The following is a 272,629-nucleotide window of genomic DNA, read 5'->3' on the forward strand; positions in this document are numbered from 1 at the left end:
TTAAAATAGTTTTGTACTTTTTGGCATTTCCGTTTTCAGAAAAGATTTGATAGAGGTGAATACGTCAGAAAAAATCAGTAACAGAAAAATGAAAGTGATGTCGATAAATTTTTGTCAAAACAATTTCATAGCAAGTACACATTACTTCACCCTCAAGTTCAATCATGTACACGAAAACCCTTTTAAAATAAAATCGCGAATCGGTATTACGATCAAAATATTGCATTGCTATGAGAACTTAGACGGAGAATTTTTTGTTTTTTTTTGAAAAAATGAGGGAGAATTTTTAACAGAAAATCAGCTCAATGAATTCACTTGCTCAATAGAATATGTGTCAAATCACATTTACTTAATGTTGACAGACGTTAAGGCTAAATCAATTTTGATTGATACAGAATAAACTTAAAAATAATGATTAATAGCAACTGATAAACATCAATTTTCATTGAGAAAAGTTAATCTAATGGCTTTCAACTGCTTTAGACACAGCAAAAGACCCAGACGGAAAATAGCAAACAAGAATAAACTGAAAACATGTAAACTTGATCTGAAAACATGAAAAAATTAGATATCATTAATAGATTTTTTGTTTCAAAAGGAAACAGTTTCTGGGAAGTTAGCTTCGTGTGCCTTACAATTAGTCTGTGTGGCCACATATTATTTCAAAATTTTTTATACTGATCGACTAAAATCGAGTTTTTTGGCAAGATATGACAACAGGTAAAATTTTTTGCTAGAAAACAATTTTGTTTTTACAAAACCGTGAGCTGGTTTGGTGATAAAATCGAACTTGTTTTTCAAACAGAGAAGATTTTCTACTTTCGTACCAAATAAATTAGCTAAATAGTTAGAAGTTGAAATAGATATACAATATTTGAAAAAAAATGGATGCCTTATAGAACAGTGAAGACCGCAATATTTTAATAATCTAGTTTTGTAATTTGACCTTTTATTCAGTGATAACTTTAAAAATTACTTCGGCCATTTTTGTATGTCGCAGCCTATACATCGGTAGCTATTGAAAAAAACTAAATTTGAGAAAATGACGCCAAAACAAAGCAATCAAATGGAATTCAGATGTTGGGCATCATCAAAAACAAAAATTCCTATGAAAAAATTCTAGAATGATGAATTGAAAGGAATTAGAGTTTAAAGTTTATCCCACTCCTCATATGCAAACAAAATTCGCTAGCTTCTGCTAGAGGAGTTATTTAAGTAATTTTTAACTAGTATCGTCTATTTTCATTGGTTAAATGATTTCCTGAAGAACAATATACAAAAATTGACGGAAATGAGTTAGCATCATAAACTCTGGTGTTTGAATGCATACTTTAAGTTAATACTGTAAAACTTTCCGTGATCGTTTTTCAACGCGTGGAATGTCGTAGACTCGACACGAGTAACAAGAATTTTAGTATTTGAAAAATTTACTTGAAAATGGCCTAAATGTACAAACTTTCACAGGTACTCATAGTCCGTCTGAGTAAGAAAACTTACAGATCCTTCAGGATATCGATTGGCTGATATGGGTTGTTTTACACATTAGGTTTGAGCGAATTGTTTCCTTTGCGGTATACGGCAAAAACTAGTGCAAATTTCTGTACTTAACATTGTCTTCCTTATTTGAAAATTTGTCTTTGATATCTATAGGGATGATTGTCAAGTTGCTTTATGGAAATCATTAATAGCCGCACTTGTCGTTAGCCGAAATAGCCGAAATCATTAAGGCCGAACTTGTCGTCTGAATTTATGTCTTGTGTAAAATGATAATAAGTTCGTGGTATGAGCAACATTGCAGCAACCATTGGGTTCAAATTGGAGGCTTTTATTAAATAATATCACTTCACCAACATCAAGTAAAAGGTTATTTTAAATTTTGAAGTTCAACTTTAACTCCTATGTTCTCAACTTCGCAATATATTACAGCATTTATCTAGCATCACCTATTTTCTTACCAAAATGATTATATGAAAAGCAATATACAAAGTGACGGCAATCAGTTAGCATCACTAACTTTGTTGTGTGAGAGCTAGGTTCACAAATAAATAAACAATTTGGCCTTTAGGTAGTTAAACGGTTATTGCTTTAAAATTGATAGCGTTCCTGTTATCATTTGCTCGATTGTTTTTCATTGCGTTGAAATTATTGAATGAAGGTATTGATTGAATTAGTCGCAGTGATTTCTTTCTTCTTATGATAAGTGCTGAATCGTTTCTACACTAATACTTCAACTAATTGAGATGGAATTGCATTTGATAAGGATGATTTATACGTATTTCATAAAATGTAAAACAAAATATGGAAAACAGTAAAAATTGTCTTAAGTTGAGTTCGCGCATTAGGTACATCTTACAAAATGAAAAGCAAAAAATTTGAAGTTTTTGCATTTTAATTTTTAATACCTTTTTTTCAAATCTGTTTCAAGTCACGAATTTCATTACAATCCTCTTAAAATTGACGAGCAAGTCGTTCTGGTTTTTTAAAGCCACAATTTTAACAGGTTCTTTTTGAGAACAGACGAACCCTTAGAACTTATTAAGGCTATCAATTAATTCAGTAAGTGATTTGAGGGAAAAAATTCTCACATTTCAACTTTGCTTCAATTTTTTTAAAAGGAGTTTTTTAGACAACTAGAATAATTTCTCGGCCATCCTTTCAGTTTGAAGATTAACGGTAAGTGTTAAAAGTATTAAGCTTCAATTAAAAGCTACTTGTTTTATATTGTTCCCAAGAAACTCTAATCCATATCTTATATTCGACATTGAAAACAGCTTTGCTGTCTTGCTCTCTGAAATTTTATCACAAATAAATTACGTTTGTTATTGACACGACATTAACTGTTGAAATATTGAATCCAGCTCGTCTTAAATACTCCAGTTAGAATTTTAATATTGAAAAAAATCTTTGAATGAAACATCGAGCAGAGTTAATTACCATTTTTACACTATTCGAAATTCAGGCTTTTACATTGATGATTTGAGGGATGAATTATTTCACATTTATTAATTAAGCTAACAAAAATATTAAAATTTTAAATACTCTGTACATATAATCAAATAGATCAATTTTTTTATTTTATTTAAACTGCTGATATTTCTGAAAGCCGACCATTCGAATTGTTTCTGTTCATATGAGCACCCCTATTATTTTCACTTGACCTTGACTGGTTGTGATAACATGAGCCGTTGACCTCGTTTGACCTCGAATAGTGACCGCTGTGACTTCTGTTACTAGCGCCGTTTGCACTGTGTTGACCTCTATGACCTGCAGAGGGCGCTTGGGGTGGTGATCGATGGCTTGGAGGGGGCGGCTGGGTTTGAGGGGGAGCAGAATAGGTTAAAGGCGGAGCGCTGGGCTCTGCTGAATAGGGTGGGGGTAGTGGAGTTGAGGCTGGCTCTGAAAAAAAATCAAAGATTAATATTATTAGCGTATTCTTTGAAAATTGGAAAAATTTTGCTTAACCATTTTTTGGTGTCATTTTTTCGTTTCATTGGCGATATTATGTGAACGGACAACGTAAAAGGAAAATTTACTGAGAATAGCGGGTTTTTCGCTTGGTCAATATTTTGGGTGAATTTTGGGCTTAAGCAATTAAACCTACTTTTGATAAACACACTGTTCATTTAAACTTTTTTTTTGTTTCACAAACAAAATTGTATTTCCCTTTAAGAAAATCTTTAAGAAAACTATTTGTTCTTTTCGACAAAATAATTGAACTTTTCTCTGTTTTTAAGCACAAGTATTCAGTTTTTATAATCATATCGTTGCCAAGAACTATTGTGATTATATCGTCGAAAAAAAAACAAAATACTTTTTGAAGATTCGAATAAAAGGAACGACTTAAGCTTTCTATGACAAATTTATCCAATTAATGAACGTGAAAATGGATTAGTTTTTGTTATTTGTCATAAACTGTAGTTCATTAACTAACCATATGGTGGCAAGGGTGGTTGAAATGGGTGGTCGGGGTGGGTTGCTGATGAGTCATAGTGGGTTGAGACTCTGATTGTGGGTTGCTGATTGGAGAGATTAGAGGGAAGATTAGTAGTTGAGGAAGAGGAATTGACCAGGTGTGACTGCTGTTGCAGGTACATGTCTCGACCAGCATTTCCTTGATGAGGAGCTGAGGAAGTACCTTAACAAAATTTGCAACCTTGTGTAAAAATTGTAAATATATCTATTGACTTTTTCCATGAAATTGAACTTGATACAGAGACCTTTCTAAAACATTCTAGATATTGAAAATCTTGAAAAAGATCGAAACTTTCTGTCAAGTTCTTGAAACAGCATAAATTCCCATAACGTAATTTATAGAGATCAATTACGACTTTTCAAATACCACTTGGAAATATCTTGATAATAGTCGAACTAACATGTTGTGAGTACAAAATTATTTAATGGCTGTAATTTGAAGATGATCATTGTATAAGGAGGGTGGTTACCTTGAAAGAAGTCGTGGTCATTGAAAGTCATGCTTGATTTCCGTCTGTGTCTCTTTCTGTATCGAATCACAACCAACACACAATACGCCTTAAAACACACAAACACTTTCACTATAGTTGACATATATTAAATCTAAAATTCTATCGTTGTTACCTTGTTTTTTAGTTAAGCTTCTATCAGTTTTTTTTTGTTCCCAGACTTCAGAAAATATTTAAAAAATATGCGGAAAAAGTACACTGTAATTTTGGAGAATAATTCAAATATTTATAGAGGAGGTTAATTAGGTTAAAAGCAGAATTTAAGAATGAGGCAATCGAGCTACCAATCATGATCGTATATTTATCTGACATTAAAAGTAGGTTATCCTTTTTTTTTAGCTTATTGGTAATTTTGAAACTCGTTTTTGGCGTCCTGAAAGACCCAAAGTAATGGTACAAAGAAACACGGGTGACAAGACTTCGAATAATCAAGTTTTAATAAAAAAAAGTTTACAAAAATAAAAGTTAAAAAAAGGTTAAAATTTGATTAAAAAAATATAACTGAAATTTTTTGAAAAAAATTATCAATTCATCTTTTAGTGCGGTGGTTAATTTTAAACTTGGTTTAGAGTCTTTGTTAAACTCTGTACACAAAATGCCTTTCATGATGAACTTAGGCAACCTCTCTTTCCATCTTTTTATAATTTAATCACAGATATTGATTGGGCAAACCGAAATTTATAAAATTGGTTGAAATTGGTTAAATAAATTCACATTTAATAACAATCTTTTATGTTCTAATGTTATTATTTTTAAAATTTATAATTTATTCTTAAAACAGGTTTGAGATTTGTTTACCCATAGAAAGTAGAATCCGAACACGAGCACCAGAATGATGACACAGGCCGCCTTGCTCGTCACCTAAACAAACAAACAAACAAACAAACAAACAAACAAACAACATCTCAACTCAGAATGAATAAAAATAATTCCATGATCAGAATTCTCTTATGATGTCTATCTCAATCAACTACTGTTAGCTATCATTTCACAAGGAGCAGAGTATCAGTTGGAACAAAATGCACCTTTTGAGCCTAAAACTCAAAAAAAAACTGAGAGCCATTCAAAGCTTGTTGGGAGCTAATCTAGTAATCCGATCATCTTGCCGTTTGATCATGCTCACTCGATTTTAGGAAAAACCTAAAAATTTGGAGTTAACCAGTTTTTGAATGGTGAAAACCCAGGCCTAGACCTCGAAAAGACTTTAAAAGTCTAGTAGGGGGGCCAATATTGACTATAATAACGCGGTCGAGCTTCCTAGTTAAAGTCGAGCTGATTTCTTTTCATGGGTCGAGCTTAAGTCTTTTCATAACAAAGAAACATTAGTCTTTCCTTAAGTCTATTTTTTTCAAAATACGATATTTTTCATTTTCTTGCTTTTGTAGACACAGAAGCAGAACCGGAGCAAGATTAAATAGTTTTGCACGAGAGCAGTCCAACTTAAGAAACAGTTGGAAAACTGCCATAAGATAAAGAGATATGGCAGCTCGAGAATATTACCACATTACTTGATTCAATGAAACCAGCTAGCTTAAATGTATTGATCCTAGTCCCATTAGCCATGAAAAAATTTCGGCGTTATTTAGTTTGTTTTCCCTTCCAAATTTATGAACTATCTTTTTTTAAAAATAATGCAGGTTTTTGAGGGATTTGTGGTTCTTCTGAATCGCAAAAAACGAAGGAGTATACACGCTGACTACGTTATACGCACTATTGCACGCAAAATTTCAATGGCAAAAAAGCAGACTTATGAAAAGACCAATGATGGACCCATGAAAAGACTTTAACTCGACCTTGTTTGAAAACATTGGGTCGAGCTTAAGTCCAGCCCAAATTTTTGGTCAACCCAAGGCTTTTTGTAAACATTTGGGTCTAGCTAAAGTCTTTTGCAAAAAATTTTAGTCGAGCTAAAGTCCAGAATGTCTTTAAGTCCAGCTATAATCTTTTCATAGCTCAAATTAGTCGAGTATGTTCTTTTCATAGTGCATTTTGGCCGAGCATTGTTTTTTCATAAGTCTTATTAGATAAAAACTTAAAGACTTCTTTAAAAAATAGCTACTGATGCTACTAGCATCGAAATTATTCAAATACACCGAATCGAATAAGAGTTTTAAATTCAAATAAAAAATTGGTAGTGACTTAAAAATAAAGAAGCGGATAATTTTCAATTAAGAACCACCATTACACATACCTCAAAAAAGTATGACAAATAGACAGTGCTTCTTTTTAATTGCAAATAAAGTAAAGACTAGCAAAATATAAATTGTTCGTTATTCAATACAAAAAACAGCCTTCAATAGGGAGAAAAGTCATAGCAGTCACGGAATATAAAAACTAAGGCAGATAATTAGGGATTGTTTTCCAAACTAGTGTCAAGTTGAACTCAATGAATTCAATAGCAGATAAGATAAGCTAAAATTTTTCCATAGGCATGTTTCTTTCTTTACAATACAACCAGTAATATTTGTTTTAAAATTGAGTCAATGAACAACAGTGAAGAGATGAGTATAGTTTCTTGAAGAGACACGATAATTACTCGAAGAGAGCATCAGCTTTTAGCAAAATGATAATTTCAAACAAAACTTTTTTTCTCTCAAATGAATTTCCATTGCGCTTCAATTATAAACTGTTACTTTGAGAAATTAAAAGTTCTTTAAATTTGCGAGTGCCAACAATAAACTAAACAAATGTTTTTTGCATAGTTTTCTCCTAAAGGTGAGTTGGAAAAAACTTGCGTTAATTTTTGTTCAAAGATACTTTAAAAGTGAGTTTTTTGTGCAGCTATCAGGTCTCAAAGACAAAATTTTTTGACTTCATATTGGAAAAAATTCTCACGTTTACATTATGTCAAGTTATTCGTTAAAAACTAGAAAATTAATTTTTTTTTTGCTTTTTAAAGTTTTGGTATCCTTCAATTTACCTTGTAAATGACTGCTGGTAGAAATTTTTAATAAGGAAAACTGTTTAATTTATGCATGGTGCGGTAATAAAACATTAGTAAGGAGCCCATTTACCGTATTAAAAGAAAATTGGTGAAAACTCAAATTTTTCCTATCCCCTATACTTTACAAAAATAAACTCTGGTTCAAATAGAAGTTAACAGATACTAACTTTCTGAAAAGAAAATTAGCACGAGTAATTAACAGTTTCGCATAACAAGATTGTCATAGACCTGTACGGCTTCAAAATTGCGTAAAATTTTTTCAAATCAAATGTGATGGACTTTTAAATTTTTCTTTAAAAAGTTGTCAGAACAAAATACCCGACGCCAAAACACCTAATGTGGCAAAAACCCAAAATAAACACAATATTTTATTCTAACGTTGAAATTAACATAATGATTATGCAGCGTAAAATTTATTTAATGTATTAGGCCACACCTCGCGGGCCGTGGCCACGCCTCAGCGGCCCGAGGGACTTGATATAGAACTATCACAACCGAATATTGGATTGGACTATCAGTTTAATTGTGAGAAAACATGCTTGTAATACCAAGTGCTAATTTGTAATCGGATTATTGAACAAAAAAGATCAAATAAATTAAATTGGGTATAATGACGTTGGGTATTTTGGCACATTGGGTATATTGGCATTGGGTATTTTGTCATGCAACCCTTTGAAAGTTAATGGTGAAGACATTTTTTGGGTATTTTCCGATTTCTGATCTAAATCTTGGCGCGTGCGTCTGGGAGATGCATATAATATGCCCCTATTAAGCAATCACAAACTCAAAAAATCCAATTTTCTAGCAACATCCTGTGAGTATATAAAATTTGTATCTTTCTCCCTTGTTGGACACAAATGGAAAAGATCCAAAAAATTTATCAGGCAGAAAACACTAAAAAGCTTGCAATCACTTAACTGCTAAAGGACTACTTTATGATTTTGGTTATGTGAAATACAGAGCAATTAATCATTTTCTAAGAAAAGCTGAGAATAAGAGAAAAGAAAAGAAAAGGAAAAAGATAAGACAAAATTGTGATAAAATGATATACAGTTAGCAGTTGGCGTGTCTGTGTGTGTCAATATAGTTGTGAGTGATGTTTATTTCAGATAATTCTACAATTCTTAATATATGAATTGCAGTAACTGCAAAAATTATAATAATACTCAAATTAACATCCCCCTTTCCCCATACCCAACCCACCCCTCCCCATCCAAACCCTACAACAAACCCCCACCCCTCTCGTCCTCCCTAGCTCTTTCTGATGATGTGATCTATGCCAAACTGATAGTTACCAGAGAAAAAATAGCTAAATTTGCACTAACTAAGACGACTATTTTGTTTGTTGGCAGCTAGGCTCAATTGGACTCAAATTCTGAACTTCATCATATTTTATTTAACTCCTGGTTAGAAATTAACTCTCGTAGTTGTGCGTGAGTGTTTATTTGAGACTTTCATCTCTTAACTCATTTCGGATCTAAGCCGCTGCATCTGTTATCATACCATTTTGAGAAAATTTTGCAGCAGAGAACTAACCCCCACCCCAGTGTTTCTTAAGTCCCCCCGTTACAAATTATAGGTTGTTATATAGCACGTTACTGTGTGAAAAATTAATACGTGCCTCTGGGGGGCGGGGGGCGTAAAAATATAAGCCCACTAAGCTGGGGGCCAAAACAGAATAGATCGAAATTAAATTATAACTCCTTATGAAAATTCGCTGAGAAGTACTGAACTAACGCTATTCAGAACTGAAATTGAATTTCATTTTGAATCAACGCCCCGGCTTGCGATGTTTATGGCCAGAATGAGTACTTTATCAGTGGGAAGGGTGGGGGAGGGGAAAGGGAGAGGGGGGGGGGGAGGTTGCAAGAAATCATATTCTGCTTACCATTGTGGCCTAATGAAAAGGAAGAAAAAGTGAAGTCTGTACTTTAACAGTTACTGAGCTATTCAGAAAGGAGGCTTAATTGTAGTTTTGGGCTGAACTAACTTTGGTTCTTATATAATACTCAACTTCAACAATTTTCAACCAAATTCGTCCTTAAACTGGGTTTAACTCCTATTGGATCTTTTCCGCTAGCGCCCCCCAGTAAATTAGGGACCCCCCATTTGTATATGTTTAAACATTATGAATGCATTTGAGTTATTACGTAGGCATACGTGTGAATAGGCATTTAGAAAAAAATATTAGAGCGGAGGTTTGAAAATAATATGTGTACAGTAATAAGTCACTGCATATAATGTTAACATCAACCAAAAAATTATTCTAATTGCATTTTCAGTAATTACGAGCTTTATTTTACTACTATTATTTTCTTATAAATTGTTACATGTATGATTGTTAATGTATTATACCAGGAACCATATTTTGAAAATAAATAACTTTTCAGAAGGAGGCAACATATTAATTTTTTTTGGGGGGGGGGGGGGGGGGGGGTGCCTAAATTTCGGTTATTTAGGACTGAGGGGGAGGGGGTTCGCTAGCGAAAAAGGTCCCTTGTATTGAGTGAAAGGTCTAGGAATACATATAATTGTCTTTTTTGAAACATAGTAGCTCATGCGTTGACCTTCTCACATTGATAATGGGTATATATACAGCTGATTTTTAAGCCTTTTTTAATCCCCAAAATCAAATCACCATCTTGATCTAATAATCAGATCTCTCCTGTAAATTTCTAAATTCTGCTGTAACATATCATTTTTCTCCTTCTCTCATTTTTGAGAAATTAATTTTTTTACTTAGCTAAAAACGCTTTTTATTCCGCTTGCGAAAATCCATAAGGTGCAGCAAAATTAGATGTTTTCCTGACTACATGATAATCCTAAAATACGAAATTTTAAGCAGTTGTAAGAATGCGATCAATTCTTTTTCCCGCAATAAATGTCTCATGATTTGATTCGAACATGGGTAAAAGGGTTAAAAACCTTAAGTATGATGCTCGGTTTTGAAAAGTGCGAATAATATAAGTGAGGGCAGGAAAGAGGAAAGAGGGGGACTGCTGTTGATGTATTAGTTGCAGTGTTAACTGGAAGACAGATTTTTTTATTGCTAAGCTTAACTCAAATTTCATGTTTATCTGGCTCATTTTCATCACAGAGTTCCAAGTGAGACGAAAAAATCTTGAAATTTAAAAAATCTTGATACAATCGTGATAAATAATCCCAAGTTTTTTAAGACATCCCCAAAACAGCAAAATATGAATAATCTTGAAAATGATCATGAAGCTAATCTTCAAGACGATCATAAAGATGATCTTGAAGATTATCTTGGGGATATTGAAAATATACATAAGGTTTTGTTGTTCTGAATTTATTGTGTCCTTTTTACTGTGTGTGTTGTGCTGTATTGTGGAATTGTGCGTTTGTTTGTTTGTTTACCTTCCAGACTTTAGTGATGAATAGAAGTGAGCTGATGAGGTTGAATATGATGCATGGGATGCTGACACAGATCCAGGGGACCAGATACTCCGGCCGTCTCTGAAACAACAACACCCTCACTCATCAAAACAAAATCCTCTAATACTCAATGTTATCAATCAATATCGATAACTCTTTTGGTGCTAATTTATTGCCCCTTAATCATGGAAAATCCGATCAATTGTACAAAATGGTTCAAAATTCACAACATTGTCTCATCAATAAGTATAAGTTACGTGACTCTGCTTGAAGTCACTGAAATCTTCTGGTCTGTCGTTTATCAAAACCGCGAAGCAGTTCGAAATATCAGAATTTCGAAATGACTTCTGCAGAGTCGCGCAATCTTTAATTATTGTATTTAATTATCTATCACGAAACGTGCACGAAAATTCATGGAAGTCAACTTCTGGCTAAGTATATAGGAAATTTTGGCATTTTAAATTCTGGCACTGACAATTTTTTGCATTTTAGAATGTGCACATGAGTGTTTGAATAAGCAAGATTTGGGATCTATTTTGTTTCGGGCCCCAGTGTTTTTATGACCCCCAGTTACAAATTTTATGTTGTTATATAGCACGTTACTTTGTAAGAAAATAGCACGTGCGCCTGGGGGTCACAAAAGATTTATTGTTCCGACCCCTCTTGAGGGGGGGGGGGGGGGGGGGAGGAACTATATACTCAAATGGTTTTTTTTGTTCAGTCAATTTTGGCCGATCGATATATTCATCGTAGAGAGTTGAGACTGGTATCATAAGAAAGCGTGTGCAGCGTAGAATATGGAATTAAAAAGATTTTTTTGATTTTCGTTTCTGACAGGGAGATACCGAGGTTTAAACTTTCGAGGAGAAAATAGAGGGGATATCGAGGGGGATATGACAGTGAGATATCGAGGTTTAAACTGAGATATCGAGGAGAAAATAGAGGGAATTCCGTTGATTTTATTCACCTTTTTCCGGAATTTTTGACTAAAATTTCGCCACTGTTGATAAAATTTAATAAAATTTTTCAGGAAAATGTTGTTGATTTTGCGTTTAAAGACAAAATATATTGTCGGCTATTTTCATTGATTTTTTTGTCACAAATTCCGGCTAAATATTTTACAAAATTCAGACTTTTTCATCAAAAACCGCACGAAATAGGTTTCTTTAGTCCACTCTGATTAACTAAGGAGGGAGTGCACACCCAAACACCACCAATACAATCTTTGTAGACTGAAAAAGGGGCTAATTCCACTTCACTCTTCGTTGAGAGTGCTCTGTAAAGAAAACTTTGCCGTTTATTGCTAACTTTATTCGTTGATTATCAAAATTGCAGCATTTAATTTTGACTTTAACTAACAAAATATCTATATCAATGACATTCCAAAAAATAAATATTACAAATGAACAATCAACATTAGCAGGACTAGTTCTGTACCAATCTTGAACCGTTACAATCCAAAAATAATTCGAATTGTCGTCAGTCGGTTTTTTATAAAAAAAAATTGATCTTTTTATATTAATTAAATAACAGAACATTTCAAATCAAAGCTCACTAGTGATAGGTTCTATTGGCTTCTTAATTAGCTCGCAATTACTTTATCTAGTTGATTGCTTGAAAGCTTGTGGTCGTTTTGACTTTTAAAATTTAATTTTTAAATAAAAAATGGCTTATTGAATTTTGCCTCCATTTTTCTCTTAATTTGGCCAACTTGTAGCTTAATGTCAGCAATCAAAGAGTGCTCCTTCTTTCTGTTGAGTTCATATCTGGTCTTTATTGCGGTTTTACGCCTTAAGTTATAGTGTTCTGGCTTTGATACTAATAGATTTCACAATTTTTTTTTAATTTTTAGGTATTTGACCATTTTTCATGCTTTCTAGTTTTGTCAAATAATCAAGTTACTGTCAGTTCATACATCACATTTTTTGCGTTCAAAATAACGCACAATTGATAATATTAAATTCCTTAAAGATACAGATTGTGGTTCTTTACCGCTTCGATAGTACATTCTCGAAGAATTCAATTGAATTTTTTAATTTTGTCTTTAACTGTCGTTTTCACTTTGTCTTTTAGTCGTATTTAATTTCCTGTACAATGACCCGGTTTGATTGGTTTTTCCTGGAAGAGCAGATGAGCCGATGATCTGATAGTAGAGGATAGATAATGGCTTTCATGACTTTGAAAACAATTGTTTTCCAAAATGAAAAAAAAAAACATTTCAACTTCTTAATTTTGTTCCTTTTATTGTCTGTTTGTTACCTGTCTCGTTAATTAAAGTTAAAGATGATATCAATTTTGTCAAGGGAAGGTGTCAAAAGGGATTGATGTCACAAAATCTAATGTTTTTAAAGAATTCGTTATGACTTTACTGGCTTCGACACGGGTTTTTCACAAAAAGAAAGTAAAGTTGTTTTTGATTTTTGTCATATTTGACGTTCTTTTTGTAGACGTAAGACTTGTTCCGGATAATTGCAATTTTAGAGGGCTTCCTTTGGAAGATTAAACGAACGTATTCAATTTTTTCATTTTGTAATTAATGGCTTTCATGTCTTTGGAGTTAAATTTTTTTCGATAAAAACAAGTATTACATAATCTTTTTCGTCTAACTGTTGCTTATTTTCAATAATGAGCGGCCACATAATACATTATCGGTGTCTAAGGAAGGTGCTTTACGGCCTCCAAAGTATAGCTTTACGGCTTCCAAAGCATTTTCTGGGAAGTTTTATTTGATTTTTAGTTTGTTGTCTATTTGTTGTTCTTTTTGTAACTGCATAAGAATCGAATTCCAAGAGTTCTTAATTCCCGTATATAAAATCATTGGTAATTGTAAACCTATTGGATATCTTAGTTGATTCCTAATGGTTTTCAATACTTTGAAATAAAGTGTTTTTTTAAAAAAAAATCAGCGAGTTTTCTAACTTTAAAGTTTCTGTTCTTTTTTGTCTAATTGTTACCAAGCTTTATTATGAACTGGTGAATAGCCATTTTTTTCTGGTGAACTGAAAGTTATTTTGTTTATTTTCAGTTTTATCTGACGCTATTTTGACTTTGTTATTAAGTTTTGTTTTTTAAAACGGACATAAATTTTTTGATGTAATTAATGTTTGTTGTTGTTGTTTGATTTTGCCATTCGTCTTCGCTCTCTTTTTTAATATCGGCATATCTCATCAATCCAATTAATCATTTTTTACTCCACTGAGTTATTTACTTCGGAGGCTATCTTTTCGTTCATACACCAGTTTTTTTGTATACTTGAGTTTTTTGTGTTTTTCCATCTGTTCCTCATTTGGTAGACAATTATGCCAAAATTGTGGATGAGCGGGGTCGGAACTTTATGTGCAGTCGCACATTACCGAGCCGGCTTGTTATTACTAAACTGGGGGAAGGACGAAACAGAATAGATCCAAGATTTGCTAACAATAACCGATTCAAGGTATTTAATGCTGTTAGAGAAACGCATTTTTTCTTGGAAATAGGTTCATTTAACATCAACTGATACGCTCGACAAACTGGAACAGTTTCAATTTCAATTGCTGAAGGACCACAGATAAGGCGTTTTAGATGGCGCCAAAATTTGCTAATCTAAGATGGAGTGGTTTTGGAAGTCAGAACAGTTAGATACGGCTTTTTAATTCTTGATGATGTAAAAGTTTCCCTGATATTAGCAAAAGGCACAAGATGTGCTCCAAATGTTGTCTGATTCCTCACCAAAAATTCAAGGACAACGAAATATTGTCTTTTAGAGGAAGAATTTAGTGCCTTTATTAAATTACCTTTATTGTTATTTGCTAGATGCCCTCCCACTCGTTGAGAAAATTTTCATAGACTCAATTAGAATTAGGGGCTCCAATAAATTTTTCAGTTAAAAAATTGTTTGTTTGCTTTTGTCCGAAATTTTGTTTTTCTATGAAGTTCTATGAATACAACTTTCCTTTAATACTGAGTTCTCAAAACACAATGTTTCAAACTTGTATAAATTAGTTCTTTGAACTATAATTTCCCCATCTTTTCATGGCTTTTTCAAAAAGTCCAAGAAAATTCAATTCAATAGAAAGTGCTATAACTACAACTTTTCTTAGACGCCATAAAATGAAGTTGTATTTTTATGAATAGCTTTTTGAACAATGGGGTCATCCCAGGAACTCATATTACGAATACAAAATACAAGACAGATTTGCCGCAAAGTTTCAGCGATTCCGATTTTCTGGCCGAAGTTGACTTTTCCCATTAACTCTAATTGTTTCCAAGATTCGACTATGATTCAAAAAAGACTATAGGGGCAGACTCTACGGGGCTGCTCGACCATGAATAATAAACGCACTTGACCCCCTGCCCTCTTGCGCATTTTTAATTTTCTGATCATCGACGCACACCTCAACCTTGGAACTGCTTTACGAATTGTTCTTCTTGCTGATGAAATGAACAAACAGCACAAAGAGCATTTGTTCTCACAGTCATGGAACTAAAATTTTTATCAAAATCTGAACAGCAGTCAGCTTAAAACGATTCGGTTTGAACAATATAATCAGAAATTAATTCTGTTTTGTTTTGTCTGATTTAAGAAGCACTAAAATAAAGGCTACTTTTCCAAATTTTTTTTTTAAATTGGAAAAATATGTTTCATATTTTAATAAAAAACTAAACGATAATTGGTTAAACACGTGCCTTCGTCTGACAATTTGCCTAAAATGTTCCCCACTGCACAACAAAGGTCATGATGGAAAGTGCGGTTTGCACAACTCAAATTATCATTAAGTGCTAATGCGATGAAAAGCAATACCGATTGCAACCCGAAGAAGAAAAGTTTTTCTCCCTGTAATATTGGATATTCGTTCATACAGCTTCACATAAGAAAAAAATTTGAATTACTGATCAACGATAAGTAGCATTACATTAAAACATAAGAAAAAATTGCTTTTCGAAAAAAAATTAGAAGAAGTCTTGACTTAAAATGAACAATACATTTCACAAATAGTCTTTATCGAATATTTTGAACAGACGAAAGAGTTAGACGGAAACTGCAGAATGAAGTTCTTTGATCAACTTCTTTTTTCGTTGCTATAAAATGTTTTAATAATAACACCATATGAATGAAAATTTTAAGTTCATATATTTGGTTAAAATTCGAATTATTGCATTGTCTTTAATCAATAAATTGATTGTCATTGGAAACATTGATGTGTTCACATTTACACGATTATTTGCGACTTCGACACTGGATTAAAAATGTTATCATCAACAAACAGTACAAAAAAATGTCTACTAGAATTTGAATGAACTCGCATCGAGTGAAAAAAAAATGAGAGAAACATTGAGTGACTTTGCCGAGAGAATGTGAATTTATTTTGAGGATAAGAACTACGAGTCTAATTGTGTGCAAAGGTTTATTTTATCTCAAGATACTTAATGAATATTATCATAATGGCCATGGGAATTGAAGTTAATGCACTTGGCTCCAAATAGACTGTATGGAAGAGAAAGGTAGCACATCAAACGAACAATCCAAATCTGTCTAGGAACGAAGAGATTAAAATGTCGCCAAAGCAAAGATGACCTTGCTAGAATGTTGTTAGTTAGTTGCCGTTGTCTTTTCAGGGAACCCCAACCCCCCAAACCCGCCACCACCCCCCAGCCGCCCGGTAGAATGTGAACAGGTGATACTGATATAGTTACAGCTTTACAACTGGATTTTCAACCTTACGGAATGTTACACCGTTCTGCATGTCAACTTCTTACAATACTATTTTTGAAAAAACAAACAATTATGTACAAAAACAAGCATCAAAATGAAACAAAAAACTGTTTTCTGGTGAACATTGTTCATTTTCACGAACAGTTCAGTAAGCAATGAGTGAAGAAGAGAAAAATGAATATTGAAAAATGTGAAAACTGAAATAAGTATAACAAACAAAAGCCAATTGGTCAATTTGACTTCAGGCAGAAAATGACAAGAGACGTTATTATTCTATTAAAATCATTATGTAGAATGTTTGTGATAAAGTATTGTGAGTAAGAATTTTTTATGAACAACAAGAGAAAGTGAAAACACAAAATTTTTGTTTGAGACAAGAACGGCCTGATACATAGGTGATAAGCCGCGACATAAAACAAAAACTGTCAAAATCTTGACAAACTTACCAAATAAATAAAAGTTTTCAAAAGGTTCTAGCTGTTGATGTTTTCAAAACCACACAAGCTACCATAAATCTACGAAACAATCTACTTTTAAAATCTAAAATATTTTTTTTCGGGTGTGGGCTGACAAAGTAAAGATACAAAACTAATCTTTGCACCATAATTTACAGTGGGGGTTGCAAGGGTTACCCAATGTGGTTTGCTTCTGCAAATGTCCTAGAAATCAGTCACAAGGGATACCATAAATAATATGCATTTACAATTTTCTAAGAATTTGTTCAAATTTCTGGTGTTATCATAATCATTCAATACGTGATGAGAAGGTTTTACATCAAATAATCTCACTCTAATAATAGTTATCTAGATTCACCAGTTTGAACCGAATACTGATTCTAGCTCCATTAATTGCGTATTCATTTAAATAAATTTTTTTGACTAGAATCAAATTTGCTCTTTTCATCGTGATCTGGTAAATTAAACCTATTTTCTAATAATTTTAACTAAGTTCAAAACTTTAGTTTGATCGATTTTCTAGCATCTAAGGAGCCTCTAAAATTTATTTTATGTTTGATTCCATGGACACCGTTTACAAAAAGCTCTGTTATGCTTTCTTTTAGACATCCACGGTAGCAATGGATAGATTCGCAAAAAATTTACTATTTTTATGAGCAATTTTATAAGATCAAATTGAAAACTTTCAATATTCAACAAAAAATCTTTGAAAATTCTTAACTGAATGCTATACTTGTAAGATCAAACAGCCGAGCAAAGGATTCTCTCGGCCTTCGAAAAAACTTTTTCCGGAAGTTCTTTGGTTTAAAAATGGCAGGTTATCTATTTTTTTCACAAATTTGTTTTGATATGATATTACCTTGCACGATGGTTTTACTCTCACTTCTATTAAGTGAAAGTCTTCCTTAAAAATATGGAAAGGAAATCTATACTGCTATCAAGGGTTGTTGTCCACTTCAATCTAATAAACTTCAATCTAATGATAAAAAACTGTTTTTTTTTCTGTTCCAAAGGAGAGAACTTTCAGGAACACTTTGATAGTATTAATGACTTATAGTGTGAAACTGTAGCTCTCGACGGAGCAAAAATAATTGAATAGAAATAATTGAAAAATAATACATCACATGTTTTTCGCTCCAATTTTTTTTGCCAATTTTTGTACATTCTCTTAAGGCAATAAGATGATCAACAACATCCCCTACGACCAGCATGACAAAACTAATTACAATTCTCTCTTAACGAATATAAAAGCTAAAAGAACACAAAATTACTTTCAGTGATGGTTTTTTTCAGAACCCCAAGCCATTTTCTGATAAATTATTTCCCACAACAAAAAAGCACAAATTTTGTTGTAAATTTTGTTGTTCTGCTTCTGATATTATTCACGCTCTGGGCCAAATTTTACCCCACTCGCATTATATTCTGTGGTACTTGGAAAATCATCAATCTTCTAATTTCCATTATCTTTTCTGTTCCCCAACCCCCCCCCCCCCCCCCACAACCCTCTCGAGTCGTTCCAGTTCCCAAATCACAATACTCTTTTCATCTCCTATCCGCCTCTCAACAATTTCAAGTGCATCAAAATTTAAGCCGTTACCCTCACAACTGATGAAGTAATTTCTTTCCATCAAAATAGGGAAAACTTGAGTGTGTAAAAACGGCTGAAAATTGCAAATGTGTGTGCGCGTGTGTATGTGTGTGTGTGTGTGTGAGAGAGAGAGAGAGTGTGTGAGAGAGTGTGTGTAAGCGTGTTTGTATACATGTGTTTGTGTGTGTGTGTGTGTGTGTGTGTGTGTGTGTGTGTGAGAGAGAGAGAGTGTGTGAGAGAGTGTGTGTAAGCGTGTTTGTATACATGTGTTTGTGTGTGTGTGTGTGTGTGTGTGTGTGTGTGTGTGTGTGTGTGTGTGTGTGTGTGTGTGTGTGTGTGGGTGTTAGGGGTGGGTTGGGGTGGGGTGAGGGGGGGGGGGGTCATGTTTATGTCAAGGGTGCCCCAAGCAGTGGATTGTGTAATTAGGTGTCTCTCAAGTTCTCTTTCCCTCTTTCTATTCTAATTTCTCCTCCATTCTTTTGTGTGTTTCTGGGAGAAAGGGAGGGAATAAGACTAATCTCGACCACTTTCAAAAGGCGCTTTTTCTTGCTTTGATAAGCAATTGAAATTGGGCAACAAAAGAATTGATCACCGCATTTTAAGATGGAATTTTGAAATTAGTTTTGATTGGATGGTTTATCGCTGATTAACCTATGATTGGTTCTCACTTTTTGATTAGATTGAAGTTGACGGTAACTCTTGATAGCTTTATAGATTTCTCGTTCACATTTTTAATGGAGATTTTCACAAGACACAATTGCGAGTGAAAACTTCGTGGAAGATTATTATGGAGCATTACGGACGAGACTCAAATTCTTTCCCGAAAGACGTTAAAAAATTCTCATTATTCTGTGCATTATGTCTTTAGTTGACAAAGTTTGCAAAATTTTTTTTTTCAGTTTGAAAGATGTGTCCATCAATGAGCGGTTTGACAACTCTTGAAGTTTCGTTCTTTCACGAATCACCCAATGAGTAGGAAGCTCAAAAATATTTTTAATATCTTCGAAGTCATAATTGGCTTTGAGGATGAAATAATAAAACCCGAGAAACGGATTTGTTTTTGGATTATTGCTTCTTGCCGCTGAAATATGACACTGTATTTGGATTAAACCAAAAAATTTTAGTTTTTTTTATATTAGAGTAACTTTTTCCTGGTTATGTTGATACTATGTCAACACCATTATAATGAAAGTAAAGATTGGGACCCTTGTGAGTTGCGACCCCAATCTCTTAATTGTCTGCAATCCTGTGCTCTCTTCTGAGCCAACTAGTCCACATTGCGGGAGTGTTACTATGCTCTCTTATAAGGAGGAACTTATTTACTAGAGTGTATATCCTAACAGTTTAACACCTAAAAGTTCTCGTAATTTAATATCTTTAATACAAAGATCTTTGAAAAATGAGCAAAATTTATCGGAAAGTATTTAAAATAATGTAACAGGAAATTTTTTTGCACAGACATGCAGCATTATCTAAGAAGAAGGGAAAAAATGCGGGATTTATTTTCCAATACCGAACACTTGATTATCCTATGCCACAGAATGAAACCTTAGAACGTCGCGGCATTTTGAACTTAAGTTGCTAAGCTATTAAGATGAAAAGCAAGTGTGTGAAAAACATTAAGAAAATGGTAATATCGATATAAAACTTCATTTTTTTAAATAACAGTTTTTATTCGATTTCTCTATTATGGGCGTGAGCGTAGTGTTGATGCCAATTTTCTAAAGGATGAAGTTTGCACTGATTATCAACTTTCTTTTCTGCAACGATGTTTTCTCATGGATTACTAAGCAACTGTTGATAACTTCTGTTATAAACTTATTATTGCTTTCTCATTGATTTATACCAAAAAATTACCTTTCTGTCAAATAAATAGATGAAGTCTGAAATTCCAAACCAAATTTTAGATAACTTAACAATGTTTTTTTCTCATTTTTTGCGTTAACTTTATTTTAACGTCTTTATCGCATTCTGACCCATTGTCTGCTTTACTATATGTCTAATTTTTTTTGTTTCTGGCTAACCAGGCGCCATAATTCATTGAAATCCCATTACTATAGAACTCGTATCATTTCAACATTCTCGGGGGAGATTAATGACAGTTTCCAAATCAACAAATGTAGGAAAAATCGATCACCCTGATAGCTCAGAAACAAAAAAGTGCAAAAGTTTAACAGTTTCATCCGATTGTTCATTTAGATTCTGTTTTTCTAGAACAAGAGACCGCTTGATCAACTTAATAGTTCTTCGTATTATGCTCGCAGCTTTAAAATATTTACTATAAACGAAATTACTTGTAAATCTAGCTTACATGGTTCTTTTCAATATTTAGTTCAGCAGTTGAAAATTCGATTAACTAACTGATTAAATGCTATGTTTTGATTATTATGTTCGCAATTAAATGCCAATCAATGGGCGAAATAATTTAAAATTTCAATCAAATCATAAATTATTCAAAACAAAACAGCAGTAAGAAAGCCCAATTATTTTAAATTTTACATTTTTTTCCAAAAAGCGTGATTTGATATATTTTCATATCAGTGATTCATTTATCTTATTTTGCATAACCTTGTTTCCAATTTTGTAACTTCGAAGTTCTCTAAATTTTCTGATTTTTGTTTAAGAAATGGTCGATAAAAGAGCAGCATAATTTCAAACAGTTGTTAGAGGACATAAAAGTCAATACACGAAGATATCGATATATTCCCTAAGATATCTCAAATTCACTATCCTTAGAACGAATGTTTAGCACGTTACCCCTTTAATAAAAGGTCCTAGTAAACTTTTACTGATGTTTGTCTGATGTTCTTGCTGCTTTTTATTTTTTAATGCTAAAATCGTATCCAGAGACCATAATTGGTCACAAATTCAGAATTGTTTAGCTTCCCGCTTCAAAAAAATATATGCTTTCTTTAAACGATAGCACGATTCTGTATCTTTTTGCGCTGATAACAGTTTTTATACCTACTAAGAGGTGAAACTAGCCGTTAAGTATATTTTTTTAATCAATATTAGTCACATTTCGACAACAGGTTAGTGATCTTTTTTGTAATGGTTCTTTCTTTTCCCCTCCAGTAGGAAATAACCGCTCATGATTTATATTTCGATACCTTTCGAATTGCTAGTCTCGCTTCTAACGAGACACTCAGAACAATCTGAACGCAAAGACAATCTTAAATTTGCTGTTTGTACCTTTAAACCATGATTATTGTTATGTACAAATCTTAGTCATAAAATGTTGGGTTGTTAATTATCATCAAGCGAACGAAATATAACAAAATATGCGGGAAAAAAGTTATTATGGATTTTGAAGTTTGTATCCGATGGAAACTAATTCCGAGCAACTTGGCATTTTTTCGACACCAATACCTCCAATGTCGATGAACAAGTAGGGTTGCTGTTAGACTCAATTTGCAACTATCATAACTTTTCACCTCCCGGGTCACCATCGTACAACTTAATTTGATTTCTTACTAGGTCAAATATGATTCTTAGTACTCATACTAAGTCATATGATTTTCATGATTTCTTAGTAGTCATACAAAGAAGATATATAATGTCTTTGGTTTCACACTAAGATCGTACTATGAAATCAATCATGGAAAACATGAAATCATGTATGATCCTTGTATCCAAACAAAGAAACCTCAGCCCGGGACATCTCAGTTACCCCACACCAAGCTTTTCTTCACCTCAAAATCCTTTTTCCCCCCAAACTTTTCGTATACCCTATTTGTTTGTCAATTGTACTTATTATGTAAAGAATTTAATTCGGGGTGATATTATAGAGGGGTGACCTGGAACGTCTGAATAAATTGGGGAAAATCTTTTAGGGTTTTAATAATAAATATAAAAGGTGAACAAACCTTCTTCATGCCCCACAGCATGGCGACAGAGGCGAAGGCTGTGGTCAGAGCGAAGAGGAGAGAGATTATGATCGCACACCTGGCGTACTCTAAACAAACACAAACATCACAAATAAACAAGTGTAAACAACAGTGACAAATACATTGTTCATTTCCTTCTCTCCGATCTGGTGAACATCTTTTTATCGATCTTTGGCTTTAAAAAATAGTAGAGACAATTATAGCCTGAACGAAAACTCGAGATTTTAACATAGAGATCTAAACTCAAAATATTGTTAAAGGTTCTTACTTGTTAGCAGATCTCTTTCCCGATGCTGGACTTTTTTTCAATTTTTGAACTAAGATCTTAGTTCAAAACTTGAAAAAAAGTCCAGCGTCGACGAACAAAATTATAGTTTAAGGGTATAGGCAAGGTATAAACAAGAAAGAAAACATCGTACAATTTGCGTCTCGAAAGTTAACAATAGGAAAAGGGGGAAGGAGGAGTCATTTCGAGCCAGCGCCTACAAAATAAAGTGAATCATTTGAACCATTTTACCTCTTTGATTGCACAAAACGGATCTTGTAAAAAGGCTCTTACAAGGTGCGATATGACGTCAAAGGAACCATTGTGCTAATTGGTTTATATTATTAAACGATAGATCAAAGTAGATTATACTATGATAAAACATTATACTTGGTATTATACTTTTACAATGCCTTTTTTCTAAAAATTCCGCAAATTAGCGTAGTACTAATAAATATTCTTTGGAACTGGCTCGTAACGGTTGCGGAAAACACCCCCCACTTCATTTTAGATAGGAAATAAACCACCACGGAAATAAACCCCCACTGAAATAAACCCCCTCTTTACTATTAAAGAGCTTTACTATTTACTAATATTACTCTGAAATTGACTTTTCCGTACTTTAACTCCAAAATAAGGTCAAGTTGAAGGTGAAGTCGTGCCACTCTAGTTTTTGGTTGTTTGAGAGCAGATAATAGAAGCAGCAATCAGATAAACATATTCTTAATCATATTATAACATCTCAGCATTCAATAAAAAAGAAGTTGACACTGCGGATCTGTTGCGGCTCGTAATGGTTAAGATGTGGTTCTACTCACTGATGATGCTCTGGATCTCTTCGTCGTCGTTTGTGTCCAGTCGGAAGCTCTCCAGCATCTCGTCCTCGTCCAGAGTCAGATTGTGGGATAGTGTCACGCAAGTGATCAGGGAAAAAATCTATTAACAAAAAGGAAAACCTTTAAAATGATGGAAAAATAAAGAAACTCTTTTGCAACACTGTTTATGTTACGAGTCGAGATGTCATATCTTGTCCAGGTATGAAATATTGACTTTTAGAAATTTGCAAAATTTCTGATTTTTTTTGGGAACCTTATTCTCTCCCTCCCAGCTTAGCGAGAATAGAGTTTGAAATGAGCGTAAATATACCATATTGATACGAGAGTAACTCAAAATCAACTATAGTTTGAAAAAATTGACAATAGCACCTAAAATTGGAAGAAAAACGATCAGAATTACTACTCAGAGGTAATAAATTTTCGTAATTCATATATAAGCTCTTTAAACAAGTTTTCAACAGCCTTTCAAAAAAAGTCGAGAGAAATTATGTACAATTCTGATGAGAAATAAGTGATTAGAAAATTCTAATTTTATATGGCAATAATTAATAAGAAAAAAATGTTTTCGTTTAAAACAATCCAGCAACCATTTAATTATTAAATTCGAGAAGAGAATCCCAAAAATACCCAAAAAAACAACAAACCTGAATTTTTAACTGCCAGAAGCTAAAAATAAAAAATGGTTGCTAAGGTGAAAATGATTTGGATCGCCCAGGTTTTCATTAAATGATCAGGTTTTAAATTTCGCCTATTCAAATTTAAATGTTCTTTGACGGCAAAAACTTAAAAGACAACTAAGATACACTTTTTAAATCAGGAAAAATGTAGTTGAAAAAAATGCATGTTGACTTTCGCGGGAAAATGTCAACAAATTTTCTGTATAGCTGTAAATCAGGAAAAAAATAAAATCGTAACAAAATTTTTATAGTTTTTTTAGATTGAAAATTTAGCCCAGATGGCAGTTTTCTTATATAAAATTAAGACGCAAAAATTTTCACAAAAAACGCAGAGTGTTGTCAACAATCCAGTCTAGCTAAAACAACAAATAACAATCTGATAGACCCACGGAATAAACAAAGAATAACAGATCACCAAAAATTGACACTCGTTTGACTATTACAGGTCCTTAAGGTATCATTCACATTGAAATGAACAGATTTTGAACCTTTTGTAAATAAAAATATCGTAACCATGTTAACCGATAGCTATCGTAATGATTTACGGGCCTAAAATGGATAAAATTTATGTGGAAGCGACATAAAATTGTAATGATTTTTTGTTGAAATTAGTAGAATTTGATTGCCTATTATGCAATGCAATGTGATATATGTCGAGGTAGCTGCAAGTAAAATACAATTACCGAGAAACCAGTACAGTGTATCAAAAGTCAGTACTTCACGTCAACCGTCTGTTTTAACATATTTTCAAAATTAATCCATTTGAGCAAAACCTATTCCACTTATTGAAAAAAATTTTTGAGCGGACATCAAAAAAAATGAGGTCAACGCACAAAAAAATTGAACCTAGCAAAATACTTGGCTCCTTTTTTTGATTTTTCGAAACAAATATCTTTGCTTCGAGTGATTATCAGTTTTGCTTGTAACAAATCAGATTAGAATTTAAGATAAACTATGGTATCAAAAAGCTACGTACAGCCGAATTTTTGCGCTTTAAGCATTAATTTTGATCAAAACGTTTGACTCTCGTTAAAGCATGAAAAAAGGCGTGAAACTTTTAAGTTTTAAGTGCGCTTTTAATGTCATTTTCTCCGCTTACACTGAAAAGAAGGTTAAACGTTTTGTTAATTTACTACTTGCCGCGTTGTTGCGACTGGAAATGTCCATTTTTGATACTCAGAAACAAGAGTAATTCACCTTAAAAATAAGATAGTAGTATCAAAAAAGTTCACAGCATGCTTAAAAACTACAGCAGAAATGTGAAGGCTCAGGACATCTCTAGCGAAGGAATTGTTCGAGTTGTTCGGAGAAATCAAATAAAATTTCTTGGCAACATTTTGAGTTTACACAAGTAATCACTTATCTCGTGGGGTACAAAAAATCAGAAGAGTGAACCCTGTTTGTTACATAGACGATCAAACAAGCTAAGGGGCCTAGTTTGCTTGGAATCCTTGAATAGCTTTTCCACAAACTTATTTTTCATCAAGATGATGCTTCTGTGCATCATAAAGCAAATATTGTCATGAAAATTTTCAAAAAAAGGAGCGGGAGGTACTGGAATGGTTGTCAAATGATCCCATCTTGAATCCAATTGAAAATTAATGGGCAATTGTCAAGCAGGAGTGACGCAAACTGAGAGTTCTTTATGAAAAATTGGAAAAAAGTTGTCAAAAACTTAACTCAGATGTCCTTAAAAATGTGTCTGAAAAGTTCATATAGTGTCTGCCATATAGTACGAAAACTAAAAGCGTTACTTCTTGTTACTAGAGAGAATTTATTTGAACTCAAAACGTTGTATCATTCGACATTTGCGCCGATTTTTTTAAAATTATCATGGTGTTGCGCCGCTTTTTGGTACTATGGTGTATCTGGGTCTCTCAATTTGTTCCTCGTTTAGCATGCTTTGATTCCTCGATTTATATGTCTATTCATTGTATAGCAGAGTTCTTGAGAATTTGGAAATAAATTGTATTTATATGTTCTGGGGACTGAGAAGAGCTGAGGATCTAATTAATAATTATCTAAAATCAAGAATTATTTGATGAATTATAATATAAATTGATCTGATTGCCAATTTTGACAAAAATTTGTTATGTTGAATCTGAAAACTTAAATTTCAATCATATTAATCCACAAATATCTGCTCTTTTTATTTTATGGAAAACTGCGATGAAGAAGTCTTCATTTTCTCAAGAAAAGCGGAGAAGGTCTGTTTTGCCTTATTTAATTAATAGCTTGTGTTGCTTGAGATAACGATCCGCTTTTCACGTGAAAAAAATTGCTCCATTTTTTTTGTTCTTTGCTTGAGAGCAATTATATTTCTTTTTATAGTATTCTAGTTCAACCACATTGAACATTGTTAAACTGTATTTTCTATAATTTTTTCGTTCGAAGACTAAAAAAAAGTGGCTTACGAGAATAGATATTCCGATGATGACAACTCCGTCTCTGGTTTTGCAGCAACAGCACTTGGAGGGTGGAGCAGCTGAAACCATCCGCCCACCTCCACCTCCACCTCCACTTATTCCACCACCTCCACTCGACATTTCACTCTTGTCCTCTCTTCGTCTCAAACTCCGATCTTAAAAAGTTGAACCAGTTTTTCAAATCGCTTCACTCTCTTTATCAAGATATGTTAATTTTGAGATAAACAAAATTGGTTAAATGTTTTTTTTAGGATATTTTTTAATGAGCGTTTGAAGTATCTGTTTCATGTATTAATAAAAATAACTTACATGTAAAGCGGGCAGCTTTAAATTTCAGCTCAAAATATTCTTTGACTAAAATGGCAAATTGCTTTGTTTTAACCAAATTGTCGAAACTAAACAATCGTTTGTTTTTTTTTAATATCAAAACGCTGTTTATTCAAATATGATATCTTTAATGTTAGCCGCATTTGTTGCTCATGAAAATCTAAGAATTTTGAAAGCTGTCAAAAAATGTGAAAATAGGTTAAATTATTTACAAAAAAGGGGTCACTGATCGCTACGCTTCAATTATTACGTTGTTTGTTTTGACCCAGCGGTTCAATTCGCCCAAATGACTCCAAAATTACCATAAAATCAGCAATAAATTTCAACTTCAGTCTCGAAGTCTAATTCCAATTAATACATTTCTTGCAAACTTACAAACAAGCCGTAAAGGGTATAGAGAAATAAAGCTGGGAATAGTTTCGAACAAAATCAATTTGGTGTCAATTTTGACAGGGATAATCAAAGAAACAAACAATATATGTCTGCCCGAATGCAATAAATTTGACGGGTTTATTTCTACAAAATTCCTCAAAATAAAATCAATTTTCTAAACCACATTTTAGCAAAAGTTTAAGCCAAAAACCAATGTAAATATTCCTCAAATCCTAAAATCTATACTCTCGTGAATATGAAATTGATTCGTAAAGTTTTAGTTAGTTTGATCAGTTTGAAATTGAAATATGTAATCTAAATTGTGTATTTGTGGTTTTGAACTTTAAACAAAAGGCAATAATCATAACTTTAAAAGCAATCTTAGCTCTATGAAGAGACAAAGAACATTTTCCGCTTGATAAGATCTTAGCTTTTAATACCGGGAAAATTTACCGTTACAGTTTTTAGGGGGAATAGAGGTCCCTAAAAATGAATGCTGAATGAAATTTGAAATGACTGGCTGTTAGTGAACAAATTTTCCATCTAATTTCCTTTCCTCAGAAAGTTAATGATGGTCACAAAACTGACAAGAACTTACCATAAAAGATGCTGCTTCAGTTTTATACACTTTAGCTTCTCTTCAAACGCAGTTTATACTGTTGCGTGTATGCAGAAAGCTATAAAATTAGGTTTCACGGAGGAATTTTAATGGAAAAGAGGAAAAAAATAGAGGAAAAATGGGAAAAATTGGGAACAAAATGAAGATTTTTGGGATCAGATGTACAAATAATGGAAAAGAAAGCAGGTCGTGTTATGTTAGTTATGGCCCCTGTGAAACCATAGCCCAAAAATATCCATTAAAAATTTTCTGGGTCCAAAAATTGAAGGAAAAGTTGGTGTGGTGCGAGGGTAGGGGGTGGGGGCGGCTGTATTTGATGAGCAAACAGACAAACACGAGGGTATTTAGTCACGCGGGGCGAGCACAGCGGTGGGTAAAATGGTTGCCCAAATATTTGCGAGGTATGGGTCGGGTATTGGTTGTGTGAGAAGTTAGGGAGGGGGGGGGGGTTGGAATTATAGAGGTAAGAGGGAAAGGAAACGGGGTGAATTTTTGAAGAGGAAAAGATTTGATGAAGGAAATAAGTTGTTCACTTTCAGTCCTTCGAGGGTAATATTGCTATGTATGTACCCATGTGTGTGGGTGGGTGTATGGGCTAATATGTAATGAGGGGTGCAGATGTGTAGGGAGCGGGGGGTTGTAAGTGGTCGGTTGGTTGGGTTAAAACGGGCTAACTAAGCAAAACTAGCCCGCCGCCCTGTTCAATAAAGGTGTATGAATATATATCTATCTATGTATGTATGTATATGTGTATGTATGTGTGTGTGGTGGTACGTGTATAGCATAAAAGATGACCACTAACTGATATTTCGATGGATGGGTAGATAGTCGGACAAGACACTAATAAAAAAACGGGGGAAAAGAAAGAAAATTAATGGAAAAATGTGGAAAAGAGTGAACAAATAAATCTGTTTTCCGCTGTTCTCTTTCTCTCTTTCGCTCTTATAGCCTCTTCTGCTCTTTTCAACTCAAAGACAAGAAAATATGAGTGCAATTTAAAACATCATACCCGCTTTTGTTTGTGGTATTTCCCGTGCTAAAATGTTTCTAATTAGCACCGAAAATTTGCTAAAATATGAAATATTATCCCTTATTATTTTGCAGTCTATAATCTTTGTACCTCGCGGGGGAAAACAGCTACTGCATTAGATTAAAGACGTGCTATTAATTGGAGTGCGTTTTTGTGGTGTATTGATGTTTATGTTTTCCCTCTTGTTTTTGTTTACTTTTTGAAGCTAATTTGGAGAGCTTTTAACTGACAATTTTCAAAGCAGACCGAAATGGATTGAAGTAGTGAACAATGTGTAAGATGTAAGAGCTCCTCAAATTTAAAAGGAAAAGTAAAAATTTCGTACAAATGAAACCAAATTTTTGTTCACAGTTCTGTTTGATTTTTGGTGCGTGCGATATAAAAGTAATTGAGAAGAAGACGTATTGAATACTTTATTGAAAACTGTTGTTTATTACTGTTAATTAATTTCCAAAAAATGTTTTTCTTCCAAAAGATAAAAATTTTGTAGAAAAATAACAGAGCAAGAAGACAACCGCCAGAAATGAAACGTTCAAAGTCATATGCATTTTAGTTTTTATTTTGAGCCAAACTAGCAGGCCAGCAAAAACATTGCAAAATCAATTAAAATAATAGATGGTTTAAAAAAACTATAGGCTTCTATTTCGCAAAAACTCGGTCTCGAACTCATGCCTTCGCTTTACAACCATAGGTATTACGGCTTACGCCACTGATGCTTTTTGCTTGCGTCCATTACCCTAGCAGCAATTTTTTGTCCCACTACGTTTTTGGCTCTGCTATGTTGCATGATCAAAGAACGTAAAGACTTTTTCAGATAACGCGCCTCTACATGAAGCCTAAGCGCGTCTCAAAACGCTTGCACTACGTTAGGTTGCGTGTTTAAGGAGAGCTAAAACGTAAGAAGATGAGGAGTTAAACATGGTGACATTGCATTTGAGATACAATTAATATATTGACTAGCAAGCCCGCAAAAGCATCACAAAATCATATCCGAGCAGGTTAAAAAAAATAAAGGATTTTTTCGTGGCAACTCGGGCTCGAACCCAAGCCCCTCGTTTAACAGCCACAGCTCTTGCTTCTTAGGCTACCGACGCGTATTTTTGGCGTCCATTACCTTATTTAACAGCAAAATTTTGTTAAGCGACAATTTTGGCTTTGCTGTAATTAAGGTGCGCTATGTTAAACGAGCGCAATGAATTAGCATAAATTGAGCTTCGACAACCAAAACTTCTACAACAAAAGACAACCAAATCCCAAAATTATTTCAGAGTACATTATAGATCCTTTTCCTCCCCTACTTAGGCTTGAACCCATGTCCGTCGCTTGACAGCTATAGCTCTATTCCATTGCTACATAAGCGAAATTTCTATCAATGTCTTTTTTGTTTCGCGTGTTTGTGCTAAGCCGTATGCTAATGCAGAGCAGGCTCCTAGGCATGATTGTGTGGGATGCATTCTTAAGGATCGCTAAAACATGTGAACATAGGAGCGCTGCTAAACATTTCGTTCAAGTGCGACTAAGACGAAAAATATTGGTCGATGGCTTTTTGTCTAACTTGTTTTTGCTGAGCCGTATGCTTAATGAGCAAAAAAAAAACATTTACCGATCAGGCACCTAAGCATGGTCGTGTAGGCGGCATGTTTAAGGATCGTTAAAACATGTGAAGATAGGAGCGTCGTTAACCACTGCGTTCAAGTGCGACTTACAATTAAGATATTAGATAAAGAAGAATCAATAAGAAGGGAATTAAAGAAGGTAGCAAGAAGGAAACACAGTAGTGGATGAAAAACAAGATTCACCATTTTTGAGACCAAAAACAGAGGCCATTTTTTACACCGGGTCGGTCTCGAACCCATGCCCCTCGCTTCACACACACAGGTGTAATCCCTTGCACTACCGACGCCTGTTACTGTTGTCTATCCGTAGTGGCTACATACGAATATTGGTCGATGGCTTTTTGTCTCAATTGTTTTTGCTCAGCCGTATGCTTGATGAGCAAAAAAAACCTTTACAGATCAGGCACTTAAGCATGGTCGTGTAGGCTGCATGTTTAAGGATCGCCAGAAACACGTGATTGTGTTGTGTGTGCATGTGTTTGGGTGTGTGTTTGTGTGTATGTGCGTGCGCGTGTGTGTGTCTTGACATATTTTGCCCGCAAAGCTAAGAGTGGTGGCTTTAGAAAGCTTGTCAAATGGACATTATTCTGATAGAATTTTTTTTGTTTTTCTTTAAACCAAAAATTCCGGTGTTCAGTTTTTCAAGGAATGAGAAAAGAAAATTTGTTCATTTTTAAATGTCTTCTTGATGAAAAAAAAACTAATTTAACTGATTTATGATGGAAAAGATATAATTCAAACTGTCAAAGTAACCACAATGACATAAAAATAACATAAAGATTATTAAATTATTCGGTACGAGTTTTCAGTAAATTTTGGGCTAACTCTGCACTGACATTGCAAAAATTACTTGAGAGTAAAAATTTGCTGCTTTTGGTGAAAGATTGAGTCTCTTTTGCAAATCTTCCAAAAACAAACAATTCTGAACAAAAAATATTTTCTGCTATTCTTCAGTTTGGTTATTTTCTGTGTCATAGATTAATTTTTTTAATATTACTGAAACTGAAAAATAGGGCTTGTACATTTGCAGGTTATCCGATGAAGCGGTTCCTTGGAAAAAACAAACTTGTGAAATTATTCTTTCAGTGGTTCAAAATTAATTAGACAATTATTTTCTCAACCATATCCTCTATTCCCGCCGAATGTTCCTAATGGCTAATTATTCTTTTTCATAGCTTCTCCAAAATATTGCGACAGCTTCTCAGAGTTCGTTTCAAAAATTTCTTGCCGCAATTTTTTCAGTGAGCAGTTGACTACTTCTCAATTTCATTTCACAAGAAAAAACCAAATATTTATCAGTAGTATTTATTCAACTCTGCGGTCTTTTGTGTTTCAAGAACTCACCGTGTGCTCAATTTTGTGAAGAAATGAGCTGATGTCTACAAGCAAGAGGAATCCAAACTTACTGTGTGAAACCTTGATTTTTTTAATCGAATGGATTAGCTTAGAATTTTTTTGATCTTGTTGAACACAAATTCAGAAGTGAAAAACTGTTGGGAACCTGTTGCATTAGGATTTGAAGTATGCTCAATTTCTTAATTTTAGCAAAAAATTTTGTAGCAAGTAAGTAGAGGCCGATTTTCACAGCATAAATCAACAAAACCTAATTAAACTTAAAAACGAGAATAAATATTACTCTTTTTCTATAGAAAAAAATGAAATTTTAGTCTACAGGCTCCACCAGGTAATAATTAACGCTTTGGGTTACCTATTTTTTCCTTTTCTTCATTACATTGCAAAAACCACATTTTCTCCAGTATATACTCTCGAATCGTCAATGTTTAATGCTTGTATTTTGAGCACATGCTTTGAGATAAGGACGTAAGTGAGGGCGAAAATGTCCGACAAATTCAAATTTTTGTATATAGGTTGCAAGTTTTCTCGTTTTACAGTGCAACAATACTAGCGAATAGCGTAATTGATTCTATTCTCTTGATCTCATCGCCGACTCTATTCTAGTTCTTGGATTTTGAGGGGAATAGGCTCAATTTTTCTCAGTGCTATTACCACTACCATTCACTGCCGAGATTAGTGACGAGGATTGGCAAGCTGGTCCATGACTTTCGCATTGTCGCTGATTTTGTGCAGAAAAAAGTAATTTTTTTTGAAAAATTTTAAACTGTGAACAAGAAGTCTTAGTTTGGTTTGCCTTTTCGGTTTATAAAATTTATCAGCAGTAGATAAAATAAAAATTGCAGCATTTTTTGTCTTTTTAGCCTAAAAATATTTTCAGCAGTGAAAAAAATTGTGATCTGTTAATTTTTTCAAAGATTGATGTGCCAGAGAAAGATGCGTTTTCCCGTCGTTTGAGGGATGCTCTCTTCAATTTGCTCATTTTCTGCATCATAGTCTATATTCCTTTTTCATTCGGGAAATTTCGGGCAGCAAATTTTTCAGTGAGTAGTTGACTACTTCTCTAAAACTTTTCAAAAGAGAAAACCAAGTTAAAAACTGAAGTTAAAAACTGTTGGGAATCTGTGCATTAAGATTTCAAGTGTGCTCAGTTTCAAAATTATAGCGGAAAATGTCAGTGCAAGTAATAAGAAGCCAATTTTTACAGCATCTTTGAATGTAATTAGAAACCGATCTTCACAGCATTAGGATTTTAAGCGTGCCCAACTTCTTAATTTTAGCAAAAATTTTTTGCAAGTAATTAGAAGCCAATTTTCACAGCATAAAACAACAAAACTTACTTATCTTTAAAACAAGGAGATGAAATTATTTTTTTTCCTACAAAAATTTGAAATTTTACTTTACAGACTCCACCAGTTATTAATTAGGGATTCACGTTACAAAAAATTTTTTTCTTTTAATCACTACATTGCAGATTGCAAATACCACAATAGCTCGTGCATTTATGCTCAGTTCGTCACTGTTTTACGCATGTTTTTTGGGCACATTTTTCAGGAAAAGGACGTATGTGAGCGCAAAAAGGTCCAGCAACTTCAAATTGTGGTATATAGGTCGCAAATTTTCTCACTTTACCGACCACGAAAACAAAAAACCAAGCGTAACTGATTCTACTTCTTTGATATCACCGCCCACTCTAATCTAGTTGTTTGATTTTGAGGGATTAGTCGCCAATTGTCGCAGTGCTGTTGTCACTAGAACTCATTGACGAGTTTAGTGACGAGGAATGGCAAATTGGTCTGTGATTTTCGCATTGTGGCCATTTTTATGTAAATTTGCTTAAGTACGGAAAACCAAAAAATTTATTATTGTCGAAAAATTTTAAACTGTGAGTAAGAATTCTGGTTTCGGTTTGTCTTATTAGCAAATGAAATTCTCCAGCAGTATCTGGAAAAAAAATTATGTTCTGTTATTTTTCTCAAAGAATGATGTACCAGAGAGGGATGCTTTCTCCCGTCCATTGAGTGATGCTCTCCTCAATTTGGTCATTTTCTGCATCATATTCTAAATTCTTTTAATAATACTAAATTTGAATGATAGGGCTTGTACATTTGCGCGTTATGTGATGAAATGGTTCCTTGAAAAAGAAAACCAGCTTGTGAAACTATTTTTTAGTGATTCAAAATTAACTGAACAATTTTTTCTCTAAGCCATATCCATTATTCACGCGGAAACTTCTTAATCGCTAAATATTCTTTTTCATAATTTCTCCCTGTTTTTGCGGCAAATTCTCAGAGTTCATTCGAAGAATTTCCGGTAGCAATTTTTTCAGTGAGTAGTTGACTAATTCTCAGTTTGTTTTTGCATAAGAAAAAAATAGTTTTCAGTACTTTTCATTCAAATCTTCGGATGTTTGCGTTTCATGAACTCACTGTGTGCTCATTTTGTGAAGGATTGGGCTGATGTATACAAACAAGAGCAACCAAAACTTTTTGTGAGAAAGCCTAAACCCCAATCCCGATTATTTAATCAACTGCATTAGTTTTGAAATTTGATGATCTTGCTGAAAACAAATTCAGAATTTAAGAACTGTTGCGAATCTGTGTATTAAGATTTCAAGTGTACTCAGTTTGATAGTTATATCGGAAAATTTCAGTGCAAGTAATAAGAAGCCGAATTTTACAGCATCTTTGAAAATAATTATCGATTTTTACAGCATTAGGATTTTAAATGTCCCCAGCTTCTTAATTTTAGCTTTCAAAATTTTTTTGAAAGTAATTGGAAGCCAATTTATACAGCATAAAACAACAAAACTTACTTATATTTAAAACTGTGAGATTTTTTTTCCTACAAAAATATGAAACTTTAGTCTACAGTCTCCACCAGGTGTTAATTAATTCTTTGGGTTACTAAATAATGTTTGTCCTTTTAATTCTTACCCTGCAAAAAACCACATTTGCTCGAAATTATATGCAAGGTTAGTCACTGTTTTACGCCATTAATTTGAGCACATGTTTCAAGATAAGGACGTAAGTGAGCGCCAAAAGCTCCGGCAGCCTCAAATTTCGGTAAAAAGGTAGCAAGTGTTCTCAATTTACAGTGCACAAATACTAGCGACAAGCGTAATTGATTCGAATCCTTTGATCTCACCGCCGACTCTTATCTATTCCTTCGATTTTGAGCGCCAATTATTGCAGTGCTATTGGCGCTAGAATTCACTGCCGAGTTTACTGATGAGGAATGTCAATTTGGTCCGCGACTTTCGCATTGTCGCCGATTTTGTGCAAATTTGCTTAAATACGGAAAACCAACGAAATGATTATTTTCGAAAAAAAGCCTAAACTGTGAACAAGAAGTCTTAGTTCGGTGTGTCTTTTTAGCGTTTAAAATTTCCCAGCATTAAAAGTTTAAAAAGAAATTGCGTTCTGTAAATTTTCTCAAATAATGATGTACCAGAAAGGGTTGCTTTTGCCCGTCTTCAAACTAATACTAAAAACTAATCTCTTAATGCGAGCTGAGAAGGCTCTAATAGAGTGAGTCAAAATGCTCAGTGAAAATTGATGTCAATACTAGCATAAAAAGTACAATCAAAATGCAGAAAATCAAAAAAATTCCTCATTTTTTAAATTTGAAAAACTTGATTGTCAATTTTTTTAAATGAGTACATTCTTATTCAAGAAAAAAAAATTATGGGAGACACAGGACCCAACTAACTGACTACATAAATATAATGAAAAGTTTTGAATTTCATTCGACAAACACGTGAATGCAATGCTCATGAATGCAAGTACCAATAAGATGCTAGAAATTTGAAGTGTTTCATCTGATTTCAAAGCAACCTTCAAAAAAAGGAAAAAGTAGCTCATTTTAGCTATTTAAAATACAATAAGTATGCTTCATAGTATTGCTAAGTGACTTTTTATTGCAAAATACGTTCATACTTTGAACAAAACTGGACCAATTTCAAAGTTAAGTCGAATACGGTTGCATTCTGTAATATCATATTTCAAACGAAATCAGTCAATCTCTTCGGTTTTTTGTTATATATGTATAGATATAAAGTTCCTAGTTAACAATTCAACATTATCAACCAAAAAAATTAATAAAACACGTTTCCAGAGAAATTTCTTTGGGTTCATTTTTTATTTCGATATTAATGATGCATCACCTTTATGTTTTAAGTAAACACTTTAGAATTTTGTTAACTTTGAAATTGAGATACTTTAAGATTTTGTTACACAGTGACCTTTTCTGTATTAAACCAGTTTTGATTTGTTTCCTCAACAGCACAGCCTCCCGGTTTTTTTCAACAAGCTGCAGCAGCAGTTAAATAAAACTGAACGAATTAAAAAAGTGGTCGTTGTTACTTTCTTCTTCTTTATGGGAATACCTGAAAATAGTTGACGTAGTGCTAAAAAATATAAAGCTTCAAACAATTAGCGTAAAATTGTGGAACCAGTTGATAATGTATTATGTAATTCAATTTAATCATGGCCTAAAAATTGAAGATTTTCATTTTCTCGCTTTGTAACAACTGTTTAAAGAACTCAAGCACATATTCACTCGAATCTGTTCATCTTCAAAAGGGGTCACGGAAATGATACTGATTGATAATGAAATGTAAGGAAACTGTACCCTCCCAGTTATGATGATATCATAGTTGAAAACTACTGCATCAGAAAAAACAGTTCAAAACTATTAGAACTCTCACCAACGATAGTAATTTATTGTAAAATATTATATAAAAAGAAAAGCTCGACATTCTTGTAATTATGGGACTTTGCAAATTATGGGTATTCAGAGACATTGAACAAACAAATAATACTTTTCCAATTGTGCGGTTGTGATTAAGAGATCTAATGGGATGATTTGTCGAGCGTTTAGCTAACTCGAGTGATTAGGAACAAGAAACAATTGTTTTTGGTCACTGTTGAAATGGCAGTTCTTGAGGTACAAAAATGGCATAAACTGCATTCATACAAAATATTGCAGACAAACAACTTTTTTTCAGGCCCGTGAAAAAGTACTGACCATTCTCTCCACTGAATTCAAGAATTGCATAAAATTTTGCAATGACTTAAAACAAGAATTCAAAAATTGCCTAAAATTATGCAATGACTTAAAACAAGAAATCAAGAATTGCCTAAAATTATGCAATGACTTAAAACAAGAATTCAAAAAATGCATAAAAATATGCAATGACTTAAAACAAGAATTCAAAAAATGCATAAAAATATGCAATGACTTAAAACAAGGAGGGGATGTATCATTAGTATCGAAACAAAACACAAAGCCACAGAAAGTTTTCTGGACACTTTTCATAACGATTTTTTGGTCGATAAAGGCGAATTATGAAATGGGAACTTTTAACCTCCCCTAAGTGCGGCAAAACCAAGATGGTGGAAACCATGTTTAGTTTTAATCCATTTACATATATATATATATATATATATATATATATATATATACATATATGTATATATATATATATATATATATATATATATATATATATATATATAATATATATATATATATATATATATATATATTATATATATATATATATATATATATAATATATATATATATATAACGTTCCTAGTTCACATTTCGCCATTATAAACCAAAAAATCGATAAAACACGTTTCCAGAAAACTTTTTTTGGGTTCATGTTTTGTTTCGATATTAATGATAAAACCCCTCCATGTTTTAAGTAAACAATCTAGAATTTTGTTAATTTGAATATTGGGAATTATTTTTTTTACACATTGACCTTTTCTGTTTTAAAACAATTTTGTTTTGTTTCCTCAACTGCACAGCCTCCCGGATTTTTTTCAACAAGCTGCAGTTAAATAAAACTGAACGAATTAAAAAAGTGGTCGTTGTAACTTTCTTCTGTTTTATGGGAATACCCGAAAACAGTTGATGTAGTAATGAAAAATATAAAGCGTCAAATAATTACCAATTGCAACTCAATACTTTTTTTCTGTTGAGGCAGTTCATATGAAAACTGTCCTTTGCACCAATATTTTAATATCGTTTAGAAAACTCGGTTGCAACATCAAAAAATTTCAAGCAGTTCATAAAAATACAAAAATCAAAACAAGTGTTTTAAGAGCTCTTTCCCAAGCTAGGCACAATTATTCCTGATTATCTTAGCCATACTACAATCAAATATCTAAGAACGGTTAAAAAAAACTTCATTACTTTTCTGAAGATAAAAACAGGTGAAATTTTTTTCAAGATTGTTATAAACTATCTTGGAAGCGATAAAGTAATCTAGATAAAACAAAAGTGAAGCTATTGAAACAATATTTACCATTCAACTACAGAAATATATTGAGAAGTTTTTGAAAGTGTACCACTGAGTACTTTCTGCTTCTATCGTTCCAAAATTGAAGGTGTGTGATGATATTTAAAAGTTTTAAAAAAAATACAATTATTTGTAAAAAAAACATTAGATGGATTTAAAAAGTCAGAGACAATTTATTTTATTTTGATACCGGCACTATAGAGAATTATTTTGTTAAGAATAAAATTTTACCTGAAAATTTTCCTAGAACGGGATCAGAAACTGAAAGGTAATCTGAAGCAATTTATCATTTGAGATTAGACATTTTTGAAGACATATGGCAACAATAAATAATATGGCAATAAAAGAGAATATATGAAAGAACTCAAAAGCTATTAACTTTTCGTAATTTGGTGATACTTTCGATTAACGTTCCTCAAATGTCGACAACTTTGGCTATAAATAAGTAAATGTGATACTGAATGAAAATTTGTATCGCTTCAAAGAGTTCTAGCAGTGTGTTTAGGTTAGATTTGAGACTTGAAACAAGATTTGATATTAAATATGATCACAAACTAAATTCCCGTTTGAATAATAGTTTTGGCTATCTTAAACTGCTCCCGGATTATATTTGCAAAACTATTTCGATAAGTAGAAAGTGCAGTTGGAGTTAATTTCTTATTTGTAAATTTGATATTTTACAATATTATTTGTAAATTTATATGATTCCAAATAACTAACAAAAAATATGATTGCAAGTTGGCAGCAGAATCAAATTAAATTGATGTCTATATGAATTATGAAAGATATTATATTTCGTTATGAGTATGTTTAACCTATTCGTTTATATATTGATTTATCTTGTTCAAGAAAAGTATTGTAGTTTTTTTTAAATTGATATTATACTTACCAAAATAACTTTTTGGAAGCAAATATGCGGTCTATTTTATGCAATTAATATTTGTAGCCGCAATTTCTATCCGTTATTATTGGACTTCTAAGATCAATTTATTAACTTTTTAGCTGTGCACTTTTTACGGGTTTTCCTTTTTAGCGGTAAATTTTATTCTCAATGGGTTGTCGTGTAATTGGGTAAAATTTGCCCTTTACCAAAATAGTATATCAGTATTTATTTGTCTGTCAAATGTGGAAGAAATTTAACATGAATTTTGGGAATACTTTGGAATTAAACAGAATTAGCAGGATAGATTCTTTACTATCTCATAACCTATAAGTTATAACCAATAAGTTATAAGTTAACCCTGTGGTTATGAGTGTGAAGCTGGTTTTGATAAAACTAACACACCAGGGCTGTTTATCTTTCGGGAGAACAATTGCAGCGCATGAGCGGATAAATTCTAAAACCCAAACTAATATTACCCGAGAATACAACCCACCCGCGTTTAATCAACGCTAAAAATGGAATTCATTATTCCATAAAATTGTTTCACTTTTTGGTGAAATTACAAACATATAACTCTAATTTAAGGGTAGTAATTTAGAAGAGGTTATTGAAAAATAGAACTTACATTTTCCATAGAAAACGCTCCTTGTGAAATGAATTATTCAAGTTTGAGTGAAAGAATTCGTAATTGGATAAACATTCAGCTATTTTATAACAAAATAAATAATTTAAACTTGGGAAACAAAGCTTGTTGGAAAAGCACAATTTTAACAAAAAGAAACCAATCGAATTATTTTTACAAGAATAAGTTTTTATATTTCGTATTAACAATAGTTTCAATTTTACAGGGAGGGAATTTTAAATTGAAACCGTCAAAAATGCATTAAGCATCAATTTATGCTAAATAGTGTAACATAAAAATAAGAACGCACAATTATTACGCTAGACAATTTGCGCTTAAAATTTGCAATTCCTTGTTTTTTATGGTAAAGTGGGAAAAAGGGAATAGAATAACGTCGTTAGTATGGTTGATTTAGCACCAGAAGGTTTTTTAAACACAATTGAGGGGCGGGAAAATTAGAATTACTCAACAATTAAACTAATTGACACTTTCGCTCCAATAAATTTGAAAAGAAAAGAATCCCAATTTGACGGAACGTTAAAAACTGCGGCGTTTTGTGGAAAAAAATCTACAATGCGTATAATAGATTGCGTTTTTTTTGTAAAATAAAAGGATAAATTCGCGACGTATCATTTTTACGTCGATTGACAAAATAAAAAAGGCGAGCACATATTTCACGCCGTAAATAAAATGCATCCGTTACAATCTAAACACGTGAAAACACTTCACAAAGTGGAAACAAATAAAGTAAGAAATGTTGAAAAAATTCAATTCAATTCCATTTAATTTATGTTTTCACACCTTTCTCAACTTGGGAAAAGCTGAACGCCTACCCCTTCTCCTAATGGCAATTAAAACTGTATGCTTAAGATAAGATATGCCCGTAAAAGCATTTATTTCTTCATCTGAGAGGAAAAAACGGTGGTGCACAGTTTAAAAATTCACTATTTCTTAAGTATGCACTTAAATATACGCGTTTTGCTCTTAATTTATACCATTTTATCTCATTTTTTTCCGGTTTTTAAACCGTTTTTGCTGCAGTTTTAAGCAGTGAAGGGAAATAATATAGTTATAAGGTTATATATACGTAATAACTAAACTGTAATGGTAACCGTGTCTATGCACGCTCTAGTGGAAAAAAGGGGAAAAGTTCTGAGGCGACAAGTTGACAAAAATGTGACATCAAAAGGAGAGATTTTTAACTACACCCAAAAGTATAATAAAGAAGAAAGCTTTTAAGGCGAAAAATTCCAAGCTGTCAAAAGTTAAGTCAATAAAAATGTTTTAGAAATGATGTCGGCAAAATCCCTTCAACGAATTCATTAAAAAATTGCGATTAGAAAATTTTTTAAAAATAGAAAATAGATTTTTTTCAATGTAATATTGGTATGATTGTTGAGTTTTATGGCTGAGTAGCTTGCGTGTTTTGAGTGTTTTGAAAAGCAATCGATCTAAGCTTTCAATTTTTAATGACACTTATAGAACAATAATTATCAGAGCGTAAGAAGGATGAGGAAAACAAGCCAGGATAGACGGCGGTAAAAAGAAAACACAGAAAAAAAAACAGGGAAAATGGTGGAAATGAAGATGAGTTAAAAAGTGTACGTAAGAGAGGGAGACCAACGCAGGTGCAAAAGAATGTCCAATCAACGCTAAGCAATCAATGATAAGTAATTCCCAAAGATCAACAACAAAACAACATCATCAACAGCCGCCCACTCAATGTCAAATTACTCTCTCTCCCTCTCCTGTACCCACAAACCATATCGAACACCCCCCCCCCACACACACACACACACACACACAAACACACACAAACACACATCCAAATTTACTACTTTTTTACTACAACATTAAACCTAGGTATTTTTTAAAAATCTAATATCACCCACCTTGTTGTGTTTCAATGCTCGTATCTTTCCATAATCCTCCCCCTACCCCCCCCCCCCCAAAAAAAAAGAGGAGAAAAGTACTAGTCCTAAATTTATTACTCCTAATTTTTTAAATTTTAACCCCTTTTTAGCGTTTTTCATCACCTCCGAGCTCCCTCCCCCTCTAAAAAATGAAGAGAAAATGGTTGAAAAATTAAGCATTTAATCTGTCAACATAAATCAAACCGATTTATGCATTTTTTTATGAACAAAATGAAAGTACGATGTAAAAATGTGTACCTTTCTGCAGGGGATCGATAGAATCCGTTTTGTTTTTAGGTTTAATAAAAATGTCACACATTTGTGTAATAAAGCAGATTGAACAATATTGCTTCCATTTAGTTTATTGCACTGCGACTAGAGTGGTTCGTTACTATACATTAGAAAAGGTGTGCCTACTAGAATGGGAGGGGGTAGCTTTCGGGCTTTTTAATTTGCTAAATTGAAGATTGTTCACACGCGTTTTTCAAGACAAATTTATACGTATATACGCACTTCATACGCGCATAACCACACTGGGCAATTTTAGACAATTACACGAAAGGTCAATTAGACAAACGAAAAAATACGGGCAAGAAAAAAATGAAATTATGTAAAATTTTATTTGAACTATAAAAGGAGAAAACATAAATCGGTACTCAAACAAATTAAGCAAAATTACAGTTGAACAGCAAAAAGTAAAAAAAACAATGAATTATACGGTTCTTATTTGAAATTATTTGTTTCATATTGAATATATGCCTAACATTTTACCATTTTTTGGTCAAATTTTGTAAAATTTTGACAATTTAGCCAATTCTTCTTATTGAATCGTCGCTAAAAACTTACAGTGTATTATTCAAAGCAGAACTGAAGGGAGGCGAAAAGATTAAAGAAGATTAAAATGGTGCGAAAAGGCCGTGAATAAAAAATGAACAAAAGATTGAATGGAAAGAAAAGAGGGAATACTAGAGTGATGGGAAAGGGTCTGGTTGTTTACCAGGAAATTAGAAAAGAAAACAACAAAACAAATCCAGCGCAAATTTTACAAAGTAGTAAAACAAAGATTTAAGTCCTGGAAATCCTGTAAGGAGAGATAGAGTCAGATTTTGGATAAATTAACATGTCAAATAAAATTTCATTTGATTGCAATATTGTTTGATTTTCGATCGATTAATCGTTGTTGATTAAAAATTGTTCGATAGGAATTCAGAAATAGAAAATAGAAATTTTGTAGTTTTTGCAACGGTGAATTATGTTTATGAGCAAATATTCATATCAATGGAAATTTGTAGATGGATCTTTGAAGTAATAATAAAAAGAATTTAAACTGTGTGCCATAAAAATGGAGAAATAAACGCATTAAGGATTTCCTCAACAGCAATCAATCAAAAGAGAGAATCTGGTTGTAAACAAACAAACAAACAAACAAACAAACAAATCTATCGCCAATTTGACTAGGAGGCCAAAGTCATCAATAACAATAAGCGAATAGATAATAAGTTTTTAGAGTTAAGTCAATATTATGCGTGTTCTAGTCAGGTCTAAAGCTGCAAGCTTTACATTTGCAGAACAATTTTCTGAAAGAAAAAAACAACAAAGCAACAAGTTTTTATTTCTGTTTGGCAATTTTCATGTAATTAGTTGAACATAATTAACTTGTAGCAATTTATTAATAAACCTAAACCAGATTGATCATTGCATGAAACTTAAGAACTCAACTATGATCGTCATTAAAAAGCGAAGAAATTGTAATTTATAATAAAACAATACAACCATCATTGTCACTATCTCCGCCTACACTGTGCCCAATGTAAACATATACAGTTCATTTTTTTGTATATAAACATATACAGTTCATATACAGTAAACATTTTTTTGTGATAAGTTTGGACTGTATATAAACATATACAGTTCATATACAGTAAATATTTTTTTGTGATAAGTTTGGACTGTATATAAACATATACAGTTCATATACAGTAAACATTTTTTTGTGATAAGTTTGGACTGTATATAAACATATACAGTTCATATAGAGTAAACATTTTTTTGTGATAAGTTTGGACTGTATATAAACATATACAGTTCATATACAGTAAACATTTTTTTGTGATAAGTTTGGACTGTATATAAACATATACAGTTCATATACAGTAAACATTTTTTGTGATAAGTTTGGACTGTATATAAACATATACAGTTCATATACAGTAAACATTTTTTTGTGATAAGTTTGGACTGTATATAAACATATACAGTTCATATACAGTAAACATTTTTTTGTGATAAGTTTAAACTGTATATAAACATATACAGTTCATATACAGTAAACGTTTTTTTGTGATAAGTTTGGACTGTATATAAACATATACAGTTCATATACAGTAAACATTTTTTTTGTGATAAGTTTGGACTGTATATAAACATATACAGGTCATATACAGTAAACATTTTTTTGTGATAAGTTTGGACTGTATATAAACATACAGAGTTCATATACAGTAAACATTTTTTTGTGATAAGTTTGGACTGTATATAAACATATACAGTTCATATACAGTAAACATTTTTTTGTGATAAGTTTGGACTGTATATAAACATATACAGTTCATATACAGTAAACATTTTTTTGTGATAAGTTTGGACTGTATATAAACATATACAGTTCATATACAGTAAACATTTTTTGTGATAAGTTTGGACTGTATATAAACATATACAGTTCATATACAGTAAACATTTTTTTGTGATAAGTTTGGACTGTATATAAACATATACAGTTCATATACAGAAAACATTTTTTTGTGATAAGTTTGGACTGTATATAAACATATACAGTTCATATACAGTAAACATTTTTTTGTGATAAGTTTGGACTGTATATAAACATATACAGTTCATATACAGTAAACATTTTTTTGTGTTAAGTTTGGACTGTATATAAACATATACAGTTCATATACAGTAAACTTTTTTTTGTAATAAGTTTGGATCAAAACTCAACGTCTTTACATTTTTCATTTTCTGTAAGATTTTTAAATGATTACTGGGAAGGCATTCAAATAGTCTACGATATAGTATGATAGTGCAAAAAAAAACTCAGCATTCTTTTTACTTTTTCGGTATTTGACGAATACTTACAATTGACGAATTTTGGTTGGCAGTTTTGATTTCTTGTATGATGAGAGCATGGCTACTTAGAATACTCAAATCATAATTGACAGTGTGATCAGTAAGGATTATATATGACCTATCTGAAGTCTAAGATTTAGTTGATGTGTGACCCGAAAGGAAGATTTGAAGTTGATTATATTTACCGTTTTTGTTCTTCCGTCTTCCGGCAATACCGATCTTAAGTCACGGTCACGGAGCCTGATAATTCTGTCGAAAAGGCACTGAGTCCGTCGGAAAAACCTTCTATCAATTTTTCCATGTCTCATGTTTTCAGAATATGCTATTGGTGTATTTTTTGTAATATATCGAGAATTTTAGAACTTAGGCTTAAAGTTAAAACATCGACATCAAAACAACTTAACTACGTGTTGAACTCTTGTAATTACTCAAAAAATATATGTAACAAAACTAAATTAAGTACTAACTTTGTTCTTGCGTTATTATTTTTTTATTGATTTCGAAACTTGATTCTAACATCCACTGACCTGAAACTGATGGAATCAATCAAACTAAGGCAAGTATAATGATGCTTTATAGAAATTAGGATTTAACCTAAAATATTCACAACCCATTCATGTGAAATAACTTCACCTTATCTAGAACTTCTCAGTATAGATTTGTGAAAATTGGTGCTGAAAATACTAGCTCGAAATTGTATTACCTCAGTTTCAAAACAACCCAAAACATACTGAATTCTTTTGATCCGCGCTGAATGAAAATGAACGCTGCACTGCGTTGTTCTGATATTTATGGCAAAGTGTTGTTCACATTTCAAATAGGGCAGAGTCAAAATTGACGAACCACCGAGTACCCACAAGTAACGAATCTATTTCCCAGTATCTGTGACCAAGACGAGCTTTTGAAATATAACAGCCTTTGAACCCTTTGAAGCTATAGCTATAGAAAAATGGTTATCTTGCAAGATTCCGACAGAAATCGTGCAAGATTATGCATAATCTTGCAAGATTCTGGCAGAATCCGCCAGAATCTTGCAAGATAACCATTCGGTTTCGGCTGGGGTACTAAACAGTCTTTTAAACAGATCATAATAGCAATTCAAAATTAGGTATCGCCAAGAGAGAGAGAGAGAGAGAGAGAGAGAGAGAGAGAGAGAGAGAAATAGAGAGAGAGAGAGAGAGAGAGAGAGAGAGAGAGAAAGAGAGAGATAGAGAGATAAGAGAGAGAGAGAGAGAGAGAGAGAGAAAGAGAGAGATAGAGAGATTCATAGAGAATTAATTTTCCTATCCGCCTTTAAGGTCGCAGGAGAAGATAAAACCCTAAATTTGCATGCAGACCGCAAAGAAGAAGCGTGTTTTTGTTATTTTGAAACGCTGAAAATAGCCAATGAACCAAACAAGGAGTTTGTCAAAACTTTTTTTCCCCTCAGCCTTGAGAGGCGGTGAGGCCTAATTGGTCAAATTGAGATCAAGTGACGCATCAAAATTTAACCAAAGAAAACTGTTTCAGAGTTGAAAGAAAAACTATATTTTAAAAAAGTCAAATACTGATTTTTACTGGTTCAAAACAAGTTATAAACGAAAAGTAATAACGGAAAAAGTCGGATAAAACTTTTATTAGGCCTGCAGAAAATGGATTGAAAAATTCCTTTTTGATGATGGCAATGGTAATTTGTATTCAGAAAAAAGTAAATCTTTGAAAAATTGGGGATTTTAAAAAAATTTGCAGGAGCAGAAATTATATAACTCAGCCAAGTTTGGCAACACAATACCTCCTGCGATGAAAAAGCCAAGATTTGGAGTCAAACGATTGCGAAAAACGTATGAAGATGTACTGTACGCGAGAAGGACATGAGAACACATCACTAAAAACGTCTGAAAAATAAAAAGGCATTTCCAAATTGTCGACAGCCTGTTACAAATGCATCTTACATCTGAACTCATTCTTGTAGAGCTCTTTTATAAGATTTATGAGTTTTACCATCTATCAACTCTGATTATAAGCATATGAAACTGTGTAAAACGAAGTTTGTATAGACAACATCAACAAGCAGTTGTGCAATATGATGAAGAACATGGGCCACTTAATTGTAAAATACTACATCAAGATGAACTAAACAAAGTTTTTGACGTGTACTTTTATGCAGTTCAAGGACAGAGAGTGCATTTGTAACTCCTACTCGGAGCTCAGCCAATTTTCTGCAAATCTGGAAAGATTTGTCTACCTCTAAAAGACGAGGTCAAAGAGAAATTCAAGTCAATGAGGTGACAGTGGAAAGCAGAACTAGTGCAGCCTAGTGAGGTCTCAAATGCATCGCCAGTTGTGTGCCAACAGCCAAAAACTGGAGATCTAAGGCCTTGTGAGCTCTTCAATATCATATTAAGACCAAATTTAGGGAAGAGCACTAACCAAATCCAGACACCTTTCACCAACTCTACGGAGCCAAGTCTCCAAGCGGCCAGGAGCCTTGGCAGAATAGATCTCTCGGACGGCTGTTATCAAGTTGTGCATGACAAGGACGCAAAAAATGCAAAGATTATTAATTGTTCAAGATGTGCAGACTTTCTCAGGGTTTCGATGAAGTTTCCATCAATTCTTCAAAAATGCATGAAGTCTACTCTCAGTGATATTGAGAGCGTGTTTATCTCTCAACCCGATGTGCTAGTATTCACAACAAAAAGAGACAGTAAGCTCAAAAAAGTAAGCTCAAGTCGACTCCGTGACAAAAATTTTATTATCGCTGAGAAGAAATCCAGCTCAAAACCAGTCTCAAATGTAATTTCTGACTTTATTTCTAAGTAAGGAAAATCAAAAGCGAAACCTGATATGTTTTCGATTCAACTAGAAAATTTATTTTCACGATTGATGACTCTTTGATGCACCCCCCCGTCGCTTGTGTCACTGAGTTGACCTTGACACCAGAATGACCTTCAAAAACAGAAGCCACTTCTGAAACTTTTCAAAAGTGAAACGGTTTAAATCAGTTCTGTATCACAAATTTGCATCAGTTGTTTGACGATTATTTAAAAGACTAACCGGACACTCAAATTAGATACATAAAATGCTCCAGTGTGCATTTTCTTTAAAATTGAGCTCCAGCCAGTATAATGTTTACCTCAATTTGAAAACATAGACAAATAGAGCCCTTAGTAGTTTACATGAAAATTGTGAGTGAAAAAAAATTGGCTACCTATTCTGGTAGGCCAGACGCTAATGAATGAAAAGTATCTGACAGCAAGTTTCAAACAAACTGGAAACACCAAAAATAGTTGGACACATAAGACTTGCGCACAAAAGCTTTCATTTTTTATTTCAACATTTCAATACAGCAAAAAATCTATTAAAAAATATAATAAAAAAATGAAGAACTGAACTGCAAAATATTGAATATTTGAAAAAAATTTCATATTGTATGTTTTGCAGAAAATCCAAAAAATTCGATGAGCCAAGTTTTTGTTGAGAATCTGAAACCGCCTGGTTATAGATTTGAATCTATTGGAATCTCATGGAGTGAACTCTATATTAATAGTCGGACTAGTGAAATAGTCGGAAATTATTATATGGCAACAGGCGAGAACTCAAAAGCACTTGACTGATAAACATTAACCGAAACAAATCAGAGCAGTATTTGGTTAGCATTTGATAGATGAAGAATCAAAAAAGGGCCATACATCTCAAACAAGTTTTTCAAAATAAATTTGAATGGCTTGTCTTAATTTGATTTATGTAATATCAGGTAAATAGCAGTTGTATTATAAAAGATATTTTTTCAGAACACTGGGAAAACAAAAAAAAACAAAAAGAATCTTTACTTCAAAATATTTAAGTTGACAAATAATTATTGAATGCGCTGGACACAATTACTTGATTTTCAATGAAAACGTCAGTTCTTTGAATGGGCCAAAATCGTATAAAAATTGTCCTTTATTTCTTTTGCTTCAAATTACAGTCTGTTGAGAAAAAATTAATTCAAAAACGGAAACACAAAACTAAAATGTTTTTTGAATTTTTTTTTGCTTTAATGAAGGATGATACATTTGAAACCATTTAGAACAATAGAAAAATTTTTTTTGCATTAAGTTATGTTAAAGCTTACTGTAGAAATCTTTTTTTACACAAGAGATAACAAACGGAGTTTCGGTTCTTCTTGATTGTTTTTTTTTGAATTTTTCTTTCAATAAAAAAAGAGAAAGCATTTTTGTCCCCTTAAAACTTAAATAGCAACCAAATGATAAAATGAAAACTAAATTATAGACATTAAAATTGTAGCAAAAGTCTCAAGAAAGCAAAAAACCAACAAGAAGCCACAAAAGTAATCAAATTTTTTCAAATATTTTTTTGTAAAGCGCATTTCTCGAAAAGAAAGATCATTACCTCGAAAAAGTTTCAAATTTATAAAAATTGTTGCTTTGATTCACAAAAATTCGAAAGTATCTACAACCGTTAAGGGTAAAGAAGTAGCGTGAATTATGCATAAGTTAAAAACCCAGCGAATTGTCCCGGCAGCCAACAAAAATCAATAATTTCCAAAAAAACTGAAAAAAATTCAAAAACTTAAAACATTTATGCTGCTTTTTATTTGACCGCTTTTTCTTAAAAGAAACAAACTTAATTCTTTGTTTGAATAGATATTGATGTACGCAAATAAAAAGTAATTTCGCTGCCGAAGTAATAGCACTACAGACATCAGAGCTGAAAAGCAACTGAGGTTGCTGAATTGACCATATTTCTGATCACATCGTCACAGCAGCGTAGCATTTCGAGAAATGTGCCGAAAAAATAGATTTAAAATTGTAATTAAAATTTATTTGAGAAAACTGATAAATGCGTGCATTTGAGTAAGATACGCAATAATTGTGTTGATTTTAGTTCAGTCAGCGTATTTGCTAGCTTTAAAGTTGAAAAAAACTTAAAGACTGTCTTTTAGTGTTACAATCTTTCATGATAATATATTTATTCCAGAGTTGAACCTCCTCATTTATAATGGGGTTGCTGGGATTCAATTGTGCGCTATGAGTGCAAACTTTATAAGCCAAGATGAGTTTCATCATTGAAAAAAATGCAATTCTTTTTGAAAAAAATTTAATTTTTCAAACTGCGTAAAAAGCTTTTTGTTCCAAGCTTTGAGTTGCTCGAAGACAATTTTTTCTTGACGCAGTTCAATGGACGGCCCGTGTTGCGGCTGCTCAAGAATCTCAGCGGAAACTAATCTTCACGGCCTGGTTCTCGAGTTATACGCTGGCCTGGTTCTTTACTCAGTTCGATTTGACTAACAATCTCGTGGAAACTATTATTCGCTCGGTTGTATTAAAGGACTGTAACTTTAATTTTGTTGATCGAAGTTAAGAAAATCCTAAGTGATAATCTATGTTCAATCTCGTGCTGAAGTTTGTTAGGTTTCAGCCAGTAGCTAGTATTGTTGCTAACTTCTCGTTAAGTAAGCTCAACTAACTTATAACTCGCAAGATCTTAAGATCTAGCAAAACTTAGCAAAAAGACTGAAGTTGTTAAAGAATCAAATTTTAGTCAATCTGAGAGCCACCTGCTCTTGATAACATTTTCTAATGGTTCTAAAAACAATTCGGTTTCACTCTTCAAACAATTGGGTTAAAGTAAATAATCAAATATTTATCATTTATAACATCATCGCTACTTGTTTCTGATCGGTTAATCAAGAAAATGATTTAGGTAATTGTTTACACAGTAAATGTCAAATTACTGCAATATTTACTTTTGTTGACATAAGCACGGATGGTTGTTACGTGGCTCTAGATGCCTCAAATGTACGGTATTTGACCTTTAATGATCATCTAAAGTATAATAAAATAAACAATTTAAGAAATTTAACAATAAATAACAAAATATCGAAAAATGCCAATTTTGTACCATATAAGAGCTAATAGCCACACTTGCGGGTCTGATGCAAAAACGTTCGTTGGGTCCTTGAGTAATTCAGAGGTAACCCTAACCATCTGCCATATCCTGGGGTTGTTCGGGTTTTGCCTTTTAAAAATCGGGGGGGGGGGGGGGGGGAGGTGTACAGATTTTTGGTCCCAACTTGTAAAAATTTTCAGTTTTGACCATTTTTGAGTTTTGACTAATTTCAAATTTTTTCAGTTTCAAAAATTATTTCTTGCTTTCTGATGGCTTTTCTAGCTGATTTGAAGCGGCGCCAACAGCCCGACTGCAGTGGAAATATTTTTGAAAAGTTTCAAATTTTTGATGCACAGAATTTAATCGAGGACAACGCAAATCCACTTCCTGGAACCGGAACAGTATGATTAATTTAATATGCCCTTTGAAGGGCCTCCACCTGATCAGCATTGCTTTGCATTTAGGAGATATTTGACCCCTCCCCCCGTTTGAACGCCTTAAAATCTCAACACGATAAAATCTCGAACAACTGACTCTAGTGATAACATCTGTCTTACTACTAGAATGTTTCTGTCTCAATTTTTGAGACATTGAACTCCCCGTTTGAACCCTCCGTTTGAACCCCCGTTTGAATGCCTCAAACTCTCACCACGATAAAATCTCCACCCACTGACTCTAGTGATGACATTTCTCTTTTTATACAAGAATGTCTCTCTTTCAATTTTTGAGACATTGAACCCCCCGTTTTAACCCCCCGTTTGAAACCCGCGTTTGAATACCTCAAAATCTCAACACGATAAAATCTCAAACGACTGATTTTAGTGATAAAATTTTTCTTACTACTAGGATGTCTCTGTCTCAATTTTTGAGATATTGAACCCCCCGTTTGGACCCCCCCGTGTCAACCCCCCGTTTGAAACCTCCGTTTGAATACCTCATAATCTCAACACGATAAAATCTCAAATGACTGACTCTAGCGATAATATTTGTCTCACTACTAAAATGTCTCTGTCTCAATTTTTGAGATATTGAACCCCCCGTTTGGACCCCCCGTGTCAACCCCCCGTTTGAACCCTCCGTTTGAATACCTTATAATCTCAACACGATAAAAAGTCAAACGACTGACTCTAGTGATAACATTTGTCTTACTACTAGAATGTCTCGGTATCAATTTTTGAAACATTGAACCCCGTTTGAATCACCCGTTTGAAGCCCCCGTTCGTTTGAATACCTCAAAATCTCAACACGATAAAATCTCAAACGACTGACTTTAGTGATAACATTTGTCTTTCTACTAGAGTGTCTCTGTCTCAATTTTTGAGATATTGAACTCCCCGTTTGAACCCCCCGTTTGAACCCCCCGTTTGAACCACCGTTTGAATGCCTCAAAATCTCACCACAATAAAATCTCAACCGACTGACTCTAGTGATGACATTTCTCTTACTATAATAGAATGTCTCTGTCCTAATTTTTGAGACATTGAACCCCCCGTTTGAACCCCCGTTCGAACCCCCCGTTTGAATACCTTAAACTCTCAACACGATAAAATCTCAAACGACTGACTCTAGTGATAACATTTGTCTTTCTACTAGAGTGTCTCTGTCTCAATTTTTGAGACATTGAACCCCCCGTTTGAACCCCCCGTTTCAATCCCCCGCTTGAACCCCCCGTTTGAATACCTAATAATCTCAACACAATAAAATCTCAAATGACTGACTCTAGTGATAACATTTGTCTTCCTACTAGACTGTCTCTGTATCAATTTTTGAGACATTGATCCCCCCGTTTGAACCCCCCGTTTGAACCCCCCGTTTGAACCACCGTTTGAATGCCTCAAAATCTTGCCACAGTAGAATCTCAACCGACTGACTCTAGTGATTACATTTCTCTTACTATTCTAGAATGTCTCTGTCTCATTTTTTGAGACATTGAACCCCCTGTTTTAACCCCCCGTTTGAAACCCCCGTTTGAATACCTCAAAATCTCAACATAATAAAATCTCAACCGACTGACTCTAGTGATGACATTTCTCTTACTATACCAGAATGTCTCTGTCTCAATTTTTGAGACATTGAACCCCCCGTTTTAACCCCCCGTTTGAAACCCCCGTTTGAATGCCTCAAAATCTCACCACGATAAAATCTCAACCGACTGACTCTAGGGATGACATTTCTCTTTTTATATTAGAATGTCTCTGTCTAAATTTTTACGACATTGAACCCCCCGTTTTAACCCCCGTTTGAAACCCCCGTTTGAATACCTCAAAATCTCAACATGATAAAATCTCAACCGACTGACTCTAGTGATGACATTTCTCTTACTATACTAGAATGTCTCTGTCTCAATTTTTGAGACATTGAATCCACCGTTTGAACCCCCGTTCTAACCCCCGTTTGAATGCCTCAAAATCTCAACACGATAAAATCTCAAACGAGTGACTCTAGTGATAACATTTGTCTTTCTACTAGAGTGTCTCTGTCTCAATTTTTGAGACAATGATCCCCCTTTGAGCCCCCCCTTTGAACCCCCCGTTTGAACCCCCGTTTGAATGCCTCAAAATCTCACCACAATAAAATCTCAACCGACTGACTCTAGTGATGACACTTCTCTTACTATACTAGAATGTCTCTGTCTCAATTTTTGAGACATTGAACCCCCCGTTTTAAAACCTTGTTTGAAACCCCCGTTTGAATATATCATAATCTCAACACGATAAAAACTCAAACGACTGACTCTCGTGATAACATTTGTCTTCCTACTAGAGTGTCTCTGTCTCAATTTTTGAGACATTGAACTCTCCGTTTGAACCCCCGTTTGAGTGCCTCAAAATCTCAACCGACTGACTCTAGTGATGACATTTATCTTATTATACTAGAATGTCTCTGTCTCAATTTTTGAGACATTGAACCCCCCGTTTTAACCCCCCGTTTGAAACTCCCGTTTGAATACATCATAATCTCAACACGATAAAATCTCAAACGAGTGACTCTAGTGATAACATTTGTCTTCCCTTTAGAGTGTCTCTGTCTCAATTTTTGAGACCTTGAACTCTCCGTATGAACCCCCGTTTGAATGCCTCAAAATCTCACCACAATAAAATCTCAACCGACTGACTCTAGTGATGTCATTTCTCTTACTATACTAGAATGTCTCTGTCTCAATTTTTGAGATATTGAACCCCCCGTTTTAACCCCCTGTTTGAAACCCCCGTTTGAAAGCCCCATCTGAACACATCATAATCTCATCACGATAAAATCTCAAACGACTGACTCTAGTGATAACATTTGTCTTACTACTAGAGTGTCTCTGTCTCAATTTTTGAGACATTGAACACCCCGTTTGAACCCCCGTTCGAACCCCCCGTTTGAATACCTCAAAATCTCAACACGAAAAAATCTCAAACGACTGACTCTAGTGATAACATTTGTCTTTCTACTAGAGTGTCTCTGTCTCAATTTTTGAGACATTGATCCCCCCGTTTGAAACCCCCTTTTGAACCCCCCGTTTGAACCCCCGTTTGAATGCCTCAAAATCTCACCACAATAAAATCTCAACCGACTGACTCTAGTGATGACACTTCTCTTACTATACTAGAGTGTCTCTGTCTCAATTTTTGAGCCATTGAACTCTCCGTTTGAACCACCGTTTGAATGCCTCAAAATCTCAACCGACTGGTTCTAGTGATGACATTTCTCTTATTATACTAGAATATCTCGGTCTCAATTTTTGAGACATTGAACCCCCCGTTTTAAACCCCGTTCGAAACCCCCATTTGAACACATAATAATCTCATCACGATAAAATCTCAAACGACTGACTCTAGTGATAACATTTGTCTTACTACTCGAGTGTCTCTGTCTCAATTTTTGAGACATTGATTCCCCGTTTGAACCCCCCGTTTGAACCCCCCGTTTGAACCCCCGTTTGAAACCCCCATTTGAACACATCATAATCTCATCACGATAAAATCTCAAACGACTGACTCTAGTGATAACATTTGTCTTACTACTCGAGTGTCTCTGTCTCAATTTTTGAGATATTGAACTCTCCGTTTGAACCCCTCGTTTGAACCCCATTTGGATGCCTCAAAATCGCACCACAATAAAATCTCAACCGACTGACTCTAGTGATGACATTTCTTTTACTATACTAGAATTTCTCTGTCTCAATTTTTGAGACATTGAACACCCCGTTTGAACCCCCCGTTCAAACCCCCCGTTTGAATACCTCAAAATCTCAACACGAAAAAATCTCAAACGACTGATTCTAGTGATAACATTTGTCTTTCTACTAGAGTGTCTCTGTCTCAATTTTTGAGACATTGATTCCCCGTTTGAACCCCCCGTTTGAACCCCCCGTTTGAACCCCCGTTTGAAACCCCCATTTGAACACATCATAATCTCATCACGATAAAATCTCAAACGACTGACTCTAGTGATAACATTTGTCTTACTACTCGAGTGTCTCTGTCTCAATTTTTGAGATATTGAACTCTCCGTTTGAAACACCCGTTTGAACCCCGTTTGGATGCCTCAAAATCGCACCACAAAAAAATCTCAACCGACTGACTCTAGTGATGACACTTCTCTTACTATACTAGAGTGTCTCTGTCTCAATTTTTGAGACATTGAACTCTCCGTTTGAACCCCCGTTTGAGTGCCTCAAAATCTCAACCGACTGACTCTAGTGATGACATTTATCTTATTATACTAGAATGTCTCTGTCTCAATTTTTGAGACATTGAACCCCCCGTTTTAACCCCCCGTTTGAAACTCCCGTTTGAATACATCATAATCTCAACACGATAAAATCTCAAACGAGTGACTCTAGTGATAACATTTGTCTTCCCTTTAGAGTGTCTCTGTCTCAATTTTTGAGACCTTGAACTCTCCGTTTGAACCCCGTTTGGATGCCTCAAAATCGCACCACAAAAAAATCTCAACCGACTGACTCTAGTGATGACACTTCTCTTACTATACTAGAGTGTCTCTGTCTCAATTTTTGAGACATTGAACTCTCCGTTTGAACCCCCGTTTGAATGCCTCAAAAATTCAACCGACTGACTCTAGTGATGACATTTCTCTTATTATACTAGAATGTCTCTCTCTCAATTTTTGAGACATTGAACCCCCCGCTTTAACCCCCCGTTTGAAACTCCCGTTTGAATACATCACAATCTCAACACGATAAAATCTCAACCGACTGACTCTAGTGATAACATTTGTCTTACCTTTAGAGTGTCTCTGTCTCAATTTTTGAGACCTTGAACTCTCCGTTTGAACCCCCGTTTGAATGCCCCAAAATCTCACCACAATAAAATCTCAACCGAGTGACTCTAGCGATGACATTTTTTTTTACTATACTAGAATGTCTCTGTCTCAATTTTTGAGACATTGAACCCCCCGTTTTAACCCCCCGTTTGAAACCCCCGTTTGAAACCCCCATTTGAACACATCATAATCTCATCACGATAAAATCTCAAAGGACTGACTCTAGTGATAACATTTGTTTTACTACTAGAGTGCCTCTGTCTCAATTTTTGAGATATTGAACTCTCCGTTTGAACCCTCCGTTTGAACCCCGTTTGGATGCCTCAAAATCGCACCACAATAAAATCTCAACCGACTGACTCTAGTGATGACATTTCTCTTACTATACTAGAATTTCTCTGTCTCAATTTTTGAGACATTGAACACCCCGTTTGAACCCCCCGTTCGAACCCCCCGTTTGAATACCTCAAAATCTCAACACAAAAAAATCTCAAACGACTGACACTAGTGATAACATTTGTCTTTCTAATAGAGTGTCTCTGTTTCAATTTTTGAGACATTGAACCCCCCGTTTGAACCCTCCGTTTCAATCCCCCGCTTGAACTCCTCGTTTGAATACCTAATAATCTCAACACGATAAAATCTCAAATGACTGACTCTAGTAGTTACATTTCTCTTACTATACTAGAATGTCTCTGTCTCAATTTTTGAGACATTGAACCCCCCGTTTTAACCCCCAGTTTGAAACCCCCGTTTGATTAAATTCTAATCTCAAAACGACAAAATCTCAAACAACTGACTCTAGTGATAACATTTGTCTTCCTACTAGAGTGTCTCTGTCTCAATTTTTGAGACATTGAACTCTCCGTTTGAACGCCCCGTTTGAACCCCCGTTTGGATGCCTCAAAATCTCAACACAATAAAATCTCAACCGACTGACTCTAGTGATGACATTTTTTTTACTATACTAGAATGTCTCTGTCTCAATTTTTGAGACATTGAACAACCCGTTTGATCCCCCCGTTCGAACCCCCCGTTTGAATACCTCAAAATCTCAACACGAAAAAATCTCAAACAACTGACTCTAGTGATAACATTTGTCGTTCTACTAGAGTGTCTCAGTCTCAATTTTTGAGACATTGAACCCCCCGTTTGAACCCCCCGTTTCAATCCCCCGATTGAACCCCCCGTTTGAACACCTAATAATCTTAACACGATGAAATCTCAAATGACTGACTCTAGTGATAACATTTGTCTTCCTACTAGAGTGTCTCTGTCTCAATTTTTGAGACATTGAACTCTCCGTTTGAACCCCTCGTTTGAACCCCTGTTTGAATGCCTCAAAATCTTACCACAATAAAATCCCAACCGACTGACTCTAGTGATGACATTTCTCTACTATACTAGAATGTTTCTGTGTCAATTTTTGAGACATTGAACCCCCCGTTTTAACCCCCCGTTTGAAACCCCCGTTTGAATGCCTCAAAATCTCACCACGATAAAATCTCAATCGACTGACTCTAGTAATGACATTTCTCTTTTTATACTAGAATGTCTCTGTCTCAATTTTTGAGACATTGAACCCCCCCCCTTTTAACCCCCCGTTTGAAACCCCCCGTTTGAGTACCTCAAAATCTCAACACGATAAAATCTCAACCGACTGACTCTAGTGATGACATTTCTGTTACTATACTAGAATGTCTCTGTCTCAATTTTTGAGACATTGAATCCCCCGTTTGAGCACCTCAAAATCTCAACACGATAAAATCTCAAACGACTGACTCTAGTGATAACATTTGTCTTTCTACTAGAGTGTCTCTGTCTCAAGTTTTGAGACATTGAATGCCCCGTTTGAACCCCCCGTTTCAATCTCCCGCTTGAACCCCCCGTTTGAATACCTAATAATCTCAACACGATAAAACCTCAAATTACTGACTCTAGTGATAACATTTGTCTTCCTACTAGAGTGTCTCTGTCTCAGTTTTTGAGACATTGAACTCTCCGTTTGAACCCCTCGTTTGAACTCCAGTTTGAATGCCTCAAAATCTCACCACAATAAAATCTCAACCGACTGACTCTAGTGATGACATTTCTCTTACTAAACTAGAATGTCTCTGTCTCAATTTCTGAGACATTGAACCCCTCGATTTAACCCCCCGTTTGAAACCCCCGTATGAATACCTCAAAATCTCAACACGATAAAATCTCAACCGACTGACTCTAGTGATGACATTTCTCTTACTATACTAGAATGTCTCTGTCTCAATTTTTGAGACATTGAACACCCCGCTTGAACCCACCGTTCGAACCCCCCGTTTGAATACCTCAAAATCTCAACACGAAAAAATCTCAAACGACTTACTCTAGTGATAACATTTGTCTTTCTACTAGAGTGTCTCTGTCTCAATTTTTGAGACATTGAACCCCCCGTTTGAACCCCCCAGTTTCAAACCCCCGCTTGAATTCCACGTTTGAATACCTGATAATCTCAACACGATAAAGTCTCAAATGACTAACTCTAGTGATAACATTTGTCTTCCTACTAGAGTGTCTCTGTCTCAATTTTTGAGACATTGAACTCTCCGTTTGAACCCCCCGTTTGAACCCCCGTTTGAATGCTTCAAAATCTCACCACAATAAAATCTCAACCGACTGACTCTAGAGATGACATTTCTCTTACTATACTAGAATGTCTCTGTCTCAATTTTTGAGACATTGAACCCCCCGTTTTAACCCCCCGTTTGAAGCCTCCGTTTGAATGCCTCAAAATCTCACCACGATAAAATCTCAACCGACTGACTCTAGTAATGACATTTCTCTTTTCATACTAGAATGTCTCTGTCTCAATTTTTGAGACATTGAACACCCCGTTTTAACCCCCCGTTTGAAACCCCCGTTTGAATACCTCAAAATCTCAACACGATAAAATCTCAACCGACTGACACTAGTGATGACTTTTCTGTTACTATACTAGAATGTCTCGGTCTCAATTTTTGAGACATTGAAACCCCCGTTTGAACCCCCCGTTCGAACCCCCCCGTTTGAATACCTCAAAATCTTAACACGATAAAATCTCCAACGACTGACTCTAGTTATAACATTTGTCTTTCTACTAGAGTGTGTCTGTCTCAATTTTTGAGACATTGAACCCCCCGTTTGAACCCCCGTTTCAATCCCCCGCTTGAACCCCCCGTTTGAATACCTAATAATCTCAACACGATAAAATCTCAAATGACCGACTCTAGTGATAACATTTGTCTTCCTACTAGAGTGTCTCTGTCTCAATTGTTGAGACATTGAACTCTCCGTTTGAACCCCCCGTTTGAAACCCCCGTTTGAATGTCTCAAAATCTCACCACGATAAAATCTCAACCGACTGACTCTAGTGATGACATTTCTATTTTTATAATAGAATGTCTCTGTCTTAATTTTTGAGACATTGAACCCCCCGTTTGAACCCCCCGTTTCAGTCCTCCGCTTGAACCCCCCGTTTGAATACCTAATAATCTCAAAACGATAAAACCTCAAATTACTGACTCTAGTGATAACATTTGTCTTCCTACTAGAGTGTCTCTGTCTCAATTGTTGAGACATTGAACTCTCCGTTTGAACCCCCCGTTTGAACCCCAGTTTGAATGCCTCAAAATCTCACCACAATAAAAACTCAACCGACTGACTCTAGTGATGACATTTCTCTTACTATACTAGAATGTCTCTGTCTCAATTTTTGAGACATTGAACCCCCGTTTTAACCCCCCGTTTGAAACCCCCGTTTGAATGTCTCAAAATCTCACCACGATAAAATCTCAACCGACTGACTCTAGTGATGACATTTCTATTTTTATACTAGAATGTCTCTGTCTTAATTTTTGAGACATTGAACCCCCCGTTTGAACCCCCCGTTTCAGTCCTCCGCTTGAACCCCCCGTTTGAATACCTAATAATCTCAACACGATAAAACCTCAAATTACTGACTCTAGTGATAACATTTGTCTTCCTACTAGAGTGTCTCTGTCTCAGTTTTTGAGACATTGAACTCTCCGTTTGAACCCCTCGTTTGAACTCCAGTTTGAATGCCTCAAAATCTCACCACAATAAAATCTCAACCGACTGACTCTAGTGATGACATTTCTCTTACTATACTAGAATGTCTCTGTCTCAATTTCTGAGACATTGAACCCCTCGTTTTAACCCCCCGTTTGAAACCCCCGTATGAATACCTCAAAATCTCAACACGATATAATCTCAACCGACTGACTCTAGTGATGACATTTGTCTTTCTACTAGAGTGTCTCTATTTCAATTTTTGAGACATTGAACCCCCCGTTTGAACCCCCCGTTTCAATCCCCCGCTTGAATTCCACGTTTGAATACCTGATAATCTCAACACGATAAAGTCTCAAATGACTAACTCTAGTGATAACATTTGTCTTCCTACTAGAGTGTCTCTGTCTCAATTTTTGAGACATTGAACTCTCCGTTTGAACCCCCCGTTTGAACCCCCGTTTGAATGCTTCAAAATCTCACCACAATAAAATCTCAACCGACTGACTCTAGAGATGACATTTCTCTTACTATACTAGAATGTCTCTGTCTCAATTTTTGAGACATTGAACACCCCGTTTTAACCCCCCGTTTGAAACCCCCGTTTGAATACCTCAAAATCTTAACACGATAAAATCCCAACCGACTGACTCTACTGATGACATTTCTGTTACTATAATAGAATGTCTCGGTCTCAATTTTTGAGACATTGAAACCCCCGTTTGAACCCGCCGTTCGAACCCCCCCGTTTGAATACCTCAAAATCTTAACACGATAAAATCTTCAACGACTGACTCTAGTGATAACATTTGTCTTTCTACTAGAGTGTCTCTGTCTCAATTTTTGAGACATTGAACCCCCCGTTTGAACCCCCCGTTTCAATCCCCCGCTTGAACCCCCCGTTTGAATACCTAATAATCTCAACACGATAAAATCTCAAATGACTGACTCTAGTGATAACATTTGTCTTCCTACTAGAGTGTCTCTGTCTCAATTGATGAGACATTGAACTCTCCGTTTGAACCCCCCGTTTGAACCCCAGTTTGAATGCCTCAAAATCTCACCACAATAAAAACTCAACCGACTGACTCTAGTGATGACATTTCTCTTACTATACTAGAATGTCTCTGTCTCATTTTTTGAGACATTGAACCCCCCGTTTTAACCCCCCGTTTGAAACCCCCGTTTGAATGTCTCAAAATCTCACCACGATAAAATCTCAACCGACTGACTCTAGTGATGACATTTCTATTTTTATACTAGAATGTCTCTGTCTTAATTTTTGAGACATTGAACCCCCCGTTTGAACCCCCCGTTTCAGTCCTCCGCTTGAACCCCCGTTTGAATACCTAATAATCTCAACACGATAAAATCTCAAATGACTGACTCTAGTGATAACACTTGTCTTCCTACTAGAGTGTCTCTGTCTCAGTTTTTGAGACATTGAACCCCCCGTTTTAACCCCCCGTTTGAACCCCAGTTTGAATGCCTCAAAATCTCACCACAATAAAAACTCAACCGACTGACTCTAGTGATGACATTTCTCTTACTATACTAGAATGTCTCTGTCTCAATTTTTGAGACATTGAACCCCCCGTTTTAACCCCCCGTTTGAAACCCCCGTTTGAATACCTAAAATCTCAACACGATAAAATCTCAAACGACTGATTCTAGTGATAACACTTGTCTTTCTACTAGAGTTTCTCTGTCTCAATTTTTGAGACATTGAACCCCCCGTTTGAACCCCCCGTTTTAACCCCCCGTTTGAAGCCTCCGTTTGAATGCCTCAAAATCTCACCACGATAAAATCCCAACCGACTGACTCTACTGATGACACTTCTGTTACTATACTAGAATGTCTCGGTCTCAATTTTTTAGACATTGAAACCCCCGTTTGAACCCGCCGTTCGAACCCCCCCGTTTGAATACCTCAAAATCTTAACACGATAAAATCTTCAACGACTGTCTCTAGTGATAACATTTGTCTTTCTACTAGAGTGTCTCTGTCTCAATTTTTGAGACATTGAACCCCCCGTTTGAACCCCCGTTTCAATCCCCCGCTTGAACCCCCCGTTTGAATACCTAATAATCTCAACACGATAAAATCTCAAATGACTGACTCTAGTGATAACATTTGTCTTCCTACTAGAGTGTCTCTGTCTCAATTGATGAGACATTGAACTCTCCGTTTGAACCCCCCGTTTGAACCCCAGTTTGAATGCCTCAAAATCTCACCACAATAAAAACTCAACCGACTGACTCTAGTGATGACATTTCTCTTACTATACTAGAATGTCTCTGTCTCATTTTTTGAGACATTGAACCCCCCGTTTTAACCCCCCGTTTGAAACCCCCGTTTGAATGTCTCAAAATCTCACCACGATAAAATCTCAACCGACTGACTCTAGTGATGACATTTCTATTTTTATACTAGAATGTCTCTGTCTTAATTTTTGAGACGTTGAACCCCCCGTTTGAACCCCCCGTTTCAGTCCTCCGCTTGAACCCCCGTTTGAATACCTAATAATCTCAACACGATAAAATCTCAAATGACTGACTCTAGTGATAACACTTGTCTTCCTACTAGAGTGTCTCTGTCTCAGTTTTTGAGACATTGAACCCCCCGTTTTAACCCCCCGTTTGAACCCCAGTTTGAATGCCTCAAAATCTCACCACAATAAAAACTCAACCGACTGACTCTAGTGATGACATTTCTCTTACTATACTAGAATGTCTCTGTCTCAATTTTTGAGACATTGAACCCCCGTTTTAACCCCCCGTTTGAAACCCCCGTTTGAATACCTAAAATCTCAACACGATAAAATCTCAAACGACTGATTCTAGTGATAACACTTGTCTTTCTACTAGAGTTTCTCTGTCTCAATTTTTGAGACATTGAACCCCCCGTTTGAACCCCCCGTTTTAACCCCCCGTTTGAAGCCTCCGTTTGAATGCCTCAAAATCTCACCACGATAAAATCTCAACCGACTGACCCTAGTAATGACATTTCTCTTTTCATACTAGAATGTCTCTGTCTCAATTTTTGAGACATTGAACCCCCCGTTTTAACCCCCCGTTTGAAACCCCCGTTTGAATACCTCAAAATCTTAACACGATAAAATCCCAACCGACTGACTCTACTGATGACATTTCTGTTACTATACTAGAATGTCTCGGTCTCAATTTTTGAGACATTGAAACCCCCGTTTGAACCCGCCGTTCGAACCCCCCCGTTTGAATACCTCAAAATCTTAACACGATAAAATCTTCAACGACTGACTCTAGTGATAACATTTGTCTTTCTACTAGAGTGTCTCTGTCTCAATTTTTGAGACATTGAACCCCCCGTTTGAACCCCCCGTTTCAATCCCCCGCTTGAACCCCCCGTTTGAATACCTAATAATCTCAACACGATAAAATCTCAAATGGCTGACTCTAGTGATAACATTTGTCTTCCTACTAGAGTGTCTCTGTCTCAATTGATGAGACATTGAACTCTCCGTTTGAACCCCCCGTTTGAACCCCAGTTTGAATGCCTCAAAATCTCACCACAATAAAAACTCAACCGACTGACTCTAGTGATGACATTTCTCTTACTATACTAGAATGTCTCTGTCTCAATTTTTGAGACATTGAACCCCCCGTTTGAAACCCCCGTTTGAATACCTAAAATCTCAACACGATAAAATCTCAAACGACTGATTCTAGTGATAACACTTGTCTTTCTACTAGAGTTTCTCTGTCTCAATTTTTGAGACATTGAACCCCCCGTTTGAACCCCCCGTTTCAATCCCCGCTTGAACCCCCCTTTTGAATACCTAATAATCTCAACACGATAAAATCTCAAATGACTGACTCTAGTGATAACATTTGTCTTCCTACTAGAGTGTCTCTGTCTCAATTGTTGAGACATTGAACTCTCCGTTTGAACCCCCCGTTTGAACCCCAGTTTGAATGCCTCAAAATCTCACCACAATAAAAACTCAACCGACTGACTCTAGTGATGACATTTCTCTTACTATACTAGAATGTGTCTGTCTCAAATTTTTGAGAAATTGAACCCCCCGTTTTAACCCCCCGTTTGAAACCCCCGTTTGAATGTCTCAAAATCTCACCACGATAAAATCTCAACCGACTGACTCTAGTGATGACATTTCTATTTTTATACTAGAATGTCTCTGTCTTAATTTTTGAGACATTGAATCCCCCGTTTGAACCCCCCGTTTCAGTCCTCCGCTTGAACCCCCGTTTGAATACCTAATAATCTCAACACGATAAAATCTCAAATGACTGACTCTAGTGATAACATTTGTCTTCCTACTAGAGTGTCTCTGTCTCAATTGTTGAGACATTGAACTCTCGGTTTGAACCCCCCGTTTGAAACCCCCGTTTGAATGTCTCGAAATCTCACCACGATAAAATCTCAACCGACAGACTCTAGTGATGACATTTCTTTTTTTATACTAGAATGTCTCTGTCTTAATTTTTGAGACATTGAACCCCCCGTTTTAACCCCCCGTTTGAAACCCCCGTTTGAATACCTAAAATCTCAACACGATAAAATCTCAAACGACTGATTCTATTGATAACACTTGTCTTTCTACTAGAGTTTCTCTGTCTCAATTTTTGAGACATTGAACCCCCGTTTGAACCCCCCGTTTCAATCCCCCACTTGACCCCTCTGTTTGAATACCTAATAATCTCAACACGATAAAATCTCAAACGACTGACTCTAGTGATAAAATTTGTCTGATTACTAGAGTGTCTCTGTATCAATTTTAGAGACATTGAACCCCCCGTTTGAACCCTCCGTTTCAATCCCCCGCTTAAACCCCCCGTTTGAATACTTAATATTCTCAACACGATAAAATCTCAAATGACTGACTCTAGTGATAACATTTGTCTTCCTACTTGAGTGTCTCTGTCTCAATTTTTGAGACATTGAACTCTCCGTTTGAACCCCCCGTTTGAACCCCCGTTTGAATGCCTCAAAATCTCACCACAATAAAATCTCAACCGACTGACTCCAGTGATGACATTTCTCTGACTATACTAGAATGTCTCTGTCTCAATTTTTGAGACATTGAACCCCCCGTTTGAACCCCCCGTTTGAATACCTCAAAATCTCAACACGATAAAATCTCAAACGATTGACTCTAGCGATGACATTTCTCTTACTATACTAGAATGTCTCTGTATCATTTTTTGAGACAGTGAATCCCCCGTTTGAACCACCCGTTCGAACCCCCTGTTTTAATACGTCAAAATCTCAACACAATAAAATCTCAAACGACTGACTCTAGTGATAAAATTTGTCTTATTACAAGAGTGTCTCTGTATCAGTTTTTGAGACATTGAACCCCCCGTTTGAACCCCCCGTTCTAATCCCCCGCTTAAACCCCCCGTTTGAATAATTAATATTCTCAAGACGATAAAATCTCAAATGACTGACTCTAGTGATAACATTTGTCTTTCTACTAGAGTGTCTCTGTCTCAATTTTTGAGACATTGAACTCTCCGTTTGAGCCCCCCGTTTGAACCCCTGTTTGAATGCCTCAAGATCTCACCACAATAAAATCTCAACCGACTGACTCTAGTGATGACATTTCTCTTACTATACTAGAATGTCTCTGTCTCAATTTTTGATGCTCTCCTGTTTCTGGCTGACTACAAGCACGAATCTAAAAGCCATTTTGACTAAATTTTTGTATTACTTCACCTGTAAAATCTATTAGAGCGTAAAACATTTTCTTTTATGTAGACTTCACTAATTTGAGTCAAGTACAATAAACAATCAAAATTGTAGATTGAAAGCTTCGTAATGAAATTAAACTTCAGTTCGACACTGATTGGTCACTTCACAGTTTTTTGGCTTCCTTAATGATACAAACTGTCACCTCTCAGGAAATTTTTCTGGATTTTTGTTATAAAAACATTCTGGGTTAATGTTTTTTTGATAATTTTTATATGCTTTTAGTTTCTTTGTAGATGTTTTTTAGTTTCCGTCAACGTTTTGTTGTCGTACCTTCAAAACTTGATCTCAATGAATAAATGTCCGAAAGTTTACGTGCTGAGAGCTGTATGAAAGGTCAATTTTTAACAATTTTCACTGGTTCTTCTCTCCAGCTAATGGAAAGAAAAAATACAATGCAGCAGATTAATTAGGTAATTCCATAAAGTTAAATGCGCGATTGCGACTCTTCATATGGTACTATGGGTTTGATCAATTGAACAAACAATTTCGGGGTTCCTTGCGTCTGAGAGGCTGGTCAAGTATTTTTTAACAATCCGGGATAGTCTCAAAGGTCCTGCCTTGACGTCAAAATTAACTTTATTACACATAATGCTCCTTTAATTACACACATCATTTTCAACTCTGTGCTGTGATTGAAACACTCCCATTTCGTTCAGCAAAAATTTGAAATACAATTCACAGTGATATAGGTTTCATGTGTTGCTAAAACCGATAATCAAATTGATGAGCATCACAATCATTTTGTTGAAAAATAACCAAAAATTTTTAAAATTCTCAGAAGGTGCTTATAAATATAATTCTCATTTTTCACAGTACCTTGTTCGATTTGCAGAGTGGAGCTTGAATTCTCTTCTCTTGTTCTTCAATTCCGATGTTATTTGATCTTGTACCTAAAATTTTTCTCTTGCTTTTGTGAGCACAGAAGGTAATTCTGCAGCGTTATCTCTAAAAGATTAAGACTCATTTTCCGATTAATTTAGCCGGGCACGGAAACTTTTTTGGTGGACTTCCGTCACAAAGAGTTCATCTTTTCTCAAACTTCTGTCATACCTAACTTAAAGCAAGCAGCGAGGAAAATAAATTATAAGGTGCCGTACCATTGAACCCGCTTATTTTTTAATCCGCAAAACTTTTGCTAAGACATTTCTGGAGACTTTTCTTCGGTGTAATAGAAAAAGAGGTTTTAGAATTTCAAAGAACTAATGATATATACGTTGCTAAACGTCATATATCTTTAAATGACAGAGATTTTTGCAACAGTCGTGATAAAATATCAACCACTTATTAAATTTGCTTGTGGGAAAATCAATCTGAATCAAATCTTTGTTGCGTTCTCTGTTTCCGTTTGTCTGGTCTGACAAATTTTACTTGTTTTGAAGAAAATACCGTCTTTTTTTAATTACCCTTAACCTGAGGTCACTTGTTTCTCTTCTTGAATTAACTCCGCATTAACGGCAATCTAATTAACAATTCGGTACGAAAACATCTTTTTACTTATTTATAATTTAGTTTTCTCTTTTTTTAAACTATTCTGTTTGAAACCACTACCTCAATATCACCAATTAGTTGTGTATTTTTATCAACTAAACTTCTTGTACAAAATTTGAATAATAACATCAACCGAGTTTGTTCAAAATTTCCTCGAAAAAATTCTGCAAGTCAACTTTTTCAATTTTTTTTAATCGAAACTGATCAAAACACAGTTTAGACAAGATTTATTTGAGTAGAGAAAAATTTTCAATGAACAACATCAGTTGTTACCAAAGACGACAAGCGGTTATTCTATTGCACTCTTGCGATGTGTTTCGCAATTTTATGTTTCGCAATTTTATAATTCGTGTTATCTATCGAAGTGTTACAAAGTCGGCTTTAGTATTAGTCTGAAAAAAATCATGAAAGACACACAAAAACTCCAATTCTGTTGAAATGAGCAAATAGTCTCCTTTTTAAATTGTTTTGATCATCAATTCGCACAATCTGTTTTTTGTTTGATTATCAACCTGTAAAATCTTAATTTGGTTTTTTTCTGATAAGATATAATCAAAGAAAAAGAACTTTTCTGGGAAGACCTACTTGAATTTCCAAATGTAAGCACAAGGTTCCTTTTTAGTGACCCGGATTTTTTTTCTCAGATTTCTGACAAAGTGCCGCAAATTTTTCTTCTCAAATCCTATCCGCAACAAAAATTACCGTTTTCCATTTTATGCGTTCTGCATAATGGGCACAAAATAAAATTCTTAAAATTCCTTAAAATTGAAATGGTCGGGCTTCCTACAAAAAAATTCCCGGTCTTACAAAAAAAATCCCCGTCTTACTTTTGCCCATACTACACATTCTAATAATGTTCACGATAAGATTTTCTGATCATTCAACTTTCGGATCATACTGCGTTTAAAGGGATACGTTTCATTTGTAATTTGTAGTGGGCTCACAGTCTTTTCCTGAATAAATTATTCCAGACAGAACAATTGTGTTATGACGCTTTCCAGAAATCAGCCGATATTGTTGTTTCCATTTGGACATCAGCAATTTCGACAGGTTTTAAAATTAGAGCGGTGATCTCGTCGATCAACAGGAAAATTCTTCAAAGCAGATTTAGAAAAATAAAACAAACTCAATACGTCTGATTTTAGTTTAAGCGTCCATATAACAGGGCGCTTGCAGATTCTTTGTCTTCGCCGATCATGGAGCCACTCAAATTATTATTATTTCACGTTTTTAAATCTATAAATTGAGGACAATGGGATGATTTCAAAACGATTTCTGTGAATCTTTTTACAAATTCATCTTTTAAAGTATTCCAATTTGTAGCAACTGTGACTTCACTTTCAAACCATTCTAGTGCTGCATCAGTTAAAAGTGAGCCGAATAATGATTGTTGCCTTTTTATCATAGCTAGTTTGTGCAGCGGGTGCTGTAGGCCTAGTTCCTAGTGAAAAGAGTATTTTGTTTTCTACAGAGTTCCAAAAAGAAGTGGCATCCTGATTAGGATCATTACCTGAAAAAGATACAAGTGAAAGATTTGGATGTGTTATGGGAGTTTCAGGTGGGGGAGTAACGGCAGGTGGAGAAGTACTACCACCAGGACTGGTCATTGTTTAAAGGACTGAAGTTATTGTATTAAAAATATTAAGAACAGAGGAATAGTTTAAATCATAATTAAATAAGAATTTAAGTGAGAAGCCCTTTGAATCAATAAATTACACAAGTTATTTTAATGGCTTCTTTATAATAAGTGAACAAATTAAATTTCGGCAGGCTTCTCTGATAGTTTAAATGAACAAGTTAAATTGAGATTGCCTCTCTGTGTTAAATGAACAAGTTAAATTGAAGTAGCCTCTCTGTATTAAATGAACAAGTTAAATTGAAGTAGCCTCTCTGGTACCACCATTTAGACTGCTGGTCCGTACATTAGATACTTAAACGACGGGGTTAATCGCGGGAGCACATGTATAACTTGACAGTTCAACCCCTAGTTCTACTCTTGGTATATGGTTAAGTATTAAAGAAAGTTAAATGCAAATATGAATTAATAAGTTATGTTAAACAGCATCAAATATGAACCGAGCATGAAGGGATAGAATAGTTAAAGTTATTAAGACTGAGATAGCACTAGATAGCACAGGTTGAATCATTCTAAGTTAACTTGTAACTTAGATAGAGTTTAAGAGATGTTAAATTGTAACTTAGAGAAGTTTAGTTAAACTTACCTGATTTCCAAAATTGTGTTAATATTTAATAATTTATGATTAGAAAGTTCTTAGCTAAGAACAAGTCACGAAATATTCTAAGTTAGAAAATATCTCAAGTAAGTTGAGATTGAGCAAGTGAGCAATATATGAGTATGATTTTAAATCAGAAGTTATCAGGGACCAAGAAGTGTTGGTAGTTGAGCGTGCGAGCTCCTTTTATACTTGCGGACACGTGGTTATCTAGTATCCTATTGGATAAAAATAACAGTTTCGACAGAGTTACGAAGGTCAAGTTGGTGTTTTCTACGTGGCGTGACAATATCACGTCATGGTAGTTTTTGTTTGAGTTAGTGATCTTAAAATAGTAGCTTATTCAAAACTACTTAATAATTTGTGCACACGTTAAAATGGACTTTGTCCAAATCAAGTTTGTGCTTCACGCACTATAAGGTAAATTCTCAAAATGGCACTAAAATTATCAAATAGCGTTACTGAGTGTAGCAAACTTCAGTACATCCCATCCCGGTCCTTAGGTATTAAATCAAAACATCAAATTTCACATAAATGAATAATTTATTTAGCTTAATTTTATAATAATTAAGCCTTTAAAGTTTATGAGGTAGATTACTTGGTTAAATTTCTAAAGTTCATCGTAGCTTCTTGTTTTTGAGTTATCTCTTGAAGAAGGGTTGACGATGTCATAAGATACCAGGCTGTAAAAAATAATAGATCCAATTTTTTGGGTGGCCGTTGTGGTAGACACTCTGTAGTTTTTCTATAAAATTTGTACTGTTGTGCTGTTAATACATCTGAAGTTGAATAATAAGATAATACAAGTCAAAGAATATACTGGTTAATTTAATGGTCTATAATGACAAGCAAGGTAAATAAATAAGGAGATCAAAATGACTGCGCACAACACCATAAGACCTAGTGTTGTTGAAATTACTCCCCAAATAAAGAATTCCGTTTAGTAATTCATTTTTATTTGAGTGTTGTTGAAAAATAACTCAATCGAAGTAAGCTTTGTAGCTATAGTTCAAGGAACTAAAATTTAGACTTGGTTGATCATTATGAATTAGCTTCATGAAATAATTATTCTTGCTTTTTGTCATTAATTCAAAATATATAACAATTCCTTTTTGTTCAAAGTCTTCAAGAAATGAAATGACTTCGCATTGGAATTCAGAATAATATAAATCGGAGATTCTGAAAACTTTATCGTTAAAAATAATCTGTTTAGAAAAGTTAACCCATGCGGATTCAACATGATCAGAGAGTTGACAATAATTTTAAACCATTGGATATCAACACCTCCTTCAAAATATGTGTTCATAATGTAGTAACTCAATTTTTTTGTCAATAGCAATGGGGAGAATGGAAGACCAATTAATCTTTGAAAGAAATTAAAGGAGAAATTCAAATAGTACTGAAACTATAAGTGGCGGATGGAAATCAGTATAATCTTTTAGCGAAATGTTGTAATTTTATATGTAAAGAGTTCTAGATCCGTGATCACCAAAATATTGAAGACTAACATATTAATTGAAATAAGTGAGCGGTCGAAAGTCTAGATTATTGATGTTAAGAATTTCTTCGGTATGAATAAGCTTTAGAATTTCAAATAAATCGTACTCAGGAACTTGATGAAAATAGACTACAATTTCATTGGAATTGTTATCTTGCAAGAATAAGATAATCGCTTGTAACTCAAATGTCCAATAAACTGACAATGGGGTATAGAATTTATTTCCAACTAAGAATGTTTTTGAAGTTTCAATAACTTGCGATTGAATAAATTCAGCGAGATCACAATATGTTTTGAAATATTTAACGTCTACTGAAAGATTGTAAGACATTAAATATATTACGGAATTCGATGGAACAATTGAATGATGATAATAAACTTCTCTATTAACTAAGTTATAAGCACGGTAAATTGGTAAAGATTAAAGAAAATATTTTACTAGAGAAGCGAGAACAAATCATATCTGTAATCTAAAGATAAGAACGGACTCCTTCTTCACCATAAATTGCGCTGAGTGTAATCATTGAAGATAGTTTCAACAAAGATAGAAGAAATGCGGATTACTTTACTTGATGTAAGTTATGGAATCAAAGAGAATAAGGTAATCAAAATGACTAATAATTAGGCGTTTAAACTAACGAATAATTTTCCTCACCGCGGCAGAAAGAAGAAGAAGTAATGAAGGAAGTACTGAACATCAACAGCCACAAAATTATCTATTCCATTCCGTGAGTGCTCAACGTGATGAGCGGAGGATGTGGAGTTGATGCTTCAGATTTGCAATCTCCAGTTGGAGCTCAGTAATCTTGTTCGAGCAGTTGAGAGCGTTGTCTTTCTGTCAGAAAGTTTTGCTGTACCTGATAAGTAAAGGTATCAAGCTGAGGAGTGAGGTTTGCTGTAATATTATCAAACGGGACCTGTATTGTTTGTCCTTGTAGGTTGTGATTAGTTAGTAGATAAAAATTTTTGGTTGACAAACAACCAATGAGATTGAATCTATTGATGCTGGGTTGCAACTGGTAGATTAAATTCGTATCGTAGTTCGGGTGTCCACTAAAACCGGGGGTTTTAGCTTGTATTTCAGCTTGGTGTTGTTTTTGTAGGCGGTCTTGCAGGGGGTAGTTCTGTAATGATGAAGATTAAGAAAGTTTGGTCGTGACGATTGAGTGGTTGTAGTGTTTGCTAAGACGTACCGTACTGTTTGTCTTGGGTATATTTACTTTTAGCGGTGTCGCTGGGCTGAATGTCTCTCTAATGAATTGTTTACGTGGTTGTTTCTTTGCAATTGTATCTGCAGTTTTAGTTCTCTTTTTGGATGATGTAACCGTCGTTGATGAATTTGCACTAGTTGTTTGAGTTTGTACTGCTGAAATCTTGATAGCTGAGACAAAGGTTGTAGATGGGGTATTATGAGTTGTGGGTTGTACTAGGCGGTCAAGTTGATTAACTCCAGATTGCGGTTTAGAAGTTGTTTTTGTATTGTATTCGGGCCAACCACTTGAAGGTTCCTTCTGAAAGACTGGTATCAATTCGTTAGGAATTGAAGAAAGTTCCTGAAATATCACGTATTCTCTACTCTTATTCTATTCTAAGAGTATATTTTTTGAAGTTAATTTGCAAGTCTTCTCTTTTTCTTATTTTTTTTGTATTCTCTTTTAAAGTAAATCAGTAGTAAATATGAAGTCAGTCTGTATTGTATGATCATCATATAGTTTGATGATATTAGAGTAATAGAGGAATTAATCCTATACTGGAGACGTAGGAACGTTATGATCGTTTCTATTTTCGTCTTTTTTATTCTCATCATTTAGGTTCGGATAAACACTTTTATTCTCAAATCCTGTGGCTTGTAAGCCTGTATTCTCTGTATTAGATGGAATTTGAATAACTCGTTCTCTAGTAATAGCATTATCAGATTTTGGAACTTGCATTGTTGGTTCTCTATTTTCATCAGTGTTATCATTCTATGAATTAGTTGCTTGATAGATAGAAGTCAGTATTGGAAATGAAATAAATCAAATGTGGCAGCAAAGAGTGCCTTACCAAAATGAATAGATGCATCTGTAATTTTGTTAATTTGCATTGCTCGAACTAAGCATAAGACTATGTCGATGAGTAGCTTAATGAATAAGAAAGCTGCAAAGAATATTCTGCATCGCTCAATTATATATTGTTTTTTACCAAAGGTTTCAACAAATTGATTAATAAAGAAGTCCGGTGAAATGAATGAATCTAGATAAAGAGTTCTAGAGTTATAATAATTCGTGCCTGAAATATTTGAAAATGATTCTCTGCTATCTAACAATGACTTAGTAAAGTGTTTGAGAACTCCTTTCATATTGGAGTTGAAATTTTTTGAATTCCAGAAAGCCATCATTTCTTTATATGTATAGATAGAAAACTGAATGCTTGCAGTAATTATATTTGCAATTTGCTGAATGACTGTGTGTGGTTTAAAGAGTGCAGGTCCTCTGACTTTTGTTATCTGTGGGGTTAGTTCAACCCATGAATTGTCATCGTCAACATCTAGTTGAAATAACTTTGAATGTTTATCAGAGCACAATTGTTCTTCGGCTTCAGTGAAAGTTTGTCTAGAAATCGGATCAACGAAATGTATTTCATCTTCATAGAGAATTGGTATTCGGTTATAGCACTTATTAAGAATCTGTAACGGTGAATGAAACTCAGGACAATTATATAGCCAGGCGACATTGCCGTTTTTTTGATAAACATAGATCTGTTTCTTGTTAGGGTATATCTAGCTAAACGCGGATTTTCATGGGAAATCATTAAAGTGTTGAAAATAGCTGAGCGCTCTAATTCACAGTCATTTCTTAATAGCTCTAGAGTAGAAGTGTGAAGTTGCCAAAGATTATTAAAGTGCAAATAGTCAATTTTTGTTTCAACATGGGCTTCGAAATTAATCTTTTCATATATTTGAAAATGTTTTGTATCAACTGTTTTGTTGTCACTGGAATAACATTTATTTTTAAGCGTGAGAGCACCGGTATCAGAGTTATGTTTGTGAATGGGTTCTCCAGTGTTCGTATCGAAACCGTCGAGAAGACTAATATATAGAGAATCATATGGCGTAGGATATACTATTTGTGGATGACTACATAAAGACTCTGGTTTATTATAAACTTGGAACATAAAGCTTTGTAGGTCAAAATCTGACTGAGCTGAAGTAGGTTTAGGATCCTTTACTATGTAGTATTTGTCATTAGCTTTAATCATTTGAGCGTCAAAAGTGCAAATTATAGTGAAAAGACAATTATTGGGTTCATGGCAAGTGTATGCAAATGGATCAGTAGATGTAGAATCGCAGTCTCCTGCTGATAAAGGACAAGGTAGAGGTATATTTTGCCAGTTATTAACTGTGCCATCTCTAAGGTTTACATTCAGGCTAACATTTTGCATATATGTTTCATAAGTGTAGTGTGTAATCCAACCTCAGGAGTTACATTCATTGTTTCCAGTTCCAACATCGCCTGAGTTAATGTTTGAGAACAAAGATTTGTCAAAATCGAATTCTACTGAATTAGAAGAAGGGGAAAGCTTTATCTTTTTTCTTTCCTTTGCAAGCTTGCATTTCTGAGCATCAAGCTTAACTGAAGTAGTAATAGTATTATGTCTGGCATCTATGCCACTAGAGTCGAAAGAATCGCAAAACCAACGTAATTGCTGTTGGGTTGCTTTACACATAGTTGCTTCTAGCTTAACTTTATAATTTATTCGGTAGAGAGTGACTCGTACTTGATTAGAGCTTATTTTATCAAGGCGAAAATCGCAGGGTGCTACTTTGTTGAGAGAATACATCTGGTTTGAGATCATTTTTGAGCAGTCAAAGTGGTTAACATGAATGTTAGGAGCTGTGTTATCATAGGTACTCATCTTTTCAATTGGTCTGGCGTCAGTGAAAGACGTTAAGAGTAATAAGGCAAGAAATATAATAAAGATCAAATATTTTGCATAGAGAGCAGTTATAACAAAGAGAAGTGCAAGAGGTATTATAGGAATAAGTTTAAGAAACTGAACAGAACAAATGTGGTTTCCTATGTAGGTTATAAAATGTTCTACTTTTGAAAAAAGTGCTTTTTTATCAGTAAGTTTTTCTTTAAAGAACTGGTCTTTATTCAGTGATAGTGGCAAATGAACGTTCTGTTTTGACCAAATTAATAGCTTTTCAGGAGGCTCTAGTAATTTAAGGTACGGAATTTCTTCAGGTAGACAATTATTTCTATTTACGACACATTTTATGAAGTGTGGGTGAGAATCGTTATATTCAAAGAGTGTTTCTAAACTTGCAATAAATTGAACAATTTCAGAATCAATATCAGTTGCTACAGATAGGAACAGAGTAAAGCAAAGTAATATGAAAAGAAACATTTTGTAACTTACGTTTAATAATTCGTCTATTGCTGGTGACTTATTGATTTCTCCGTCTTCCATTGAAAAAACGAAGACAGTAAAGGTGCGTCTAACAAATTTAAGTTAATATTATCCGTGAAAGTAATCTGATATTTTAGCTCGTGAACGTGAGTGGGATTATATGGTACCCAAAATATGACAAATTTTGCGTTATTTTCTGATTTTACAAAGAATGCAACTATTCTCTGTTGATTAGAAACAAAACACTTATCAAGTGTTACAGTTTTATTTCCGAAATGCAATATTTTACTAGGAGGGATATTCTAATAATTGATAGCGGGTCGAATGCAAGGGCAGTAAGAATTTGTGTTTCAAGGGAAAGTGGTAACAAAGATTAAGGGTCTACAGTAAAGGGAGCTTCGATGATATCAAGGTCTATTTCGTCTCTGTTGTTTAATTGGAAATGAAAGCGTTCAATATGTTCTGGTGTGCTAGGGGTCCAACAAACAATTTTTTCTAAGTTTACAAATTGGTCTTTAACGAAGAAAATAACAATGTTTTCTTTATGTGAAATATACGATTGATCAATTGTGGCTGATTTATTGTTATATTTTAAGATTTTATGCGGGATGTTATAAGGACTGTAAGAAGTTGAGAAGGTTGTTCTTGAAGCTATATTCCAATAATCGTTTAGCGGAATATTCATTTATCGGTTGATGGTTCTAAAACTAAACAAGGGACATCTAAAATGTCTAAGTCAACTAAACTTGAAGAATGAACAGTTCTTACTTTGTTAGAGATTTGACAACTAGTTAAGGTGTTAAGTTCACTGTTGAATTTGAACTCCTTCTATAGTTACTGACTGATAATTGAATTAAGAGTGAATATTGAACTGAGATACCTGGTATATGTGTTGTGGAGTTGTGTTGTGACAAGTATTTGGTGGTCACAAATTGAGAAGCTTGAAAACTTTGCTATTTTTTCTAAGTTTATTAGTTGGAAGGTGCAAAATGTAAAAAGATAGAATTTGGGACACAGAGAAAGAGAGAGAGAGAGAGAGAGAGAGATAGGGATGTTTAAGGTGGAGCTGAATTTGAGAGAGAAGGAAGTGATTGATTTCAGAAGGTAACTGAGAAAAGTGATTTTGAATTTGGGTAAAGCTCTTAAATAGTGGCTTTCAGGGTTAAGTTACCAAAATAAGTATGCTCAATTCTGATTGGCCAATCACTAGCCGTGACAAGTGCCATATAGCATGGTGTTAAACTGTGATATAATTGAAACGTTCTCTATTTTTATCATAGAACTGCTTTTATTAGCAGATTTTTGGGCAAAAATAGTGTGTGTTTTGGTCATTCCTGTAAAATGAAAACAAACAGTGTATTACGTGTTGTCTGTCGATAGTAGCTAGGTTAAAAGGGGGCATAATATTAACTTTAATATATCTTTTATTGTCGTTTATGTCAAGAAGTTACGTATTTAGTCTATAACCAATCTTAATTCATAGGGGAAAATTAACAATTGCTGTTATTCTAAGACTAAGGCTTCAGATCAACCGATCGCTTAACTTATCAATGTATGGGTCACTAGTAGGTGTATGAAACAGCGAAAACAAGTTGTTATCAGTTAAACTCATTTTATCTTGATTTTTCTACGCAAAAATTATAACTTCACCTATTTCATGTCCTTGATATGAAATTGTGACAACTTTTTGGACGAAAATGAAAATTCTACTCTGAACACATTAATAATTATTATCGTGTCTATCTTACGACGAACTTTCACTAATTTATCGCGTATATCGTCTAAAGGGGAACACTTTAAAGATTGGAAGGTTGGAAATTGTGGGGAACTTTTTAAGGGGAACACTTTAAAGATTGGAAATTGTGACAACTTTTTGGACGAAAATGAAAATTCTACTCCGAACACATTAACTACTATTTCTTTGTATGTTCTACAACGAACTTTCACTTGTCTATCGCGCAAAACCTCTAAAGGGGAACACTTTAAAGATTGTAAGGTAACGATATAGAAAACTTTCATTTTTTCCTTTAAAACTTTTGCGAACTCTATTTCTTTTCAAAAGTCAGTTTGTGTTTCAGGGTATATCTACTAATCACAGATTTTACTTTTGAAACGTGAAAGTCTGAACAAAATCGTAATTGCTAATAGAAAGCGCGAACAGAAATAAATTCAATAATTTAAACTTTTTTGGGATTTATACTACGGTATTTCTAATTTGTGTGTTGTAAACTTTTGTGAACTGTTAAAGCAAGCATGCGTTTGTGCAACTATGTGGTTTGAGTTGTTGAACGGATAAATTCATCAAGTAATAGCTCTTCCTGACAAATGTGTAAGGTTAGCGCTTCGGCGACATAATTCTTACGTGGGGAATTTAAATTTGCGGTTAGTTATTTGTTCTTAAGTGCTCTAATGTTTATTTTAAACATTCCTTGGATCCTTAAACTAGTAAGGTTAGCTCTATTTGTTGACTGGATATGTTGCTTAAATGTGCATTTCCTGACTAAATGCAATTTTACAAATTTTTCTACTTTAGGTTTTTAGTTTAGATAAGGTATTTGCTCATGGGGGGATTGTTTCTCCTTAGCTTAGCTTTGGGTAACAAGTGTTTTCAGCGTTAGTTTTCAATAAAAAGTATGCGAATATATTGAAATTGTATGAGTGTTGAACATTTATAGAAGTTAAGTGAGTGTAACAGCTTGCAATGGTGATTAATTGCGTACTTTATGTAGGATTTGTGTTGAGTGGGCTATTTGCTTTTTGCCTTAAACGTTTCTTTGACTCAGTTGATTTCTCTTGAATATTAATTTTCAATCCTCTAGCTTCTTCTTAACTTTCTTTCTGTATTTCAATCTATAACTTCTATTTTGTTCATTTATATATTTTCTTCTTCTATATCTTAATTAAGTTGATTCTGTTAGTCTATTACCATGGCTATTTATACTCTGAATTATTTATACCCAAACCAGCAGATGGAGGATGAGCTTGGCCATGCTGAGTTTGTTTTGTCGCAGAATGGTGTAGAGCTAGAGCCTACATCTGGATTTCGAAATACTATGCGCCGATATTTCTACCGTTAATACCTCTCCGGAGATGTAGTGGGTCTTTGTGCCAAAGAATTTCTCTTCTACATGTCCACTTCTCATCACTACTCTATACTGGTGTTGGGTGAGGAAGAGATCTTGGGAATAACAACGGCAAAGAGGTATTCCAGTCCGTGGGAAAGGCGAGAAACAGAGTGTGTTTCAAGAAAGACAGTTGATATCATCAACTTCTTCTTGGGAAAGGACGTAAGTTATTTTCAATTACTCAGTTAATCTGAGGCTTGCGACGGGCTTTGTAGAGAAAAATAAATAGGATGATAAATTATAGAGAGAGAAAAAAAAATTAAGGGTGTTAGGAATCGCAGTTTTGAAATATAAAGAACTAAGGGGTAAGTAAGAGAATTTTTGCTATAGTTCTTCAATCGCTTATTGGCCAAAAAGGAGATAACTGTCGAAGAGTGTGAAATAAAAGAGATGTTAGAAAAACAGTTGTGGGCTCATCGTGAAGCTTGGTGAGACGTAACAAAGGGGCCGAATTTGCAAAAAATGTATTTACAATTGAGGGAGTGGAATTACGAAGAGTGTCTGCCCTTCGAACCAAACAACTTACGGGCGGTGTTGGTGCGAAACCTTGTGCTGCCATTTATGGAGGATTAACTTTCATGTGTATCTTGGTTAGCTTTTATAATTGCTGTTTTCTGTTTTTATTTGGTTTTGTGCGTAAAAACGCTTTTAATATAAAAGTTATTAATTGAAAAGAGATTTTGTGTCTCTATTTCTTTTTGAGTTTGTGTATCAAGTCAGAGGGAATAGGTTCACCAAAGAATGTAGGTGCTTTTCTATTACGCGGAGGTTTGCTCAATACTTCATTTACGTCTGGTAAATTAGAAACATTAGGTGAAGCTGTAGGTGTAGAATTATGAGGTGATGATGTGGGGCGATTATGCGTTTCTTGAGGGAACAATTTGCGTGTAGCTTTAAATTTACTAGTATTATCAGGTGGGGTAGGAAAATTTTCTTGCTGTGGGCTATTAGGTGAATACATATTTTGCATAGGGTAGGGGGTTGAAATAGGTGGGTAGAAAATGAGAAGAGCTGGTGCCTTGTATATGCGTAGTATTATCTGCTCGTGTTTGTAGCGATTCTAAACCTGAGTCCTTTGTTGGGGTAGCCTCAACATTATAGGTTGGCTGTAGTGTAGTATTAGAATTTTTAGTAGGTTGTGTTTCTACCAAAGGCCGCTGTGAAATAGCAATATGTTGTGCGCCTCTATAAGCATTAGATTTGGATATGCTTATTGGATTTGGATTATGCTTATTATAATGAGTATAATAATCATCAGTGTCGTCTGGAACTACGTAGTTCTCAACTAACTCTTGTATTTTCTCTTCTTTCGGGTAATAAGTAATTTATGATTTCTATGCACTGTTTTCTTTTCATTTGTTTTATCATGCGGTATTTCATATGTAGTATTAGTTAACATTCGTTGTACTGTATAAGGTCTTGAGCGTAGCTCTTGTAGCTTTTTGGATTTTAATAGTCCTTTAGAGTGATTCTCTAATAGTACTTTTCTACCTTCAGGTAAAGGCCTTCCGAGTTTAAATCTATTTCTATACTTGTGCGCTTTATTAGTAGTTTGTCTACATTTAGTGTAGATATTCGAGTATATTGTTTTAAATGTATTCTCTCGCTTTAACATTTCGTTAGATAATCTGTTTTGTAATAATTTCTCTATCTTTTTGTTATTACAAGTTTCTTCACTATGTGAGTGTGGCGGTAGATTATTACAATACTCTGATGTGCATTTCTTTTGATTATCTCGTAGTAGTCCTAACTTTAGTGATAAGGGTATTTGCGGTTTTGTTCCGAATAGTATTTCATAAGGGGTATATCCCGTACTGTAGTAGTTTACTGCATTATTGTGTGAAAATGCAAATTTACTAGTGTACTCGGACCAATTAGATCATCTTTTACTAATAAAATGTCTTAGGTAAGTAGTCAAATGTTTATTTTGTACTTCTACTTTGCCGTTAGTCCACGGTGAATATGCAGTTCGGAGGCATAGTGTAATTTCCATTTCGTTTGTGCAGTGAACGAAATCATTACTAATAAAAGCATTGCCGTTATCATGTACTATTTGCTGCGGTATACCAAATGTAGTTATAAATTTCTCTAGTTGATTTACTGTTTCGAGAGCTTCAGCATTCTTGCTAGGGTATACTTGTATAAATCTAGAGAAAGCGTCTACTATTACAAGACAGAATCTATTTCCTTTACTAAGTGGTCGTAGTGGACCTTTATGATCAGTATGAAGTGTATGTAGGGGTATAGCTTCTAATTGTCCCCATGGTTCTGAAGGTGCTTCGTTCAAGTCTTTGCGTGCTGACTTATTAGTTTGGCAACTTAAGCAATCTAACATTAACATTTCAATCCATTTAAACATACCGGGCCAAAAGAAATATCGCTTAACTCTTTTGTAGGTTGTGCTTTCTGCTCTATGACCACTAAATTCTTGCGTATGGGCGACTTCGAATAGTTTTATAAATAGTGAAAGTGGTGCACATATCCTAACGTCAAAAGAGCCGTCTTCACAAGGTTCGGAATAACAGAGTAAATCATATTGACTCTCTAGAAACAACAAGTTAAAATTATTTCCATAGGTTTGTAGTGCTTAAGATTGTTTAAAAATGTAGTCCTTTTCAGGAGCTTTGCCTACTTTTAATCAATCTCTAAATTTATCTATCACGGAGTCCTTTACTTGTTCTTCCAGAATATTATCAGTGTCAAGATTAGCGTTTTTTGCAAAATCTGTAACCTTAGCTATTAAATCTAATGTATCTGTGTGGACATCCTTTTCTGAGATGTTTTGAAAAGCTTCTGGTTCAATAAGTTTCTTAAATTTTGTCCGTCTGATATAGTCGGCTTTAGCAGATTCTTATTGTTCAATAAGTGAATTTTCAATATTTCCTTCTACTAGATCTGATCAATCTTGGTCATCATATCCTTCTCGGTCATCACTTATTTCAGCTATCTCCTCTATCTCGGAATAGTAGTGATTATCGTACTCGCTAGCTGGTTCTGAAGTTAATTTCTTTATTTTATTTATTTGTGTGCCGTAGCGAAAACAATCAGAGAAACTGTGTATAGCATTACAGTACTCATTTATGTAGTCTGGTGCATCATCTACGCTAAAGTCACCTTCATCGTTTATATTGATAAGTTTCTTTTTCTCGCCTTTTACTTGAGCAATAATTGGATAACAGTCGTTAGCTGTTGCGTCCTTATCGTCTTGATTCAATACAGAGTAGTTAACTTCTTTTCCGTTAATATGAAACTTTATATCTTTAGGTATTACCTTGTGCTCTAGTTGATAAAGTTTAGCATCTGCTAAAGAAACGTTTCGGCTAAGAATGTCAGGGAACGCTAGGTTTTTGCCTTCAGTGTATATAATTTGCAAGTTTTGAAACTTAGTTATTACAACTTGATACTTAAAGAAACGATGTGATATTTGTCCTCGTCGTGACCAAAGAAATAGAATTGGTCTGTGATCACAATAGAGATAGATTGGAAATGGTGATCCAATAACATAAAATTCATATGTTTGTAATGCAGATATTATTCCGCATAGTTCTCTATGTTGAGGGGAAATCTTTTGTTCAGCTTTATCAAATACTCTCGAGTTTGCTGATATCGTACGTTTTCTATCAGGAAAACCTTGTATAAGAACACAACCTGTTCCTAAATTAGATGAATCAGCATGTATATGAAAGGGATAGTCATTAGAAGGAAATGCGTTAGAAATGTCGTGACGGAATCTTTGTTTAAGGTCTGTGAATACCTTTTCGTGTTCTGGTAACCACTTGAATAAGGTTGTATCTTTAGTTAAGTCATATAGAGAATTTGCACCTATGTGAAAATTTAAAATATAGGTGTGATAGAAACCCATCATTCCTAAAACTCTTAAAAATTCTGTTTTCGATTCTGGCGTTTTTAGGTTTCTAATATCATCTATGCGCGAAGCAATAGGTGATAGCCCGTCTTTAGATATAACATGTCCTAGAAATCTCACTTTTCGTAAGAAAAACATTGTTTTATCGGGGGCTGCTTTAAGATTTGCCTTTCGAAGCAAAGAGTGATACTCTTTTACTATTGTGAACATTTCGCGCTTATCTTTAGCTTGTTTTAAAGTATCGTCTATGTATATTATGGCTTGTTTACGCTTTATAAGAGGTCCAAATGCATAACGCATTAGTTTGCTAAAGAAACTGGGTAACGGCTTAAGACCATAAAATCCTACTTGATAGGTGTATTGTCTGCCTCCTACAATAAAACTTGTAAACTTCTGTGTATCTTCAGTTAGTGGTACTTGATTATAAGCTGATGATAAATCACTACTTGTAAATATAGTTCCGGTTATTTTTGTCATTAGAACGTTTAGTGGTTCGAGTGGCCAACTAGTATTACTTGTATCAGTTATAGAGTTTAGGTATCTGACATCAATGACTAGTTTTACATAATCTTTTTTAGGCAATATGATAACGGGATTGACAAAACAACTATTCATATCATCGTTCTCATTGAGCTCTCTGATTATTCTTGCTTGAATTAATTCATCCATTAGTTTTTCTAATTTATCTCTGAGATGAATAGGTATTTCGCTTGGTCGTTGCTTTTTAAAGGTTGCGTCTTTCTTTAGGGGTAAATGAAACTAATATTTAGTTCTACCAATATCATACTTATGATGTGAATGGACATCATTATCCTGAAGTATTATTGCTATCAACTCCAACAATTCATCATCAGTCAAATCACTTTGCGGAAATCAAAATTATGTAAGAGCCTTTCTAGATACTCTATGTCTTGAACTGTATTTCTGTTCTGTTTAATTACAGAATCACTAGCTGCTCTATTTATGATTCGGTTGCTTTGTAGTTTATCTCTAAACTTAGGAAACTGGTCGTTGACTTAAGGTCTACATAACTCTTTTGCTTCGGTAGAGAAGTCTGCGGCTAGTTCTCTCTCATCTTCTTTGCATTTTTCTATTAACTCACTCTCAATAATTTCGAGCACCTCTTTTTGTTCTAGTGTATTGGTTTCTATTTTTGTAGTTTATCAATATCGACTTTGCTTGTATACACATAGATAGTTATTCCTGAATTTTTAAATGTTTGTTCAATTAGAGAAGATATCTCTCTCCAATCCATTTCGTCTAAACCACAAGCTTTTTTGGCATCGCTATACAGCGTAGATTTAGTCCCAGTGCATGATCTCTCATAGCAAGTAGCGTTGTTTTGATTGTATCAACTGCTGGCTTCACATAATGATTAGCCTTAGTGATGAGATTATATACTAAGTTATTATCTGCTCTGAAAGTTATTATGTCACCTATATCACAGTTTCTACTTTTACAGTAGTCCTTTAATAAGGGTATTCTTTTGGAGATTGTGTTAGCAAAACCTTTTCTCATTTCTGCATCTGAGGATATCGTGTGCGCTATAGGCATATTAGAGTCAAATACAGATTGGGTACGAAAATCTACATATCTAATGCAAGAATTAGTTTGAATTTGCTGTCCTTCTTGTAAATTGTTTACTACTGTGTCCAGTATGAAGCAACTGTTATAGTCCTCACTTTCGTTTAGTATTGTACTTGTAAATTCGGCACCGTTTTTGATATTGTACCTTTGTATAGGTTTGTCGTTTATATCACACATAGCATAACCTATTATTCCTCTATATATCTATATTGGGTGATTCTTTTGATTCTCCATGAATATGGGTAGAAATTCCTCAGGTTGTGGACAAAGTGTGTTCACAAAGACTAGGTCAGTTTTTGCAACATTAATATGAGGCATGAAACTTGTTCCTGGTGGAAATAAGGCTTGACTGGAGTGCTTTTGCGTGTGCAATTGCGTACTTTTCTGTTGTAGAACATCGGCTGAACTATGGTTAAAGCAGTCATTTTAGTTAGGTATGGAAAGTCTTTCTCATTGTTGAGTGAGCCGTAGCAAATTAAGTTTCTTTCAGTTTTTAATTCTACTGCGGGTATATCAAAGTGAAGTGCTTTTAGAAACAAATGGCAAAAATCAATACCTATTATGTTCTGTCTCTGTTCCTTAGTGACAAACACTTTATGAGGGACTGTATGTTTTCCGTCAGTTTCGAAACTAGATTGGATAGTTGTGTAGCCAAGCATTCTGATTGATGAACCGGTATATGTTTTTGAATCGCAATTTGTATTTTGTAGATGCAAATTTTGTCCAAGGTTTACTAGTGCAAGGTATGTAGGATGATTGATAATAGTGCAGGTTGATCCTGGGTCAATCATGAATTCTACTTCTAAACCACTATTATTTTTAATGTGTCCGGTGGCAAAGTGATATAATTTGAGATAGATTCTTGACTTAGTACTACTTTCCTTAGTAGCGTTTGGAGACTTTAATAGTTTAAAGGAAGTCTTTTATAGCATTTACGTAGTCATCGTCACCTTCAACGAAACTTATTTGATTTGATTGTTGTTGAATATTGTTAGGCTTAGATTGCCTTTGTTGTAGATTGTTATTTCTACTTGGTGTATAGAAGCTAGTGCCTTGTTGTGGCTGTTGCTGCTGTTGTGATGATGGTGATTGTTGTTCAAGATTTGGTTCATTGTTTCTATATGTGTTTTGCTGAGGGAAGGTTTGTTCGTAGGATTGAGTGAATCTATTACCATAGTTGCTAAAAGATGTATTTTGCTGTTGATAGTTAGGTTTGTTGAACCTAGGGTCATAGTTTGAGTAACCTCCTCTTGTTGATAGCCTTGGTTTCTAGGACCATTGAATCGTGGATTGCCTCTGTTATTCTTTCTATAATCGTTAGAGAATGTTATATTTGGCCTTCTTGGTTCAACTAGCTCTTTTCTCAATTTGTTCACACTATCATCTATCTGTTTCTTTGTGCATCTAGAGATGGAATGACCATTACTTCTGCAAAAATCACAAAATCTAGTACTGTTAGGTCTACCTTTTATATTAGGGTCTCTTGGCCTAGAAGTATCTATAGCATTCACTTCGTTACTTTTGAAAAGACTGGTTAAATCATTAATTTTGCTCTCGAGTGTTTTAAGTTTATCTATTCCTGTAGCTCCACTAGACTCTGTTGTTACAGAAAATGTTAAGTCTTTTAGGACTAAGTGATCAACAAACTGTGTCCAAGTTATTGAAGGACTCTCAATAAGTTTCTCGTGCGTTTTAAACCTTGTGGTCTTAGTCCTCTTATAGAAAAATCTATGTATTTCTGACTTCGTTGTCTTTGTTGGATTTCTTTCTCCCTTCTTATATTGTCATCACCTTCAATACTTGTTGGTATCTTTTCTGGCCCACCTTTATCAATTCCACTCTTTATTCTATGTAGATAGTTCTTTATTAATTCTCCTTCCTGCCTGAATGTGTTCTCAACCTCAAGTCTGAATCTAAATTGATCTCTACCGTCTGTGAATCTTTTTATAATTTCATCTTTTAAAGAGTTCCGATTTGTAGCATCTGTGACATCACTTTCAAACCATTCTAGTGCTGCATCAGTTAAAAGTGAGCCGAATAATGATACCTTTTAACATAGCTAGTTTGTGCAGCGGGTGCTGTAGACCTTGTTCCTAGTGAAAAGAGTATTTTGTTTTCTACAGAGTTCCAAAAAGAAGTGGCATCCTGATTAGGATCATTACCTGAAAAAGATACAAGTGAAAGATTTGGATGTGTTATGGGAGTTTCAGGTGGGGGAGTAACGGCAGGTGGAGAAGTACTACCACCAGGACTGGTCATTGTTTAAAGGACTGAAGTTATTGTATTAAAATTATTAAGAACAGAGGAATAGTTTAAATCATAATTAAATAAAAATTTAAGTGAGAAGCCCTTTGAATCAATAAATTACACAAGTTATTTTAATGGCTTCTCTATAATAAGTGAACAAATTAAATTTAGGCAGGCTTCTCTGATAGTTTAAATGAACAAGTTAAATTGAGATTGCCTCTCTGTGTTAAATGAACAAGTTAAATTGAAGTAGCCTCTCTGTATTAAATGAACAAGTTAAATTGAAGTAGCCTCTCTGGCACCACCATTTAGACTGCTGGTCCGTACATTAGATACTTAAACGACGGGGTTAATCGCGGGAGCACATGTATAACTTGACAGTTCAACCCCTAGTTCTACTCTTGGTATATGGTTAAGTATTAAAGAAAGTTAAATGCAAATATGAATTAATAAGTTATGTTAAACAGCATCAAATATGAACCGAGCATGAAGGGATAGAATAGTTAAAGTTATTAAGACTGAGATAGCACTAGATAGCACAGGTTGAATCATTCTAAGTTAACTTGTAACTTAGATAGAGTTTAAGAGATGTTAAATTGTAACTTAGAGAAGTTTAGTTAAACTTACCTGATTTCCAAAATTGTGCTAAGTTAATATTTTATGACTTAGAAAGTTCTTAGTTAAGAACAAGTCACGAAATATTCTAAGATAGAAAATATCTCAAGTAAGTTGAGATTGAGCAAGGGAGCAATACATGAGTATGATTTTAAATCAGAAGTTATCAGGGACCAAGAAGTGTTGGTAGTTGAGCGTGCAAGCTCCTTTTATACTTGCGGACACGTGGTTATCTAGTATCCTATTGGATAAAGATAACAGTGTCGACATAGTTACGAAGGTTAAGTTGGTGTTTTCTGCGTGGCGTGACAATATCACGTCATGGTAGTTTTAGTTTGAGTTAGTGATCTTAAAATAGTAGCTTATTCAAAACTACTTAATAATTTGTTCACACGTTAAAATGGACTTTGTACAAATCAAGTTTGTGCTTCACGCACTATAAAGTGAATTCTCAAAATAGCACTAAGATTATCAAATAGTGTTACTGAGTGTAGCACACTTCAGTACAACCCCCAGTTACAAATTAAATGTTGTTAAAATTATATGCATAACTTGACAGTTCAACCCCTAGTTCTACTCTTGGTATATGGTTAAGTATTAAAAAAAGTTAAATGCAAATATGAATTATAAGTTATGTTAAACAGCATCAAATATGAACCGAGCATGAAGGGATAGAATAGTTAAAGTTATTAAGACTGAGATAGCACTAGATAGCAGAGGTTGAATCATTCTAAGTTAACTTGTAACTTAGATAGAGTTTAAGAGATGTTAAATTGTAACTTAGAGAAGTTTAGTTAAACTTACCTGATTTCCAAAATTGTGCTAAGTTAATATTTTATGACTTAGAAAGTTCTTAGTTAAGAACAAGTCACGAAATATTCTAAGATAGAAAATATCTCAAGTAAGTTGAGATTGAGCAAGGGAGCAATACATGAGTATGATTTTAAATCAGAAGTTATCAGGGACCAAGAAGTGTTGGTAGTTGAGCGTGCAAGCTCCTTTTATACTTGCGGACACGTGGTTATCTAGTATCCTATTGGATAAAGATAACAGTGTCGACATAGTTACGAAGGTTAAGTTGGTGTTTTCTGCGTGGCGTGACAATATCACGTCATGGTAGTTTTAGTTTGAGTTAGTGATCTTAAAATAGTAGCTTATTCAAAACTACTTAATAATTTGTTCACACGTTAAAATGGACTTTGTACAAATCAAGTTTGTGCTTCACGCACTATAACGTGAATTCTCAAAATAGCACTAAGATTATCAAATAGTGTTACTGAGTGTAGCACACTTCAGTACAACCCCCAGTTACAAATTATATGTTGTTAAATAGCACGATGCTATGCAAGAAAATAGCACGTGCGCCTGGGTTCATAAAAGATTTATGCTCACTAAACTTGGGGGGGGGGGGGGGCAAAACAGAAAATATCCAATTTTTTTCTGATAGTGTTCCATTAAATTATCCCCAAAATCAATTCAGTTTTCTCTGATTTCCGTTTACAGATTTTTGCGCCTAGTTTCAAGCGTCAAAGATGAAGTCTTGTTGACAGAGATCGTTGGTCAGCCCTTGTTGATTTAGCGTTGATTTTACTTTTACTCAACGCTTTTATTTTTAGAGTTGATCTAACGAGAATACAACCTTGATGAAGTTTGGCCTGACAAGTTAAATTTAGCATTTCTTTTAGTACTAACCTTAATTAATTTCACCGCTTGATTTTCAAGCATTAATCATTAAAAACTCTAAAAGTTAACTCTAAGCCTTTATCTTACTTAGCTTTTCGGTAATCATTTCAGTGTCAATATTACTAAACGAGCCATTTAATATAGCCATGATCTTCTATTTGGTATAAATAGCTTTTTGGTATAAATATTTTTTGAAAAATACCGTCCCTACGTTAAAAATGCGCTTAAAGGAAATCACAAAAGAGTTTCTGTGGCAATTAATGCGAATTGGAATGATTAGGAATTGGAGTAGAAACCGCTTACTGATACTTTTTTTGCTGATTTCAACAAAATTCACCGCATTCACCGCTTAGGGATGATTCAATCTGATTTCTAGAGGGTAAACTTCTGTGGAGGAAGGGTTGTGGCTCAGTTTTAGAAGCTGCGAGCGGGCGTGAGTTTAATAGTTCGAGCCCAGAGGAAAACTATGTAGGGTCAGCGGTTTCAAGAGTCTAAAAGTTTAAAAGTTCTTGCAAAACTTTGTGATTAAAATGACAGAGTTATGTAAGATGTAAGCTATTTACCTAACCGCAAAATTGTTAGAAAATTGCGCCGAATTTTATCACTTTTCAACGCCAAATATGGCTCGTCGTAAATTTTTTCAGAAAATTCTTCGGCACAGGTCAAAAAGAAATATCAAAGTCTTCTAAAGTACTCATTGCTTTGATAGCTCACTGAACTTTTAAAAGTTGTTTTACAATATATGGCGCTAATAATTGTACATTTATAAGTTTCGACATGTTAAAAATTATCACTGATTTTATAGAATTGAATTTACTTGTTCGGAAAGTTTTTTACTGGGCTTTGAAACTTGCAACATCAATTGCAATTTTAGGTTCTGAACAAAGCATATCAAATATCTGAACGTTTGTTATAATCATCGCCACCTTTATTGAAATAAAACTTTAACTCAAATATTTGCATCATCCACAACAGTTCTTCAACCTTAATGTCTTTAAACTTCTCGAATTTAGCTTTGAGTTATTTGGTTGGCTTATTTTTATGGTTGTGAGGTCAACTTTCACAATATATTTTGTCGAGGTTATTCAACAGTTAACTTTTTCTACAGGTGTGTGTTGTAGAAATGAATTCGTTAATTATGTTATTTCTCAGACTGCTTGACAAACATTGCAACTTCCACGAAGGTGAGTCAAATATCAGTAAGGAATTATAACACGGTTGTTATCGCCATCGGGAATTAATCAATTTCCGAGGCGAAACCAACTTATTGAATAAATTATAGGGGCGTAACACCCTTGCTATAATGTTGTAATCAAGATTACAATGGCTTGATTGAAGAAACGATCAAAAAACGACGATTTCATTTGAAAAAAAAGACGACGTAAAAACGACAAAAAAACGACGAAGAAACGATCATTTCTTACACTTAAAAGACGACTTAAACGACAGACACTAATGAAAACGAAGAAAACGACGATAAAACGACAAAAACTACGATTTCTTGCAAAATATTGTCGTTTTTTCGTCGTTGTCCTCAACACGGGTATTGAGATTGCTGATCTTATACGTTATGCAATCCCGTTATATAAGCGCGCCGCTACATAGAAAGTCATTATGTAATAACATTGCACGAATGCTTGGGGGTACAAACAACATGCACCCACAAAGTGAGGAGGGGGAGGAAGACCCCGGAATTTTTACTGTTTAAATATTCCGTCTTCGTTTCTTTTTGATAAAAATATTTTCTCGTCTTTTGAATTTTACTTTTTCTATTGTCAAATTTGGTCGTTTAATTTTTCATAACGCAAAATGGTTTGCCAATTAAGCATTGGTATAATATTTTTAATTTTCGTTTGAAAAGCAGCATCTGGGTAAGAGTGAAAATTAAATCACTCTTCAGTGTTCCATTTAGTTTTTGAGTCCATTAGTTTTGCGCGTTCAACTCTTTTCTTATTATTATACGCTCGGCATTGGGCTACGACAGTTAATTTAACATTGAGATGAAAAAATTTTTTACAAACCACAAAAAATTGTTTTCCAAACTATAATTAGAAATTTGACCAAAGGGGTATTTTTCTACCCAAATAATCTTACTAACGACAAAAACAAGTGGTGAGGATTTCCAACATTTTTTTTCTCAAGAATTGTTATTTGAGCAAACTGTTGCATGGCGATCTGTAGCTCAATAAGCGGTTCTTAGCCACAAATGAGAAATTTGAGGCCAGAACGAAAAAGTCGAACTCTTTATCCAGTGTAGTGGTGAGCTCATGCGTCGGGTCAGAAGAACAAACGATATCAATGAAAAAAGTTGTAAAAAAACTTGGCTCCTATTCTTTATTTTTTCTTGGCTCCTATTCTTTATTTTGTCTTGGCTCCTATTCTTTATTTTTTCTTGGCTCCTATTCTTTATTTTTTCTTGGCTCCTATTCTTTATTTTTTTGGCTCCTATTCTTTATTTTTTCTTGGCTCCTACTCTTTATTTTTTCTTGGCTCCTATTCTTTATTTTTTCTCAATTGCAGCTGGTTTGGCATTGAAAATTAAAAAAAGCCGTATAACATTTGAAAACTATGTTGTATAGCACCGCGAAAGCAGATTTTGCCCTCGATTACGTCTAATTCCGAAATTAAGCCCAAATTTTTCGTAGCGTGATTTTTGGAAAAAAGGAATTTCCTAATTGTGCGGATTGTGTTACGTTTGAAAGTTTGAACAGCTACCAAAACCGATAAATCAGTTCCACAATTTATTGACGAAATTACCCTTTAAAAAATACCCATTAATAAAAGCTACAATATGTTTTTCTATTTTTTGCGATTTCCTAGCTAATTATACACTTAATTGCACTTAATTGTAGTGGAATTAAACGGTCGCTATCACTGGCTACTATGTTCGAGATAAAGTTTTGAGAAGTGTCTTATTTAATTTGAAATTTTAAGCTGAAGGATTTTTCGGCAAAACGGTTTATTTAAATTTTATTCCGATAAAAGGGGATTACGTTACGTTCAAAAACAGATCTCAAGTTACAATTAAAGCCTAGATTCTGCATTTTTTAAACTTTCTAATATTGCGGATTTGGTTACTATTTTTCCTTCAAAGTAGCCAAGTTTTTAACTGTAACCCAATTCCGCAAAATTAATGTAAATCTCACGGCGAACGCAAAGGAAGCCGAAGTAAAAGTAAGCCGACAAGCCGAACAAGCGAAACAAGCCGAACGTTATGTAATAGTTATGTAATCTATCAGAAATAATACATTGTTAGCCGTTACAATCAACACTGCGCGTAGTATTATAGTGTATAATTTATTCCAATGCACCAAAGAAACAAAAATACGTCAATTTTTAGACATCTAGTGGGTACGGGCCTCAGCGGACCGCTGTCCATGGCCATGCCTCCCATCCGCTGTGGTATGTAATCCGGAAACCGCGGGCCGGTTATCGGAGCGCGCCCACCGGCCCGCCAGGGGCAACTTAAAATACCGGTATGCCAAAATTTTTCGGCTTACTTGACCTCATTTTCAAAATTCGGCTTGCTTGCCTATCGGCTTGCATGACCACCACCAAATCTCACGTATTAACAAAGTAAAAGAGAACAAATAACTTTCGCGGTGAAATTTGAACGATGTAATCAGGTCTCTTTTAGAGATGAAATGTGGTGGGATTAGTTCAAATAATCTAAGGGAAATTATAAAAGCTTTAACGCTTCTGAGAATAGTCGTTTCACCGGCAATTTCTTAATTTTGAAAGCTAATATTTCTCAATATATTAACTCTTCAATGACCTTGTCTGAGGAGGAGTTTATAAAAACAGCTTGGTCTCTCAGATGACCTGCGATCGCAGAGGTTGATTGTTAGGCTGACTACAATACTATTCCCTGTATTTTGGGCAAGGAAATGACCTCCGCTTTGAAGATTTTAGTTTTTTCATAAAGTTAACAATGAAAATCGGGCATAAACGAATCATCTTTTCGGAACAAAACGAGTCTTTCCAATTTAACCCCCCGCCCCTTTAGCTGTCATGTAAAGTATAGACCCCGACGAGTTACCATAAATATACCATAATGGGGCCTGTAATTTCGTGGGGTGGGGGAGGGGGGTTATATTGCGGAAGACAGACAAAAACGTTCGAACCCGGGTGGAGGTTTGGCGGTGAAATTTCGTAAGAAATGCGGTGAAATGCGGTGAAAAATAATAATTTTCACCGCGTATTTCTTACATCTTTTTACGGTGAATGCGGTGAATCGCGGTGAATTATTTATTTTCACCGCCTTCACCGCCTCCACCGCATTTCTTACATTAATTTGCCAGAAAAATAGATGGGGTAAATTTTTGTAAGAAATGCGGTCAATTTCGCGGTGAATATTTGTAAGAAATGCGTTGAAATGAGGTGAAATATTTATTTTCACCACAATCACCGCAATCACCGCATTTCTTACAAAAATTCACCACATTCACCGCATTTTTTACAAAAATTCACCGCATTCATCGCATTTCTTACAAAAATTTACCCAAAAACCTCGACCCGGGAACTAATCTAGTCGCTCACCTTAGCCTCGGATGTCGATATATGATTTTGTTCACAGATATTGACAACTGCTGGTCATGTATAAAGCGTGAACACTCAATCACGGCTACCTGCTTTGCTATTCTAAGTCTATTATGTCTTTTATTCCATGTTTACATCGTCTTCAGTTACAATTTCAGATGCGATAACGAAGAAAAACAACCAATTCAAAATTTATTTGTTTCTTTATCAGTTTACGAAGCTTTCTCTTGTCTTTTTTACTGTAGCCAGTGTTTCATCATAGCTTTCGCATGCCAAGATTCAGTATTTTGGTACAAAAATGGAGCCAGATATTATCTGGTTAACTTTGTGGTCTCTAGTTTGGATTCGACATCGTCATATTTAGTGGTTCTATTACTGGCTGTTAGTCGCTTTTATAGTATTTGTCGAATCAGAAAATATCACGCCACTTTCACCAAATCTAAAATTGTGATTTGTTTTCTGGCAATTTTTTTGATCACTATGATCGGAAAAGTTGTATTTCTTCTTGTCAAAAGTTATATGTGTTATATCAAAAATGGGTCGCAAGATCAAAATACGTGCATCAGGTCGGTAAAATTTCTAGAAATTTCTTTATATCTAGTTTTCGTTCTGTTTATTACGGCTATTATTATTGTTACTTACTGGCGCATTTCAAGAGTTAAATTTAGAGAAATTTCTAAGAAAACAAAGCTGAACAAAGTTACGTTTAAACTACAGGAAGCTGAACTATTTGACGAAAAAACGCCGATTAGGCTGAAAAACGTATTTGACAACTCAATTCAAATGGAGACGTATTATATAACTTCAGTTAACGTGTCTGTCGCCATTACGACATCATTTTTTGTAATTCACGCAATTTTGGCCGCATACTTTTGCATTTTTTAAACTTTCTAATATTGCGGATTTGGTTACTATTTTTCCTTCAAAGTAGCCAAGTTTTTAACTGTAACCCAATTCCGCAAAATTAATGTAAATCTCACGGCGAACGCAAAGGAAGCCGAAGTAAAAGTAAGCCGACAAGCCGAACAAGCGAAACAAGCCGAACGTTATGTAATAGTTATGTAATCTATCAGAAATAATACATTGTTAGCCGTTACAATCAACACTGCGCGTAGTATTATAGTGTATAATTTATTCCAATGCACCAAAGAAACAAAAATACGTCAATTTTTAGACATCTAGTGGGTACGGGCCTCAGCGGACCGCTGTCCATGGCCATGCCTCCCATCCGCTGTGGTATGTAATCCGGAAACCGCGGGCCGGTTATCGGAGCGCGCCCACCGGCCCGCCAGGGGCAACTTAAAATACCGGTATGCCAAAATTTTTCGGCTTACTTGACCTCATTTTCAAAATTCGGCTTGCTTGCCTATCGGCTTGCATGACCACCACCAAATCTCACGTATTAACAAAGTAAAAGAGAACAAATAACTTTCGCGGTGAAATTTGAACGATGTAATCAGGTCTCTTTTAGAGATGAAATGTGGTGGGATTAGTTCAAATAATCTAAGGGAAATTATAAAAGCTTTAACGCTTCTGAGAATAGTCGTTTCACCGGCAATTTCTTAATTTTGAAAGCTAATATTTCTCAATATATTAACTCTTCAATGACCTTGTCTGAGGAGGAGTTTATAAAAACAGCTTGGTCTCTCAGATGACCTGCGATCGCAGAGGTTGATTGTTAGGCTGACTACAATACTATTCCCTGTATTTTGGGCAAGGAAATGACCTCCGCTTTGAAGATTTTAGTTTTTTCATAAAGTTAACAATGAAAATCGGGCATAAACGAATCATCTTTTCGGAACAAAACGAGTCTTTCCAATTTAACCCCCCGCCCCTTTAGCTGTCATGTAAAGTATAGACCCCGACGAGTTACCATAAATATACCATAATGGGGCCTGTAATTTCGTGGGGTGGGGGAGGGGGGTTATATTGCGGAAGACAGACAAAAACGTTCGAACCCGGGTGGAGGTTTGGCGGTGAAATTTCGTAAGAAATGCGGTGAAATGCGGTGAAAAATAATAATTTTCACCGCGTATTTCTTACATCTTTTTACGGTGAATGCGGTGAATCGCGGTGAATTATTTATTTTCACCGCCTTCACCGCCTCCACCGCATTTCTTACATTAATTTGCCAGAAAAATAGATGGGGTAAATTTTTGTAAGAAATGCGGTCAATTTCGCGGTGAATATTTGTAAGAAATGCGTTGAAATGAGGTGAAATATTTATTTTCACCACAATCACCGCAATCACCGCATTTCTTACAAAAATTCACCACATTCACCGCATTTTTTACAAAAATTCACCGCATTCATCGCATTTCTTACAAAAATTTACCCAAAAACCTCGACCCGGGAACTAATCTAGTCGCTCACCTTAGCCTCGGATGTCGATATATGATTTTGTTCACAGATATTGACAACTACTGGTCATGTATAAAGCGTGAACACTCAATCACGGCTACCTGCTTTGCTATTCTAAGTCTATTATGTCTTTTATTCCATGTTTACATCGTCTTCAGTTACAATTTCAGATGCGATAACGAAGAAAAACAACCAATTCAAAATTTATTTGTTTCTTTATCAGTTTACGAAGCTTTCTCTTGTCTTTGTTACTGTAGCCAGTGTTTCATCATAGCTTTCGCATGCCAAGATTCAGTATTTTGGTACAAAAATGGAGCCAGATATTATCTGGTTAACTTTGTGGTCTCTAGTTTGGATTCGACATCGTCATATTTAGTGGTTCTATTACTGGCTGTTAGTCGATTTTATAGCATTTGTCGAATCAGAAAATACCACGCCACTTTCACCAAATCTAAAATTGTTATTTATTTTCTGGCAATTTTTTTGATCACTATGATCGGAAAAGTTGCATTTCTTCTTGTCAAAAGTTATATGTGTTATATCAAAAATGGGTCGCAAGATCAAAATACGTGCATCAGGTCGGTAAAATTTCTAGAAATTGCTTTATATCTAGTTTTTGTTCTGTTAATTACGGCTATTATTATTGTTATTTACTGGCGCATTTCAAGAGTTAAATTTAGAGAAATTTCTAAGAAAACAAAGCTGAACAAAGTTACGTTTAAACTACAGGAAGCTGAACTATTTGACGAAAAAACGCCAATTACTCTAAAAAATGTATTTGACGACTCAATTCAAATGGAGACGTATTACATAACTTCAGTAAACGTGTCTGTCGCCATTACGACATCCTTTTTCGTAATTCACGCAATTTTGGCCGCATACTTTTTCCAGGAATATCGGCAGTTCCTGGAAACGAACGATTTGAAAATTCCAGTTCATACGTACGATGCTTATTTTTACGGCGACGTTGTAATGTTCCCCGCATTATTCAACCCTGTTGTGTTTTATTTGGTCAACGAAGATTTCAGGGTGAAATTAAAGCGACCCATTCGGGTGCTCAAAATCTGTTTTATGTCGAGGATTCGCAAAGAGGGGAAACAATTGGAACTGATTTCAGAGCAAAAACTAGAAAGCATTGAGTGACTGTCAAACTTCTCATCAGAAAAAAAATTAATTTAACATCCCCCTCTCTGCGATTGAACGGTATTTTACAGCTAATAAAAATAATGGGTAAATTAGTGCCCCCCCCCAAGCACGTGCAATTACAAAGTAAATGATCATGTGGAAATATAGCGCGTGCGTCTGGTGGTGCATATAACGCGCATCCAATACGGTTGGGGAGGGGGGGGGGGGGAGCGGGCACAAATGGAATAGATTCAAATAGCTATTTCGAGATTTTGTTAGCTACTATTAGAAATTAGAATTCATTTTCATTTTTGATTTTAACAAAAATTAATCTCAACTGTTGTGATAAATTTTCTGAATTGTTTACTGTCATTGTAAATCTTGGACATTGAGGAAATTTTGATCTTTCCGTCTAAAATTTAGCAAAAACCTGAAAAAAATGAGAAAACATAAAACTATCGTGGACATCATTACAAAGCATTCCAATTCCTCTTTTTGCAACTTTTCATTGAAATGACTCGACAATTTTTTCGAATAACTCATCAAGGGTTTTTTCAAGCGTCAGCAATTCCAAATTTAATTATTGCTCAAACTAATTCTTATTCGAAAACAATGTTAAACATAAAACAGATTAGAACAACTTACAAGGTTACCATGTTCTTTTATTTTTATATATGTACAAACTCAGAAGGTATCATACTTTCAAGAAATCTAAGGCAAATAATTTATTAATTATCGACTTCCAAGCTAAGAGTTTGAAATCGAAGATTTTCAAAAATTTTCAATCAATCGAGCGAGTACCGATAATATCACGATAAACGTCTAGGTCCGCAAGTAAACTCAAGACATGTTGCAGTTGATTCAGCCAACTTAGCACTGGCTTTTGAAATATTTTCAAAGGTTTTCTCTTCTGCGAGATTCAATGCATTGCTTTAGGCATTCAACTGTGCAAATGTTAACTCAAGTACTCAAGTAACGAACATTTTTCATTCTCGTTTTTAGAAATTTTGGACAAACTCTTTTTTATGTTTAGTCAATCTGGCCGATCGATTTAGTTATTGTAAGAAGCTGTGACTGCTATGATTATAAAGTCGATCCAGCGTAGTATATGGAATTAAAAAGATTTTTTTCTTTTACAGAAATATCGATGTTTTCAATTTTCTGATAGGAGACAAAGTTCCATTGTTTTTATTCAAATTTTCCGTAACTTCTGGTCAAATTTTCGTCAATTTGCTATATAAAAATTGTAACAATTGTTATCATGACTGTTAAAGTTTTTGCTTTTAAGGGTATATTAGGCTCTCTGATTGGTCTATGTATGCCGGACAAAAAGACATAATATCTGCTCTCTCAGTCTTTGAAAACTCCAAAAAGGGCTGGTTGTACTTTCGCTTCCTATAGGATTCTTCTGGAATTAAAATTTTGCAAGTTTTCCGAGAATTTAACTTAATAATTAAACAAAATTGGTCAATTATTTCTTGGTTTATTGATATAATTGATTTGCGAATTGTTCGAATTTGCAATCAATTACACTATTTAAGTGTTTTTGCTGGACGCACTGCAAATCAGGGCTAAGTTTGGACACTTCTGTGTCAAAATCTTTTCGAGTCTAGTGACAGGAAGGATCTCAAAACAGCGCCCAATTATTGACCAATCCTACTACAACAATACCAGGCCAAATGGAAACATGTTTTGTCTTCAGATAAAAGTTCATGCTTCATGACTGTGAATAAATTTGTTTTAAGAAACATTAAGTGTTGTTTTGAAATTTGTCGAGATTTTTAAATCTTATTTCTGTCCATATGTAGTTTAGTGCAACTATATACATAATAAAAGGTATGCTAAATGAAACAAAAAATTACTCTTTATAGTGGTTTCATGTTTGACAAATGGTTTGTTTGCTTTGGTATTACGTAATTTCACAAAAGTTTTGTAGTTTTTGTATAAACTTCTATTTTCGAGGTTGTTAATTTTTCCTATTTCAAAAAAATAAATTTTTGACAGGTTCAATTGCCATTGAAAGAATGTCCAAAGCAACATATTTTAAGATTTTAATGAATAACTTCTAGACGTTCGGCATATTCTCGGCAGTTAAAGACATCAACTGCCCAATTGCTTCCTATATAATCTGTTTAATGATTTCAATTTATAGCTAACAGTTACAAGGACTTTCAATTATTTTTTTGCAAAAGAAAATACTATTGAATTTCCCAATTATTTATATTCTCATTGATTTCAACAGATAATTATTCTCATTATTGTCAGGGCTCATCATCTTTCTATTGATCTGAATTTTATTATTGCTGCTGGATATATGTGGAATGATGTCTTTGGTGCTTAGAGGAGTGCATTCATAATAGTTTCGCGAGTTTTCAATACTGGTTTGTATTTGCGGTTCTTTTTGTTGTCTTTTTTCCCAAAAAGCCTCTGCAATAAAGACCCATTTTAAATCAAACGAATTCGGAACGAAGAATTCAAGCTCTTTTTTTATTTTGTGAAATCTATTGAATTTAATATCTTTTTGTTTTAACGGCTTCAGCACTGTGGTTTTTAATAACTTGTTTTATGAATAATATTAATAATAAAAATAGTGATTTCAAGCAACCATGGTTACAACCAGCTTGGTAGCCCCAGATTAGGGGAGAAATCAAGTTTCAGTAATTAAAATTTCTCGAGAACTTTCCATCCTGAAGGGTAATTTTTAAATCTGAATCTTTTCACTGCCTCCCCTTCCAAAAAACTCTTCACTTCTCTTCAAAACTGACATGTATTTTTGTGTGGTAAATAGTTAGAAAAATTGTTAAGTTGAGACAAAGAAATATTGAATTGGGCCACTCTATAAAAGTAATTATCTTCAGAACGTTTCCGAAATGTTTTTCCGTCTTCAAAAAAGTTTTCACTTGATCTGGTTTTTGGACAACCAAAAGTCATTGACTAGTGGTCTGAGGCATTCATAGATTTTAAGCCCACTAGAATATTGTTAAGCAGAATATGGTCCTTAGGAACTGGAAAATAACTGACTGGCAGCAGTAGATTTCGCATTAGGCTCTCAACGTGTTCTTTGTCACCCAAAACTGAACGGCAAGTAATCCATTTTAATTATGATCTTTGCAGTCTTTCCAAGCGTTGAAGACAGTGTGGTCCAGGGTTCAAGTCATTTGACGCATAACAGATCGCAGAGAATATGTATGTTTTCACCAATGTGCATTTGACAGTTTTTTTTTGTAGTGCGGGGTATAACTCTTCTTAAATGATTCAATTTTTGAAATCCTTTCTTTATGGTTATTTCGAGGTGACAATTCCAAGTCCTGCTGGACGTAAAAAATAAACCAAGATCTTTAATTTGTTTTTCGTTTTCGATGGCAAAGCTTTTTGCAAATAACTTTGTGGACGAATCTATGTACTTCTGTATGAGAACTCGAGAATGCTGAATTTGTCAAAGATGAAATTTAATTTGTTTGAACCATTTCAATCGATAGCTCTATTTATATCAAACTGAAGATCTTCACGTTGTGAAATCTGTCGCATTATTTTTGTACCATCGGTTCAAATGAAGGTTTTATTAATAAGTTGATCAGGTAGGTCATTTATGTACACAGAGGAAAAAAAACAGCAAACATTGATCCCTGGGGACCCCCGGTTGAGATTTTTGAGATAGTCGAGTAACTGTCTGCAATTTTTACTCTCTGCTGTCGATTAACTAGATATGAACATTTTTTATCAAGTCCAAAAGGAGCGAGCTTTTGAAGAACAATGTCAAAATTAATCGTATCAAAAGTTTCAGTAATGTCAAAGAAAATTGTTATTGGGGATGAATTATCATCTAAAGCGTGATATAAGTTAACAAAACATAGTAGAAACTGGTTTCCTGTCGAATGCTTTTTGCCGAAAACCATGTTGCGCAGTGCAAATCTTCCTCTCGACTGTCTTCTTAATTTGTTCGTAAACTATTCTTTCAAAAACTATTGAAATTGCACAGAGCATTGCAATTGGTCTGTAATTTTTAATTACCGTTTGGCTACAACTTTTGTAATGAGGACACACGTGTATGTCTTTACAGACTTTGGGAAATTGGCAAGCGTTAATAATGCAGCTATGTATATATAGGATACTATTTATAACGGACGGCGCTGAGGTTTTTAAGAGTGATGGCGTTATTTGATCATAAGAGTTGGCACCAGATTAAATTTGTGATATTTTTTCTAGCATATCTTTTGCGTTGAATGTGATATCGTCTAGAAAAATCTCCGGTTCAGCTGTTTCAGGCACAACAATTTCACAATTATCTTCAATAAAAACTGAAGAAAAATTCTGGTTGAAACTTTCCGCAATTTGCTGAGAACGCTTTTTATCTTGGCCTCTATACTTCATTTTCTGGGGGAAAGTTTGTACTCGGTTTACTTTTTGCAAAAATTTGTCTGCATCGGTGTTTGTTGATATACAGAAACCCTCGATAAAATTTTGTTTGTCCTTAAGCAAGGATAAATTCAATTCCATCTCTAAATTTCTAATTTTCTCCGATCTTTTGTTTGTTTTAATTAGCGTCTTCAACTTGTTTTCTATGTGTACACTATGGGAAGAAATGTAAGATGGTGCATCAAGCCGGCCTTGTTATATGAGGTTTTGATATTTCGCAAGCAATGAAAAAACTCTGATAAAAACAATGAAGCAAATCATTGGGACAACTGTTCGACATTGCGGGGATTTCAAATTGAGAGAGGAATAAATGCCAATCTGCATTGTTGATGTTTTTGAGGGAGAGGCTTTTTTTCTTTTCTTGTGAATCTGACAGAAATTTCTGCTATGAAAAATTTGTGATCAGAGAAGGAATTAGCCTCAAAGGCTAGGTTACATTGCTCCAGATTTTTGCATAGAAATATCTCGGGTCAAAAGCTGGAGTTTATGATTGAGCAAAGGTTCAGAGCATCTACTTCTTCTAAGAAATTTTTTAATAGAATTTTTTTTCGTTTTTTCTTTTCTAGAAAGTGTATTCCTGTCAGTATGTGAAAAATTCACATCACCATTCATCAGTATTAATTTTTGCTGAGTACTGGAATCGAAAAGCGACTCCAAGTTAAATAATACTACAACTATTGAGCTTTGTAAATCAGTATCAGAAAACCGGTATTTGCTGTTTTGTGGAGGGTTATACAAGGCGATGATTATTAATAAATGGTCGTTTAGGATATAAGCAGAAGTTGACGAAAAATCAAAATTTGTTTCAATTTCCGTCGCTTGACTGAAAGAAAGATTTGTATTGTGAGCCATAAGAGTATCACCGTGATTTCCAACTTTTCTATATTTTCTTGACTGCACGAATTATTGCCGATTTAGGAGAATTTCTGAATTTCTAAAATCATCTTTAAGCCATGTTTCTGTATGTTAAAGTAGGTCAATATCACGTTCCTTTAGTAAAATAACAAGATTCGTTCTGCGATCGATTGTTAAAATTGACCGCCAGTTCAATAAACCTATGTTCAGTACTTGTTTTTCCTGTAGTCGTGAACGTGAAGTTGTCTGATGGCCTATTTTCCGACATATTTCGTCACGGAGAGAGTTTTTTTTACGAACTGGTTTTCGACGAACAACGCTCCTGATCTAATATTGATTTCCGTTAATGTTCAGTTTTTGAGCAAGTTTGAATTGATAGTCAAGTAACTTCATTTTTTTCTCCCAATCATCTTCGGATAAAAAAGCTTTCAAAAAAAAATCCTGAGCCACCTTCAATTGTTGATTCGACATCAGGAGCAGTCGATAGTTCCAAGGATTAGTCAACTTGAGTTCAATTGGACGTGTTCTTTTTGCTGCTTCGTCAAACTTCCGCAGCCGGAAAACATCTTCAACCATGATTTTTCATTTCCTACGGACTGTGCAATCTCTTCTACTTTTTTTCTTGTCGTAGCTGATCGACTTCACAAGAGAAGTTGTTCCCGTTCTATATTTGGGTTTCTCAGCAAATCCAAAAAAATCAATTTATTTTGGTTTTCATTTTTTGAGATGTTTTTCTGTTTCGGAAATTTTCGAATTCATACTTGTGTGAACATTTCTTATGCAATCGCGAACTTCAGTTTTGGTTGACTTTATTTCAGATGTCAAGTTGCTTTTCAAATCCTCAACTTTTTGAGATAATTCATCTTTAATGTTTGTCTGATCTTGGGAAATCACAACTTGATTTCGACAATGTAAACATGCTTAAAAACATCCCTTAATGTTCCCCAGTGTTCTGAAGTTTTGCTCTGACAGGTTTGTGCATTTAACATTGAACCATATGAGACTCTTGATGCATTGTATGCTAAATGGACTACAATTGTTTCTACGTATACCTCATGGAAAATCTTCACAAGACGCTTTTTCTGATTTAGAGCCTTTTTGTGAGGCATTTTAATTGTTTTAAGCTGCCCAGTGGCACTTCACGGAACGTGGGGACTGCTTAAAACAATACTTCTGTAGGATGCCTCGATGCTAAAAAACATTCTGGGGGGAATGTTCTTCCCTTTAAATTCAATAAAACAACCAAATAAAGGGAACAATCTAACCGGATATATTGATTCCTTATTCTAGCTTCAGAGTGTATTTCCACCCCAAAATAACATTCAGGTCGCAGAAAAAATCTTTCTCGTTCTCGAATTTTTGATAATTTTTTGATATATCAAATCTTTTCTCAACGCTTTTTTTTTATTAGTAAGGCAGAGCTAGGGCACGTGCAATATCATAATTTTTTATCTAAACAAAGTGTGTAAACGCACATTACCGAGCCTCCTTGTTTAGGCAAGCTGTCGTTTTTATAAGTACTAATAAAAAAATTGTTGTAGATTTTTAAGTCAAGAATGCATTGCTGACTTCACAGAAGGCAGAGAAGGAGTGAGCATTAATTAGTGCTTGTTCAGCAAAACAACGCATGCTGTTCGTTAAAAATTCTTTGTTCAATTCATCGCTGATGTCTCTGGACTTTAAAAGTTTGGAAGCTCTACTTTTAATGAAATAAGTATATAGGTAGTTTAGTAGAATCTATTCGCTCCTTTTTCAGATTCGGACATTATTAAATCGTCTTTTGGCTTTAATATTATCAATGATAATTTGGAGCAGGAAAATCTTTCAAGTTTTTAACAATCTCGAAACCTATTGTTGGAACTGCTTGACTTTCAGAGGACAAACGACCAAAAATCACATTTCCAGACACAAAAGTTCCATTTTTGAACATTTCAATTAATTTAGCCGATCAGCCTTTACACCGTTGCTCATGATTACGGCACATTACAGCTAAGATCAAAAGAAGTTCTTCAGTTTTTATTCACTTCGGTTTTCACTGAAAAAAATAACATAAATAGTTAAAGACATCAAATGCGAAAAGTTCTCTTGAAAACTCAGAATCAGAAATGTTAGCAAAATTTACTATTATAATATAATAATAAATTTGTTTTCAGTACCAAATATTCAAGCTTCGAATAATTAAACCAAATTAGAGCATAAATCGTCGTACTGAACGATTGCTGGGAGGCAAGTTGCCTGTTTCAGCACCGTTAAAGAGCTATTCAAAATTAGTTTATATGTTCGAAATTCATTTATATGTTCGAAATTCATTTAAATGTTCGAAATTCATTTTTATTTTCGAAATTCATTTATATGTTCGAAATTCATGTTCGAAATGTTAACAAAATTTACTAAAGTTGACAAAAATACAAGAGAACACAGTGAACTTCCTAATAAAGACTACTAGATCAGAAAGCAATTGTTAAGTTGCCACATATGAGCTTTAACCGGCATAAAGATACAAAAAAAATGATGAATCAAAAATTAAAACTGTTAAAGCTGTCTAGAAATTGAAATTAATGAAAATTTTGGTTAAAAAAATTTAAAAAAAATGTTATAATTTTTTTTGCTTATCAACAGTAAATCGAGCACTGTTTTGTCAGAGTTTGCTGAGTGAAAAACTGCTACTATTTTTTTGAAAACCTCGACAAAGGCTTAACGTCTCATAATGAGTTATTGCGTTTCAAATTACTTTGTTTAAGCATCCAATGAGCTACCAAAGCACGAATTCTTGTCCAAAATAAATTTAATTGAGGCCTGTCGTTATGTGCTCCAATCTTTTTTTTGGCTACCTAGATGGATAAAAATGATATAAATCTTTTCAACAATTTGACGGACGCCCTAATATGTTCTAACCCGTCTTTTGCAGAATAGGTGGTAGAAAACTATATCCGCGAAATGCATTCATTAGAGATAGGGATGGGCCGATGTGAAGCAAACTGGCAGGCGATGATAAATTAAAAAAGATTGTTACGAAAAATCAAAAAACAAGCTTTCAATGAGCATTCTGTTATCATTCAAAACCTTTGAAAGTCTTAATAGAAATGTCAATTCAAATTTGATCCCAAAATGTCAACTTGAGTCACAATTAAGAGGCGGAATCCTTTTTTTGGTACAAATCTAGAATAATTTATGTACCATTTTTGCCTCTTTGAAGAGTTTAATCAATTAGATTATTTTCAAAAAGATATGATCAAATACTAGGATAAAAATTATCATTTTTGCCATTGGAATTTTATGGGCAATAAAATTCTTATGGTCTTGGATGTGTATCAGACGTTTTCCCAGAGCCTGCTTTTAAGGCGTTGCTTTCGTATTTTTTCTTCCTCACATTAATTGAAATTCCTTAAACCTCTAAAAGTTGATGCACATTTTTTATGTTCAAAGTTTTTTTTATGGGCCATAACTTTCAATGGTCTTGGATATGGAATCTAAGTCACTAGAAAAAAATTTTCCAATATACATCTTTCGAATCTTTGTTTATTTTTACGTATGGTCTGTGATATGGTACCTGAGATACCGTACACAACTCACATGACTTTGATATGGTCATTTTTAATTTTTTTAATTAACAATTCAGGCAAATTTTTAATTAACAATTCAGGCAAAAACATTTGTTTTTTTTAACATTGTATTGTTGTTCTGAGCCTCTATCTTAATCTTTTAATAGTTTTGAGTCAGAAAATGATTATCAGCCTCGAACAAACCTCAAAAATATCTTAGACTGAAGACGAGTATAATCATTTTTTTCAAATCGTGTAATTAATCATATAACAAGTGTGCATTATAAACGGATAAACTAAGGACCACAGACTTTTTCTGAGTTTTTATTTTGTTCTTGGTTTGGAAAGAAATTTTCCGTATTTTTCTCTGCGGCAGATTGTGATAATGATAAATTGGAAAAAAGCTCACCAGAAAAAACGCAAAGTATAATAAACAGCATATCAGCGCTGAATCAGTCTAGAGACATTTGAATATTTGGATTGTTTTTTCTTGATGACCTGAACTCCATTTATCTGTTCATTTCACAACTTACACTGGCTGTTCTTGATTGTTTTGGGAAATTGTTTGCTTGAAACTTAATATATTGACTCAACTCCCGCCATAAAGATTTGCCTAATATGTGATTCAAACTTCCGCGTGGGTGTTGCAACAAATTATTTGCGTCTAAAGTTGCAACCAGTAAGCTAAATGGGCTTTGTGGTATTTAACTACAACCTAGCTTAAGAAAAAGAGCTTGGATATTATCATAATAATTACAACTTGTAAGCAACAATTTTTGACATTATACAGCTCAGACTTAACTTCGGCGAGTGAGTGGTAATTTTTGCACTGTATCGTTTAAATTTAGACTGTGCAAACTCTATGAGCCCAAAGTTATCATAATGACAATAACCTGCACATAAATAAGCTTAAAATATTCTCGAGATGAAATGTTTCAAAACTGACTTATGATTTACTCTTGATGTGTTCTGGTACTCAAGAGACTCAAGTCCGGTTGGAACAAAGAGATCAGTGAGCAACTGCTGACAAAATTTAGAATTTTTTTCTCTAGATCATTAAAGGAGAGACAAATTTCAATAAACCAAAAGTGAAATCTATTTTTTGTCTTAAAAATTCTGACAAATTTTTTTCTGATCATAAAATTGAAACACAGCTATGAGTTTGCTGCTTCGCGCTTGCTGCTTCTTTAATTGACAATATATGTTTTGCCGTTTATAACTTTCTCCGTGTCAAATAAATTGACAAACTTTTGATAAATGCATTCAGGCAGTAAGACTTTGGAACTGTTTGAGTTTTGAGATAAAAAAGTTGAAAGTTGGTTGCATGGATTTTTTACAGAACACATCTAACAGCTCTTTGAAGTCCTTTTTTTCAAAACACGACAATACTGCGTGGATATTTTTCGCCAGTTATAGGTGAGATCATTATTTTTCTTACTAACATACACATTCAGATTCAGTTTCATCTCCATTTGTTTCTTAATTTCTCAACTCGAAACACTCACTTTTTAAGTCAGGGGAACAAAAAATGGTCTTTGTATGGTTTTTTGAAGAACTACTAACTAAATCACCCTAAGCATTTCAAGATGTCGGATACTACAGATTTATCAAAACGAACAAAATAAAAGCTGGTAAGTGAGGTAATGCAACCAAGAACTTATAGAAGGGATTCAACTAATCTATCAACAAATAGAAAGGAGCAAAATAACCATGCAATAGAAAAATTGAAGAAAGAACTACAACAAAAAGAATTTTAGAACCAAGTTCAATCTGATATTCAGAAAATGAGCAGTCAAAAAACCAAATTGATTTCGAGCGTTGTCAAAGACAAACAATAGACAAAAATGTGTCAAATTCAGATGTTAACAAGCAAGTTTACAACAAAAATTGTCCCGCGATTTACGAAACAATTGCTAATTCTTTAAAGGACATAAAAATCAGTCCGGTATTACGAAATTAACAATGAGGCAGTTATTCATTCATATCCGTCATCTACAATTCAAGACCGGGGCAGCATTGTTGAAAACTATTCGTCATTAAATAAAGCAGAATGTTTAATAGTTCACATTGGACATAGTTCAATCAATCAGGGTCTGCCAGGCGAAAAGGTAGCTAAAAGTTTAGTTGCAGTTTTTGTCAAAAAATGTTAAGAAATTGAAACCATAGAGACTAGCAATTTGACAATTGCTGAAAGTAAGGAATGATACAATTGAGAGAGAAACTAACAACCCTGATATTAAAAAGTTTTGTCGTTAATTGGATGATTTTTCAAACGGACAAGGAGCGAAATCAAAAATACCGATCTAAGAGTTTTGGATTAAATTTTGGATCAAGCAGATATCCGTCTGGATGGCATCCATCCAAAACAAAGTAGAAAAAGATGGTTTTCTCCATCCCAAACTTAATTTCAATGTGGTGTATCAGCACGCTGGGTGCAGTGTGTCTTTGAGAAAAATTCAAAAGGAATGGAAAATGGAAACCTTATGAGTAAATTGAACAGCAGTATCATTTGTATATAACTCGTTTGGGTGATTTTGGTTATTTGAAATGATTTTCAAATTGATATTTTAAGCGCTTTTCATCACAATTTTTTTGGAGAAAAAGATATGTTGTAGAAATATTGTGTAAAAAAAGTCACTAAAAGTTCATTTATACGAATTTGATTTTTAAAGAATGCTCACAATTCAAAATATATGTGTCCAATTTTGGTCCGTAAATTTTTATACCAACCAATAGTTACTTGTTACCATTTTCATGTGGCAAAGTCAAACCAAGTCTAGGGCCACGTCTTGAGAAAATTCAAACCTTCAAAGCTACGAAAAACCACTTGCTAACTTAAGTTCGTGTCCTAATTTTTTCTGTGTGAACATGCACAGTGTCAATTAAAAAAACGAGGAATTCTCAAATTTTTTACAACAACAGGACAGCCAAACGACCCTTATAGTTACTGAAAGGTAAAGAGACAACAAACAGGGCATACAATTTAGTTTTTTGAGCAAAAAGCATTATTTCATTCATGAAAATATGTCAAAATTAACGCAACACTGAAGGGGTGTGGAGTAGTAATATAGATATTAATTAATTTTAAATATAATATCAGGAGCGATTTTAACTGAATTAATGGAATTTTTTTTTGGATCGTCATGGGTTGAAAAACTGGAAGCATTTGAAGGAAAGCTGCTAATAAACCTTTTCGTTTGCTCTAAAAAAACGTGGATGATTTTTTAATGGATGAATCGGCATAAAAAATTTCAGGAGCTTAACCATTGACAGTCAACAATTCATTTTGTTTGGAGATTACAACCTAAGTTTTTTTTCAGAAAAGTGAAAAACGGCTTTTAAGGGAGTTCGCTTTCAGTAATGGGATAGAGCTTGCCATCAAAAGTCAACCAACTGGGACAAATGAGAACAATGAAATTTCAATTAATCATTACCTAATCACAAAAATCAACGGTTAAGGCAATTTTACACAAAATGTGTCCCGCAATTTACGAAACAATTCCCAGTTTCTTTGAGGACTTACCAATTAGTCCACCAAAATGACATTAGTTATGAGGCAGTTACCCATTCGTATCCGTCATCTACATTTCTAGACCAGGGGAAAACTGTTGAATTTTCAGCGCCCTCAAAGAAGCAGAATGTTTGACAGTTCACATTGGACATAATTCAATCGTTCAGGGTCTGCCAGGCGAAAAGTTAGCAAAAAGAATAGTTGCAGTTTTTGTGAGAAATTGTTAAGAAACTAAAGCGATACAGGCTAGCAAGTTGCAGATACAAGTGGGAGAGAAACCAACAACCATTAAATTGAAAAGTTTCACCGTGAGTTGGATGATATTGCAATCGGACTATGAGGCGAAATTAAAAATACCGATAATGAAGTTTTGGATTAAATTTTGTGTCAAGCGGATATCCGTCAGCATGACATCCATCCAAACCAAAGTAGATTAAAAAAACGGTGTTCTCCATCTCAAATTTAATTTCAAGTGTGGGGTATCAGCACGCTGGGTGCAATATGTCTTTGAGACAAACTCAAAAAGAAGGGTGCAATGTGTCTTTGAGACAAACTCAAAAAGAAAGAAAAAATGAAAACACTCTGAAGGAGTGTTGGAGCAGTAATAAAGATACCAATTACTTTCAAATATAATATTAGGAGCAATTTTATCTCATTTGATCGAGATTTTTTTGGATCGCATGGGTCAAAATACTGCAAGCATTTGAAAGAAAGCTTCTATTAAACGTTTCATATTGTTCTAAAAAAACCTGAGAGATTTTTTACTGAACCATTTGGCATCAAAAATCTAAGGAACTTATTCATTGACTGACAACAATTCATTTTGTTCGGGGATTACAATCTAAATTTTGTTTCATAAAAATGAAAAATGGCTTTTAACAGAGTTTGATTCCAGTAATGGGATAGAGCTTGCCATTAAAAGTCAACCAACTTGGACAATTTAGAACAATGAAATTTTAATTGATCATTGCTTATCCACAAAAATCAACAGCTAACAGGCAATTTTACACCAAATTTCTCCCGCAATTTACGAAACACTTCCCAGTTTATTTGAGGACTTACCAATTAGTCCGGCAAAACAACTTTAGTTATGAGGCAGTTACCCATTCGTATCAGTCATCTAGGTTTAAAGACCGGGGCAACATCATTAAAATTTCTGCTCCCTCAAAGAAGCAGAATGTTTGATAGTTCACATTGGACATAATTCAATTGATCAGTGTCTGCCAGGCGAAAGGTTAGTTGCAGTTTTTGTCAAAAATTGTTAAGAAATTAAATCCATAGAGACAAGCAGTTTGAACATTGCCGAAAGTAAGGAATGATACAATTGGGAGAGAAACTAACAACCTTAAAATTGAAAATTTTTATCGTTAATTGGATGATTTTTCAAAGGGACAAGGAGCGAAATCAAAAATATCGATCTTAAAGCTTTGGATTAAATTTTGGATCAAGCAGATATCCGTCTGGATGGCATCCATCCAAAACAAAGTAGAAAAAGATGGTTTTCTCCATCCCAAACTTAATTTCAATGTGGTGTATCAGCACGCTGGTTGCAATGTGTCTTTGAGAAAAATTCAAAAGGAATGGAAAATGGAAACCTGATGAGTAAATTGATTAGCAGTATCATTTGTATATAACCCGTTTGAGTGATTTTGGATATTTGAAATGATTTTCAAATTGATATTTTAAGCGCTTTTCATCACAATTTTTTTGGAGAAAAGAAATGTTGTAGAAATATTGTGTAAAAAAACTCACTAAAAGTTCACTTATAGGAATTTGATTTTTAAAAAATGCTCACGATTCAAAATATATGTGTACGGTTTTGGTACTTAAATTTTTATACGAACTACTAATTATATATTAATCTTTTGTGTGGCATTGTCAAACCAAATCTAGGGACAAACCTTGAGAAAATTCAAACATTAGAAAGTCACAAAAAACAACTTGCTGTCTTAATTTGGTATCCTTATTTTTCTATGTGAATATGCGGTGTGTCAACAAACAGCACAAAGAAATCTCGAATTTCTCACAGCAACAGGTCAGCCAAACGTACCTTGTAGTTACTGAAAGGTAAAGAGACACCAAGCAGGACATATACATAAATTTTTTACGCAAAATGCATTATTTCATCCTTCAAAACAGGTGAAATTTAACGCAACTCTGAAGGGGTGGTGGAGTAGTAATATGGATACCAGTTACTTCCAAATATAATATCAGGAGCAATTTAAACTCACCTATTAGTTTTTTTTGGGCGTCATGGGTTGAAATACGGGAATCATTTTATGAAAAGCGTTTCATATTGTTCTAAAAATACTGTTTTTTACTGAATGAAATCGTTTCAAAAATCTTAGGAGCTTATTCATTGACAGACAACGGTTTTTTTGTTCGGAGATTACAATATAAGTTATTTTCAGAAAAACAGAAAACGACTTTTAACAAAAATCGCTTCCAGTAATGGTATAGAGATTGCCATTAAAAGTCAGCCAACTTAGACAAATGGGAACAATAAAATTTTAATTGATCATTGTTTAATCACAAATAATCAACAGTTAACAGACAATTTTCTTCAAATATAATAAAATTTATGCGCCCTCAAAAAGAAGAATGTCTGATAGTTCAAACTGGACATAGTTCAACCGATCAGGGTCGGCAAGACCAAGAGAAAGTAAAGAAGTTGGGCGCAGGTTTATCAAAAGTACTTGCTAAATTAAGTTCGCCTCCTAATTTTATCTATGTGCACATGCAGAGTGTCAATAAAAAAACACGAGGATTTCTCAGATTTTTGTACAACAACAAGAAAGTCAAACCCAATAGTTACTGAAACGTAAAGAGACAACAAACAGGACATACAATTTTATTTCTTGAGCAAAGAGCATTATTTCATTCATCAAAATAGGTCAAAAATAACGCAACTCTGAAGGAGTGTTGGAGCAGTAATAAAGATACCAATTACGTTCAAATATAATATTAGGAGCAATTTTAACTCATTTGATCGAGATTTTTTTGGACCGCATGGGTCAAAATACTGCAAGCATTTGAAAGAAAGCTTCTATTAAACGTTTCATTTTGTTCTAAAAAAACCTGAGAGATTTTTTACTGAACCATTTGGCATCAAAAATCTAAGGAGCTTATTCATTGACTGACGACAAGTCATTTTGTTCGGGGATTACAATCTGAATTTTGTTTCATAAAAATGAAAAATGGCTTTTAACAGAGTTTGATTGCAGTAATGGGATAGAGCTTGCCATTAAAAGTCAACCAACTTGGACAATTTAGAACAATGAAATTTTAATTGACCATTGCTTATCCACAAAAATCAACAGCTAACAGGCAGTTTTACACCAAATTTCTCCCGCAATTTACGAAACACTTCCCAGTTTATTTGAGGACTTACCAATTAGTCCGGCAAAACAACTTTAGTTATGAGGCATTTACCCATTCGTATCAGTCATCTACATTTCAAGACCGGGGCAACATCATTAAAATTGCTGCTCCCTCAAAGAAGCAGAATGTTTGACAGTTCACATTGGACATAATTCAATTGATCAGTGTCTGCCAGGCGAAAGGTTAGTTGCAGTTTTTGTCAAAAATTGTTAAGAAATTAAATCCATAGAGACAAGCAGTTTGAACATTGCCGAAAGTAAGGAATGATACAATTGGGAGAGAAACTAACAACCTTAAAATTGAAAAGTTTTATCGTTAATTGGATATTTTTTCAAAGGGACAAGGAGCGAAATCAAAAATACCGATCTTAAAGTTTTGGATTAAATTTTGGATCAAGCAGATATCCGTCTGGATGGCATCCATCCAAAACAAAGTAGAAAAAGATGGTTTTCTCCATCCCAAACTTAATTTCAATGTGGTGTATCAGCACGCTGGGTGCAATGTGTCTTTGAGAAAAAATCAAAAGGAATGGAAAATGGAAACCTGATGAGTAAATTGAACAGCAGTATCATTTGTATATAACCCGTTTGAGTGACTTTGGATATTTGAAATGATTTTCAAATTGATATTTTAATCGCTTTTCATCACAATTTTTTTGGGGAAAAAGAAATGTTGTAGAAATATTGTGTAAAAAAACTCACTAAAAGTTCATTTATAGGAATTTGATTTTTAAAAAATGCTCACGATTCAAAATATATGTGTACGGTTTTGGTCCTTAAATTTTTATACGAACTACTAATTATATATTAATCTTTTGTGTGGCATTGTCAAACCAAATCTAGGGACAAACCTTGAGAAAATTCAAACATTCGAAAGTCACAAAAAACAACTTGCTGTCTTAATTTGGTATCCTAATTTTTCTATGTGAATATGCGGTGTGTCAACAAACAGCACAAAGAAATTTCGAATTTTTCACAGCAACAGGTCAGCCAAACGTACCTTGTAGTTACTGAAAAATAAAGAGACACCAAGCAGGACATATACCTAAATTTTTTACGCAAAATGCATTATTTCATCCTTCAAAACAGGTGAAATTTAACGCAACTCTGAAGGGGTGGTGGAGTAGTAATATGGATACCAGTTACTTCCAAATATAATATCAGGAGCAATTTAAACTCACCTATTAGTTTTTTTTGGGCGTCATGGGTTGAAATACGGGAATCATTTTATGAAAAGCGTCTCATATTGTTCTAAAAATACTGTTTTTTACTGAATGAGTTCGTTTCAAAAATCTTAGGAGCTTATTCATTGACAGACAACGGTTTTTTTGTTCGGAGATTACAATATAAGTTATTTTCAGAAAAACAGAAAACGACTTTTAACAAAAATCGCTTCCAGTAATGGTATAGCGATTGCCATTAAAAGTCAGCCAACTTAGACAAATGGGAACAATAAAATTTTAATTGATCATTGTTTAATCACAAATAATCAACAGTTAACAGACAATTTTCTTCAAATATAATAAAATTTATGCGCCCTTAAAAAGAAGAATGTCTGATAGTTCAAACTGGACATAGTTCAACCGATCAGGGTCGGCAAGGCCAAGAGAAAGTAAAGAAGTTAGGCGCAGGTTTATCAAAACTTGTCAGGAAACTAAAACCATAGAGACTAGCAATTTGAAAGTCGCCCAAGGTAAAGAATAGTGAAAATGGGAGAGAAACTAACAGCCATTAAATTAAAAGTTTTTTTGTGAGTTGAATGACGCTGCAAAAGGACAAATAGGGGAATTCGAAAAAAAACCGATACCCAAGTTTTGGATTACAATTTGGATCAAGCAGATATTTGTCGCAATGTTATTCATCCAAACCAAAGTGTAATCCAAAAAATGGCTTTCGCCATACAAAATTGTATTTCAAGGGTGGGGTATCAGCTCGCTGGGTGCAATGTGTCTGTGAGACAAATTAGAAAGGAAAGAAAACTGAAAGCGTTTGAGTAACTTAAACAGCAATGGTCATATAGGATATAACGCCTATGGTTGAATTCGGGTTCCTGAAAAAGGGTTTCCAAAATTTTATTTATAAATATTTTTCAACATAAAATTGTTTGGAGAAAAAGCCAGGTTAAAGAAGTTTAAGTAAACTCACTCAAAACTCATCTATAGCAATTTGATTTTTTTAAAAAGGCTAATGATTCAAAACATGGGCTTGGATTGGTCAAAAATTGCAAAGCATAAAACCGACGGTCATTTGTTATTATCTGTGGATAATAATTGACCATAAATTAAATTTTACTTGGAACTAAAGAAAATGTTGATAAAAATGGCGACTGCTATTAGATTAATCTACTAAGTAGGACATCTAACACCAATAAAAGCAAGAATTGTACTTTTTAAATCACTTTTAATGTCACATTTCAATTTCAGTTGAATTTTCCTCCAATCTCTGCCAGCGTCATCAATTCTGAGGAAAAACTGATATATAAATTGCGTTATAAAGGTTTGAAAAATGCGTAAAAATTTTGACAGCGGAGGAGATCTTCTAATAAGATATAAAATTAGACCGGCAAAGCTTTTCATTAAGAATATTTCATTTCTCAAGTTTTTGGTTAGTTTTTAAGTGTTACAAAGATATCAATCAAATATCCAAAAAAATTCTCTTTTAAAGCTTTTGGGAAATTATGAGAGGAGAAAAAATTCGTGAACTCTCCAGTTTTGTCCCAAAAATTGTGTGTCAATGTGCATGGAGTGACCAATCATTAGTCAGAAGGTTCTCGAGAAAATGGAACAACTTGCCAATAGCAATCCGAAAGAAAAAAAACAAGTTTAAGGAGAAATTGAAAAGAGCAATGATCAAATTTCACCAACCTGTTCCAATAGAAAGACAAGTGCGTTTTAGAAATTGTTTTTACTAGTATTTTAGGGACAAATCATTTCATATGCTTTTATAGTGATTGTTAAATGTAAATGTTTAAGAAAGTTTTTATGGTTATTTAATTTGAATTTAGATTCTACAGATTTAAAAACAAAGAGTTCAGGTCTGTGTTTTTGTTTCGGGGTCACAATATGATAGAAAATTCAGCTCAACTTCCGGAAAGATCCGAGCTAGTGCTTCTAGCTTTAAAGACAGCTGATGAAACCGCAAATCTCATTTTTTGTTTGGTTTCAACACAAAAACAGGATTTTGATTTCTCTTGATTTTAATTGTCAAGGGTTGATAGAGTAGTAATAACGATACCAATTGTTTTCAAATATAATATCGGGAGCTCTTTAAACTCAATTAATAGACCTTTTTTCGATTACGGGTTGAAATACTGGAATATTTTGAAGGAAAAATTCTAATAAATGTTTCATATAGTTCCAGTAAAAACCAGGGAGATTTTTTTCTGAGTTAAATGACATCCAAAATCTCAAGAGCATATTTATTGACAGACAGCAAACTACTTCGTTCGGAGATTGCAATCTAAGGTTTTTTCAACAAAACGAAAACAACGGTTTTTCACAGAGTTCGCTTCCAGTAATGGGTTAGACATTGGCAATAAAACCAGCCAAATTGGACAAATGGATACATTGACACCTTAAGTGATCATTGCTTAACCACAAAAATCATATTTTCGATAAAGTGATATTAGAAAAAATGTTGGAAATGATCGTTTTTCTCAGGTGCATTTTTCTTCTCTGGATTTTGCTAACAAAAAAGGACAGTAGGATATCTTTACAAGGATACCAAAAACTTTTCAAGAGTTTTACCGAATAAAAAAATGCCTCAATAGATTGAGAGAGCAATGTATCAAAAAAATGCATATTCTACAATTCAAATGTTTTCAGATTTGTTTGAAAATGTGTTGAACAAATTAGCACCTATATAAACTTAACTGAGGAGATCCAACAAAATGTCCATGCAAAATTGAGGATATCTGAAAAAATTATTGAATCAAAAAGCATCGATTTTTCAAAATTTGGAAGAAGAAAACAGATCTTTCCGCATATAATACATACAAAATATTTAGAAACGCCACTAATCGGAAATTAGGAAAAACAAGCGATGAGTATACCAAAAAATTGTCTGAGAGTGTTTCTGATTTAAAGCAGCGATGGAATTTTATAAACAAAAAAAATCAATCAAGAGATAAAAATTAACGAAATTTCTAAAATTCGGAAATTCGGATCAATAACATCATTTTAAGACATAAAAAACAGATGGCTAACACTTCAGGTATTACTTTTTCCAGGTTAGGCGTATGCGAGGGGTAAAAGAAAAGAACTGAGTTACCAAATTTTGTGTTTGAGAAAATTTTTCCGGTCAGATTTATAAAGAGAAAAAAAATGTATGATGTAGTTGACAAACTATCACAGAACAAAGTATCGGGTCTTGGATTCCTCCTTGCATGAAACTTCAAACAAAGTAAAATGTCTACTGGCACTTATTAAAGTTTGGAATTAACGAATGTATTGCAAACAAGGTTTTTTGCAGATGTCCTTGAATAGCATATGTGATAGCAATTTACAAAAAGGGTGATAGAGTTGAATCAGTGAAGAACAGGCCAATTTCAGTGACACCAACCTTTTCAAAAATATTTAAAAAGTTTTGACTCCGACAGATGTTAGAGCTGGTTGAGGAGCAAAAATAATGAAAAAATATCAATTCAGATTCCTTAAAATTAAATAGTCGAATGGCACTGTCATTTCATTGACGGAATCGATAAAACTACTTGTAGATTAAAATGAAACGTTTTTTTTTGTATTTTTTAGATTTAGCAAAAAAACGTTCAACTCAATTTTTCTTAAAAACTTTCTCGAAAAAATTGGAACAGGATCTAAAATTTTTCCAAAATTATTTCTATCTAACAGAAAACAATCCCTTACTCAGACTGCACTGGACAACAATTCGCCAAGGAATCTCTCAAGGAACAGTCCTCCTAATTTTTATTCTGTATATAACGGTTTCTCGTAAAAAATGAAAAGCACAAAAGTTTAATAATTCGCAGATGATACATGTACAATATCTTAGTCGTCAAGGTATTCATACAAAATCTTTCAAAGAACTGTTAAATATATGAAACAGAATATGTTAACATTGAACAGAGATAAATATGAAATAATTGTTTTTTCTGTAAAAGATCGAGCGCTTTTCGCTTATTTTAATTTTAGTGGAAGTATCATAAAAGCGACAGTCATTTGTTGTTATCTGGGCTTAATTATTGACAATAAATAAAAAATCACTTCTCAGAAAAAACAGACAAATAGTTTGCGATATAAGGTCCGCCATATAAGTAAAAATTTGAGAGCGAAAGGTATCTTCCAATAAGAGATAAAATTTGACCAGCAAAGCTTTCCATTAAGAAAATTTCTCTTTCTAAGTTTTTTTATTTAATTAAGCGTTATAAGGATAGCAGTCAAATATCCAAAAAAATATCTTTCAAAATTTTGGGAAAATATGAGATGAGAGAAAGTTCCCGAACTGTCCAGTTTTTTTCCGAAAATATCTGTCAATCTACATGGAGTAACCGATCAATAGTCAGAAATTTCTCGAGAAAGAGGTGATTGTTAAATGTAAGTTTTTACCAAATTTTTGTTATGGTTATAAAATTTTGATTTTACATTTTACAGATTTTAAAAAATTTAGATTTCAGATCTTCGTTTTTGTTTCGGTTGTCACAATCTGATATGAAATTGAACTCAACTTCATGAAAGATCATATCTAAGTGCTTCTAACTTTGACAATATATTTGATGAAACGGTAACACTAATTTTGTTTGATTTCAACGCAAAATACGGATTTTAAGCTATTGATTTCTAGAGTGAATCTTAAATGTACACATCTTAACCGACGTCGAACAGTTGTATTTAAGAGGTAATTGCTAGATTAAATGTTTCTTCGGAAAAGCGCGCTTGTAAATGAAAGTGAAATCTATTCTTATATATCTTTTTCATCCATTTATGAAACCTAGCTGAAGGGTTGATGAAAGCAACTTTTGTTCGAAAGAATTTTAACTTTCGAGTTTCAAGTTTCGAGTTTTAAGTTTGCATTTGTTTCAAATTTGTTAAAATAGTCAACACATTATCCTCACACCCCCAGAATCCATCTGTAGCAATCGGCTTTTGATGATCTTAGAGTAAGTTTTCAATATAATGTTGACATGAAGACACTTAGCTCTGAAGGGTTCTAGATTTAGGGTTCTCAGATACCCGATGACAGTTATCAATTTATTCCGAAAGCTAACAGCTCGCTCAAACAGTCAGTCAAAATTTGATTTCTGAGATCAGAGACTTCTAAACCTATCAGCCTTTTACCGCGAGAATTTTGCAAAATGTTCTATAATTTTAATTATTTTGATCACTAGAAATTTAAGCTCAAAAAATATTTTCTTTTCAGCAATCCTTACAGAACTTTCGCAAAATTTTGTGAGGAATACTATCTTGTGAATTCAAATTAAATATTCATATTTGCAATGAAATTAATTTTCATCAGAAAGTCGAATTTTCATCGCAATTTTATCGTAACTTAAGCATTCGAACTGGCGAAAATTCTCGCAAACTTTTCTCACATATAAAAAAGAAAAACTTTTCACTGGATCATAATTTGGGCAAAGTTGAAAATATGTCTGAAAAACGAAAACTGGCCATTTTGCTGACTAACTTGGAGTGCATCAAGGAAACTGCGGGTGCGGGCTATGATGAGGTGTATTTCATGATCTGGGCTGATGATACCTTTCAGCAGATGTACCCGAAGAACGCCCTGTATGGGGATGTTAGTAGAATTCACTTTTTAGGGGTCATATAATCAAGTACAAAAAGACACGCTAGAGAGAAGGGATCTCTTCTGTTTCGAACCCCCAGTGTTTTTAATGACCCCCAGTTACAAATTATATGTTGTTATTTAGCACGTTACTATGTAAGAAAATAGCACGTGCGCCTGGGGGTCATAAAAGATTTACGCTCACTACGCAGGGCGGGGGGGGGGTTTGGGTACAGAATAGATCCGAGAGAAGGTGACTTTTGATTTCAGCACAGATGTTGTAAAAGTTCGACAGATATGTTGATTGAGCGGTGAGCGGCTAATCAGGTTAAAGCGTAAATTCCGTCTGGGGGAATGATAATGATGGTGATAATGACGGAAAAGATCTTTCCGGTAAATCCTTATAACTTATCTTGCCTGCCCGGATCTTGTTTGCTTAAACGCATACAGAGATGGTGAAAGTTCGCACTCGTCTTGCTAATTTGTAATTTTTTTTTTGGGGGGGGGAGGTTGGGGGTGGGGTTGAAATGATGAAGACTGGAATTTTGTTTGACCAAGAGCAACGACTGATATGACCTCTAAAACCGAATGGTGAAGGTGTTCGAAATGAACGAAGATGCAAATATGAGATTCATTGATCTGGACTTCACAGTCCACTGCGGGGAGACGGTCAAAATGCAACTCCGGGAACAAGACCGCCTTATGAACCCTCTGGAGGATGACAACTTGGGGTGGGTCCAGATTAAAGTGGACGATATTGCGCTGGCAGACACTGGCATCAAACGAGCAGACTTCATTTCGAAGAACGAGGGATCCCACTATCGTCTCAGGTAATCCCAGGTCGAGATTCCAGGCGGAAACCTGGGATCGAGATCACTTAGCTGGACCCATGAAAAGACTTTACCTGGACTTTAAACTTTAACTAAGTGCTGGACTGTGTTTATAGTCAATAAAGACCCACCCCCCCCCCACTAGAATTATAAAATCTTCTCATAAGTCGAGGTCTAAACCTGGGAAGACCAACGCACGCGGTGTGATTCCAGACCAAAATTAAAGGGTCTCAAAATGAGCTGGAGTGCATAAAGTTAAAGTCTGATCACTAGTCCGAGTTTGCTGGTTGGATCATGTCTTTTCCGCCCGGGATACAGATCATGGGTCATTTCAATCACACGATAGTCTGATCAGAGGTTACTTAGGTCTGGCACCTGAACGTGAGTTCCAAGGTTGAACTCTTCATTTTAAGATAACAAAAGACTGGCCTGATGGTTAAGCTTTTCAAGGAAAATGGCCAAAAATGGAAATGAGCTTTGGTCGAGCTTACGCTTACCCTGAGAGAGTGGATAAGAGTTCAAAAAAGTTGAAAAGGGGGTCTATTCTTTTTCGGGCCCCCCGCTGAATGGGCATATAAATTTAACGCTCACAAGGCGCATGCGAGAGAACCCAGGGTACGATTTCATTAGTCACTAAAATGTAGAGACAGAGAGCTTAGTTTGAAAGTTTGAACTTAGAGTCAAAGAAGTGAAAGTCTATTTTTTTTCCTGAACTTAGTGTCCTATAGACTTTCACTAACGAAAATTGCCTAAAAATAGACTACAAAAACAGACTAATTTACAAAAAATATACTTTCACTTCTTGAATAAAACCGCTATAAATAATTGGCTGCTTTGCTATCAGTGAGGGAGAAATCTGGTTGATTTGAACTCTTTGTTCCGACCCCACTTGTGGGGGAAGGAACTATATACTCAAATGGGTTTTTTTTGTTCAGTCAATTTTGGCCGATCGATATATTCATCGCAGAGAAATGTGAGTGGTATCCTTAAAAAGCTGGTCCAGCGTAGAATTCGAAAATTAAAAGGATTTTTTGATTTCGTTTTTTTCAAGGAGTTATCGAGGATTGAAGTTTTGTGTGAACACGGGACATTTGATCACTTTTAGTGTGATTTTTCTTCAAATTAAGATATTTTCTATAAAAACAGTATTTCAAACTTAAATTTCTTGGCAAAAAATGAACCAATTTCGTGTTCCTAATAGGCTAAAGGCAATCAAAAAGATTAGTTCTGGTCTCATAGGGAGCTTCAAAATCAAAAAAATTCGAAATCTATCGGAGAGCTCTTTTTTTTTATAAAACTTTTCTACTTTTTTTTTTGTTTTTTTTTTAAGTCACCTAGAGACAAATCACTTTTCATATCGAAGTTCCGTTAATGACAAACTTCCTGTACAGTCAAATGAAGCCAAATGAACAAAAAAGATCGTTTTCAAGGAACTGGTCATGTGTTTTTTTTAAAATTCGACTCTGAGTTTTCGTAATTTTAAATAAAATTTTGAATTTCTTTTTGTTGTTTTGCTAATTTTTTGCAGTCTTATGGCATAAACTCAGTGACTAACAGTGCATTACGTTCCGTAAGGAGATTTAAGTGAGCATATTTAGTGCTTTGAGTGGACAGTTATGGGTGTTAAGACTTTAAGAATTTAAAATAAAAATTTCGAAAATTTTTTCGAACATTAACCAATCATAAATTTGTTATCGTGATCTCTCTGCCATTCTCTGTAATGAAAGCACCCTCGTCCGTCCTGCTGTAACCCAATTCGATCTAGTTGGCGGTTTTATCTTCTAACTTTTATTAATATGGTTACAATGATACAAGGTTTCGAAAAGTTTCAAATTTTTTTTTGAATTTTTCCATATTATTGGTTACTTTTTAAATCTTATCACATTATCCTAAAATTGACAGCTCCTATTGGCTTAAAGAAAACGTCCAGTGGATCAAAGATAAGTTTTCAGAGAAAATCCTATGATTTCAAATGGCTTCGTCCTTTCCTTCTTGCACTTCTTACGTGAATTTTTGGTTTTTGTCTGATTTTGTTGTTGTTTTCATAGTCATATGACTTGCTGTGATGTCTTATTGATCGTCTATCCATAGGAAACATCCCCATACTCCTATTGAAGCATACTAGAGCGTGTTTATTGACTTCTGTTGAAATTTATTGAGTTTAATGTCTGTCAAGAGTTTAAAAATAATTTTTCAAAAGTTTTTTTTGAACATTAACGATTCTTTAAAATTTTGTGAACTGTTGGTCAATCTCAGTATTGACAGAACCCATTTGCTTTCTACAAAAAATTTTGTTAGCCGTTTTATCTTCTAAGTTTTGTTTATATGACTTCAATAGCACCAGAATTCAAAAAATAAAAAAGAAATTAGATATTTCTGTATTATTGGTTACTTTTGAAGCCTTATCACATTACACAAATATTAAACACATTATCCAAATATTATTCTACTACTATTGACTTGGAAAAGAGATTTAGAGGATCACAGATAAATTGTACAGAAAAAACTAATGGTTTTAATGGCTTCGAAATTTTCTTTTCCAACTTTTCTACTGAATTTTGGTTTTCGCTTGTTTTTGTTGTTGTTTTCTTAGTCTTAAGACTGATTGTGATCTCTTACTGATTATATATGCGTGACAAACATCTTTTTTCTGCCATTGTTTTATTTCCGGCCTCCGTTAAAAGCTTTTGTGTTTAATGGCTGTTAAGTTTGGAAAAGAAGTTTTTCGAAATTTTTTTTGAACATTAACCGATCCTAAATTTTTTTTCGTGGAGTGTTAGTCATTCTTAAAACTTGCATGATCCATTTTTATTTCTAGTGCAGCCAAATTTAATCTGGTTAGCGTTTTCATCTTCTACCTTTTAGTTTTAAAACTTCAATGCCACTAGTTTTCATATTTTTTTTAAAAACTTTCGGTTACTTTTTCTTATTTTTGGATCCTTTTGAAATCTTATCATATTATCCTAATACTCTTGGTTCTCATTGGTTTAAGGAAGACGTTCAACGGATCATATATAAAGTTTTCAGAGAAGAACTTATGATTTAAATTGCTTCGACACTTTCTTCTGGTACTTTTCTATTGAATTTTTGGTTTTTGCCTGTCTTTGTTGTTGTTTTCACCTTCAGAATCTTGTTGTAAGATCTTATTGACCAAATATGATTGGCAAACAAAATTGTTTTCCCATGGGGCATAATTTAACGTATTTAATGGATTTCGTTGAAAGCTAGTGAAATTAATGTCGTTGATACTACAAGTTTTCTCAAAAGTTTCATGGTTCTAATGTATATGTTCAAATTTGATTTTTTGTATTGATTGTATTGATAAAATAGAGGAATGTCATTGCTGTTAAAAAATTAATTGAATATACAAAATTTGTTAGTGAAAACTTCGTTTTCTAATGTCTTCGACACTTTTCTCGCTCAATTTTTTTCTTGAAATTGCTGTTTTTGCCTGTTTTTGTTCTTTAGGTAGCCGTAAATTGCTGACAAGTCCCTTAAGCTAGTAATTGAGGATAAATGATGTTACCCGAATCATTTAGTCAGTTTTTAGCCTTTATTCTCAAAGTTTAGGATATACGTTCTCAAACACTTTCAGTTTTTGTTGTTCTTTTCGTCAAATTGTAACTTTTTTTCATCAATGAGAGGTCACATCCAATTTCTTGTATTCCAAAAAATAACATATCTACTGATATTATTTGTCACCGATGCATTGTTTGTTGGACAATATGCGTTTTTAAATGTTTTTTGAGTGGTCATTTTTTGCGCTTCTTTTTCTCTTCTTTCAGAACAATCGCGTAGTAACAGATCCCAATGGTTTACAAATGTGGCCCAAATAAACTTATTAAATCTCTCAGTATAATTCCTGCAGCTGAATTTGTAGAAATAAGATTTGAATTGAAAATACATAATATTCAGATAATAGCTAATGATTTTAATGGTAGCAATAGTTTGTGTTTTCGCAAACCGTTTCTAATTTTTTAAGTTTTTCTTTGGTTCGTTTCTAAGTTTTAAACTACCCAAATACAAGCCATTTGGTTTTGTAGTAAATTTTTACTAATCTATCATGGATTGTTAAGATAAAAGCTAATGATTTTTAAGACTTTTTGAAATTTCTTGGTATAATAAATGATGATTAATTTTTGAAATTCGCCGCATTGATCGTTCTCTTTGTTGACTTGTAACTTAGTCTCCTTAATAAAACTTTCCATCTGCTGTGCTTTTAAAGTTAGATATTCGGTTTTTGCCGTAAAATTTTCGTTTTTGCTTTGTTTGTTTGGTTGTTTTTTTGTCTCGTAGTCTCTTTAAGGTCAGGTCTCATTGGCGTTGTAATAAGGCATGGCATTATGGAATTCAATTAGTAGATGGGTTGTGTAAACATTGTTTTAAACTCGAATGTCTTTTTTTATTTCTTCATTTGTTTGAAAATTAAGTCAAAAATGTAGATGAGGTCGGGTCGGAACATCATGTGCAACCGCACATTAACGAGCCGCCTTGTTTTTACAGTATATTTTAAAGAAAACTTTCTTTCACTAATCTGCAAATTTGAATTCTTAACTTCAATTTCAAATGAAATTCGGATCCTTTGGTTCTCTAAATATGTTAGTACAAAAGCTACAACTGTTAACTGACCACTTAGCTCTACAACTGTCATTAATAGTTTTTGAAAAATGAAAGAATGTGATCGGATGTTTAAAGAATGGAAAAATGAATTGAAAATTACAAAACGTGAAGATTGGGTTGAATTTCTACATAAAAGTGAGACACGTTGGAGGCGTCGCAAAGCCAAGTGATTGGTTAAAATTAATTTTAAGATAAAATTCAATATAAGCTATTGCCGTTATTAAGCTATCACAAGTAATTTTTTTTTTAGTTTTTAACATTGTTGTGACGTGGCGAGACTTTCTCTTGTCACAGTCAAGCTTTATAAAACAGATTTTTTTCACCAAGAAAAACATAAAGGATCTTGCCAGCTTGTACCCCCCCCCCCCCTAGCATATTGGGTGCATAATATTTTCGCCCTCCAGAAGCATGTGCCATTTTTTCCACAATGATTTACTATGAAATGAGACGTGTTCAGTAACTGTGGGCACAAACGGAAAAGATCCAATAGACAATCAGATGAAAATCAGGATTAATAGTAAGAAAAATCTATTCTGTCACCTTGCTAGTCAGTGGGAATGTAACTTTTTATGTTTCCTCAAGCGCATGTGATTTTATCACACGGTAGCCTGTTTTATAACAACGCATAGTTCGTACTTGGGGGAGTGAAAAGAACATCCCGGGTCGAGGTTTGGCGGTGATTTTTCGTAAGAAATGCGGTGAAATACGGTGAAGAAAAAAATTTTCACCGCGTACTTCTTACATCTTTTTGCGGTGAATGCGGTGAATCGCGGTGAATTATTTATTTTCACCGCGTTCTCAGTACTCTTACAAAAAAGAATCGACCACACACGGATTCGAAACTCTGACCTCCTGCATGCCTTCTACAGCTTAATCCACTGCGCTAACTGTCACTTACATCTTTGAAATTTCTTGCGAATTTAAATCAGATGGAATAAACTTTGGAAATCAAATGCCGCGAATTTTTGTAAGAAATGCGGTGAAATTTGCAAGAATTTTTGTAAGAAATTCGGTGAAATGTGGTGAATTAATTTTTGTCACCGCATTCACCGCTTTTACCGCATTTCTTTATTAATTTGCTTTTTCCGCATTTCCACATTAATTTGCCACAAAAGTCGATGCGGTGAATTTTTGTAAGAAATGCGGTGAAATATTTATTTTCACCGCATTCACCGCAATCACCTTATTTCTTACACAAATTCACCGCATTCACCGCATTTCTTACAAAAATTTACCCCAAAACCTCGACCCGGGATTGGTAATTTCCTCTAATACACATAACAAAAACATGAAAATTGTAAAAAACAATACAGTTTATAAGGAGATTTATAAAAGTAAAAAAATCATAGAAAAGGATTTTATAAAAAAAAAATTGGTGACCTTGTGTTAGTAAAAGCAAGCTGAAAACTTTATATGCACAATGTTATATGTACAGCGGGAAAATTTAAAATGTAATTAAAGCGAAGAAGCCCTCAAAGACTTCCAATTATTTTTAGTCCTATAAAAATTCATTCAAATTATTTATTAAAATTTCTGATCGAAATGCTAATTTCCCGAAACTTTGTGAGCTATAAAAGAGCTAATTAAATAAATTTTTGAGCTAATTAAATAGATTAAATAACACTCATTTTGAAAATTAAATTATTTGAAAAATTGTTCTTCTGAGTGAAAATTTCACAGAATTACATGCAAGATTTTAATCAATCGAGGTAGCTTTGTACTGTGATATGATCATCAATTAAAACTGTAACCAGTCTAGTATTTTAATTTCTCGAGCATAAATTTTCAACGAGCTTTGTTTCTGTCATGATGAATTCAAAACGAAACACATTTGGGACTTTTATTGTTGACAGGTACCGCTTGGTCTCTCAGAGACTGCCGACGTTGCGCATTTTTGCGTTGAGTTGCCAACTGTCGTCGTGCAACTGTAACAAGGATCTTGCCGACACCCTGTTCGACGTTTCTGCATCAATCATGGAGGCGACTGGCGCCATCCTGGCAATGACTCAGAACCCTGAGTTGGAACTGGCCGCGGAGGCTTTGGAATTAGCTGCCGGGATGGTCGAGGCGGTGAATGCCCTTTTTCAGTGGATTGCGAATTCGGTAGAAGGCGATGACGATGTCTATCTGCAACATACAATCGAGAACCAACAAGCGCACGACCACGTCGCAATTTGCCCTCCTGACGGGGGTTACATGGAAATGAACGACGGGGTCAAAATTCATTTCATGACTCGATTCAAACAGTACATACGGGTTCCAATGGATATGGGGAAAGTTTCGATCGAGGCACGCGAGTATGATCCACATAAACATGACGCAAGTTTGGGAGCAATGACTGTTTCTATCGAGGACTACAAAAAGTATGTGAACAAGGGAAGTGTGTGTCGGCCCCTGAACACCTATTATGACAATCGAAATGGGGAGGGGTCAATTTACCATATATGCTACGGGTTCGCCCTTGAAGACTGGACCTTACCACCCAATCAGCAATGAAGCAATTAGTAGTGGTAGTATTTGTAGCAAGAGACTCAATTCCTTGTTAGGGGAGAACATAAAAGCGTACAAAGAATGCTAAAACAACTTTTACAGATCAAAAGGTGATTAAATTAAGACTAAGTTCTGCAAAAGGTGCAACAGCATTTTATATAAAAAGAACATGAGTTTTCCAGGTCAAAGTACTCAATTCGAGTGCGTAAAAACTGGTCAATTGCATACGTAAACTGACGTTTAGACATGTCAAAGTCGATAATCTTCATTCGCATTGCAATGATCAACTCGAATTTTATACTTCAACAATTAATCTACCGGATGGTATCGAGAGCCCTGATGTAAAACGTATTGCCCAGAAATGCAAGTTGATCAAATTAATGTTAGCCTATAGTTCAAAGCTGAACAGAATAGTAACCAAGAACATAGTACCCTAAATATTGCAGAACTTTATACTTCAACAATACACCTCAAAACGCAACCTTTGATTCTGTTGTGGACAACAGTGACAATTTCTACAATTGGATTAAAATTGATTTTCCGAATAATGTTAATATTTACTAATGACATCTAATTTAATATCCAAATTTTCTCAGGAAAAATTGGCCTTCTTGTTCCACAATTCGCAATTAGTACTACGAGTGCGCATTATGCAATTAGTTACAAATTGGTTTCGTGGATTTCTGTTTAATTGCTAACAGTTATCGTGGAAAACTTTGACAAATTCGAGCATTTTTTCTTGAATAGGAGTATTTATGCAGCGTAATTGAGTATATATAGCAGAGAAGGTTTTTCTTTTAGTGAAATTGGAATTTGGTGTGAAATTGGAATGCTCATCATACACAATTCTTAGTAGTCAGACTAGGTTATATATGATTCTTAGTAATCATACTAGGCCCGACATGATTTGTATGAACTCGTGGCATTCATGCAAGGATCATATATGATTTCCTAGAAAAAAATTCTTACAAAAATTTTCAACGCCAAAAGTGTTTAATTTTCTTCTTTTATTGAATTTGAAAAAAATTCTTGGAAAACATACAAGGTCATATATGGCACATATATGGCACATAAAACATTGGCTAGTGCCGCAAATTCTCAAATACTATAGTCAGAGGAAATACTAAATTATTCTACTGCATTTGCAATCAACATTTGATTTTTTTGTGTGCGCTAAAAGCATATCTTTGCAATTTGAACATATTCAAAAAGCGAATTTGAGGTTATATGCAAACATTTTCAAAAATGTTTTCTATAAATGAGCATTTAGAGGTATTAACTGGTTTCAGAGTTTATCAGAACATTAGTTATTTATTTGGATTTACTCGTTTATTTTGTGCCCATATATGCATATCAAATTGGACGCTAGGGTTTTTAGCGGAACACAATGTGAAGCCGGAGAATCATATAGGAAATCACATATTTATGAAAAATAGATGTATGATTCTTGGTAGTCACACTGGGTTCATATATGATTTCTTCTTGGTAATCAGACAAAGATCATGTATGATTTCTTAGCATTCACGCAAGGATCGTACTAGGAAATACGTTACGATTTGTATGACATCATATATGATCATTGCATTACAACTAAGAAGTGGTGACCCGGGTAATTATCTTACCAATCGTATTTATAATACTTGAAACTGCTTGCAAATATGATCCGTGGCAAAACAGTCTCAAATAAAACAGTCCGAGAATAGTCTAATAAAAGCAGACAAAATAGTTCCTGACAAAACATTCCCGAATAGATATCGGTACAATTGTAAATATAATCTACAAACAATTATCAAACATTTTATATGAGTTGAGCTTCTGAATGCATTTTTTAAAATTGATTTGAATTAGGATTAAACCAAATTAAGGTAGGTCAAAAAGTTTGAGATGCAAAACTAAGAAAGTTTAAGTGTGGTTATTTTTTATTTGTTTTTGGACAAAACAGATGAAGGATAGAACTCAAATACTTTAATCCATTTTAATTAACTAGAATGCTTATTTTATTTCTCCTAGAAGCAGTTAGCATGAATATATATTTTTAAAGATTTAAGTCGAAAATTAAATAGATCTTGCAAGAATCTTTCAATTAAATAGATCTTGCAAGAATCTTTCAATTAAATATATTTAAAAAAAACAAAAAATCGGACTTTAGATGAGTCTCTGATCGGACCGGCTGCTTTATTGTTGCCTCTTGGCAGAGCCAACATCCCTCAATAAAAAAACAAAAAATTAAAAAAATAATGCACTCGAAATCAGACCTTCCAGACCGAATTGACCTCTGATCAGACCGAACCCAGACCATGGTCCAGACTAAAAAGACTATGATCAGACCTTCTACACCGAATTGACCTCTGATCAGACAGAACCCAGACCATGGTCCAGACTAAAAAGACTATGATCAGACCGTCCAGACCGAATTGACCTCTGATCAGACCAAAATCAGACCATGGTCCAGACTATTGTGCGCTCGAACCGCTTTCCAGACCCTGTAATTTCGGTCTGGGAACACAGGGGTGTGCGCTCGATTGGGTATGATCATAGCTCAGTTTGGGTCTGGACCAAAACCTGGGTAGATCTTGCAAGAAACTTTGCATCTTGAGATCTCGATTCGGAAAATGAGCTGCCGTCAGCAATTCTACCTACACAACATTAGGGCTGAGTTCAGAAACTAGACCTCTCTCAATTGTTCACTTTTGCAATTTTAAATTTTTTATTTATCAGAATCAAATTACAAGCCTGTAACCATATCTATTTGACTAATCATTGTTTTAATCAATAGTTGTCGGAATGTAAATTATGCGCCTATTAGAAAAAATAGAAAAAATAAACAAAAGACATTATTCAGTTTCCCCTCAAGTCAATTTATAATAGTCATAACAGTAACTTTTTGTTGTCAAATAATAGCAGAGAGTGGTGTATATAACCCCATGTGAAAACTAACTCGAAATTGAGGAAGCAGTTTTGCTTTCCTACTGATTTTTCATCACATTCATACTCCAATATTAGCCGAGCGGAACAAGAAGACCTTTCTGCAAATACTTAACCGGCTTGCAATTTTTTCATCGTTTTCTTCTTTCGTTCATGATATTATTCAAAAATGACGTCATCTCTTCAACCAACCACTTCATCATTTTCATCATCACTTGAGACATCTACTTCGACTAGTTCATTTTGGTGGAATTATGACATCAGTTGGTTCCTATCTTCTCCTGTCCAAATTTTCCCTGAAATATTCTCATTTAGTTTCCTGCAAACCCGGGTCGAGGGTCACCGTCATTCAACGCAAAAAATATGCAAGATAAGCGATGAATGCGGAAAACTTTGTAAGATAAGCGGTAATGCGGTGAAATTACATTAATCAGGAGTTAAATGCGGCGAAAAAATAATTTATTGCCTGGTGGCGGTAAAATTACAAGTTAGAAGTTAGTAGCAGGTGAAATTAAGCGCGTTGAGAATTTCTTCGGATTCAAACATAAGAAATCGTCGGTTTTCGTCGGTTTTTACTTCGCCAAAACCGATCAAAGCCATAAAGTTTTTTTGTCGTTTTGAGCGGTTTTCGTCGGTATATAAACGTAAGAATCGTCGGTTTTTGCTCTTCTAAAAATGTTACAAAATGGACAGCCCTTGTCTGGACTCGAACCTACTACCCATAGTCTACTAGCCACCTTCTGCACCATCTCTCACTTAGTTTTACCATACTTCTATTGTATTTAAATCAATTTGACACTGACGATGCCGACAAAAAGCGACAATGATCGACACATCAAATACCAACAATATTGAAAAAAATGACCATAATCAACAGTTCCTACATTAAAAACCGACAAAAGCGACAAAAATTGGCAAAAAACAACAATTCTTGCGTCGATTTAGTCACATTTTCTCAACACGGGTAGACGTTAGTGAGAAGTGGAGCAGTGGAAGAACCAGGTCTGACATGCAGGGGATGGGAGGTTCGAACCCATGCAAGGCCGGTAATTTGTAGTAAGAGGTGAAATTGCAAATTTTAGCGGTGAAATGTGGCGAATTTCTGTATGTTCACCGCTTACATAATTTCCCCGCATTTCACCGCAAAATTTTGTACGAAATTTGCGGTAAAAAAACAGCATTTCACCGCTTATCTTACATGTTTTTCCGATTTCTCCTCGACCCAGGAAGCCAGTCTGACACTAGGGTTCTTTTTCCAGCCCAAGGGTTCCTCCTCATCCCCCTCCCTCCCCCCCCCCCCCAGTTCATAGATGCGTTTTTTTTGCTACCCAAGGGCACGCACAGTCAATATTAATACTTTGTAATTATTTATGTAGAAGAATTTTAAAACGCGCGCAGGGGTTACTCGATAAAATTTCGACTTTAAACGTACTAAATTGTCGGTATAATCTGCTTCATACGCAAAAAGTATCCTGTTTCAGACCACAAGAGATCGTAAGAAAAAAAATCTTATATACTTGTTTTTTTACTGATCATATCGAACGTCCGTAAACGTTAATTTACGGACGTTCGATATGATCACGAACTGAATCCCATCAATTTTCAACACTTCCGTCATATTTTCAACTCTGAAAGCAAAATAAAATTTAATTTGCTCGACTAGTTTTGTCAATACGCTATGAAAGAAATTTTTAAAATTTTCAATTTTTTGTTTTTCTCCAAGAGAAACAATTCGCCAAGAAATATGTCAGATATTCCTGCAAATTATTGCTAATATAATAACTGATTACATAGTAATATATGTGTGTGTGCGTGTGTGTGCTAGCTTCGTTGGTAGAGGGGATAGATTACTAACCATATGTTTAATGTTTTTTAACTCATATCGACCTCATATTTTAAGTGCATATTAAGCTAAAATGTGTTAGATGTGTTATTAAGCTAAAAATGTGTAAGCTAATTGTACTAACGTGTGTTAGATCTGCTCTGGGAGCTTGCTAAGCAGATCCGCAAAAACGGTTTTGCTTCTTAATGATAAGAATGTAGAAAACTACTATATTCTAATTAGAAAAATAGCGCCGTTAGTAGAGGTATAAATTACTGGCTCCGAGTAATGAAGTTTCCTCGAATATGCGAAGCAAGATCGCAGATTAGAACTAACACAGATTAATTATTCTTTTGCTTAATATAGTAGTTTTCAGATTAGTAATTTTTAGCTAAAATTTAAACTCAATAAGTGTACAAAATGCACAATTTATTTTTGATATGCTGAGAACTTGTGTTTGAAAATTGATTTATTTTGCAATCATTTCAACAATTGAGTGTTTTGTAGCCGCGCAGCAATATCAGGGCTGATCTTCATCTCACCATAGATCCTTACGGTTGAAACTTTTTAGATCTTAATGGTGCGCTGACTTTTTAAAAAAAATGTCTGCTTTTTGTTTTTTTTATCTAAATTACTGAAATAAAACTCAAACCAGAGCTCAATTATTTAAAGATACCAAAAATGAGGCCCAAGGAACAAATATTAAGGTTTCAGAGTTAAGTTCATAGTTTTTATGGCCGACTCATTGTTTTCGTAATATTTTTTGGTTTAATTATGTTTTGCTTTCAATTGTAGTCCAATATTTTTCTTGTAGTCCAATGACTTAGTCTCCTCAATCAAAGATACAATTGGTTTTTATGAGAGACATTATTGAAACTAGAAAAGGTTTTCAGTTGTTATCTTAAGTCTCTTATGACTTTATGTTAATTTGTTTTATGAACTCTTCCACTATTTTATCTTATTTCTCTCAAGTTCAGGCGTAGTGTCATAAAAAACACGCAGAAACTCATCTTCTTTGAATTATAATTTTTTGCCTATAACATTTTTTCGTTCAATTAACTAAGAGTTTTTTGGTTTTGATACTACGATTTTTCCTTTTGTTTTGTATTTTGAGAAAAAAAGAAAATTTTAAAAATTCACTTTGTTTGCTCGTCAAATTATCAGGTTATGACAGATCCAAATGAAGGAATGAAAATTGAAAAAACAGCACCAATTTGGCGTATGTGAAAATTCTGATCGTTTTTGTTGAGAAACTTCTGCTTTTGGGTTGAGACACAGTTCTCGCGCAAAACTTAGTGGATTTTTAACAAAATATTTTAGTCTACGTTTGTCTGTTTTTGTTGTTGTACGTTGTATATTGGCTATTCTTTTCAGCTGTCTCCTTTTTGCTTTTAATTTGGTAACCATGTAACTCAGTCTCACCAAAAAGAAATTCTCAACTAATTTTGTTAATTCCGTCTTCATTTTGTTGGTTGGTTATATGTTTCGAACCATTGTTTCAACCATTTAATTTCATAAAAAAGCTTTCGAGAATTCTATATTGTTCAGTTTTTGGGTCTTTTTCTGGTTTCTACGAGGTTGTCGTTTCATATGAAAGACCGGTTGATGTTCACATAATGAGAAGTAGGGGTTTATTTAAAACTTTTGAAAGTATTTGCTTTCAAAAACATTTGGGTTTTTGAGAGTCGCCATATTTCAAATAGCTTTTTGGTCGATTTGTAGCTTAGTTTCTGTAAAGGCAAGTCAATACCCGTGTCTAGTAAGCTATTAATCAATCCCCATAACTTATTTTGTTTAAACCATTTCTTCCTCGATTTTGTTACTACTGTCACTACAACATTTCAAAAACTGTTTTAGACTTTTATATAGTTGGACTTTTTATATGATTTTTGTTTCATTTTATATTATAACATCAACGATAGGTGCCATTGGCTGAAATGATGCTCAATTTTGATGCTTTTAGTGACAGATTTATGGTTTTAACGGCTTCACTGCCGTTTTTGCGCAAAGTTTAAACGAACTGTTTTTTTTTGCTGAAATTTGTTCGTCTTTTTGTTGTCTTATGACATACGCTATATAATGACAGGTCTCAGTTGCATCCAATCTGGCACAATTTTCCCACATTATTGCTCTTTTGTCGAAGTGTTACCCAGTCGCATTGAGGACAGGTCCAATATCATTTTCTCATGATGTATGGCTTATTTTGTTTTGTTCAGGTTTTATCTGATGCGAATTTTTTGTTGTTGTAATTTATTAATATAGACATCTAGATTTGGTCTTAATTAATGTTTGCTAATTATTTTTTATTATTGTCTATTCTAGTAGTCCTATTAACAACAAATTCAATCGGTCCTCTAGCGTGGCATTATTATATTCCATTTGTAGTTTACATGAGGAGAAATAAAACCATATTTGGACGATACAGTGCAGAAGAAAATTTAAATTTTGATCTTTTCAATCCAATTTTTTCATTGCAGCAGTTATTAGACAGAAGGGTAACCGAGATTGAGAAGCTCAGACCTGCTGAAGATAGCGCAGAAGAGTCATTTTGCAAAATCATCTCTTCGTAATGTTCCGATATTAACGGTATTGAGGTAATTTAGTTGAATGACTCTTGAAACAGGAACTATCTATGATATGAAATGAGCAATTAAACTTTAATTTTCAGTACCTGTTAGCAGGCGACACAAATTTTCAGTTTCTTTACTTTTTCATTTGAGTAATTTTAGATCCAAATGCTGCAGCAAATATGATTTTTTACTACTCTATGCATATGCTACGTGTAACATTAATACTGATAATTAGGAACGACCTGAAAATTGATGCGTGCTATGGTTTGTACACATTGCCTCTTTCTTTTTTAATTCTTCAAAGGGAAAAAAATTTTGATGACAAGTTTTGACCAAATGTTTTTGTCTTTATTTGGTAAAGAGATTCTTTCTCTTTAGAACTGCCTTGTCGGCCGGAACTAAATACACGTGGTGTGACGTTATGACATCCTCAGTTGACAAAAAAACTGTAAGACGGACCTAATTTTTCTCAAATTTTGCCAGTCTTAAATTGATATTAAAGTTACTTTAGACGGCAAACTCCAATCCCTAAGAATTCCGTGATTTTCGATACGGAAATCTTAAGAATTCCGTGATTTTCAACGCGGAAATCCTAAATTAGGAGTTCCGCGGTTTTCAGCGCGGAAATCTCAAGAGCTCCGTAATTTTTAAAGGGAAATTTGTAAGAATTACGCTATTTAGATAACCGGTCACCCTAAACCCCCCCCCCCCCCCCCACAAACATAATTTTTCAGACGAAAAAAAATCGATTCTGAAAATTTTTAGTCGAATTGTCGAAAATTTGTAAAAAGTGATCTAGTCGGTTCGTATATTAAATAATAACATCTGATAGTGAGAAAATAGAGAAAAAATTATGCTAAATTGTCCAATTTTGAAAATTTTTGGTCAATTTTGATGGACTTCTAAAAACTTCAGAAAATTAATCCCAAATATTGATAAACCATATTTTCGAGCTTAAAACCATCCAGTTTACTGGATTACCGTTCCGTAATCAAGAATTTGCAAAAAATAGACCAAAATTTGAAAAAATTGGACAGAAGCATAAAATTCTGACAAATTTGTCATAATTATGATTTTTCATCTAGAAGGTTCGTTAATTGAGTGAAACTTATTACACAGAAAAAGTTGTGAAAATTTTCACAACCTCCGGCCTACAAAAAAATCATCGAATTCCCATAATTTTTCTCGTCGCTCGTTTATATACCGTTTTTCGTCCGCGTTCTTTTCGTTCTTTATCTTTCCAATTCTCCGTGTTCCGTTTTTTTTCCAATAACGTCGCTCTCCCAAAACTTCGCTTTTCGTTTTCTTCACTACTTCTCCGGATTCGATGTATTATGTCATATGTGATCTAGTATGTGTGTTTTCGTTGCAGTATGTTGATTAAGCTAGTATGCTGGTTAGTTGCTTTGGTCTTGTTGCTTTCTAGGGTGTGACTTAAGTTTGTTCTAGAGTTACGGCTAGTTGGTTCCTGGGCTTTTCCAACTTACTAATTTACTAGCACCCCTGTTGTAATATAGTGATCTTTGCTGCTGTATGTTTGCGTGTAATTGTATAATGTTAGTTGGTTTAGGGCTTTTGCCTTCTAGGGTGTGACTTAAGTTTATTCTCGAATTACGGCTAGATTGTTTCTTCGCTTTTCCAGCTTTCATAGACTACAAAAGCGCTGCATATTAATTAATATTTGCTGTAGTTTGTTTATTATTGTTGGTATGCTGATCGGTTGTTTAGGTTTGATTATTGCTAGGGTGTGACTTAAGTTTGTTCTGGAGTTACGGCTAGTAATTTTCTTGCTCTTTTCATCCTTTTAGTATACTACTATTTGCCGCAATTTAGTTTGTTATTTTCATATGTTAAGCCTCATAATGGCTTGTGCTAGTTTGTCTCTTGCAGTAGCATCTCTCCTTCTACCTAGGGTGTGACTTAAGTTTGTTCGGGAGTTACGGCTAGTTTGTTTGGTTGAGTTTGTTGCTGTGGTCTGCTAGCATAGTGGTTCTCGACCTCCCCGCTCGCTGCGTAATCGTCTCCCGCCCGTTCCGACCCGCCTTTCCGTTTCGTTGCGCGCTACTCGCTCAACGCCTCCGTTCAGCCCGTCTCGTTTCTTCGTGCGTCGCTCGTTTAGCGTTTCCGTCCCGTCCGTTGCGTCGCCCGTTTACTTTCCGCGTTTTCGCCAGTTCCGTTCCGTTCCCTGTTGCGTTGCGCGCCGTTCGCCCGTTCTTCCCGCGCCGTCCGCCTCGTTCCCCGTTTCGTCGTGCTTCGTCCACTCAGTCCTCTTTCCCCGGTTGCATGTGTCCCTGTTTAGTCTCACGTTGCTTTCAAGCACGTTAGACGCACTCTATAGTTTCTTACTCACTTTCGCCGAGTAATTCATTACTCGGTAATTTCTTTTCTGCTCTTCGACGTCTTGATTATCAAGTCGTCGTCATTTGGGTTCGGTATAACCCTCATTCCACGTGTTTGGCTGAAAGTACTCTTCATTGATAAATTAGCCATTTCAATATCATGGCCGAACAGCAAGAAAAATTGAAAAAAACTCTTTAATGCAAGATCTAATCTAGAATCTGAGTTATGTAACATCCATAAGGACATCACAGATGCCACAGATCGTCAAGACAGGAGGGTTAAAGTTGAACGCTTGGTTTCTAAGTTGAAGGATGTTTTCAGTAAACTAGTGCAGAAGAATGAAGAACTGTTTGACTTAGCCAGTAAAGCGGAGGACCCAGATTCAATTTACCCTGTCCTTGAGCAATGGTTGGATGATGTAACCAAGAACAATGATAAATTCTTGCTTGCGGCTAGAAGCTATATTGACTCAGTTGCTGACCGAGACACCGTATGTGAGGGCGTTAATCCTCAAGGGCAATCTAAGAGAAGTTCACGCCGGACAACATCATCAATGTATAGCCAGCGTAAACATGAATTTCTAATGGCAAAACTAAAACGCGAAGAGGCCGAGAAACAAGAACAAGCTGCCATGCGCCTCTCTAAGCAAAAACACGAAATTGCCATGAGAAAAAAGTAGCTTGAAATACAAATTGAACAGATGGCACTTCAAGAATTGGAGGAAGGCCACCGCCAGCGTGTTGCAGCAGCTAAATTAGATGAGGCTGATTTAATGGATAATCATTCATTGTTTAGTCACCACTCAAGTGAACTGAATTTGTTTAAAGATAGGGGATCAGATAGAAGTCAGGGACTTGTTCAGGATTGGGTAAATTCGTTTCCAGCAGGTAATTCAAGTGAGTTAAACTATTCTCGTCCTGGTTCAGCAACCGCCGACCCTCCTGTTAAAGATACTTCCCCTAGTAATCCTCCAGAAAACCCAAGTAATGTTGCCGATAACTTACATCATCTTGAAATGCTTTCTCAGTACACACGGTCAGGAGTTGCAATTTCTGTTGCTCAGCAAGAAGCGTTGTATCGGGAATACCTCCAGGTTCAACTGCAGCAACCACTCACTGATCAAAGAGTCGAGCAGGCACATAGTCCCTCAGGCAGTGGTAAAGTGAACCAAGTGTACCAAGTACCAGTCGACATCCAAAATGTCGCACTCCCATCACCTCAACCACCTATGCAACCTCCCCGGCCACCAACACCCGTTATGGCACCAACGAACTCCATTTTCGTACCTGATTTTTCAAAAAACCCACAGGTAAATCAGTTCTTGGGTCCGAAGAGCTCCAGTGTGCCTTGTCAATTACATATGTCGATGCCTCATGTTCCGCAACATTAGAATCCACCTCAAAGTAATATTCCACATCAAACACAAGTCCCTATTGTCCAGCCCTCGCATAATGTACCTCCACTTCTAAGCCCACTCGTGAACCCGCCTCCTGTATTCCCGCCTCAACAATTATATAATCCTCAGCCTCCCGTGGTTCCGTCGCCCATTCCAGCGAGCGCAACAACATACCTACCCGTCCCCAACATTCCACAACAAAACATTGTCCATTCACCTCAAGCCTGCCTGTTACCATGCCCTACCGCACCCAAACTTCCCCTTAACCGTAACCCCGATTTAAATTTGTGGCGTTTCCCTCAGAATATTCTCCCAAACGTGGACCAGGCGAAAAATAATGCAACCGTCTATAACAACGTTCAATCTAACCTACCCCTAAGCACAGCTAACCCCACCATCAGCCATCCCATCTTGCAAATGAGTGCACAACATAATCCAAAAAGCAACTACGCAGCTAACTGTAGCATCCCTGTTAACCCCTTTAGTACAACTACTAACATCGCGCCACCTTTCGTCACGCCGGTTATACATCCAACATACGGGCATACTGCTCCGATACCATTGTGTTGGGGTGGCCCACCGCATCCCACGCCTCCAGCGCCAGCATCTGAAAATGCAAGCTTGATTAAGGCATTCACTGACGCCTTAACTAGCAAGAGGAATGACCCACTACCCGAATGGAAGTTGTCACAATACAGTGGGGATCCTCTACAGTGGCACGAATGGTATGGTCAGTTTAAAAGCGCAATCGACTCTCAGTCCTTAACTGATGATGTAAAATTGACATACCTTAAGACCCTCGTAACAGGTAAAACTAAAACAGCTATAGCTGAGTTCGCCTACTGCGGCGCAATGTACAAAGACGCACTGAGGACCTTAGAACGTAAATTTGGCCAACCACAGGCGGTTGTAAGTGCACATTTGGACAAACTCAACAGCTTTCCACCATTGAAGATGCACAATAGCGATAACATCATTAACTACTCGGGGTGCATTTCAAGTCTCGTCGGGGTATTTAAACAAACCGCTGTCATATGATTCGGATTTAAAGAGTGCTGCGCTTCTCAACACTGCCGTACAGAAGCTACCACCCAATATGAAGGAGTCATGGTCACTCTTCACGGTCAAAAAGCATTGGGTGAAACCTACTCTTCTTGATTTCAACGATTGGTTAAAAGAGAAGGCCGAAGCGCACGATTTAATGAAGAATACCTCAACTAAAGCAAGGACTGAGGATACCAACAACTCAGTAACAAGATCAAAAGTTGCTTCAAAGGCATTTGCTGCAAATACGCAACAGAAGAGTAACCCTAAGCCGCAACAGAGATCTCCGTCAACATCAATCTTTAGTTGCATTGTATGCAAAGGCAGCCACCGGTTGTGGGAATGCCGTGTCTTTAAGGAAAAGAACCCCACGCAGAGAGCCAAGGTCGTGGCTGAGGCGAAGCTCTGTTTCTCTTGTTTGCGTGATAAACACATGTTTAGGCAATGCCCAAGTCCCCGTAAGTGTAGGAAAGATGGTTGCAACAGCTCCCATAACACCTTACTTCATGGAGCTGAAAGGGTTTTTCCAGCTAAACCCTCAACAAACAACAACATCGATACTTCGAAGTCGAACGCAGGTACAAGTAGGCCATCTACTGGTCAACAGCAACCAAGCAAAATAACCACTTTGTCTTCCGTGACGGATGTCAAAGGCCTCCTTCAGGTCACGGAGCTGAAAGTTACTAATTCTTCTGGTACTAGTACTACAAGGTTGGTTTTATGCGATACCGCTTGCAGTAACTCTTGGGTGTCCGATAGTCTCGCAGCTAGAGTCGGTTTGCAGGGTACCGCATTAAAACTGACCGTCAAGGGTATAAACACGGAAGAACTCATAGACACAAAGGTGGTTCAATTGACTGTGACACCTCACAAAGATCAAGACTTCGAAGCATTTGCTGTACGTCCCTACGTGAGGGAAACATTAAACGTAGGTTCCGACATAATTGACGTGAAGTCCATGCAAGAAACGTACCCACATTTGGCAGTTCTAGATCCAGTAAGATATAGCTAAGGAGAAATTGAGATGATACTTGGACAGGATGTCTACCATGCCATCCGCCCGTTAGAGTATTTTTCAGCCGACGAAAAGTGCTCACCATTCGCTGTCCGCTTGCCCATAGGTTGGGTTTTAAGTGGCCCACTCCCGTCAAGCTCAAGTTTAGTCTCCACGTGTTTCAAAGCCAATATTGAACAGGATTTTGAATTAGCTTGTCAGGTTAAATCTTGGTATGATATGGAATCGTACGGCGCGTTCAAGCAAGTTGACACAAGATCCGCAGCGGATGCTCGCGCGCAGGAAATACTTGAAACAACAACTTTCCATAACGGCCAAAGATACGATGTCGGTATGTTATGGGCTGATGACAACATCCAGCTCCCGAATAACTACTTTTCGTCACTGGTACAGCTCAAGTCTCTCGAAAAGCGGCTCTCGAGAGATACATCATTGAAAGAAACTTATGCTAATACCATCCGTGAAGACTTGGAAAAAGGTTACTTGAAAACAGTCCCTGATGCTCACAAGGTAGAGCAGCGGTCGTTTAGAGAGTGGTACCTACCACATCATCCCGTGATCAATCCGAACAAACCGGGGAAAGTGTGTAGGGTATTAAATGGTGCAGCAAAGTTCCACGGTACTTCTTTGAATAAATCTTTGCTCACTGGCCCCGACCTGCTCCAAAACCTAATCCATGTACTACTTAGATTCCGTCAACATCAATTTGCCGTGTCCGCAGATATCGAGGGTATGTTCCTCCAAGTGGGTGTCCCTGATTGGGACCAGCCATCACTGCGTTTTTTGTGGCGGGAGGACCCCACAACAGATGTTGTAGTGTATCAATACACGCGCCATATATTCGGGGCTAAAGACTCGCCCACATGCGCTAACTATGCACTGCAACGCACGGCTCGAGACAATGTTATTCAGTACCCGGAAGCAACCAAAGCCGTCCTAGAAAACTTCTACATGGACGATTACTTGGATTCGGTGGAGTCACCTGAGAGGGCTCTCAAAAGATTGAAGGTTGGTGCAACTTCTCCATTTAGGTGGGTTCAAGCTTACTAAGTTCGTAAGCAATGTACCAAATCTGGCTGATCGAATTGATGGGTCACCTCAGTCCACCGAACCAAAAGTAATTGCCTCATCTAAGGAGGAATCTTCGCACGTGCTTGGGTTGAAATGGGATCACAACAATGATACTCTAGTTGTGAGTCGGGGTACCTCCAGTACAGTAACTAAGTCTTTAACACAACGCTTGGTATTGAGCCTAGTGTCTAAGGTATTCGATCCCATCGGCCTAGTGGCACCATTTACCGTTGGTGCCCGATTGTTACTAAAGGACAACTGGCGCGTCAGCGGACAGCACTGGGACGAAGAATTACCAAAGGACACTGCTGAAAGGTTCCTCGAGGAGTGTAGAACTACCCATGCTTGCAGCAATCACTATACCAAGGAGCTACTTTTCCGGAAACTTTGAACACCTGGAACTACACATGTTTGGCGATAGTTCACAAGAAGTTTTCAGTGCCGTTGCATTTCTCCGAGCTCGAGTAACTACTTCGAGTGGGCCCCAAACTGAGCTTGCGTTTGTCCTGGGTAAAGCTCGCGTAGCACCTATGAAGGTCACGAGTGTTCCAAAGCTGGAATTACAGGCAGCGCTACTGGCCGCTCGATTGAAACAAGATATCTGTCGAGCTCTCACAGTAAAAGTCAACAGGGTTTTCATGTGGACCGACAGCACTACTGTCTTGCAATGGCTTAACTCTGCAACCAAGCACCCAATATTTATTGCAAACCGTGTTTGCGAAATCTTAGAACACACTAGCGTTGACGAATGGAACCACGTTGCCTCAAGCGATAATCCGGCAGACGCCGGCACTCGTGGTATGTCCGTTGAGGTTTTGCAATCAAGTAGCTGGGTGAGAGGTCCAGATTTCTTAAGAACTAAGCAATTCACGTTCGAACCAAGCACTGAAGTAGTTAATAACATCAAACTTGGTATAGTAACTAAGGAAACTGACGAAACCAATACATCATTGGCCGCATCCGTAACCAAGTCAACTAAGGAACCGCCCCCGCAACTAATTCCCTTCGATAAGTACAGTTCTTATCAGAAGTTGCTACGGATAACAGCGTACGCACTCCGCTTGTTACCTTCTCACGAATGTTACCGTAACGTCGATGGTAGCATCATAGACCCCACGGAGCTTGACGAAGCCGAGCGTCATCTCCAGTATCTTGTGCAAGGGGAGTCATTTAATGCAGAGAGAAAAGATCTTCTCGAAAACAAACCCGTTAAACGGAGTAGCCGTATTGCCCCGTTTTTTCCCTTTATTGGGCCGAACCGTCTAATCCGATCGGCAGGCCGCATCAAGCGGTTGGTCGAAGTTGACTTTGATGTAAAACATCCTATCGTTCTGGATGCACGCCATGCATTTGTAAAGTTGTTCCTCAGGCACACCCACGTTAAACATCATCATCAGGGTATTGATTACCTGCGGGCAAAAGTACAAGAACGTTATACCATCCTTAAATTACGCTCCTCACTACGTTCCATTAAATCTAACTGCCGTACGTGCAGGATGTTCCGCGCTGCCACTATTCAACCCATCATGGCTGACCTCCCAGTAGAAAGACTCGCATACCAGTCTCCTCCCTTCACGAACACCGGGGTCGACTACTTCCGCCCGTTTTACGTTACTGTACGTAGGACTACCGAGAAGAGGTGGGGTTTCCTCTTCACATGCTTAACTACTCGTGCCGTTCATGTTGAAATCGTTCCGTCCATGGACACCAGTTCGTGTGTAATGGGAGTGGAGCGGTTCGTCTCCCGTCGCGGTACACCAGCAATTATTTGGTCAGACAATGGCACTAACTTTGTTGGCGCGGAAAAAGAACTACGCGAGAACATCGAAAGTGGAACACAATCAACATGGCTGTGCAACTTGCCCACAAAGGCATCAAGTGGAGGTTCAACCCGCCCAGTGCGCCACACCAGGGTGGCATCTGGGAGAGGCTGGTACGTAGTTTCAAGCGCGTACTTTACACAATCCTTGGAACACGTCGCCTCACAGATGAGGTTTTAAATACCACTTTTTGTCTGGTCGAACATGCACTTAATTCACGTCCGCTAACGCCCGTAAGCGCCGACCCGTCCGACCTAGGCGCATTAACACTTTCTCCTCGGTAACCAAGCACGTAGTCTTCCTTCCATCATAGGCGTAGATGAGTTTGATCACCGTAAACGTTACGCCCGCGCGCAGTCCTACGCTAACGCTATTTGGTCTCGTTGGATCAAAGAATATGTACCGGCGCTGAACCGACGTTCCAAGTGGCAGACGCCTGCCGAGCATCACCTTAAGACCGGTGATTTGGTTTGGGTAGTTGAAGAGACCAACCCAAGGGGTTACTACCCCACTGCTCGGATCATTGAACTTCGTTACGGTTCCGACAGCGTCGCACGCTCCGCCGTATTGCGCACGTCCTCCGGATCGCTCGTTCGCCCGCTTGTAAAATTAGTACCAATTCTCCCAGCATCTTCTTCTGGGCCGGAGGATGTTAGTAACTAAATAAATCTGAGCGAAAAATATACCAAAATGCGTCATTTTTCTTAGCCAATCAGAATCGAGTATTTAAATTACGCATAGAATTGCGTCTAATATACACAACAAGTTCCGGAAAAGTTCGTATAACCTAATTTTAAGTAAATAATACCATGATATGTATCGAATAAGGCGGTTTTAGGCTTATTATTTTTAGGTTTTCTAGACGATTGTTGATCGATTATGAACTGATTCTGACGTCAATAACATCAGACAAAAAACCAGTAAAAGAGCATCAAAAACCTTGCCGTCTAAACTCTCACTTGTTGCTATGTACGTACGATACTTAATACGTTGCCTTATGTGTTGTCTTATAGAAACGAATTGAAATCGATCTACTGATTGAAATTGTTTTATCAGAGACACTACGCTTCCTTAAGCTTCCAGAGATCATTTTTCCTAATGTCATTTCTTTATAAGTCTTTTTTGTCGCCCATGAGCCGTCCAGAAAAAAACATCTGGTGCCCGGACAAACCTGTTTGGGGTCCTTAATGTTCCCGGTTTTTTCCTGGTAATATCCGGGCAGTTTGGGTTTTTGCGAAACCCGTAGAGACTCCGAAATCTGAGAGTTCCTTGTTCTCCGGTAAGAACTTGCTAATAGTTCCGGGAAACCATTGCGGTGTTTTAATCCCTTCCCCGTTCTCCTTTCGGAAATATTAAAATTCCAGCAAACGCCGTTCGGGACTGTGAAGAGTTGCTCTACAGTGGCAAATCCAGTCTCGCATTCCTGGTAATTTTCCCAGTAAGGTTCCCGGATCCTTCCCGTGATTTTCCCAGTTCGTGGGGGAAAAATCGGGAACCTTACTTAGATTTCCGTAAAGCAATGCACTGGGTAGTCCCGACGTTTTCTTACTCTTCAAACCCAGCTTACGGAAGCCTTCATACTTTCAAAAATCGATAAATCTTAGGTATAAAACCTACGATACAGGGAATTCCACCCTTAATAAGGGGGGCACTAACGGTGTAAAAATATTATTTTTACACTCTTTACACTCTTTTCCCCGTTATTTTTGGGCAAAATCCTCGGCCCTTAAACCGTCTCGAAAGCACGCGGTAGTCTGATCAGATGCACTAAATGAGTCTATAAATTTAGCTACAGTAGTGTCGGAAATATCTCAATTTGATTTTAAAAAATCAACTTATGAGATTTTTCCATTATGATTTGGGTGTGTTTCCCTCCTCCTTATCTCAACCGGGCTGGGGACCGGCTACGGCGGAGTTATGAACATTCAACTATAGGAGATTTTTGAGCAAAGCACTGGCCAAAAAACCAGGTCTAAACTCTATCTCCAAAGAAAATAAAAGCAAACAATAAATAAAACAATTATATAAACCATTATATAAAATTCAATAATTGCAATTTAAACGAAATAATAGCAAATTTCCGTATGAAAAACTAACTTTTTTTCTAGGAAGGTTAGGCGGACCATTCTTTTTGCATTACAACCTAAATAGTACTGGTAGTCTGGGATATCAATTTGGTTCACTTTGAACAACTCCTTGACCCGATGAAAAAGACCTATTTTTAAAATTATTTATTTGAAATAATAGCAAATTTCCGTATGAAAAACTAATTTTTTTTCTAGGAAAGTTAGGCGAACCATTCTTTTTTCATAACAACCTAAATAGTACTGGTAGTCTGGGATATCAATTTGGTTCGATTTGGACAACTCCTTGACCCGACGAAATAGACCTATTTTTAAAATTCAATAATTGCAATTTAAACGAAATAATAGCAAATTTCCGTATGAAAAACTAACTTTTTTTCTAGGAAGGTTAGGCGGACCATTCTTTTTGCATTACAACCTAAATATTACTGGTAGTCTGGGATATCAATTTGGTTCACTTTGAACAACTCCTTGACCCGATGAAAAAGACCTATTTTTAAAATTATTTATTTGAAATAATAGCAAATTTCCGTATGAAAAACTAATTTTTTCTCTAGGAAAGTTAGGCGAACCATTCTTTTTGCATAACAACCTAAATATTACTGGTAGTCTGGGATATCAATTTGGTTCACTTTGAACAACTCCTTGACCCGATGAAAAAGACCTATTTTTAAAATTATTTATTTGAAATAATAGCAAATTTCCGTATGAAAAACTAACTTTTTTTCTAGGAAGGTTAGGCGGACCATTCTTTTTGCATTACAACCTAAATAGTACTGGTAGTCTGGGATATCATTTTGGTTCACTTTGAACATCTCCTTGACCCGATGAAAAAGACCTATTTTTAAAATTATTTATTCGAAATAATAGCAAATTTCCGTATGAAAACCCAACTTTTTTTCTAGGCAAGCTATAGCAGAAATTCTTTTTGTTTTACACTCTAGGTACCTATGGGATTCTCCATACCGAGTTTAAATCGATTTGAACAACTCCTTGACCCGATGAAATTTCTATATTTTTGAAAATAGAATAAGCGAATAAGTCAAAATTTCCGTATGAAAAACTAACTTTTTTCTAGGAAAGTTAGGCGGACCATTCTTTTTGCATTACAATTTAAATAGCACTGGTAGTCTGGGATATCAAATTGGTTCACTTTGAACAACTCCTTGACCCGATGAAAAAGACCTATTTTTAAAATTATTTATTTGAAATAATAGCAAATTTCCGTATGAAAAACTAATTTTTTTTCTAGGAAAGTTAGGCGAACCATTCTTTTTTCATAACAACCTAAATAGTACTGGTAGTCTGGGATATCAATTTGGTTCGATTTGGACAACTCCTTGACCCGACGAAATAGACCTATTTTTAAAATTCAATAATTGCAATTTAAACGAAATAATAGCAAATTTTCGTATGAAAAACTAACTTTTTTTCTAGGAAGGTTAGGCGGACCATTCTTTTTGCATTGCAACCTAAATATTACTGGTAGTCTGGGATATCAATTTGGTTCACTTTGAACAACTCCTTGACCCGATGAAAAAGACCTATTTTTAAAATTATTTATTTGAAATAATAGCAAATTTCCGTATGAAAAACTAATTTTTTTTCTAGGAAAGTTAGGCGAACCATTCTTTTTGCATAACAACCTAAATATTACTGGTAGTCTGGGATATCAATTTGGTTCACTTTGAACAACTCCTTGACCCGATGAAAAAGACCTATTTTTAAAATTATTTATTTGAAATAATAGCAAATTTCCGTATGAAAAACTAACTTTTTTTCTAGGAAGGTTAGGCGGACCATTCTTTTTGCATTACAACCTAAATAGTACTGGTAGTCTGGGATATCAATTTGGTTCACTTTGAACAACTCCTTGACCCGATGAAAAAGACCTATTTTTAAAATTATTTATTCGAAATAATAGCAAATTTCCGTATGAAAACCCAACTTTTTTTCGAGGCAAGCTATAGCAGAAATTCTTTTTGTTTTACACTCTAGGTACCTATGGGATTCTCCATACCGAGTTTAAATCGATTTGAACAACTCCTTGACCCGATGAAATTTCTATATTTTTGAAAATAGAATAAGCGAATAAATCAAAATTTCCGTATGAAAAACTAACTTTTTTTCTAGGAAAGTTAGGCGGACCATTCTTTTTGCATTACAATTTAAATAGCACTGGTAGTCTGGGATATCAAATTGGTTCACTTTGAACAACTCCTTAACCCGATGAAATTTCTATATTTTTGAAAATAGAATAAGCGAATAAGTCAAAATTTCCGTATGAAAAACTAACTTTTTTCCTAGGCAAGCTATAGCAAAATTTCTTTTTGTTTTAGACTCTATATATACAGGGAATACTCCATACCAAAATTGGTTCGGTTTGGACAACTCCTTGACCCGACGAAATAGACCTATTTTTAAAAGAATACTCGCAAAATAATTCGAAATATTAGCAAATTTCCGTATGAAAACCCAACTTTTTTTCTAGGCAAGCTATAGCATAAATTCTTTTTGTTTTACACTCTAGGTACCTATGGGATTCTCCATACCGAGTTTAAATCGATTTGAACAACTCCTTGACCCGATGAAATTTCTATATTTTTGAAAATAGAATAAGCGAATAAGTCAAAATTTCCGTATGAAAAACTAACTTTTTTCCTAGGCAAGCTATAGCAAAATTTCTTTTTGTTTTAGACTCTATATATACAGGGGATACCCCATACCAAAATTGGTTCGATTTGGACAACTCCTTGACCCGACGAAATAGACCTATTTTTAAAATAATACTCGCAAAATAATTCGAAATAATAGCAAATTTCCGTATGAAAACCCAACTTTTTTTCTAGGCAAGCTATAGCAGAAATTCTTTTTGTTTTACACTCTAGGTACCTATGGGATTCTCCATACCGAGTTTAAATCGATTTGAACAACTCCTTGACCCGATGAAATTTCTATATTTTTGAAAATAGAATAAGCGAATAAGTCAAAATTTCCGTATGAAAAACTAACTTTATTCCTAGGCAAGCTATAGCTAAATTTCTTTTTGTTTTAGACTCTATATCTACAGGGGATACTCCATACCAAAATTGGTTCGATTTGGACAACTCCTTGACCCGACGAAATAGACCTATTTTTAAAATTCAATAATTGCAATTTAAACGAAATAATAGCAAATTTCCGTATGAAAAACTAACTTTTTTTCTAGGAAGGTTAGGCGGACCATTCTTTTTGCATTACAACCTAAATATTACTGGTAGTCTGGGATATCAATTTGGTTCACTTTGAACAACTCCTTGACCCGATGAAATTTCTATATTTTTGAAAATAGAATAAGCGAATAAGTCAAAATTTCCGTATGAAAAACTAACTTTTTTTCTAGGCAAGCTATAGCAGAAATTCTTTTTGTTTTACACTCTAGATACCTATGGGATTCTCCATACCGAGTTTGGTTTGATTTGGACAACTCCTCGACCCGACGAAATTGACCTATTTTTAAAATTATTTATTTGAAATAATAGCAAATTTCCGTATGAAAAACTAACTTTTTTTCTAGGAAAGTTAGGCGGACCGTTCTTTTTGCATAACAACCTAAAAAGTACTGGTAGTCTGGGATATCAATTTGGTTCACTTTGAACAACTCCTTGACCCGATGAAATTTCTATATTTTTGAAAATAGAATAAGCGAATAAGTCAAAATTTCCGTATGAAAAACTAACTTTTTTCCTAGGCAAGCTATAGCAAAATTTCTTTTTGTTTTAGACTCTATATCTACAGGGGATACTCCATACCAAAATTGGTTCGATTTGGACAACTCCTTGACCCGACGAAATAGACCTATTTTTAAAATTCAATAATTGCAATTTAAACGAAATAATAGCAAATTTCCGTATGAAAAACTAACTTTTTTTCTAGGAAGGTTAGGCGGACCATTCTTTTTGCATTACAACCTAAATATTACTGGTAGTCTGGGATATCAATTTGGTTCACTTTGAACAACTCCTTGACCCGATGAAATTTCTATATTTTTGAAAATAGAATAAGCGAATAAGTCAAAATTTCCGTATGAAAAACTAACTTTTTTTCTAGGCAAGCTATAGAAGAAATTCTTTTTGTTTTACACTCTAGATACCTATGGGATTCTCCATACCGAGTTTGGTTTGATTTGGACAACTCCTCGACCCGACGAAATTGACCTATTTTTAAAATTATTTATTTGAAATAATAGCAAATTTCCGTATGAAAAATTAACTTTTTTTCTAGGAAAGTTAGGCGGACCGTTCTTTTTGCATAACAACCTAAAAAGTACTGGTAGTCTGGGATATCAATTTGGTTCACTTTGAACAACTCCTTGACCCGATGAAATTTCTATATTTTTGAAAATAGAATAAGCGAATAAGTCAAAATTTCCGTATGAAAAACTAACTTTTTTCCTAGGCAAGCTATAGCAAAATTTCTTTTTGTTTTAGACTCTATATATACAGGGGATACTCCATACCAAAATTGGTTCGATTTGGACAACTCCTTGACCCGACGAAATAGACCTATTTTTAAAATTCAATAATTGCAATTTAAACGAAATAATAGCAAATTTCCGTATGAAAAACTAACTTTTTTTCTAGGCAAGCTATAGCAGAAATTCTTTTTGTTTTACACTCTAGATACCTATGGGATTCTCCATACCGAGTTTGGTTTGATTTGGACAACTCCTCGACCCGACGAAATTGACCTATTTTTAAAATTATTTATTTGAAATAATAGCAAATTTCCGTATGAAAAACTAACTTTTTTTCTAGGAAAGTTAGGCGGACCATTCTTTTTGCATAACAACCTAAAAAGTACTGGTAGTCTGGGATATCAATTTGGTTCACTTTGAACAACTCCTTGACCCGATGAAATTTCTATATTTTTGAAAATAGAATAAGCGAATAAGTCAAAATTTCCGTATGAAAAACTAACTTTTTTCCTAGGCAAGCTATAGCAGAAATTCTTTTTGTTTTACACTCTAGATACCTATGGGATTCTCCATACCGAGTTTGGTTTGATTTGGACAACTCCTCGACCCGACGAAATTGACCTATTTTTAAAATTATTTATTTGAAATAATAGCAAATTTCCGTATGAAAAACTAACTTTTTTTCTAGGAAAGTTAGGCGGACCATTCTTTTTGCATAACAACCTAAAAAGTACTGGTAGTCTGGGATATTAATTTGGTTCACTTTGAACAACTCCTTGACCCGATGAAATTTCTATATTTTTGAAAATAGAATAAGCGAATAAGTCAAAATTTCCGTATGAAAAACTAACTTTTTTCCTAGGCAAGCTATAGCAGAAATTCTTTTTGTTTTACACTCTAGATACCTATGGGATTCTCCATACCGAGTTTGGTTTGATTTGGACAACTCCTCGACCCGACGAAATTGACCTATTTTTAAAATTATTTATTTGAAATAATAGCAAATTTCCGTATGAAAAACTAACTTTTTTTCTAGGAAAGTTAGGCGGACCATTCTTTTTGCATAACAACCTAAAAAGTACTGGTAGTCTGGGATATTAATTTGGTTCACTTTGAACAACTCCTTGACCCGATGAAATTTCTATATTTTTGAAAATAGAATAAGCGAATAAGTCAAAATTTCCGTATGAAAAACTAACTTTTTTCCTAGGCAAGCTATAGCAGAAATCCGTTTTGTTTTACACTCTAAATACCTATGGGATTCTCCATACCAAGTTTGGTTCGATTTGGACAATTCCTTGACCCGATAAAAATGACCTATTTTTAAAAATTATTTAAAATTAATTATTCGAATTAATCGGAAATTTACGTATGAAGCAATATATATCAAGCAATATGAACATATTTGATTTATGAAAATAAGTTTGAAGCAATATTATATTGAATCAATATAAAAATTTTCGGAAAAAGTCTCTATAGTTGAATTTATAATCAACTTTTCGAATTCTTTCCAGTATGCTCTGTTCATGTTACCCTCCTCCTTTTTCATTCCGGACTTGGGACCGGCAGTGGTGGAGTTACAAAAAGATTTAGGAGAATTGAGCACAGCACCAGGTACACAACCAGGCTCAAGGAACTCTCTCCAAATGTAAACAAACAAACAGATATTTCTTTTGTTTGAAGGTTATAGGAGAGATAAGCATAGCACTAGATACAAAACCAAGCTCCAAAACTCTCCAAATCTAAACAAATAGATACTATTTTTTTGTTTAGAGGTTATAGGAGAAATGAGGAGAGCACTAGATACAAATCAGGGCTCAAAGAGCACTCTCCAAACCTAACATAAAATTATCTATTATCTAATTAAATTTCGAAGCGTTCAGAAACACCCGCTAAAGTCCCGGAATTTCAAATTTAAAGATTTAAATCCGCGGTCGAAGCGGGCAGAAACACCCACTAACGTTTATTGCGTACTTCAACATTATTAAAATTTTTAAGTAATATTAAAATTAACTTAAACAAGTAACAAAGTTAAAAGCAGAACTAGTAATAAAAATTCGAAGCGGACAGAAACACCCGCTAACGTCCCGGAATTTCAAATTTAAAGTTTTAAATCCGCGGTCGAAGCGGGCAGAAACACCCGCTAACGTTTATTGCGTATTTCAACATTATTAAAGTTTTGAATGTATGTATGTATTTAAGTAAGTACGAAATTAAATTTGTATGTATGAAAAACTATCAAGTAAACTTTGAATTTATGATCACAACACGAAAACCGAGCTTCAGAAAACGGCAAACTCATCAACTAAACAATATAATATCAAATGATTTAAACAGGCAAAACTCGACTAAACTATCAGAACAAGTAAAAATTAAATTTTAAGAACTAAACGGTCCTTCAAATCTAATCGTGCTCGAAATGTTTTAGCACGTTGATAAAGTAAAGATCGCCCAGGAAGAAAAACTTGATAAGCTTATTTTGAACTGAATCCACTCTCAGAAGCTGAATGTCAGGCAATTCTGTAACACGATATGCAAGAGGCTCAAGGACACCTGATTCCTTTTCAAATTCTGTCGACCTGAGATCAATAACGACTGTTTCAATTATCTCGTACAGCTGTACTAAACAGAAGATCGCTGAACTTCGATCTACGAACAGTAGAATCTGACCCACCTTAAACTCACCATCCTCACGAATTGCGACAAAACTGTTAGCGTTTGATCTCGTATAACTCTGGCTGTCAAGATGGAACAGCCCTCGAAATCTGCCGAATAAACGAGCTTCTGGAAACTTAGCTTGGGTCTCATTGAAAACGTCATTCCTTTCTACGCACAAGTCCTCTTTGAAATCGCTAGGTTTGTTTTTCAGTTTTTTAATAAAACATGTCAGATTGTCTTCTTTCGTTTCAAAGCTGCCAAGTTGTCGATTACGAATATAGCGACTGACAATCAGACTGCAAGTATTTACCGTTCCAGTCAGAGTTCTTATAAGGTGGTTGTTTGCGTTCTCAAACATCGTAGCCGAAGTAGTCCACAATGGCCCAAAGGTGGCGCACTGCCATGCTAGATGTCTTAATAAATGATAATTGATAGAATCAAATTTTCTAAGCGGATAGCGAAACGACATATTATAGCAAAAGGCTTCTAAAATATGTCCGCATAGGCTTGCTTGTGATACACTCTCGTACATGGATCGTAGTGAAAATGCTAGGTAATCAAGATTTTGAATGTTAGTCTCATGGGCGACAGAACTTTCGAAAAACTTACGAAAAACTATGGGTGAAAAATAAAGAAGAAAAGTTTTCAATTCATTTGCTTTGAAATGATCAAGTGAGCGCAGTGATCTGATCGACCGCTTGAACTCGCTTGGTAAACGTACTTTTTCAGTTGCATTGTCAATTTCGGCTATTTCAATCGAGCTGAGTTGTTCAGCGAAAAATTTGATGATATCGTGAGCAACACCCTTAAGGCATTGGTGCATGGTGTCTATAGGGCAGGTCAATGGCAGGTTCGGAACAATGTCGAAAATTTTCGAGCGTCCTTTGACACCCAAGGTGTCAACTTCTGGATCCTTCTCTTTTCTTCCCTTTCTTTCGTCAACGACTCCGCTCTCAAATAGTCTAACCAAGTGCTCATGCTCTGCAGGATTCCTCATTGTGAAGGTGCGATCATTCGGGTACGAATGACTACCTGGAAATCTCTGAATTCCCCTCATAGTACAAAGCCCACAGCCATAATAACCGTTGAATTTTTTCATTTTTAGAACATCATGTTTGCAGACGAGGTCGACAATCAAGAAAATTGTAGTGAAGCGGATTTGGTACGAACGTTCATTGTATTTAATATTCTCTACTTTTGAAATCTCAGAAGCATAGTGATCAAAAATGGGATCCCACGAAATTTCTCCTTTGCCGTACCACAAAGAACAGAGAAAAATATTATCGAATGATGATCTGAGTTTTGGTGGCAGGTCAGCTAAAGCAACCCAGAGAGGGTAAGCGGAGCAATCACTAGATTCTCGAACCTGAACTCCGTCAACGTTAATTATAAGTTTCAAATGGATTGTACCTTCCTCAAAAAGACTCGAGAGTTTTAGATCTGTTTTTCTTTCTGGGTCTGCGTATTTCACTATTTCATTAATGTACTTTTGAACATTCTGCACCAATTTGTCGAAAAAATTTAGATAAATAACTTCCCCATTGCCATTGTTCTCTCTGTGCTTTATGTATTGCTCTGTCAGTTTCTTTGTCTCTTGTTTCAAAAAATTTGGAGCAGGTAGACGGTCATTTGGATGAATAATCTTTTGAAATTTTAAAAGGTCATACAGCGCTTCGTCGGGTAAACAATAACGGGCAGAAATTGCAAATAAACCAAGTGCAGCATTATGGACAGTGACGTTTGAATTACACAATAGAGGCTGAGAAGAAAATTGTAAGCCATCTTTGCTATGGTCGTAACAGTCTTTTTCCGTGTCGACTACGTCTTCACTGTCGTGGTCTGAGATGATATCTAGCCGATTCGATGACGATTCACCTATAGAAGCAACTTCACAAGATGGATCGGACATTATGTCATCAGCAGAAACAGGCATACTCCCATGGGTACTATTCTCCTCAGTTTCAACATCTGAGGAACGCACAGAATCAACTTGGTGTATGTACGTTTGAATGTGTCTACTTGAACTGTCCACCAACCTTCTTTTCACGCGCCTCTTCCGTTGATTCTGGAATTTTCTTTTTATGGCACTTCCAAAATCGGTAGGCGTACCAACACTCGATTGACTTGCTCCATAATTTGAACCGAAACTTTCTCCGGAATGAAAAATTTCACTTGAATTTCCTGAAGCATGTAAAGATTGGGTCGAAATATCACCCAGGCGTTGTTCTCGGGGTGTCGTGGGTGGCAAGATTTCATTATATGATTCATGCTTCTCTTTGTGCGGACATCTACATTTCAATCGGCCATCTTTAAAATAGTTGTTACCGTAGCTCACTGTGATTTCTTCTCCAACTTCTATAGACTTGATAACTTGGAGAAAAATGCATCTATTGTGGGGGAGGAAAGAGCTTGTGTATCCCATAAAAAATTTGGTGTTCGGGGAGCAGGAGTGGTTGGCAAAACGAATTGGACCCAATAGCACTAGTTCATCCCTTTCCAACTCACCGCGCATGACTGACAAATCAGACATTTCGTTTTGTAATTCCTGAGGAACACTTTCAATAGGCCCAACGGGAAAAGGTCTTAGGGGTTCCAGCGAAGGCTTCAAGGTCTTTTCTGTATGATTGAAGAGGCCAAAGCCCCCGAAACTGTCTGGCAAGATTTTGAAACCCCTCTCAATAGAGGCCTCATAGAGTTCTTTTAAAGACGAGTATGCTTTAAAAAGAAAAGTCGTCTGTCTGCTTTCAAACGTTTCTCATACTCTTCAAAACTGATCAACGGAAGCATTGTTTGAGGAACTACATCGAATTTGCTTAAGATTTGACGCACTACTTGTCCGTCCACAATTACCAATTCTTCGCAAGTTATCATCATATGACTTGAAAAACTTAATTAGAATTTAATCAAGGTGAATGAATGAATAAACGAATGAATGCATGAAGGGATTAACGTATGTATGCAAAAGAGCACTCTCCAAACCTAACATAAAATTATCTATTATCTAATTAAGCTTCGAAGCGTGCAGAAACACCCGCTAAAGTCCCGGAATTTCAAATTTAAAGATTTAAATCCGCGGTCGAAGCGGGCAGAAACACCCGCTAACGTTTATTGCGTACTTCAAGATTATAAAAGTTTTTAAGTAATATTAAAATTAACTTAAACAAGTAACAAAGTTAAAAGCAGAACTAGTAATAAAAATTCGAAGCGGACAGAAACACCCGCTTAAGTCTCGGAATTTCAAATTTAAAGATTTAAATCCGCGGTCGAAGCGGGCAGAAACACCCGCTAACGTTTATTGCGTACTTTAACATTATTAAAATTTTTAAGTAATATTAAAATTAACTTAAACAAGTAACAAAGTTAAAAGCAGAACTAGTAATAAAAATTCGAAGCGGACAGAAACACCCGCTAAAGTCCCGGAATTTCAAATTTAAAGTTTTAAATCCGCGGTCGAAGCGGGCAGAAACACCCGCTAACGTTTATTGCGTATTTCAACATTATTAAAGTTTTGAATGTATGTATGTATTTAAGTAAGTACGAAATTAAATTTGTATGTATGAAAAACTATCAACTAAACTTTGAATTTATGATCACAACACGAAAACCGAGCTTCAGAAAACGGCAAACTCATCAACTAAACAATATAATATCAAATGATTTAAACAGGGAATTAGGTTAAACACTAGAGTAGAAGTAAAGGCAGAAAGGCGAGTATTTTCTAATGAACTGTATTTCTACAAATAGGAAGCAACGTATCAGTACAATAAACAAGGAGATGGCCTTCACATTACAAACAATGATCTTCTAAACAACTACTCATTCGCTTCTAAACTAGAATGTCGTTTCCGACAATCCTTGCCGTATTGGTTGGCAGCTTTTCTTGCAGTCTCGAAAGCCAGTTTTGGTGTATCTGGGTACTTTTGCTCTACAACTTCTAAAACAGGCAGAAAAACCTGGTCATTTTTTGCTCATCAATTAACTTAGGTTTTTGGGTTTTCAGGTCAAGGAAAGATCGATCTCTTAATTCATGCTATTTAAGGCTGTTATGCAATGATGACTCCTACGGTGAAGCTGACGAATAAGTTTTACTAAAAAAACCTACTCCTGAACTTTTCGAGAATTTCACTTGGCGCTTCTTTGCGGCCGTCAGCTTCACGTCTTCTCGGCTCAAGGATAACACCTGCACGCTCGTTTTCTGGCAACAATTTCTCAAAGAGGGCCCGCGCAAATTTCCCGACTTCAGATCCGGCATGCATTGTCATCAGATCTTCATCGTTGTGTATAACAGCAACTATAGATTTGCCGCGGGAAGGATGATCGTCTATGCTCTGGTAGCCGTGATGGTCAACAAAGCGAATTTCTTTCAACTCTGCAGTCTGAAACAAGTTTTCATGTAACCAACTGCGCCTATTTCTTGCAGAAACTCATTTGTCTACTACCACTTGTCACTACCAGTTGTCATGGGTAAGGCCAAAAAGGTCTAGCAATTAAGGCTGAGTGATACCAAATTGTTAAGCAAACAATAATCTAACTTTCTCGTCAATTCTTGCACACAGGTTTGCGCGCTTCTTGTCGTCGATCTTTCGTTTCTCTTCAAAGCTTTTCATCAACTCGTTCATCTCCAGAACGTGATTATCGAGATACTCTTTTAAAAAAGAGCAATTGGGGCCGCAATCGTCTTTGTTGGTTCCACTGTTTGAAACCATGTTGGCGCTGATCTCAGGTAAAGAACTGGAGCAAGGTTGTGAGAAACTCAGATTATCAGAGGGCTGCTAAAAACGCAAAGAGCAAATTTTCCAATCACACCAAAATTCGAAACTCGAAGCGAGCAGAAACACCCACTGACGTCTGCGATGATTAAAATTATTATATATGTATGTTTGTATGTATGTATTTATGTATGGAAGTATGTATGTATGCATAAATGTTTATTTAATTTGGCGACTGATTTTGATTTAGAAACAACTGGAACCATATGATCTGGTTTGTGATTAAAATTATTGAAAACCTTTAATTTTTACCATGTTCTTGTTCTGGCTGCCCTGGAGAACGGCTGGCTGCGTTAACTTTTCGACTTTAGCCTTTTTTGATTTCCGCTCAGTTGATTGTCCTAGGCAGACTTCTCTGCTGCTCATAACTGGAGCGCGGGAACGACTCAAAAAGTTGACATCATCAACTACAGGAGCCTTCGGCGCAGCTAGAACTTTTTTGCGCAATTCTGAAGGACTTTTGCCACCGTCTAGTTCTGCTTGAAAACTCTTCATCGCTTCCTCTACTTTTTTATGATTGCCTTTAGACAACAAACGACAAGAAACAGATTGGTCTTTAAATTGCAGGTTGTAACTCTCTCCTTCAATTAAACTCAACATTTCTGAGGGTTTTATTTTCTTAGGCCACTTGGTGCTGCTGTAAGTAATAAGAATCAAATTGTCTTTCACAAAAAGCCATGCTAAGTTGTCCCTCAAAATGCTATCCTTTATACTATCCTCTCTTTCAGCCTCAGAGTCGAATAGGTTATGGCTTTTCGCTGGTTCAGATCTCAAGTTGTCTTTTTTCATTTTCAACGATCTAAAAATTTGCAGACAAAGTAGAGCGAAACTATTTCTATGTTGTGTTCGAATCTGCAATTAGAATTTCTTACATTAAATTGTTCTTGTGTTAAATTATTTGAAAAAAAAAGACTTGATTTTCAACAACCTAAATGAGTTGATTTCATCCAAAATTTCCAATACAAAAAATAGCACCTTTAAGAAGACAAACTGAAACTAACTAGCATAAATTCTCATCTGTAACACTTAGGCGTACTTCTGCAAAAGACAACACTTACGTATAGGATATAGGAACCCAAATCAACCTCGTGTTAAACGTCTGACTCAATTACAATTTATTTCAAAACAGAACTAAAGAAAAACAGCCGATTCTAAAATCACTACAAACGGTTCCTAATCTTGATTACAATTCAATTTTCTTCATTCTTAACTATCTTAAAACTTTCAAACTAGCTAGAGCGAAATTACTTCTATGTTTTTTCTGCGAATCTGCAATTAGTATTTCTTGCATAAAATTGTTCTTGTGTTAAATCATTTGAAAAAAAAGTGATTTGATTTTCAACAACTTAAATGAGTTGATTTCATCCAAAACTTCCAATTCGAGAAATAGCACCTTTAAGAAGACAAATTAAAACTAAAGTAGCACAAATTCTCATCTGTAACACTTTTGCGTGCTTCCGCAAAAGACAACACTTACATATAGGAACTCAAATTTACCGTGTTTAACGTCTGATTCAATTACAATTTTTCAAATTTCAAAAATCACTCGCAACAATTGCTACTCCTGATTATTGGATGGAAACTCATTGCTTTCGGTCTCGGATTCGCTCAAATCTACACAACTTTGAGAAGTCTCGGGGAGTTTCTTTCCCTGTCGCTTTTTCTTGGCCTCTGCCTTTTCCCTCATTTGATTCACCCAAAAAGGATCAGATTTTCGTTTCTTGTATCGAAGTGAATCCATGCCAGCTCTGTTGGCAGCCAAACGAGCTTCATTGTACGCATCTGGCCAAAGACGAGGTGGAAACTGTCTCTGTACAAGGCCTTAAGCAGAGGAAAACACACCTAAGCTAAGCTTTTTAGGAAAATCAATCATAAAAAATGGTTACAAAAAACTTCAAAAACGAAAACAGAAAAAAATCATTTGAGAAAATCAGTTTGAACTTCCGACAACTTATTCTTGAAACCCAGTTTTTGACAACTTAGTTTTTGATCATTATACCTTTAAAGATTTTTGTTCTCTTGGGAGAAGCAGGCTTCCGCACTTCGCTTTCTCGGGTTGGGGATATGATATCCCTCTGTAGACCCTTCTCGCCCCATAATGCTGTTCGCAGATTTCTTCCCAGTTCTTCCGGATTTGAAGTTGTTGGGAAATTATCCAAATCAACTTCCTCATAAAAACTTGGTATAGCTATACCTGCCTCTTCTGTGTCATTGTCTGCATCAACTTTCTTGAGATCTTTCTAAATACAGATAGTTTGGAATCTATCCAAAACTTGGCAAAATAAACATTTCTTGACAGAAAAGTCTGAGCGCAAAAATTGAGCAAACTTTATAAAAACTTGCTAGAAACCACTTCTACCAAAAAATTGGTCAAAACTTTTGTATTACTGAGGCAAGATCTTACAATGGTTTTCAATTTCTGGAGCTCGCTCTCCAGCTTTCTGTTGCAGGACAAAACCGTCTTCTCATATGCTTGTATAACCTCTGCGATGAGTTTTTTGTCCTCATTAAGAACTTCCAGCAATCTTTCATGATTAGCGCATTTCTAAACAAGAATGTTTTTAACTGACAAAACCAAAGAACTGACAACGAATCAACCAATTTTTCGGATCGTAGCTTAACGATTGCAGTAGTCACTCGCTATGATATTTTATCTGCTTAAATTTCTCGCAAAAAATTACAATGTTTATCTTTTATTGACTTCTTAGACAGCAAATGTTTTATATTTATTGCGATAACTCTTTCACAGAGAGAAAAAAGAGGAGCTCTAACCAAAACCCTTGGACTTGCAGTTGCTAGCCTTGTAGTCGGTGTCCCACCTTGGCTGAGGGTCCACTTTGCACCTGTAGGTGGGGTACCACTTACTGGGTTTTCAAACTGTTGTGCGAAAGCCCCATAAATTTCTTGGTATCGCTCGAATTCAACTTGCATTGCCGCAGGAGGCCCGTGTTTTAACAACACGCATTCAATTTCATCACCATCGATCAACAGATTAGTTTTTCCATCAATCTCTAATTTCAATCGATCATTTATTTGAAAGCTCTTGAGCCAACGCCCATCAAATAACCCAATTTTTAACACCTGACAACCTGCTGTCAGGAAAACAAACTCGATTTTCATTGGCATTTCTGAAATCGTTAGGTCAGTAAAAACAGATCAATCCAGAAATTTAAAAAATAACGGAGAAAATTGTCAAAGACGTTCGAGTCAACATTCATTTAATTGAGAGTCAATTGCAATCCAACGAAGAAAGCGAAAAGACAAAAAACATCAACTTCATGCACAATTACTAACAATTTCAATCAAACTCATGAATTGCTTCATGAATTGCTTTGCGACTATCATTATCAAAAAGATCAAGCTCTGAGAATAAGAAAAACAAAGTCAAACAAAGTAACACTACGAAAGTTTCACACTTCACCTTTGAGGAAACAAAAATTAATAAAATCCATTCATCGGCTCCATATTTTCAGCACTTGATATGGAAGCAGTTGTCGTGTAGCTGGACTCCTCATTGCTTTCCGAGAACTCAATATACTCAACTTCTAGGTCTTCTACTCGTTGCCTTAAGCCATCTATTTTTTCACGTAGCTGTTTTATTTCTTGCCACAGTTGCTCAATTTCAGACAAAGGACTTTCAAGAAACCTGGTTTCAATCGCAGTACCACTTTCCAAACCCAGAAAATTCTGTCTGAACACAATTTTTGTTTGTTGCAGCATATCAGCCGTTCAACTGAAAACATTTTTGAGTTCCAAAAAAGTTTATATCGAATAGAAAAAAAATTATAAAAATTTCTAAAAGGTTTCTTAAAAAGCACAACATGTAATAAAAGATGACAGCTCAAAAAAACTTTCACCTCGTGTCCTACCGCAGTACATTCACGCCTAAATCCACCATCGCCATCAATCTTCAAGAAGTTATGGGTATTCTAATTTCAACTAATTATAACTGCTAATTTCTACTTCATCTTAAGTTATAGGTCTAAAAATTGGAAGCGGACAGAAACACCCGCTAACTTTCGTCAATTTTAATTTTATTGAAATTTTACAATAACGGTCGAAGCGGAAAAGATCCGCTTAGTGGAAATTCGAAGCGGGCAGAAACACCCGCTAACGTTCGTCAATTTTAATTTTGAAATTTTACAATAACGGTCGAAGCGGAAAAGATCCGCTCAGTGGAAATTCGAAGCGGGCAGAAACACCCGCTAACGTTTGTCAATTTCAACTTTATTGAAATTTTACAATAACGGTCGAAGCGGAAAAGATCCGCTTAGTCGAAATTCGAAGCGGACAGAAACACCCGCTAACGTTCGTCAATTTTAATTTTGAAATTTTACAATAACGGTCGAAGCGGAAAAGATCCGCTCAGTGGAAATTCGAAGCGGGCAGAAACACCCGCTAACGTTTGTCAATTTCAACTTTATTGAAATTTTACAATAACGGTCGAAGCGGAAAAGATCCGCTTAGTCGAAATTCGAAGCGGGCAGAAACACCCGCTAACGTTCGTCAATTTTAATTTTATGGAAATTTTACAATAACGGTCGAAGCGGAAGATCCGCCTAGCGGAAGTTCGAAGCGGGCAGAAACACCCGCTAACGTTCGTAAATTTTAATTTTATTGAAATTTTACAATAAAGGTCGAAGCGGAAAAAATCCGCTTAGTGGAAATTCGAAGCGGGCAGAAACACCCGCTAACGTTCGTCAATTTTAATTTTATGGAAATTTTACAATAACGGTCGAAGCGGAAGATCCGCCTAGCGGAAGTTCGAAGCGGGCAGAAACACCCGCTAACGTTCGTAAATTTTAATTTTATTGAAATTTTACAATAAAGGTCGAAGCGGAAAAAATCCGCTTAGTGGAAATTCGAAGCGGGCAGAAACACCCGCTAACGTTCGTCAATTTTAATTTTATGGAAATTTTACAATAACGGTCGAAGCGGAAGATCCGCCTAGCGGAAGTTCGAAGCGGGCAGAAACACCCGCTAACGTTCGTAAATTTTAATTTTATTGAAATTTTACAATAAAGGTCGAAGCGGAAAAAATCCGCTTAGTGGAAATTCGAAGCGGGCAGAAACACCCGCTAACGTTCGTCAATTTTAATTTTATGGAAATTTTACAATAACGGTCGAAGCGGAAGATCCGCCTAGCGGAAGTTCGAAGCGGGCAGAAACACCCGCTAACGTTCGTAAATTTTAATTTTATTGAAATTTTACAATAAAGGTCGAAGCGGAAAAAATCCGCTTAGTGGAAATTCGAAGCGGGCAGAAACACCCGCTAACGTTCGTCAATTTTAATTTTCTACTACTACTATTACTACTACCGTGGCCGGTCAATTGGCCGACATACAAATTAGACGACACACCTTTTAGCCGACACTTGAGCAAATATAACAACTCGAACACCGCAATTCACGATAATTACCCGCGCATTAAGCGGTAAATGTAGCACTCTTTAGTTGTGAAACAAACATTAATAGGCTATTACTGCTAGCTAACATAGCCATGCCTCCGTGGCTCGTGGGACTTGATATGAATCTATCACAACCGAACAAATTATGACGGCCGAACGTAATTAAGTCGACGCTTCTAATAACACAACTTTAATTATACAGTTCCGATTTTGGTCATTTTCACGTCGTCTTGATGAAAGCTGCCAGCTAATTGGCGTGTCTTCTAATTTGTGTGTCGCCTAATACACCTAGCACCTACTACTACTAATGTAATCAATTTTTTTTGTCAAAATCGGTCAAATGTAAATTGAATCAAATTGCAATAGTGCAAGTACAAATAGTCAAAGAAAGCAATCAAATTGCAATAGTACAAATAAATCAAAGTAATAAAAAAACAAAGGTACAAGTAGTCAAAGAAAGCAATCAAATTTAAGCTAATTCAATTGATTTTCTCGCACGGCTTTGTTGATTGCGCAAGCAAGCTCCTTTCTACCCTTCTCGTTTAGATGGACGCCGTCAGGTAAAAAAGACCTCGCTTTGTGCACTTCTTTGTGCAGCTTGAAAAAAGGCAAGTTTGACTGGCTTAGTTGCGCGTTGAAACGTTGGATGTTAAAGTGAGTGCAGTTTCGCTTCAGTACAGTGCACACGATCACTCTTGGACGGTTCGCCAAATTTCTGATGGCACTGTATAAGGCCCGTATTTTCTGCAATACATCAGTTGGATCTTCGCCCGGTCCATTGCGCGCAGCCAGATTGTTACCACCTACAGCCAGGATAACATTTCTGTAGACGGCCAAGGTATCCAACAACACAAAAAACTGATTAACTTTCCCCCCCGATAAGGAATAGGCAACACAGTTCTGAACACATATGCTGTCGAAGATAGAATCGCCGACTATCGCGGTATGGACCTCTTCTTCATCAACAAAATTATTATAAATAAATTCAGTTGTGGTGCCGTCGATGTTGTCCTTCACAAGCCGTCCGTGCTGTTGATGGTTAGCAAACAGCGGTTTTAGCCTTTTCTTAGGCGGGGCTGAGTTGTTGTTCCCATGGAGGTTACCCAGTCGACTGCGATCCATTTCAACTGAAAGCGAAACAAATTTACAAAGCTCAATAACACAGCAGCAGCAAACCACCAATAGTATAATAGTACAGATATAGTATTAAGCGCGTATTGGGTACTGGCATATAGCCTATCGAGTTCGCCTTGACGAGAGCTTTCCAACGATATAACTTTTGTATGGGTCCCATCGAAACGGAGCGATGGGCCGCGCCAGGCCCCTGTGCCGCCATCGCGACCCTGTGCCGCCATCGCGACCGTGCCGCCATCGCGACCCTGTGCCGCCATCGCAACACATCTGTCCAACACGCCCGTCCAACACATCCGTCCAAATCGTACAACGACCTATTGGAACTAATGAAATTAATTCCGGCTTACTGTCTGAGCTTTTGGAACTTTCGTATACATTGCGCAATTTCAAATGCTCTATTCATGGCAGTTCAGTGAGCGGATGCAGGTGATGCCGTCTCCACCAGTGTTGACTCACAATTAGCATGTCACGTTACCTGTGAGGCAACACACCAAACGAAATTTTCATACCCTGCTTTATGGTGAACAACTATGAAGTGAGCATTTCAAAACTTGAAATTTAAAAAGTATATCATTGGAAAGCTGGATTCATATAGAATCTAACTAAGTAAACGGGATTTCAAAGATCGAACGGGAACACATTTAAAAAAAGGTTTGCAGTTGGGGGGGGGGGCTGGAGGTTGGGACCCATGGGCCTGGTATGCGTCCGAAAAAGGCTTATATCTCGAAAACTACTGAACCAAATTTAAAAAATGAATATGTTTTGGAATCAGCATGAACTGGGGCATCAACCTGGCGTTAAAAAAAGTTAAAAAAGTAAAGGAATAAAAACTCAATTTTTGACAATTTGGCTAAATTTTGCTTTTTTCAGCAAAGTTTGGAAAATTGGAAAATAAGGCAATGAAAATAAGCCGAAGCTTTTCAACCAATATACATTCGTAAAGAGGATTAAATGGGCAAGAAAATGATATAATATACTTTCAAATACGTCGGGTAACAAAAAAGTTATTAAACTAAACAACTTTGAAAATTCGAAAATTTTGCGAAAATCGACCCTGATTTCGGTCTCTACATTGCTCTCGCATTCTCTTGTTTGGCAATACTTTAAAAAGATAATAACATGGTTGTTGGAAGCGTGAAATCTAGTTTACCATGATACCAAAAACTTGTATGTTTTGTCTTGACAAAGTGGGAAATTTAGTCAAGGTAACTCAAAATTGTCAAATTTTTGGCCCCTAAATCGCTAATTATTGAAAATTTTGAAATCAAATAAACAAAGTGGAAAAAAGATCTATATATATTCTGAAAGTACACTAACAGGGCAACAAAATGAGCTATTATAGACCTTCTAAATCGTCTTCTTCAAAAAGTTATTAACAGACGTTTTTCATGAAGTTCGACTTTTTCTTCACCTTATTCGACGGTTCTTTAAAATTTTGTGAACAAATCAAAATATTGGCATTTAGTTCTACACAAACTCATAAAGTACGTTAACAGGGCAACAAAATGAGCTATTATAGACTTTCTAAATCGTCTTCCTCAAAAAGTTATTAACAGACGTTTTTCATGAAGTTCGACTTTTTCTTCACCTAATTCGACGGTTCTTTAAAATTTTGTGAACAAATCAAAATATTGGCATTTACTTCTACACAAACTCAAAAAGTACGTTAACACGGCAACAAAATGAGCTATTATAGACTTTCTAAATCGTCCTCTTCAAAAAGTTATTAACAGACGTTTTTCATGAAGTTCGACTTCTTCTTCACCTTATTCGACGGTTTTTTAAAATTTTGTGAACAAATCAAAATATTGGCATTTAGTTCTGCACAAAATCATAAAGTACGTTAACAGGGCAACAAAATGAGCTATTATAGACTTTCTAAATCGTCTTCCTCAAAAAGTTATTAACAGACGTTTTTCATGAAGTTCGACTATTTCTTCAGTTAATTATACGGTTCATTAAAATTTTGTGAAAAAATCAAAATTTAGGCAATTGCTTGTACACAAACTCATGAAGTACGTTACCAGTGCAACAAAATGGGCTAACATAGATCTTCTAATTCGTCTTTTTCAAAACGTTATTAGAAGACGTTTTTCATGAAGTTCGACATTTTCTCCAACTAATTCGATGATTAATTAATATTTTGTGAACAAATCAACATGTGGGCATTTAATTCTACACAAATTGATTTTGTACGTTATCACGGCAACAAAATGGGCTAAAAGCTAACATAGACTTTCAAACTCGTCTTGTTCAAAAAGTTATTAACAGACGTTTTTCATGAAGTTCGACTTTTTCTTCACCTAATTCGACGGTTCTTTAAAATTTTGTGAACAAATCAAAATATTGGCACTTACTTCTACACAAACTCATAGAGTACGTTAACACGGCAACAAAATGAGCTATTATAGACTTTCTAAATCGTCTTCCTCAAAAAGTTAATAACAGACGGTTTTCATGAAGTTCGACTTTTTCTTCACCTAATTCGACGGTTCTTTAAAACTTTGTGAACAAATCAAAATATTGGCATTTACTTCTACACAAACTCAAAAAGTACGTTAACACGGCAACAAAATGAGCTATTATAGACTTTCTAAATCGTCTTCCTCAAAAAGTTAATAACAGACGTTTTTCATGAAGTTCGACTTTTTCTTCACCTAATTCGACGGTTCTTTAAAATTTTGTGAACAAATCAAAATATTGGCATTTACTTCTACACAAACTCAAAAAGTACGTTAACACGGCAACAAAATGAGCTATTATAGACTTTCTAAATCGTCCTCTTCAAAAAGTTATTAACAGACGTTTTTCATGAAGTTCGACTTCTTCTTCACCTTATTCGACGGTTCTTTAAAATTTTGTGAACAAATCAAAATATTGGCATTTAGTTCTACACAAACTCATAAAGTACGTTAACACGGCAACAAAATGAGCTATTATAGACTTTCTAAATCGTCTTCCTCAAAAAGTTATTAACAGACGTTTTTCATGAAGTTCGACATTTTCTTCACCAAATTCGACGGTTCATTAAAATTTTGTGAACAAATCAAAATATGAGCATTTACTTCTACATAAATTCATTGGATACGTTATCACGGGAACAAAATGGGCTAACAACTGACAGAGACGTTCTAACTCGTCTTCTTCAAAAAGTTATTAACAGACGTTTTTCATGAAGTTCGACTATTTCTTCACCTAATTAGACGGTTCATTCAAATTTTGTGAACAAATCAAAATATGGGCAATTACTTCTACACAAACTCATAAAATAAGTTATCACGGCAACAAAAAAGTCTAACATAGACCTTCTAACTCGTTTTCCTAAACAAGTTTTTAACAGACGTTTTTCATGAAGTTCGACTATTTCTTCAGTTAATTATACGGTTCATTAAAATTTTGTGAACAAATCAAAATTTAGGCAATTGCTTGTACACAAACTCAAGAAGTACGTTACCAGTGCAACAAAATGGGCTAACATAGATCTTCTAATTCGTCTTTTTCAAAACGTTATTCGAAGACGTTTTTCATGAAGTTCGACATTTTCTCCAACTAATTCGATGATTAATTAATATTTTGTGAACAAATCAACATGTGGGCATTTAATTCTACACAAATTGATATTGTACGTTATCACGGCAACAAAATGGGCTAAAAGCTAACATAGACTTTCAAACTCGTCTTCTTCAAAAAGTAATTAACAGACGTTTTTCATGAAGTTCGACTTTTTCTTCACCTAATTCGACGGTTCTTTAAAATTTTGTGAACAAATCAAAATATTGGCATTTACTTCTACACAAACTCATAGAGTGCGTTAACACGGCAACAAAATGAGCTTTTATAGACTTTCTAAATCGTCTTCCTCAAAAAGTTATTAACAGACGTTTTTCATGAAGTTCGACCTTTTCTTCATCAAATTCGACGGTTCATTAAAATTTTGTGAACAAATCAAAATATGAGCATTTACCTCTACACAAATTCGTTGGGTACGTTATCACGGGAACAAAATGGGCTAACAACTGACAGAGCCGTTCTAACTACATGCCATTAACCTGCAAAAGTCTCTTCTACTGCAGAAAGAAGAACAAAAATAAGCCAAACCAAAAAAACTAACAAAAAAAGGCTTCATTGTCATCTGTATCCTCCTCCTCTTCATTCTGGGTTGAAGACGTAGATCAAATTTTTATTTTTGCAGCACAAATTTCTGTAATTTTTTTCCGTGCGGAGCCTGGATAAGATTTACACCCGTTGAAAAGAAGGAAATAAGTGGACAAAACAGTGTAATTGTAGTGTATTTCTAAGAGTGTAATTTATTAAAAATAGCGGTGTATTTCTAAGAGTGTAATCACTTCAAAATTACACTTTTCACTCTTTTCCCCACTAAAAATTGAACAAAAGAGTGTAATTTTTAAGAGTGTAAAAAGAGTGGAATGAAGAGTGTAAAGAGTGTAAACAGAGTGTAATTTTCTAAAAATTACACTCTTACACTCTTTTCCCTGCTATTTAAGAGTGGAAAACGCTTTACACCCTAATCTCGCTTAATAACGGTGTATTAGGGGTGGACACCTCGGCCCGGGCGAAAGTTAGCATTCTATAGCATTCTTTCAAAACCAAACATACTGAAGATTTAGTATCAACTTTTAAATTTTTTTTCGGCATCTTAGGTTTGGGGTAGAGGTCGTTGCAAATGTTTTTGGGAGGCAGGGGGAGGAACATGCAAAGTCCACCTAGTTAGATATAGCTACCATCAAATTTTTAATTAAATGTTTAATAATTGATAAATGGAATTAGAATTTCAAAGTGTGAAAATGGGATGAGTTTCTTTTTTTTAAATATGAGAAATGATGTTGCAGTTGTTGTCAAAGACTAGTGGTCAGTTTTAAAAAGGAGTAATTACTGTAAGATACAATTAAACAAAAGCTATTGAATCGAAGCGTCGTTACGATCACTCGTATAATAGTCTTCTTTTTTATTTCTCAATGCTGTCTTTTGGCGATAGTTCTCTTGTCATAGCCCTCCCCTCCCCCCTCCTCCCCCCACGATCTTATAGTCCTCCATTGTAGTATAATTACCATAATTGGGGATATAGGTTATGACCACTATTTTCGGGGGAATATGATCGTCTGTTTGTAATTAACTTAAACGATTTTGGGATCTTTTCTGTTTCTGCAACCCCTCCTCCACCCAGCTCAGTGGGCATATAATTTCTTTCACGCCCCTCGCATGCCATTTTTAACATAGTAACGTGCTATTTCACAACGCATAATCGTCTATAAGTAGGGTGTTTACTACTTATTCACAAAAGATTTCCAGATTACAATGAATTGCTAGGTTGCACACGTGGGTAAAACATAGCTTCCGCAAATTTTACAAATCAAAACAAATCAGAAGTCATCAATCAATCAAAACAAATTAAGGAAATCAAGCTTGTGCTTAAACACTCCGAGCCGCGTGCAGTAATGTCGAAGCTGTTAAGATGATCTGTTGTCATAATTGAGGGCGTTTTAGGCTTTCTCTGTGTGTGTATGTGTAAACTTGTTGTACACTCTTCCGGGGCGACACATATACACCGGCTATATGTCGGTGAAAGTTGATAATCATACGTTTGCATCGACGTTTTAATTTGATGCGTGGTGGTTGGAAAATTGTGTTGTTGAATGACAAGGATATGTGAAAGTAATTATTAGGCTTCATGGGGGCTGTGAAAGTTGAAGTTTAATCGAAGATTGTTGGCAGCATATACTGTAAACTCTGTTGATTGTGAAGGTCTATACTCCGTCGATCTGAAGGCTGTTGACAAAATTATGTGTGTTGGATTCCGGAGACGTCATTTTTTGTCGAACTGGCATATAAAGGCAAATAACAAAAACTTGATGATGACTGTTGTCGGTGAGGGCAAAGAAATACTTTGAGCTGGATTCCGCGTAGTTTTAGGGAAGTTAAGGACTTAGGGAAGTTAAAATTCTCTTTTTGTTTTGCAGTTTCACAGCGTTGTTGACTTCTTCATGTATCATCGATTGTTTTTGCGCTCGTCCAGAGTTGAATATTTGACACGCTTACTTTGGATGCGATGATTATCGAAATATAAAAACCAATATGTTGTTTGAAATTTAAACCTTAATGTTTTCAAGTATTGTGTAAAACTTTAGCTAATTTGACTGCTGGTCTGTTCAGCTCTCCAGTTGATGCCTTGATTTCGAAGGATCGTGCTATTCCGTCCAATCCATTGTGGCATTTCGCAATTCGACCCATTGGCCAAATACTTCTCGGAGTGAACTCTTGCAATAACCAGACTAAATCGCCTTCTTTCAATCGTTCTGATTCTGTTCTCCACTTTGGTCGGCTGATAAGATCTGATGTGTACTCTGTTTTGCAAAGGTTTCAAAAAATGATCCAGTAATGTTTGTGAGTAAGAGAACTCCTTTTTACTAAATATTCGGCTGGTTGATGTCAACGGTGCGAAAGGGCTGTAAGGGCGTCTTAATAAGAAATGATTAGGGGCTAGTGCTTCTTCATTGTTTGTGTCTGAGGAGACATATGTAAATGGTCTGGAGTTGAGAAGTCCTTCAGTCTCGGCTACAATTGTCTGAAAAACTTCGGCTTTCAATTGTTGGCTGCCTAAAATTATGAGCAAAGTGCGTTTGGCAGACTGAATGAGCCTTTCCCATATACCGCCGAACTGAGGACTAGAGGTGGATTCATTTTCCATGAAATATTTTGCTGCTGTAACTGGGACTTGATGTAGTTGTTGTCAATACTGATTTTGCTCAGATTTAACATCTTTTTTGATGATGTGAAGTTTGATCCATTGACAGAAATGATTAGTTCGGGATACCCTCGTCGGGATACAAATCTTCTTATGGCTAGTAGGCAACTATCTGTGTCCAATGTCTGACAAACCTCCAGATGCACAGCTCTAGTGACAAGACAGGTGATCAGACATACATATTGTTTTTCCAATTTGCGATTTCGGTGCTTGATGTAAAAGGGTCCGAAAAAGTCTAAGCCAACACTTAGAAAAGGGTATTGTTTCTTTGCCTCTGCGAATCGGAAACTGGGGAGGTCGGCCATGAGGGGAGTAATATTTTGTGCTCTCCATCGTCGGCAAATGAAGCATGTTTTGCTTAGTTGTTTCAAAAATCGTCTTAGACCTATGATAATGAAATCTTGCTGCAGGTGTACTCGGACAAACTCTGTTCCAAGCTGTCTACAGACGTTGTGGGCTTGTTCAATTTTTAGTTTAGTAATACTATTCTTACTGTCAAGTATAATTGAATGTTTTTGGCTGTAGGGTATTTTAGCGTGCTTTGAGGTGCCTCTTGCTCGTATTAAAACAACTTTGTCCAGGAAGGGGGTGAATTGCAATAACTTGTCCCGCTTGTTTAGTTCTTTTCCTCGTTCAAGGTATCTTTTGCTATCAGAAAAAGTTTTATGCTGTGATTGTCTTAATAGATGGCGTCGTGCGTCGTCAAAACTGTTGGTGACTGGTCGTTTTCGGAAAGTATTGACTGCTTTCATTACTGTTTCGGTTCGTCGCATAAGTTTATTCCAGCTAGATAAATCATTAGTGTCAATAATTGTGTTTGAAGTTTCTGTACCTAAAACGTTTGTCGCTGTAAATTGCTGGTCTCTTTGGAAATTTGGAACGGTATTTTCTAAGAGAAATTTTAGCGCTGACAGCCATTTTTCTTTCAAGTCTGTTAACGAAAGTCCTCTTGTTCCGTGATCTGCAGGGTTGACTTTACCGGGTACAAAATTCCATTTTTCTGACTTAGAGTTTGCTAAGATTTTTGCAATTTTATTTGCTACAAATAAAAAAAACTTTTTGGTGTATTATTGATTTAATCCAACCTAATGTGACCATACTGTCAGTCCAGAATTGAATCTTGTCAAAGTGTGCTGTCATTTCGCTTCGAACAAAAGAGCAAGTTCTGGTCCCATAGCTGCTGCTTCTAGTTCTAACTTCGAGATGGTTGTTGTTTTAATGGGTGCAACACTTGCTTTGCTAGCAACAGATTGAGTTGTTATTTCTTCTGCGCTTCTTGATCTGATGTATATTGTCGTTGCTATTGCTGTACTTGATGCATCGCTAAATATGTGAAGTTCATGCTTACCATCTGGGTTGGGGATCAGACACCTGCTAATAGAAATTTCTGGCATCTGCTCATATTTGCCGACCCATTGCTGTAAGTCGTGTTGGAACTCTCTTGGAATCTGATTATTCCAGTTGTTACCTTGTTTCACTATTGATTGAAGAATGCATCGTACTCTAATGGAAAACGGCGTGATGATTCCAAGGGGATCAAACAATGATGCGGCGAGTGACAGCAATTGACGTTGTTGCGTGCTTTTGACATCCAGTTTTAAGTCTGGTCTTTTGAAGATGAAAATATCTTCCTTGGCATTCCACATTTGTCCTAAAATACGTTGCTCTATCGCTGTGTCTGCATTTTCTCCAGTTATTTTCATGACGGTGTTTGGTTCGTAACTAAAAAATTTTCTAAGCTTAAAGCCACATTTTTGTAACGTATCCTTTACTTCTCTTGTTGTGATTGCTGCGGTTTCGGTTGTCTTAAAACTTTGAAGGTAATCATCCATGTAGAAACTGTTTCTTATGGCTGAGTAGGCTTCAAGATTACTTAATTTGATATCTTCTGCACATCTGTGGAGTATGTATATTGCACATGAAAGGGAAAAAGGTGCACCGAATATTAGTCTCTTGTACTTGAAAGTTTTTTCCTCTTCATCTTTGTTCCACAAATCTGAGTGCGTCTTGGTTTTCTGTTCTTATGGCAACTTGCATGAACATCGCTTCGATATCACTGCAATCTTGTACTGCCGAAATCTCAGAAGAAGTAGTAGATCTGGTCCGGTCAAAACAGCTTTGTTAAGTGAATGTCCTTTGTACACTGAAGCTGCATTTGTGACTCGTCTTACTTTTTTTTTCATTTTATGTTCAACGGATTGGTGTGGAAGATACCAAAGTTGAGAAGTCATAAAGTTGGGTTGACGTTGTGTCTCTTCAACAAATCCTTTTTCAATGTCTGCTTCGATGGTTTGGTTGTAACGAAAAAATAGGTCTGGTTCTTGTTGAAGTCGGTTTTCAAGTGAATGTAATTGTGCTTTGGCAAGAAAGTAGTTGTTTGGTAGCTTAGTGTCATCTTTCCAAGGTAGTCCGATCTCATAACGGGAACCGTTGTGGCATGTCGTCCTTTTTAGTGTTTCGAGAGCTTTCCTGTCATCTGCTGTCAGTGTCTTTTTTCCGCTCACTAAATTTTTTTCCTCCATTGTCCAAAACATCTGAAGCTTGTCGTTCTCTATATCCTGTTCTGGTTTTTTATTCTGTTGTAAAGCGTGATGTTGTAACTGATTTCTGTTTATTACTGGTTGGCTTGCATTTCTGTGGTATTGGTCCCGTAACGGTCCATCCAAGCTGTGTCAAGACTACGTATGGCGTTCCGTGTTGTCCTGTTGTGAATTTGAGTGGTACTGTTGCTATGAAAGCATCCGCTCCGATTAAAACTCCTTATTTGTTATCTCCTATTTGTGGAGATGTGATGATGGTAAGATGATCGTAGTCGGCGCATATAGAGTTCAACATCTCAACGGGTACATTCGGCATTTGAAAGTCAGATGCTGACGTGGCGTACACCGGTAGGTTGAAAAGAGGTCGGGTGCTGTTCAGTGATCCAATTCCCAACTTCAGTTGATGTTATGATGTGTTCTCCGTAACGTGAAGAAATTGGTACTGCAATGTGATCTGTGTTTTTTATTCCGAGTGCTTTTGCCATTGAGTTTGTTATTTGTGTGTTGTCGCTCCAGCTATCCAAAAGAGTATTTGTTTCTATTGATACGTCTTCTGTGTAAAGGATAACCGGAATGGCTTGAAGATGAACTTGAGGTTGTATCCACGAACTGATTTGGTTGTTGCTGCATGTGTGATTTTGTGGTCGTGGGTTGCTGTTGTTGTTACAGTTTTGTTGCCTTTGGCTTTGAATTTGTGTGTCTGTTTGATTATGAGAATGTCCGGTGTTCTGTTGTCGTGAATTTGTATTTAGCATGAAGTTGTTCGGATTGTTATAATTTCTTTTGAAGGTGCTTCCATTGTTGTTGTTGAGATTGTAATTCTGATTGAAACAGTTAGTGTTATTGTTTTGACCAAAAACATTACGTGTATTGTTGTTATGATTGTAACCAACCACTCTTCCATAGTTGAATCCATGTGGTTGAAACTGTGATCTGTTTGCGGTTATCTTTTTTTGGTGTCCGTTGTTTTGTTGACGACGATTGTTGTGATAATTGTTTGCAGATTGGTTTTAAACCTGGTTGTGTGTTTGTTGTTGATGTTGCTGCTGTTGGTTGCTTTGCTGGTGCTGAGTTGGTCAAGATGTCTGTGAATTGTTGAAGTTGTTTCTGTGAATTGTTGAGTGATGAAATCCGTTGCAGTTTTCAATGCGACATCGGTAATGACTGTAACACTGTCCTTTTGGGTGTTGGGTTAGGCAATTTGGGCAAATTCTCAGTTCTCTTACTGTTTGCTGTCTTTCGTTAATATCTTTATTGAGGAATTGGTTGCATTTTCCTAGGTTGTGACTGTATCCACATATAGGACATCTTTTGTTACTTTGCTATTGGAAGAGTCTGTTTGATATTCTAGAAGAACTGTTTTCTTGATTGGTTGGTCTTTGTTATGTTGACAAATCTTCGCAAGCTTCTGCGTAATTATCGATGCAGTCCCTAAAATGTATTGAATTAGGTTGAAGAGTAGCTTGCCTCAGGACGTATTCGTTCCATCTGATTATCATTGTTGGCGCAAGTTTATCTTTTGCAATCTTAAGGACAGCTGAAGATTGAAGATCGGATGTGAAATTGTGAAGTATAAACGTTTGAACCAATTGTCTAAGAAACGCTGCAAAAGATACAAAACTTTCGGGGTTATTAATGGTCGGTCTGGGCCAGTGTTCCAACTTATCAAGGTAAGCTGCTGTAACATGCTGTGGTTTCCCGAATCGTTTTTGTAATTCTTGCAGTGCTTCATTATAGAACTCTCCGTTGCATGAGTATCCAATAATGCTATCTTTGGCTCTATTTGTGAGGGCGTTTTGAAGATATGTCATCCGTTGGGCAACTGTCAGTGTTACATTGCCATGTTTTGTGGCTTTGAAAAAACTAAACCAGTCGTGCCATCCCAATGGATCACCGCTGAAGGATTTGAGTTGAGTTTTTGGAAGATTAATGCTGGAAGTGACAGATTGTTGTTGTGCTTGTCGTGGCCAGAAAATGTTTTCTGTTGTCTGTGTATGTTGAAACTGTCTGTCTTGTTGTTGGCCAGTTCTGTTGATGTAATTTGGTAGTCTTTGGTCTTGTGCGTTGAGATTAAAATTGCACAAAGATTGTTGTTCGTTTCTGGGATTAGGTTGTTGAAGGCTTTTCTGCTCAATTCTCTGTCATTTGATTGGTTACTTTTATTGATTTTGTTCGCATCTTGATAGAAATCGATGCTTTGAAGAAATTGCTGTTGTTGATTTAGAACATGTTTGTGAATATTTGAAGCAACTTGACCTTGAGTCTCCTGAAAGTGGGTATTTGTTGAGGCGAGGTTAACATCATGGATCTTGTCTATTTTTATTTCTCTTTTCTGGCTCCTTGTCTTTTTGGTTGTAGTTCAAAATGCATTGTGCTACTGCTTAGTCTGATGTTGTCGATTAGTTGATGATCGTCTCTTTCATTGTCTGTTGATTGTGGATAATCACTGTCATTGTCTGTTGTCCGTTGATTTATTCTGTGTAAAGGCGCGATTTTATTTGATGAATGTTTCCTGTTAAAAGGATGTAAATTTTGTTGTCTTGATTGTTGCTGATGTGGCTGTGTTTTCGTTAGTGTTTTCCGTTGGTTTGGGATGTTAGTGTCAAATGTCTGATTTGAATTGAAATCAGATTCGGTACTTACTTCTGATTGGTGTATTTTTTGTTCCCTTTTAGCGTGTTTATAGGAATTGGGTTTGTCGTTTGATGTAGTGGTACCAACATCGCGTCTTATGGTGATTGGTCCAATGTTTTGCTCTTTGTAGTTAACTTCAATTGCTTCTCGGGATTTTGTCGAATCCTCATCACCATTGCTTTTTCCTTGCTTGGCTCTTATGTGATGGTCACCATTATTGTTTGGAAAACTCGCTATCATCTTTGACGAAGTGCATTCTGTGTTTGAATCATCATTCAGCTGTAATGTTCTCTCGCGGATTTGTGTGAAGTTTGTATTTGGATTGGTCTGTCTCACTGTACCCAAAATGTCTCAGAGGAAACTCAATATAGGAATTTGGGTTATACTTGTCGTTACTGTCTTTGTTGTCTGCTATTGACGTTGTATCCCCTCCTCCCATTGACGTTGTATCTGAATTGATAGCGTTCCCTATCCACTGATTATTTTGTTCTATGTCATCGTCATCTTTCTGTCCATGTTAGGGATTTCTGCTGCTTTGTTGTTGTTTTTCTGACGCGGGGAGAGTAGGTGCTTTGTCTGTGCTGCTTTCTGTTTTTGATTTGTTTCTCAAACTGTATGTCTTTTGTTGTCGATTGTAATAGGGTTTATGGGTTGTTGAGGTTTCATCATTTTGACTGTTATTTTGCTGTGGTTGTGCTCTTCTTTGGCGCTCTGGAAAATGGCTGTCGGAGTCTGTAGTAACTTCTCTTGAATGGTCTTTGCTATGTTTTTTCCACTTCAAGATAACTAGACTTCGTTCTGCTGATTTCTCCATTATTTCTTTCAATTCATTTTGCGTGAGGTTGTATTTAAAAAGGTCGTCGCTGAGTTTGTCTAACTGCAGCTTTTGTTGAGAAAGAGACTCATAGGACAAATCGATGCCCTCTAAACTTTCCTCTCGAATCATTGACTGAAGATAGTTGACATTGATGCTTCTCTAGACCATTCTGCTTCTCTCCTCTGCAGCTGTTGTTGTATAACCTTTTTCTTATTATTGACGCTGGGCATAATGATACAGGTGATTATTGCAACAGTTTTGAACTTTGTTCTTGTTTGATCTATCAGTTTGTCAGTTTTAATTTTTGTTAGGTTTTTGTAACTGCTGAATAAATCAAGTATTATCAAAAGCAACTTGAATGGACACGCGTAAGAGTATTCAGTTTGTTTGCTGCAGTAAAATAGCTGCTCTAGATGCTTTTTTTTCTTGTTGTCCTGTTAATGTGTTGAGGGTGTTATTGTTCTGGGGCAGGACGATAAGAGTGCTTCTATACAAAAGCTACAGATTTAAGTATTTTACCTTTGCAAAACAAAACTCCTTTGTTCTGAGTTTGAGCGAAAAAGCAATTAGACCTGTTTTTTTAATGAAGTGAAGTGTGGTGTGGTCTGATTTTCTTTTAACCTAAACTTTGTTGGGTCTGTTGAACTTTGCAGATAGTCAGAGAACGTCAAACTTTTCACGGAAAAATAATATCGAAATGTGTTTGTTATCGCCTTTGATGCTGACCATTATTCTTTGACGTTTAAATCTTTTTTGCAATGAACAACCTAAATCCGAAGTTTTTGTTTTTCTTTAACGTGCCCTCTGAAGTAGAAAACGTTTGACTGTAATTGCTGTGTTCTTTCTTGCTTTACATTCTTTTTGAATCAAAAAATTGGAAACTTGATTATTAACTACGATAAAAGCAAATTGTGAGTGCTGTTCTATTTTTTTGAATGTGTGTGTATGTGTATGAACACTATCTACTCCAGAGTTGAAAACAATGTACACGCTTCATGAAAACTAAAAAACGTTATTGAACGCTAATCTCATCTAGGAATATGGAAGATTATGTTGCAAATCGAAAAAGTGCAAAGCTTGTTTTTTTTTCTGTTTGTTTTCAACAGGAGCGTGGACAAACTTTTCTTATATTAGATACCAGGTATATATATATATATATATATATATATATATATATATATATATATATGATATTAGTATATAAATATGATATTAGTAGGTATTTTATAGGTAAACAATTATATAAAATTTACTTCGGATGAAGACCCTTTGATCTTTTTTGTTAACTTTGTTCTTCGTTAGAATTTGAAAATGAAATTAGGACTCTTTGGTTGCTGAGAGACAATCTTCTGTAGACGTCATTTCTCGTTACACATTTTTGTACTTAACTATTCTCCTTTCTTTCTTCTTTTTTTTTCTCAACTCTCTATCTTCTATATTCTGGTTCTTCGTTATTGTCGCTAAGTGACGGCTCCTTTCTAAAGGGCTCTAAAATACAGCAAACATTTTGAATTATAGGATCAATGGAAATAGTATTGAGAAAATTTTTTAAAGTACTCCCTGATTTTGTTTACTTTTTTCAGTGTTTCAATTTCAGAAGTTTGGTTGCTTTCAATGTGTGTGTCGTAAAAAGGGTCACCAATGTTTACTACTTATTCACAAGCGATTTCCAGATGACACTAGGTTGCACACGTGGGTAAAACATAAAACCCGCACATTTTACAAATCAAAACAAATCAGAAGTCATCAATTAATCAAAACAAATTAAGGAAATCAAGCTTGTGCTTGATAATAGGGGTCATAAAATCACCGGGGGGGGGGGGGGGCAAAATAGATACACTTTTTGTGTGATTTTTAAGTCAATAGTTAAGTTCATTGCGCAATACTGATTAAAATGTAAAGTTGATACACGGCCTCTATCTTTTTTTATCATGACTAATTTAACATTTCACGAGATTCAGTGTTGTTTTTTATCCCCAATGTTCTCCCCTTTTTTAGCAAAGGAAAACACAGAGAGTGATTTGCATCACTGGTTCTCATCAAGTACAGCTACCACAACTACTATTTCTGACACTAGTTCGACTGAGGCACTGAATACAACCCTTCACTTTATAATGACTACTTGGATCGATTCGGGTCCAAGCGAGTTTGTGCCCACTTTCAGGAGAAAACTCCTCACTGAAATGTTTATGGTAAGCAACATTTTGCTCTTTATCATCAAACTAACCTCAGAATTACCCAAGAATTTTTTTTCAACTCCTCTGCAATATTCCCTCAGTCGAAAGATAATTTTCCTCATTGCAGAGTATTCAACAAGGCGATCAAGAGAACGATTTTCTGTCCATTCCCGGACTCGACCCACAGGCAAACTCAGTACTGAACCATAGCATTTCAATTCTGATTATTTTACTCTGATCATGTCATGTTTTAGATTTTTCATGGTAAAAAGAGAACAAAAAAAAACATTTTTTAAATGATTTTAATCTGCGCCATTGTAATTTTACTGTCTGAAAATAGTCTTGCCATCGAAAAATTCTGAAAATGAGCTGCAATAAGCCGAAACAACCTATTTTTGGGTCTTCAAAACAGGGTCCGCATCGGCTTACCATAAGCTAGAAACATTCCTAGCATGCTTTTTTAAAGGAAGACTGACATGAAAAAATGAAAAGAAAGAGTATAATTGTTCCGACCCACTTGTGGGGGAGGAACTATATACTCAAATGGTTTTTTTGTTCAGACAATTTTGACCGATCGATATATTCATCGTAAAGAGTTGAGACTGGTATCATTAGAAAGCTCGTCCAGCGTAAAATATGGAATAAAAAAGATTTTTTTAATTTTCGTTTTTTACAGGGAGTTATCGAGGTTTAAACTTCTGGAAAAAGCAGAGTGAATTAACGTTGTTTTATTCACATTTTCCGGAATTTTTGCCAAAATTTTCGTCAATTTTTCTAAAATTTGTGGAAACTTTTAAGACTAGTGTCGTTAATTTTAAGGACAAACAAGCCTTGTTGATTATTCTGATTTAATTTTTTTGTCAAAAAATCTGGCTAAATATTTCAAAATTCAAACTTTTCAATCCAAAACAGCACGAAATAAGTTTCTTTAGTCCACTTTGATTAAATTTGCGGAAAGTACACACCCAAACATCACTAGTACAATCTTTGTAGACTCCGAAGGGGGCTATTCCTACTTCAACTTCCGCTGAGAGTGCTCTGTAATTAAACCTTTGCCGTTTTTTGCTAGCTATACTCGTTTATTATCAAAAATGCAGAATTTTTTTTGAGTTTTCAACTAACAAATTATCTATATCTACAATATTCGGAAAATCAATAGTTCCTAACGGACATTAAGCGTTAACAGGGCTAGTTTTGGGCCAATCTTGGACTGTTACAATCCAAAAAAGATTTCGGATTGCAATCAGTCGGTCTTTTTTTTGAAAAAAGACCTTTATTTAATAATAAAGAACAGAACATACCAAATGAAAGCTCAGGAGTGATAGGTCCAATTCACTTCCTAAGCAGCTCCAAGGTAATGCATTTAATTTTTTACTTGAAAGTTTATGATCGTTTCGACTTTTAAAAGTAATTGATTTTTAAATAAATAATGGCTTAATGAACTTTTCCTCAATTTTTTTTTTAATTTGGTCAAATTGCAGCTAAGTGTCAGCAAAGAAAGAATGCTTCTTCATTCTACTAGTTTAAAGTTTAGTCTCGATTGCGTTTTTAAGCCTGAGTTTTCGTAACTTTAATTGAATTATGATTTTCTTTTTAAGTTTTAGAAAATTTTTTTTGGGTCCTTTGGCACAGAATTGTTGACTAAAAGTGCAACAAGTTTTGTAAAGAACAGTAAGTGAACTTATCTAGTGCTTCAAATGGACAGCTAATGGCTGTTAAGACCTTGAAAAATTTTTTTCGGAAATTTTTTCAACATTAACCATTCATAAATTTATTTTCAAGAACTATAAGTCAGTCTCAGTAACTATAGAACTATTATTCAATGGCTCATAGATAAGGTTTTCAAGAGAAATACGTATGGTTTAAATGACTTCCACACTTTCTACATAAACTTTTCTACTGATTTTTTGGTTTTTGCCTATAATTACTGTTGTTTTCGTAGTCATAAGACTTATGGTGATCTCTTAATGAAAACCTATGCTTGACAAACATCCTTGTCCTCCCAACGAGGCATAAGTTAGCGTATTTATTGGCTTCCGTTGAAATCTATTGACTTTAGTGGCGTTGATTCTACGGATTTTATCAAAAATGTCGCGGTTTTAATGTGTTTGTGCATATTTGTTCATTTTTGGAAGTCATATTGTTAAAAAAGAAGAATGCCGTAGCTGTTAAAGAATTAAATGAAAATAGAAAAGTTCTTCTGAAGTCTTCATTGTTAATGGTTTTTCGCTCGACACTTTTCTCGCTCAATTTTTTTTGAATTTGCCGTTTTTCCTTTTTTTCTATTCTTTATGACGCCATAAAATACTGACCTGTCTCATAAGCTTGTAATCAAGTGCTGATTAAAGGATGTTACCCGAAGCAGTCAGTTCATAGCGAATAGACATAACGTTCATGATATTATACAGTTTCAAAAATTTTTCAAACTTTTCCGTTTTTGGTGTTCTTTTCGTCAACTTGTAACTTATTCTCGTCATTGAGAGGCCCATCCAATACCTTGTATTTCAAAAAATAACTTGTCTACTGAAATTCTTTCGTAACTGATGTTTTGTTTATTGGACAATATGTGTTCACATAAAAGCTTTATGAGTGGTATATATGTTTCTTTTTCTCTTCTTTTAGGACTTTCGGGTAATAACAGATCCCAATGAGTTTCAAATGTGGCCCATATCAGCTTATTTAGTTCTTCAGTATAGCTTTAGTTGAATTAATGTAAATAAAAATTGAAATAAAGATAAATTTTATTTAGATAATAGCTAATGATTTTATTGTCTTCAATAATTTGTTTTTTCGCAAATTGTTTGTGTTTTTGAGTTTTCTGTATCTTCTTTCCGTTCCCTTGCCTTAGTCTAAGCATAAACAGGTTGCATTGATTTCATAATAACTTTTTACTAAATTTGACAAGAATTATTTCGTTATAAGCTAGTGGTTTTTAAGACTTTTGAAATTATTTGGTTTAAAACTTGTTGGTTGATTTTTGAAGTTCGCCTCATTATTTCTTCTCTCTGTGGACTTGTTACTTAGTCTCATTAAGGTAAATTTCGATCTGATGTATGGATAGGAAAAAAGAAGTTTTTGTCGTAAGATTTTGTCGGTTTGCTTTTTGACATCGTTACTAGGAGCTTTTGAATTTAGATTTGAAATTTTTATTTTTGTGTATTTGGGTTGGTTGTTTTTTTTCTCGTAGTTTTCTTAATGGCACATCTCGTGAGTGTTGTAATGAGGCATGGCAGTATGTAATTCAATTAGTAGTTTTAAAGTTCATAGATCTATTTTTAAGCTTTTAATTCAAGTTTTTAATCTCAAACATCCGTTTTTGTTATCTCTTAATTGGTTGACAATTAAGTCAAAAATGTAGATGAGCTTGTCTCCGAACATCATGAGCGACCGCTCATTAACGAGCCTCCTTGTTTGATTACAAAACCAAGAAACAAATCAGAGAGCATATCTTTTGTTCAAGCAGTCCATACGTTTAGAGTGTTTGTAGATTGGCATCCAAACTTTCCATAAAACTCCGATGGCGTCCATAAGAGTCCATAAAAACCATGGCGATGCATAAGCAGTAGACCACTCGTAGCAGGTAACCTCAATCTAAGTGTTCTACTTTTTGTTACTCTAAACTCTGCAAAGTTTCTTTGTATGCGAAAAAATAGGAACTTTAAGGCTTGAATTGGACGAAGCGGACCTCTACCAAATAAAGTGGACGCCTTGGTCCACTTAACTTCCTTAATCCATAATACAGGGCTTTACACTGTGGGATATGGCTATAAAAGGAAAAACAATTATACTATTGTTTTATACCATTAGTAGTGAGTAAATACTGTCTCAAAAGAGGCGGGTTATCCTACGATACTTGAACCTGGGATAATATGGGGTGATCCTAGACGGAAAGGGATAAACTTTCATTCCTTTTCAGATGTGATTATCTAAGACTATTTCCAAGGCGGCAAACTTGTTTTCGGTCAAAGAGAGGTGCATGCAACTTTGTTCTAAATTGAATTTCGTTCCGATAAGAGCTGCAAGTGAACAGTTCATTGAAACGTATTTTAGCATACACATAAACGCAAATTTTATACGTTTAGAATTCAAAAGGCACAATTTAGGGAGTTAGGAACAAGTTTATTGTCTGCGTGCAACTTTTAATGCTGGTTCTTCTTCATAATCGCTACTACTTTCACTGCACTCATTAGCTTCATAATTAATGAATGGGTTTGGGGAGGAAGAGCTGGAGCTGGTGGTAGCATCAAAATCTACAATATCATTGCTATCAATATCGTCTTTGTTAATAATTGTTGTCACTGCTAATCCCGGGTCAGGTGTTTGCAAGTCTTCCGGGCTTTCACTTATTGTTGTGTCCGGCACAACAAAACTATTATTATGGTCCCAGTTTGGACTCGAATCTAGGAGGAGGTGTGCATAATTTTCCACAATTTTGTAGTCCCTCTCTATCGCTATCCCAGGAAAAATCTCCGACTCGGCATTGCTCAATTTTATAGTGGCCAAATAGTAGTGTTTTAATTCCCTCATTCAAAATGTGGCGTTTATTATCAAAAGCAGAGAGACTTATTTTTTTCGTGGAAACCGTTTTTAGAATACGCTTTTCCGAAACAATCCTTGTGTTTTCAGCGCGCAGTGTACTACCAGTCTTAAATGTATAATTGTAGTCTGCATTTCGGAGCAATATTTGGGCTGCCCTGGTTATTCCTTTGGCGGACATTTTTCGGATACCTATAAAAAGAAAAAAGCAATCAAATCATGATTATCATACAAAGTTAGTTGGTACTTTGTTAGTTTTTTTTTTGAATCATCAAACGCAAAATACTCACTAGTGGAAGTATTGATGTAAAGCTTTGGCTTCAGGAATATAACCTCTTATATAATCAACAGCAAATTTGTCTTTGGATTTTAAGATGACACGCTTATTTTCTTCGCTGTACATTTGGCGATCTTCTGGGTAGTTTGAAAAGTCAAATTGATCAAGAACATTGCTCTCTTTCAGTTCATGGTAGAGACCTTCACTATTGATCCGGTATAGCAAGCTATCAGGTTCACTATAGAGTAACCGACAGTCGAATGAAGAACGCATTGTTCCATAGTTTAACTGATACTTGTAGCATTTCGCTAGATCAAGTATTGTGGCCCCTACTATTGTTGGTGTATCCCAATAGATCTTTCTTGAGCGGGAGGAGAGAGCTGCCATGTTCTCGCCAAACACTTTGAATTTATCAAACTCAAATTTGCTTACTATGGTAAGGGTTCGTCTTGCTTCTCTCGTAAGCTCGATTTTTATCAGTCGACGTTCCGGTTCGCAGTTTTTCCCACAAGCGGCGTTGTTCATCAAATTATAGAAACACTTCTCAAATTTATTCGGATCCGGTCGTCTCTTCTCACCGTTCAGGGTTATTTAGGGTGTTAACCAACTGCTGTGAGTAAACTGTAGCACACGATGCATTTTCCTAACGACGAATCTCAAGTTAACATACAGTTTCAACAGCTTGTAATGCAGCACATAATGTTCTTTGTCGTAGAAAGTCTGCAACAGTTTTGGAACTTTTGAGGGGGGTAAGTTGTGACACTCGCGCAAATTTACTTGGTAGTCGCTGAGCCAGTCATCCTCAACAATATTTTTTGGTGGTGCGAGAGGGAAGTCCTGATGGTAACCGTGTAGACTTGCTGGATAATGCAAGTCGACTTCCACGAAGTAACCGACAGGGTTATCATCAGGACAGTTTAGTATCTCAGCCAGTGTAATATCAGAATTTTTCGTAAAATCTGACTGAGAGAGATTTTCAGTCTGCATGACGCCACCGTATAGGTTATTGGCGTCCACGCAGAAGCCAAATGCCGAGCGTTGTGAGGAGTCATAATCTGGTAAATATTTATTATTTGCTGTAAACTTTCTCATCTCGTAGACTGAACATACTCCTCCACGTAGTGCTCCCTCTATTGTAACGAGTTGCTCGCGTTCTGTCAGCAATTCGACCTCTGCCTTGCATATTCTCAAGGATGCTTCCTTAGCCATATTTGGCAGTGTGTAAAAGTGCATGCAATCGAGTTTTTAGATGGAGAAACTAATATCTCTGTGGAACTCACAAAGGCATGCCAGAAGAGCGCAATCGGTTTTCAGGTATGCATATTGGTAATTTTGTAGAGTTTGACAATTCAGAGTGTTCCACATCGTCTTGGCGTTGTTCAAGATTTCTTGAGTTATTGTTACTGCGTTTCCTTCTAAAGTGTTACGCCATTCATTAAGAGGCGGTGAGGATTTTTTGCTAAAGTATTCTCCACCGCTAACATATGAATAGGGGTAATATCGTTTTTGCTGGAGGAGCTTCAATTCTGTTGAGGATAGGTTAGGAAAGACAGAAGCAAGTATTCCAAAACGATCTCTTGGCAAAATGTCAACCAACTTTTCGAGAGACGGATTCATCTATTCGGACGAATCAATAAACCTCAGATTTTCATACCTTTTGATCACTTTTCCATCATCTAGGGTTATGGTCTCCACGAATACTCCAAAGTTCATGGAAATGTATTTTCCATCAGTAGACGGAATTACACTTACAGTGATCATTGGCTCACAATATTGCAGGGCTACGCAAATGTGATGAAGATCATATTTTGTATATTATGACCCACCACAGGGGTAAAGTTGACGTTCCGTCGTGCTCGGTTGCCTTTTTCAAGAACCCAGCCAAGAAATTGTCCGCTTTAGTGGCAGTGATCCATATCACTTGATGACTATTCATCATCATTATCGTCAAAGGGCTCGTTACATATCAAAGATTCGCTAGCTGCTTTTTTCGGATACCGACTACGGCCACCTCTCAAGAAAGAAAAAGCTAATTTGCGCTTGTATATATCCTAGGCTAGTGTAAGTAAAATGTTTACAAATTCAGTAATGCAACCTTCAGAGCTGTTCACGTGGAAGAAGATGGGTTTTGTTGAATAGTGATCAATTACCGCAAGTGATGAATTACCCACAGGGCTAGTGTTTTTCAATAACTCTGGTGTATGAGTTGTTCCCGTGGCGTGTGCATCCTGCTGCAGTTCACAAGAAGGATTCGAAGTCAAAGTAAATGACTATTGGAACAAACCAGGCCGCGGCCAAGTTTTTGAATATATATAAATTTTTCCCGGAGCTGGTAATCGAACAACAGCCGGCGGATTCTCACAGCATATCTCCATATGTTCGGTAAGCCTTGCAAGGCCTTCTTCACACAACCAGAAACATTTCCGGCAAATATGAAACGCACAGCGGAATTTATTAATTCGGAGTTCACAGACTACTTTAACCAATTTGATAATCAATACATAATGGTAACAGTCAGCTTCGTATAAAAACAATAGATCCATTGTGAAGTTTGAAACAAACTCTGACACTCAGAGTGGAAATAAGTCTCTACAATCATAACCAAAAAAGTTGATTTGAACTTCATTGAGATTTTCGAAGAGATTGATGTGTTCTAGACCCATGGGCATATCGAAGTGTCCAGTTATTTGATGAAGGTTGGCTTGCTTGTAAGTTTCTGGTGAAGTTTTGTCTGTGTTGTAGCTCCTTCGTGGTAGATCTAAGCTAAAATTGTTATGCATATGATATGCAGCAAAATAGCAATAAAAAAAGCAATTTGCGTCCTCATGATTACGGATATTAAGTAAATCGTGGCAATTTTGTATTTTTGAAGTTAATGCAATGTACGATGAGCCGGTTATAGGTCGGTAAAGGGCAAAGTTCACGATTTTTTTGATAAATTTCTCAAGCACCCAACCACTACCATTAGAGGCAAATGTCGTTAGCTCTATCATCATCTTTCGACCATAGTTCAAAAGATCTCACTGCTAAGAATCGGAGTATAAACGGTTGTCATGTGCGTAACTTGCATAAATTTGGATGAGCTCATCTTCCTGATCTTCGTTTTGACTCGGTTTTCGGAGTTGAAGATGAGCACTAAATTGAACTTTCTGTGATCATTGTGAGAGTTTTTGTTCTATAAGCGAATCGATTTGTGGTTTATGCTGAAGCATGAACTGAGCATGGTCTGTGTTGGCTTGTGTTGTTGATGACGGCAGATGGTAGCTCTGAAGAGTACCATTAAAGGCAGTTTCAGCCGGTGCTTGAGTTGGTTGGAATTGATCACCAAATACAAGTAAAGATTGCAAAGAACTCATATGCTGAGCAAATGGTTTGGTGTCGTTAAAGCCCATATAGCAGGACCGACAACAATTTGTAAGTTTTTGATGACAAGTACTAATGTGTTGCTCCAGTTCAGAAAATTTTCTACAAGTGAATGTACAAATACAACAGGTAAAGACCTACTTCGTCGGGTGGTAGCGATGCTCATGGCGAGATTAATTTCCTCTCTTAGCAAAAGTTGCTGAACAATATATGCAATTGAAAACCATAGTCGAAAAATTCAAAATCCAAAAGTTAGCAGAGATAATAATTTTTTTCGTACACATGTAACTCAACTTCAAATGGCCAATTTATTTCTATTCCAAACGAGGATCTTATAAGAAGCGCGCAATTCAAACATTCAACAATTTCGAATTTCATTGAACAACAGGAGCGCGCTTTTACTATTTTATCGCGCTTTAGTCAACTACTATGAACATATCAAGTTGCGTTGAACTAAAAGTAGCGCTTGACTCTACGTTTCCCACTGAACAACCTTGACAGGATAAAACTTGTTTGATATTTTGGAATTTTTGGTACAATATACAGAAAGACTTTTTTAAACAATGGGTAATTCCTTTTTGATGTTAGGTATATGTGATGTGCCAAAGCATATCAATTGCAGTTTTTTGGTTTGTTTAAAGAGATTTTAGGTCAAGTCAAAGGAAACTTTTATGAAATTCAAACATATATTTTAATTTTTTTTTCTTCATTTTGATAGCTAATATGCTCTAACGCTACAAAGGAAAAGAAACAAGTGTTTCAACCCTTTAGATGTAATGTTACACTTTAGTAGCCTAACTAAAAAAAATTTGATTTGATTTCCACATCTTTAGAGAAAGTTTTGAGAAAAATTCCTCATCTTTATCAAGAAAAAAGTTAGGTTTTCTGTCAATCATGATCAATCAGTTTCATCTCGTGACAGCTAATGACAAGCATCCTGTTGCAAGCATTTTTCGATGACAGCTGTTATTATTATTTTTCGATGACAGGTGTATCATTATTATTTCGGGTACTTCAGTTGTTAATAAATGCCACATGTTAATGAGACCCTAATGTCCAGATGTTTTGAAAATAGTTCAAGAAGCCGTTTTTCGGCCCTGATCCTTATTACCAAAAGTGACAATCATGTATCACTGATTACAAATGCGTAAAAAATGTGTAGTGTATTTTCATTTTTACTAATTAGACTAATTATGTGCTATTTAGCTGTTAATTAATGGTTAAAGATCTCATGAAGAATTGAGTACAAATTGATGAGCGTTATGAGCTTTTTTGTAGTGCAGTGTCTGATAGTATCAACCCAATAGTCAGTTTCATCCCAACTATCTGTTAGAGCCGATTCTTTTGCGGTCAAATGTCACCATGAAAAACAAAAAACAATATTCGTTTTTCTTCAACTTTTTTTAGACAAAACGTGGTGAATTTTTCATATCGGTAGCCAAAAACAAATCACCTGGTGATGACGTTCAGGTTCTGAGTTTTCGTTACGTCGAAAAAAATTTTTAATAAAAAAATACGATAAAATCTCATTTTTTAAACAAAAATCCCATTCTTTTTTCCTCATTTTTGCTGAAAAACTGATGTTTTACTAATTTAACTAACACGTGAAGGTATTCCCAACAGGAGCGTTGGTATTATGCCAGCATACCAAGAACAATTTGTTTAATGAGGTTTCTGCTAGAAAAGATTTTTTGCATTTTTTTTGAAGGCTTTGTTCGAACCTAATTTTACATTATAATAGCTTTCACAACACGTTTTCTCTCAACCAATCAGAAGCTTGGTTGTTTCCTATTATATATTACCTTCTGAACATGCTTGAACATGTCCATTTTGGAATTTTTCTCTCAAGTTTTCTAGCTGAACAATACTGTTTACATGATACAATTGAACATGTTTTTGAACAAGTCCAATTTTGTAAAATTCTGAATCAGAAGTCTGCTAGCCATGTAATAAGATTAAAAGAAGAGTGTCAATTTGTGAGCTATTCACAAATGCTGAACACACAACACACCAAAATGCAAAGGAACTTAAGTTCAATATTAAATAAGTTGTTAGAGGTCGAAAAAAGCCGTTAGAGAGTCTTCTTGTATTCGTTTTTTGGTGCTGCGCACACTACTGGAGTTTCGAGCAATTAGGTGTCTTGAAATTGGCTGAATGTGTCTGCTTTTGTAGTGTCTGAAAATTTGAACCAGATAAAATGTTAACATCAAACTGACTTGTACTTGCAAAATTGTCAGAGATCTTGTTCTTCTTCTGGAAATCCTCAAAGAACGACGGATTTGGGGTTGGAGTAAAAGTTGGGTTTGGATCCACAACACGAGTTGTTGGAATACTGACTGAAACACTCGGTGGCTCACTGTCTGGTGAGGATGGTGATAATTTTACACCCTAAATATCAGCCAAATTTTCTTAGGTTTGATTTGTGCCGAGTTGATTCGCGAAAAACGGCACACAATCGCAGTCGAATCTCTTCAAGATACGTCTCACTTCTTCCGACAAAGTGTCTTCAGTTGAAAAAATTTGTGGTATAGTTATTGGTCGTAAGTGCACTCCAGAAGTAATGAAACTGCATTCAGCCGGCTCCGTTTTCTCCGATAGGGTAACAATTGCGTCAGAAAACAGCTTCGGTATCACACAATGCTGGTAAGTGTACCACTAATCGTTTTTTCTTCTCTGTTGTATCAGAACGACAGAATTTTTGAACACTGTTTGTTAATCAAGAGTTCTCTCAAAAGAAAAAGCAGACTCATCAAGATTTTTCTTGGACATTATTTTGAAGTTTGTTTTCAAGTGCATCTATTCTAAATTATCTTGTATGTAAAGTACATGTGTCCCTACACTATTAATTTTTAACTCTCTCCACACAGAAATGTGAGGTTGTGTTGATAAATTTATTGCTTTTTATATACAAAACACATACTGGTTATCTTTGTTCGCAAGTAGGTTCAAGTAACTCAAGGTTTATAGAGGTATGCCTTTAATTAACTATTATTGAAGGTTACAAACGTATAAAGGTCTAAAATGAATAGTCTCAAGTATGCCGTGGGGCGTACTTGAGACTGTATCTATCAATCACTTGGATTTAATTAAAAAACTGACGACACTAGATTGATCCCAACTCGCCGCGCCTCCTAACTTCGTAGTTATTTACATTATCTTGACTGAAAGTGATAAAGCGAGTTGCCTACCGTGCCTTTTATTTCTTCAAAAGACACACAGTTTGGAGATTGCTATTTCGACAATTCCAGACTGAAAACCGTTTGGTCAGGGCAACTTTAAAAACGTATGAAAGAACCGGAACATATGTGTATCTAGAGTTGATCAAGAAAGCGGTCGAGGATTACGGGTTTGAACAGATAATTTCTCTGACTCTAGAAGAGTGTGGAAATTTAGTAAAAAAGCAGAAAAAATACGTGAAGCTGCAACGCAAGATTCCCCATCAAACCCAACCCCAGCAAAGAATCAGAAATTTTTATCAGTGTAGTGAAGATGGTAGAAGCAATGTTTGAAAGCTCTCCCAACTATTTCAAATATTTTCAAAAGCAGTTCAAATTTTTAATTGTTGACGAAAAATTAAACTTAACAGCTTTGAATAACTATGCTGTGTGTCCTCATTTTGAGTACAAATTGTGTCAGTAACCAACTAACCATTTTCTTTTTTTGATTGAGAGTCCAATCAATGTTGAGACCATGAAGCCAATCAAAGCTTTAACTGTTTCTTGATAGCTTCACAACCTTCAGACACTTATTTTCAACTTCAACACGTCTGGAATTCAAAGAAGAAGATACATTTTCAAAATTACAGCTTGCCGTTGACTTTAATAACAAATCTGGAGAGAAAAGGGATACCGTAAATGTTCTTAAGCGACTTCCACACTTGGCAACAGCTGGAAAAAAACTACAAAAACTACAGCTGTCACTAGTGGAATCTCAAAAAACATCAACTCAAAAGATCAACATCAACTGTCCCACAGAAAACATTTCACAATTTTGTGTTTCCTACAATTTCTTCGAAAACCCAAAATGACCAGTTTAGTAGTGAAGATTTGAAAAGAGTAGAATCAAATTTCAGTTGTCCTCATTCTGGTGATTTTTGTCAGATTATGAATATATTTATGAGTGGTTTGGAAAAATTAAACATTGATTCTGACTTACTATTTGTTCGTCTTGTATATGAAAAAAAATCAGTTTTTAAAAAAAATTATTTCACAATGTTAGTTTTGTTAGAGCATTATGCGAAGAGCAAAGCGAATGAATTGAAAATTATTACAATTAACAATTTGTCTCTTATCAAATACTAAATGAGCGATAAAAATACAAAACAGTCCACACAATTCTGAGTTTTGATTTTGAATTGGTTGGTTTTCAAGTAATTGGTAAAACTGTACATTATTTTTTGCAAGTCGTTGATAAATATTCTTGTAAGAAGACAAGGGTCGTCCAAGGGGATCAGCAAACAGAAGATGGTCGTTCTTTTTACATATGAGGAGTCAGTGCGTGCCAGGAGTTTCAGATTTTGACTAAATTACTGTTAGAAAAGTGTTTGATTTCAATTTTGAAGGAAAATTGTCTACTGAAAATACACCTCGATATTTGTGCTTTAGTTTTTGACATCTCTGAATTAAACAATTATTATCGTCTTCGTCCATCAGTTTATTAGAATATGATTTTTGACACACGTCCGCAGTATCAACAGAAATTGTACTAGATTTTTCTCCAAAAAAAATTTTAATGTTGGTCGGTAAGGCTAGTGAAAACTTCAACTCGATAGATATGGAACAGTTTGTTAGCTCCAGGCGGATAAAATTATGAGAAGCTTGTTGGGTGCTAATCGGATCAAATACCATTCTAAAATGGTTGGGATGGTCTGACAGACTTATTCCGTGCCCATTGTCAATATAGGCTAAATCTGATATTGTATTAAAAGAAGGCGTTTGTTATCAGTTGTAAATGTTGGCTTGTCGGCCACTGGTAACCCGTTGCGATAAATATATATCTGTTCTATGTCAAATTTTTGTAAATGAAATGGATTTTGCATGTTGTTGCCCAAAATAGCTTTGTTTGTATTGAGACAAATTGCTACTCTTCGGATTGGCTCTCATGCAAAAAGATCCTCTTGCTTCCAACTATGGAGACCAGTTGAAGCCAGAAACGTCTTTGTCAAAGTTTCAAAGTAGGGATAGGCAGCCGGTTTAGTAAGCAAGTTTTTTCAGTGGCAGAAACGACATCGTTATTCAATGTCATCTTGCGAACGTAAAAATTAGCTTCAACAATTTTCACCTTGTAATGTTTTGCAGCATCATCCAAAACGATAACAAAATCATCAATAGATCTTCTGAATGCAATACGAAGAGTTACACAATTGAGCAGATGTTTATCACTTGTGAAAAAGTCTACAGCTATTTTACCATAAAAAGTGCATTCTGCTGACTCTCTGACAGAGTTTTTTCTTCGAGCAATTTTCCCTGCTTTCATTGCAGATGAATCTTCTTCGTAAGAGTAGCCTTTATGTGCCACCCAAGTATTCTTTGCATCTTTGTCATGTGAGAACTCAGTCTCTATAAAACTCTTGTGTGCGTAATTTCCATTTGCGTTAGAGAATTTCAACCCGTTGGCTGACACTGTGCAGTCAGAGAAAAGTGAATGCAACACATTATTGCAAAAGTAAGAAGCGTCGGTTTTAGCAGTGTCAGCAGTAGCTGCCCCATAAAATTTGAGATCAGCTCCCAAATATTGAACAATTTTGCATTTGATTTCCAAAAGGTTTTTTTGTGAGTCAGTAAAGTTGTTACGGGCACCAGTTAAATCTAACTCTAACATGGGTCCATCATGACTATAAACAGGTCCCTTTGACAAAAAACTTCCATGGAAAGTCACCAAGAGGGCCGGCTTCTCAAACAGATCCAAAGAGCTATGGGTTGCTTTGTTCGGTAACAGGTTAGCGATCAAATTTAAGAAATCAGACCGACTTCTATTTGGAACTTTTTGTTTTGAAATGAACAATTTTTGCTTGTTTAATGTTTTTCTTGGTTATTTTTTTGAGCGACTCCTAATAGTTTTTCTTTGTAGTCTTGATCCCCCTGTTTGTTTTTTAACAGTGTTGCTTATTGTATTTTGAATGCTTGTTTGTGTGATTTTTTACTGCTGACAACGTCTAACAACTCTGAAACACTTTGCCTTAAATGTACTTCTCGATACGTTTTGCAGTAGGACGAATGAAACGTCGAGCTAGGGGTAAATCGGCCCACCCAATTCTCACAGCTTATGCTCCAAAACCGCTGTCTCTTTGGCTGTGTTGGCCAGAGAAAATTGTTAAGGATGTTGCTTGGTTAGCGTAATAAGAGTCCATGCTAATTGAAAATTTTTTTGAACTGAAATCTTAAAAAGACTTTACCGGTTCCCGAAAAGGGAACCATTTCTCCCGTCTCTGTGCGAAGCTCAATGAATTTTGATTGTATAGTGATTTATAGGAGGTTTTTGTAATCTAAATTGTAAAAAACAATTCGATGAGTTGGTTCAAGCTCGCTGACACTACTGGTTATCAGACGTTGTTTTGAATCAATGACTCGAAACAAAGGGCTCTTGTATCACCAACGTACTGTTACTCAATAATATTCGTATATAAAAAAAACAAGTGCTTTCCTGAGCAAAGATCAACGGGAAATTTTCCATAGTATGCTGCGGTTACATCACTCTTTGTTAGTCTGTTTGATGTTGCGCTTTTCATTTTGTACCCCATGGGTACTCCACTGCCATCTGGAACCCCCAAAAACCTGATAATGCTCGGAATTTTTTGCTGGGAAAAGTAATTCCTTCATTTTTACCTATCAAAATTTCAATCTTTCCAGTTTTCTTGATCTCTCTTAGTGAAATGTTTGGTAGTCCAACAGTTAGTATGTCAAAAACTGAGTTATAAGTTCCTGTCATGATAGACAATTTTTCCCCGTTATACGGACGAGAGATCACATTGGCTTCGGTAGCCCTTTTCCGGCTGTTTTATACACTTTTAAGCTATATACTACCATGTCTCCATTTACAATATGCTCAATTTTTGTGGGGAAAATGAACTCACTGAGAGCTACTCTCCAGTCACCAGCGAGTTGAATTTCATCATTGGAAAAGTTTCGAAATGAACTGAGAGTGTTAGCGTCAAAAATTTCCATTGAAGCGGATGGAATAACATGCACAGTGAATTCATCCGTGAAACGGTTCTCACTCATTTTGTTTCTACAAGAACAAGTTGTAACTCTGTTTGATAAAATTTTCCGTCAATTTTTTCACCGTTTGCATCAATAAGTCAATACGTTGGTCGATTGAAGGTTGCTAAGTTTTAGACTTCGAAAACTTCGTCGGTGAAAGATTGTTCATACCCTTTCCTGAAATCTTCGTTCTTTTTGACAATTCTATTGAAATCTCCAACGTAAAATTTGGGTCTCTGAGACTTGATTGTTTGAGCGCTCCAAGAGGCAAGTAGTGGAACATCCTTTTTAGTGAAAATATTTGGAGCAAGTTTGGTTACTCGGTTGACCCGTGAATTAATTGTTTTCACAAATTGATCCAGTTTATCTATAAACCAGAATTTCTTCAAGGTACTTGTCGATATTGTTTTTTAGTGATCGAATGATCCGTTCTTCGAATGCAGACTTTTTTCACTAAAAGTGCTGTATAAATGAATTCCTCGTTTGTTGCATAAGATTTTGAAGGCTCCAAGAAACTCTGTACCATTTTTAGGCTCCAAAAAACTCTGTACCAACCGATGCAGTTTCCGTTGCATACTATGTTTTTAAGGGCTCCACACGAATCTGGAAAGACAGTCGACTGCAACCAATAAATATTTAACATTCCTTTTATAATTTGCTAGTTTGTCCACATAAGCCAAGTCAACGGACCAAATTTCGTGTATGTCTTTTACTAGTACTTTAAGTCTAGAAATCACAAATGAATTGGGCGATACTTTGTTAAAGATGGCTTGGCTTTCAAGTATGACTTAACATTACCAAACCAAACATTTGCTATGGTTTTTTAGTCATGTTGGGTTTTCTAACGATGCAGGTCCCTAAAAATATAGTGGTTCCAACGTTTTTTCTCAGAAGAAGTAAGACCATTTTTGCTGTCTGGTTTCGTCTTCTGTCGTCTTTTTTCGTGTGCCCTTTTTTGTTTCGTTGGTAACTTGATAACCGTTTCCTGATTGACCTTGTGGGCTTGCAAAGTTGTCTTCTTCGCTTCCAAGATCTGTTTGGCATAGGTATTTGAAACTAAATGAGATGGAAGTTCGAGAGCTAATAATGCTCTAGAAAATTTTTGAGTATCAGTTTTTTTTACTGCTCTGTGTTAAAAGTTGACGCTTTTAAGCCAAGTGGTTGGTTTTCAAAATGAATGATACCACCTGGATCTTGAATGGGAACCGTCGGGGATTCTATTATCTTGTTGAGAATGTTTTCTGCTCTTCCTATCTTGTTTTTCTCCATCACTCCCAAATCTTTCTTTATTGACTGAAACGTTGTAGTTGTACTTTTTTTGACAATAGGTTCAGTTTCACTGTTATCACTCATGGGCTCCTATGTGTTGACATGAACATTTCTTCGGGAATTAAAAAAAATTCTTCAGTATGCATAATCAATTCCTTAGGTGAAGGTAACACGAGAGAGCAACTCTTTTTAAAAGAACCGTGTTTTTAGCAAACATCTGCCGTTTATTTTTTAAACTTGTTTGTTTAGATAAATGTTTATTATATGAATTTTCAGTGTATCAATGTTTCCTTGGCGGTAACGTTACCGTTGACAACATTAAGCAAACACTCGCAAAGAAAGTTAATAAAACTTTTTGGTGCCGACTTGATTAGTTATCTTGATTTTATGTCCGATGTCTCTAACATTCGCCGCAGCATACAAAGTTCTTTCTCTCTCAGTGCTGAAAATGGTTATAACAGCTTTAGCTGGGGGAAGGTAAAAGGCGATGGTCCTGGTGGAACAATATTGGAGCAGTAACGTAAAACGTCCGATGTTTTTGGATCCAGATCGATCAGTAAAGGATCAATGGGTTGTTTGGTTGCTTGCTCTTAGCTGCTCTTAGCTATAAAATTGAGTGTTATTAAGCTGTCAACCAATTAAACTAATCTATTGAATGTCGATTCACTTGTTAGCGACAGATAAAAAGCGTTCCTTTTTTCTTGCACAGTGTTTATTTCTTTGTCGCTTAGGACAGCTTAAGACATGTAACGTACAATTTGCTATCTGGTGGAAAAACTTCAAATTTTCATAAAATCTCTAAATTGATAACATCCTTCTTGAGAAGTTTCCGAAAAGTTTCATTTTTTTCTGTTCCCTTCGCATAAAAAATTGCCAAGGGAAATCGAAGTGCTATGCTATCAAAAATTTGTTGCAGATAACATTATGGATAATCTCCACTCTCCCAAATCAAACCATGGAGATATTTTGACACCCAACTCTATGATCGTCTGTCACTCGAAGAGATTATGTTGAATGAAGTTGGGGGTAAAATGACACAGTTTCGCAACAATTTTCTGTCGAAACAGCTAGTTCTTTGATATAATAAAACCAGAGTTTTTATGTCGAAAGCCTTCAACGTCAAGAACAACTGGCCGTGAATTAAACATTCCAGCAAACTGAATAAATTGCTTTTAAAAGTTTTTACATAAAGACAGAAAGCAAGTCCTGTCACGTGACCAAGGTAATCGTTTGTCTCTGGACACGGTAGGACATACGAATAGCCCGGCTCTTTTTCACTATATTCAAAGACAAAACCTAAAGCGTCGTGTAGTATAGCACGTAACCTCAAAATTTTGTAAGACTTGAAATACTTGTCCAGAAAAATATTATCAATACGAATCAGTCCACCATAGGGTCGCATTTTCATTGCTATATCCAAATCAAGATCAGGCTCCAAGTACTGACATGTTGCGAATAAAAAAATAAGCCTTTCACCGTATTGAGTTTAATCTTTTTTCAATTCCTTGTAAATTTCGTGAATAGATTTCAAATCAACCGTCGCTAGGGTTGTCATGATGGAAAAATGAGTTTCCAGGCGGTCTAATCCCCTTAATCCCTTTTGTCTAGGATAACCCCCTATTATCCCATGTTTAATTATCGTAGGATAACCCCCTCTCTTGAGACCGTATTTACTACTACCATTAAACAATAGGTTAAAGTGAAATACACTGTAAAAACGTTCACAAGTTGGCGCAATGTTAATTAAAATCTACTAGTGCACGCACTGTTTTGTAACATTTCTGAATATTTTACAAAAAAATTTGATCCATTGATCTTAAAAGAAGAGCAGTTTCCTTGTATGAGTCTTGCGTGATGATGTCCTTGTATGAGTCTTACTACTACCATTAAACAATAGGATAAAGTGAAATACACTGTAAAAACGTTCACAAGTTGGCGCAATGTTAATTAAAATCTACTAGTGCACGCACTGTTTTGTAACATTTCTGAATATTTTACAAAAAAATTTGCTCCATTGATCTTAAAAGAAGAGCAGTTTCCTTGTATGAGTCTTGCGTGATGAATGAAAAATAATTGGCAAATGGATGTTTAATCAGAGCCGTCTCTTTTCACTAATTTTTGAGGAAAAGTGTTTCAATTTGTCAAAACCTTTTTTGGAGAGTTTCACTGTTATTTAGTAAAGACCTAATTCATACGCCAGACTTCTAAAAAACATGATATATTAGGATACAATCTTGTCAGACAAGTGTTGTTTTAATCCGGAATTAATATTTCAAGCCGATTTCATAAAACGTTTCACATTTAGGTTATCTTTATTTTCGAACAATTTGGCATACTGCTGAACCGGACAACAGTAGCACGTGCGAGTATGTACTCGGTAAGAAGTGCTATTCGCCATGAACTAACAGAGACTTTCATTGACGAAGAGGTCATGTATGAAAAAAGAGTATCAGCTTGCCTGAAAAAAAGCTCAGTGTATAGGGTTTTGAACAACATAAACATAAGTTAACCATCCGTCAGGCTCATACTTATTTTCGGTCTCTTCGGTCTGATCCATACCCGGTCCGAGGCGTACACCCGTATTCCACCGTTATTAAGTGAGAATAAGGGTGTAAAGCCAATTCCACTCTTATTTAGCAGGGATTAGAGTGCAAGAGTGTAATTTTGAGAAAATTACACTTTTATGTACACTCTTTACACTCTTTAGTACACCCTTATTGCACTTTTAAAAATACACTATAATTACACTCTTTATTACACTCTTGACCGAATTGGGTGAAGAAAATGTAAAACTTAATGATAAACTTTTGTTAATCGCATATCGAAAACGACAAGTTAGAAAGTCTATTTTAGCCCGTTTTGTTGCCCTGATACTGAACATATTGAGATTGTGTAGAAATAAAAGCCAATAGTTTTATTTGTATACAAAATTTAATGAAACCTCCAATTAGGTAAAGAACATGTCGAATTTCATTATAAACGTTTGTTAACAACTTTTTAAAAAAAGACGAGTTGAGAAGTCCTAGGCCGAGGTGTGCGTTAATGATCAGACCCATCCAGACTAAAATCGGTCTTGATCAGACCCATCCACACAATAATCTGCCATGATCAGACTTTACCTCGTTTTTCATACGTGCTCGTTTTTGACTCGTTTTTATTTTTGCCATGATCAGACCCATCCAGACCATAATCAGCCATGAACAGACTTAAGCTCGTTTTCACAAAATATGCTCGTTTTTACCGCGTTTAAAAATTTCTGCTCGTTTATAATTTTTTTCAGTACGAAAGAATTCCAAAGTCTGGTTATAGTCTTAGCTTTTAATTATGAAACAACTTTTACGAACCAAAGTTTTCTCTGGGATTTGTAAAATCAGAGGAAAAATTGGCAATTGATGGCTGATATATTTTTTGTAAGAATCGAAAAAAAGTTGGGTTGTTATATAATAATAATAAAAAAATAATAACTATAAATAAAGTCATTTCTTTTTGCAGCGTGACTTGATGATTATTGCATACTTAAGCGTAAGAGGTAAACATAAAATTTTATTTCTATGACAATTTTTGACGGTTTTTGATAAGTAACGTCCTCTTTGAAGATTTAGTCACCTTTTAGTACATAGAAATGGTGAATTTTTCTGTGAGTGGATTCATTTTGAATCATTATCAGGTATGAAGTAAAACAAAAACCAACTGTCTGAAGTCTGTTGAGAGTAAAGTATACGTAGTCCCTGCAAAATAGTCAATCATACGTTTTGTGTTCCAATAACATAACGTTTTCACTGATAAAAATTGTACCTTTCTAAAATCGTAAACCGTAACAATTCTCAAACTTCCAATCCGTTTTAAACTCATCCTATAACAGGACGGCACACCTACTAAATTTTGCACATTCTTTAGAAAAGAAATTTGGGATCTAAAACAATTTTTGCTTCATAATGATTTTTCTCTCGGGCCAAAACGGAAAGTTTCATATAAACTTTACTGTAGAAAAATAGTTCTTTGATCGCTTGAATAGCTCGATGATCGTTTGAATAGTTTTTTTCTGTTGAAATCAAACATTTAAAACGGGCAAATGGGCAAAGATAAAAAACTAGCAGTTTTTGACAGCTTAGTTAGGTTACGCTTTCATTGAAATTTTAAGTTAGTTGAATAATGCAAACCCGGGTTGAGGTTGTGGAAATGTGAACTAGACGATCCAGACGCAAAACATCAATGACTCGACAGTCCAGACAATTCTCGGAGTACGAGTCGAAATTCCGGGAAATTGTGCGAAATTGTGCGAAATAGCGCGAACAATCAGAAATTGTTTGACTATGACTCGACAGACCAGAAAGTGCAAATCTGTGCGACGGTAAGTCAATAGACCAGACAATAACAGAATTATTGGAACAAGTTGTTCGGCGTGCGTTTAGTGTTTTCCAGACACTATTTAAGTTGTTGAAACTAATTGTATCAATTAATTGGGGTAATTCAACAGTTTTTCTATTTTAACGATATCATCAAATTTCTGTGGATGTTGTTTTTTGTAAAAACACACAAAACATCATAGCCTTCATGGTGAGTTGGGAAATTCTTTCCCACCTCACCATGAAGGTTTTCTGTGATCTAGGACGTCAAAGTCGACCAGAATCACACACACAAATACGCCGGGAACGCTGCTTCACGTTGTTTTACGTCGGTTCCGGAGATTTTGGGCTTCACTGATAGCTCAAAAAATGGGGTGTAGAAGAGTATTTTGTTAATATCTTCTAAAGTACTGAACCAAATTAAACGCGAGCAGTCGCGTTTTGTTTGCATTGAACCCTTCTTAATTGCAGTGTTTAGTTGTTTTCTGAAATCAAAAGGTAAGTTTAGGCAAATTTTTCAATTAATCACTAAAAATGTAATTGATCACAAATAAACAGGATCTGAATGTTTTGCAATTTTTCACTTTTTTCTTTCAATTTGGAAAAAAAATCAGTGACTAATAGCGCATTGCTTCTCACGCAAGCCGGTATTCTATGAAATTGTTAGTTTAAGTCCTAAAAATTTTTTGTGGGAAAATTATTCAGGATTGAATGCTGAAAAACTTATCTTTTCTTAATTTTTAATGACTGAGTTTTGGTTTAAGCAACCAAACTGCTTTTTAGGCGCTTTTTTTGTGCCTCTCAAACACCATCTCAAGCCTTGAAGCTAAATTTTCAATTGTTGTTGTTAATTCCACTTTTTTCACGATTGACTTCAAATTTCGCTGGATGTCGTTTTATGTCAAAACACACAAAACATCATAACCTAAATGGCGAAGTGGGAAAGAATTTCCAAGTTGTTTCCCACCTCTCCATTAGGATTTGCCGTCGGAAAGACCTCAGATGTCTATTCTCAAATTTTATGCCTGAGTGGTGTTTTGCGTAATTGAACTATTTTTTCGGCGTGCCTTTTGTGTTTTCAAGACATTTTTTAAGTTGTTGAAGCTAATTGTATCAATTAATTGGGTTAACTCAACAATTTTTCTTTTTCAACGATTTCATCAAATTTCTGTTGATGTTGTTTTATGTAAAAACACACAAAAGATCATAGTCTTCATGGTGAGTTGGGAAATTTTTTCCCACTTTCCATGAAGGTTTTCCGTGACCCAGAACGTCAAAGTCGACCAGAACCACACCCACAAATACGCTGGGAACGCTGTTTCACGTTGTTTTACGTCGGATCCGGAGATTTTGGGCTTCACTGATAGCTCAAAAATTGGGGTGTAGATTAGTATTTTGTTAATATCTTCTAAAGTACTGAACCAAATTATACGGGAGCAGCCGCATTTTGTTTGCATTGAACTCTTCTTGATTGCAGTGTTTAGTTGGTTTCTCAAATTTATGGTAAAAAATGGTAAATTTGTGGGAAAGTTATTCAGGATTGAATGCTGAAAATCTTATCTTTTCTTAATTTTTAATGACTGAGTTTTGTTTTAAGCAACCAAACTGCTTTTTAGGCGCTATTTTTGTGCCTCTCAAACACCATCTCAAGTCTTGAAGCTAAATTTTCAATTGTTGTTGTTAATTCCACTTTTTTCACGATTTACGTCAAATTTCGTTGGATGTCGTTTTATGTCAAAACACACAAAACATCATAAACTGAATGGCGAAGTGGGAAAGAACTTCCAAGTTGTTTCCCACCTCTCCATTAGGATTTGCTGTCGCAAAGACCTCAGATGTGGTAAGTAAGAATATTTGCAATAAAAATCCAAGCAAAATCTGCATTTGCGGAGGAAAGAACTTGTTTTATCACATAGAGAAAGGAACTTAATTTTTCGTTTTTTTTTCAATTTTCCCATTCAATTTATGACCGAAACAAGTGAATATTGGCATAATTTGTTGCTTTAGGACGTGCTTCTCTGGAATGGATAGTCACACTCCTGGAAATATTCTTTATAACTGTTCTTCAATGATGAATGCGGAAAAACAAGTCTATTCTCAAATTTTATGCCTGAGTGGTGTTTTGCTCAATTGAATTTGTTTTTCGGCGTGCGTTATGTGTTTTCCAGACATTATTAAGGTTGTTGAAGCTAATTGTATCAATTAATTGGGTTAACTCAAGATTTTTTCTTTTTCAACGATTTCATCAAATTTCTGTGGATGTTGTTTTATGTAAAAACATACAAACCATCATAGCCTTCATGGTGAGTTGGGTAATTTTTTCCCACCTTTCCATGAAGATTTTCCGTGACCTAGGACGTCGAAGTCGACCGGAATCACACCCACAAATACGCCGGGAACGCTGCTTCACGTTGTTTTACGTCGGTTCCGGAGATTTTGGGCTTCACTGATAGCTCAGAAATTGGGGTGTAGAATAGTATTTTGTTAATATCTTTTAAAGTACTGAACCAAATTAAACGGTAGCAGTCGCATTTTGTTGGCGTTGAACCCTTCTTGATTGCAGTGTTTAGTTGTTTTCTCAAATCAAAAGTTAAGTTTAGGCAAATTCTTCAAATGATCACTAAAATTTTAATTGAGCACAAATAAACAGGATCTGAATGTTTTGCAATTTTTCACATTTTTCATTCAATTGGGAAAAAATAAGTGACTAATAGCGCATTGTTTCTCACGCAAGCAGGTATTTTATGAACTTGTAAGTTTAAGACCTAAAAATTTTTTGTGAAAAGTTATTCAGGATTGAATGCTGAAAATCTTATCTTTTCTTAATTTTTAATGACTGAGTTTTGTTTTAAGCAACCAAACTTCTTTTTAGGCGCTATTTTTGTGCCTCGCAAGCACCATCTCAAGCCTTGAGGCCAAATTTTCAATTGTTGTTGTTAATTCCACTTTTTTCACTATTTACGTCAAATTTCGCTGGATGTCGTTTTAAGTCAAAACACACAAAACATCATAACCTGAATGGCGAAGTGGGAAACAACTTCCAAGTTGTTTCCCACCTCTCCATTAGGATTTGCCGTCGCAAAGACCTCAGATGTGGTAAGTAAGAATATTTGCAACAGATATCCAAGCAAAATCTGCAGTTGAGGAGGAAAGAACTTGTTTTATCACATTGAGAAAGGAACTTAATTTTTTGTTTTTTTTTTCAAATTTCTCAATCAATTTATGACCAAAACAAGTGAAAATTGGCATAATCTGTTGCTTTAGGACGTGCTTCTCTGGAATTGATAGTCACAGTCCTGGAAATATTCTTTAGAACTGTTCTTCAATGATGAATGCGGAAAAACAAGTCTATTCTCAAATTTTATGCCTGAGTGGTGTTTTGAACTAGTTTTTCGGCGTGCGTTTTGTGTTTTCAAGACATTATTTAAGTTGTTGAAGCTAATTGTATCAATTAATTGGGTTAACTCAACAATTTTTCTTTTTCAACAATTTCATCAAATTTCTGTGGATGTTGTTTTATGTAAAAACACACAAAACATCATAGTCTTCATGGTGAGTTGGAAAATTTTTTCCCACTTTCCATGAAGGTTTTCCGTGACCTAGGACGTTGAAGTCGACCAGAATAACACCCACAAATACGCCGGGAACGCTGATTCACGTTGTTTTACGTCGGTTCCTGAGATTTTGGGCTTCACTGATAGCTCAAAAATTGGGGTGTAGAATAGTATTTTGTTAATATCTTCTAAAGTACTGAATCAAATTAAACGTGAGCAGTCGCATTTTGTTTGCATTGAAATTTTCTTGATTGCAGTGTTTAGTTGTTTTCTGAAATCAAAAGGTAAGTTTAGGCAAATTTTTCAATTAATCACTAAAAAATTAATTGATCACAAATAAACAGGATCTGAATGTTTTGCAATTTTTCACTTTTTTCATTCAATTGGGAAAAAAACAAGTGACTAATAGCGCATTGTTTCTGACGCAAGCAGGTATTCTATGAAATTGTTAGTTTAGGTCCTAAAAATTTTTTGTGGGAAAGTTATTCAGGATTGAATGCTGAAAATCTTATCTTTTCTGAATTTTTAATGACTGAGTTTTGTTTTAAGCAACCAAACTGCTTTTTAAGCGCTTTTTTTGTGCCTCTCAAACACCATCTCAAGCCTTGAAGCTAAATTTTTAATTGTTGTTGTTAATTCCACTTTTTTTTCACGATTTACGTCAAATTTCGCTGGATGTCGTTTTATGTCAAAACACACAAAACATCATAAACTGAATGGCGAAGTGGGAAACAACTTCCAAGTTGTTTCCCACCTCTCCATTAGGATTTGCCGTCGCAAAGACCTCAGATGTGGTAAGTAAGAATATTTGCAACAGATATCCAAGCAAAATCTGCATTTGCGGAGGAAAGAACTTGTTTTATCACATTGAGAAAGGAACTTAATTTTTTTTCACTCATTCAGTTTATGACCAAAGCAAGTGAATATTGGCATAATCTGTTGCTTTAAGACGTGCTTCTCTGGAATGGATAGTGACAGTCCTGGAAATATTTTTTAGAACTGTTATTCAATTGTGAATGCGAAAAAAAACATTCTATTCTCAAATTTTTTACCTGAGTGGTGTTTTGCGCAATTGAACAAGTGTTTCGGCGTGCGTTTTATGTTTTCTAGACACTATTTAAGTTATTGAAGCTGATTGTATCAATTAATTGGGTCAATTCAACATTTTTTCTTTTTCAACGATTTCATCAAATTTCTGTGGATGTTGTTTCATGTAAAAACACACAAAACATCATAGCCTTCATGTTGAGTTGGGAAATTTTCCCCACCTCACCATGAAGGGTTTTCGTGACCTAGAACGTCAAAGTCGACCAGAATCACACCCACAAATACGCCGGGAACGTTGTTTTACGTTGTTTTACGTCCGTTCCGGAGATTTTGGGCTTCGCTGATAGCCCAAAATTTGGGGTATAGAATAGTATTTTGTTAATATCTTCTAAAGTAATGATCCAAATTAAAAGGGAGTAGTCGCATTTTGTTGTCATTGAACTCTTCTTGATTGCAGTGTTTAGTTGGTTTCTCAAATCGGCCTAATCAAAAACTTTTTAACGTTCAAATTTGAAACATGTCGAATTTTCGGGCTATTCTGAGTGACCCAAATTTCGTTTCAACAAAGCAGCTGATTTACCCAAGAAATGTTAGTGTTTTAGAATCCCCAGTTAGTGGGGAGTCTCCCCCTATATATATATATATATATATATATATATATATATACATACATACATATATATATATATATATATATATATATATATATATATATATATAAATATATATATATATATATATATATATATATTGTATGTAATTTTACGTATTTCAGGTGGTGAATTTTAGCGTAACGTGACCGGTACTTGTCCTATTTTGTCATTCGGTACGGTACCTTTATGTTACAATATCTGCTCGTAGAGTGAACCGATTTTCGATCTGTTTGTTGATTTGAACTCAGCGTGAGGCGTACTTAAATCCCTGTAAATGGTGTTTGGTTTCTTTCAGCCGTCTTCGAGAAATTGGCCAGGACACATACCTCCATTTTGACCAATTCTTGTCCGGTACATTTCGTGAATCTACATGTTAGACCACTAAAACTAGCTCATTTAGACTGAATAATTAGTTCGTTAGAGTCGTCTGATAATGGGAACTGTTCCCATATACATTTTCTATAGTGTTTTATGGCATTGACATAGTCAAACTGGGGTCTGATGTCACGTCACCTCGCTTTTTTGGTCATTTGGCAGGGTACCTATTTTTTGCTATAACTTCTTCTAGAGTGCACCGATTGCTCTCATTTTCTAATATGATGCGTATGTCAAGCAGTGCTACAAACCGTACTAAGGCTGTTTTTTTTGTTCAGCTGTTTTCGAGAAATTGGCCAGGGAACTTGGCCCCGATTTGACCTCCTGGGGAGAGAAGCATCACCACTGAAGACCTTTTAATTCTCTCAACTCTTCTCTTTCAGATTGTTGTTAATGCTCCAAAATTGTTTGCCCTGACGATCCGGATTGTGTTTCAATTAGTTATTGTAAGTTTCTTGTTGAAGTAGAGGAAAAATTGCAGATCGAGCACATGAGTCGTGGGAAAAGGTGGTCAAATTGACCGAATGCTCATCGGCTTTGATTTTCTAAGTACTTATCAGAAACAATTGATGGTATAAATGGTTTTAGAGCCCGTTTTACGGGTAATTCAATGAACTATGTTTCGTTTCGGTATTTCAGAAATTATTAACGATTTTCGACCTCGAACCTCCGAAAATGACCACATGCTCACTGCTCGATCTTTAATTTTTCTTTAATCAGAGTGTTTATGTTGATAACCAGTTAATATGAGTTGCGATATGATCGCACTAAATTTTTAAGACTATGGCGAACAATTTTGATGGACCCTTCGGGAAACTATAACCCAACGAGCGTTTGGTACCAATTGAAAAAAGAGCATAGTGGCTTAATGCTCATCGGCTTTGATTTCCTAAGTACTTATCAGAAACAATTGATGGTATATATGGTTTTAAAGCCCGTTTTACGGGCAATTCAATGAAATATGTTTCGTTTGAATTGGTTTAATTTTTCAGAAGTTATTAACGATTTTCAACCTCGAACCTCCGAACATGACCACATGCTCACTGCTCGATCTTTAATTTTCCTTTAAACAGAGTGTTTATGTACACAACTGGTCAATATGAGTTACAATATAATCTTATCAAACTTTTAAGACTATGTTGAACGTTTTTGGTTTGCTCTTCGGGAAACTATAGTCGATTTAGCGTTTGGTACCAATTGAAAAAAGGGCATGGTGACTTAACGCTCGGTGGTTTTGATTTCCTAAGTACTTAACAGAAACAGCTCAAGCTATATTTGATTTTAAAGCCCGTTTCACGTTCGATCTAATGAGCTATGTTTCGTTTTGATTGGTTTATTATTTTGGAAGTTATTAATAACTGAACGTCTCAAACTTCAGAAACCGGTTAAGCACTGACTGCTCGATCGCTTATTACTTACTTCAGAGCTAATGTGATGAAGCCACCGGCTAATATGAGTGTCAGTATTATCCAAAAAAGATTTTAGGTTGATTGCAAGGACCATTTAATACAGTATTGCTCCAAAAAGTTGATCGAGCATGTACAATTTGTTTCGATTCAGACGGGACACAAATTTCGAAAATATAGGTCTTTTTCATCGGGTCAAGGAGTTGTCCAAATCAAACCAAACTCGGTATGGAGTATCCACTGTGTAGGTAGAGTGTACGAAGAAAAGAATTGTTGCTATAGCGCCCCTAGGAAAAAGTTGGTATTTCATAAGGAAATTTTTGAGTTTCGCGAATAACGAATTTTAAAAATAGGTCTTTTTGAAAGGTTCAAGGAGTTGTCCAAGTCAAACCAAACTGGGTATGCAGTATCACCAGTGTAATTAAAGTGTAAAACAAAAAGAATTTCTGGAATAGCTTGACTACGAAAAAGGTTGGGTTATCATACAAAAAATTTCGAGTTTCGCGATTAGCGAATTTTAAATATATTTGTTTTTGATAGGGTCAAGAAGTTGTCCAAATTAAAACAAACTCGTTATGAAGTATCCGCTGTGTAAGTAGAATGTATGAAAAGAAGAATTGTTGCTATAGCTTGCCTAATAAAAAAGCTATTATTTCATACGGAGAATTTTGATTTTCGCGAATAACGAATTTTAAAAATAGGTCTTTTTGACCGGGTCAAGGAGTTGACCAAATCGAACCGAACTGGCTATGGAGTATACCTGGAGTGTAAAACAGAAATAATTTTTGCTATGGCTTCCTAGGAAAAAAGTTAGCTTTTCATACGGAAATTTTTGATTACTTCGAATATTAAATTTTTAAATATATATTTTTATCGGGTCAAGGAGTTGTTCAAATCAAACGAAACTGGGTATGGAGTATACCATGGGTACCTAGGGTGTAAAACAAAGAGAGTTTTTTCTATAGCTTGACTAGGAAAAAAGTCAGTGTTTTGTACGGAAATTTGCGATTATTTCGAATAAATTGCGATTATTGAATTTTAAAGATAGGTCTATTTCGTCAGGTCGAGGAGTTGTCCAAATCGAACATAACTGGGTATGGCGTATACCATGGGTACCTAGAGTGTAAAACAAAAAGAATTTCAGCTATAGCTTGTCAAGGAAAAAAGTTAGCTTTTCATACGGAAATTTGCGATTATTTCCAATATTTAATTTTTAAATATAGTTTTTTATTTCATCGGGCCAAGGAGTTGTTCAAATCGAACCAAATTGATATCCCAGACTACCAGTACTATTTAGGTTGTAATGCAGAAAAATTGGTCCGCCTAACTTTCCTAGAAAAAAGTTCGTATAATTTTATTGGGTTAAGCAGTTGTTCAAATCAGACAAAACTCGGTATGGAGTATCACCAGTGCAGTTAAAGTGTAACACAAAAAGAGTTTTTGGTATAGATTGCCTAGGAAAAAAGTTAGTTTTTCATACGGAAATTTGCGATTAATTCGAATCATTTACTTTGAATAATTTTCATAAATATGTCTTTTTCATGGGGTCTAGTGGTTGTCCAAATCAAATCAAACTCGGCATGTAGTATCCCCTGTGTACCTAGAGTCTAAAACAAAAAGAACTTTTGTAATAGCTTGCACAGGAAAAAAGTTAGTTTTTCATACGGAAAATTCCTATTATTTCGAATAACTTGCCTTTATTGAAATTCAAAAAATGGTTCTTTTTCGTCGGGTCAAGGAGTTGTTCAAATGGCATCAAATTGGGTATGGAGTACACCATGGGTACCTAGAATCTATAACAAAAATAATTTTTGCTATAGCTTGCCTACGACAAAAGTTGGGTTTTCATACGGAAATTTGCGAATTTCTCGAATAACGAATTTTAAAAATAGGTCTTTTTCATTGGGTCAAAATATTGTCCAAATTGAACCAAACTTGGTATGGAGCATCCCCTGTGTAGGTAAAGTGTAGAAAAGAAAAGAATTTTGGCTATAGTTGTCTAAGAAAAAAGTTAGTATTTCATACAGAAATCTGCGATTATTTCGAATAAATTTCCATTATATAATTTTAAAAACAGGTCTTTTTCATCGGGCCAAGAAGTTGTCCCAATTGAACCAAACTCAGTATGCAGTATCACCAGTGTAATTAAGGTGTAAAACAAAAAGAATTTTTGGTAAAGCTTGCCTAGGAAAAAAGTTAGTTTTTCATACGGAAATTTGCGAATTTCGCGTTTAGCGATTTTTAAATACAGGCATTTTTGATTGGGTCAAGATGATGTCCAAAATGAACCGAACTCGGTATGAAGTATTCGATGTGTAGGTAGAGTGTAAAACAAAAAGAATTTTTGGTATATCTTGCCTAGGAAAAAAGTTGGGTTTTCTTACGGAATTTTTTCGAATTTCGCGATTAGCGAATCTTAATTATAGTTATTTGTGATTGGGTTAAGAAGTTGTCCAAATTGAACTAAATTTGGTATGGAGTATCCCCTGTGTAGGTAGAGTTTAGAAAAAAAAGAAGTTTTGCTATAGCTTGGCTAGGTAAAAAATTAGTATTTCATACGGATATTAGCGATTGTTTCGAAGAAATTGCGATTAAAGAATTTTAAAAATAAGTCTTTTTCATCGGGTCATGGAGTTGTCCAAATTGAACCAAACTTGGTATGGAGTATCCCCTGTGTAGTTAGAGTGTAGGAAAAAAGAAGTTTTGCTATAGTTTGCCTAAGAAAAAGTTATTTCTTCATACGCATTTCATACGAAACTTTTTGAGTTTCGCGAATAACGAATTTTGAGTATAGTTCTTTTTAATTGAGTCATAGAGTCGTCGAAATCAAATCAAACTTGGCATGGAGTATCACATGTGTATGTAGAGTGTAGGGCAAAAAAGAATGTTTGCTATAGCTTGCCTAGTAAAAAAAGTTAATATTTCACACGGAACTTTTTGAGTTTTGCAAATAACAAATTTTAAATAGTTTTTTTCTGATTGGTTTAAGAAGTTGTCCAAATTGAGCAAAACCAGGCATGGAGTATCACCTGTGTAGGTAGAACGTAGAACAAAACGAATTTTGGCTATAGCTTGCCTAGTAAAAAATTACTATTTCAGACGGAACTTTCTGAATTTTGCGAATAACGAATTATAATTATAGTTTTTTTTTGATCGGGTCAAGGAGTTGTTCAAATCAAACCAAAATTGGCATGGTATATCATATGTGTATGTAGAGTGTAGGAAAAAACGAATTTTTGCTATGGCTTGCCTGAACAAAAAGTTAGTTTTTCATACGGAACTTTTTGAATTTTGCGAATAACAAATTTTAGCTATAGTTTTTTTTCTGATTGGGCAAGAATATGTCCAAATCGAACCAAACCTAGCATGGAGTATCACCTGTGTAGGTGTAACGTAGGACAAAACGAATTTTTGCTATAGTTTGCCTAGTAAAAAAGGTAGTATTTCATACGGAACTTTTTGAATTTTGCGAATAACGAATTTTAAATATAGTTTTTTCTGATTGGGTCAAGAAGTTGTCCAAATTGAACCAAACTTGGCATGGAGTATCCCCTTTGTAGGTAAGATGTAGGACAAAACGATTTTTTGCAATAGGTCGCCTATTAAAAAAGAGAGTATTTCATAGGGATCTTTTTAAATTTTGCGAATAACGAATTTTAACTATAGTTTTTTTTTTATTGGGACAAGGAGTTGTTCAAATCAAACCAAACTTGGCTTGGAGTATCCCCAGGGTATATAGAATCTAAGGAAAAAAGAATTTTCTGTATAGCTTGCCTCTCGAAAAAGTTAGGTTTTTGAACGAAAAATTGCGGTTATTTCGAATAAGTAATTTTAAAAAAAGGTCATTTTCATCGGGTCAAGGAGTTGTTCAAATCGAACCAAACTCGGTATGGAGTATTACCAAGGTATATAGAATATAGGAAAAAAAGAATTTCCGGTGTAGCTTGCCTCTGGGAAAATTTAGGTTTTTGAACGAAAAATTGCGATTATTTCGAATAAGTAACTTTAAAAAAAGTTCTTTTTCATCGGGTCAAGGAGTTGTTCAAATCGAACCAAACTCGGTATAGACTATTCCTAGGGTATAATAAAAAATCAGGGAAAAAAGAATTTCCGTTATAGCTTGCTTACTAAAAAGTTACTTCTTTGTTTATGTTTTTTTATTTAAGATATTTTGTAATTCATTACGTTTTTGTTATTGTTTCCGACAGTTCTTAGCTATTTTATTGTTTGCTTTTATTTTGTTTTGGAGATAGAGTTTAGGCCTGGTTTTTTGGCCAGTGCTTTGCTCAAAAATCTCCTATAGTTGAATGTTCATAACTCCGCCGTAGCCGGTCCCCTGCCCGGTTGAGATAAGGAGGAGGGAAACACACCCAAATCATAATGGAGAAATCTCAAGAGTTGATTTTTTTATAATCAAATTGAGATATTTCCGACACTACTGAAGCTAATTATATTTATAGACTCATTTAGTGCATCTGATCAGACTACCGCGTGCTTTCGAGACGGTTTACGGTCCGAGGATTTTACCAAAAAATAACGGGGAAAAGAGTTTAAAGAGTGTAAAAAAATTTTTTTACACCGTTAGTGCTACCCTTAATAAGGGTGGAAAAAGTGTAATGCAAGAGTGTAATTATAAGAAAAAGAGTGGAAGAGTGTAATAAAAAGATTTAATGGTGTAAAATAAGGGTGTAAAAATAAGTTAAAGGTGTAATTAAAAAGAGTGTAACTGGAAGAAATTACACCGTTATTCCACCGTTAAGTCTTCTTTAGACTCTTAAATTACGATTTTTCCACCCTTATTAAGGGTAGCACTAACGGTGTAAAAATATTTTTTTACACTCTTTACACTTTTTTCTCCGTTATTTTTTGGGGAAAATCCTCGGCCCGGGTACCTAAATTTGGTCTGATTGGTCTTGCCCATATCTTAATTTCATTCTGGTCAGTCGGACCAAACCCAATTGTTGGTTTGGTTTGTTCAGTGTGGCCCATACCCAATTTTTGGTCTGTTCAATTCGGTTTATACCCAATATTTGATATGAGCTTATACTTATTAGCCCCTTCTGGTGTGAACCCAAAAAGAATATCCGTCTGTTAATCTCTTTATAGAGGTAACATTTTGAAAGTTTGCTCAAACAAAGCGACTCGGTAATGTGCGATCGCACATGAGGTTCCAACCCCGCTCATCCACAATTTTGGCATGAGTGTCTACCAAATGAGGAACATAGAGAAATCCAGAAATTCAATTACTTTTATAGAAAAAAAATTGGTATATGAACGAAAAGATAGCCTCCAAAGCAAATAACTCAGTGATGGAGTACAAATGGTGCATCAGATTGATCAAATGTGCAAATATTCAGAAAGCGAGTCAAGACGAACAGCAAAATCAAACAACAACAACAAAATTTAATTACAACAAAAACTTTATGTCCTTTTTAAAAAACAAAATTTAATAACAAAGTCAAAATACCGTAAGATGAAACTGATACTAAACAAAATAACTTGTAATTCACCTGAAAAAATATGGGAGTAGTCAATTAAAAGGCTTGGTAAAAATCAGACAGTAAAGAACAAAACAGTAAAGTTGAAAAATTCGCTTATTTTTTTTTTAAATAATTAATTTCAAAGTAATGAAAAACATTAGAAATCAACGAAATTATCCCATTGGTGAACGATGGCCAATTCCTCTAAAGAAGAACTGCCGGTATGCAACTTTTTATGCGGTTACAAAAAGAACAACAAAATAGACAACAAACAAAAAATCAGTTAAAACTTGGCAGAAAACGCTTCCGAAACACTAAAGCCATACCATGGCCATCAAAAAAAGTTCGATTGCACTTTTTACGAGCACCAGCTCGCAATAATGCATTAAGTGACCTCTCATATATGAAGCTAGGTAACAAGTAGACAAAAATGAAAAAAAGCGAAATTAAGTAACACTTTAATTTTTTTTTCGATAAATAATTTTTTCAAAGACATGAACGGCATTTATTACAGAACGAAATAACTAAATAGTTTCGTATACTCCTCCGATGGAAGTCTTGAGAATTGCAGTTATCCAGAATATTTCTTATGTCTACAAAACGAACGTCAAACATGAAATCGAGAATTAATTTACTTCTTTTTCCGTGTCGAAGTCAGTAAAGTCAATTAATTCTCTAAAAACATTAGATTGTGTGACACCAATCCCTTTTGAAACCTTCCTTTCAACAATACTGTCATATTTGGCCCGTAATTAACGAGACTGGATCACAAACAGACAATAACAGGATCAGTATTGCGAAGTTAAAAACTGTTTTTTTAATTTGGAAAACAATTGTTTTCAGAATCATGAAAGCCATCAGCTATCTACTAATACCAGATTATCGGCTAAACTGTTCTTCCATGAAAAGCCAATGAAACCGGGTCAAAACAGGAAATTTCATACGACTAAAAAGACAAAATAAAACCGACAGTTAACGAAAAAAATTTAAAAATTCAAATAAGTTCTTCGAGAAAGAAGTTTCGAAGCCTTTAAAATCATAATCTTTATCTTCAAGGATTTTAAGATTATCAATTTTGTCTTATTCTGAAAGCCAAAAAATTTCTATATGAACTGTCAATAACGTGATAATGTGACAAAACCAGAAAACGTGAAAAATGGGCAAGCACCTAAGTTTTAATTACACAGCACCCTCAACGGACTTTGAGGTAGAAAAATCCCCCCTTTTGAGTCTACAAAGATTGTGTTAGTGGTGTTTGGGTCTGGAATTCCTGCAAATTAAATCAAGCTGGACTAAAAAAAATTACTTTGTGCGGTTTTTGATGAAAAATTCATAATTTTGGAATATTTAGCCAGCTTTTTTGACAAAAAAAGCTGGCTCTTTCAAAAAAAAAACAAGTTTTAGCAAAATTGGCAAAGTTTTAGTCGAAAAATTCCGGAACAAGGGAATAAAATCTCACTGGATTTCACTCTATTTTCTCAAAAATTAAGCCTCGCTAACTACCTGTAAAAAACTCAAACTAAAAAATCTTTTTAATTCCATATTCTACGCTGGACAAGCTTTCTAATGATACCAGTCTCAACTCTCTACAATGAATATATCGATCGGCCAAAATTGACTGAACAAAAAAACGCATTTGAGTATATAGTTCCTTCCCCCTCAAGATGGGTCGGAAAAATAAGCGTTCAAACAACCTATTTGGACTATTCTAAGCTCAGAAGTCCAGCTCAAAACTGTAGCCAGTCCTCTACAAAAATGACCATTTTTGTTAGCAGCAGCCGATCCTCAGCAACTAGCAACATAAAGAGAGACGCTTAAGCATACACTGAATTTCAATTGATGAATACTCTGTGGTTTTGATGACTTTTGGTGAAAAAACACGCAATTTAGTGTCAGCTTTTTTTGGGCCTAAAATTTGAAACGCATAAATTATAACTTTTCAGCGTAAATCAGTACATGTTTTGTTGCAGGATAACCAAAGTCTGTTCAGTCTGGCCCTGGGTCTGTTCAGTCTTGTCAAGGGTTGTCAAAGTCTGCTCGGTCTGACCCAGGGTTGGCAAAGTCTGTTCAGTCTGGTCCATGCCTGATTTTTAGTCAGCTTGTCCTGTCCCCCATGTCCGCAACCCAAGTCCGTCTGGCCCTTACCTGTCTTGGGTCGGAGACCTCACCCTGCATGGTCAGACCAAAAGATCAGTAAATGACACAAGCAAAGCTTTGAAGTAAAAGAGGCAAATGAAATGTTGTTGACAGTGATTTTTGCGAACAACAATACTGTCTGGGTTATAAATTCAGGGAAAAAGAAAATTAGGCGACAGTGGACAAAAATTTGTAAGCAGATGAATTTACATAATTACAAATGAAGGAACGGTCGGTGCGATTTCTTATGCGAACTAATATGGTGTGATTATTAAACAATATGCCCTTTAGCGTCCAAATTTCAACGCACTCTCCTAGCACTCAAGTTATGACTCCCACGTTGTCATTTGAAACGTTCTCAGTCATATTAGTGGTGAATTGAGGCAGTTTTTTTGAAATCGAGGCCAGAGCCTGCAGTATCGGACAAAGTCTGGAGTTGATAGGTTTGTATTTAAATTTTGCCAGGTTGAAATTAAAGTTCAAAGTGATTTATAAAGTATATCAGGATCCAAAAATTTGAAATAAGCAAACATGTAAAAAAAACCAGTGAACAGAACTCGAACTTCGCAGTTCAACATTAAAACGTTTACATAAATAGCACATACAATGAAGCTACACTAAGAAAATCGTGACTTTCAAATGACCACATATTGTAGTTCGTGTTGTGTGTATGTGAAAACGTGATAAATTGAAACAATTTCTTACCAACCTTGAAGAAACAATTCCTGATAAACACTCGGCTCAAAACTTGTCAAGTTGAGGCCTAGAATTGACTCAAAACACGTAAACTCTAGTCGAGGGCTTCATTCCAGACCTCTGAAGTCATGGCGATGACATGACTCAAGACTAGTAAAGGCTTGACCGAATCATGAATAAGGACTTGCGAAGTTTTAACAAGACTTGACTGAAGAGTCGCGGGGCACTGATCAACACTTGGTTGAAGACTTTGAAAAGATTGAACATCCGAGTGGTCAGGTCTCGGCCAACTTTCGATTAAAAAATTCCAAAGCCTAGACAAAAACGTGAATCAAGACATCAAGTTAAGGCCACGAAAAGATTGAAGACTTCTCGTGAACCCTTTGCCGGGATTTGATTCGAGGCCTCTAGGAAGATCTTACTCTACATTAGTGAAGTCTTGGCCAAGACTTGAGTTAAGGTTGTGAAGTTTTTGCCAAGATTTGAGTGAAGATTCGTGTTGTACTGACCAATACTTGATTGGAGACTTGTGAAGTCGCGGCCAGGATTAGAATAAAGTGTTATAATGCCCAGGTCAACACTTGCCTCAAGAATTCTGAATTCATGATCAACAATTGAGTCAAGAACTGCAAAGTTAAGACTTGGTCAACATTTTGATTCTCGATCAGGTCTCATTTTAAACATTCCGAATTTGTGGTTATAACTCGACTGAAGACATTTTTTGCTGTCCTGACTAACACTTTGTTGATGACTTGTGAAGTCATGGCCAAAACTCGACGCAAGACCTTCGAAGCCTACACAAAGGGTTGTTTCTTGATTTCTAAAATCTCGTCAAAAACTTGACCCTTGTCAACTCCCGGTTGAAAGTTGAATCAAAAATTGCCAACTGTCGGCCAAGACTTTAATGAAGATTTTTGGGTATTGATGGGACTCATAGGACTTGTACAGTGTTGGCCGTGAATTGACTCAAGACTTGTGACATCTCGATCAAAACTTGGATCTATTCTGTTTCCCCCCCCCCCCCCCCCGTGTTTTTATGCCACCAGTTACAAATTTTATTTTGTTATGTAGCACGTTACTATGTAAAAAAAGCACGTGCGCTTGGGGGGGGGGGCGTAAAAAATACAAGCCCATTAAGCTGGGGGGGAGGAACAGATTAGATCCCAAAAATTAACCTAGAAGATTTGAGGTCCTGATTAACAACTAGCTGAAGATCTATTAGTAGTGTTTTTTTGGATGTTACAGACAGAGTTGCACCCTTAATACAGCTGGGTAGAGAGAAACATAAACAGCCTAAATGGTTCACCAACACGCTGAAAAATCTTAAAAATAAGAAGAATTGCGCATCGTTATTGGAAAGGAAGTGATGGTAATAGTTTGCTAGAAAAGTTCAAAAATATAAGATTAAAACAGTGCTCTGTAGCCAAAAAAGACTTCTATTTAAACAAATTTAAATCCTGCCTCGGTAATAAAAGACAAGTCTATAAATTAATAAATGATTTAAACGGTAAAGTATTGAGCAGTTTCAAGGTCCCTGTTCAGGAAACTGTGGAAAGCAGTATTAGTCAGCCGAATGATCAAGATAACGAAATAGTCTTTAATAGTTACTTTGCCAATGTTGGGTTTGAAATCAGCAAGCATCGCGGTGCTGAAAATGAACCTGAAGTTCCAAGACGTCAACGATCGATGTTTTTGTTTAAAGTTACAAAGGAGGAAGTTCAATTTGTAATATCAAATTTGGATAATAAATCATCCTCTGGTGAGGATTTTGTTAATAATTATTTGGTAAAAATGTCAGCGCCTGTAACTATTGAGTACATTACGTTTTCAATAATTCTTTCGTTTCACAGAGGCGAATTCCCGCAAGAGATTAAAAAGCAAAAGTTTTTCCTTTGCACAAATCTGGTTCAAAGTTATATGCAAATAATTACAGGCCTATTTCACTACTTATTGTTTGGAGCAATGTTTGTGAGAAAATTAAGTCTAATCGGGTTTACACTTGCTTTGAAAGATTTTCTTTGTTTTATCATGGACAATTCGGACTTCGCAACAAACACAGTACAATTGATGCACTTGTTGAACTTACGAAAAAATTGAGATCTGTATCTAAAAGAGGCAACGTTTTTAGTTTTTTCTTGGATCTGAGGAAAGTTTTGATACAATTGATTGCAAAATGATGATTGAGAAGCTAGAACGCTACCGTATCAGAGGAAAGGTATTGAAGTGGTTTGAATTATACCACGAGCAGAGAGTGCAGCGTGTTCATTTGAACAGAGTATGTCTAGCTGGGAAGAACTTAAATATGGTGTACCACAGGGCTCTATTCTTCGTTCCCTACTATTCACTATCTACATAAGTGATTTACCTTTAGTTTAAAAAAAGCTTGATGTTATTCTGTTTGCAGAAGATGCAAATCTTACTGCTGTAGGAATGCAGGTAAACAAAGTTGAACAAGAATTAAAGAATATTAGCAAGTGGCTCAATTCAAATAAATTAATGCTCAATTTAAATAAAACGGCACAGATGGGTGTCACTTTAGCAACTAATGCGTCAGACAGTTCCAGTTTTAACTCGACGGAATTAAAAAGGAACCAGTTTTTAAATATTTAGGAATACTTGTGGATTCCAAGCTTTCTTTTGGAAGTCATATTGAAGAAGTTAAAAAGAGGTTAAATAAGCAATGCGGTATTATCGCAAAACGGAGACATTTTTTACCTAGAAAACTGTTGATACAGTATTACGAATCAAACTTTAGGCCTTTTGTTCACTATGGAGTCTTAGTGTATGGCTGCTGTAGTTCTTCTTTGCTTCTGCCTATTTATCTTTTACAGAAAAAAAATGTAAAGCTGATTTATTTCAAGAAAAGAACCGATTCATGTGAGGACATATTCCGGAAGCGCTCCATACTGACTGTTTATGATCTGCACGTGTATGAATTGATTTAGTTTTCTCTGAAAGCAATAAGTGGCCTTCATTGTGAAAATTTTTGTAACGACTTGTTAGTACCTTATACCATAGAAAGAGAAACTAGGGGATCGGCAATTAAGTTACTCAAACAACCTTTATGCAAAAGAAAAATAGAACGGTAGTCAATCAAATTTTGTGCAAAAAAAGTGTTACAATAAATTGAAAAGCCTAGAAATTATTCCTGTAGACTTTGAAGCGAAGACGGTAGGCGAAATTGCTAATTTTTTACCATACGTTTAAGTGTTCATTTTTAGTTTGCAATCACGAACTCGGAAGATTTGTATTTGATTTTTAATTTGTGTGCCACATTGCCTATCTCTCAAACAGTGTTAATTTGTATAATTTTCTTTCTTTTCGAATTATATTAATTGTTGTCGTATTTGTACTAAATTCTGGGTAGACTGAAAAGTGGGTGTCTAGAGCCCCGTTGTCTGTCCTCTCCAATTCAATAAATTGTACAGTAATTTGTATATTATTCATTGGAGAAATTATTTCTTTCTTTCTTTCTTTCTTTCTTTCTTTCTTTCTTTCTTTCTTTCTTTCTTTCTTTCTTTCTTTGTTAAGTCTTGACATACATTTGATCCGGGCTTGTTAGATCCGGGCCAACGTTTGTGTCAAGACAAGTAAACACTTGGCCAGTTCTTAAGTCAAGACGTGTAAGTTCTCGGTCATGAGGTTAATTTGGTCTGGGATTCTCTGTTGATGAGCGTATAAAAGTCCAAGGATCTATTCTGTTTCGCCCCCCCCCCCCAGCCTAGTGAGAATAAATCTTTTATGACCCGAAAAACACACGTGCTATTTTCTTTTTATAGTAACGTGCTATATAACAACATATAATTTGCAACTGGTGGTCATAAAAAACACGGGGGGGGGGGGAGGGGGCGAAACAGAATAGATCCAAGTCCAATCAGAAGTCAATAAAGCGCTTTATAATTGTTATAATGATGCGAAGTTGTTTGAATCACTTTGTGCTATACATATGTCACTTACAAAAGTTGTAGTGGAAATAACGTCGTGATTACCAATATTCTTACTTGTGCATGCAAGTTCATTGATGGTGTGCAAGTCCTATATTTGGATTTCGGGGGGGGGGGGGGGGCAAAAGCTTGCTATCTCACTTTTGTCAAAATGCGGAGCAAACGACAAAATTGAGCTTAGTCAACTGATTTAGATATAAGAGATTAGATATTATATTATTAAGAGAAAGCGAAATCAAACTCAGATTAGAAGTATGAAAGTTGTTGCATTTCATCATCCAAATTTCACCGAAAGTTGTTGCACACAAAATCTGTTTACATCGTGAATACAAATTTGCCGCAAATTGATGTCTGGATCACTGAACAGGCATGTCACGATGACATACTTTTGAACGACAATTAACATATGAACCACATAAATTACTAAAAATGTCATTTCTATATCGCAATAATAGTCTGACCATGACCTTATAAGAAAAGAGTGTGATTAAAAGGGCACTATGGGTTGTGAACCCCCGGTAGGTAGTCGTTTAGTTCTGATGTGCTCTGATCAGAGGTTAGTTCAGTTTGGACAACATAAAATTATACCTGTTTTTGTTTCCAGGGTCCTATATATGTGGGCGTGATAATAATCAACCTCTACTGCATTCTGGTCGTGGCCTCCGATGAACAACTTAAGTCCCTGGATTTCTTCTTAGTCACTCTACAAAGTTTCTCAGATCTGGTTTTCACTGGCATTCTTGGTCTCATAGACTACCTTCTCGATCTATGGGCAGCATTTATTTACATATGCTCATACGGCACTTTTTATGACGACAAGTTATTATTCATTTTATTTGTTATAATTAACTAATCAATACCCTCCCGGACCTGAGTCTCATAACATTTCAGTACTGAATCATAGTACTTTTATTATGATTTTTACTATGCCCAGAGTTCTGATCATGACACTTTATAGACATTTCATGGTAAAATTCATAGTAAAATTCTGAGCTTATTCTGGACATAATGAACTTATTCTGGGCTCAGTCTGAACATAATGAATCGTTTATAGGAACTTTTTAGTTCAAACAATTATTCCAATCATTGTAAAAAACTTAGCAGAAATTTCTAAATAACCGATATAAAAAATAAACCGATGAAAACTGCTGCCCAGGTTTGATTTTAGTCATTGATCGGACCCATCCGAACAAAATCAGCCATGATCAGATTTTCGCTTGTCCTAAGACTTTTTTGACCTGCACCTTTTTACCTTGTTTATATTCAGGGCCACCCGTTTGAGGAATTTTGTTTTTCACTTGTAAGAAATCGTCGTTTTTAAATCGTTTTCATTAGACATAAACGATTAAAGCCCTTACGTGGTGATCGTCGTTTTGTTCGTTATTTCGTCGTTATTTTTATGTAGGAAATGATCGTTTTTCAAATAAACGACGAAAAAAAACGTGCTCCCCGCTGGTATTCGAAACATTGAACTCGCGATACATTAGCTGATGCACTGACCACTGTGCTATCAGGCCGTAATACAGATAAGCCAAAAAGATCTAATAGAGAAAAACTAGTTCAAGAGCAATTAAACGACGAAAAAAACAATCAAGAAACGACGATTCCTTTTGGAAAAAAAACGACGTAAGAACCGACAAAAAACGATGAAGAAACTATCAATTCTTACACTTAAAAGACGACTTAAACGACGGAAACTAATGAAAATGAAAAAACGACGACAAAACTACGAAAACTACGATTTCTTACAAAATATTGTCGTTTTTTCGTCGTTGTCCTCAACACGGGCATCCAGGTAAAGTGTTGATTGCTTTCTGCAACTACTTCCAGTCTTCAAAGTCTTTATGTCCCGATGCCTCGGTTCATAGATAATACCTGTTTGGTGTACAGTTTGTTGTTTGATGTGAAACTGCCCCTGCGTGTGCACTGTTGAACAACGTTGCATTTTTCTCAAATGGATGAGTATTTTACAGCACCCACAAGCCAATTGTTTTATTCGGCAGGTCACTCACAGCCGTGACTTAGTATTGTTTAAGTGATAGTCCTTTTAATTTAATAAATAAAAGTTATTTCAATAAATTTAGCTCGTTGTTGATAAACCGAGTCGGAAACAAAAGTTAATCTTGCCAGATCTTACAAGATTGACATTCTCTTGCAATAGATTCATGCAAAATCTTTCAAGATTTTCTTTTTTTTGTCAGCAAAAATTGGCTCGAAAATACAAAAAAGCGCTCAAAAAGCCAAGAAAGCCCTGTCCCACGTCCACTCCTAGAAACAAAACAATTCGGAACCGTCAATGATTGAATGAAAAATTCGACTTCGAGCAATCCTTGACTTTTAAAACCGTCTGTTTAAGAAACTACTTTTAGCCCCGGTGGACGCAATTTTAACTGTCTGATCGTTATTGCACACCCCAATCTAGATCAAACAGAAAAGACCAACGAAAATAATAGGAAAAAAATGAACATTGTTACGCAGTAAATGAACGAATTTCATCCAATCAGAATCGAGTATTTCTAAATTTTAAAATAAGATTTAAATACGTTCTAATATACGTAGAAAGTTCCGAAAAAGTTCAATTAACCTAATTTGAAGTAAATATAACCACGATATGTACCGATTGAGGTGGATTTCGGCTTAATATTTTTAGGTTTTCTAGACAATTGCCGATTGAATACGAACTGATTTTACGTCAATAACATCAGACAAAAAACCAGTAAAAGAGCATCGAAAAAACCTTGCCGCCTAAGTTTCACTTGTTGCTTTGTACGTCTTAATGCTTGCACGTTGTTGCTATACTTACATGAATCAATTCAAAAATATCGAACTTCCGTTATTTCGTCAGAGTTAATATGGTGCCGCGACCCGGGACACCTTTGGATTTCACTGAATTTGGATTAATTACCTTCTTTTTAGCCTAATAGTTGTGATAAACTTATCAAATAGTAATAGCAATTATGGCAATTGTAAAATGAAGATGAAAGACTATTTGGCAGATGCAAGACCATATCATGACTTCCCAGTTAGCTCAACGACAACATGCGGCGACATGCTTGCCTCTTTAATTTACACGCGGATGGAAGCTATGAGTTGACTGAATATTGGCGAGATTGTGCTCAATTGATTTTCGAGTGACGCAGAGAGGCAATGTGGTCACCAAGTCTCAGAGGTCACCTTCACGCTCAAACGATTCAATCACCCCATGGGAAATGCTACGACAGCCAGGCCAGGAAAGCATTATTGAATCGAGCCAACAATCCAACCCAACAGCACACAGCAGACGTCAACTGGTAGTGCGACATCGGCAAATACAGGACGATCAAAACTGTCAAAAAATGGGTTCAAAGTGCAGAAAATAGTCTCAACTGACACTCTATTCAATCCTCATCGCCAGGGGAGAAAAAAACTGTCAGACAGAACAATAGTTTTCAAAATGTTGAGCCATAAGTTAGATATTGAAATTTAGAGGGCAAGAAACCAACCCGTGAACTTTTTGGATCTCGCATGTGGTAATAAAATTTAACTAATCTTTGTAGAAAGAAATAGGCAAGGGGCCCCCACAAACATAATTTTTGACGCGAAAGAACATCGATTTTGAAAATTTTGGTAGATTTACCAAAAAGTCGAGAAAATTGATATAGTCCGTTCGTATATCAAAGAATAACCTCTGATAAAGAGAAAATTGAGAGAAAATTATGCTAATTTGTCCAATTTTGAAATTTTTTGGTCAATTTTGATGCAAATCAAAAAAACATAGAATATCAATATTGAATATTGATAAACCGTACTTTCAGGCATAAAACCGTCCAATTTACCGGATTACCGTTCCGTATTCAAAAACTTGCAGAAATTTTGACCACAAATAGAAAAAATTGGACAAAAGCATAAATTTTTGACAAGGTTGTCAAAAATCATTTTCTCCAACAAGAAGCCCCTACTGAACGCAAGTCAATATCAGTACTGGGCAAGTCCAATTCCAAGTCTAGATATCAGTACTGATTCAGAGCTACGACCATAACACATTTAAGACTTGTCAGACTTGGTCAACACTTGGCAAATCTTAAAACACGTTCTTAAATAAAGTTCAGTACGGGAGGTTCGTTAATTGAGTGAAACTCATTACAGAGAAAAAGTTGTGAAAATTTTCACAACCTCCGGTCTACAGAAAAATTGATCGAATCCCTATAATTGTTGCTCGTCGGTCTTTTATGTACCGTTTCGTCCGCATCCTTTTCGTCCTTTAAATTTTCAATTCTCCGTGTTCCGTTTATTTTTTCTTCAATAACGTCGCTCTCCCAAGACTTTGCTTTTCGTTTTCTCCGTCTACGTTTCTGGATTTTGTTGTAGTATGTCATATGTGATGAATTATGTTGTCGTTTTTGCTGTAGTATGTTGAGTATGCTAGTATGCTGGTTTGTTGTTTAGGTCTTATAGCTTTCTAGGGTGTGACTTAAGTTTATTCTCGAGTTACGGCTGGATTGTCCTTTGACTTTGCAACTTTACTAATTTACTAGCCTTCCTGTTGTAGTATATAGATTTTGCTGTTTTATGTTTGTGTGTACCTGTATGATTGCTAGCTGGTTTGGTCTTGTTGCCTTCTAGGGTGTTACTTAAGTTTATTCTCGAGTTACGGCTGGGTTGTCTCTTGACTTTTCCAACTATCCTAGTCTACAAATACACTATTGTAGTTTATTCAATTTTGCTGTAGTTTGTTTAAAACCGTTAGTATGCTGATTGTTTGTTTTGGTTTGGGTTTTGCTAGGATGTGACTTAAGTTTATTCTGGAGTTACGGCTAGTAAATTTCTCGACGTTTTCATCCCTTTAGTGTACTACTGTATTGCCGTAAATTAGTTTGTCGTTAAATTTGTCGTTATAGCCCCATTATGAACTATATTAGCTTGTCTTGCAGCAACTTCTCTCCTTCCTCCTAAGGTATGACTAAAGTTTGTTCTGGAGTTACGGCTAGTTTGTTTGGATGAGTTTTTGCTGTGGTCTGCTAACATAGTTCTTTCCGACCTCATTTCACGCCCGTTCTTTTGCACCGTCCCGTTTAGTTGTTGCGAGTTTTTAACTCGCTTTCCCTCGAGTCCCGTTTCCGCTCCGTCGCGCACTGCTCGCTCAATTTCTTGTCTGTCCCGTTTCCGTTGCGTTGCGCGTTGCTCGCTCAACTTCCCGTCCGTAACGTCTCCGTTTCGTCGCGCGTTGCTTGCTCGACTTCCCGTGTGTCTTTTGTCTCCCTCCGCATTGAGCGCATAGCGTTCAGCGCCCCACTTCTGTTTTTTGTCGGGCACTGTGTGCTCGACGACCTTTTTTGCTCTTTGGGCGGTTTGTTTAACAGACTGTCTACAGTGAGCTGTGTTTGGTGCCTTTTTGCGTTGGGATTGTTTGTGTGGGTTTGATTTGTTTGGAGTGTGCTTATAAAAAATAACCGTGTGCAGTGCTGGTTTTGCTGGTATTTGGAAATAATAACATCATGATGTCTAAAAGTCTTGATCAAAAAGTCAAAAAATTGTACGCTGCCAGGTCAAAGCGTGAAGCTGAATTGCATGCTATACATGAAGATATTATTAATTGTATAAATAGTCAAAGTAGGCGAGTGAAAGTTGAACGCCTAGTAACAAAGTGCAACGAAGCATTTATGACTGTTGTAGACAAAAATGAGGACCTGATTGCAATTGCTGGAAAAACAGAGGATCCAAGTGCACTTGTTCCTTCATTAGAGTCTTACTTGGAAGCAATGACAACTAAGAATGACAAGATACTCACTTCAGCACGAAACTACATCAACTCTGCTGATGATAAAGTGAGTGAGTTCCAGGAACCAAGGGCTTCCATTCGTTCTAGATTTCCCTCAATTATGACCTCGTCAAAAACATCTAGTCAGCGTAAACATGATTACGCAATTGCTAAAATGAAGCGCGAAGAAATTGAAAAACAGAATGAGGCAGCCATTCGCCTTGCTAAACAGAAAAAGCAAATGGAATTAGATGAACTGGAGGAAAACAACAGGAAACGTTTGGCAGAAGCAACTCTGCAAGAATTTGAATTGCTGGACGCCGTTTCTAAAGGTAGCCAATCTGAAACAACTGCAAGTGCTAGAAGCTCAATGAGAAGTGAAAAGGCTGTCCAGGACTGGATCAACTTTAAATTTTAACAATGAGAAAACTAGTGAACCAGATGTTATGATTGACCCTCCAGAATGTCCTAGCCACAACAACGGCAAAACAGTGGAAGATCAGAACACTGAAATTTCAAGGCATTCTATTCCAAAAAATTGTCGAGGCAATTACATTTTAAGCAATGAGACCTTACAGCAACTCGATCCTTATTATACTCCACCTGAAAAATTTTGGCTGCTGCTAACCCACAGGCGTTGTACCAGGCGCACCTAAGGGCGCAAATGGATCAAACAGGCCAGCAAGGCGTGGCGCTTCCAGCCATAACTAAACAAAGGAACCGCGGATAGTCAGCCACCTTCTGTACACGCCCCAGGGGCTTCTTCACCGCCCATTCAACAGCTCATTCCACCACAGCCGTTCGCACCGCAAAGAAACCAAAATCATACATCCAAAGTATTTTCTAACGCACAACTTCAAACTTCACAATCCAATGGACCTGAAACATCAAGTCTGCCCAAGAATAATTTGGACCCGCGAATTTGCTCCCGACAACAAATTAATTGTGTCCCCCGAGAACCAAACACCACTCTTCCTCCTTTTCCGACAGCAAATAATCCAGCCCCCGCAATAAACGTTCCCCTGCACCCAAGCGCCCCACCAAGTCCAAACATTCAACAGCACAAATCCGAACCCGCTCATCCTAACGTCCTTTCCATTCCGAACCCAGTCTTCGCACCTAACCTCACTGCTTCCATCCCACACGCCCCTTTGATTAATCCTCCTCTCGTCTACAACACTTTCCAGAATAATAATAACCCAGTACACAAAGCTGTACGTTCTGTTGCTGCTCATGTCCCAAATATGCCCAATATCCCGTTTGGTCAAAACTTTGTGCCAAATATGAGTCATTGGCGGTTCCCACAGCAAAGACCGTCAATAGTCAACCAAGACACAACCACCGTGAATAGTCTGCCTCCAAATGTACACACCCATATCGCACCATCAAGCACTTATGTTCCACTACGAATTTATCAGAATTCGCCCCCTTCGATTGATATGCAATCACCGTCAGGTGCACAGCAGGAAAAACCGATCGGGATTACTAGTATTGTTGTACCTGGTCCAGCCCCTCCGGTTTTTCAGCCAACATACCCCTATGTTGGGCCCACTCCGTTGAGTTGGAGTGGTCCGCAGGTGTCTGCAACTGCCCCTCCGATACCAGACAATGCGTCCTTGATTAGGGAACTGGCTGATGCGATAACAAGTAAGAAAAATGACCCTTTGCCCGAGTGGAAACTTGCAGAGTTTAATGGCGACCCATTAAAGTGGCATGAGTGGTATGGTCAATTCAAAAGCGCGATTGACTCGCAGTCGCTCACTGATGACGTTAAATTGACGTACCTTAAAACACTCGTCACCGGTAAAGCAAAGATTGCAATCGCCGAGTTTGCTTACTGTGGTTTAATGTACAAGGATGCACTAAGGACTTTAGAGCGTGAATTTGGCCAGCCACAGGCAGTCGTAAGTGCACACTTGGACGAACTAAGCAATTTTCCGCCTCTTAAAATGCACAATAGTGATAACATCATCAACTATTCTGCAGCCATATCCAGCCTCTTTGGGGTTTTCAAGTCACTATCATATGATGCTGACTTGAGGAGCGCTTCCCTACTTAACCAAGCGGTACAGAAGTTACCACCAAACATGAAAGAGTCATGGTTGCTCTTTACGGTTAAAAAGCACTGGGTTAAGCCTACCGTCCTTGACTTTAACGATTGGCTTAAAGAAAAGGCAGAGGCCCATGATCTTATGAAACAAAGCGCAACCAAGGCAAAACCTGAAGATAACAGCACTTCAGTAACCAAGACCAAAACAGCCTCAAAAGTGTTTGCATCAAATTCACAACAAAAGGAAACAAAGAAGCAAATGCCATCTTCTTCCACAAACACTTACTCTCGGTGCGTTGTATGCAGAAGTAACCACCGGCTATGGGAGTGTCGACTTTTCAAGGAAAAGACTCCAACCCAGAGAGCTAAGTTGGTGGCGGATAACAAACTTTGCTTTTCTTGCTTGAGGGACAAGCACACGTTCCGCCAGTGCCCTCAGCCAAGACGTGCCGAGCAGAGGGGTGTAATAGTTCGCATAACTCACTATTGCATGGAGCAGATAGGGTTTTCCCAACAAAACAGTCAACAGATCCCAATAATATCCAGTCTTCCGGCAACACAGGTCAAAGTAAAGCAACTACTAGTCAACAGCCGTCTAATAAGACCACAACAATGTCATCTGTTACTGATGTTAAGGGGCTCCTTCAGGTTACGGAATTGCAGTTGGTCAATTCGTCCGGTTTAGATACCAAGGCTTTAGTATTGTGTGATACCGCCTGCAGTAACTCTTGGGTGGCCGGTAGTCTCGCAGATAGGCTCGGTTTGCACGGTAAAGCACTAAAGCTAACTGTCAAGGGTATTAATACCGAAGAAGTAGTTGACACTAGGATTGTCGAAGTTAATGTGAAACCAAGAGAACATCAAGATTTCGAATCATTTACCATCAACCCTTTCGTTAAAGAGAGTCTGAACGTCGGCTCTGATATAATTAATGTACAGGCCCTGCAAGAGACTTACCCACACGTGACATATTCCTATAAAGACATTGCGATGATACTCGGACAAGATGTCTATCATGCCATCCGCCCGTTAGAATACTTCTCTGCCGATGAGAAGCGTTCACCCGTTGCCGTACGCTTACCCATAGGTTGGGTCTTAAGCGGTCCGTTACCATCAAGTTCTTGTTTAACTTCAACGTCCTTTAAAGTGAATATCGAACATGACAATGAGTTAGCAAGTCAAGTAAAGTCATGGTACGACATTGAATCATTCGGGGCAAACAAGCAGGTCGACTCCAGATCTGCAGCAGACGCAAGGGCTCACGAGATCCTTGAGAGTACCACCATACACAATGGCCTGAGATACGATGTTGGAATGCTGTGGGCAGCGGACAACATCCAGCTCCCAAATAATTACTTCTCCTCCCTTGTGCAACTAAAAACGCTCGAAAAACGTTTGGCCAAGGATGAAGACCTCAGAGAGAAGTATACTAGTACCATCAAGGAAGACCTAAATAAGGGGTATGTAATTGAGGTTCCGGACGCTCACAAGGTTGAGAGCCGGTCCGATAAAGAGTGGTACCTACCCCGCCATCCGGTTTTAAACCCGAACAAACCAGGTAATGTGCGTAGGGTGCTCAATGGAGCAGCAAAATTTCATGGCGCCTCACTGAATAAATCTTTGCTCTCTGGCCCTGATCTGCTCCAAAATCTTATTTACGCACTTCTTCGCTTCCGACAACATCCATATACCGTCTCCGCCGACATCGAGGGATTGTTTCTACAGGTTGGCGTGTTACCATCAGATCAACCATCAATTCGCTTTCTTTGGCGGGAGGACCCCACAACTAACGTTGTAGTGTATCAATATACGCGCCATATATTCGGGGCTAAAGACTCGCCCACATGCGCCAACTATGCACTGCAACGCACTGCGAGAGACAATGCCAAGTTTTACCCCGAAGCTGCAAAAGCCGTCCTTGAAAATTTTTACATGGACGATTACCTTGACTCAGTGGAGTCTCCAGAGAAAGCCATCAATAGATCGAAGGAATTGGTACATCTTCTCCATCTCGGTGGGTTCAAGCTTACAAAGTTCGTAAGCAATGTACCAAATCTGGCTGACCGAATTGATAGTTCCTCTCAATCTACTGAGCCCAAGGTTATTGTTTCATGTCAAGAGGATTCATCGCATGTGCTAGGATTAAAGTGGGATCATAGTAATGACACTTTAGTTGTGAGTAGGGGTACAAGCTGCGCTATCTACAAGTCCCTCACGCAACGCTTGGTCCTAAGTCTTGTCTCGAAAGTCTTTGACCCCATTGGTCTTGTCGCACCTTTTACGGTCGGTGCGCGACTGCTCTTAAAAGACATCTGGCGTGTCACAGGACAACAAGGGGATGACGAGCTCCCACAGGACATCGTTCAAAGATTTTTGGTTTAGAGTGCGGACTTACCAAAGCTTCAAAACATCAAAATTCCCCGAAGTTACTTTAGTGGACCCTTTGATAATATAGAGTTGCATATGTTTGGTGACAGTTCGCAGGATATTTTCAAGGCGGTCGCATTCTTGCGAGCCCGTGTAAAAACATCTACGGGCGAAGAAAAAACAGAGCTTGCGTTTGTTTTGGGGAAAGTGCGCGTGGCGCCAATGGAAGTAATGACTGTCCCAAAACTCGAATTACAAGCAGCTCTTCTTGCCGCTCGACTGAAAAGGGAAATTACACAAGCACTTACCGTAACTGTTAACCAAGTATTCATGTGGACAGATAGCACGACCGTTCTCCAATGGCTTAACTCTAATGAAAAGCAACCAATCTTTGTTGCAAACCGCGTTTGTGAAATTTTGGAGTATACCAGCGTTGACTAATGGAAACACGTTGCAACTAAGGATAATCCCGCTGACGCTGGCACGCGTGGAATGTCCGCTGAGGTGCTGCAACTAAGCAGTTGGGTCTATGGTCCACATTTCTAAAATAACTCAAGGTTATCTTTCGTGCCGAACAAAGACATCATTAATAACATCAAACTTGGCGTCAACCAAGCAGTCATTATAGAAGACACTGTTTCTCTCGCTACATCTATTAAAAAACAGACAACTCCCGTTCCGTCGTTATTCCCGTTTGATAAGTTTAGTTCTTATCAAAAGTACTTGCGCATTGCCGCATACGTTCTCCGGCTTTTGCCGAAACATGCCGGCTACCGTAACCCCGATGGTAGCATTACTGACCCTACTGAGCTTGACGAAACCGAGCGTCATCTACAGTATTTGGTGCAAGGAGAGTCTTTTGAAGCCGAAAGAAAAGATCTTCTTGGGAATAAATTCGTTAAACGGAGTAGCCGAATTGCTCCACATTCACCGTTTATTAGTCCAAATGGGCTAATCCGTTCCTCGGGCCGCATCAAGCGGTTAATTGAAGTTGGGTTTAACGTAAAGTACCCAATCATCTTAGATGCACGTCATCCGTTTTTAAAACTGTTCCTTGAACACACGCACGTAAAGCATTATCATCAGGGCGTTGAATACCTAAGATCAATTGTGCAGGAACACTATACAGTACTGAAACTAAGATCGTCTTTACGTTCCATCAAAGCACACTGCCTGAAATGCCGAGAATTCCAAGCTGTAACTATGCAACCAATCATGTCTGACTTACCTAAGGAGAGACTTGCTTACCAGTCTCCTCCCTTCACAAACACTGGCGTTGACTACTTTGGGCCATTCTATGTTACTGTCCGCCGTACTACTGAGAAAAGGTGGGGCTTCCTCTTCACCTGTCTCACTACTCGAGCTGTCCATGTCGAGATAGTTACATCCATGGACACCAGTTCTTGTGTTATGGGAGTCGAGTGGTTTGTGTCACGTAGGGGTACATCTGCCATGATTTGGTCGGACAATGGCACTAACTTTATTGGAGCGGAGAAAGAACTCGGAGAAAGTATTGAAAAGTTGAACGTTGTCAACATTGCAGCTGAGCTCGCTCACAAAGGTATTAAGTGGAGGTTCAATCCACCCAGCGCAACACATAAAGGTGGTATCTGGGAGAGGTTGGTACGCAGCTTCAAACATGTGTTGTATACTATTCTTGGCACGCGTCGCCTCACGGATGAGGTACTGCATACTACCTTTTGTCTCGTGGAGAATGCTCTCAACTCGCGTCCTTTAACACCCGTAATTGCCGATCCGTGCGATTTGAACGCTTTAACGCCCAACCACTTTCTTTTAGGAGAACACTCTACCAGTATTCCGTCTGTTGTCGGCAACAATGAGTTCGACCATCGTAAACGTTACGCCCGTGCGCAGTCGTACGCTAATGCGATCTGGTCCCGTTGGATCAAAGAGTACGTACCGACGCTGAACCGACGCTCTAAGTGGCAGACGCCTGCCGAGCAACACCTTAAGACCGGTGACTTGGTTTGGATAGTTGAGAAAACCAACCCCAGGGGTTACTACCCAACCGCTCGGATTGTGGAACTCCGTTACGGCTCCGATAGCGTCGCGCGCTCCGCCGTTTTACGTACGTCAACCGGTTCACTCGTCCGCCCGCTTGTAAAACCTGTACCAGTTTTCGCAACATCTTCTTCCGGGCCGGAAGATGTTACGCAGTAAATGAACGAATTTCATCCAATCAGAATCGAGTATTTCTAAACGTTAAAATAAGATTTAGATACGTTCTAATATGCGTAGAAAGTTCCGAAAAAGTTCAATTAACCTAATTTTAAGTAAATATAACCACGATATGTACCGATTGAGGTGGTTTTTGGCTTAATATTTTTAGGTTTTCTAGACAATTGCCGATTGAATACGAACTGATTTTACGTCAATAACATCAGACAAAAAACCAGTAAAAGAGCATCGAAAAAACCTTGCCGCCTAAGTTTCACTTGTTGCTTTGTACGTCTTAATGCTTACACGTTGTTGCTATACTTACATGAATCAGTTCAAAAATATCGAACTTCTGTTTTTTCGTCAGAGTTAATAAACATACAACATCACTCAATAAATTTGTTTTTGTTTTAAAACCAAAAGAACTTAAAATTTGAGAAAAACTGAGAAAAAGGTTTTTTATTCTAGTCAACATGTTTATTCTGGCCAATTAAACAAAAAAATCAATTATAATGAAGTTAAACGGATCATAGAAAACTGGGAAATCGAAACGCTTCCGCTTATAGCCAGGTCTAAATGATATTGTCTTTCATTTCGATAGCAAATTAAATGGGAGTGTGTCATTCTAAAACAACCCATAAATTAGGTCAATGAAATTTACCACATCAATATCAGCAAACCAACTTAATATGTATTGTATTTTTGCATCTAAGAATCAATAATCCTTTGTCTCAATAGAATTCTTTGGAGAACTTCCTTATCTTTCTTAGAACTTAACCATAAAAAATCATTTAGCGAGAGATGCTGCTATACTGGAGAATTCGTGGCCAAATTCTCAAAGTTAAGTGATGAGTGAATCAATAATTTCCTTATAATTTTCTTATAATAATTAGTTATAAAAAATGAAGAGTAGAAAACCTGAAAACTAGGACACCTATATAAAAAAACGAAAACTCAACGAAACAATTGTTTGGAAAATTTGCCAAATATAGTTAGCTGATTTCAAATTAAATAATATATTCTCGTAGTTATACGTCTGCATAAACAGAACTCTAAATTTTTGCATTACACATATTTATATCAGAACTCTATGACAACAAATAGACAGCAAGAAATGATTGCTGTAGCCGCTCGAAAATTTTTTAAACGTAAGTGGAGATTGAGTTATTAAATTAATTAGGTTAAAAATTCTTGATGAATGATCTACTCTATGTTACCCAAAACCTAATCCACAAAAATAGAAAATGGGACGAAGGCTCAGACCTGCAAGTTTATTATTTTTGCATTTTAATAAAGTGAAAAAATAATCATCGTCGGAGAGTAACAATTCAGAAAAGTTTTTAAACCAGCGAAAAAAAACAAAAAACCAACTATCGTGAACCCGGGTTATCGATCATACAACTTTCTTGGATTTCGTACTAGGTCATATATGATTCTTAGTAACCGTACTAGGTCATATATGATTTGTATGATTTCTTGGTAGTCATACAAGGATCATACAAAAAATAAAATCTACTCTCAAAAGGCTTCAATCGGTATGCTCTTGGTTACTGATACGAAAAAAATAACAATCAAAGATGCATAAAGGGTAGAAAAAAAAATTTTTTCTTTGTAATCATACTAGGTCATATATGATTTGTATGATTTCTTAGTACTCATACAAGGATCATACAAAAATTTTCAAATGATGCCTCCCACATTAAAAAAATGTAGTGAGTTTCACAATCCACAAATAAAACCATATATGGCACTTCTTTCGGTAAAAAAAAACAAAAAAAAAGAAAAAAAATTCTTTGTTTTCATACTAGGTCATATATGATTTGTATGATTTCTTAGTACTCATACAAGGATCATACAAAATTATTCAAATGATGCCTCCCACATTAAAAAAATGTAGTGAGTTTCACAATCCACAAATAAAACCATATATGGCACTTCTTTCGGTAAAAAAACAAAAAAAGAAAAAAAAATTCTTTGTAATCATACTAGGTCATATATGATTTGTATGATTTCTTAGTACTCATACAAGGACCATACAGAACAAAACCAATCATTGCATTGAACTAAGAACACGAAATAGAATTCAAATAAAGCTGTGCATCTCTGGTACTCACCAATTAAACAAATAAATCTGCCTTATATCTGCCTGATCCAAGATATTCGAGGTCACGTTTCAAAATAATCGCATTTATGGGTCAAACTGGTGTCACACAAATTTCGGTTCTCGAAAACAGCAGAGTACGCCCACATAATTGTGCTCCATAGAGTCCTCAGATACTGAGAAGTATCCTCATATATATTTTTTACTTAATTTTTTTTAATTGAGGCCGTAATTTTTTGCGGGATGTACGCCAAAATTCGATTTTTGCTTATTTTTGGCTAGTCGGTGGTCACCTTGTAAAGAATAAAATCGACTTTTTGTTAGGATTATTCATTATACTGCTCGATGTCGCCCAATAAATATAAGTGCAAATACACACTTATTTTACCCTTTGTGTAAACCGTTTGTTGTTATACCTTAGCGAAACGTGAAACTCGGTGTCAAAATTAGATCATTCGTTACTGTACATTTTTTTAGTTATCTCTACGCAGAATAAGCTAATTTTCCATCTGTTGGTTGTGCTTCTTAATTCAATCTGAACTTTTTTTGTAATTGCATTTGAGTTAAGTTGAAAATTTTGCGATTTGTTAGCTTTTTTGGATTTGATCGATTTTCGATCAATTTTTGTTGACCTAACATTTTGAAATTTGAATATTTTTGGTGGCCAAGAATCGTTTTGAATGTACCTCATTGTGCTCAACATCGTAAAAACTGCTACGAATTAAGTAGTTTGGATTTTTAGGTTTTTGCTTGTTTGTATGAGACTAATTTTTTTGTGTCATTTTCCCAGGTTGGTCATCTACTTTAGTTAAACATTTCTTGCTTCCTTGACAGTTTTCGTAATCTCTTCCTCGTTGAATCGTCAAATACAGTTGCCATAGTTGGACATTGAAAATATTGTAGTGGGTTGGCTCCTATTGACCACTTCGCTGACCAAAATGGTTTGATCAACAGATTACTTATAGATAATTAACGAAAAAACAAACAAAGTTATATTTTGCACAATTTCTTTGTTCAAGGGTAATATGTTCAAATCTAAGAGTCGAATTGGCCCTTTACCACAAGCAGCCAAGCCTTTTAATGCAAGTCAAACATTGTTTCTTGAAAAATAGACAATTTTTAATTTTTCGTGAAATCACGGAAATTCTGATGATGTGTTTTTTTTGGAAACAGCCAAAACAATAAAAAACCCAAAAAATCCTGGCCTTCATGGCAAGCTGGGATTTTTTCCAACACAAAAACCAAAACTTTTTGTGTTCAAAAAAATGTTGGACCGTAATTGCGCCAGGATTTACGTTCAAGGAGTCGGGTCTGGCCATTTTGCGCAACTATGTGAGAAAATCGTGTCTCTTAATTCCCAAAAAACAGGAGTACAGTTCTTGTTTGTTGATTTTTCTTACACTAATGTACCAAACAAATCAAACCTAGTCTTAATGGTTGATACTGAACTTGTCTTGAATGCTCCAGGCAGTGGGTTCCCCAAATCAGTCGGGGCAGAAAGTTATAAATGTTCAAACTTGAAAAGTTTTCTGATTTTTGGCATATTCGTGGACATCAGTTTTCTGATACAATAAAACGGGCGAGCTACTATGCCAGCAACTTCTCGATAGGTGTGAAATTTAGTCGAAGGAAGCTCCTCAGTTAGTGGAATGAAGAGTTTTTTTATAAAACTGTTTTACATGAATTTGCGAAATATGGCTGTCCACTCGAAAAAAATGGATTTCTTTTGGGAGTTCTGCTGATTCCCATGCAACAAACTGACCAAACTGAACATTCATGGTACTCTTCTGTCACAAAATAGTTGAACTAGCTTGAGCACATGTGTTCTTCTATTTATTGAGTTCATTAAATGATGTTTTTTTCTAAAGTATCAAAAAAATCTAAATATCGCCGATTTAATACATTGTCTTAAATGTTATACTATTTGGGTGTTAATGTTACAAACTTATCGGGCTATTTGGCCTGCCAGAGTGCGCGTGAAGTCATTCAAACTCAAAATTATGTGCAATTTACCTTTTTTTTCTCAATTTTTTAATTGTCGGCTTTACGGGAATTTTTGCTCCTGTGGTTTTTTTAATATAAATAACCAAAAAGCATTCATGGCGAGCTGGTAAATTTCCAATTTGACGATAATGTTTTTGGTTTTCAAAAGATAAATAGTGGACCGCAAAAACCTCCAGATTTACGTTTAAGGAGTCGGGTCTAGCTGTATTGCGCAACTTTGTGAGAAAATTGTTTCTCTTAATATATCAAAAATAGGAAAACAGTTCGTTTGTTTGTTGATTTCTCTTAAACTAATGTACCGAGCAGATTAAACGTAAAATTAACTTGTTGATATCGAATCGTTTTTGACTGCTCTAGGTAGTTATTTTCCAAAAATCTATCCCGGAAAAAGGTCAAAGATGTTCAAACTTGAAAAGAACTAATTTTGGCGTAATCGTGGGCATTATTTTCTGGTATGTTAAAACGGGCGAGTTACTGTGCAAGCAATTTCTCGATAAGTGTGGAGCTTAGTCGAAGAAAGCCCCTCAGTTAAAGGAAAAAAAACAATTTTCAGAGGCCGTCTTACAAGAATTTGCGAATATTGACAGTCTTCTCAAAAAAAATTTTGGGTTTATTTGGGAGTTTTACTGATTTACTGATTAGTTGGTTTACTGTTTCTTTTGGTTGTAAAGTGTTTAATTGTTTGTCTGTAAAATTTTCAATTGTAAACTGTTTTGTTTTAACTGTTTAAGTGTTTGTTTTGTTAGTAAACTTTAAAAAATCTAAATCCTGCCTATTTAATGCAGAGATTTTGATGACTTACTAGTTTTGGGCGTTATTTTCAATTGCTAATTGTGCTCTTTAGCTTCCGGGGGAGCATTTAAATCCATTTGAAACTAAAGTTCTCAGCAGTATAACGATTTTTCAAAATATTAATTTTTCAGCTACTCGGGAATTTCTTGCTCCTGTTTTTTCATGAAAACACACAAAACACCCTGGCCTTTATGTCGAATTGGGATTTTCCCAATTCGCGGTGGAGGTCTTCGTTGTCCAGTTACAAGCCAGTGAACTTAGATTGGTCCAGAATAAACCCCTAGACGCACATATCAGTCATTTTGCAAGAATTTGCCAGAAATTTGGCCGTATTAATAGCTCAAAATTCAAAGTACACTTCAAGTGTTTGCAGTTTTCCCCAAAACTACATTATCAAATTGCACGGACATTGTTTTGTTTCATTGGCACTATACTCTTCTTGCTTGCAGTGTTTGGTTGGTTTCTCAAATCGGCCTAAACAAAAAGTTACAAATGTGTAACTTGAAAAAATTTTAATTTTCAGGCCAATCTGGATGACACACATTTCGTTACAACGAAACAGCCGACGTTGTGGAAGAGGTCTTCAGCGTCCAGATAGATGAAAAATGCGGGTATTTTACTTCCTGAATCATGTTCGAGCTGAACGTTTGTGTCGCTTTGCTGAGTTTCGTGTCAAAATTATATCTTATTAGCAGAAAAATCGTTGGCACGCTTCAGGTTTCTATTGATTTCTCCCAAACTACTGTGCCAATTCAGACGGGCATAGTCGCGTTTTATTCGTTATGAGCTGTTCTCATTTGCAGTTTTTAATAAGTTACTGAAATCAGCCTTCTCAGAAGGTTTTTAGGCGATAAGTTTCATAAAAAACAAAAATTATAATGTTTTAAAACGCTTTTTTGGTTTTGATGCTGTTATTCCTCTAATTTGGGGTATTGTTACTTGCAAATGGTGTTATTCACCCGTCTGTTAAGTCCCCGAAGCTATTTCAATCATAGAACAGGTTTTATTAGGTTTTTGATGGACCTTTTGCATTGCTTCTCTTTAATTTTTTGTCTTTTCAGATGCCGAAAGTCAGGTTACAGTTTATTGTTTTATCGATATCTCCAAAAGTATTGAATCAAAATCAACAAACGAGGTGGCATTTTGTTTCTATCAATCTGTTCCTATTGGTCTATTGCAGTCTTTTTTTTGTTTTGGCCTGTGCAAATGACAATTAGGGTGTAAACTTAAAAATAAATATCATTTTAATCGTTTTTATGAATTTATGTGTTTTTTTTGTAATGAGGGTTGTTGTTACTTGCAAATTGTGTTATTTACGCTAGTGTCGGGTCCATGAAGCTATTTGAATCAATAGTTTTTAGCAATTCAACAATTTTTCTGTTTTCACGATTTCATCAAATTTCTGTGGATGTTGTTTTATGTCAAAACACTCAAAACATCATAACCTTCATGGTGAGGTGGGAAATTTTTTCCCACCTCACCATGAAGGTTTGGCGCGACCTAGAACGTGGAATTGGACCAGAATTACACCCACAATTACGCCGGGAACGCTGTTTCACTTTGTTTTACGTCGTTTCCGGAGATCTTGGGCTTCGATTTTAGCCCAAAAAATGGGGTACAGAACAGTATTTTGTTAATATCTTCTAAAGTACTGAACCAAATTAAACGGGAGTGGTCGCATTTTTTGGCACTGAACCCCTCTTGCTTGCAGTTTTTAGCTGGTTTCTCAAATCGGTCTCATCAGAAAGTTATTAATGCTTAAATTTGAAAAAAGTTGAATTTTTGGGCTGTTCTGGATGACCCAATTTTCGGTACAACAAAACAGCTGATTTGCGAAATAAATGTTAGTGTTTTATAATCCTCTGTTAGTGGAGAGTATCCCCATATATATTTTCCATAGCGTTTTACGGAATTGTGATAGTCAAATTTGCCTCTGAAGTCAGGTCACCACGCTTTTTTGTTCATTTGGTACGGTACCTTATTTTTGCTATAACTTCTTGAAAAATGCACCGATTGGGCTCATTTTTTGATATGATGCGTGTACTAAGGGGGTTTATTTTTGTTCCTCCATTTTAGAGAAATTGTCCAGTAAACTTGACCTCGATTTTACCTCTAGAAGCGTTTGACAGGACGACTGGGTCCGGGTGCGGTCACTTTGAATTTCGTCACTTCTGGTATAAATTATACTGTTTTGAAAAGCTCGTCTAACGTAGATTCTGAATATGTATACTTTATATAGCGTTTTCGCAGGTTTAGATGGTCAATTTTGGCTCTGCAGACAGGGTACTCTGCTTCTTTGGCCATTTGGTACGGTACCTTTATGTTGGAATATCTCCATGTAGAGTGAACCGATTTTTGATTTGTTTGTTGATTTGAACTCAGCTTGAGCCGTACTTGAATCCCTGTAAATAGCGTTTTGTTTCTTTCAGCCGTTTTCGAGAAATTGGCCAGGACACATACCTCCATTTTGGCCATTTCGTGTCCGGTACCTTTGCTGTATGTACATGTTACACCATCAAAACTCGCTATTTTAGACTCCATAGTTGGTTCGTTAGATTGCTCCGATAATGGGGATTGTCCCCATATATATTTTACAGGTGGTTATAACGAGTGGTTATTGGTTATGGTAGAGAAACAGGAACCAAAATGGGTCAATTTGGCCATTTGGTACGGTACCTTGATGTTGGAATATATCCTCGTAGAGTGAACCGATTTTTGATCTGTTTTTTGATTTGAACTCAGCTTGAGCAGTACTTGAATGCCTGTAATTGGCGTTTTGTTTCTTTCAGCCGTTTTTGAGAAATTGGCCTCGACACATACGGTCATTTTGCCCTTTTAGTGACTGGTACGATTCACGTTTCTACATGTGAAATGTTGAAATTAATGACTTTGACTGCAGGAATAGGCTCGTTGAACTCCATTTGTAATGGGGAATCTCCCCATATATATTTTGTATAGGGTTTTCCGACATCTAGGGGGTCAATTTTGACTCTGCAGGTGACCCCCCCCCCCCCCCCCCCCAACCCCCATGAACATATGCCCAAAATCCTGTAATGTCCTTGCGAAGGTGGGAAAATTGCTGTTTTGGGGTACCAGCATAGGCATCGTAGTCCCTGCGTATTACAGGGAAACTGTCCTCCAATTTTCAGCCATATTTGTTGAGGGGTTGATCTTCTCTCCCCCTTATTACTTATATGTATACTATTATTCTAAGGTGAGGGCGTTTCGCCCCATGGGGTGCACCCCCCCTGTCCCGTTGAGACGCTGGTTAGTCAGCTCCCCCCCTCGGGTCTTTTTGGTGCACCTCATGTATTTGGGGATGTACGGCGTGCGGTCACGACGATGCGCTGCGTTTTCTCCGGCTTTATGTTTATCCTTTCCGTGCATGGGCAAGTCTGTTTGTTGTAAATTGCTTATGTTCCCTTTCAGCAGTAAGTGTCACCTCAGCTGCACGGGTCGAGGCAGCGCCCAAATAGTCTGGTTGGCGACCGGACTGGGCTCCAAATTAGTAGCACAGGATTAGAATAATTTAATACTTCATCATGACTGTTGTCGATATCACAAAAGCTAAACAGCCTTTACTTCAGTTTGAAAAGATGAATACGCTATTGAGCAGATGCTCGCTAGGGATCATTGGAGATTCCCATTTGATCCGAATGAGTACATTTATGCATCCCGAAATCCGCATAATAGGCCGCGGCGGTGAGCGAGTGTCCAATTTTGAGCGTTACCTGGAACAGATTCAAGATCTCGATGTTCTCCTCATATTCCTTGGAGGGAACGATATTACTGGGAAAAACGGGGCTCCAGGGAAGTCAGCGCTAAAAGACATGGTCAATGATGTGCGTGCGTTGAGTAGTTGGGCGCAGTCGAAAGGGGTGAAAGTGCTGACTTGTGATATCATCCCCAGGGAGACCAACCTGGTTGGCACAGATCTTTCCAACAAGCGTTTGTTGAAGCGATTCAAAAAACGTCATCTCACAATCAGATACTTTGCCTTCAAGATACTTAGCGATGGTGTCCACCTTGAAAATTATGCAGATCTTTGGGAGTACATGCAGCCAAAGATCCTCGACCGTATACGGGATGCATTTCGATTATGAAGACCTTGTTGCTGAAGTACCGGACACGAATATGCAGTACCTTCTTTGTACGGCCGATTGTGGCCTCTTACCTTATAGCGCTAATTTTTTGCTGTGTAATTTTGTGTTTTGTTTCATTGATTAATTGAAACAACTTGTTGATCTGTTTTGAAATTTAAAACAATCTGTGAATCTGTGTTTGCCGAAGTGCCGACTGTGGCACAATTTTCTCAACTACCTTTGAAACAAAGTTTTGCGTTTTTTTTGTGCTGAGTGCTTGACAAAATACGTAGAAGTGGGAAAATCCCAATAGATGTTAAAGCAGAAGGAATTATCGTTCTAGGTGGTCTGAGCAAGAAGTACTTAACACGTTGTTAGATTTTGCGCTCAAAAGGCTATCTATATACAGTTTAACAAAAAGTGTTTTTCAATATAATGAAGGACTTATTCAAATCAATTGAGCGCCTATGTAGGAGTGGGAAAACCCAAGTAGGTTCTAAAGCAGAAGGAATTATCGTTCTAGGTGGTCTGAGCAAAAAGTACTTAACACGTTGTCAGATTTTGCGCTCAAAAACTATCTATATACAGTTTAACAAAAAGTGTTTTTCAATATAATGAAGGACTTATTCAAATCAATTGAGCGCCTATGTAGGAGTGGGAAAACCCAAGTAGGTTCTAAAGCAGAAGGAATTATCGTTCTAGGTGGTCTGAGCAAGAAGTACTTAACACGTTGTCAGATTTTGCTCTCAAAAGACTATCTATATACAGTTTAACAAAAAGTGTTTTTCAATATAATGAAGGACTTATTCTAATCAATTGAGCGCCTATGTAGGAGTGGGAAAACCCAAGTAGGTTCTAAAGCAGAAGGAATTATCGTTCTAGGTGGTCTGAGCAAGAAGTACTTAACACGTTGTCAGATTTTGCGCTCAAAAGGCTATCTATATACAGTTTAACAAAAAGTGTTTTTCAATATAATGAAGGACTTATTCAAATCAATTGAGCGCCTATGTAGGAGTGGGAAAACCCAAGTAGGTTCTAAAGCAGAAGGAATTATCGTTCTAGGTGGTCTGAGCGAGAAGTACTTAACACGTTGTCAGATTTTGCGCTCAAAAGACTATCTATATACAGTTTAACAAAAAGTGTTTTTCAATTTAATGAAGGACTTATTCAAATCAATTGAGCGCCTATGTAGGAGTGGGAAAACCCAAGTAGGTTCTAAAGCAGAATGAATTATTGTTCTAGGTGGTCTGAGCAAGAAGTACTTAACACGTTGTCAGATTTTGCGCTCAAAAACTATCTATATACAGTTTAACAAAAAGTGTTTTTCAATATAATGAAGGACTTATTCAAATCAATTGAGCGCCTATGTAGGAGTGGGAAAACCCAAGTAGGTTCTAAAGCAGAAGGAATTATCGTTCTAGGTGGTCTGAGCGAGAAGTACTTAACACGTTGTCAGATTTTGCGCTCAAAAGACTATCTATATACAGTTTAACAAAAAGTGTTTTTCAATTTAATGAAGGACTTATTCAAATCAATTGAGCGCCTATGTAGGAGTGGGAAAACCCAAGTAGGTTCTAAAGCAGAATGAATTATTGTTCTAGGTGGTCTGAGCAAAAAGTACTTAACACGTTGTCAGATTTTGCGCTCAAAAACTATCTATATACAGTTTAACAAAAAGTGTTTTTCAATATAATGAAGGACTTATTCAAATCAATTGAGCGCCTATGTAGGAGTGGGAAAACCCAAGTAGGTTCTAAAGCAGAAGGAATTATCGTTCTAGGTGGTCTGAGCAAGAAGTACTTAACACGTTGTCAGATTTTGCTCTCAAAAGACTATCTATATACAGTTTAACAAAAAGTGTTTTTCAATATAATGAAGGACTTATTCTAATCAATTGAGCGCCTATGTAGGAGTGGGAAAACCCAAGTAGGTTCTAAAGCAGAAGGAATTATCGTTTTAGGTGGTCTGAGCAAGAAGTACTTAACACGTTGTCAGATTTTGCGCTCAAAAGGCTATCTATGTACAGTTTAACAAAAGGTGTTTTTCAATATAATGAAGGACTTATTCAAATCAATTGAGCGCCTATGTAGGAGTGGGAAAACCCAAGTAGGTTCTAAAGCAGAAGGAATTATCGTTCTAGGTGGTCTGAGCGAGAAGTACTTAACACGTTGTCAGATTTTGCGCTCAAAAGACTATCTATATACAGTTTAACAAAAAGTGTTTTTCAATTTAATGAAGGACTTATTCAAATCAATTGAGCGCCTATGTAGGAGTGGGAAAACCCAAGTAGGTTCTAAAGCAGAATGAATTATTGTTCTAGGTGGTCTGAGCAAGAAGTACTGAACACGTTGTCAGATTTTGCGCTCAAAAGACTATCTATATACAGTTTAACAAAAAGTGTTTTTCAATATAATGAAGGACTTATTCAAATCAATTGAGCGCCTATGTAGGAGTGGGAAAACCCAAGTAGGTTCTATAGCAGAAGGAATTATCTTTCAAGGTGGTCTGAGCAAGAAGTACTTAACACGTTGTCAGATTTTGCGCTCAAAAGACTATCTATATACAGTTTAACAAAAAGTGTTTTTCAATTTAATGAAGGACTTATTCAAATCAATTGAGCGCCAATGTAGGAGTGGGAAAACCCAAGTAAGTTCTAAAGCAGAATGAATTATCGTTCTAGGTGGTCTGAGCAAGAAGTACTTAACACGTTGTCAGAGTTTGCGCTCAAAAGACTATCTATACACAGTTTAACAAAAAGTGTTTTTCAATTTAATGAAGGACTTATTCAAATCAATTGAGCGCCTATGTAGGAGTGGGAAAACCCAAGTAGGTTCTAAAGCAGAAGGAATTATCGTTCTAGGTGGTCTGAGCAAGAAGTACTTAACACGATGTCAGATTTTGCGCTCAAAAGACTATCTATATACAGTTTAACAAAAAGTGTTTCTCAATATAATGAAGGACTTATTCAAATCGATTGAGCGCTTATGTAGGAGGGGAAAAACCCAAGTAGGGTCTAAAGCAGAAGGAATTATCGTTCTAGGTGGTCTGAGCAAGAAGAACTTAACACGTTGTCAGATTTTGCGCTCAAAAGACTATCTATATACAGTTTAACAAAAAGTGTTTTTCAATATAATGAAGGACTTATTCAAATCGATTGAGCGCCTATGTAGGAGTGGGAAAACCCAACTAGGGTCTAAAGCAGAAGGAATTATCGTTCTAGGTGGTCTGAGCAAGAAGTACTTAACACGTTGTCAGATTTTGCGCTCAAAAGTCTATCTATATATAGTTTAACAAAAAGTGTTTTTCAATATAATGAAGGACTTATTCAAATCAATTGAGCGCCTATGTAGGAGTGGGAAAACCCAAGTAAGTTCTAAAGCAGAAGGAATTATCGTTCTAGGTGGTCTGAGCAAGAAGTACCTAACACGTTGTCAGATTTTGCGCTCAAAAGACTATCTATATACAGTTTAACAAAAAGTGTTTTTCAATTTAATGAAGGACTTATTCAAATCAATTGAGCGCCTATGTAGGAGTGGGAAAACCCAAGTAGGTTCTAAAGCAGAATGAATTATCGTTCTAGGTGGTCTGAGCAAGAAGTACTTAACACGTTGTCAGATTTTGCGCTCAAAAGACTATCTATATACAGTTTAACAAAAAGTGTTTTTCAATATAATGAAGGACTTATTCAAATCAATTGAGCGCCTATGTAGGAGTGGGAAAACCCAAGTAGGTTCTAAAGCAGAATGAATTATCGTTCTAGGTGTTCTGAGCAAGAAGTACTTAACACGTTGTCAGATTTTGCGCTCAAAAGACTATCTATATACAGTTTAACAAAAAGTGTTTTTCAATTTAATGAAGGACTTATTGAAATCAATTGAGAGCCTATGTAGGAGTGGGAAAACCCAAGTAGGTTCTAAAGCAGAAGGAATTATCGTTCTAGGTGGTCTGAGCAAGAAGTACTTAACACGTTGTCAGATTTTGCGCTCAAAAGACTATCTATATACAGTTTAACAAAAAGTGTTTTTCAATATAATGAAGGACTTATTCAAATCGATTGAGCGCCTATGTAGGAGTGGGAAACCCAAGTAGGGTCTAAAGCAGAAGGAATTATCGTTCTAGGTGGTCTGAGCAAGAAGTACTTAACACGTTGTCAGATTTTGCGCTCAAAAGGCTATCTATATACAGTTTGACAAAAAGTGTTTTTCAATATAATGAAGGACTTATTCAAATCGATTGAGCGCCTATGTAGGAGTGGGAAAACCCAAGTAGGGTCTAAAGCAGAAAGAATTATCGTTCTAGGTGGTCTGAGCAAGAAGTACTTAACACGTTGTCAGATTTTGCGCTCAAAAGACTATCTATATACAGTTTAACAAAAAGTGTTTTTCAATATAATGAAGGACTTATTCAAATCGATTGAGCGCCTATGTAGGAGTGGGAAAACCCAAGTAGGGTCTAAAGCAGAAGGAATTATCGTTCTAGGTGGTCTGAGCAAGAAGTACTTAACACGTTGTCAGATTTTGCGCTCAAAAGACTATCTATATACAGTTTAACAAAAAGTGTTTTTCAATATAATGAAGGAATATTCAAATCGATTGAGCGCCTATGTAGGAGTGGGAAAACCCAAGTAGGGTCTAAAGCAGAAGAAATTATCGTTCTAGGTGGTCTGAGCAAGAAGTACTTAACACGTTGTCAGATTTTGCGCTCAAAAGACTATCTATATACAGTTTAACAAAAAGTGTTTTTCAATATAATGAAGGACTTATTCAAATCAATTGAGCGCCTATGTAGGAGTGGGAAAACCCAAGTAGGTTCTAAAGCAGAAGGAATTATCGTTCTAGGTGGTCTGAGCAAGAAGTACTTAACACGTTGTCAGATTTTGCGCTCAAAAGACTATCTATATACAGTTTAACAAAAAGTGTTTTTCAATTTAATGAAGGACTTATTCAAATCAATTGAGCGCCTCTGTAGGAGTGGGAAAACCCAAGTAGGTTCTAAAGCAGAATGAATTATCGTTCTAGGTGGTCTGAGCAAGAAGTACTTAACACGTTGTCAGATTTTGCGCTCAAAAGATTATCTATATACAGTTTAACAAAAAGTGTTTTTCAATATAATGAAGGACTTATTCAAATCGATTGAGCGCCTATGTAGGAGTGGGAAAACCCAAGTAGGGCCTAAGCAGAAGGAGTTATTGTTCTAGGTGGTCTGAGCAAGAAGTACTTAACACGTTGTCAGATTTTGCGCTCAAAAGACTATATATATACAGTTTAACAAAAAGTGTTTTTCAATATAATGAAGGACTTATTCAAATCGATTGAGCGCCTATGTAGGAGTGGGAAAACCCAAGTAGGGTCTAAAGCAGAAGGAATTATCGTTCTAGGTGGTCTGAGCAAGAAGTACTTAACACGTTGTCAGACTTTGCGCTCAAAAGACTATCTATATACAGTTTAACAAAAAGTGTTTTTCAATATAATGAAGGACTTATTCAAATCAATTGAGCGCCTATGTAGGAGTGGGAAAACCCAAGTAGGTTCTAAAGCAGAATGAATTATCGTTCTAGGTGGTCTGAGCAAGAAGTACTTAACACGTTGTCAGATTTTGCGCTCAAAAGATTATCTATATACAGTTTAACAAAAAGTGTTTTTCAATATAATGAAGGACTTATTCAAATCGATTGAGCGCCTATGTAGGAGTGGGAAAACCCAAGTAGGGTCTAAAGCAGAAGGAGTTATTGTTCTAGGTGGTCTGAGCAAGAAGTACTTAACACGTTGTCAGATTTTGCGCTCAAAAGACTATATATATACAGTTTAACAAAAAGTGTTTTTCAATATAATGAAGGACTTATTCAAATCGATTGAGCGCCTATGTAGGAGTGGGAAAACCCAAGTAGGGTCTAAAGCAGAAGGAATTATCGTTCTAGGTGGTCTGAGCAAGAAGTACTTAACACGTTGTCAGATTTTGCGCTCAAAAGACTATCTATATACAGTTTAACAAAAAGTGTTTTTCAATATAATGAAGGACTTATTCAAATAAATTGAGCGCCTATGTAGGAGTGGGAAAACCCAAGTAGGTTCTAAAGCAGAAGGAATTATCGTTTTAGGTGGTCTGAGCAAGAAGTACTTAACACGTTGTCAGATTTTGCGCTCAAAAGACTATCTATATACAGTTTAACAAAAAGTGTTTTTCAATTTAATGAAGGACTTATTCAAATCAATTGAGCGCCTATGTAGGAGTGGGAAAACCCAAGTAGGTTCTAAGGCAGAAGGAATTATCGTTCTAGGGGGTCTGAGCAAGAAGTACTTAACACGTTGTCAGATTTTGCGCTCAAAAGACTATCTATATACAGTTTAACAAAAAGTGTTTTTCAATATAATGAAGGACTTATTCAAATCGATTGAGCGCCTATGTAGGAGTGGGAAACCCAAGTAGGGTCTAAAGCAGAAGGAGTTATTGTTCTAGGTGGTCTGAGCAAGAAGTACTTAACACGTTGTCAGATTTTGCGCTCAAAAGACTATATATATACAGTTTAACAAAAAGTGTTTTTCAATATAATGAAGGACTTATTCAAATCGATTGAGCGCCTATGTAGGAGTGGAAAAACCCAAGTAGGGTCTAAAGCAGAAGGAATTATCGTTCTAGGTGGTCTGAGCAAGAAGTACTTAACACGTTGTCAGATTTTGCGCTCAAAAGACTATCTATATACAGTTTAACAAAAAGTGTTTTTCAATATAAAGAAGGACTTATTCAAATAAATTGAGCGCCTATGTAGGAGTGGGAAAACCCAAGTAGGTTCTAAAGCAGAAGGAATTATCGTTCTAGGTGGTCTGAGCAAGAAGTACTTAATACGTTGTCAGATTTTGCGCTCAAAAGACTATCTATATACAGTTTAACAAAAAGTGTTTTTCAATTTAATGAAGGACTTATTCAAATCAATTGAGCGCCTATGTAGGAGTGGGAAAACCCAAGTAGGTTCTAAGGCAGAAGGAATTATCGTTCTAGGTGGTCTGAGCAAGAAGTACTTAACACGTTGTCAGATTTTGCGCTCAAAAGACTATCTATATACAGTTTAACAAAAAGTGTTTTTCAATATAATGAAGGACTTATTCAAATCGATTGAGCGCCTATGTAGGAGTGGGAAACCCAAGTAGGGTCTAAAGCAGAAGGAATTATCGTTCTAGGTGGTCTGAGCAAGAAGTACTTAACACGTTGTCAGATTTTGCGCTCAAAAGACTATCTATATACAGTTTGACAAAAAGTGTTTTTCAATATAATGAAGGACTTATTCAAATCGATTGAGCGCCTATGTAGGAGTGGGAAAACCCAAGTAGGGTCTAAAGCAGAAAGAATTATCGTTCTAGCTGGTCTGAGCAAGAAGTACTAAACACGTTGTCAGATTTTGCGCTCAAAAGACTATCTATATACAGTTTAACAAAAAGTGTTTTTCAATTTAATGAAGGACTTATTCAAATCAATTGAGCGCCTATGTAGGAGTGGGAAAACCCAAGTAGGTTCTAAAGCAGAATGAATTATCGTTCTAGGTGGTCTGAGCAAGAAGTACTTAACACGTTGTCAGATTTTGCGCTCAAAAGACTATCTATATACAGTTTAACAAAAAGTGTTTTTCAATTTAATGAAGGACTTAATCAAATCAATTGAGCGCCTATGTAGGAGTGGGAAAACCCAAGCAGGTTCTAAAGCAGAAGGAATTATCGTTCTAGGTGGTCGGAGCAAGAAGTACTTAACGCGTTGTCAGATTTTGCGCTCAAAAGACTATCTATAGACAGTTTAACAAAAAGTGTTTTTCAATATAATGAAGGACTTATTCAAATCGATTGAGCGCCTATGTAGGAGTGGGAAAACCCAAGTAGGGTCTAAAGCAGAAGGAATTATCGTTCTAGGTGGTCTGAGCAAGAAGTACTTAACACGTTGTCAGATTTTGCGCTCAAAAGACTATCTATATACAGTTTAACAAAAAGTGTTTTTCAATATAATGAAGGACTTATTCAAATCGATTGAGCGCCTATGTAGGAGTGGGAAAACCCAAGTAGGGTCTAAAGCAGAAGAAATTATCGTTCTAGGTGGTCTGAGCAAGAAGTACTTAACACGTTGTCAGATTTTGCGCTCAAAAGACTATCTATATACAGTTTAACAAAAAGTGTTTTTCAATATAATGAAGGATTTATTCAAATCAATTGAGCGCCTATGTAGGAGTGGGAAAACCCAAGTAGGTTCTAAAGCAGAAGGAATTATCGTTCTAGGTGGTCTGAGCAAGAAGTACTTAACACGTTGTCAGATTTTGCGCTCAAAAGACTATCTATATACAGTTTAACAAAAAGTGTTTTTCAATTTAATGAAGGACTTATTCAAATCAATTGAGCGCCTATGTAGGAGTGGGAAAACCCAAGTAGGTTCTAAAGCAGAAGGAATTATCGTTCTAGGTGGTCTGAGCAAGAAGTACTTAACACGTTGTCAGATTTTGCGCTCAAAAGACTATCTATATACAGTTTAACAAAAAGTGTTTTTCAATATAATGAAGGAGTTATTGAAATCAATTGAGCGCCTATGTAGGAGTGGGAAAACCCAAGTAGGTTCTAAAGCAGAATGAATTATCGTTCCAGGTGGTCTGAGCAAGAAGTACTTAACACGTTGTCAGATTTTGCGCTCAAAAGATTATCTATATACAGTTTAACAAAAAGTGTTTTTCAATATAATGAAGGACTTATTCAAATCGATTGAGCGCCTATGTAGGAGTGGGAAAACCCAAGTAGGGTCTAAAGCAGAAGGAGTTATTGTTCTCGGTGTACTGAGCAAGAAGTACTTAACACGTTGTCAGATTTTGCGCTCAAAAGACTATATATATACAGTTTAACAAAAAGTGTTTTTCAATATAATGAAGGATTTATTCAAATCGATTGAGCGCCTATGTAGGAGTGGGAAAACCCAAGTAGGGTCTAAAGCAGAAGGAATTATCGTTCTAGGTGGTCTGAGCAAGAAGTACTTAACACGTTGTCAGATTTTGCGCTCAAAAGACTATCTATATACAGTTTAACAAAAAGTGTTTTTCAATATAATGAAGGACTTATTCAAATAAATTGAGCGCCTATGTAGGAGTGGGAAAACCCAAGTAGGTTCTAAAGCAGAAGGAATTATCGTTCTAGGTGGTCTGAGCAAGAAGTACTTAACACGTTGTCAGATTTTGCGCTCAAAAGACTATCTATATACAGTTTAACAAAAAGTGTTTTTCAATTTAATGAAGGACTTATTCAAATCAATTGAGCGCCTATGTAGGAGTGGGAAAACCAAGTAGGTTCTAAGGCAGAAGGAATTATCGTTCTAGGTGGTCTGAGCAAGAAGTACTTAACACGTTGTCAGATTTTGCGCTCAAAAGACTATCTATATACAGTTTAACAAAAAGTGTTTTTCAATATAATGAAGGACTTATTCAAATCGATTGAGCGCCTATGTAGGAGTGGGAAAACCCAAGTAGGGTCTAAAGCAGAAGGAATTATTGTTCTAGGTGGTCTGAGCAAGAAGTACTTAACACGCTGTCAGATTTTGCGCTCAAAAGTCTATCTATATACAGTTTAACAAAAAGTGTTTTTCAATATAATGAAGGACTTAATCAAATCGATTGAGCGCCTATGTAGGAGTGGGAAAACCAAGTAGGTTCTAAGGCAGAAGGAATTATCGTTCTAGGTGGTCTGAGCAAGAAGTACTTAACACGTTGTCAGATTTTGCGCTCAAAAGACTATCTATATACAGTTTAACAAAAAGTGTTTTTCAATATAATGAAGGACTTATTCAAATCGATTGAGCGCCTATGTAGGAGTGGGAAAACCCAAGTAGGGTCTAAAGCAGAAGGAATTATTGTTCTAGGTGGTCTGAGCAAGAAGTACTTAACACGCTGTCAGATTTTGCGCTCAAAAGTCTATCTATATACAGTTTAACAAAAAGTGTTTTTCAATATAATGAAGGACTTAATCAAATCGATTGAGCGCCTATGTAGGAGTGGGAAAACCCAGGTAGGGTCTAAAGCAGAAGGAATTATCGTTCTAGGTGGTCTGAGAAAGAAGTACTTAACACGTTGTCAGATTTTGCGCTCAAAAGACTATCTATATACAGTTTAACAAAAAGTGTTTTTCAATATAATGAAGGACTTATTCAAATCAATTGAGCGCCTATGTAGGAGTGGGAAAACCCAAGTAGTTTCCAAAGCAGAATGAATTATCGTTCTAGGTGGTCTGAGCAAGAAGTACTTAACACGTTGTCAGATTTTGCGCTCAAAAGACTATCTATAGACAGTTTAACAAAAAGTGTTTTTCAATATAATGAAGGACTTATTCAAATCGATTGAGCGCCTATGTAGGAGTGGGAAAACCCAAGTAGGGTCTAAAGCAGAAAGAATTATCGTTCTAGGTGGTCTGAGCAAGAAGTACTTAACACGTTGTCAGATTTTGCGCTCAAAAGACTATCTATATACAGTTTAACAAAAAGTGTTTTTCAATATAATGAAGGACTTATTCAAATCGATTGAGCGCCTATGTAGGAGTGGGAAAACCCAAGTAGGGTCTAAATCAGAAGAAATTATCGTTCTAGGTGTTCTGAGCAAGAAGTACTTAACACGTTGTCAGATTTTGCGCTCAAAAGACTATCTATATACAGTTTAACAAAAAGTGTTTTTCAATATAATGAAGGACTTATTCAAATCAATTGAGCGCCTATGTAGGAGTGGGAAAACCCAAGTAGGTTCTAAAGCAGAAGGAATTATCGTTCTAGGTGGTCTGAGCAAGAAGTACTTAACACGTTGTCAGATTTTGCGCTCAAAAGACTATCTATATACAGTTTAACAAAAAGTGTTTTTCAATTTAATGAAGGACTTATTCAAATCAATTGAGCGCCTATGTAGGAGTGGGAAAACCCAAGTAGGTTCTAAAGCAGAATGAATTATCGTTCTAGGTGGTCTGAGCAAGAAGTACTTAACACGTTGTCAGATTTTGCGCTCAAAAGATTATCTATATACAGTTTAACAAAAAGTGTTTTTCAATATAATGAAGGACTTATTCAAATCGATTGAGCGCCTATGTAGGAGTGGGAAAACCCAAGTAGGGTCTAAAGCAGAAGGAGTTATTGTTCTAGGTGGTCTGAGCAAGAAGTACTCAACACGTTGTCAGATTTTGCGCTCAAAAGACTATATATATACAGTTTAACAAAAAGTGTTTTTCAATATAATGAAGGACTTATTCAAATCGATTGAGCGCCTATGTAGGAGTGGGAAAACCCAAGTAGGGTCTAAAGCAGAAGGAATTATCGTTCTAGGTGGTCTGAGCAAGAAGTACTTAACACGTTGTCAGATTTTGCGCTCAAAAGACTATCTATATACAGTTTAACAAAAAGTGGTTTTCAATATAATGAAGGACTTATTCAAATAAATTGAGCGCCTATGTAGGAGTGGGAAAACCCAAGTAGGTTCTAAAGCAGAAGGAATTATCGTTCTAGGTGGTCTGAGCAAGAAGTACTTAACACGTTGTCAGATTTTGCGCTCAAAAGACTATCTATATACAGTTTAACAAAAAGTGTTTTTCAATTTAATGAAGGACTTATTCAAATCAATTGAGCGCCTATGTAGGAGTTTGGAAAACCCAAGTAGGTTCTAAGGCAGAAGGAATTATCGTTCTAGGTGGTCTGAGCAAGAAGTACTTAACACGTTGTCAGATTTTGCGCTCAAAAGACTATCTATATACAGTTTAACAAAAAGTGTTTTTCAATATAATGAAGGACTTAATCAAATCGATTGAGCGCCTATGTAGGAGTGGGAAAACCCAAGTAGGTTCTAAAGCAGAAGGAATTATCGTTCTAGGTGGTCTGAGCAAGAAGTACTTAACACGTTGTCAGATTTTGCGCTCAAAAGACTATCTATATACAGTTTAACAAAAAGTGTTTTTCAATATAATGAAGGAGTTATTGAAATCAATTGAGCGCCTTTGTAGGAGTGGGAAAACCTAAGTAGGTTCTAACGCAGAAAGAATTATCGTTCTAGGTGGTCTGAGCAAGAAGTACTTAACACGTTGTCAGATTTTGCGCTCAAAAGACTATCTATATACAGTTTAACAAAAAGTGTTTTTCAATATAATGAAGGACTTATTCAAATCGATTGAGCGCCTATGTAGGAGTGGGAAAACCCAAGTAGTTTCCAAAGCAGAATGAATTATCGTTCTAGGTGGTCTGAGCAAGAAGTACTTAACACGTTGTCAGATTTTGCGCTCAAAAGACTATCTATATACAGTTTAACAAAAAGTGTTTTTCAATATAATGAAGGACTTATTCAAATCGATTGAGCACCTATGTAGGAGTGGGAAAACCCAAGTAGGGTCTAAAGCAGAAAAAATTATTGTTCTAGGTGGTCTGAGCAAGAAGTACTTAACACGTTGTCAGATTTTGCGCTCAAAAGACTATCTATATACAGTTTAACAAAAAATGTTTTTCAATATAATGAAGGACTTATTCAAATCGATTGAGCGCCTATGTAGGAGTGGGAAAACCCAAGTAGGGTCTAAATCAGAAGAAATTATCGTTCTAGGTGGTCTGAGCAAGAAGTACTTAACACGTTGTCAGATTTTGCGCTCAAAAGGCTATCCATATACAGTTTAACAAAAAGTGTTTTTCAATATAATGAAGGACTTATTCAAATCAATTGAGCGCCTTTGTAGGAGTGGGAAAACCTAAGTAGGTTCTAACGCAGAAAGAATTATCGTTCTAGGTGGTCTGAGCAAGAAGTACTTAACACGTTGTCAGATTTTGCGCTCAAAAGACTATCTATATACAGTTTAACAAAAAGTGTTTTTCAATATAATGAAGGACTTATTCAAATCGATTGAGCGCCTATGTAGGAGTGGGAAAACCCAAGTAGGGTCTAAAGCAGAAGGAATTATCGTTCTAGGTGGTCTGAGCAAGAAGTACTTAACACGTTGTCAGATTTTGCGCTCAAAAGACTATCTATATACAGTTTAACAAAAAGTGTTTTTCAATATAATGAAGGACTTATTCAAATCGATTGAGCGCCTATGTAGGAGTGGGAAAACCCAAGTAGGGTCTAAAGCAGAAGGAATTATCGCTCTAGGTGGACTGAGCAAGAAGTACTTAACACGTTGTCAGATTTTGCGCTCAAAAGGCTATCTATATACAGTTTAACAAAAAGAGTTTTTCAATATAATGAAGGACTTATTCAAATCAATTGAGCGCCTATGTAGGAGTGGGAAAACCCAAGTAGGTTCTAAAGCACAATGAATTGTCGTTCTAGGTGGTCTGAGCAAGAAGTACTTAACACGTTGTCAGATTTTGTCCTCAAAAGACTATCTATATACAGTTTAACAAAAAGTGTTTTTCAATTTAATGAAGGACTTATTCAAATCAATTGAGCGCCTATGTAGGAGTGGGAAAACCCAAGTAATTTCTAAAGCAGAAGGAATTATCGTTCTAGGTGGTCTGAGCAAGAAGTACTTAACACGTTGTCAGATTTTGCGCTCAAAAGACTATCTATATACAGTTTAACAAAGAGTGTTTTTCAATATAATGAAGGACTTATTCAAATCAATTGAGCGCCTATGTAGGAGTGGGAAAACCCAAGTAGGTTCTAAAGCAGAAGGAGTGGTCGTTCTAGGTGGTCTGAGCAAGAAGTAGTTAACACGTTGTCAGATTTTGCGCTCAAAAGACTATCTATATATACAGTTTAACAAAAAGTGTTTTTCAATTTAATGAAGGACTTATTCAAATCAATTGAGCGCCTTTGTAGGAGTGGGAAAACCTAAGTAGGTTCTTACGCAGAAAGAATTATCGTTCTAGGTGGCCTGAGCAAGAAGTACTTAACACGTTGTCAGATTTTGCGCTCAAAAGACTATCTATATACAGTTTAACAAAAAGTGTTTTTCAATTTAATGAAGGACTTATTCAAATCAATTGAGCGCCTATGTATGAGTGGGAAAACCCAAGTAGGTTCTAAAGCAGAAGGAATTATCGTTTTAGGTGGTCTTAGCAAGAAGTACTTAACACGTTGTCAGATTTTGCGCTCAAAAGACTATCTATATACAGTTTAACAAAAAGTGTTTTTCAATTTAATGAAGGACTTATTCAAATCAATTGAGCGCCTATGTAGGAGTGGGAAAACCCAAGTAGGTTCTAAAGCAGAATGATTTATCGTTCTAGGTGGTCTGAGCAAGAAGTACTTAACACGTTGTCAGATTTTGCGCTCAAAAGACTATCTATAAACAGTTTAACAAAAAGTGTTTTTCAATATAATGAAGGACTTATTCAAATCGATTGAGCGCCTATGTAGGAGTGGGAAAACCCAAGTAGGGTCTAAAGCAGAAGGAATTATCGTTCTAGGTGGTCTGAGCAAGAAGTACTTAACACTTTGTCAGATTTTGCGCTTAAAAGACTATCTATATACAGTTTAACAAAAAGTGTTTTTCAATATAATGAAAGACTTATTCAAATCAATTGAGCGCCTTGGTAGGAGTGGGAAAACCAAAGTAGGTTCTAAAGCAGAATGAATTATCGTTCTAGGTGGTCTGAGCAAGAAGTACTTAACACGTTGTCAGATTTTGCGCTCAAAAGACTATCTATCAACAGTTTAACAAAAAGTGTTTTTCAATACAATGAAGGACTTATTCAAATCGATTGAGCGCCTATGTAGGAGTGGGAAAACCCAAGTAGGGTCTAAAGCAGAAGGAATTATCGTTCTAGGTGGTCTGAGCAAGAAGTACTTAACACGTTGTCAGATTTTGCGCTCAAAAGACTATCTATATACAGTTTAACAAAAACTCTTTTTCAATATAATGAAGGACTTATTCAAATCGATTGAGCGCCTATGTAGGAGTGGCAAAACCTATGTAGGGTCTAAATCAGAAGGAATTATCGTTCTAGGTGGTCTGAGCAAGAAGTACTTAACACGTTGTCAGATTTTGCGCTCAAAAGGCTATCTATATACAGTTTAACAAAAAGTGTTTTTCAATATAATGAAGGACTTATTCAAATCAATTGAGCGCCTATGTAGGAGTGGGAAAACCCAAGTAGGTTTTAAATCAGATGAAATTATCGTTCTAGGTGGTCTGAGCAAGAAGTACTTAACACGTTGTCAGATTTTGCGCTCAAAAGACTATCTATATACAGTTTAACAAAAAGTGTTTTTCAATATAATGAAGGACTTATTCGAATCGATTGAGCGCCTATGTAGGAGTGGGAAAACCCAAGTAGGTTCTAAGGCAGAAGGAATTATCGTTCTAGGTGGTCTAAGCAAGAAGTACTTAACACGTTGTCAGAGTTTGCGCTCAAAAGACTATCTATATACAGTTTAACAAAAAGTGTTTTTCAATATAATGAAGGAGTTATTGAAATCAATTGAGCGCCTATGTAGGAGTGGGGAAATCCAAGTAGGGTCTAAAGCAGAATTAATTATCGTTCTAGGTCGTCTGAGCAAGAAGTACTTAACACGTTGTAGGATTTTGCGCTCAAAAGACTATCTATATACAGTTTAACAAAAAGTGTTTTTCAATATAATGAAGGACTTATTCAAATCGATTGAGCGCCTATGTAGGAGTGGGGAAATCCAAGTAGGGTCTAAAGCAGAATTAATTATCGTTCTAGGTGGTCTGAGCAAGAAGTACTTAACACGTTGTCAGATTTTGCGCTCAAAAGTCTATCTATATACAGTTTAACAAAAAGTGTTTTTCAATATAATGAAGGAGTTATTGAAATCAATTGAGCGCCTATGTACGAGTGGGAAAACCCAAGTAGGTTCTAAAGCAGAATGAATTATCGTTCTAGGTGGTCTGAGCAAGAAGTACTTAACACGTTGTAGGATTTTGCGCTCAAAAGACTATCTATATACAGTTTAACAAAAAGTGTTTTTCAATATAATGAAGGACTTATTCAAATCAATTGAGCGCCTATGTAGGAGTGGGAAAACCCAAGTAAGTTTTAAAGCAGATGGAATTATCGTTCTAGGTGGTCTGAGCAAGAAGTACTTAACACGTTGTCAGATTTTGCGCTCAAAAGACTATCTATATACAGTTTAACAAAAAGTGTTTTTCAATATAATGAAGGACTTATTCAAATCGATTGAGCGCCTATGTAGGAGTGGGAAAACCCAAGTAGGTTCTAAGGCAGAAGGAATTATCGTTCTAGGTGGTCTAAGCAAGAAGTACTTAACACGTTGTCAGATTTTGCGCTCAAAAGACTATCTATATACAGTTTAACAAAAAGTGTTTTTCAATATAATGAAGGAGTTATTGAAATCAATTGAGCGCCTATGTAGGAGTGGGAAAACCCAAGTAGGTTCTAAAGCAGAATGAATTATCGTTCTAGGTGGTCTGAGCAAGAAGTACTTAACACGTTGTAGGATTTTGCGCTCAAAAGACTATCTATATACAGTTTAACAAAAAGTGTTTTTCAATATAATGAAGGACTTATTCAAATCGATTGAGCGCCTATGTAGGAGTGGGGAAACCCAAGTAGGGTCTAAAGCAGAAGTAATTATCGTTCTAGGTGGTCTGAGCAAGAAGTACTTAACACGTTGTCAGATTTTGCGCTCAAAAGTCTATCTATATACAGTTTAACAAAAAGTGTTTTTCAATATAATGAAGGACTTATTCAAATCGATTGAGCGCCTATGTAGGAGTGGGAAAACCCAAGTAGGGTCTAAAGCAGAAGGAATTATCGTTTTAGGTGGTCTGAGTAAGAAGTACTTAACACGTTGTCAGATTTTGCGCTCAAAAGGCTATCTATATACAGTTTAACAAAAAGTGTTTTTCAATATAATGAAGGACTTATTCAAATCAATTGAGCGCCTATGTAGGAGTGGGAAAACCCAAGTAGGTTCTAAAGCAGAAGGAATTGTCGTTCTAGGTGGTCTGAGCAAGAAGTACTTAACACGTTGTCAGATTTTGCGCTCAAAAGACTATCTATATACAGTTTAACAAAAAGTGTTTTTCAATTTAATGAAGGACTTATTCAAATCAATTGAGCGCCTATGTAGGAGTGGGAAAACGCAAGTAGGATCTAAAGCAGAAGGAATTATCGTTCTAGGTGGTCTGAGCAAGAAGTACTTAACACGTTGTCAGATTTTGCGCTCAAAAGACTATCTATATACAGTTTAACAAAAAGTGTTTTTCAATATAATGAAGGACTTATTCAAATCAATTGAGCGCCTATGTAGGAGTGGGGAAACCCAAGTAGGGTCTAAAGCAGAAGTAATTATTGTTCTAGGTGGTCTGAGCAAGAAGTACTTAACACGTTGTCAGATTTTGCGCTCAAAAGACTATCTATATACAGTTTAACAAAAAGTGTTTTTCAATATAATGAAGGACTTATTCAGATCGATTGAGCGCCTATGTAGGAGTGGGAAAACCCAAGTAGGGTCTAAAGCACAAAGAATTATCGTTCTAGGTGGTCTGAGTAAGAAGTACTTAACACGTTGTCAGATTTTGCGCTCAAAAGGCTATCTATATACAGTTTAACAAAAAGTGTTTTTCAATATAATGAAGGACTTATTCAAATCAATTGAGCGCCTATGTAGGAGTGGGAAAACCCAAGTAGGTTCTAAAGCAGAAAAAATTATCGTTCTAGGTGGTCTGAGCAAGAAGTACTTAACACGTTGTCAGATTTTGCGCTCAAAAGACTATCTATATACAGTTTAACAAAAAGTGTTTTTCAATTTAATGAAGGACTTATTCAAATCAATTGAGCGCCTATGTAGGAGTGGGAAAACCCAAGTAGGTTCTAAAGCAGAAGGAATTATCGTTCTAGGTGGTCTGAGCAAGAAGTACTTAACACGTTGTCAGACTTTGCGCTCAAAAGACTATCTATATACAGTTTAACAAAAAGTGTTTTTCAATATAATGAAGGACTTATTCAAATCAATTGAGCGCCTATGTAGGAGTGGGAAAACCCAAGTAGGTTCTAAAGCGGAAGGAATTATCGTTTTAGGTGGTCTGAGCAAGAAGTACTTAACACGTTGTCAGATTTTGCGCTCAAAAGACTATCTATATACAGTTTAACAAAGTGTTTTTCAATATAATGAAGGACTTATTCAAATCAATTGAGCGCCTATGTACGAGTGGGAAAACCCAAGTAGGTTCTAAAGCAGAAGGGATGATCGTTCTAGGTGGTCTGAGCAAGAAGTAGTTAACACGTTGTCAGATTTTGCGCTCAAAAGACTATCTATATACAGTTTAACAAAAAGTGTTTTTCAATATAATGAAGGACTTATTCAGATCGATTGAGCGCCTATGTAGGAGTGGGAAAACCCAAGTAGGGTCTAAAGCACAAAGAATTATCGTTCTAGGTGGTCTGAGTAAGAAGTACTTAACACGTTGTCAGATTTTGCGCTCAAAAGGCTATCTATATACAGTTTAACAAAAAGTGTTTTTCAATATAATGAAGGACTTATTCAAATCAATTGAGCGCCTATGTAGGAGTGGGAAAACCCAAGTAGGTTCTAAAGCAGAAAAAATTATCGTTCTAGGTGGTCTGAGCAAGAAGTACTTAACACGTTGTCAGATTTTGCGCTCAAAAGACTATCTATATACAGTTTAACAAAAAGTGTTTTTCAATTTAATGAAGGACTTATTCAAATCAATTGAGCGCCTATGTAGGAGTGGGAAAACCCAAGTAGGTTCTAAAGCAGAAGGAATTATCGTTCTAGGTGGTCTGAGCAAGAAGTACTTAACACGTTGTCAGACTTTGCGCTCAAAAGACTATCTATATACAGTTTAACAAAAAGTGTTTTTCAATATAATGAAGGACTTATTCAAATCAATTGAGCGCCTATGTAGGAGTGGGAAAACCCAAGTAGGTTCTAAAGCGGAAGGAATTATCGTTTTAGGTGGTCTGAGCAAGAAGTACTTAACACGTTGTCAGATTTTGCGCTCAAAAGACTATCTATATACAGTTTAACAAAGTGTTTTTCAATATAATGAAGGACTTATTCAAATCAATTGAGCGCCTATGTACGAGTGGGAAAACCCAAGTAGGTTCTAAAGCAGAAGGGATGATCGTTCTAGGTGGTCTGAGCAAGAAGTAGTTAACACGTTGTCAGATTTTGCGCTCAAAAGGCTATCTATATACAGTTTAACAAAAAATGTTTTTCAATAAAATGAAGGACTTATTCAAATCAATTGAGCGCCTATGTAGGAGTGGGAAAACCCAAGTAGGTTATAAAGCAGAAGGAATTATTGTTTTAGGTGGTCTGAGGAAGAAGTACTTAACACATTGTCAGATTTTGCGCTCAAAAGACTATCTATTTACAGTTTAACAAAAAGTGTTTTTCAATATAATGAAGGACTTATTCAAATCGATTGAGCGCCTATGTAGGAGTGGGAAAACCCAAGTAGGGTCTAAAGCAGAAGGATTTATTGTTCTAGGTGGTCTGAGCAAGAAGTACTTAACACGTTGTCAGATTTTGCTCTCAAAAGGCTATCTATATACAGTTTAACAAAAAGTGTTTTTCAATATAATGAAGGACTTATTCAAATCAATTGAGCGCCTATGTAGGAGTGGCAAAACCCAAGTAGGTTCTAAAGCAGAAGGAATTATCGTTCTAGGTGGTCTGAGCAAGAAGTACTTAACACGTTGTCAGATTTTGCGCTCAAAAGACTATCTATATATAGTTTTAAAAAAAGTGTTTTTCAATTTAATGAAGGACTTATTCAAATCAATTGAGCGCCTATGTAGGAGTGGGAAATCCCAATTAGGTTCTAAAGCAGAAGGAATTATCGTTCTAGGTGGTCTGAGCAAGAAGTACTTAACACGTTGTCAGATTTTGCGCTCAAAAGACTATCTATATACAGTTTAACAAAAAGTGTTTTTCAATATAATGAAGGACTTATTCAAATCGATTGAGCGCCTATGTAGGAGTGGGAAAACTCAAGTAGGGTCTAAAGCAGAAGGAATTATTGTTCTAGGTGGTCTGAGCAAGAAGTACTTAACACGTTGTCAGATTTTGCGCTCAAAAGACTATCTATATACCGTTTAACAAAAAGTTTTTTTTTCAATATAATGAAGGACTTATTCAAATCGATTGAGCGCCTATGTAGGAGTGGAAAAACCCAAGTAGGATCTAAAGCAGAAGGAATTATCGTTCCAGGTGGTCTGAGCAAGAAGTATTTAACACGTTGTCAGATTTTGCGCTCAAAAGGCTATCTATATACAGTTTAACAAAAAGTGTTTTTCAATATAATGAAGGACTTATTCAAATCAATTGAGCGGGTATGTAGGAGTGGGGAAACCCAAGTAGGTTCTAAAGCAGAAGAAATTATTGTTCTAGGTGGTCTGAGCAAGAAGTACTTAACACGTTGTCAGATTTTGCGCTCAAAAGACTATCTGTATACAGTTTAACAAAAAGTGTTTTTCAATATAATGAAGGACTTATTCAAATCAATTGAGCGCCTATGTAGGAGTGGGAAAACCCAAGTAGGTTCTAAAGCAGAAGAAATTATCGTTCTAGGTGGTCTGAGCAAGAAGTACTTAACACGTTGTCAGATTTTGCGCTCAAAAGACTATCTATATACAGTTTAACAAAAAGTGTTTTTCAATTTAATGAAGGACTTATTCAAATCAATTGAGCGCCTATGTAGGGGTGGGAAAACCCAAGTAGGTTCTAAAGCAGAAGGAATTATCGTTCTAGGTGGTCTTAGCAAGAAGTACTTAACACGTTGTTAGATTTTGCGCTCAAAAGGTTATCTATATACAGTTTAACAAAGTGTTTTTCAATATAATGAAGGACTTATTCAAATCAATTGAGCGCCTATGTAGGAGTGGGAAAACCCAAGTAGGTTCTAAAGCAGAAAGAATTATCGTTCTAGGTGGTCTGAGCAAGAAGTACTTAACACGTTGTCAGATTTTGCGCTCAAAAGACTATCTATATACAGTTTAACAAAAAGTGTTTTTCAATATAATGAAGGACTTATTCAAATCAATTGAGCGCCTATGTAGGAGTGGGAAAACCCAAGTAGGTTCTAAAGCAGAAGAAATTATCGTTCTAGGTGGTCTGAGCAAGAAGTACTTAACACGTTGTCAGATTTTGCGCTCAAAAGACTATCTATATACAGTTAAACAAAAAGTGTTTTTCAATATAATGAAGGACTTATTCAAATCAATTGAGCGCCTATGTAGGAGTGGGAAAACCCAAGTAGTTTCTAAAGCAGAATGAATTATCGTTCTATGTGGTCTGAGCAAGAAGTACTTAACACGTTGTCAGATTTTGCGCTCAAAAGACTATCTATATACAGTTTAACAAAAAGTGTTTTTCAATATAATGAAGGACTTACTCAAATCGATTGAGCGCCTATGTAGGAGTGGGAAAACCCAAGTAGGGTCTAAATCAGAAGGAATTATCGTTCTATGTGGTCTGAGCAAGAAGTACTTAACACGTTGTCAGATTTTGCGCTCAAAAGACTATCTATATACAGTTTAACAAAAAGTGTTTTTCAATATAATGAAGGACTTATTCAAATCGATTGAGCGCCTCTGTAGGAGTGGGAAAACCCAAGTAGGTTCTAAAGCAGAAAGAATTATCGTTCTAGGTGGTCTGAGCAAGAAGTACTTAACACGTTGTCAGATTTTGCGCTCAAAAGACTATCTATATACAGTTTAACAAAAAGTGTTTTTCAATATAATGAAGGACTTATTCAAATCAATTGAGCGCCTATGTAGGAGTGGGAAAACCCAAGTAGGTTCTAAAGCAGAAGGAATTATCGTTCTAGGTGGTCTGAGCAAGAAGTACTTAACACGTTGTCAGATTTTGCGCTCAAAAGACTATCTATATACAGTTTAACAAAAAGTGTTTTTCAATATAATGAAGGACTTATTCAAATCAATTGAGCGCCTATGTAGGAGTGGGAAAACCCAAGTAGTTTCTAAAGCAGAATGAATTATCGTTCTATGTGGTCTGAGCAAGAAGTACTTAACACGTTGTCAGATTTTGCGCTCAAAAGACTATCTATATACAGTTTAACAAAAAGTGTTTTTCAATATAATGAAGGACTTATTCAAATCGATTGAGCGCCTATGTAGGAGTGGGAAAACCCAAGTAGGGTCTAAAGCAGAAGGAATTATCGTTCTAGGTTGTCTGAGCAAGAAGTACTTAACACGTTGTCAGATTTTGCGCTCAAAAGGCTATCTATATACAGTTTAACAAAAAGTGTTTTTCAATATAATGAAGGACTTATTCAAATCAATTGAGCGCCTATGTAGGAGTGGGAAAACTCAAGTAGGTTCTAAAGCAGAAGGAATTATCGTTCTAGGTGGTCTGAGCAAGAAGTACTTAACACGTTGTCAGATTTTGCGCTCAAAAGACTATCTATATACAGTTTAACAAAAAGTGTTTTTCAATTTAATGAAGGACTTATTCAAATCAATTGAGCGCCTATGTAGGAGTGGGAAAACCCAAGTAGGTTCTAAAGCAAAAGGAATTATCGTTCTAGGTGGTCTGAGCAAGAAGTACTTAACACGTTGTCAGATTTTGCGCTCAAAAGACTATCTAAATACAGTTTAACAAAAAGTGTTTTTCAATATAATGAAGGACTTATTCAAATCAATTGAGCGCCTATGTAGGAGTGGGAAAACCCAAGTAGGTTCTAAAGCAGAGGGAATTATCGTTCTAGGTGGTCTGAGCAAGAAGTACTTAACACGTTGTCAGATTTTGCGCTCAAAAGACTATCTATATACAGTTAAACAAAAAGTGTTTTTCAATATAATGAAGGACTTATTCAAATCAATTGAGCGCCTATGTAGGCGTGGGAAAACCCAAGTAGGTTCTAAAGCAGAAGGAATGATCGTTCTAGGTGGTCTGAGCCAGAAGTAGTTAACACGTTGTCAGATTTTGCGCTCAGAAGGCTATCTATATACAGTTTAACAAAAAATGTTTTTCAATAAAATGAAGGACTTATTCAAATCAATTGAGCGCCTTTGTAGGAGTGGGAAAACCTAAGTAGGTTCTAACGCAGAAAGAATTATCGTTCTAGGTGGTCTGAGCAAGAAGTACTTAACACGTTGTCAGATTTTGCGCTCAAAAGACTATCTATATACAGTTTAACAAAAAGTGTTTTTCAATATAATGAAGGACTTATTCAAATCGATTGAGCGCCTATGTAGGAGTGGGAAAACCCAAGTAGGGTCTAAACAGAAGGAATTATCGTTCTAGGTGTTCTGAGCAAGAATTACTTAACACGTTGTCAGATTTTGCGCTCAAAAGGCTATCTAAATAAAGTTTAACAAAAAGTGTTTTTCAATATAATGAAGGACTTATTCAGATCAATTGAGCGCCTATGTAGGAATGGGAAAACCCAAGTAGGTTCTAAAGCAGAAAGAATTATCGTTCTAGGTGGTCTGAGCAAGAAGTACTTAACACGTTGTCAGATTTTGCGCTCAAAAGACTATCTATATACAGTTTAACAAAAAGTGTTTTTCAATTTAATTAAGGACTTATTCAAATCAATTGAGCGCCTATGTAGGAGTGGGAAAACCCAAGTAGGTTCTAAAGCAGAAGAAATTATCGTTCTAGGTGGTCTGAGCAAGAAGTACTTAACACGTTGTCAGATTTTGCGCTCAAAAGACTATCTATATACAGTTTAACAAAAAGTGTTTTCCAATATAATGAAGGACTTATTCAAATCAATTGAGCGCCTATGTAGGAGTGGGAAAACCCAAGTAGGTTCTAAACCAGAAGGAATTATATTTCTAGGTGGTCTGAGCAAGAAGTACTTAACACGTTGTCAGATTTTGCGCTCAAAAGACTATCTATATACAGTTTAACAAAAAGTGTTTTTCAATTTAATGAAGGACTTATTCAAATCAATTGAGCGCCTATGTAGGAGTGGGAAAACCCAATTAGGTTCTAAAGCAGAAGGAATTATCGTTCTAGGTGGTCTGAGCAAGAAGTACTTAACACGTTGTCAGATTTTGCGCTCAAAAGACTATCTATATACAGTTTAACAAAAAGTGTTTTCCAATATAATGAAGGACTTATTCAAATCAATTGAGCGCCTCTGTAGGAGTGGGAAAACCCAAGTAGGTTCTAAAGCAGAAGGAATTATTGTTCTAGGTGGTCTGAGCAAGAAGTACTTAACACGTTGTCAGATTTTGCGCTCAAAAGACTATCTATATACAGTTTAACAAAAAGTGTTTTTCAATATAATGAAGGACTTATTCATATCAATAGAGCGCCTATGTAGGAGTGGAAAAACCCAAGTAGGTTCTAAAGCAGAATGAATTATCGTTCTAGGTGGTCTGAGCAAGAAGTACTTAACACGTTGTCAGATTTTGCGCTCAAAAGACTATCTATATACAGCTTAACAAAAAGTGTTTTCCAATATAATGAAGGACTTATTCAAATCAATTGAGCGCCTATGTAGGAGTGGGAAAACCCAAGTAGGTTCTAAAGCAGAAGGAATTATCGTTCTAGGTGGTCTGTGCAAGAATTACTTAACACGTTGTCAGATTTTGCGCTCAAAAGACTATCTATATACAGTTTAACAAAAAGTGTTTTTCAATATAATGAAGGACTTATTCAAATCAATTGAGCGCCTATGTAGGAGTGGGAACACCCAAGTAGGTTCTAAAGCAGAATGAATTATCGTTCTAGGTGGTCTGAGCAAGAAGTACTTAACACGTTGTCAGATTTTGCGCTCAAAAGACTATCTATATACAGTTTAACAAAAAGTGTTTTTCAATTTAATGAAGGACTTATTCAAATCAATTGAGCGCCTATGTAGGAGTGGGAAAACCCAATTAGGTTCTAAAGCAGAAGGAATTATTGTTCTAGGTGGTCTGAGCAAGAAGTACTTAACACGTTGTCAGATTTTGCGCTCAAAAGACTATCTATATACAGTTTAACAAAAAGTGTTTTCCAATATAATGAAGGACTTATTCAAATCAATTGAGCGCCTCTGTAGAAGTGGGAAAACCCAAGTAGGTTCTAAAGCAGAAAGAATTATCGTTCTAGGTGGTCTGAGCAAGAAGTACTTAACACGTTGTCAGATTTTGCGCTCAAAAGACTATCTATATACAGTTTAACAAAAAGTGTTTTTCAATATAATGAAGGACTTATTCATATCAATAGAGCGCCTATGTAGGAGTGGAAAAACCCAAGTAGGTTCTAAAGCAGAATGAATTATCGTTCTAGGTGGTCTGAGCAAGAAGTACTTAACACGTTGTCAGATTTTGCGCTCAAAAGACTATCTATATACAGCTTAACAAAAAGTGTTTTCCAATATAATGAAGGACTTATTCAAATCAATTGAGCGCCTATGTAGGAGTGGGAAAACCCAAGTAGGTTCTAAAGCAGAAGGAATTATCGTTCTAGGTGGTCTGTGCAAGAATTACTTAACACGTTGTCAGATTTTGCGCTCAAAAGACTATCTATATACAGTTTAACAAAAAGTGTTTTTCAATATAATGAAGTACTTATTCAAATCAATTCAGCGCCTATGTAGGAGTGGGAACACCCAAGTAGGTTCTAAAGCAGAATGAATTATCGTTCTAGGTGGTCTGAGCAAGAAGTACTTAACACGTTGTCAGATTTTGCGCTCAAAAGACTATCTATATACAGTTTAACAAAAAGTGTTTTTCAATATAATGAAGGACTTATTCAAATCAATTGAGCGCCTATGTAGGAGTGGGAAAACCCAAGTAGGGTCTAAAGCAGAAGGAATTATCGTTCTAGGTGGTCTGAGCAAGAAGTACTTAACACGTTGTCAGATTTTTGCGCTCAAAAGACTATCTTTATACAGTTTAACAAAAAGTGTTTTTCAATATAATGAAGGACTTATTCAAATCAATTGAGCGCCTATGTAGGAGTGGGAAAACCCAAGTAGGGTCTAAAGCAGAAGGAATTATCGTTCTAGGTGGTCTGAGCAAGAAGTAGTTAACACGTTGTCAGATTTTGCGCTCAAAAGGCTATCTATATAAAGTTTAACAAAAAGTGTTTTTCAATATAATGAAGGACTTATTCAAATCAATTGAGCGCCTATGTAGGAGTGGGAAAACCCAAGTAGGTTCTACAGCAGAAGGAATTATCGTTCTAGGTGGTCTGAGCAAGAAGTACTTAACACGTTGTCAGATTTAACGCTCAAAAGACTATCTATATACAGTTTAACAAAAAGTGTTTTTCAATTTAATGAAGGACTTAGTCAAATCAATTGAGCGCCTATTTAGGAGTGGGAAAACCCAAGTAGGTTCCAAAGCAGAAGGAATTATCGTTCTAGGTGGTCTGAGCAAGAAGTACTTAACACGTTGTCAGATTTTGCGCTCAAAAGACTATCTATATACAGTTTAACAAAAAGTGTTTTTCAATATAATGAAGGACTTATTCAAATCAATTGAGCGCCTATGTAGGAGTGGGAAAACCCAAGTAGGGTCTAAAGCAGAATGAATTATCGTTCTAGGTGGTCTGAGCAAGAAGTACTTAACACGTTGTCAGATTTTCCGCTCAAAAGACTATCTATATACAGTTTAACAAAAAGTGTTTTTCAATATAATGAAGGACTTATTCAAATCAATTGAGCGCCTATGTAGGAGTGGGAAAACCCAAGTAGGGTCTAACGCAGAAGGAATTATCGTTCTAGGTGGTCTGAGCAAGAAGTACTTAACACGTTGTCAGATTTTGCGCTCAAAAGACTATCTATATACAGTTTAACAAAAAGTGTTTTTCAATATAATGAAGGACTTATTCAAATCAATTGAGCACCTATGTAGGAGTGGGAAAACCCAAGTAGGGTCTAAAGCAAAAGGAATTATTGTTCTAGGTGGTCTGAGCAAGAAGTACTTAACACGTTGTCAGATTTTGCGCTCAAAAGGCTATCTATATAAAGTTTAACAAAAAGTGTTTTTCAATAAAATGAAGGACTTATTCAAATCAATTGAGCGTCTATGTAGGAGTGAAAAACCCAAGTAGGTTTTAAAGCAGAAGGAATTATCGTTCTAGGTGGTCTGAGCAAGAAGTACTTAACACGTTGTCAGATTTTGCGCTCAAAAGACTATCTATATACAGTTTAACAAAAAGTGTTTTTCAATTTAATGAAGGACTTATTCAAATCAATTGAGCGCCTATGTAGGAGTGGGAAAACCCAAGTAGGTTCTAAAGCAGAAGGAATGATTGTTCTAGGTGGTCTGAGCAAGAAGTACTTAACACGTTGTCAGATTTTGCGCTCAAAATGCTATCTATATACAGTTTAACAAAAAGTGTTTTTCAGTATAATGAAGGACTTATTCAAATCAATTGAGCGCCTATGTAGGAGTGGGAAAACCCAAGTAGGTTCTAAAGCAGAAGGAATTACTGTTCTAGGTGGTCTGAGCAAGAAGTACTTAACACGTTGTCAGATTTTGCGCTCAAAAGGCTATCTATATACAGTTTAACAAAAAGTGTTTTTCAATATAATGAAGGACTTATTCAAATCAATTGAGCGCCTATGTAGGAGTGGGAAAACCCAAGTAGGTTCTAAAGCAGAAGGAATTATTGTTCTAGGTGGTCTGAGCAAGAAGAACTTAACACGTTGTCAGATTTTGCGCTCAAAAGGCTATCTATATACAGTTTAACAAAAAGTGTTTTTCAATTTAATGAAGGACTTATTCAAATCAATTGAGCGCCTATGTAGGAGTAGGAAAACTCAAGTAGGGTCTACAGCAGAAGAAATTATCGTTCTAGGTGGTCTGAGCAAGAAGTACTTAACACGTTGTCAGATTTTGCGCTCAAAAGACTATCTATATACAGTTTAACAAAAAGTGTTTTTCAATAAAATGAAGGACTTATTCAAATCGATTGAGCGCCTATGTAGGAGTGGGGAAACCCAAGTAGGGTCTAAAGCAGAAGGAATTATTGTTCTAGGTGGTCTGAGCAAGAAGTACTTAACACGTTGTCAGATTTTGCGCTCAAAAGACTATCTAAATACAGTTTAACAAAAAGTGTTTTTCAATATAATGAAGGACCTATTCAAATCAATTGAGCGCCTAAGTAGGAGTGGGAAAACCCAAGTAGGTTCTAAAGCAGAAGGAATTATCGTTCTAGGTGGTCTGAGCAAGAAGTACTTAACACGTTGTCAGATTTTGCGCTCAAAAGACTATCTATATACAGTTTAACAAAAAGTGTTTTTCAATATAATGAAGGACTTATTCAAATCAATTGAGCGCCTATATATGAGTGGGTAAACCCAAACGTTCTAGGTGGTCTGAGCAAGAAGTACTTAACATGTTAACAGATTTTGCGCTCATATGACTATACCGAAGTTTTTCAAATTGTTCGAAATCGGTTCTCGAATTGATATCGAACCGGCCTAAAGTCTATTGAATTTCTATAACGTTTAGGGAATAGTTTAATTTTCCTTGTAGTTTTTTTTCCGTTAGTGAATGTCTTCTAGCAATCCAAACTGTCCATTCTGCTTGGAGTTAGTTAGTGACATATTTATACTTCATGAAAATCAATTTTGCAAGCATGTTGCATGCAAAATCTGCGTGAGGTATTGGCTCGAAAATTTTTTCAAACAACTGACTAGTGAGAAGCCAACCTGCCCGATTTGTCGCACAACGCTAAATGAAAATATAAGCGATTGTAAGTTCTGCAAGTACTCTCTCTGTCACGATTTGGTTCCAAGGGCATATTTTGATGCTCAAAGGTCAATTTGCAGTGACTGCCAAAAATATAATCCGGTGCCTCTTCCTAGCAGTAACTTGTGAAGCTGTACCCCGGAGGAAAAACTTGGACCAAATTTTCGGATAAGCTTCATTTTTTTGAGTCAATTTTTGAATTGAATATCCCGTTGCACTGGAAAATAAATTTCGTTGAAACATTTTTTTCAGATCTCTTCTCGTTAGTTTCTGGAATGCAACGACCAACAAGAGCAAACAAAGGACAGTCTTCGCAAAATTTTGATGAATATGAACATGAACTGATGAAAAAAGCAATAGATCTGCGATGGGTGTTTACAAAAAAAGGAGATCAGAAACCTACGGTAATACCATATAATCACGTTATGTGGCCTACAACGATAACGACGCGGCAGAGAGTGAATCTAGAAAAAGCACCACCAAAAACAAAAATCAAGTTGTGGTATGAGAACAAACTAATTGAATTCTCATTAAGTTGCGTATTGCATAAAAGCGTTATTGACCATGCTATAGAACTTGTTCATCACAAAATGATTGACGGCGATTTTCAGCTTAGTGACGTCAGTTACCATGACAGCCAACCGTCTCCTTCGCCTGCACGATCCGCCCTAAAGCGGCCACTTTCTCCTGGAAAGAAAAAGGCTAAGAAATCTATCAAATTTTGCACGCAGCCTGAACCCTCTGTCTCACTTGACGACGATCGTGAAGCCATTTTCTCTTCTCAAAAAGATTCCGTTGATACTTGTTCATTGATTGATGTTTCCAATAAACTGTTTGATGTTGTCGAAGGAAAGTAATTGCCATCCACGAAGATCATGTGAGAAAAGTTTCTCAGGAGAACAATCGTTTTCGGGCAAGGTTTTCAGAGTTGCTCAAAAAACAAAAGGGGGAAGAGACAATACAGCCCGCGCGAACACAATCGTCGGATCCGCTTATGTACGGAGAGTTAGATTTAATGAATTTGACACCGATAGGTGGGCCCATGTCATTTGGACGACTCCTTGCGGCAACATTGTTTGGAGCCGATGAGAATTGCGAACTCATCAATCAAAGGTTGGACGTCAGAATTTCGAAGAACAATTGCCGGACACCTGCTGATGCTAAGAAAGAAGCCTTGTTTAAAGAATGTGTTTCGAGGTTCTACCAAAACAACACGGAAAAGGCGTTGAAAAGTGCCATTCGGGGAGCTAATCAGTTTGGCACGGACATGAAGTACAAGTTTACGCCAGCTAACGAAACGGAAAATAGAGATCCTAACACAAGCAACGAATGAAGGGCTGATTGCGGCCTCAAAATATGAAACTAATTGTTTCTGTGGTTGGTCAATGATTGCTTTTCATCGTCATGCGACATCAAAATTAGAGCCAACTGCGGTTCAACAACAAACTTTTTGTTCTTTGCAAACTTAACAGCGGTGAAAATTATTTCAACTTGTAGCTTCAAAACTCAAACCTTCTTTCTCTTGGTGGTAAAGTTTGCTTCCTTCAAGTGCCAAAATCTTTTCTTAAAATTGAGAATTTGCGCAATCAATAATTTCCTAAGACAGTTGACCAATTGGTATTCTGTTTGCGTTTTGGGGCTGTTTAAGTTTTCCTAAAAGAATGAACATTGATTACCTAAATGAACCTAAATTAATTGATATGGCCAATATATTATCGTAAATAAACTATGACTGCAATGAAGAGCCGAATGAGGCTTATGAGTGTTTTGTTGAATCTTGCAATTTAACAACTCGGGAAAATCCTTATAAACTTTCTTTTTTTATTTGTGTCCTTGAGGGATGTTACGCTAATGCTTATTTCTTTTCATTTCAATTGTTTGACATTCTAAGACGCCTCTGAGGTTGTGTCAAAGAATTGTCCACCTATCTCAAGTTGTTTTAATAGTTTCTACAGTTTGACTTCAAAACTGAAAAATAGTCTCAATCATCTTAAAAGCCCCCTTTAAGCATACAATTGTTTCAAAAACAATGTCAATTTTAAAGTTATTTCTGGATAATTAAAAAAATTTTGAAGTTTGATAATTTCTGGGAAACTTTTATCTAATTAACAGCTGTATTACAAAGCTTTTTTTGTTCCGTTTAATGCTGTCAATCTTGTATAATAAAACTTGAATTTGGTACTGAAGTTTGTATGTTTTACTTCAATTGAGGGACTACTTTTAATTTAGTTTGTTACAGACTTCCTGAGAAGATACATTATTGAGAGATATTACGCTAATGCTTGTTTCTTTTCGTTCCAATTGTTTGCCATTCCGAGACATCTCTGAGGTTGTGTCAAAAAATTTTCCCCACTATCTCAATTTCTTTGTTAATAATTTATACGGTTTTACTCCGTAACTGATAAATAGTCTCAATCATCTCAAAAAGTTCCCTGTAAATACACAATTATTCCAAAAACAATGTCAATTTTAAAAGTCTTATGAATAATAAAAAATTTTTTAATGTTTGTTCATTTCTTGGGGACTTTTTAATCTAAATTACAGCTGTATTACAAAGCTACTCTCTTCAGTTTAATGCTGTGCATTTTGTTTAATAAAATTTGAATTTAGTACTGAGGTTTGTATGTTTCACTTCACTTGAGTAACTACTCTTAATTTGTTTGGTTACAGATTTCCTGAGAAGATACATTTGTTCCATTATCTGTTTTTAATTGTTCAGTTGCATCGAAATTACACCTTTCCTGCAGCATAAATTCCCTGCGAATCATGCTAGCAAATTGTTGACTTTGCTTGCTGTAGAATATCTATTTTCATTGTTTTTAGAGAAAAAAATGTCTCGTGTTTCCAATAAACGTATTCTGGAGTCAAGTTCAGAATCTGAGGACAAAATTTCTTTAGGAGGCGATAATATTGTTGGAAATTTGGTTATTGATGAGAATGCTGCGCCACCCAATAAAGTTGCAAAGATTGCAGAGGAACCAGAAGCTGGGCTTGAAAGCGATGAACCTATAAACGACACTCTTCCAACGCCAAACACTTCACAAGTCGAACCCACACTTAGTGCTACATCAACACCCAAACCGCTTGACAGTTTGGCCAGCTTAGAAAGACGTCTAGAAGCTCTAATAAAACAGCACAAATTCAAGTTGAAGCAGGTTCGTCAAGAAATGAAGGCGGACAATACGGAATTTTTAAACGTGGTTCAGAGTGAATTATCTGGAGAAGCTATAGGGGCCAATAACAGCAATGCTGAGCCTGTGATGCATAAAGGTAGAAACCTCATGACATTATGTGCGGGCCCCGATCCTTCTCAATTTGGACGTGAACTAGCGAAAGCGATATTTGGCCAAGACAAGGACTGCCTTCTCATCAACTTCATGATAGGTTCCGAACGTAGCAAGGCAAACGCAAGACCACGCGTTGAGCTTCAACTTGAGAGATTGTTCACCACTGTTGTTCGGAGAAAGTATCCAAGTGAGCCAGAGTTTTGTCTGCGAGAAGCTCGGGTCGCGGCCAATCAACTGGGATTGGACTACAAAAAGAAGATCTTGAGGGGAACGAATGCTTTGATAAATGCGGAAGACACTAGTGGAGACGAGCTATTCTAATCATTAATCCAAAACCAACGCATCCCAACAGGTAGAGCCGATTGTGGCTGCAAAAATATTACTTCAATCGCAAGTTATTCTAGCGCTAACCATCGTCTTAAACAAACAACAGACTAATTGTGATCTTTCAACTGCATTCAAAAACTTAAATCGTTCTTTGAGATGACCCATTCTCTTCAAAAATTTAAGCTACTTTTCGTCCATTCAATTGAACTTAGGAATGTTACCAATTTCAGATTTCTGGTCAAGTGAAAATTTTTTAGTGTAATAAAATAAAGTGAAACTAAAACAGAACTGGTTAAACGGGATTGATATCAGTTTAATTGTATGAAGTGTAGAGCCAATTGCGGCTCACAAGTCTTTCGTTTATCTTTGGTGTCAAAGCCTTAATCATGATTTTGCTCATGTGATCTAATTTTGAACCAGATTCTTCCTTATGCAGTCAAGTTATAGAATATTAAATTATCACATCCTGCTCTAGTTCCAAATAG

General features: G+C 35.7%; 3 protein-coding genes across 9 annotated transcripts; 2 read left to right on the forward strand and 1 right to left on the reverse strand.

The window, feature by feature from the left end:
- Window positions 1–2,903: 2,903 nt before the first annotated feature.
- LOC142353722 (uncharacterized) lies at window positions 2,904–42,650 on the reverse strand. 7 transcript variants are annotated; one of them, XM_075406058.1, is made up of 10 exons: window positions 42,630–42,650; window positions 39,786–40,259; window positions 26,636–26,802; window positions 23,527–23,644; window positions 22,423–22,511; window positions 10,804–10,902; window positions 5,280–5,342; window positions 4,443–4,530; window positions 3,932–4,135; window positions 2,904–3,396 (listed from the first exon to the last, which is right to left on the reverse strand). In XM_075406058.1, exons 3-10 carry the CDS (start codon window positions 26,765–26,767, stop codon window positions 3,080–3,082), a joined length of 1,110 nt encoding a protein of 369 aa, XP_075262173.1. In that variant the 5' UTR covers window positions 26,768–26,802; window positions 39,786–40,259; window positions 42,630–42,650; the 3' UTR covers window positions 2,904–3,079. The 7 variants fall into 7 exon arrangements, with proteins under 7 accessions (XP_075262173.1, XP_075262172.1, XP_075262177.1 ...); XM_075406057.1 differs by lacking the exons at window positions 39,786–40,259; window positions 42,630–42,650 and adding an exon at window positions 41,954–42,043; XM_075406062.1 differs by lacking the exons at window positions 39,786–40,259; window positions 42,630–42,650 and adding an exon at window positions 39,167–39,296.
- A 76,166-nt stretch (window positions 42,651–118,816) lies between these two features.
- LOC142353289 (uncharacterized) lies at window positions 118,817–126,979 on the forward strand. Its single transcript, XM_075405521.1, has 3 exons — window positions 118,817–118,981; window positions 119,567–119,799; window positions 126,273–126,979. The coding sequence occupies exons 1-3, from the start codon at window positions 118,832–118,834 to the stop codon at window positions 126,913–126,915; spliced, it is 1,026 nt and encodes a 341-aa protein (XP_075261636.1). The 5' UTR covers window positions 118,817–118,831; the 3' UTR covers window positions 126,916–126,979.
- Window positions 126,980–130,003: 3,024 nt separating this feature from the next.
- On the forward strand, window positions 130,004–239,384 carry LOC142353380 (uncharacterized). Its single transcript, XM_075405611.1, has 4 exons — window positions 130,004–130,097; window positions 178,173–178,366; window positions 219,237–219,451; window positions 239,291–239,384. The coding sequence occupies exons 1-4, from the start codon at window positions 130,004–130,006 to the stop codon at window positions 239,382–239,384; spliced, it is 597 nt and encodes a 198-aa protein (XP_075261726.1).
- Window positions 239,385–272,629: the final 33,245 nt, after the last annotated feature.

This window comes from Convolutriloba macropyga, chromosome 14 (assembly GCF_964194025.1).
Source record: "Convolutriloba macropyga chromosome 14, txConMacr16.3, whole genome shotgun sequence".
Lineage (NCBI taxonomy): Eukaryota > Metazoa > Xenacoelomorpha > Acoela > Convolutidae > Convolutriloba > Convolutriloba macropyga.

Excerpts from the sequence above, each read along its gene's own strand:
- LOC142353722 (XM_075406057.1), bottom strand. The coding sequence starts at position 42,014 with ATGTGTGACATTTTTATTAAACCTAAAAACAAAACGGATTCTATCGAT. Across the intron at positions 23,645-26,635 it reads TCATCGGAATATCTATTCTC|ATTTTTTCCCTGATCACTTG; the intron begins GTAAGCCACTTT and ends TTTTGTTAATAG. Across the intron at positions 4,531-5,279 it reads TCGGATTCTACTTTCTATGG|GCGTATTGTGTGTTGGTTGT; the intron begins GTAAACAAATCT and ends GTGTGTTTTAAG.
- LOC142353289 (XM_075405521.1), top strand. The coding sequence starts at position 118,832 with ATGTCTGAAAAACGAAAACTGGCCATTTTGCTGACTAACTTGGAGTGC. Across the intron at positions 118,982-119,566 it reads AGAACGCCCTGTATGGGGAT|GTGTTCGAAATGAACGAAGA; the intron begins GTTAGTAGAATT and ends CGAATGGTGAAG. Across the intron at positions 119,800-126,272 it reads GGATCCCACTATCGTCTCAG|GTACCGCTTGGTCTCTCAGA; the intron begins GTAATCCCAGGT and ends TATTGTTGACAG.
- LOC142353380 (XM_075405611.1), top strand. The coding sequence starts at position 130,004 with ATGACGTCATCTCTTCAACCAACCACTTCATCATTTTCATCATCACTT. Across the intron at positions 130,098-178,172 it reads TTGGTGGAATTATGACATCA|CAAAGGAAAACACAGAGAGT; the intron begins GTTGGTTCCTAT and ends CCCCTTTTTTAG. Across the intron at positions 219,452-239,290 it reads GGCACTTTTTATGACGACAA|CAGTAAGTGTCACCTCAGCT; the intron begins GTTATTATTCAT and ends GTTCCCTTTCAG.